General features: G+C 41.3%; 14 protein-coding genes and 1 non-coding gene across 38 annotated transcripts; 8 read left to right on the top strand and 7 right to left on the bottom strand.

Annotated features, from left to right (window-relative positions):
* Window positions 1-40,307: 40,307 nt before the first annotated feature.
* Window positions 40,308-51,888, top strand: LOC125901935 (neuromedin-U receptor 1-like). 2 transcript variants are annotated; one of them, XM_049597970.1, is made up of 5 exons: window positions 40,308-40,456; window positions 44,622-44,855; window positions 44,955-45,346; window positions 46,229-46,459; window positions 49,467-51,888. In XM_049597970.1, exons 2-5 carry the CDS (start codon window positions 44,659-44,661, stop codon window positions 49,775-49,777), a joined length of 1,131 nt encoding a protein of 376 aa, XP_049453927.1. In that variant the 5' UTR covers window positions 40,308-40,456; window positions 44,622-44,658; the 3' UTR covers window positions 49,778-51,888. The 2 variants fall into 2 exon arrangements, with proteins under 2 accessions (XP_049453927.1, XP_049453925.1); XM_049597968.1 differs by having other exon boundaries at window positions 44,622-45,346.
* trnar-ucg (transfer RNA arginine (anticodon UCG)) lies at window positions 44,113-44,185 on the top strand. Its single transcript has one exon. It is a non-coding gene; the product is annotated as a tRNA-Arg (tRNA).
* Window positions 51,889-64,738: 12,850 nt separating the features above from the next.
* LOC125901932 (CPD photolyase) lies at window positions 64,739-73,819 on the bottom strand. Its single transcript, XM_049597963.1, has 10 exons — window positions 73,600-73,819; window positions 73,045-73,409; window positions 72,799-72,947; window positions 69,603-69,785; window positions 69,173-69,331; window positions 68,403-68,601; window positions 66,706-66,858; window positions 66,446-66,567; window positions 65,453-65,612; window positions 64,739-65,356 (listed from the first exon to the last, which is right to left on the bottom strand). The coding sequence occupies exons 1-10, from the start codon at window positions 73,620-73,622 to the stop codon at window positions 65,208-65,210; spliced, it is 1,662 nt and encodes a 553-aa protein (XP_049453920.1). The 5' UTR covers window positions 73,623-73,819; the 3' UTR covers window positions 64,739-65,207.
* A 59-nt stretch (window positions 73,820-73,878) lies between these two features.
* On the top strand, window positions 73,879-89,979 carry LOC125901938 (UAP56-interacting factor-like). The gene is made up of 9 exons (XM_049597977.1): window positions 73,879-74,063; window positions 74,229-74,369; window positions 75,030-75,193; window positions 82,468-82,616; window positions 82,909-82,981; window positions 83,301-83,356; window positions 83,568-83,642; window positions 83,855-83,981; window positions 86,646-89,979. The coding sequence occupies exons 1-9, from the start codon at window positions 73,991-73,993 to the stop codon at window positions 86,745-86,747; spliced, it is 960 nt and encodes a 319-aa protein (XP_049453934.1). The 5' UTR covers window positions 73,879-73,990; the 3' UTR covers window positions 86,748-89,979.
* Window positions 89,980-90,380: 401 nt separating this feature from the next.
* On the bottom strand, window positions 90,381-128,472 carry LOC125901929 (TSC22 domain family protein 2-like). Of its 2 annotated transcripts, XM_049597954.1 has the most exons (4): window positions 125,951-128,472; window positions 107,916-107,990; window positions 95,733-95,784; window positions 90,381-93,630 (listed from the first exon to the last, which is right to left on the bottom strand). In XM_049597954.1, exons 1-4 carry the CDS (start codon window positions 127,786-127,788, stop codon window positions 93,268-93,270), a joined length of 2,328 nt encoding a protein of 775 aa, XP_049453911.1. In that variant the 5' UTR covers window positions 127,789-128,472; the 3' UTR covers window positions 90,381-93,267. The 2 variants fall into 2 exon arrangements, with proteins under 2 accessions (XP_049453911.1, XP_049453912.1); XM_049597955.1 differs by lacking the exon at window positions 107,916-107,990.
* An 8,660-nt stretch (window positions 128,473-137,132) lies between these two features.
* Window positions 137,133-145,865, top strand: LOC125901940 (profilin-2-like). Of its 2 annotated transcripts, none has more exons than XM_049597981.1 (3): window positions 137,133-137,462; window positions 140,457-140,649; window positions 144,080-145,865. In XM_049597981.1, exons 1-3 carry the CDS (start codon window positions 137,334-137,336, stop codon window positions 144,175-144,177), a joined length of 420 nt encoding a protein of 139 aa, XP_049453938.1. In that variant the 5' UTR covers window positions 137,133-137,333; the 3' UTR covers window positions 144,178-145,865. The 2 variants fall into 2 exon arrangements, with proteins under 2 accessions (XP_049453938.1, XP_049453937.1); XM_049597980.1 differs by lacking the exon at window positions 144,080-145,865 and adding an exon at window positions 143,764-144,073 and having other exon boundaries at window positions 137,147-137,462.
* Window positions 145,866-152,332: 6,467 nt separating this feature from the next.
* On the top strand, window positions 152,333-157,802 carry LOC125901924 (uncharacterized). 4 transcript variants are annotated; one of them, XM_049597946.1, is made up of 8 exons: window positions 152,333-152,684; window positions 152,852-153,040; window positions 153,158-153,279; window positions 153,354-153,519; window positions 154,733-154,848; window positions 154,939-155,523; window positions 155,929-157,660; window positions 157,729-157,802. In XM_049597946.1, the coding sequence occupies exons 1-8, from the start codon at window positions 152,408-152,410 to the stop codon at window positions 157,773-157,775; spliced, it is 3,234 nt and encodes a 1,077-aa protein (XP_049453903.1). In that variant the 5' UTR covers window positions 152,333-152,407; the 3' UTR covers window positions 157,776-157,802. The 4 variants fall into 4 exon arrangements, with proteins under 4 accessions (XP_049453903.1, XP_049453902.1, XP_049453901.1 ...); XM_049597945.1 differs by having other exon boundaries at window positions 154,939-155,724; XM_049597944.1 differs by having other exon boundaries at window positions 154,939-155,832.
* A 1,608-nt stretch (window positions 157,803-159,410) lies between these two features.
* On the bottom strand, window positions 159,411-162,899 carry ahsg2 (alpha-2-HS-glycoprotein 2). The gene is made up of 7 exons (XM_049597971.1): window positions 162,650-162,899; window positions 161,087-161,197; window positions 160,874-160,955; window positions 160,614-160,768; window positions 160,415-160,510; window positions 160,230-160,301; window positions 159,411-160,112 (listed from the first exon to the last, which is right to left on the bottom strand). Exons 1-7 carry the CDS (start codon window positions 162,845-162,847, stop codon window positions 159,651-159,653), a joined length of 1,176 nt encoding a protein of 391 aa, XP_049453928.1. The 5' UTR covers window positions 162,848-162,899; the 3' UTR covers window positions 159,411-159,650.
* Window positions 162,900-165,914: 3,015 nt separating this feature from the next.
* Window positions 165,915-175,090, top strand: LOC125901933 (sentrin-specific protease 5-like). Of its 6 annotated transcripts, XR_007451049.1 has the most exons (12): window positions 165,915-166,088; window positions 167,321-168,413; window positions 168,515-168,620; window positions 169,113-169,260; window positions 169,348-169,395; window positions 170,777-170,854; window positions 170,979-171,116; window positions 171,227-171,310; window positions 171,417-171,467; window positions 173,231-173,324; window positions 173,410-173,501; window positions 173,609-175,090. XR_007451049.1 is itself a non-coding variant. In XM_049597966.1 (11 exons), coding segments are annotated over exons 2-11 (1,485 nt in total). In that variant the 5' UTR covers window positions 165,915-166,088; window positions 167,321-167,677; the 3' UTR covers window positions 173,412-175,089. The 6 variants fall into 6 exon arrangements, 3 of the variants coding, with proteins under 3 accessions (XP_049453923.1, XP_049453922.1, XP_049453921.1); XR_007451048.1 differs by having other exon boundaries at window positions 173,231-173,501; window positions 173,609-175,089; XR_007451047.1 differs by having other exon boundaries at window positions 173,231-173,515; window positions 173,609-175,089.
* Window positions 175,091-176,569: 1,479 nt separating this feature from the next.
* Window positions 176,570-202,461, bottom strand: LOC125901928 (protein crumbs homolog 1-like). Of its 3 annotated transcripts, none has more exons than XM_049597950.1 (9): window positions 202,421-202,461; window positions 190,462-190,629; window positions 189,658-190,371; window positions 184,066-184,616; window positions 183,747-183,912; window positions 179,271-180,189; window positions 179,120-179,161; window positions 178,874-178,996; window positions 176,570-177,611 (listed from the first exon to the last, which is right to left on the bottom strand). In XM_049597950.1, exons 3-9 carry the CDS (start codon window positions 190,319-190,321, stop codon window positions 177,359-177,361), a joined length of 2,718 nt encoding a protein of 905 aa, XP_049453907.1. In that variant the 5' UTR covers window positions 190,322-190,371; window positions 190,462-190,629; window positions 202,421-202,461; the 3' UTR covers window positions 176,570-177,358. The 3 variants fall into 3 exon arrangements, with proteins under 3 accessions (XP_049453907.1, XP_049453908.1, XP_049453909.1); XM_049597951.1 differs by lacking the exon at window positions 202,421-202,461 and adding an exon at window positions 201,306-201,377; XM_049597952.1 differs by lacking the exon at window positions 202,421-202,461 and having other exon boundaries at window positions 189,658-190,265; window positions 190,453-190,481.
* On the top strand, window positions 193,829-207,969 carry zbtb41 (zinc finger and BTB domain containing 41). 2 transcript variants are annotated; one of them, XM_049597948.1, is made up of 11 exons: window positions 193,829-194,184; window positions 197,322-198,596; window positions 200,532-200,739; window positions 201,115-201,184; window positions 201,326-201,473; window positions 202,214-202,343; window positions 202,467-202,562; window positions 202,660-202,766; window positions 203,819-203,924; window positions 204,037-204,125; window positions 204,630-207,969. In XM_049597948.1, exons 2-11 carry the CDS (start codon window positions 197,354-197,356, stop codon window positions 205,262-205,264), a joined length of 2,832 nt encoding a protein of 943 aa, XP_049453905.1. In that variant the 5' UTR covers window positions 193,829-194,184; window positions 197,322-197,353; the 3' UTR covers window positions 205,265-207,969. The 2 variants fall into 2 exon arrangements, with proteins under 2 accessions (XP_049453905.1, XP_049453904.1); XM_049597947.1 differs by lacking the exon at window positions 193,829-194,184 and adding an exon at window positions 196,769-197,207.
* On the bottom strand, window positions 207,842-271,981 carry LOC125901931 (complement decay-accelerating factor transmembrane isoform-like). Of its 5 annotated transcripts, XM_049597957.1 has the most exons (16): window positions 271,798-271,981; window positions 271,511-271,702; window positions 269,811-269,990; window positions 269,464-269,655; window positions 269,289-269,345; window positions 268,937-269,098; window positions 268,676-268,837; window positions 254,191-254,295; window positions 211,701-211,787; window positions 211,513-211,599; window positions 211,376-211,411; window positions 211,117-211,167; window positions 209,723-209,884; window positions 209,467-209,637; window positions 208,650-208,675; window positions 207,842-208,096 (listed from the first exon to the last, which is right to left on the bottom strand). In XM_049597957.1, exons 1-16 carry the CDS (start codon window positions 271,853-271,855, stop codon window positions 208,085-208,087), a joined length of 1,740 nt encoding a protein of 579 aa, XP_049453914.1. In that variant the 5' UTR covers window positions 271,856-271,981; the 3' UTR covers window positions 207,842-208,084. The 5 variants fall into 5 exon arrangements, with proteins under 5 accessions (XP_049453914.1, XP_049453917.1, XP_049453918.1 ...); XM_049597958.1 differs by lacking the exons at window positions 254,191-254,295; window positions 268,676-268,837; window positions 268,937-269,098; ... (3 more) ...; window positions 271,511-271,702; window positions 271,798-271,981 and adding exons at window positions 211,889-211,975; window positions 212,077-212,139; window positions 212,556-212,747; ... (1 more) ...; window positions 214,519-214,710; window positions 214,796-215,057 and having other exon boundaries at window positions 207,855-208,096; XM_049597960.1 differs by lacking the exons at window positions 254,191-254,295; window positions 268,676-268,837; window positions 268,937-269,098; ... (3 more) ...; window positions 271,511-271,702; window positions 271,798-271,981 and adding exons at window positions 212,077-212,139; window positions 212,556-212,747; window positions 212,853-213,032; window positions 214,519-214,710; window positions 214,796-215,064 and having other exon boundaries at window positions 207,854-208,096.
* Window positions 217,480-261,181, bottom strand: LOC125901937 (complement factor H-related protein 1-like). Of its 5 annotated transcripts, XM_049597973.1 has the most exons (10): window positions 260,997-261,181; window positions 260,802-260,901; window positions 243,833-243,924; window positions 237,599-237,778; window positions 237,264-237,455; window positions 235,419-235,475; window positions 235,173-235,334; window positions 234,917-235,087; window positions 232,483-232,508; window positions 217,481-217,751 (listed from the first exon to the last, which is right to left on the bottom strand). In XM_049597973.1, exons 1-10 carry the CDS (start codon window positions 261,052-261,054, stop codon window positions 217,629-217,631), a joined length of 1,161 nt encoding a protein of 386 aa, XP_049453930.1. In that variant the 5' UTR covers window positions 261,055-261,181; the 3' UTR covers window positions 217,481-217,628. The 5 variants fall into 5 exon arrangements, with proteins under 5 accessions (XP_049453931.1, XP_049453930.1, XP_049453933.1 ...); XM_049597974.1 differs by lacking the exon at window positions 243,833-243,924 and having other exon boundaries at window positions 217,480-217,751; window positions 260,710-260,901; XM_049597976.1 differs by lacking the exons at window positions 260,802-260,901; window positions 260,997-261,181 and adding an exon at window positions 244,120-244,199 and having other exon boundaries at window positions 243,833-244,024.
* On the top strand, window positions 218,742-231,481 carry LOC125901930 (ubiquitin carboxyl-terminal hydrolase 3-like). Of its 2 annotated transcripts, XR_007451046.1 has the most exons (17): window positions 218,742-223,958; window positions 224,149-224,216; window positions 224,451-224,550; window positions 224,700-224,743; window positions 224,868-224,955; window positions 225,101-225,147; window positions 225,392-225,796; window positions 226,156-226,224; window positions 226,342-226,473; window positions 226,572-226,695; window positions 226,787-226,938; window positions 227,065-227,164; window positions 227,314-227,390; window positions 227,538-227,707; window positions 227,957-228,114; window positions 228,205-228,286; window positions 228,376-231,481. XR_007451046.1 is itself a non-coding variant. In XM_049597956.1 (16 exons), the coding sequence occupies exons 1-16, from the start codon at window positions 223,929-223,931 to the stop codon at window positions 228,208-228,210; spliced, it is 1,770 nt and encodes a 589-aa protein (XP_049453913.1). In that variant the 5' UTR covers window positions 218,742-223,928; the 3' UTR covers window positions 228,211-231,481. The 2 variants fall into 2 exon arrangements, 1 of the variants encoding a protein (XP_049453913.1); XM_049597956.1 differs by having other exon boundaries at window positions 228,205-231,481.
* A 1,877-nt stretch (window positions 271,982-273,858) lies between the features above and the next one.
* Window positions 273,859-280,980, bottom strand: LOC125901939 (complement factor H-related protein 1-like). Its single transcript, XM_049597979.1, has 7 exons — window positions 280,821-280,980; window positions 280,532-280,723; window positions 277,331-277,510; window positions 276,965-277,156; window positions 274,906-275,067; window positions 274,287-274,312; window positions 273,859-274,159 (listed from the first exon to the last, which is right to left on the bottom strand). Exons 1-7 carry the CDS (start codon window positions 280,876-280,878, stop codon window positions 274,145-274,147), a joined length of 825 nt encoding a protein of 274 aa, XP_049453936.1. The 5' UTR covers window positions 280,879-280,980; the 3' UTR covers window positions 273,859-274,144.
* Window positions 280,981-282,686: the final 1,706 nt, after the last annotated feature.

Genomic DNA, 282,686 nt, shown 5'->3' with positions numbered 1-282,686 from the left:
AGCACCTTTGGGATGTGATGGAACTGGAGATTCTCATCATGAATGTGCAGCTGACAAATCTGCAGCAACTGTGTGATGCTATCATGTCAGTATGGACCAGAATCTGTCAGGAATGTTTCCAGCACCTTGTTGAATCTATGACACAAAAAAGGGGGTCCAACCCAGTTCTAGCAAGGTGTACCTAATAAAGTGGAGTTTATGAAAGAAGGTACAGTTTTACTCATCAAAGTGAAGTCTCCAGTGCAAAGCAGTGTCTTGACAGGCTGCCTGGCCTCATTAGTTCATGTCATACTTTGACCTTTTTGCAGTCTCTGTCTCCCAGTCTCTCCTTAGGTCCCTTTCCACCACACCCACCCGCTCTTTTGTCCCTTGGCGGGTTCCAGCGGAGACAGAGTGTGTGTGTGTGCTGGCGAGTCTCAGCTCGGGGACAAGGCTCCCCTTCACACTGCTAATTCATCCCTCTGTGAGCCCCCACTGCTTCAACCCCGACACAGGAACACACACATACAAAGTTTCCCCCCAAAAGTCCCTCTGTGCTACAAGCTCAAGATCCCCCTCCGCTTTATCCCCCTCTCCCCTACTTCCAAGCAGCTCCCCCATCACCTCCACCCCTAAAGTTTCTTTTGTACCCCAGGCTTTGTGCACTAATTAACTACAGTTCAGTTCCCAGCAGGCTTGGGTCAGCCTCCACCACTGAAACCAGTGATGGACAGCTCTCTTTAACCAGCTATATTCAAACTAAGAAAAAAAAAAAAAGGACAGACAGTGTCCTTCATGGCAGCGTTGGTACCGTCATTATGAGCAGGTCATGTGGCTGCTGCCGCTGCGTGGCTCGTATTTGTTAATAATCCCTCGTAGCTTGCTTGTTTGTGTGTGTTTTTAAGACACTCCTCAGAGACCAAGAGAGTGTTCTGGACAAAAATTTACAAATCTGCTTGTTAATTCAGCTTCACAACAGTCCTTGAATTCCCCCAGTGTCTTAAAACACACACAAACAGAGAAGAATTATTAATGAATACAACAAAAATCCAATATAAGTGCCTGTTATCTTTCCACTTCCACTAATACCGAGCATATTATATTTGCTTCCGTTATGTGAAGAAGAGTCAGTCTGTATCCGTTAGACTGCAAAAGGACCCCACGTATGCACGTTCAGTTGTTGTTCCATCGCGACCTTTCACCTCCGCAGACGTGATGAACAGGCAGTTAAATCTCAAACTCCACAGCTGCTGACTTGACCGGGATTGTGCGTGCTTCAGTTGTTGCCGCGACAGGTGGAATAAAGAATTGCTGCTGTGGAGAGTCTTCCAACCCTGCTGCAGATGAGAAATCAGTTCTTGGGCTCTGGGGGAAAAATACATATTTTACAGAGCATGGAGAGGAGACATGAAGAGCTGAGGATGAGGTGGAGGGAATGAAAACTAGCTCCGTGGGACGGCAGTGTTAAGCTGACAAGAGGGGATGACAGAACATCTCCACAAAGCCAGACCGTCTCCTGCAAACTACTTGTGAATTATGGAGTCTGTCCAGTCGACAGCACCGTGTGTGTAATAAACATGCATGTGCACGCACTGCTTTGTGCATTTGGGGATTTATGTTAGACCCATGCAGCCGTTTCCCTATTAATGTTATATGAATCTAACCAGTTTGTTAATCATAATAATTCATACTTATGGTTGATATTCATCCTGGATGCAGAGTTTACAAAATAATCCTATGCAGGAAACAAATGGCTCATGTAAGATAGTGACAGGAACAGTTACAATCTATTTTCCTTTTTAATCCATCAAACAAAATCTAAATCTACTGTATAAAAACTGAAACCTAAATAAAATATACATTTTAACACAAAGAAAGATGCTTTATGCGTCAATCAACACAAGACAAATTCACACCTGGTTGTCGGAATATATGTGCTGCACACACCTCACTCATGCATTCCAGAGGGGTAGCACAGGGTCAGCTAGTGAGGCACCCCGAAGCAGTCTGGGGGTTTTGTGTCCTGCTCGAGGGCACCTTGGTAGTGCCCAGGAGGCAAACAGACACCTCTCCAGCAGCTGGTCCACACTCCATACTTGAACCCTGTTCCTACTGGACAAAAAAAACCCCACTAACATCTGCTAACATCTGGGTTTTTTTCTTTAAGGGGAAAGGTTACAACTGGCATTCACTCCTGGGTCAAATGACTCTTCAGCCGGGGCGCCCAGTAGCTCAGTAGGTAAAGCAGGCATCCCATGTACAAAGGCACTGTTCTGGCTGCAGCGGCTGTGGGTTAGATTCGAGCCCATGGCCCTTGAAACAGTCCTGTCATTGAAGGGAAAAAGCCCAAAAAATAATTTAAAAAAATTACTCTGCAGTAGTCACACGTATTGATCAGCAAATATAACACCAGGGTGGACGCATTTGCCAGCGCGATACAATGATGGGCCATCACAGAGTACCATCTGTCCACTTCCAAGTATCCCTCAAACATCATTCCATCATTAGTCAATCCGCTCTCACTCCGATGTCGTCGAAATCCAGTGGCAGTGACGTGTGGCGTCAGACACGGACTAAAAAAAGCTGTCCTTTAACATCAGCATGATACACGGCCGATCATTGTTATAGTTTAATGGTGCTCGGTGGCATCGGGGGAAATGCAACGGTACAAGAATGAAAGTTAAGGCAGTGACGGTCCAATTAGGGCGTGCGCGATGGGTTTGGCAAACATGGACTTTCACCTTTAAGAGCAGTGTTTGTGTCCCGTAAGATTCTAAAGCCAAACCCTCTTATTTTTTCTTAAACCTATCCACGTGCTTTTGTTGCTTAAACCCCAAAAAAACCATTTGTGTTGTTATACTGACATAGCGCGTTTATTTTAAGAGAGACAGTATGTAAACGTTAAATTTCCTGTGAAAACAGAAGTGTAGCTTGAAAGAAGACAATGCATGGAACAGGCAGAACTTGACACTGTGTCCCAGAACGTCAACAACCAATGCACCCAGGGTACCTTGCACATTGTGTCTGGACATTGAAGGTCCATGACCAAACGTCAATATGTGACAAGGTCGGAGTGGGAATGTGTTGCATTGGTAGGCACAGAGCTTGAGGGAAAGACTGAATAGGCAAGAGGTATTTTAAAAAGTAATCACTGTACCATTTTCATTGGCCTCCAAGCTGTTTTCTGGTCTGCCCTTGGCATCCAACATGACGCACCAGTCAAAGAAAAAACAGCAACAACAAAAACAGAGAGGCATACTTATCTACTGCACTAACAGTGGAAAAAGGGACTCTATTGTCTATTCTTGACAGGTTTTACTGCATTTAAAAAACAACATACACGTGCTAATCTGGGGAGTAAAAGGTGTACTGGTCAGTATGAGGGACTTGAACCAAGCCAAGTCACCACAGCATGAGCTACTGTCGCTCTTAATACATTAATAGAATCATCTCATCACCATTTAGTAGCTGTTCTGGAGCTTTCTCTCAAATCACATGATCTTCCCAGGCAGACAGATTTGTCATGAAATTACAGTCACACTTTAAAAATGTTTCTGAGCGCTTAAAGGACTTTTTCTTAATGGATATTTGAATACTTACAAGTCCATGCCCACTGAGCTATCTCCATCTCCTAATGAAGATCATATGATATAATCAGTGGCTCCAGAACAGCTGCTAAATGGTAGTCGTGATGTGGATGTTTAAACTGGCCAAGGATGAGCTCTGAATCTTAGCTGAATATTAAAGGCATACATCAGATCTTTTGAAGTGGGGTTGTATGAGGTACTTAATCATAGTCAGTGGATTATCTACTATAGATAGCAGTCAGCATGCCCCCAGTTTGGGGATGCAGGCAGGAGCAGGGCCACAGACACTGAGCAATTTACTGTGGACATGGACAGCAGCAAAAGGTATTTTAACCACCTAAAAAAATGCACATCCTGATTTTGCCTTTGGTTGTTGTCCTGAGAACAACATTTTGTATGATAGCACTGGGACAACAACTGCCTCATGCCCTGCACTACTCCTATTCACGACACCTACGCCATTGTGAGCATTTATACTTGTGTGGTGGTGTGTCTGTGTCACTTTGCAGTTACACCTCCAAAACACTAGTCGTGATGAGGTTTCTGTGAAGTGCTGTGAAGTTTAGTTGATTCAAAACACACATTAAACACACATTAAACGTGGCTTAATAGAGACAGTTTCAAACACAAGTACACAAATCAGGTTCACTATAACTCTCAGCATTCATAGACAAACACTTGTCTTTATCTGGACACATTTTCCCCACAAATATAACATGCTAACGTTATTAGCACAAGCCTATGGCATTTTACATTGTATAAATTAGCCTAGCGACTAGCGGACTTTTCCTTCACTCAGATGAAGCCAGGGACAACAGCAACATTTAACAAAGGTAACGTTACAAAATTTGGCTCCATTACAACTCACAAGGTTGACTGACAAAACAACTGTCATATACTAAACACGTTTTCTAAACAAATGTAACATGCTAACATTATTAGCACAAGCCTGTGGCATTTTACATTGGATAAATTAGCCTAGCAACAAGTGGAGATTTCCTTTGCTCATATGAAGCCAGGATAAATCACACACAAGACTTAAAATGCTATTTACTGGAGGCTTTGTTGTCTTCAGTTTTTTTTGTCTTCACAGACAGGAGGTCTGTGTCACTGCGAGGTGTAGTTAGGCTACATTTCTGAGGAGGTGCACATCAGGCTACGGCATAGGTACGTTGGCGATTTGACGAAGAAGTATAAATCCAGGTCTACAATGACTGTGGCTAAGTACCTCATATAACCCCATTTCAAAAATTCAAACTGTCCCTTTAAAGTTTAGTTATGATTATAGCAAGCCAAATATAATCATGAACTACAAATTCTAGGAATAGTTCGACATTTTTGGAAATACAGTAGGGCTATGCTTATTCTCTTCCTTGCTGAGAGTTAGATGATAAGATAAATATCTCTCTTGGGCGATATCAGTCTTCTCATCTGACTCTTGTCAAGAAAACTAATCGGCAAATTTGCCGAAATGTCACAGTATTCCTCAAATACAACATTTCATTCATAAGCTGAAGCCTCTGTATGTCACAGTGAAAATATTAGCACAGCTGTGGCAAAGCTGCTCAAGAATGTGGCCACAAAACCGACACAATTCACTTCGTTCGTAACAACAAAGAGAGATCATGTATTTTCTTTAGGGCTGCTGATGTGAGAAAACCAGAAAATGATCTGTCAACAAACACTGGGAGACAAAGTTAATGGGGGACAACACTGTCAGATAATGAGGGAAAAACAATCAGGAGAAGACTTTGCCCGAAGAATCTCCACATAACTCTGCATATATTTGAATATCTGTCATCGTCTGTCTGAGCTCCTTGTTTGCTAACAAGGCCAAAATAAAGAGCTCAGAGTCCTCACGAGCACCGCTGAAACACAACATGAAATAGTGCAGGAGTGGCGCTTTGCTTCATTGATTGGAGAAGTAATGATACATGATTATGTTCAGACAGGGGAGCTGGCTGTTAGCTGGTGCTTAAGGGCGCGAACACCGCTGGGCTTTTCACACAAACTGCTGTCAACGTGCGGTCCTGTGCACCGCTGATTGATTGAATATGAATTGGTGTTGGTTCTGTGAGCTCGTCGTGTTCGTCTCACTGAAAGCTGCTCCTGAGCCGACTCTTCCCGTGGAGCTGTCAGTGTCAGCCGCGGCTCCAGGTTGGGGTGCAGAGCTCCACCAAACACTGACTCCCAAACTTCACAGCTAATCAGTGGAAAGCTGTCACTTATCTTATAGCAGCTTGCATAATGCTGGATTTCAGCTGGAGATTTCAGGCAATCCAAGGTGAGATGAGTGGAAGCCTGCTTGTGAAATAATGAGTGTTCATCCGTAGAGTGAGGCAACACACAGCAAAAACTAATTAAGAACAATTCCATTTTAGTGGGCACAGACAGTTTCAGCAGAAGTCTTTTTCTTTCAGAATTATTCACAGGAGGCGTTATTGATGATTCGCCACATTCGGCAATTTTCCCACCATTCTCCTCCTCCATTATTCATCCACCTCTACTTTTTAATCTCCTGTGAGCTGACTCAGAACTCCACTTCCATTTGCAGACTGTTCCTCCGCTATGCTCATGTCTGTAGCATTGATTAAATGGACCCCAGTGGGCTGGGGATTACATCGGGGTCTATTTGAAATGGCATTTCTACAGTGTTTTTCCATTACTGAGCATACTATTGGAATTTAGATAAACTGGGTCTGGGTAGACTTTTGTTGATTTCTGAGTTTATTTGCCTGGGTCACATGGGGTCCATTTGCTGCAATTTAACAATTACTGGCTTTGGCGTGCTTGCTAATTTTTCTGTGTTCACATCCCTCACCAGCCTAGAGCGCAGCCAACCGGGCTCCCACAGGAAGGCAGAGGAGAGGAAGAGGGAATAGTGGAGGCAGAAAATGAATACAGACGATTGTTTTTCATCAGCTGAGATGGAGCAGGGACACGATCAAACAGGACTGAGACAAATTAGATAACAGAGGACGGAGAGTGAGAGACAGCGCGCCTGCTGTTTCTGCCGCTGCTTCCGTCTTGTAAACGTATTTGTGGTTTTAACTACGAGCTCAACGCTGGTTGTTAACAAATGGGTGCCCCCCCCCCCCCCCCCCCCCCACAGCTTTAAAGGTCCAGTATGTTGGATCTGGGGGCATATACTGGCAGATATGGAATATAATATAACAAGTATTTTCTCTTTAGTGTATAATCACCTGAAAATAAGAATCGTGAGGTTTTTTTTTTTTTTTTACCTTAGAATGAGCTGTTTATATCTACACAGGGAGCGGATCCTCATTCACAAAGTGCACCATGTTGAAATGACATTCTACAGTAGCCCAGAGTAGCCAAACCAAACACTGGCACTTTTTGGCATCAGCAGCCCCTCCAAGCAGTATCAGAAAAACACTTATATTTTGACATGATACTGCTTTATTCAGTGTTTTTGCTGTTTTTAATCACACGGTCCATTTGTTTTTTAGAGGAAGAGACCTCTATGGATAATTCAGCTCCTGGTAGAAACCTTCTGAATGACTGGATTCCAAGTTATCAGAGAAAAAAGGTGAGCACACATTAGCAGGTGCTTGGTTAGGGGCCCGTCTGCGATGAACCAAGGCAGGAGAAAGTAAGTTCAGAGTTTTTGTCGGTTTCAGTCACCTTGTCCATTTGTTTTTGGGTGGGAGACCTTTGCGGATAATTTGGCTCCTGGTAAGAACCTTCAAAGCAATGAATGAATTCTAACTGGGAGAGCAACCTGCAATCCTCCCCGTGCAACTAAGTCCCCCTAAAACTTACACACTGTTCCTTTAAGATTGATATTATTTGATATATTAAAAGGAATTGATTTGAATTGTGCTGGCTGCCATTGTTAGCAACCCTTTTGTGACAAGTAGTGTCAGAAAAACACTTATATTTTGACATTAAACTGCTTGGTGTTTTTGCTGGTTTTAATCACAGGGTTCATTTGTTTTGTAGAGGAAGAGACCTCTGCAGATAATTCAGCTCCCAGTAACAACCTCCTAAATCCCTGGATCTTAAGTTAACAGAGAAAAAAGGTGAGCACACAGGAGATGCTGAGCTAGCAGCAAATCGGCCATGCATCAAACAGGGTTGGAGAAACACTGATTTGTAACGTGGCACTGTTTTATTCAGTGTTTTTACTGGTTTTGATCATCCCCTGGTCTTTTTGTTTTTGGGAGGAAGAGACCTGTGTGGATAATCTGGCTCCTGGTAAAAACCTCCCTGAACAATGAAAGAATTGTACGTGGGATAAGTCTTGGCTGGTTGCAGTTTTCAATTCTCACCACTGGATTCCACTTAATCACCCTAAATTTTACACACTGCTCCTTTTAAGAGTAATATTGTTTGATGGATTTAAAAAAATTGATTTGAACTGTGTCGGCTAGCGTAGTTAGCAGCCCCTCAGTGACAGTGTCATTAAAACATTTATTTTTTAAACAGGGAAACTGCTTTATTCAGTAGTTTTACAGGGTTAAATCACCGGAGCCATTTGTTTTGGAGAGATAGAGACCTCTGCAGGTAACTCATTTCCTGGTAGAAAACCTCCTGAGTGTGGATTTTAAGTTACCAAAGAAAAAAAGGTGAGCACACATTAGCAGGTGCTAGGCTAACAGCCTGTCTCCCACATGCCAGACAGCGTCAGAGAAACACTGATTTGTAATGTGAAACTGCTTTATTCAGTGTTTTTACTGGTTTAAATCACTGGTTCTGTTTGTTCTGGGGAGGAAAAGACTTCTGGCTCCTGGTTAAAACCTCCTGAACAATGAACACTGAGGGAATCCTGACCAGGAGTTCACATTTGGAACATGGTAGAAGTTTTATCTGGTTACAATCTGCAATCCTCACTGCTAGACGCTACTACATCCTGTGAATCCAACACTCTGCTCCTTTAAATGAAGAAACAGTTTCAGTCTTCACAGCCAGCGGGTCAGAGTGAAGTACCCTGCGGTCATTAAAGGTGTATTAGATCACTCTGTTTACTCAGTGAATGCAAATGTGTTCATGAGCTCCATCATGTAATTCATTTTCTGGTCATGCTGCGTCTCTGAGTCTCATGCATACAGATGCTGAGAATCGTGACATCCAGAGCTTTTTCTACATCCATTATTAACACATACTAATGTTCAGTATCTAGAAAACCTGAGGGCTTTTGACCTCTTCATCATATGTGATTTTCCTCGACAAGTGGCCAGGGAAGCGGTGTCTGCTGCACTATCCAGCAGCTTCTCCTCCCCCTCTACACTTTAACAAAGTGTGTCCTCACCCTGCACAACCTGCAAAAATGACTTGAGTCAGGCAGCAGTATCCTCCGCTTTAGGTTCTACTCAAGCACACAATGATCACGCAGGCTGCAGGGGCCGCCCATGTGTTCCCCTGAGGGTAAATACAACCAGTACAACCATCAGTTACCCCGACATATGATGTATTTTAAGATTTCATAACAGTGCCCATATTTATGTATTGATCCTGTTGGGAATAGAATGATTTTATGTGTTTTACTATCAGTTGTGATTCACTATATAAGTTTTAGATGTGTGAACAATGAGAATACTGAGATGATTTCAGCTGATCTGAATGTGTTTGCTTTGCAGAAGTGGAGAAGTACAGGAGAGGAAGAGACATGAAGTCTGAGGAGCACATACCGCAATGCTTAGATAATTAGTTTCATATATGGTAAAAAGAATAGAAAGTGATGTACAGATAGTAAGGTACAGCACGTGTAGGGAGTTGTGTTGTTCTCTTGTCTTTCAAAACAGGAACCACGCCCCCACTGTCAGCGGGAAGGAGTCAGATTAACACGAGGCAGGGGCGTGGTGTGGTGAAGGAGGACGTGGAACTGCCAATGAGAAGAGGACAACGCCTTGCGTGCACAATGACACTCTGTTACGCTCAAATATACTGGGTCAGGGAAAGGACAGGAGGTCAGACTTCGTGAACTGACACACCTTTGTTGTTCGTCAGGGACGTGAAGTTGAGACCCAGAGCTCTGTAATTTTATTCCTTTACTGCTTAATAAACTACATTAACTGAGACTGAATATCTTCTCCTATTGCTTCATTAAAGAACACGCAGGACTGAGCTCACACATAGCACACTGGAGAGTAGGATGAGCCCCGAGTCCATCAATCCACACAGAGCACAGGTTATGCCCTGGTTATCCTCATTGTATTAATATCAGTAAAAGACTGGAGTAATGGCGTCCAGAGCAAAGAATGAAATCAAGCTTGCACTCTGTGTGTTGAAATTTGATCTTCTTTGTTTTTTGTTGTGGTGAAGTAGTCAAGCCGTGGGTGACATGTTAGTGCATGTGTATATTCAACCTATTCTCATTACGAAGTCGTCAAATATGGCCGCTTTGTCGAACACCTGACGCCAAAAGCCCCCTTTTGCAGTGGTATGATATGCTGTCGGGTGGCGTCAGTTTGTAATGCAGCTGGACAGAACCTTTCGTTGTGTTGGGATACGCTGACAGCTGCTGGATGGCGTCAGGTTTAAATGCTGCCAGTAACAATAGCCACTTTTACACTGCCAGATTTTCCACGAATGTTGGGCTGTTTTGCCGGCCAGCTGGGAGCGTTTAGACACACAGAGGCGGAATGAGTTGATCCGAGGCGCCCAATTTTCCATCTCGTAGGGTAGTCATATTGGTGGAAGACTGATTGGGCTTTCCTACTGTGGTGTCTGAAGTTCCATATGGTATTTGACGTCCTGGCTCTGATATGATTAGTTAGGGGCTCAGGTCAAGAATTGATTAGATGATGATTAGCTAGGTTGAAAGGTTGAATTCCATCTAGAGTGTCTCTCTGTTACATGTTTCATTTTGTCTCAAAGTTCACAAAATCAACCAACCTATATAAGCAGGGTAGTTGGAGCTGTTATTCGGAGGAGTTCATATTGGCTTCGAATGCTTCGAACACTACAAATTTGCACAATTCCCATCTAAAAAGGGCTAATGTAATATAAGGACCTGGGAAGTCCCTACAGGAGGGGTGGTGGATAGTCCAACAAATCCCAGACTTCCACATGGGAGCCCCCATGAACACAGAGCCAAACAATTATTTTTTTCTAAAGCTAACCATGTGCTTTTGTTGCCATAACTGAACCATATACTTCTTTTACATCCCGGCTTTGATTGCAGCATCTGGGAATGTCAACAGCAGATGCAGAAGGATGCCTAGCGTGTAATATGTAGACGTGAAATGCCACTGACAAAGTGGCGATATGCTGGGTCCATGTCATTGGTTCGACAGCCCATTGGTTCAACATCCCATTAGTCCAACTGTCCGCGGTGCTGAACAGCTCGCAGCGGGCATATGGTGCACCGCGACCAGCTTGAGGTGGAGCAGGCTCACGGCTTATGTGTTTGTCACTTTCTTTTTCATTTTAACCCACACCATGATCTTTTCTTGACCCTAACCCTAACCAGGTGGTTTTTGTGCCTAAACCTAACCAGACCTTAACCACAAGGCATCATGATGATTTCGGAACGGACTTCGGAACAATGAGTTTAATATGGTCGGAACAATGGGTTGTTGGACCAATGGGCAGTTCCTGATATGCTAAGGCTTACACAAAGTCCTACACATCAGACCGCTAAACAGGTTCAGTGTTAAAAATATATGGGTACTGGAATAGGCGGCTGTGGCTCAGAGGTAGAGCAGATCGTCCACTTCAATCCTTGGTTCCTCCAGTCTGCATGTCAAAGTATCCTTGGGCAAGATACTGAACCCCAAATTGCTCCCAATGGCTTTTCCATCGATATGAGTGCGTATGAATGGTCACTGAGTAGCAGGTGGCACCATGTATGGTAGCCTTGGCCATCGATGTATGAATGGGTGAATGTGACATGTAGCGTAAAAAAGCATTTTGAGTGGTTGGAAGACTAGAAAAGTGCTACACACATGCAGTCCACTTAGCATTTACTAACAAGCTGATATTCAGTGACAACTCAGTGGCAATTTGCAAAGAAGCCCAGAAACAACTGAACTTCCTCCAGAAGCTCAACCAGTCTGGTGTATGGACTAAACTCAGGATGCTCTTTTACAGCTTCATGTTAGAATCAGTCATTCTCTGTTATTACTTGGTTTGGTGATCTTTCAGTTGATGCGAAGAATAAGTTGCATCATATAGATAGTGGCGGGTAACGTCACTGATGTCTGACTCATATGTTCCGTAAAAGAGCAATATCTAAGGCTCGAGATATGTACAGTGTCCTCATCCTCCTCTGCATGGAGAGCTCCTACGCTCCGAACAGAGATGTACTTCCAAATGCCAGGTCTAACAGGCTGAATAATTCCTTTATTTCTCAGGCCACCAAACTGTTAAATGCTCACGTTGACCCAAATGATGATTAGTTTTCCATTTTACTACTGGCTGCTGGTGATGATGGTTTTGGCAATGCCATACTCTGGGTTCCCTGATGTGATGTATTCATGTATTTTATTAAGTTTTTTTTTGTTCCCGAGTCTGTGTGTCTCGTCTCTACCAGGCTACAAGATGAATTACCCCTCAGGGAGCTGAAAGAAACAAGTCATTACACAACTGAATGGCTTGTGTCAGTGTTTTATTCTCTCCTATATAATGGGTTGGGATCGGAGTTACAAATGTAAGCAGCCCTTTAAAACTTGTATTAGTTTTATTTGTCCTGTATATTAAAGGTATACTCTCTAAGAGTGTGAGGTGGTGTATTTATCTGCATAGAGAGAGATTTTGTTACTTTCCTCTTATGTGCCGTGTGTTCAGGACATTTATGGGCGGGTACTCTCACAGCATTCAGGTGAGGTGTAGACTATAATATATTGAGGCATAATATAATGAGGCAAAACTCAGGCCCACAAAGCTTGTTCCAAATTGAGAGTGAATCTGGCGCTGGCTTTTGCAAATTAGTGAGACAATCCCTCTCCGATAGTAAGAGGGTGTAGACGCCCCGGGGGTTGTTCAGGTTCTGAAATACAGGAAAACAGGTTGGAGGTGCGGGAAGCTTCGTCAAAATAAAGCAAGGGCAAGTGGTTTTTCAAAAACAGGTTAGGACATCTTCATTTGGAAATACTGAAGCAATCTCATTTTCACTTGGTCAGTCATTCACATTGTATCCGGTTAAGGGGAGGTGTAAGGGCTCAACATCAGATACAGAAACAGAGACTGATGGAGCCTTCTGTCCATACTCTGTGTTCATTTTGTCCGTATTTGAAAATGGCAAGATGGTGGCGTGTACGGACGCGGAGGCTTGTGGCACAATGACAATAAGGAATTTGTGTCCTGTTCTATTTGTGTGCGTTTTCTGAAAGCTTACGGATATGGATGAAAAGGGAGCAGTACCACCGGAGATTGTGGAGGCAGTGTAGCTTAGTTCAAGCGAGATACAACCATAAGAGATGACATAGAAATTCAAATAATGGCGGAACAGAACAAATCTATACCAAAGTGAAAATAATTTTCCATCCACGTCAGGATATAATGTTAAAGGCCAGACAGACCATCCCTACTGTTTTTCTATGCAAGTAGTTCAGAGCGCTCTGGAAAAAACACCAGACGTCTAAAGCACAGAAACACGAAGCACATAGCAACTTAAAAACAGTTCGCAAAAAGCTTCATTCTCATTAACAACAATTACAAAAAGCCACCTCCAGCTGCTGAAACACTTTCTCTGTGTATACGTGGAGGGAGTACTAATGTAATATAAAATGAGTGTAGTGGAAGGCATTTTCGATAAGGGATACTGATCTGTCGAAACATGCTAACGTTGAAATCTCATATAAAGACGTTATAAGAGAGTATCGAAATACGCTCCCCATATTCTAACAGTACAATTACCTCTGTTTGTAATCATTTTTCGATAAGGTAGCACAAATCTGCCACATCCACGTCAATAAGGAAGCATAAATCGAGAGCACCAGTAGCGTTAGCTCCGTTAGCTCGCTAAAGTATTGGCTTTTCCATGTAACGTTATACAGTAATATCTTGCAGTATAGGAAGGAGGCGCCAGGTTTGTTGTGTTTACAAACAGTATCCCGCAGAATTCCTGCGTAGTGTACCTTTAAGACATCAAACAGACATTAGTTTCACCTGGAGGCCCACAGAGTATGACCTCATGGGCCTCATCTCGGAGAAAAAAGCAGAGGAGTCAATCTGTGGGTCGAAGGCTCCGTGAAACCTTTTCATAATGAGGTCGGGGTGATGCCGTGTGTGTGTGTGTGTGTGTGTGTGTGTGTGTCTGTGTGTGTGTATGAGTCAAACGCCTTGAGAGAGGTTTATTTCATGTTTGAGCGGATTAGCCGGACCAAACCCCTGGGAGGATTGCAGGCTGCTGCAACTGTAGCAGAAGTGACTCCACAGCCAAATTTAAAGGTAGCTGTGATGATGATGAGCGCATGTGACTGTCTGCCCCCTCCGAGCCCTCCTCTCCTCCTCATCCTGCGACGGCTGGTGACACAGAGCGAGGAGAGGGAGAAGCCCGGTTGTCGAATTTGGGTTGGGGATTTTATCTGGCATGAGGACACAGGGAACATTATTACATCATGATGCAACCTGCTGTATGCTTCAGTAGGTATCAGCCTCGTGCTCTCGGTGGAGGATCACTCACTTGTGGATCGTGAGCGCCTCCTAGTGTCAGAGAGGTGAAACTCCACGCTGCATACTTATTCAAAGCAGGTTTTGAAGGATGAAGGCCATTCATATGGGAAAATTACGAATAAATAACAAGTGTACTCAAAAAATGAGTTTGCATAGAAAATCCAATTAAATTTTGAGTGTGCTGTTAATGTGAACTGCTGTCCCACAGTGCTCGTGATACAACAGAACAACTGGCAGCTGCAAAATAAATACATAAATAAATAAAGGAATGACGATGATGAAACAGTGCTCAGAAAATCTAAACAAAGGAAGCACGAGCTTTTTGTAAATCAGGTTTGCTTTTTCTTTGTGAAGTTTAATTGGCAGCAGCATGTTTGATTTTTTTTATTATTTATTTATGATTACAATATACAAGAGGGATCTAGAGTACACTAATATCACATGTTTTGGGTTTTTCGAGGATGATTCTAGTAGTTTGTTAGACTTTTTAGGCATCAAGGGGAAATTACATACCTGGTTTACAAATACTGAAATATGTTAATAAATGATAAATAATTACGACTAAATAAACACAGAAGTGAAAACCAAAAGAATAATAATTAAATATTAACTGAGAATGACAGGATTAGTTTGACATTTTAGGGAAAACACTCATTTGCTTTCTTGCCAAGAGTTAAATGAGAATGATGGCACTCTTATATTTCTGTGGCATCTATGAAGCCTTAGCAAGGAGATTGTTAGTTTTGCTCATAAGAAAGACTGGAAAAAGAGGGCAAAACGGTTAACGTGGCTCTGTCCTTCTTGTTGTCTGGCAATGTTGCGGTCCAGGAAGTCACTCACATAGGCTTAGTGCACATGGACGCTGGTATATTGGAAAACAGGATTTTTTTCCTCCTCTACTTTCAGAAAAATTCTCATCCCCACAAGCACTCTTTAAAAAAAATAAAGCTCTATCCAAATGAAAACGCAAAACACAATTCCAAGCACTGTCAAGAGTAATCCAAACCAACAGGCAGCAATATATATGTAACCTTAAAGCCATGCAAAGAAGAAGATGTCGGCCAATAAGAGCCCTGAAATAAAGGTATTACTGGAGGGCTACCTGGAACAGCTGACAGTGGCACATTTGGTGCCCTTGGCGACTGGGGAGGGGGGCCGAGGGTGGCAGGATCCCATGAAAAAAGGCCTCTCTATTATTGTTGTGGCCTTATGTAACATTTCAAAATAATAGTAATAGTATAAGTAAAAAAAATTAAAAAGATAAACATTTTGATGTTTTTTGTTTTTTTTTTTCCATTTGTAACGTCCCCTATGGATGACAACGCCCTTAGAATTCACCTTTACTGCCTATGCCACTGGCTGGCACTGGATTCTGATACCATTGTTCTTCAGTATGGTGGAATAGTAACCCTGCTTTTGAATTTAAATGTGGGGCGGCAGTAGCTCAGTCCATAAGGACTTGGGTTGGGAACCGGAGGGTCGCCAGCTCAAGTTCCCATCCGGACCAAAAATATGGAGCATGGACTGGTAGCTGGAGAGGTGCCAGTTCACCTCCTGGGCACTGCCAAGGTGTAAGGCACCAACCCCCCCACCGCACGGAGCGCCTGTCACGGCCAGCCCCACTCTGACATCTCTCCACTTAGTGCATGTATAGATCCTGTTTGTGCATGTGTGTGTGCTTGGACCTGTGTGTAATTGACAACAGAGTGAAAAAAGTTGAATTTCTACTCGGGGATTATATTAAAAAAGTATATTAAAAAAAAAAAAAAAAGTCCTGTTAGCAAGATTAGAGTCAGTGCTAGTTTACTCATGTAAGGCACAGTGAGTGTTAGAGGATTTTGTTACATCTGGACAGAGCTGTTTTCAGTCTTTATGCTAAGCTAAGCTAATTTCACCTGTCCCCTGACTGTAACTTCATAGTTACCTTACAGACATGATGCTGGTATCAGTCTACTTATCTAACGCTTGGCAAGAAAGCCAATAAGTGAATTACCAATTCAAAACAGAGAGTTAAAGGTCATTGTTGTTTACCAGTACACGTGTTGTATCAGTTCTTGTTAGCACAAAAGAACAAATTACGTAATTTCTTGTGAACAGGCAGTAAAATCCTTATACTGTAGAAATGAGTTGACACATTATACAATTAGCTTTGTGTATAAAGTTAGGACACACTCTCAGTCTGACTGCAGAGTTGTGGACAAAAGGGCAAGTTCTGGCACTACATCTTGTCTCATTCTAGTGCCAGCAATGGAGAAAGGTCTGACTGAACCTGTCATACTAAGTCTGCACTAAGGACCCAAAACTCTGGGTTGTTTGTATACTTTTAAACCTGTGATTCCCAAATGGTCCAGGCACAGGTCCAGATTTCTCCGCAGTCATTTGTTCAAGGTCCACACAGTTCAATGTATTTAGCCTCATACTCATGTTTGGTCATGTAATTTAGCTAGTGTGTTCTCTCTGTCACATACTTTCCCATTAGTGACTCACGCTACAGTACTTCAAAGTAAAAGCTCTGTGCCATAAATGCACTGTACTTCAAAATAAAGTACATTTTTTACAAACTTGACATGTTTGTGAGTCACTTGCGGTCCATTCAGAATGGACCCGGGGATCACTTTTGGACCAGGACCCACCAGTTGGCAACAGCTGCCTTTAAATCAGTCACAGTTGTACTGGGTGGCACTAAACCCTGGACGCAGCGACCATGTCCTTACAACCGGGTCTCATTCTGAAGTCGTCATGTGCCAGTGCTTGGGCAGTGACCTCCGCATCAAACAGAACAATGGCGAAAGCGTGCTTGTGTTGGCTAATGTGTGTTTGTCGTTGAAAGAAAAAAAAACCCTCAATTTGCGGTGATGTACCAACATTTATTTTGAAAGAGACTGTACAAACCGTGTATTTCCTGTGAAAACCAAAAGTACTATTCGGACGGGATTAGTTTTACATAGGGATATGGACTAATGTCAGTTTACCACAGGATGTCTGTAATATAAATGTTCGATTCGCATGGGACGAGAAATCTCCGTAATTCTACCAGAGATGGGAGTGGTAACTCGATTTGCACCCTGGTGTCATCTCCCTGTCGGCATGTGCCTGCTACGTTGCTTCCTGTATGTGTAATAATATTTCATGATTAGCCCATATGAAAAATTGCCCATGATCAGGATTGTGTGTACACAACGATTAGCAATATGGATTAATATTAGGCCTACCTAACACAACCAGAAGTCTTGTGGCTCTGAAAAGTGCTTTCTTCTCGACCTTTTTGATTGGTCTCCCACGTAGGGCTATGTGATCATTAGAAGAATATCCACTATCACGACTGCCGACAACACCCAATGCTTTTTCAAGCACCTCCATCATCGAAAAAACTAGTTTACATACATTTTTACAGAGGATCACGTTCGCATGGGATTAATATTACCTGAGGTATTTTCTCCAGACCATTTTACAGAAGGTAAAAATCACCGTAATTTTTACTGACATTATCCGTAATGATTACAGACATGGCACGTTTGGACGGGACTAAAATCAGGTAATGGTAATGATTACTTTACCCCACGTCTCCACGTTAAACTAATCCCGTCCGATTAGGGCTTAAGTGTATTTTGATAAGACACAATGCATAGAACAGGCCGGAGTTGACGCGGCAACAACAGGCGCACCCAGGCTACCTTGCACGTCATATTAGGACGTTTAAAGTCCACGACCAAGCTGCGATATGGGACAAGGTCACAAAATAGTGTTGGGTAGAAACTTGTTTTTGTGGAGAGGCAAGTGCTGACATTTAGGCTAAATCCCAGTAAAAGGAAACACCACGTAAAACATTAAAAGGCATTTTATTTTGTAGGTTGCTAGCTGAAAGGTTGTTGTTTTTCACATAGAGTGCTAAGACAAAGTGTTGAAATAGGCCTGGTTGGGCGAGACTATCTTCACGTAGTGATGAGGATTTTGAAAACGTTAACATGCAGAGAGCGTGTTCCCGTCTGAGATAGGCTGTGCTGTGGCTGCTATCCATGTTCAGCTAAAGAGCAGATGGGTGACAGAGTTTAAATGTCAGATTTCGTTTCATTTTGTATAAAGTCAGCCTCAGGCTCAAAATAGAGCCTCCAGTGCGTCGTCCCATGAGGACTGGGGCTTGTAAACAGAGCTGTCATGTTATTGTGATGGCTGTGGTATGCAGGATGACGCTAACGCTCTGAACCCAGGTCTGTAATGTTGGAGGAAGATGCTGGCAGCTGGACTTTTGCAAGTAAGAGAAATAAAACAATGCAGTGGCCAGAGCTATGAAGACGTTTATGTAAGAATTTCACAGGATTAAATAGTTGTTGATTTTTCTGGAAAGGTCTCAGGTTAACTAATAAATTTGTTCTGACAGGGCCCTCTGACTCATACGATGCAGCAGGCGTATTGTACCTGTCACATTTTCTTAAAGGCCTTCATGCTCACTTTGTGAACATGAGAATGCTGACATGTACTTCACTGCTGTTTCCTCCACACAGACTGGCTCCTCTCCGTATACATCTTCATTTCTTGATTACTTCACACTTGGGGATTATCTGCTACATGATGCCTACGTGTTGCTTGTTATGGTGCTGTTTTGTATTCCCTGCTGCTGTGATATTGTCTCACCACATCTGGTGTAGCAGCAAGATTAAAGGGACAGTTCACTCCAAAATATTTTTTTTCCCCTCTTACTTCCCTGCTCTTCCTGTCCTTTAGTAATTTTCCACTCCCCCCACCTCTGCTCCACTCTACCTGTCAGCCACTCCCACCTCAATCAGCCCAGAATATAAGCCTCTCCCGCTCACTCACCCTTTGCCCCATTGTTCTTTACCACGATCCAACATTGCTGACTCTGCCTGCCTCAGACCCTCCTTCCCCATCCGACTCCCGGTAAACACACCAGCCTTCTGTCGCCGACCACGAGTTCTGCCTCAGCGTCTCTGGTTCCTGTTTTCCTGTTGCCTTTCATCATTGCCCCAGTGACAGCGTTCCCATCTGCTTGCCTGTTGACGGCTGCAGCTCAGAGACAGTTGGCGAGATGCAGCATGTGTTCATGTGTGTGCGTTCTCTGTTCCCCTACCTGTTGGCACCTCCACTCTGTCTGCTCACCTAGCTGGTTCTGAATCTTCCACCTGGCCTCGACCTACCTGCAGCTTGTCCCTCGTCGGCTCTTCTGCCTGGTCCATCTGCTCTCCTGGTTCCGACTTCTCTGCCTAACCCTGGTCTCTATCCAGCTCGTCCTTCGTCAGTCTCTCTGCTTCACCCTCTGCCTCGTCCCATGCCTGCCCCTCTCAGGTATCACCCCCTGACAGACTGAAATGTGTTGGTCCATGGGCCCATGGCCCCGTTTCCAGGATCGACCCTCGAGCCCGAACCCCAGAACCCCAGTGTGGGCTATAGCCTGAAGAACAAACTGTTACCTGTGTTTCTTCATCTGCCAGTCCTGTTTTGCCTGTGCTACATTTGGGTCCTAAATACACTTGTCACAGTTTTGGTGAGTGTTGCTGAGTGTTGGAAATATCAGCTATAGAGATGTCTGCCTTATCTCCATTATAATGGAACTAGATGAAGCGCCAATAATAATACATTTGAAGAACTCAACAGCAATGTCTCTTTCCAGAAATACTGGACTACTGGATCACTCAAGATAATCCACAGGCCTTGTTGTGAGCAGTTGAACTACACCCACCAACTGTATCACTGCACAGAAGGAAGCTTAAGATGAGACGGCACGAGATGTAGACATTAATGGCGTCCTCCTCAGCTGAGCTGTAACATTAGCTTGCTCGCTGGTGCTAGGTGAGCTAGCAGTAGATGCACATTTCCTTCTGCACGGTGATACAGTTGGTGGGTGTAGTTTGGTAGAAAGAAAATAGTTCCTACATGACGGTCGGTGGATTATCGTGAGTAACCAGGTCATGATTTCTGGAAAGAGACATTGCTGTTGAGTTTTTCAAATGTATTTTTTGGGACTCTGAGCACCACAAGCCATGTGTCATCTAGTTTTATTATATTGGAGTGAAGGCAGACATCTCTACAGCTGATATCTCCAACACTCAGCAACTCACACCAAAACAATCTGGACTGATAAACAGCACTACAGGTAAGAGGAAAAATATTTTTGATTTAGGGCTAACTGTTATTTTATCTGTAGTGTTGACTCTGTTTTATCTGTGATCCCTGACAGACCTTTCTGAAGAATCCCTTAAGCAGTGTTTGAAGTGAGCCTGTATCACTGGCACCCGAGCTACGTACTGTAAACTGTGGCCCAATCTAAAAAAAGCCTCTACCCAAGTTTGGAGAGGCAGCAGTACGGCAGAGTGTCACCGCTGCCCTTTCTTTAAAGTCAGCTGCAGTGACAGAAAGTCTAACAACCTCTGCAAAAGAGGGGATAAACATAATTATGGATTACGCTGTTTTGAGCTGTTGAGGAGGACAGACAGCTAAACTGCACCACCAGGGTGCTGTGCTGCAGCTACTTAGCTACAGTGCATACCCTGCATGGCTCTGGGGTGAGATTAGGTCATCTTCAAATCATCCTGTTCACTGTCATGCAGTGTTTTCTGTTTTGAATACAGTCCTCATTGAAATCTGCCTGCCTAATTAGCCAACCTCCATTCTGTCATGGGTGTATAACTCCAGCAGTGTGGCACAGTGTCAGACCAGCAGTTTCAGCGTGACACTTACACTCTAATATCCAAGTTTAATATTTGTTGTTTTTCAGAAACCATGACAGCAGTGTTATTAGCTTGATTACAACAAGAAGTGTTTGTGTTGTGGGTCCCAATTAAGTTTTAGGAGGTTTATATAAGTCCAATTGAATTTTGTCACGTAAACGGAAATAAGTGGTCTTTCTGGAGAGGCTGAAGTATAAACATAACATCCGCAGTAAAAAATAAACCACAGTTGTTTGCATTAGTGACCACACCCTCTGTATTTTGTTATTAAAAGGAAAACCCCTTACCACTGCTTGAACCCCCCCCCCCGCTTAGGAACTGTCACTCAAAACCCTTGTCCTCCGAAAACTGAGCATAGTGTTAGTTCAGACAGGACACAATGTCAACCTCAGCTCACATCCCAGCTACATCAGCTGATCTCAGATAGCTAATTCAACTGATGGGGCAGCTAATTGATGGAATAGGGTCAACTGATAGATCACACGATTCCTTTCTATGCAACCAATTGGCAAATCTCATTCAGGGTGCCCTGCTCTGGCCCGCCTACTGTTGCTGCTTCCTCTGCAAGCTGCTTTGCAACCTGCCTCCACCCCAGCTCCTCCTTTTTATGATGTGTCTGACTTATCAATGTCATTTCTGTTTGTCATTGATGCTGCTCAGTTCTGTTCCTGGGGGTCATTGCTGCTGCTCGCCCTGCCTTAGGCTTTCCATGTAGGCGCATGGAAGGGCAGGGAGGTTTGCTCTCTCTGCCTCAGGCTTTCCTCGTTTGCACATGGAAGGGCAGAGAGGTGTGCTCTCTCTGCCTTAGGCTTTCTGCACAGGCCCGAGGAAAGGCAAAGAGGCCCCAGAACAGAGCCAAATATAATACTGCAAATGGAAATAAAATTTCTTTGACTAAAGTGGTCCTGACTGAATTAGCATGTGTACACAGGTTTTTTTGACACACAGGAAAAAACACTAAAAACAGGTCATGGACTCATTTCCCATTGCCAGTACACAAGAGCAGTGTACACGGCTCCTCCATGCCTTTCTGTTCTTTGGGGGGTTTTTTACTGGTGGGTCACGTTCAACTTCATAGAAAGGGTGGAAATGAGGTTAGTAAACAGTAGAAAGCAGCATGGAGTCAGGGAAAATGTCACAGTGGTTATTTCTTTTGATATATCTCTATCTCATTCAGTCTGTCTTCTAAACTCTGTGCAGTCTAATGTAGAACGATGTTTGAGTGCTGCTTCGACTGAGACAGACTGTATTTTGTGGTGTTATTGTGTCTCTCCAGTTAAGGGACTAAAATTAGCTCGTTCATGCAGGTGTTGTATTTCCATTGCTGCCAATCGGAGCTGGAGCCGATAAATACCCATGACTACGCTGCAGAGTCATTTGACTCGGGTGTGAATGCCAATTGTAACTTTTCCCATTACATAAAAAGCCAGATGTTTGTGGGTGTCAGTGGGTTTTTAGTGAAGTTGGAGAGGAGCTTTAGAGAGTTGAAGCTGCTCGTCTACAAATCACTTTGCGGCTCTGGGACCAAAAACACTCTGATATGCTTGTACCACATGAACCTCTAACCCTAAGGACATCTGGGGTGAGCCTACTGTCCCAAGAGTTATCACGCAACACAGACCTGGAACAACCTCCCAGATGATATTAGACAAGCCCCGACTCTCACACACCTCGTCACATATCGTCACTTGGTCGTTCTTTCCATGTCTACATATGACATGCAGTGTAGCCTGGGTGCGTCTGTTCAAAGTCAAAGTCCATTTATTTGTCTCCCTTGGGAGAAATTTGGATTGGAGACAGGGTACTGCTGCTTTAAACAACACAAAACATACAACTAGTAACAAGATAGGGACCAATGTGCAAAAGATATTTGCTCATCTGAGCTGTGCAATTTGCCATGCCTTCACATTGAGTTAAGGTGCTGGTACACATTAGAGTGCTGGTACATATTAAAATGCTGGTACATATTAAAGTGCTGGTTCACAACAAGGTGCTAGTACACATAAGGGTGCTAATACACCATACACAGAAATTAGTACACATAAAGGTGCTAAATACACCGTACACAGAAAAAAAAAAAAAAGTACACATTAAGGTGCTAATACACCGCATGCAGTACACAGTACACAATACCTGCTTACATTTGCTCATTAATGAGCTTGACTGACAACGGGACAAAGGAATGTTTGTACCGGTTGTGTTTACATGAGGGAACCCTGTACCTTCTCCCTGAGTGCATTAGTGTTGTTGGCATTCTGGAACGCTGTGTCAACAGGTGGAAGTTGGTGATTGTTGGACCCATATACCGCCCCTCCTACCCACTCTAGCCCACTTCACTTACATTGTTGTCCGGCCACGTTTCCCCGTGATACCATCAAGCGTTATTACACACTGACAGCTCCTGGCTGTGTATCACGCCAATGTGAAAGGACAGCTGCCCACGCACTGGTGTTTGACTAATTTGAAATGAGACAGGAAGATTAACTCTGACTACTTTAAAGTCAAAGCTAAAATCTTCCCTATTTCACACTGCATACTCTACCCATTAATTGTTCCTAATTTAATTTACTTGTGCATCTAATTATGGGAGTATTTAATGTTCTCTTTCATTTATTTGATTATGTTATTATGTTTATTTATTATGTTTTTATTTTCACCTGACAGCACAAGTTTACTTCTAAAAATCTGCTTCTCTTGTATCACTTTTTCTACTTTGCACTTTTAATTGTAAATCTTGTATCTTTGCTGAACTTTATTTCCCTGTAAAGCACATTGAAGTGCTCTGGTGTATGAAATATTATCACCTTAACAGGGATCAGCAGCACATGTCAAATCATGTGTCATGACTCTGGGTTTTTGTTTATATTCTGTCATCCTATGGGCTTTGTTTTGGAGTTTTCTGTTTGTGATCCTTGTTTCATGTTCAGTCTGTTTCATGTTTGAGAGGCCGTTTACACGTTGCCGGCTATTTTCATAAACGGACATTTCACTGTCTCCGTTTTCAAAGAGATCTTCGTTTACACTTACCCGTGTATATATACACAAGAGCATGCCAAACCTGTAGGTGGCAGTGTAACGAGAAGCTCAAGCCTTCCATGTATCCATTGTCGCTGTAGCAACATAGGTCGCACTTTTGACACAGGCGCAAGTTCTGGCGCATACTGTGACGTCGGCTGTCTATAACTCCGTCTATCTCCGTTTATCTCAGTTTACATGCAAATGCGCAACCGGAGTTTTCCAAAATCTCCACTCTGGCCAGAGTTTTTAGAAAGACTCGTTTTCAGAGGAGAAATCTCCGTTTGCATGTAAACGAAGGAAGATGTCTCTATTTATCAAAATCACCGTGTACGTGTAAACGGCCTCTGAGTCTTGTATGCTCCACCCTAGTTTTTCCCCACCACACCCTTGCTATTAGCCAATCCCCATTTCCCTCCTCTTGCCTGTGTCCTCCTGCTCCAGCTGTGTCTCATTCTTGTGATCAGTTTTCTGTGTATATATACCTGTTTCTCTTTGTTTGTTGTCAGTTTGTCTGCTATCGTTCCTGTGCTCATTCCTGTGTTCTTGGTGTTGTTCCCCGTTCTGTTTCCTGCCTGGTGTCTTGTGTTCTGTTTGGATTCTGTAACCTACTTCTTCTGGATGTTTTTCATCAGCTTTATTAAACCTTGCTTTTTGTTTCACCTCAAGCCTGCCTGCTGCTCTGCGTTTGGGTCCTTCTTGAAATGATTTCTGACAACTGACAGTGTATGCAGCCTGATTTATGCTGCCAGGAATCCTCAGTTTTAGGCATAACAGCAATTAATCGAAGGTCGTTAAGAATCTGATCGAACATGTCAAAAATAAGATCTGACTCTGCAATATAAATTGTGTGTAGCCTCCTATTACATTCTCAATATTAGAATCAGGTTTATTTACGTAATTCAGTGACTAGCATTAGCAAACAAAGGTTGCAACATTGCTATTTTAAGACAAGACGGTCATCTTGGGGTCTAGAAGAAGAGTGTGGTGGCATCTTTCGAAAATGAAACTGGCAAAGCGAAGCATTATTCAGTTATATTGAAAGTGTTTCATATGTGTAGGTCTTTACAGCTTCATATGTTTCACAGGCTGCGCAGTGCTGTCAGAGCATGTGCAACATGTTGCTGTGAGCTCTGACTGAGGAAAAAATGCATTAGGTAATGTTTGGTGTACGCACAGTTTCAATGTTTATTTAAATCATGATTAATTGATTGTTAATCTTACCAAGAAAGATGCTTACAGGTTTACTCCTCTGTTTATTTAACCACCCAGACACTGTCACTGGGCTCTGCAGACATTCTCCTCACTCCACTCTGCTGCTTCAACTTCTTTTATTATTAATATTTCAATAAAACACAATGAAAAATGCCTGTCACAGTTTCCCAAAGCCAAAGGTGGCATCTTCAGGTTGCCTCTTTTGTCCCACCAACAGTCCAAGACACTGAATTTCCGGTGAAAAACAAAGAAAGAAAAGCAGCAGGAGCTTGAGAATGTCTGTTTCTATCTGCATGATAATCGACTTAATGATGAAGCGATTATCTAAATTGTTGCGGAGTAATTTTCTGTCACTTTATGGACTAATTGTTTCAAGTTTAGAGTAGACTGCTGCTGCTGCTGCTGTAATTTGGTGTTAAGCATCTCTGCCCATAAAAGCTTCAAGTACCTACGGTGGACAAATGTATCTCAATCAGGAGAGACTGACTCTGAGAGAAAGAATATTTATATACACGTGCACATAAACATGAGAAATGTGAAAAGTCTTTGGCGATTAGACCCCATTGCAATGTCATATATTTCAGGAGGGTGGTAAAGACGTAGTAGATTTGGGACTTCCAGCTGCCTACTCCTGCTTTTAGCATAATTTGATCCTAATACTGTTGTAATTTTACTTTATGACTGCAGGGCTTTTACTTGGAACAATCATACTATATTTACGCAGTTGAAATGCTTTGAACCCCGGGGTGGGAGAGCCCTTCTGTGTTTGCATGTTCTCCCTGTGTCAGCGTGGGTTTTCTCCAGGTACTCCATCTTCCTCCCACAGTCCAAAGACATGCAGGTTAATTGGTGACTCTAAATTGTCCGTAGGTGTGAATGTGAGTGTGAATGGTTGTCTGTCTCTATGTGTCAGCCCTGTGATAGTCTAGTGACCTGTCCAGGGTGTACCCCACCTCTCACCAAATGCCAGCTGGGATAGGCTCCAGCATCCCTGCGACCCCCAACAGGATAAGCTCAGAAGGTAAATGAATGAATACAGAAAATGTCACTATATCCTGAGAGCAAGGCCTTAACTACCATTGAGGACACCGAGGTCATGACCTCTGTATTTTTACCCGACCTAAATGAATGAATAAAATGAAAATAAAAATAAACCATTTCATTTGTGCGGTCAAAGTACGTGGGGGGACCGACGGAAGGTGATTGAGTGACTCTCTCAGCTTTGCATACACGTTACTCTTGGATGGATTACTCACAAATGCACAGAAATGCTACACATATCATATGAAACTGCAGGACCAGAGCTTTCCGAGGATACCACACACATCATTGTGCTGTCATCCCATCACGCTATAAATACAGATCAATTGTCTACAAAATAAAAAACTGACGAATTTCTTTGCAATCCATTATACAGATCTTGTTATCAGTCACTTCATATAGTGAGGAATATCGTATCTAACCATGTCTTAGGCTTGCGTGTGTTTCTCCCTGTCTAGCCACATTTGTAGTCCGGCTTTCAAGATGCAAATATCTCCATATTCTCCAATTGTCACTCAATCAAACTTTGTATGACAAGACCAGCGCACTTCACCTTTGCACACCCAGACAACTGCAGCCTAATTATGCATGCTGACAGGGCCGTAGTCACCATATACATTGAGGGGGACACGCACAAACCACATGTTTTGGACAGCTGTGAAGTGACAGAATGTCCCACCATCATGGTTCTTATATTGCCAGATTCCAGAGACTCTCTCCTCTTCATATGTGGCAGAATATGTCAACTTCCAACTTGCTGTGCTGAGACACATGTAAAAATGTAAGAATTTAGTAACACAGATTTGTTTTTTTTATTGATATTAAAATTAATATAACCGACAACTGACAGATGTAGAGAAGTACTTCCTGCTAAAGAATAAGTGGTTCAAACATAATTATAAATACCTACAAACAAAGTTTGGTGAAAGGCAATTACGCTATAGTATGAAGTGGGAAGAGAAACATGATAAGATGGGGTTAATCTAATATGATGTGTGTAGTTCTTTATAGATGTAGCCTCTTAATTTGACTGTCAAAGTACACCAGATTGAAGGTTTTTGATATATAATTGACAAAAATTTCTGACCCCCCCACGTGCACCACGACTAAATGACCTCAGTATTTCAAAAATCCTGCATACGGCCCTGCCTGAGAGTAGTACACAAGACAGATAATTTATGAAAATATCTGGTTCTTTTTGCTCCTCCAGCTTTTACAAGAATCCACTTTGCAGGAACAAAAACAACCACTCAGAGCCAAGAGGAGACTCTAGTGCAGTGTCACTCACTGCTCCTGCTGCCAACAACAGCGTATATGGCAAAGACAAGTGAACAGAAGAAGACAAACAACACAAAGGTTGCTTTCACTCTGTAAGACATGGCATTAGAGGCTCTGATTGGTTATTTTCGTTCAGGTCGCAAACTCGCAAATGCCAGTAGGAGCACTGGGAGGAACCTGATTTTAACACTCATGTACGACTTTCTGGATATACTGGCAGTTTCAGCAAATATGACACAGTTATTTTTTCTAACAGGAACTTACTGTAGCTTTAAGTAGTCTGACTAATCTTGTCTAATCTGTTTTACTATCTGTGTATATTGGAGGATTTCTTCACCGTCCATCCAGCAGCTGCACCTCTGAGGAGCCAAGAGTGTTACAGGACATGCTCCAGCAGCCTCTAACTGTGTCTCCGCCCATAATGGACCCAGCGATGGAGGCTCAGACTGGGCAGATTCACAGTGGGAGAGGTGGAGGAGAATAAAGAGAACATCTTTACTGTCTTTTTTAATAGACTGACTCACTAAACAGTCAACACACACACTTGTAAATGTATGTTAAAGATGTCATTAGAAGCACAGAGTGAGTGCTCTTAAATGTCAGATTTGTTTAGACTGCATTCACTGCTGTAAAATTGCCAGCCTCTAAGTATCCAGCTGCCACGTATAAATACAGAAATTCATTCGAAAAAGTCAGCTACTAAATAGAAATAAATCTTCTTATTTTTTGGAGATTGAACCCTGGGAGTTCATCTGTGTTTCCAAGGTAGCAGTTTAAAAGATGTAGTGTGTAGGATTTAGGGAGATATATTGGCAGATAGGCCTATGAAATATAATATAAGTATGTTTTCTTTAGTGTATAATCACCTGAAAATAAGAACCTTAGTGTTTTTGTTACCTTAGAATGATCTGTTTATATCTACATAGGAAGCAGGTCCTCGTCTACAGAGATCCTCACAGCTAGATGCCACTAAATCCAAGGGTGCTTTCAGACCTAGAGTCCTCTTGCTCTGGTCTGAATCAGGGACTTATTTTTTCTTCCAAAGTTGCATAATTGCCCAGAGTTGGTTTGTGTTCTCACGGCAGCATTTACAAGCGGACCAGATCAAATGCCTTGTGTGAGAAAGCTGCTCTTGATTGGTCGGAATTTCCATGTGGGAAAAATCCAGGAAGTAAACAAAACGTTGAAGAAGAGTACACTTACAAGATAAATGTGACACTTTCTAATGTCACAATGGAGGGACAACTACACAGGTTGATTTTAGCGCTGCTCATCGTGGATTATATTGCTGTCATTGTTCATTTTAGTCAAACCATACAGTTTGAAAACGAGGCGCGGCTCCAACTAGAAAACAATGTTTTGATACACTGGATGTGCTGAATGTGCATATTAAGGCAGTACAGGAGGAGGTGCACATTAATAATCCTCCAGGACTGTAACATGCTCATGTTTAACCCAAACAATGTGTCATGTGACTGCAGTTGGTTCAGATCCAGGTCGGAACACGTTCTCACCACAAATGAACCGCACTGGTTTGTTTATAACCGGACCAAGACCACCTCTTTAAGAAGGTCTTGGTCGGTTGTTTTGGTGTGATTGCTGTGTTCACACCTGCCTAAACGAACCACATTTAGGGGGCAAACGAACTTGAGTTCAATTGAACCAAACCAAACAGGGCAGGTGTGAAAGCATCCTTACACACTGTTTCTTTAACGAAGTGTTACTATTTTCCTAATAAAAGAAAAAGGGATTTAATATAGTAAGGATGCAATTCATTGGGAAACAGCACACAATTACTTACTCCTAACTCCTATAATAAAATTCAGCAGCATCCAATAAACCATGAACATATTATAGATTAATGGATTAGCTGGTGTTTGGTTTAAAGCTTAGAAGCACGGTGCTTGGAGAAGAGGGTGGAGCTGTGGAGCTGTTAGTGGACTGTAATTGCAGCCAATGAATGCGCACAAGAAAAGCATTGGCGAAAGCCTACAGGAGCTGTTCACTGCACATGATCCACGCAGCTCGCTTTGTTCATTTTGGACAGAGTTCACAGTTTTAAGACTCCACAACTCCAGAAGCAGATAAATCTGCGAGTCAGTTACGAGGGAGCGTGTATCCATGAGAATACAACAGATACAAACATACACCGAGTGCACACTGGGACATGATTCCTCCACGCAGCCTCCACAGGCGGCCAAGAAAAGCTGTAAACAATTAGAATAAATCCTCTTGACATAAATCCTCCTGATATCAGCTCTTATGTGACGCTGCAAACAAAGTGGTGCTGGCACAGAAGAAACGCCACACTGTGAGCTGCTGTGGGCTCCTCCGCGACCCTGCCACCTCACGAGTGATGATTTGCCTTAATGCTCCTCAGGATAATGTGCTTCAACGGGAGCAGAGGAGCACACGCATTGTTATTTGGGACACTTATTTAACATCATACTGCTGTCGTACACCAAAGGTCCACAAACAATCCCTGAATGACAAATCTGTTTCTTTCTGAGTGTTTGTTATTCTTCAGCTACACAGTGAAGGGGTTCCTGGGCACTGGAAGGTATGTGACATATAAGCAGGAAATCCTTCTCCAGACTGCACATGTGTTTCCTGGACTGGGCCGACGCTGCATATGATGTAGATTAAAACCTGAGAACAGGTACTTCTTTAAGTACTAACTTGTCTTCACATATGTACATATTTTTTAAGGAATACAAAGTTAACACACACATAATGTTTTTGTATTCCTACTGTTCCTACTTCCTCCCCTCAACCAACCCCCGCAACAGTCATGCTCCTCATACACCACACAAATTCTGAAATAAATAATTGGGTCATGATTATAACAATTAAAGGATAGGTTCACATTCTTAAAATAGTTTGTCTTAAGATACTCACATGCCCACTGAGACAGATTTTTCTTTCCATTCCTTATGATGTTTTTACTGGCTGTTTAATGATTTCCCCTAAAGTAACTGTACACACAACTAAACACTCAGGGCACATTCACACCAGGATAGTCCGGGGGACTCGGTTCAACTGGGCGGGGAATGTCGAAAAATGTCACACCTTCATTTGGTTCGGTTCACTTTCACACTGCACTTTTTAAAGTGGATCAAACCACCTCGACAACGTCATGCAGTTACAACAGCGAGACATTTGGGGGCAGTATTGCCCGAAACGACCACTGACCAGGAAGAAAAAAAGCACAAGGAAGAAGAAAACCCGGCTCATTGATTGGCCAGGACTGAAAACGGAAATCCATCCCCTTCAGTCGGCATGGTCACCACAAATACGCTACTCCACGTCTGAATGACATTTGCAACGTTTTCTTTTTTTACCTCTGCTTCTCCCAAAATGCGCTGCGCTCTACGTCACTTCCCCTCTTTGGTTTGCCGGATAGTCCGTTTGCATTTCCCACTGTAAGCAAACCGCACCAGGACCCCCAGTTTTCAAGAGGAGCAGGGTTCGTTTGATCCGCAGCAGAGTTCAAATGAGCGTTCGCACCACTCTATACAAACTGAACTATCGGTGGAAGTGGACCAGAGTGTGTTTAAAGTGGACCAAATAGTGCCAGTGTGAGTGCGTCCTAAGTCTACCACCTACCATCACACCAAATTCTCAAATGTAACACTTTGAAGTGTCTTTAAATATGTCACAATTAGCCTTTTCCAAATCTTTCTCAGTTACTTTTTGAAATCCACATGAACCACTCCACCACACAGCAATTATTTAAAAGGAAAGTAATGTTAAGTCATTTTATGACTGATTTGCTTGTTATTCTCAATATTTCAGTATTTTCTCTTCCTTCCAAAACCATTGTGAAGAACATCAGGAGCTGAGTTTTTTATTACCATAGAGACTAATAAAGGTAAACAGCATCATTGATCTGTTTTAACTGAATATTCTCTGGTCTGTCTCAGCTATAAACGCAAAAACACGCAGTCAGTCAGCACATTAGCCTGTTGTTCACCACCAAGCCTGTTTGTGACCAGCAGCCTACTGACAACGTTGGTCAATGAAAACTGTTGGTCTGCGGACTTTCAGGAACACAGCTGCTGGAAATACAAACTCAAAGACAAATGAAGCCATCTACCAAACTATTTGCATTGTTAATTACCACCTCAGGGAAGTGAAAACATTTTTGTAATGTGTATGAACTTACCCTTTACCTTGTCTGTGTACAAATCACTGTGTGACTTTGGTTTTTGTGGTCACAGTTTTGGAAATGGACCCCCATTTAATAAACTCTATCATAGCTTTTGGGGGGAAACTGCAATGATCACACACTTCAGTGGACACATACACTCAGCATGATGCTGGGGGGGTCTCGTCACAATCAAAGGTTTCTGTCTGTCCGACATAGAAGTCCAATTAATGCTGGACTAAATGGAGACACCCATAAGAACATGTCAGCATCCTGCTGAGGAAGTATTGGAGCCCCTGCACTGGGATTAAAAGCTGTGATTGAGTTAGACACCGCTGCAGAGAGAGGCAGAAAAATGGAGAGGAAGACAGTCATACAGGCGTGTGCAGCCGACCAGAACTGTGAATTTTCTGCCCTCTGACAGAGGCTATGTTGATGATTTATTACACACACAATTCCCTGATTGCGTCCTTGCTTGTCTGTAAATACGTTGCGTAGGATGCTTCTCATTGGGCTCATCTATTAGCCGAGAAAACCTCAGCATGTCGAATATTTCCTTGGCTCTCCTCTGCATAAATACAAAAAATTTGCTCTCATTAATTAGGCCTTTGGTCTGCTGAAGGAAAAATAGGAAGCTGATTGAAATGTTTTACTTCCTAATGTTCAGACATGATATCACCCCTGGTGAGTCACACACTGTACATGTAGTGCAGAACGATAAGGTACTGAATAACATGAATCACCTCCAATCCAACTGCTCACACATAGGGATGTCTTTACCCTGATTTTTGTTCTCTGCCAACATCGAGTGTCTGATGAAATAAAATGTAATGAGAGTGAAATGCAGCTTAGATTAGGCTGGATCTAATTATGTTTGAAAATATGAAATAACAACAAAACACACAGTAAAACACGTAAGAGAATGTTACCTCTGCAAATAACCTGTGGTTTGACTTATTTTATCACAACAATGCCATCCAGCAAGGCACTGCATTGGTCAATCAAAAACATGCAAGCTCACATTCATGACCATGGATGTATTAAGAGAAATGGATACAATGCTGGAGGTGGGGCCCCGTTCATTCCTATGAAGGTTGGATAATAATTCATTCATTTTCCATAACTGCTTATCCTGTTGGGGGTTGCAGGGGGCTAGAGCCTATTATAGCTGACTTGGGTGAGACTATCACAGGGTTGTCAAGTCCCCAATTAACCCGCATGTCTTTGGACTGTGGGAGGAAGCCGGAGTACCTGGAGACAACCCACACAAGCTTCTCACGGAAGGGCTCCACCACCCCAGGGTTCGAACCCCCCGCCCTGGATTCGAACAAGGAACCATCTTGCTGTGAGGCAAAAACACTAACCATTGCACCACCGTCACATGTGAAGCTTCAAATTCGTGGGTATGAAATTACCCAGATCTTCCCCATTGTTTGGCCTGTAGCGCAGGCACACTAGAGAACGTCTGGTTTAGCCGTCCACTAAAATGGGAATGAAATGAGTTCTTTTCAACACTGGAAATGTTATCAGACCAAATGGATCAGATTCTGATGGTGAAAGAATTCATTTTGTGGGGGTTGTGACACTCAGAAAAACCATATCCACTGATTTCCAGATATCTCTTTCACAGTGTAAGTCTGTAGAAAAAGCCTTTTTGGACCCAATGGCATCATGTGACGGACCCAGAAGTTGCAGTTACATTGTTTGGCCACTATGTCCAATGCTTGATTCAGGCCTTTACTCACCAGGGCCTTAGCGAATAAATAATAATAATAATAATACATTTTATTTAAGGGCGCCTTTCATGGCACTCAAGGTCACCTTACAAAAGTACAGAAGTGCATAAAAACAGGGATAAAAACAAAAAAAACAAATGACATGAAAATGCCAAATATTCAGCTGTGAATATTTTGTATTATAAAAATTTTGCACTGGTCAGAGGGCAGAAATGAATCCTTCATTGGCTGTAACCGCTTGTCATCAAGGTGGAGCCCATCCTAGCTGACCTTGGTTGAAAGCTGGGGTACACCCAAAGCAGGTTGCCAGACTATCACAGCAACACATTCTCACCCCGACCTCGTTACATATTGATGTTTGATCATAGACTTTCCACGTCCAGATACGACGTGCAAGGTACCCTGGGTGTGTTGGATGTTGATGTTCTGGGACACCATGTCAAGTTCTGCCTGTTACATGCATTGTCTTCTTTCAAGATACACTTCTGTTTTCACAGGAAATTCATCGTTTACATACAGTCTCTTTCAAAATAAATGCACTACGTCGGTACAACACTACGAATTGAAATTGTTTTCCTTCAACAACAAAAGCATGTGGTTGGGTTTAGGAAAAAAGAACAGAGTTTGGCTTTATAATCTTACAGGATGCGAGCACCGCTTTCTCGGGTGAAAGTTAGTGTTTGTTGGACCCATCCACCACCCATCCTGATGCATGTCCCCCTGACGCTGCTGGCCGCTGTTAAACTATAACGGCTTCTGGCTGCGTATCATGCCAACGTTAAAGGATGGCTTTTTGCGTTGGTGTCTGATGCCGGAAGTCACTGCTCAAGCGCCAGATTTCAACGACTTCGGAGTGAGACCGGGTTGATCACAGGGCTGACACATAAAGACAGACAACCGCTCAGAACCATGGGCAATTTCGAGTCTCCAGTTAACCTAACCTGCATGTCTTTGGACTGTGGGATGGTGTGGAGAACCTGGAGAATACCAACACTGACAAAGGGAGAACATGCAAACTCATGCAAACACAAAAGGCCCCTAGCCGCCTGGCAGATTTGAACCACAAACCCCTCTGTTGTGAGACAACAGTGCTAACCGCTGTACCACCAGTCTGCCTTGATCAGAGGGTACCTTGCTAATAAAAAAAATTCCAAAAGAGGGTAACACTACTGAAAAAACTTTGAGAACCGCTATGAAAGGGTAAATGAAAACTTCACAATAGTTTAGGCAGTCACCAAAGTCAGTAGCATTTATCATCCAGACACCATGAATATGTCGACTAAATTTAATGGCAATACATCTGATATGTCCAGGCATGTTGTTGAAAAAATAATTGTCAACCTGATTAATGCGTTATGTCACATTGTATTACAGAAATTTTAAGAAGCCATTTTTTTAAAAGGAAACTGTGTGATTCATAACAAACCAAAAGCTTTAAAGCTCCAGTCTGTGCCTCTCTCTGTTTAAATTAAACACAGCCATGAATAAATGATTTGAATTTAATGCAGATTTTATTCTTAAGGTTCTGTTTGTTGCATCCATAGTTGATGTCGCTACTTGCTTTCTCCTCTCTGAGCAGCTCTTAATAAAAAAGTAGGATTTAATTTTCTACAATTTATGATCAACATTAATGTCAGAGGGTTATTTTAATAATTCAACACGACCTCTCTGTGTCTTATTTTAAAAACTTATATTATTTTCATTTTGTGAGTGTGTTTGCTTTGTGTTTGACTTCTATACATTCCCACTCCACATACACACACACACGCACGCACACACGCGCACACACACACACACACACACACACACACACACTCACGCTGTGGGTTACAGGGTCAACACAATCCCAATCCTCTTTTTCACATGGTTGCAATATGTGGTCTTTCAACCAGAAAAGTAATAGAATGGAGGATGATGAGGGTCAAGACTATGTAGGTTCATATATAAAGATAACAAAAGGTGTGTGCGTCTGTGTGTCTCTGTCTCTGTGTGTGTAAGCGTATAAGTGTGGGGACTTGGCTTTTTTTTTGGGTCGACAAAATGCAGTCCCCTAATGTAAGTCATTCAATTTTGGGGTGAAGACTTGGATTAAAGGTCCAGTGTGTAGGGTTTAGGGGAATACATTAGCAGAAGTGGAAAATTATGTAATCAGTATGTTTTCTTTGGTGTATAATCACCTGAAAATAAGAATCATCATGATTTGGTTACCTCAGAATGAACCATTTATAGGGAGCAGGTCCATCTACAGTAGCCCAGACTGCGCAAACCAAACATTGGCTCTACATGGGGACATTCACATTTCCAGTTGGCCACAATAGTTATCAGCCCCTCTACAACGAAAAAGCATCAGAAAAACACTGATTTTATTGTGAAACTGCTTTATTCAATGTTTTTACCAGTTTAAATCAACTTGTCTGTTTGTTTTAGAGAGGAAGAGACTGCTGCGGATAATTCAATTCCTGGTAATAAACCCCTAAACAAAGAACACTAAAGGAATCCCAAGGGAGGGTTCACACTTGGCAGAAGAAGACATTAAACATGGCTTAATAGAGACAATGACTCACAAAGCAGCTTCACTATAACTCGCAGCATTCACAGACAAACACTTGTCTTTATCTGGACACATTTTCCCCACAAATACAACACGCTAATGTTATTAGTACAAGCCTATGGCATTTTACATTGTATAAATTAGCCTAGTGGCTAGCGGACTTTTTTCTATACTCATATAAAACCAGGGACAACAGCAACATTTAACAAAGGTAAGGTTATAAAATTTGGCTCCATTACAACCCACAAGGTTCACTCACATACAACTGTCTTATCACGTTTCTCAAACAAATATAACATGCTAACATTATTAGCCCAAGTCTTCAAAATTTATTGTTTCTTATCTGTGGAATTAAAGTAAATAAAAGCTTTGTTTCCACTGAGGGAAATAGTTTCATCTTACAAAAATAGACAGGAGGTCTGCATCACCGCGATGTGTAGTTACATTTCTGGGGAGATGTGCGTCAGGCTCCACAAGGGCTTTAGTATAAATCCTGCATTAGAAATTATCGCTATGTCCCGAATGGTTTCTCTACAGAATTCTTTAAGACATTTTCTCAAAAATTGAGTGCTCTACTTAAAAAATGTATTTGATCATAGTTTAGACTTATCCAGTCTTCCTCCAACACTTGTCAAGCTTCAATTTCTCTACTTTTGAAAAAAGGCAAGGATCCTCTAGACTGCTCCTCATATCGTCCAATAAGTCTCCTTAATGTTGATGTTAAGATATTAGCTAAAGCGCTGGCTCTCCTTGAATCTGTTTTGCCCACCATCATCTCCTCAGACCAGACTGGCTTTATTAAGAATAGACATTCTTTCTTTAATATTAGGCATGCATTGAATATCCTCTACACTTCATCCTCATTGTAGCGTCCAGAGGTACTTTTGTCCCTCGACGCAGAAAAAGCCTTTGATCGTGTGGAATAGGTTTATCTGTTTTATGTTCTTTGACGTTTTGGCTTTAGCAATACTTTTATTTCTTGGATCAGACTGTTATATACTTCCCCCCTGGCTTCAGTTAGAACAAATAATACACACTCACCATTTTTTCCTCTGCAGCACGGGACAAGACAAGGTTGTCCATTATCTCCTCTACTCTTTGCACTAGTTATGGAACCTCTGGCAGCCTCGATTCGGCAATGCATAGATATTAAAGGGATTTTTTGGTCAAATCGGGAGCATAAAATTTCACTGTATGCAGATGATGTTCTTTTATATGTATCTGATCCTTTTTTATCTATTCCGCATATTCTTAATACTCTTGAAGACTTTGGTAAGTTTTCAAGATATAAACTCAACCTTGACAAAAGTGAGCTACTACCCATTTTCAATACTGACACCAGGCCAATCTCTTTTAATTCCCTACCATTTAAAATAATAAATAATCAGTGGCTTAGTGGTAGAGCAGGCTCCCCATGTACAAGGCTGTTACCGCAGCAGCCCGGGTTCAAATCCAGCCTGTGGCCCTTTGCTGCATGTCATCCACTCTCTCTCTCTCTCTCTCTCTCTCCCCCTTTCAAACTTACCTGTCCATTAAAGGCAAAATGGCCCAAAAAAATATCTTTAAAAATAAAATAATAAATTACCTTGGTATATCTCTTACAAAATCTTACTCTCAATTGTAAATCTTACTCTCAATTGTTAAAAGCCAATTTCACTCCACCTCTGAATCATACCTAGCGGGATCTTCTGCGCTGGTCTAATATGCCTCTTTCATTAATCAGAAGAATTAACACAGTTAAAACGAACATTCTTCCTCAGTTTTTATATTTATTTCAATGCATTCCACTCTTTCTCATCAAGTCTTTCTTTAAAAAGCTGGACAGCTTAATTTCATCATTTATTTGGAGCAATAAAACAGCTTGGATTCGGAAAGTATTCTTGCAAAGACCAAAGATGCATGGTGGTACGGCTCTTCCGAGCTTTCAGATTTATTACTGGGCAGTAAATATCAAGGCTATGCTTTATTGGCTGTTTTATACCACTTCTCATGATACTCCTGCTTGGCTACAAATTGAATCTTGTTCCTGCACTCAATTTTCACTCTCTGCCCTTCTGTGTACATCAATCCCTTTGCGCAAACCCAAGCCTGTCTGAACCCAGTGGTTTTACACTCTTTGAAAATTTGGTCTCAGTTCAGGAAACATTACAGATTATTTTCCCAGTCTATATATGCCCCTATTGCAGCTAACCATCTGTTCCCAGCCTCCCTCATCGACAAAGCATTTGATCAGTGGTCCAAAGCAGGTATTTCAAATATAAGCTTTCTGTATAATGAAGGAACATTGATGTCATTCGATCAAATCAAGAACAAATTTAATCTTCCTCCACATCTCTTGATATAATCTTGGAAATCAAACCAGAAGTCAAGGGAACAATATCCAAGCTTTATACATTTATTTTTGAGTTGGAAGACTCTTCACTTGTGTCTATAAAGGAAAAGTGGGAGAATGATCTTGAATGTAGCATATCAGAAGGTAAGTGGTCTTAAATTCTTAAAAACATTTATTCTTCTTGTTCACCGTCTTTATCTGTCTAAGGTCAAGCTCTCTCAAAATTTTCCGGAAATTAGCCCCACATGTGACAGATGCAAGCAAGCCCCTGCCTGCCTTTAACACACATTCTGGTCATGTCCCACTTTACTAATGTTTTGGTCTTCTATATTTAAACTGTACTCAAAAATAGTAGGCTGTATAATTAAACCATGTCCGTTCCTTGCTCTTTTTCGAGTGCCATCAGGGGATCTCATTTTAACAAACACTCAACTGAATTGTATTATTCTTTTAAACTGGAAGAGTGACTGCCCTCCTTCCTTTGGCAGGTGGATCTGTGATGTCACGTATTTTCTCAAAGTCGAAAAGGTTAGATATGTATTACAAGGAGCTACTGGTAAATTTAGTGTAATATGGCAGCCTTTTATTTCTTACGTGGATCAATTAACTACACCTCTTAACACTTAGAAATGGGTTTTGCTTGGTATAATTCTGAAACTGTGATCTGGTGCTCTGTTCAATCAATCAATCAGTCAATCAATTTTATTTATAAAGCCCAATATCACAAATCACAATTTGCCTCACAGGGCTTTACAGCATACAAGACTTGAATCTTAGGATTACACAACTGTAAATGTATTTGGTTGTGAGTATTTTGATTGTCAATGTGTTATGATTTGTTACGTAATAAGGACATGATGGTTAGATGTCGCTTTCATGTCTTTGAGCTCATGTTGATACGATGGCGCCAGATAAACATATATATATATATATATATATATATATATACATATGTATATATATACATACATATTTTTTTTTCTTGTTGCACACGTTGTACAAGATGCACATATGTATTATTCGTGATGCGTTTGTGCATTGTACGCGATACGTAGGCAGTCATTTTCACAACATGCTAATGTTGTTGTTTTCTTTTAGGGAGGGACTGGCGTTTCCGTATGGGTGTGGCCTTTTTTTCAGGCCCCCATGTGATTTTGTGGCGGACTTGAGTGCGACTCCAACAAGACTGTACGGTTATGCAGCCCTATTTTGTTGTGTCTTTCTATCTTGTGTTGTTGTCTCGTGCTGTGATTATTTGTTTTTTTATATTTTGGTTTCTTTTTACTTAGTCTATAATAATGTATTCTGTATAATACTTGGGCAACATTTTATGCTTTCGTCATGTTGTGTCCATGAATCTTTTGTGTTTAAAAAGCTCAATAAAGAAAAGAAAAAAAAGAAGAAATTACGCAAGATGTAAAACACACAAGAATTGTAGGGGCAATGTGATGATGTGACGAGGTCAATAGGAACGTCAGCAGCAACAGCAAAGGTGGGAAGTTTTGAGGACAAACTTAGAGCCCACATCTGAAATGTCCACAACTGTACGATGTGTCATTGCCGCTATGCAATGATAAGTATACGGCCATTTATGATGGTGCAACTGTAGCTTTTTCTGCCATGGTCTCGGAATTAACTATAAAAAATAGTCTCCTCGAGTGTCGCCATGTTTGTAGTTTACATCATGTGCATGTGGAAGCTTTATATACTGTGAGTTCTGAGGTGTGCCCTCTAGTGGGGTCCTCCAGTAGCACGCAGTACAGAGCTAAGTATGTCATGTGGTTAAAAAGTATATGGCCAGCCTGGGGGTTGGTCTCCAGGAAACCAGGAAATTAATGTATGTCAATGCAATGTCCTCTGTGTGTGTGTGTGTGTGTGTGTGTGTGTGTGTGTGTGTGTGTGTGTGTGTGTGTGTGTGTGCAAGGGAGACAAAGGAAAAAAAAGGTTAAAGAAGTTATGCTGGAGGAGAGAGAGATAAAGAAGGCAGCAAATGGTGAAGGCTGTAAACAAGATGATCTATGATGAAAAGAGAGAGGGAGACACAGAGGGAGAGAGGGAGACACAGAGGGAGAGAGGGAGAAAGTGAGAGAGGGAGAGAGGTGGGGTGAACACCAGTGCTCAAATAGGCTACGGGAAGTCGAAGCAGCTGTGACGCACTGGAGCTCCAAGGCAGTCAGGACAAAGTGCCAGCAAAACTACGTCCAGGATGCAGAGAAACGTGATGATCACACACCTTCTCACCTTTCTTCAGATCTGATTCATCTTGTAGATAAGACGAGGACAAAGTGCTTGAGGAGTCCACAAACTGCAGGTGAGTTTTTCTGTCCATGACATAAAGTTATCTTAATAACTCTGTTGCATGTTGAATGGATAAACAAATCCAGTGTGGGAACCCAAACAAAAGCTTCTCTGGACTCTGTGTTCTGTTGAACATAAATTGCAAAATAGACAACACTGAGACAACATTGTTAATCTTGGACTACATTTTTTCTCGAGGATACAAATGATATTTAAGAAAATTATACAGACCAATATTTTTTTTCCAGCATAATTACATGTAAATGGCTAGGAGAACATAAGCCAAACATCTTAATTACTGCTGTTGTGGTAATAATGCACGCCATTTATTCATTTAACTGATTAGACTGCTTGGACCGGTTGGTTGAAATTAGGATATCAATTCATGCCCTCAGGTGATTTTTTTGGTAGCTACAAAAATGCTGGCCACAGGTTAACAGTACATATTCTGACCTTCATATTGTTACTTTAATTAATAGAGCCAGTGGTGAAAAGCCTCTCTTTCATATTCAAACAAACCAGATGATTTACTGAAGGAAAAAAGTTTTTTTTTAAAAAAAAAGTCACATTACTAGAGCTCACTCTGAGTTTAATTTCTAATAACTGTAATGCATTATTTGTACCTTCATAGCTTAAAGGGGTATTTCAGTAATTTAGTGCTGCATTTTCATAAGGTTGAGGGACTCACAAAACACAGATTTGGACAGAGGGCGAGATTTATTCTGGCTTTCAGTCGCCAGTGTGGGTTAAGCTCCAAAACAGCTGGATCCGACAGTTCCCATGATGCAATTGGCTGTCACCTTTTATTAGACCTTCCTTTGCCTGATAAATGCTCACATCTTCAGAACTCTACTCCAGTTTTTCAGTTATAAAATTGAAGTCTCAACAAAAAAAAACAAAAAAAAAACAAAACATGATGGCATCACCATCCAAAAGATAGATAGAAGATGTTCTGCGTTCCAATGCAACATTATCGTATCATCTGCACAAAGTAAGCTGCGAACAGGTCACCCATGTAGCAACCCAATATCACTTGCTTTTTTAATGTATTTTTAATGATATACACTTACTGGCCACTTTATTAGGTACACCTGTTCAACTGCTTGTTAACTCCAATAGCAAATCAGCCAATCACGTGGCAGCAACTCAATGCATTTAGGCATGTAGACATGGTGAAGACAACCTGCTGAAGTTCAAACAGAGCATGAGAATGGTGATTGAAGTGACTTTGAACGTGGCATTGTTGTTGGTGTCAGACAGGCTGGTCTGGTCTACTGGGATTTTCACACACAACCATCTCTAGGGTTTACAGAGGATGGTCCAAAAAATAGAAAATATCCAGTGAGCAGCAGTTCTCTGGGTGAAAATGCCTTGTTGATGCCAGAGGTCAGAGGAGAATGGCCAGACTGGTTCAAGATGATAGAAAGGCAACAGTAACTCAAATAACCACTGGTTACAACCAAGGTCTGCAGAAGACCATCTCTGAAGCAACAACACGTCCAACCTTGAAGCAGATGGGCTGCAGCAGCAGAAGACCACACCAGGTGCCACTCCTGTCAGCTAACACCAGGAAACTGAGGCTACAGTTCACACAGCCTCAGCAAAACTGGACAATAGAAGATTGGAAAAACGTTGCCTGGTCTGATGAGTCTGGATTTCTGCTGCCACATTCAGATGGTAGGGTCAGAATTTGGTGTAAACAACATGAAAGCATGGATCCATTCTGCCTTGTATCAAGGGTTCAGGCTGCTGGTGGTGGTGTAATGGTGTGGGGGATATTTTCTTGGCACACTTTGGGCCCTTTAGTACCAACTGAGCATGGTTTAAACACCACAGCCTACCTGAGTATTGTTGCTGACCGTGTCCATCCCTTTATGACCGAATAAAAGGACATTTAACACGCGGACTCATGAATTCTAAACTGGAGTGCCCCCCATAGTGTTCCTCTATGGTGTTTATGTTTTGTATAAACATCTTAAAATACTTAAGATAAGTAGCTTAAAAAAATTGCAGCAGTCTTTCACGCCACCGGTATCAGTTAGTACGTAGCATTTATATAAGATCTGTGATTTTTGTCCCCAACAAACGCTCACTGTGTGCACCTGAGGAGTCATCTCACTATAAATAATAATAGTAAAAATGCATTTTGTTTATAGAGTGCTTTTCATGGTACTCAATAACACTTTACATAAGTTAATTGCTGTTGCTGTAGCCTCTGGTGGCCCAGGAGCATGCAGTGTCAGTGAAGGAGCTTTTAGCCACCTCCAATTGTTAGTACTATAGCAGCCTACTAAAAGCCTAGCTGTGACATGCAATGAGCTGATCCATACTGGGGCGTTCCACTGGGAGCTGCTGAGCGGAAACGGACATTGCTGATAGCTCAGAAGGAATGGAGGAAGAGAAGCAAGGCCGTAACTACCATTGAGGACACCGAGGTGATGACCTCGGTATTTTTACCCGACCTAAATGAATAAATAAAATGAAAATAAAAATAAACCATTTCATTTGTGCGGTAAAAGTACGTGGGGGGACCGATGGAAGTTGATTGAGTGACTCTCTCTTCTCTATTATAACAATTATTTAAAAAAGAAAATTCTGGTACTCTTGTTTGATCGACGCAGCTTTCATACAGCTTTGCATACACGTTACTCTTGGATGGATTACTCACAAATGCACAGAAATGCTACACATATCATATGAAACTGCAGGACCAGAGCTTTCCGAGGATACCACACACATCATTGTGCTGTCATCCTATCACGCTATAAATACAGATCAATTGTCTACAAAATAAAAACCTGACGAATTTCTTTACAATCCATTATACAGATCTTGTTATCAGTCACTTCATATAGTGAGGAATATCGTATCTTACCATGTCTTAGGCTTGCGTGTGTTTCTCCCTGTCTATCCACATTTGTAGTCCGGCTTTCAAGATGCAAATATCTCCATATTCTCCAATTGTCACTCAATCAAACTTTGTATGACAAGACCAGCGCACTTCACCTTTGCACACCCAGACAACAGTAGCCTAATTATGCATGCTGACAGGGCCATAGTCACCATATACATTGAGGGGGACACGCACAAACCACATGTTTTGGACAGCTGTGAAGTGACAGAATGTCCCACCATCATGGTTCTTATATTGCCAGATTCCAGAGAGTCTCCCCTCTTCAGATATGGCAGAATATGTCAACTTCCAACTTGCTGTGCTGAGACACATATAAAAATGTAAGAATTTAGTAACACAGATTTGTTTTTTTCATTGATATAAAAATTAATATAACCGACAACTGACAGATGTAGAGAAGTACTTCCTGCTAAAGAATAAGTGGTTCAAACATAATTATAAATACCCACAAACAAAGTTTGGTGAAAGGCAATTACGCTATAGTATGAAGTGGGAAGAGAAACATGATAAGATGGGGTTAATCTAATATGATGTGTGTAGTTCTTTATAGATGTAGCCTCTTAATTTGGCTGTCAAAGTACACCAGATTGAAGGCTTTTGATATATAATTGACAAAAATTTCTGACCCCCCACGTGCACCACGACTAAATGACCTCAGTATTTCAAAAATCCTGCGTACGGCCCTGAAGAGAAGTATTGTGAGAGTACACAAAATATATCACAAGGGACTGAGAAATATTGTGACTCAGAAGTAAGACCACGTGGCCTAATGGACAAGGCGTCTGACTTCGGATCAGAAGATTGAGGGTTCAAGTCCCTTCGTGGTTGACAGGTCTGACCTGATTTCAGTATTCATGGTGGAAGCATATTTTACAGATCACGTGTGGACTGGCAGCTGGAGAGGAGCCAGTTCTTCGCCCCTGGCCAAGTAGCAATCCCACAAACTGCTCCAGGCACGCTGCTCATAACTGACCTTGTGCTACGAACATGTTGCATGTGTGTGAAGGATTTGCGATATAGTCACATTTCAGCTGCCAGTTGCCTGAAAAATTGCGTAGATTGAGAATTAAACAATGAATATGAGGGAATGCAAAGAAAAAAAGCCAGTGGAGGCTCCATACCATCCTGAGCCACAGAAGACATTATAAGCAGCTGTTTTCACACTCTGTAGTTCTCCTTCTGATGAGTAGGCTGAACATCATGTGTAAAACTGGTGAGGCAAGTCTTTAAAATGCACCTTTTCTCTTCTTTCTTTTTCCATTAGGTTTAAAATACAAGTAACCTTCCTGCCGATCAGCAACATGCCGGAGTTAAACTGCTCCCTCGCTGCTCTTTTCACATCTGCTGCCACTGTTTTCAGTGACGTGGGCTGCCCCGAGGCTGCTGTGCTGTGTGGGATGAATATCTCCTGGGTGTTGGCTAATGCCACCGCACAAGATCTGGGTGACATGTGCTTGAGTGAGGAGGAGTATCTGGCCAAGCAGCTGGGGCCCTCAAGGTCCCCCATCTTCCTTCCCGTCTGCATCACCTACCTCACCATCTTCATGGTGGGCGTGCTGGGCAATTCTCTGACCTGCACTGTCATTTTGCGCCACAGGGTGATGCAGACGCCCACTAACTACTACCTGCTGAGCCTGGCGGTGTCTGATCTGCTGGTGCTGTTGCTGGGCATGCCATTAGAGCTGTATGAGATGTGGCAGAACTACCCCTTCCTGCTCGGGGAGGGGGGCTGCTACTTCAAAACTTTCCTGTTTGAGACGGTTTGCTTTGCCTCCATCCTCAATGTCACAGCGCTCAGCGTGGAGCGCTACGTGGCGGTGGTGCACCCTCTCAAAGTCAAACACATGGCCACGCGTGCTCATGTCAAGAGGGTCATCGTCATGCTGTGGGTGCTGTCCATGTTGTGTGCTGTGCCAAACACCAGTCTGCATGGGATTGCGGTGCTGCCTCCAAGGTTTGGACGACAGTTTCCCCAATCTGCTATCTGCTGTACGTATAGATTTCATTATTGAGATTTAATTTTTGCTATTTTTAGAGCAGATCTATTAGGATTTTTTTAGCAGCTTTGTTAGTCAGATATACATACGAAAATGCTCATAATGAAAATGCCAGCATGTTGATGTTAAGAGTGTATAATGTTTATAATGTTTACTGTCTTAGTTTAGCATGTTAACATGGTGAGATTTGCTAACTGCACACTGAGCACAAAGTACAGTGCAGGCCGATGTATTCATACATAAGTCAGCCCTGTCCAAGACGTTGTGATCACAACAATTATTGTAATTTAACAATCTCCATGGCATGGTGGTGTGGTGGTTAGCACTGTTGCCTCACAGTATGAGGGTTCCTGGTTCGAACCCAGGGTGTCTGTCCCATTGGTGTGGGTTTTCTCTGTGTACTCCGGCTTCCTCCCACAGTCCAAAGACATGCAGGTTAATCAGTAACTCTAAATTGCCCATAGGTGAGAATGAATGTATCAGCCCTGCAATAGTCTGGCGACCTGACCTTCTAATACTCTAATCCAGTGTGATCTGACCAAACTACATTACCATATACAGTACAGTGTAGGTTGCAGGTACAGGTAGTTCACATTCACAATATCTGAACCAAATGCCATGGTAATCCATACAATAGTTGTCAAGGAATGTTATTAAAAACACTAAATTGTCAGGCAGCCAATAACACCAGAGGAAACATCAAGGAAAAGTCAAAGATCACTGAAGTTAGATCCGCATCTAATAGTTGTTGATTGATTGATTTTGCAATCCTGGGCTGGGAAGTTTTCCAGTGGTATAAAAAGCTGTAGCAGCCATGGTACAGGTGGGATCATGATCTGACTGACACATCTATCTCTTACATTTCCATCCTCAGATGTGATTAAGCCCAAATGGATGTACAACCTGATCATCCTGATTTCCACGCTGGCCTTCTTCCTGCTCCCCATGTTGATAATCAGCGTTCTCTACCTGCTCATTGGCCTGCATCTGTACAAGGAGAGGATAATTGTGGTGGACACCAGGGGTAGCTTTGGACCAGAAAGTCTCTCCAGGTCTCACGAGCAGAAGCTGAGCAAACGCAACCTGCAAGTCACCAAGATGCTGTGTGGGTGTAATTTTGGTTTTCTTCAAGTTGCTAAGAAGCAGAAAACTACATTTAAATTGAGTGTGTGTGTGTGTGTGTGTGTGTACACCTATTGTTTCCAGTATAGTTTTAACTAGTCTCGCCACTAGACAATCAGAGATCTCCACCTTCTGATAGTCTGGGGACACTCTTTCTAAAGTGTGTTTAACACACCGGCGAAAATGGCCGGCAACAAAGCAATGCCTCCTGCATTTTTGAAAAGGACACGCCTTCTCGGAAATGTGCGCTCCCCCTTTTCTCGTCCACAAGGAAACAAACACACACAGAGAGCTTGAAAATGGATGCCAAGAGATTTAATTCCGTTTTATCAAATGTGTGCTCATCCGTAAAGAAAATATTTTTTCCAGCAGATGTCTTAGTTACAACATTATTGAGCTAACTGGAGTAGTTTCATGTCGTATCCGACAACAGGAGGCTTTTAACAGATGATGTCCTGATGTTACCTTTGCTGCTGCTGTTAGCTGTCCCTGTCAGCTGCAGCCACAGATGCTTTCTAGACATCGTGATTTCCTAAAACTGAATAATTACCACACATAGCAACACAAAACTGCTTTGCTAGCTCAATCATGTTGTAACTAAGATATCCGCTGGAAAAGATATTTTTTTCATGGACCGTTTAATGAGTTATTACCTATTACAGACACTGCTAATAGCTAACAGGGCTAACAGCTAACGGTTAGCCCAGCTAAACGTGCACACAGAAATAGTAATGTTTGTTCAATCATTGTGTTTATAGACTTTACAAACATCGGATTAGTCTAAACGGTGATACAGTGATGTGAAAAATGTGATATATAGGCTATATATATATATATATATATAAGTAAAGTAGTATTTGTAAACAACAAGGCGAATCCCTCTATAGTCTGGCCAGATGGATGAGTCATGGCCTTGTAAAAGATTATGTTTGTTTCTTTTAGTTAGTGAGAATGTGTCGCCGCAAACGCAACAAACATCCACTAACTTTGACAGCGTTTTCTGCGAGCACAGCTGAGCCATTTCGTATACCGCTACACATGTTTCTAGTGGGACTATGTTTACAAGCTCAAGAGTTCAGCGAGCAACCGAAGGACCGCCCTGCAGATTTACTATTGGTTCTGCAACGTAGGGAGTTTTTTTAAACTCTGAAATTGTATCCGCCCATCTAAACACAAAATCAGGGAGAAAGTCATCAGTCTTTAGTTGAGCAAAGCGTCTAAAGACTGACTTGTGATTCTAAGTTTTAACTTACAGCCCATTGGTCTCAGCTTTGTCTAGATGTCTGTCACATTATGGTAACTAAAACTGACGTCCGGATTGCCAGTGTGTCTGGGAATATCATGTGACAGCTCAGTTGCCAGAATAAATGTTGGCATTGTACGTTTCTGCATGTTACATTTGAATTTGTACGCTTTTGTTGCTACTAAAATCGCTGAAAATTTCCCAACCTACAATTGAAACTCATCTGCTTCTGCCACTACAAACACACTTGGACATGTCCCGAACTCTCATTAAAAAACACCCGCCTCTGTTGCTACAAAGACACTTGGACATTCCTGTGCTCTAATCAAAAAAACACCCACTTTTGTTAGTGCAAACACGCTTGGACATGTGCTGAATTCTCATTAAAAAATACCTGCTTTTGTCGCTTCAAAAACAGCTGGATATTTCCCCAACTCTCAATAAAACTCAACCCCATCTGTCACTTGATATGTACCTAACTCTCGTTAAAAATTACCTTCTTGTAACCACAAAAATGGCAGGATATGTTCTGAACTATGGTAAAAAAAAAAAAATACACAATTTTGTTGCTACAAAGATGGTAGGACAAGTCCCATATATCATTATAAAACACCTGCTTTTGTCATTACAAAAAAAATTAAAATGCCACTTTTGTCGCTACAAACATGCTTGGACATGTCTCGAGCTCTCGTTAAAAAAACATCTGCTTTTGTTGCTACAAAAACCGCTTGACATTTTCCAAACTCTAATTAAAGCTCACCTGCTTCTTTGCTACAAACACATTTTGACATGTCCCGGGCTCTCGTTAAAAATTACCCTCTTGTAGTCAAAAAAATGGCAAGACATGTCCTGAACTATTGTAAAAAAAAAAAAAATAATAATAATAAATAAAAAATACACGCTTTTGTTGCTACAGAGATGGCAGGATGTGTCCCATCTATCATCATAAAACACCGGCCAAAGATGTCCTAAACTCTTGTTAAAAAACACCTGCTTTTGTCGCTACAAAAATGGTTGGACATTTCCCGAACTCTCGTTTAAACCCCCCAGATTTGTTAGTCTTGAACAGTGGTCTGCTGCTTGGTAGTCTTGCTCACTAGACCTTTCTCAAGAAAATTAAGGTCTGGCTGGGCTGACTCTCACTTTGAGATTGGAGAAAAAAACGCCCTGGCTGCTTGTACTTCTTTCAACCAATCACAATCGTTCTGGGCAGTGCCACAGCAACGGTGCACTTGCAAAAATATTGCTGGGGGGAAACAGGTTTTGGTGTAACACGCCCACAAAAATATCGCCTACAGGACGCGAACCATGGCAGAAAAATGGCTACATCCCCGCAAGATCAAACACCGCAAAAGTTAGTAAAGGACGTGTTGAAAACGGTTGAAAACTGCCAGAGGTGGTAGGGCGGGACTTCAGTAGGTGGCTCGTTCCACCCAATGAGAGGCTGATCTATGCAGCAAACTTCCTCCCACTCAGACTAGCTACTTGGCAGCTGTCTTGCCTAAGGTGTCACACCATCCTCCTCCTGATGAGAAACTCAGCTCATATTCATGTAATCTGAACTACTTCATATGTATGAAATGTATAAATGTAACATATCTGTTCAGAAATGTACAATGCAAACATTTTATTCTGGTGACTGGGCTGTACAAGTGTATACAATATGTGTACATGTGTTTCTGTTTGCCTGTCTTCAATCTACCTGTCCAGTTTACTACTGTTCACCTAAACTGTCTGGTTTGTCCAGGTGTGCTGGTGGTTATGTTCGGCATTTGCTGGGCTCCCTTCCACGTGGACCGCTTGATGTGGAGCTACATTGACCAGACGTCCGAGGAGCACCTCCAGGTTTTTGAGCACGTCCACATCGTCTCCGGAGTTTTTTTCTACCTGAGCTCTGCTGTCAACCCCATCCTCTACAACCTCATGTCCACGAGGTTCAGAGAAATGTTCAGTCACTTTACCTGTTATTCTCACAGCTGGTCGTTACAATCCAGCATACAGATGACCCAACGCAGCACCTTGAGCGAGAAAACACTAAACAGCATGAAATGTTCTTAGTCGGGGCCAAAGGACATCCGAGAACATTATATACAGAAGTTAAAGGAAAAACCAAAGTGGAGAAATGCAAGAGCCTGGAAATGTTGTGGATCATATCCTATGGCCTACAAAGTATCCAGAATTCATTTCAGCTAGCTACCACCATCACCAACACACAAAAGTGATGTGAAATGAGTGAATGTCATCCCTCCAATAGAGCTCAGAGACTTGAAGAATCTGCTAAGGAGTACTGAAGCTCTTCTGGAGGCCTGTGATGTTCCAGCACCTCATAAGACACTTTTCTTTGGTTTTTCCTTTGACTTGTCATCCATGACTAAATATAAGTTGCCCATTGACTTTCATATTAGAAAGGCTCCCCAAATGGAAGGATAACCCTCAAAGTGTTGGTGGATGTTGCATGAAGATGTAATGACATTTCCCCGAATGGACAGAACCACATAATGAAAGGTTATGTGGCAAGCCTTAAAGGTCCATCGTCTAAGATTTAGGGGGATATATTGGCAAAAATTGATTATAATAAGTATGTTTTCTTATGTTTTTGTATAATCACATGGAAATGAGAATCATTGTGTTTTTGTTACCTTAGAATGAGCCATTTAGGTGCGAGTCAGCACCTCCCAATCTGCTGGCAAACCGGGCTGGGGGGAGAGTTACTGCCTCAAGCAAGGGAGTTCAATTATCTGGGTCCTGTCCACAAGTGAGGGTAGAATGGAGTGGGAGATGGATTGGTGGTTTGGTGCGGCATCTGCAGTGATGCAGGTGCTGCACCGGACCATCATGGTGAAGAGGCATTCTGAGCCAGAAGGCAAAGCTTTCAATTTACTGGTCCGTCTACATCCCAACCCTCACCTATCATCAAGAGCTCTGAATAGTGACCGAAAGAATGAGGTTGCAGATACAAGCAGCTGAAATGAGTTTCCTCTGTGGGGTGTCTGGGCTCAGCCTCAGAGATAGGGTGAAGGGCTCGGATATCTGGAAGGATCTCGGAGTAGAGCCACTGCTCCTTCGCATTGAAAGGGGTCAGTTGAGGTGGTACAGGCCCAGCCCTGGATAAGCGGATGAAAATGGATGTCTGTATGTTTTTGTTACCTACGAGTGAGCCATTTATATCTACATAGGGAGCAGGTCCTTGTCTACAGAGATCGCCACGTTGCATAGCCATGTTTCTACAGTAGCCAAGAATAACCAAACTAGCTCTAGATTGGGTCATTGACGTTTTCACATCGGCCACTGTAGTTAGAAGTCCCTCTGCAACTAGAGCATCGGAAAAATGTTTTTTTAATGTGAAAATGCTTCATTCAGTGTTTTTACTTGTTTAAATAACCTGGGGTCTAAATTTCAAATATTGCATACACATGGAATGCCTGAAAGAGGTGTAGGCCACTTCCCATGGATAAGTTGTGATCTATAAAAACAGACTTGAGGGGAGAAACTTTGACCCATACTCATGAACATTTTGGAGACGGGAAATTGGCGATGCACATGGTGAGGTGGACGCCTGATTGTAGAAATTGTCGAATATTTTTGGGCGCACGCCATTTTTGGCTTTTGTCTGTATGTACATTTCTAGTATGGATCGTATGCACTGTTTTATACATGAGACCCCTGGTTCATTTGCTTTGGAGAGGAAGAGACCTCTGCGGTTGATTCTGCTCCTGATAAAAACCTTTTGAACGTCTGGATCTTAATTTATCAGAGATGAAAGGCAAGCACAAACTACCAGATGCTGTGAGAGCAGCTGGTCTGCGACATGCCAAACAGCATAGGAAAAACAGTGATTTGTAACACAATGCCTTATTCAGTGTTTGTACTGGTTTTAATCAGCGGGTCGGTTTGTTTTCAAAAGAGAAGGAGACCTCTGTGGATAATTCAGCTCCCTATAAAAACCTCAGAAACAATGAACACTGGAGGAATACTAACCAGGAGTTTCATCCGGTTGCTATCTGCAATTCTCACTCCTAGATGCCACTAAATCCCCCTAAATCTTACACACTGTTCTTTTAAGAGACTGACTTAAAAAACAAGTATTCTTCATAGCCGCACGCTCTTCTACTGTATCTGAAAGTCCTCCAGACTGCAGAAATATCTACAGTGACTGAAATCCTATTTCAACAGAGGACTGAGGAAGACTGAATGAAGTGGAAAAAATGATGAGATGGAGCAACGTCGACCTCTCTGACGCCAATGTTTGGATGAACAATGAAATTATCATATGAATGATACAACAGCATTGTCATGCATGGGAAATGTAACCCATCGTCTGTCTCTTGTATTTGTGTACGATGGTTAGCACGGTCGCCTCGCAGCAGAAAGGTTCTGGGTTTGAATCCTTTCTGTGTGGAGTTTGCATGTTCTCCCTGTGCCTGAATGTATATAGCTAATGGGTTGATGGTGAATGTATTTTTTGTGCATACTGTATGATTTCAAGCATAACATTTCCAGGCTGGCTTAGTGTCTGCTGCCTATCAGCGTGCTTTCACAGCAAAGAATGGATGCACAATGGCTCCTGTTTAAAAGCAAGAACATTTTGTCTAGGAATGAGTCGTAGAATGAGTGGGGTGAAAATGAAAGTCAGTTAACTGAAGCAGGGTAAATAAACACAAGGTAATGGTTTATCTATGGTATTTGTAACAAGTAGCATAGCTGATTAGTCATGTGCCTTACAAGTATTTGAATAATATTATGAAAATACTGAAGACACAATGATTTTTTTTAATGCTGTTTGTCATGTTTCCACCTGTTTTTTGTGTTCTTACTCGGACCATGTGCAAAATCAGTAATAGCACATGTTGTTTAAAGCTTAAAGGGACAGTTCACCCCCAAATCAAATACATATTTTTCCTGTTATCTGTAGTGCTACTTATCAGTCTAGATTGTTTTATTGTGAGTTGCAGAGTGTTGGAGATATCGGTTGTAGAGATGTCTGCCTTCTCTTCAGTAAAATGGAACAAAATGGCACTTGGTTTGGTGGCACCAAAAAATACATTTGAAAAACTCAACAGCAATGTCTCTTTCTAGTATCATGACCCGGTTACTCAAGATAATCCACAGACCTTGTTGTGAGCAGTCTCATGTAGGAACTATTTTCTTTCTACCAAACCAAACCGGCCAACGGTATCACTGCACAGAAGGAAGAGTGCATCTACTCATGGACGAGAAGCTTGTTCTAGTGACAGCACGAGATGTCAACATTTATGGCATCCTACTCGGCTGAGCTGTAATGTTAGCTAGCTCAGTGGTGCTAGGTGAGTTAGCACCAGACTGTTTTTATGTATTCCTACAAAAAAAAAAAAAAAAATCATGAGCCGCAGTAATTTATGTATTTTGCAAGGCTGTGATCAGGTGACCAATGCACTGATGGGAGTAAAGAAGGGAGTAGTCCCCTTAAAGAGGCAGATTAAGGTGGTAGATAGGTCAAAAAAACACGAGGCAATCCTCTAGGAGACAGGTGTTCAGAACCTCAAAATAACTGAAGTGAACTTTGAGTCATTCTGAGGTACGTCGTAACCACATTTCTTTTCCTAAATGTAACCTACATACGTCTAAACCTAAAGACACCCAACCATGTTTCTAAAACTAAGCCAAAGTAACTTTACGTTAAGTACGCAACATCACTCGTGGGGCACTACTTCGTTAGATATCATACAAAGAGTTGTATGTGCCTTTCTGGAGGATGTTATACTGTAGCGTCCCTTAGCAATGAAGCTACGAGGCACGAACTGACTGACAGGCTTCACAGCGTCTAAAAGCACAAAACCTCGCTGAGAGTGACACATTCACTGACATTACGGAAAACTCAGTAACTGCCAAAAGAGACCATTTCACTGCAGGTGAACATAACACATTCTTAACAGTGACAGAATCCATACAGATAACATCACATCACCCAGTCTGCTACATTACAAACCATTGTATGAGGATGAATTGAGTGGATGCACACTTCCTTCTGCACAGCTAGTCTGAGTGGGAGGAAGATCGCTGCATAGATCAGCCTCTCATTGGGCGGAACAAGCCACCCACTGAAGTCCCGCCCTACCACCTCCGGCAGTTTTTAACCGTTTTCAACACGTCCTTTACTAACTTTTGCGGTGTTTGATCTTGCGGGGATGTAGCCATTTTTCTGCCATGGTTCGCATCCTGTAGGCAATATTTTTGTGGGCGTGTTACACTGAAACCTTTTTCCCCCCAGCAATATTTTTGCAAGCACACCGTTGCTGTGGCACCGCCCAGAACGATTGTGATTGGCTGAAAGAAATACAAGCAGCCGGGGCGTTTTTTCCTCCAATCTTAAAGTGCGAGTCGGCCCAGCCAGACCTTTCTTTTCTTGAGAAAGGTCTGGTGAGTGAGACTACCAAGCAGTGACATTGTTGGTGCTGGTTACATGAGTATTGAATTGTTTGCTCGAATAGATAATAGATAAACACTTCTTTCTGCGCAGTGATACAGTTGGCGGTTCGGTAGAAAGAAAATAGTTCCGACATAAAACTGCTCACAACAAGGTCTGTGGATTATCTTGAGTAACCAGGTCATGATTTCTGTAAAGAGACATTGCTGTTGAGTTTTCAAATGTATTTTTTTGGCGCTTTGAGCACCACAAGCCGAGTTCCATCTAGTCCCATTATACTGGAGAGAAGGCAGACTTCTCTACGGATGATATATCCAACACTCAGCAGCTCACACCAAAACAATCTAGACTGATAAAAAGCAGTACAGGTAAGAGGAAAAATAAATATGCCAGGTTTGAAGGATCACCTGCATCTGTTGCTCTTCTTGTAGTAAAACATAGAAGTGTAAACATACCTGTATGTAGGACATGTGAATATTTATCTACTCTTTGATTACTGTTCATAACCCGATGCAGTATTTAAAAAAGCATGTATCTTTTTCTCGACGTGTAGCCTTGAAATAGTAAATATGATTAAATTACCTGCTTTCGAACACCAGTGCTGTTACAATGTGCTTTTCTTATGCGTTAGCTTGGAAACATGTGCATATAACAAGTCTTTACACTTGTTTTCATGTTCAGACTCTTAAAGATCAACCAGACTTCTGTGGAAACATCATGGTTAAAGTGCTGCCTGACAGCACAAGTTATTTATGAGTGATGACGTCTGCCAAGAGCTACCAGGACATTTCCACTTGACTGTCTCATCTCAACTGGGTGACACACAGAGCAGGGGGAAAACTCATTTGCACAAATGGAGATGATAATTATGAGGGGTAGAGGGGAAAGAAGCTGTCACTGGATCAATAATACAGAAAACATTAATGATGATCGACTTGAATCAGGAGGACATACAACAACTGACTGATGGATGGAGACAAATCACGTTGCAATGACACACTGTTATCAATGTGCTCCACCAACGCTAATGAACAGCAGTCTACCCACAACTTCCATCGCTATAAGAGAAAACACAGTTTACCCACCGGCTCCACAAATAGTCTCGTTTAAAAGGCAGCATCACAGTCTCACTGAGGTAATGGTATTCATTCACAAGCGTGGTTATTATAACCACCTATGGCGCTTTGATATGACAATATGAAGCAGACAGTATCATTTAACTTTAAAGAATTATGTGAGCAGCAGAGTGTGGGCGCTGTGAAATTAAAGCAGGAATCAGCCCAAATGAGAAATGCGATGTGTTTCATTTTGACTTTCACTCACAGAAATGGCATGTTGGAAACCATAAAATCCCAAAACTGGAAACAATAAAAAGACAATGTGATGCTCAGTGGGAGTCGTATAAGGGGAGGTGGATTGCAGGTGAAGGTTTTGGTCTCACATCAGTGCTGGAAGAAAATCTTACAAGTAAAAACCTTCTTTTAAAATCTTACTTTGAGCCGGGGTAGGCAGTTTAATTTTGGTGTCAATGGGAAAAAAATCCCATGATAACTTTTGAGCATATTGTAATTCAGGTGGTCTGGGAGAAAACTAGACTTGTACATGTCCTCTTGGCTCTGCTTTCAGGCTTTAAAGAATCAAATACATGACAGGAGACTTTCACTAACCACAGGTTATTTTGGAGAGAGGGTGTTTCTAAATGCCAATGCAGGTGCACATCCCTTCAATTAAAGCCTGATTCAATGGCGGAGAATCCTGCAGAGAAAGTTGCTATTCCAGCACTGACAACAACTGCCTACACTGCAAAGCGACCCAAAAAAAGAAAATGGACTGCTTGAAAGAGAGTCTGACAAAAAATTAGATAAAACGCATGTCAGTATCAACGAAGTGTTTCAAGCATGGAGAGAAAATATTGGTTATAGTTTAGCTTTCTGCTAACCAAAGGTTGACACCTGCAGCTTCAAGTTCACGGTTATGTAGCTAACATTAACTAAAGCCTCGAATCACAGTGTGTCCTCAGCATGGATGAATTATTGAACAGGTCTAGAGGTCACAGTGTCAGGGGCTTAAACTGTCAGGGGTTCTCCTGGCCTTCACCTGCAAAATGTTACTCAAATGAATATGTACCACCAAGGAAGAGACTCAAAAAACAACCACAAAGAAACATAAAACTACAAAGAGACATAGAACTACAAAATGCGTAATGACTATGAAGAGGAAAGAAAACAGAAGAAAACAAAAACTAAAAGGGGCTAAAGAACTATAAAATCTGTGTCGGTCCCGACTTCCCACTGGTAAGGCAAACTTTCTGTTGCTGCCTTTACACAGGTTATCTCCAGTGCTGCTGCTGGTCACCAGCCTGCTGTAAAACCAGGCATTGGGGGTTTTGCACTGTTTGAATTTGAGCCACTACAGCTACCGACCGCAGCTCCATTTCCCATGCTAGTGACCAGGGAAGCAGTCCACAGCTTGATAAAACTTGTCTCATTTGTGGTCTGATAAACCAAGTTAAGAGAGAGCAGGGCAAGGAGGGGCTGACTCTACAAGACATGTGCATATGCTCACGGTTGTCTGGTGGGCTTAGACAGAGAGGGGAGAGCTGCAGGAGGTTTAAGTAAAACTACGTTAAGTATCAAAGATAAAAATGGTCCCTGACATTTAATTTTATATGTGATGTTTTTGGATGAATATTACTGCTGAATTAATGTGTATGTTTCATTTTACTGCTGTAGATGTGTTAATTTTACCTCCCCTTATATATAGCTGGGTAGGTGAATTTACAGCAATGTGTCATATTCTATAAGATCATCATATGTTTACATAAGCTCAGAAAACCCACCCTGTTTTCAGCTTTGTGACGATTCATTTTCCAGTTTAACAAGTAGGAACACCAGACAGGAAGGGGATGAAAAATTGTAATCTGAGAGGTTATTAAAGCTAAGCCTAACTAAAGACGAATGAAGTAGATGAGTAGATGTACTTAGTTACTCTCCACTGCTGCTTCACATCACTTGTTTTCATCTGTTCAAACTCAACCTACATGGAAATGTGTGATTCATCTGCATCACCCTGACATGTTTTGACTCACTCACAACATAATGTAAGTAGAGAGTCACAAATTTAATTTATCTTAATAGACACAATGGAACACTTACAGACCATTGTTAAAGCAGCAAATGATAGGGAATTGAAACCTACGAGCTGCAGCAGTCTTACAATATTCTTTTAACATCAGAATGATAATTTGAGATGAGTGCAAGGACAGGACGTAATGTGCAAATGTCCATCAGAGACAAGACAGATATGGAGGAGGAGAAGTGATTCACTGCGGAGAGGATGATGTGAGGTGTCTTATAATGAGATGAGTTTGAGTGTATTGTGAGGACGGGGACTGACATTGATGGACTGGAGCTCGAAGGTCAAATCTAACAAGAAACAGAAGTTGAGAAAAAAGAGAAGAAGTTAGACTGGTTTGTCCGTCACCTGTGTCATCAGCAGCACCATCATTTAGAATTCAGTACCAGCAGCACAGGCAGCCTATGGAGGGAGATTTCTACACCCAAACAAATATCCAGCAGTGGGGTGAAGCCAAACCGGAAGCCTACACAAAGTGCCATAAACTGCAGTTCCTCTAATGGCCACTTGAGGCTGGCTCCAGCAGCAAGTCAGTCCCCATAGACCCCCATGTTACAATGCCCACATTTGAGGCAGAGATAAACAGGTACAAAAACCTGGTATGGTCACTGTAGCTAATTTTCACATTTTTGACAACTGTACAGAGGGTGAATTTTTATATAACTCACCCATTTACATTTTATTAATTAACTTTCACATAATTAAGCGAGTGTCCTCGGCTTCTCAGTCAGATCCACCCCTTGCTCCTACACAGCCCCAGCCTCTCCTCTAAATATGGTCACTTCTGGCTCCAAAAAATACAAAATGTGAAATTCCAAACTTGAGGCTTGAAAACACGAGTCCAAAAACAGATGGGTGATGTCACAGTCTATGGTGAAGCATATGAAAACATGAAGTTTAAAGGGTATAAATTTGGTGAAATAATGTCAAAAACTAAACTTAAAGCTTTGGGTACAGACTGAAATGTCCTAACAACTATCTAAAGGGTTGCCATTACATTTTGTAATGATATTCCAAGACAATGTCCAAGGCAATGTCTGACTTTGCTAATTCTCTGTTTTAAGCTTGTTCTGCCTCCTGCAAGTGACCACAAAAAAAATAAACAAGTGGTTGAAAGCCAATTGTACTGGAAACCAATGTTCCCCAGTTCAGAGTTGGTAATGGACATGGATGCATCTCACAGTCCAAGCACATGCAAGTACAGTTAATTAAAAACTCAACACAGGATGTGCCAAGCATCGGCCCTGTGCATAGTGTATGCCATCACCTCCGCGTCCTCTGATCCTGAACAGAATGCATGATGGAGAATGAATGGATGGACTATTATGGGAAAAAAGCCTGAATACTAATGGACCGAACCACGGATTCTAGGGCAAATGCCCTGTGAGGAATGAATTTTCTTACAAAGAACCCCGGCCCGTGAATGAGAATGTGAAGAACACCATTTTCTCTCCTTCCTCCCTTCCTGTAAATTGCTTGTACTGACCGGTATTGGAGTGTCAAGGTTGAGTCGCAGCATTATTCAGCGTGGTACCTGGCAAAATAAGCTCACACACTATCTGAAAAATGTACTTACAAGGCTACGGCGAATGTCCATGTAAGCAGAAAGTAATCTGGAGACTGTAAATATTGGCAGATAAAAGGGAAAAGGGATATCAACAGCACATTGATTAAACTCTGGCACCGCTTCACTGTTTTCATTTTCTCCCTGTTATACCAGCCTTGGTGGGTGAGATTAGCTCTCCGCTCAATTTATACGCAAGCTATTTCACGAAAGGCAGGTAAAGCTCAGGACAGAGGAGTTCTGCTGTGATTGCATTTTCCTTATGTCTTTAAGTCTGATGCTCTTGTGCTGAAATGACTCAAACACCTGCAAAGTCAAGAGGGAGAAACAGGAGAAAGACACGGCTCACATAATCCAATATCTCATCACTTAGTGTTTTTATCTACGTTCTAGCAGCATGGCTCTGGGGACGACGACATCCCACTTTGTTTCAGACTGATATATTTTAACAGCTATTAGATGAACAGCTGTGACATTTCATAGAGACACTCAAGGTCCCAAGAGGATGAACCCCGGGTTGATTGCCTGACTTTTTCTCTAGCGTTGGTGTGTAGTTTTTAGAGCCTTTGAGGAGGTGCATCGAGCTTTGAAGCCAGTTTTACCTGTGTGGAATTATATCCGTCACGTGTAGCCTAAACAGACTTATCCCCATAGACTTACATGGCAAAAGAGACATCTGCAAATCAGTGGATACATTTTTTTGAGTGCCACAACCCGTACGAAAGGACTTGTTTCACTATCAGGGTTATGAAAGTCTAGAGCAAAGGAAAATTGGTTCAGCCAAAGGGTCCAGATTTCTCCTTAGTCATTAGTTCAAGGTCCACACAGTTTGATATATTCAGCGTCATACTTGTGTTTGGCCGTGTCTCAAGCTAGTTTGCTGTCTCTGTTAAGTCGTCGTTTGTTATTTACTCACTCTATAGCAGAAAACCGCACTTCAGAATGAAAGCTCTGTGCTGGAAATTCACTGTACTTAAAAATAAAGTTGATACGTTACCATTCAAAATGGCTCCTCAATCCACTTTTGGACCCACGACCCACCAGCTGGGAACCACTGGTCACACGTTTGAATCATTTTATCCACATTCAAGTCACGGACCTGCACCTCTCGAGTCTTCTGACCATTCAAAGCGCTTTTTACCCTACCAGTCACATTCACCCATTCACACACATTCATACTCTGGTGGCTGAGGCTACCATGCAACGTGCCACCTTCTCTCACATCCTCACAAGGAGCTCCAACGTATCTCCGCGTGAGGATGTGAGAGAAAGATGTGAAGAAGAGACCTGTGTTTCCTCTGCATTTAAGGGATTAAAAGATCCTTAAAGATGGCAGGGGGTCATTCCTGGTCATGTGAGAAGAGTGAAGACTCAAGGAAATGTAAGTTCTCATAAGGAGAAGAAAAAGAAATTTCCTAAAACAACCGGGCACTGTGGTTCATAGCAAAGCAATTAATCTTGTCTGACATTTACCTGAGGTAGTATCAGTGCTGCTGGGGTGAGAATGCGGGCAGGATACAGAGTTCACAGACAGAATTTAGAGCCAGCTTTTAAGTAAAATGCACCTCCAGGCTGCACAAGCAATGTAATTGGTAAAATTACACAGCAGGGCTAATGTTATGTAATCTTATTTTATTATTATAACTTTGTGAAACCTGAAGATTCGGCTGCACATTTTTCAGACACTAAATATCATCAGCTTAAAACGAGTAGTGAGTGTGTTCTTACACAGCTGTGTGTGACTCTGCTGCTATGATCTTTTCAATAAAGCACCAACAGTCTCCAACAAAGGAGCTTGAAGATTACCAGCAACATTCTCCTTTGAGTCAGTGTTGATGGGATGTTCTGTGTTACAGTGAAATATTGGTGTAACAGACGGCTTATTGCTTGAGCGCTGGATAAAATAATTCTTTAACTTAAACCACTGCACATCTGTTTACAGTTGTGGCAGAAGTTTAAATATAGACATCCTCCTCTGCTCATAAATCACTGTTCTCTGTTACAGACTGAATTTATTGTTGGACTGGTTCGGAGAGAATTATGGAGTGAGATGCACAATATGTCAACAGCTGCATTAAAGTAAACCACACATCAACACCAAAGCAATTGATGTAGAGAAAGGTTGCATTTTCTCTTGTATGAGACGAGATTAATTAGAATGTAATTCATATTCTGCTAAAACATGACATGCATTATGGGTTAATTGTTATTACTACTCTCTATTTTAAAGGGACAGTTCACCACAAAATCAAAAATAGATATTTTTCCTCTTACCTGTAGTGCTATTGATCAGTCTAGATTGTTTTGGTGTGAGATGCTGGGTATTGGAGATTTTGGCCGTAGAGATGTCTGCCTCTTCTTGAATGTAATGGCACTAGATGGTGCTCAGGATAATCCTCAGACCTTGTTGTGAGCAGATTCATGCAGGAACAACTTTCTTTCTGCTTAACTAATAATAACATAACATTTAGCAACTCACACCAAAACAAAGTACACCTGAACTAAAGTTTAAACGCTACACTTTTGTTTTTGCTCACAGTTTTCACAATTTTGAGTTAAAAATCTCAGACTTTTTAATGCACTCAGCAGGCATATTTCTGTCAAACGTCAGTCCCAAATTTGTTAAAATCTGTGTTTGTGAGCACTTCTGTTCCAAAATAATCCATCCACCTGACAGGTGTGGTGTATCAAGGTGCTGATTAAGCAGCAGCATCACTACACAGGTGTGCCTTGAGATGGTCACAGTAAAAGGCGCTAAAATTTATCCCACAACACAAAGCCACAGATTTCGTAAGTTTTGAGGGAGCATGCTGTTGGCATGCAGACTGCAGGAATGTCCATCTGAGCTGTTGCCCCTGAACTGAATATTAATTTTAATACCATAAGATGTCTCCAGTATCATTTTCGCCCACCCAGACAAACAGCCCCACATGTAACCACACCAGCTCAGGACCTCCATATTCAGCATCTTCCCCTGCAAGATCATCTGAGACCAGCCATCTAAACAGCTGATGCAACAACTGGTTTGCACCACCAAAGAATATCAGAAATCTTCTCAGGGAAGCTCATCTGCATGCTCATCATCCTCACCAGGGTCTCAACCTGGCAGCAGTTTGTTATCATAACCAACTTGTGCGGGTGTAAGGATGGTTGGATGCACTGCCAAATCAGGGAAACACCACTGGAGACGTCTTATGGTTGTAAAATGAACATTCAGTTTGAGCTTGGTCTCACTCCGAATTTGTTGAAATCTGGCACTTGGGCAGTGACTTGCGGCATCAGAAGCCAATATAAAAGGCGTCCTTTAATGTCAGCATGATACACAGCCAGTTGCCGTTATAGCGTAACGGCATGCGGTTGTGTGAGGGGGAAACACAGTGGAACAAGGACGAAAGTTAGGGCAGCAAAGTCCGACTGGGGCGGACGAGAGGGGTGGTGGATGGGTCCAACAAACACTGACTTTCACCCGAGAGAGCGGTGTTTGTGTCCTGCAAGATTCTAAAGCCAAACCCTGTTCTTTTTTTCCTAAACCCAACCATGTATGTTTGGTGTTGAAGGGAGAAAACGTGAATTTGCGGTGTTGTACCTACGTAATGCTGTAAACCTTAAGTTTCCTGTGAAAACAGAAGTGTATTTTGAAAGAAGACAATGCATGTAACAGGCAGAACTCAACACGGCGACCCAAAACGTCAACAACCAACGCACCCAGGGTACCTTGCACGGCGTATGTGGATGTGGAAAATCCATGACCAAACGTCGATATGTGACGAGGTCGGAGTGAGGATGTGTTAACAGGAAACAGCTCTGGTGGACATTCCTGCAGTCAGCATGCCAGTGGCACGCTCCCTGAAAACTTGCAGCATCTGTAGCATTGTGGATGGATTATCTTGGAAAATGAGAAGTGCTCACTAACACAGATTTTTAGAGAGATACATCTACTGAGTGCATGAAAACGTCTTGGATCTTTAACTTAAACCTGTGAAAAATGGGAGCAAAAACAAAAGTGTTTAAATTACAGGTAAGAGGAAAAATGTGTAATTTAGATTTAGTGGCTAACTGTCCCTTTCAGTGCTGAGGAACCAGTAAATTACAGTATAATATCACACTGTAATGTTCCCTGTAACCATACCAACTGGTTTCAGCTAATTAGCACAAGAAAGCACAACCTTGGGAGTCGTATCTCTTTCCCTTGAAATGAACTAACACAACAAAAGGGCCTGTAGCATGGAGGAGGTTTCATATTGTAATTTGTGAAATGGTGTTAAGTATATTTTTACCTAAAGGGGTTGTTTTTATCCACTAATACTGAAGGTGCAGTTAATTAGGTTGGGTAGAGGTGGTTTCTGTTTCTGTGCTTAATTACATCAGTTCTCGGTAAAACCACATTTGCAACTGTGATGTAACCCTGTCCCTGCAAACACCAACATGTAATACTGCACATATTTGTCTTTTCTGTTTCTCATTTGGGGAAGAACACAGCCCAACAACAGTTTCTCTATCAAATTATTTTTTTGTCATACATTTGTTGACATCTGTGTGCAGAGAGATCAAATTATTTTGAATGTTACTGATCTACCAACAGTGGTGGAATGTAGCAAAGTACATTTAGTCAAGTACTGTACTCAAGTATAAGTTTGAGGTACTTTTACTTTACTGTAGCCTACGCATGTGGCCTATGCTGTGAGCATTTATACTTGTGCGGTGGTGTGTCTGTGTCATTATGCAGTTACACCTCCAAAACACTAGTCAGTGGTGCGCTTTCTGTGAAGTGCTGTAAGTTTAGTTGATTCAAAACACACCATTAAACACACATTAAATGTGGCTTAATAGAGACAGTTTCAAACTCATGTACAAAAATCAGCTTCACTGTAACTCACAGCATTCACAGACAAACACTTGTCTTTATCTGGACACATTTTCCCCACAAATACAACATGCTAATGTTATTAGCACAAGCCTATGGCATTTTACATTGTGTAAATTAGCCTAGCAACTAATGATCTTTTCCTCAACTCATATGAAACCAGGAACAACAGCAACATTTAACAAAGGTAACGTTACAAAATTTGGCTCCATTACAACTCACAAGGTTCACTGACAAACAACTGTCTTATAGGCCTACTAAACACGTTTTCCAAACACATATTACATGCTATAAATTAGCCTAGTAAATAGCGGAGATTTCCTCTGCTCATATGAAGCCAAGATAAATCACACACAAGAATTAAAATACTATTTTTGTGGAGGCTTTATTGTCTTCACAATTTATTGTTTCTTATCTGTGAAATTAAAGTAAATAAAAGCTTTGTTTCCACTGAGGGAAATGGTGTCAGGTTACACAAATAAACAGGAGGTCTGCATTGCCCTGACATGTACTTCTGAGGAGGTGCACATTGGCAAGGCAGAAGTGTGAATGCACACAAACTATATGAAAATCACAAGCTCACCTGAAACAATTAGCCCTATTTCATGAAGCAGGTTCAACAAACTCTGAGCCTAATCCAGATCTCCAGGTTGACTGAGCCTGAGGTGAGAAACTCTGAGTTTTCGGTTCCAGAAAAAGCTGATCAGAATTAGTTCAATCAACTCTGAGTATGTTCAGCCTGAGGGAAGCGTGTTTACGGCGAGTACCTAAAGCCATGGTTTTCAGTGGCAGAAAGCAGAGTTAAAAGCAGAGCCACTTACTTCATCCCAACTGATTCTGAGATTTTAATGACCGCAAATTAAGACTTTGAACAAAAACAACAAAAAAACAAACAACACCTTCCTCCATCACCATCTATCACAGAAACTGGTAGATAATAATAGACTAGAGTGTGGCTACTCTTAATTTTGAATTAAATGTAAATGCCAGCAGTTCAAAGTGATTGTGGGAGGATGTGTGCTTGTGAGCAAAGAACAATCAAACAAGTTAGAGGCAACATGCTTTTTATTTCAGGTTGTTTAGATGAAAAATGTACAGCTGGAGAACTTTGAATAAAAAAACTGATGTAAATGAACAGAAATGGTTTGGTATAAAAAGAGGGATATTTCAAAAAGAGTTCCTCTAAAAGAACATGTGCAGTTCTTAAAACATGAATGACAATCAAGGCCTCTCTAGTAAAAGTCAACTTAATGAACATTAAAAAACACATATAAAAAAAACAGTAATAAAAAGTTGCATCAAACAAACAGCTTCTAATGCAGCTGAGTCGGGACTACAGATCATGACCTAATGTTAAATTAGGCAAAAGCACTGTACAGTTAACTATCAGTTTTGTTTTACAAACAAACAGCAAAGAATAAAACAGGAAAGGCTGCACACACACACACACTCCCTGAGGCAGAGGTGTAAGAGATAGAAGCTGTCAGGCATTTTATTCCCATCCTTCAAAGCACTTTATGTTTCAAAGGTTTTTGGGACAGTACTTTTTCTCAAACCGGGCTACGTCAAACTTCCGCAGGCAGCCTTTGTAGTTCATGTAGCGGATCTTTCCGAAAACAGGTCTCTCTGCCCAGCCCTGGTCGTGGATGCCACAAATAGACCACATGCAGCCTGCAGGAGGAACAGACAGTGAGGAGAGCATGAATTTGGGTGGGATGTAAAGTCAATAAATCAGTGTCATACTATGAATTTAATCTACTTCCTCACCGACAAACCCATTGGGGTCCTGGCCGTCCAGCTCGTAGCGATCGTTTAGGTACAGAGCGATTGAGAGCGCTTCCGCTGGTGACGTGGTCCACTCCAGAATCTTTTTGGCCCAGTACATCCTCAAGAAACCGTGCATCTTCCCCTCAGCGACCATCTGGTACTGATGGAGAGAATTCAGTTCAGTTTGTCTCTATTAGTCATATGCAGGTTCACACAGGGCCACTGACACAACAAAATATATTAGATGAGAAAATGGGCAAGCTCAGCAATAGAAGTACAAATCACAATAAGGATAAAATAAGATAATAATTAAGAAAAAATAAGATAACAAAAGATACAATAGATAAAAATAAAGATTAAATACGATAAAAAATAAAAATAATCATGAAGACAAAATAGATAAAAATAAATATAAAATAAGTAAGATAAATAAGTAAAGATAAAATACATCAAAATTAAGGCTAGATAATAAAGATAAAAATTAAAGAGAAACTAAGATAAATAAATCAAAATTAAGATAAAAATTAAAGATAAAATAAGATGAGAATAAACATAAAATAGCTAGAAATAACAATAAAATCAGATAAAAATAAAGATGAAATAGGAAGTCAATATATCTAAAAAAAATAAGGATGGATAAGAATAAAGATATAAACAGCTAAAATAAAGATAAAATAAGACAAGAATAATGATAAATAGCTAGGAATACAGATGAAGGTGAGTTTTTTTTAATTTTTTTAAAGTACAAATAAAAGTTGAAATGAAAAAAGAAAATAAGAATAAAGATAAAATGGCTAGAAATAAAGATAATGAGATGAAAATGAAGAATAAATAAATAAATATAAATAAAAATAAAATAAGATAAAAATAAAGAACATGCAAAATAAGATATAATGACATAAACAATGATATGAAATAAAAAGCAGTAAGAATCGAAGTGCAACACAGCGTGGTGAGCACGTGACATCAAATCCACTTGAATAAGAAAAGTACCTGAGCAGCGTTCCAGAGTTTGTCGTGTGTCTTTGCTTTCTCCAGCTGCTCACGTGTGTAGAGATACGGCCTCTTGTCTTTGGCGTGATCTTTCAAGGTCTTCTGAGCCCACTCATACGCACCTGAGAAACACATGACATTTTTAAAATCATAATCAAGACAGAGTAATTCAGCCTGCAAACAGATCTTAATGATGTCACAAGTGGGACTCTTATCACCACAGAGTGAACAGGATGTGATTTAACAAGATGTACACTGACCCTCCACTCTGTCGTACTTCTCGTTGTAGAAGCAGAAGTTGTCCGTCAGCTCCCTGCGCACCACCAGCTCCTCGATGAAGGAGGAGACAGAGACACCTGAAGACTTCGCGCTGTGCTGAACTTGGCATGCGACGCGCTGGGCTGACAGGTGGCCTGATGGGAGGAAGAGGAGACGAGAGGATGAGAACGGAGGAAGATTAAGATGGACAGATTAAGGAGGCCACAGTAAAAAAGGTCAGAGATGGTTTGAGTAAATTTTATTCATGGTGTTTTACTTCTTGGTATCTGACAGGTTTAGGGTTTTGATCTATTTTTAATCCTGCCTCTGGCATTTCCTCGCTGTAAATCCATTACATTTCTGATTGTGTTTCGTCACCTCCTGTTATGTCATTTTAATTTAATGTTGTCATTTTTTAAGCCTTTATTAATTATGAAGATTAATTAATTGATTATAAAGACTGATTAAAAGTAATTCATCACTTTGCGGGTAGGTAGAGGTGGGGGTTGTATTGTGTGAAGCACTTTATGTTAAATTTTACTTAAAGCTAACCTATTCTGTGATCTGGCGTCACAGTCATTTGCTTTGACCTCAACAAACAATGTCAAATATCTCAGGTACTTAAATAGCAAGCCATTCTGAATGAAAACACAGGTATACAGATGCTTTCTGGATGTCAGGGATGACCATACAACCTTTTCATATGCTCACAGTGGAGAGTTTAATAGCTCTCGAGTTATGAATCAAATGAGACAAAAAGAAACACTTTCTGTTCTGGTATAAGAATCTAATTAGAGTTTGTACTTTTTGAGCCAAGTGTTCAACATGAGTTTTGTAGGACAATCTGCTATCTGACAAATTTAAATTTGAAAACAGATCAGAGTTGACACACCAAAGCTGTTGTGAAATGTGTAGAGTTTGTCTTTTGAGGCTGAAATGCGTTTCCTCTGTGGGGTGGCTGGGCTCAGCCTTAGAGATAGGGTAAGGAGCTCAGACATCAGGAGGGAGCTCGGAGTAGAGCTGCTGCTCCTTCGCGTCGAAAGGGGTCAGTTGAGGTGGTTCGGGCATCTGATCAGGATGCCTCCTGGGTACCTCCTGTTAGAGGTGTTCAAGGCACGTCCCACTGGTAGGAGGCCCCGGGGCAGACCCAGAACACACTGGAGGGATTACATATCTTGTCTGGCCTGGGAACACCTTGGGGTTCCCCAGGAGGAACTGGAAAGTGTTGCTGGGCAGAGGGACGTCTGGAGTAATTTGCTGAGCCTGCTGCCCCAACGACCTAGCTTCAGATAAGCAGTTGAAAATGGATGCATGGAGGTCTGAGGGGCACTAATATTGATCCTTGTGGGACACCAATCAACTATTCTGGGACTTTATTTCTCTTTCAGAAAGTTTGAGCAGTAACTGAACTATGACCCAGCCTAAAGCTTGATTGCTGTGGCTGAAGAACTTTATTTTCCTCCAGAAAGACACAGAAATAGGAGTTATCGACTGATTCTTGCAGTGTAAAATATTGATTTATCAATACATACTGATACTGAATATTTTAAACTGTCTTAATATCCAGTTTTTTGCTACATACGATACAACTTTCTTGCTCTCTTTTCTCTCTGACAGTGAGTTGACACACACACACACACACACACACACACACACACACACACACACTGCCTTCTTCTTTTTTCATGGTACTACTGACCGAAGCGGATCCAGGGGGACAGCTGGCTCAGGGCGGCACTGTTTGGGTCGTTGCGTTTGGTGTCAAACAGTTTAAGGCGGACATCGATGAAGGACTCCAACATGGCCATCCCTCCTTTGGTGCCTGGCTTAGCCCACTCTGGCACTGCTACCGTTTGGTCAACTGGCAGGGAGGCCAGGGTTTTATCCCAGTCTACTGGCTGTGAGGTGAAGGTGGGAGAAAAGAGAAAAAAAAAAAAAATCAGCAGAGGTCATAGCTGACAGTGATGAGCTACAATATACTCTAGTTTTGTACAGAACTTCAAACATCAAAAGAGGTGAAGTTGTGAGTCTTTCACCTTGCTCAGACTAGTGAGGCATATCAATCAGCACTGCAGTGGATGTGCACACCCCTGCAGCCTTAATATCAAGTGCTGGGAAAGAAATTTTTAACTTTTGTACGGTATACTGTTTATATTCACTCGTCAATAAATAATGTGCAGAGGAGAGCAGCGGTTGAAGGTTGAAAGGAAGTGCTTTATTGCAGCAATCTGACTTCCAAACTCTTCGTTGATGAGCTCACTGACAGCTTACCTCCCCTCGTACTAAGCTTTAAAAACTCTCCCAAAGCAATAAATATATTGACAAAAGACAAATTATGATCATGCTGTCATAACCGATCCAAAAGTCCTTGAATGTGACATAAAAACATAAACTTCTTTTTTCTCTTTACTAAAGCATATTGACTTTTATTAATCTGGCTGTGTCCTTCACTGTGACTGCAGCACTTACTTTGGCGGTTCTTGTGGCTATGTGGGGGTGTTTCTCCACCAGAGGAAAGTCTGTGAGGAATTCCGGCAAAAGCTTTGTGATTTTCCCTCTGATCGTCCTGGCGGCGTACTCAAGTTTAGGTGATGCTACCCAGCAGGGGACAATATTGTGAGCATCAACCTATAAAAAGGAAAATAAGGTTTGTCGCTCATATAACAGATAATGAAGAAAGACTGACAGCACACATGGGCACAGGCAGTACGCATAAAACGAGAGGGAGGTCTATTACATCGTCTTTCATATCCATTTCTGCGTGAGCAAATGTGATGAGGACAACAAATAAAGCAAGAAAACAATCAGCGGATGACTGGGGAGAGATCAAACAGAACTGGAAACAAATAACCAGAATGCAGGGCATCCCATAAACACTCTCTCCCTGCAGAGTTTTTACCTGTATGAAAGGGATGTCCTTTGGAAGAGCCTTTTTTACACCCTCCAACCACTGCAGGGGCTCTCTGAGGGGGGAGAAGTCTGTCACCACTGCGCCCAGGCTGCGGTCTGACACAAAGCCGGGGAGGACGTCGGCCGCTGAACCGTGCAGCAGGTGGAACTGGATGTCTAAGGATTTGCATTCCTGTTTGGTGGGAACAGAAATATAAAGTTGGACTAGTCTGCCCTCTACGTGCCCCCAAACCTTCACCCATTACACATCTAATGTTATCTGTAATGATAGATATACTTAAAAAGATTATTACCAGCTGTGACAACACCAAGACAGCTGCTATTTCTTTCTCCTTTTGAGTCTGTGAGTGTGTGCCATCATGGCAAAACGTGCTGCTAGTGACACCTATTGTAGCAAAAAACTACTACAGAAGCCATTTTGAGTATCTTGGTGTTTATACATTTGTCTTTTCACAGAACTTAAGGTGAAATTGGCATCGCAACTGTGCATGATGCAGTTACAAAACTTTGAGGTTTGTAGTTGAGGTCACGATTAAGACTGAGTTTGAAGATGGTTGTGGACAGAGCAAGAGCGCTGAAGTAGATGGGTACGAGGTAGGGAAGGGGCCACTTTTCTCCGGCATGTATACGCCTTAATCAGAGTAAAACTAGACAATGCATGTGCGCATGCTCCACACCACCCGCGCTGGCGTATGACCCCGGAACAGACAAGACATGCTATTGTTGTAGCCCTCCAACAGCATACGGCGTTCTTGTCTGCCTCTCGAAATCACCATGATTATTAAGTGACGTAATAGGTCAGCCGGAAAGGGGGCTGTATTAACCCGCTGAAATGACGCATATCGCCACCTAGTGTTGAGGAGGAGGACACGTTCCCGTCAGTAATTCGATTTTCTCAGTTGCATGTAAACTGGGACAAGGACAGAAGTCCGATTAGACGCCAAAATCGAATTTTGAGCATAGCTCGATTAAGCTGTGCATGTAAACATACTAACTGTCACTCTTGGCCACGCTGTGCCATGCCAAGTCACGCTAGAGATGGACCTTCTCGGGAGTAGGTCCAAAAACAGCGCCCTCATGCTGTGACACCTCGCTGACTGCATTCAACACCCAATGTTCCCTGTTCTCCCCCCAAACAAGCTGTGTGTGTTGCAAGACTCTACTCCCCCCTGTCTGCAGAGACAAAGGCATTTTAAAACAATCTGTGTGTTCAGCTCTCAGTACTTTTGTAGCTTCTAACTGAATCTCTGTGGTTTAGAGTTTAGTTTCTCTCCTGTGTCCTGTTTTTACTTTAGATATCTGCTTTGTTTTACTGTTTACTGTATTAAAAGTTGCTGCTTGAAAACTCAACATTTCCTTATTTTGCTGCTTCACCATAAATGTTTTTACATAACAAAATTATAAGAGACTTTTACTGTGAAGAATTTATAGGAAATGAAATGCGTTAAAACTGGCTCAGCGGAATTTAGTTTGCAGCTTTTCATCAATAAAGGCAAGTCTACTCAAACAGCAGGGAGGAAGAGTAAAAGCAGAAACAGCCACAGTGAGATGTTGATGAAGAACTGCAGACAACAGGCTCTTACTGCAAGCCGTTGATCAGCCCACTGCTTTGAAACATCACTCAAAACAAGCCATCATCAGTTAAAGGCACACCTTGAAGAAGGTAGCCCTGTTGTAATAGAAATGCAAATCCCTGGGGTGCTAGGCTGATGACCCAAGCCAAACCAAGCCAGCTCATGACTGTTGAAAAGGGGTTTAATTTGCAGATTGCTGTATTGTGTCGGATCTCATCACAAGATGGTCTCTAGTTTATTTTAGTACTTGTTTGCTATGGCTGCAAATACTGATCATTTTAATCACTGGTGATTCTATAAAATGTTTTTCAATTGATCAATCATCATTTGGTTGTTTAAATCTTATGAAATAACTCAACGTATCTGTCTCGATTAACCAAAGCACATCTCCATATTGTTGTTTTGGCCAACCTACAGTTTTATATGATTAAGTCTGGTCTCTGCCACATTCTTGAGTGTGCTTGATTATGGGGATGTATTGTATATGAATGCACTCACCCAGTGTTTGCATGCTTTGGACTCTGTGTACCATGGTGCACTGAGATTTATGACCAACTGTAGGCCACTAACTCATCACTGTATCCTGTACACTCAGGTTGGCTGGCTCTCTTTACAATTTCATAGACATTTTCATTGGCATTTTCTTGTTTATAAAGCTATTCTTGGCCTACTTCCAGCATATGTATGTGTGTGCATTAAGCAAAAAATTTAAAATGGCTCTGCTCTCCATTCACAAAATATGTTCATATTGTCTCTACCACGTACGTACAGAGTTTGGCAAGGGAGCATTCATGTATGCAGCTCCTTATGTGGAATCTTCTGCAGAAGGACTTAAAGTTGCTCTCAATGGTTCCTCTCGGCTGTTTTAAAGCTCTGTTGCCAGTGCCAGTGTGTCTTAACTGGTCTTTCAGTGTTCTATGTTGTCTGTCTGGCCTGTCTTGGCCAGAACACTCTTGAAAACGAGATTTTTAATCTCAAGAGTTTTTTCTGGTTAAATAAAGGTTAAAAAATTAAGAAAATTAAATGTAAAGCAATGAATCCTCATGTTTGAGAAGTGTGAACCAGAAAATATTTGCATTTTTACTTGATGTAAGAAAAATGTTAGTGATAAATTTGCTGTCATATAACTAACTAATCACTTCAGCTCTATATTTAACAAATAAAACGAAAAAATGACCAATCTCAAAAGACCAGATGTGGATTCTGGAAGTAACCAGATTCTACCCAACTTAAAAGCCACGGATCTTTGCAGAGCCTGCATGTGTTTGGTGGTATTGTTTGATCTGGTTGACATACAAATAGAATAAATGCCTTATGATGGATTATTTTTCTGTCAGTCATGCTAATATAGACAAAACAAGTGCACTACTGCATTGGATTTTGGATTATTAACTTTTGAAGACTGAGTTTTAACAACTGAAACTTGATCATATGATCAGGTTTCATGGGAGGGAGGATATTTGAACCATGGGCGTGGAGCTGCACGGAGCAGGCTTACATTGAAGGCTGCTTTGGAATAAGTGTTTTTAGTAAGGTTTTCCTCTGGGATTTTTTTTTCGTATCATGATTCTTGGCTTGTGCTTTTGAAAACAATATCATAAAAGGCATTACCTTTGCGATTTCTTCCAGGCCTTTCAACATGAAGCTGTAATGTCTCAGAGTAGACAGTTTGGATTTTGGGACATACAGGCAGAAACAGACATGCAGAGGAAGGTTCTCCTTCAGAGCGAGCCGCTGGGCATGGATCAGCGCCCAGTTGTCTAAGACAAAGGGAGAAACACCCAAAACATGTAGCCAATGGAGACATGGAAAAGAAAACTCATGTTCTATTTACTGGTAGTTGTTTCAAGTGTTTACCTTGTACTCTGTGGTCTCTTAACATCCAGTACAGGACCCCCTCTGAGCCCTGCTTGATCTTCTGACTGTCAGATATATAACGGATGCGCTTTTTGTTGAATTTCATCTCCTTCATCTCAGTCCTCTGCTGCTTCACTTGGTCCTTTAGCCAGCCCCCTGCAGCCTTCTCCTTCACCTCCTTCATCATGGGGGCCACCTTCTGCTGCTTAGCACTGGGCCCGTCAGCTGCAGCAGAGGCTGACTTGCGTTTTTTGTCTGACATGATGGTTTGAGTGGTGATTGACTCGGTGAATACTGAGGTGGGTCTCTGATGAATGTGGGCAACGAGCCTCAAGTATCGCCTTGGAGCAACGAAGAAGAATGAGCTGCAGGAAAACAACAGTGATAATGGTGAAAAAATTAACACTGCGTCCAGTTGCAACACATTACAGAAAACAAGTATTATAAAAACATGGTTATGTTTGAAACACCAGCCGCATGTTAAATGTTAGACAGAAGCCAACAACCGGAAGCTATTCATTTATACAGCCTGGCGCTTTTGAAGATCCAACTTACCTCCTACAGATGCAGTGTAACATGCAAGGAATAAAACTTTAAAATAAATCTGGCAGAGGTGTTTTAACGCTATCTTAATAACAGCAGACGAAGCAGCTAGCTTTCTGCGAGCCCAGTTATGAAAAACACGTAAGCGAGCGTCGTATTTCCTTTTATGCAACCAGTTATATGAGCACGCTGGTGTTTAGGTTTTGTAACACTGTTTTGGTGGGCTTCAACTACATTGCCCACAATGCAATGGGGTGTCTCTACAGCGCATGCGCGTTGCCGTTTACGCTCGGGGGAGGATCCTGTGGTAGCGTAGCCTCAAAAGGGACGAACAGCTAGCACGACTGCAGCTAAATACTATTGCATTTTTCTTTGCACTCGGGGCAATTTGTTGTTTTAAAGTATGAACGAAGGTGATTTTACAGCAGCTCGGGGGAGAAAACCAGCGGTTCTCGACAAAGTCGACATGTCATTAGGTAAGGTCCTCGATAGTAAACACTAACGTTACTAAAATAGAGTGTAAGCTAATGCTAGCTACTAGCGGGTGGGAGGTTGTCTGTAGCTAGCTAGCTAGCTAAATACATCTCATTTGAGCATTCAGGCGCCCCTGTTTACTCTTACACATGTGATAAATTTAACAGATGACATCATCCGGTTGAACAAAAAAGAGCAACAGTTGAAAAGGAGACAGGGCCCAGCGACACGCCGACCAGTCAAGAAGAAAGGCCGTTTAACCCAAGCAAAGGGACTTACACCAAGAACTGCTGGAGCTTTCCAGAGAGGTGTGTGTCAGTGCTTTCTCAGTTGTCATTTGCTTGATTTATATGCAGACAGATATGTCTAATTATTTGTACGAACAGATAGACAATCCGTGTGTTAATGTGTAATCTGTAACTATAAAGTAACTTCCACAAATACTAAAAAAGATTGTAAACTCTAAAAATGACTTTGCAATTAAGATAAGGTAAACTTTATTGATCCCTCACTGGGGAAATTCACATTAGATAGATCTATTATTAAATGGATTTGCAAACTTCCACAAATAAAGTAAATATCTGTGAATAGGCTTAATAAATGCACAAATAAATTAAAAACATTTGTGACTATCTTCTTAACGTTTACAGCTTTCAACGGATATTTGTGATTCCAGTTTTTATTTGTGAATCTCAATTCTATGCTTGTGTCTTTGTGTTTTATGCTCACTAAGTGGTATGTTTGTTTGTTGTTTTATGTGCAGATCTGTTTATATTTGCAAAATATTATGATGAGTTTACAAACCTTTTTTACATTTGTGGAAGTTGTTTTATATTTACAGATGACGCATTTACACGCAGATTGTCTGCTCACACAGACATTTAGACAAATGGATCTCCGTACGTTGGTAACCTTTTGCCTTTTTCTGATGAAACAACTCTGTATGTTGCTAATGTTATCTTTACCAGGAGGTGGCGTTCCCCGAGGAGGAGCATCTAAATTAAGAAACAGAAGAGTCCCTCCCCCACCTGTACGGCGAAAGGGTCAAGGGGTTATCACAGGACTGGCAGCCAGGCGGCCAGGTGCCCTGCTGAAACGAGTTGGCACACTCAACAGAGCAGCAATCAACCAGGTAATATAATACTGGAGTGCACACAAGACAGGGACACATGTCTGGGCGCTGGTGGTAGCCTCTGGTTTTGGCTTGAATCGTCACTGTAGGCTGCTGGCAAATGAGTAAGAGGACATGTGCTCAGAATGTAGGAATCATCATTATAAGTCCTTCCTTTTGGACTGTGTCATTGTAATGATGTGAGGTGTCTGTATTGGAGGGTATCTGATTGTTGGTGCACCACATTAACTTATTTCCCTGTGTAAATTCGTTAGGAAGAGAGGCTCATATACAGTAGTGCTTAAAGTGTGCTGGTTGCGGGAAAAATGCAGGTCACCCGGCCATTCATGTACACTAGGTGTGTGGCAGTGTAAACAGGAAGCAGACTGCCTACTTTGATTTGGTTGCATAGCTACAGAAAGTACTACGTAGATAGCAAAAAGGAAGACCAGAGATTACTTTGCTTAGGCCAAGGACGAGGTGGATCTGTTACTGAAAATACCATGATGAGTATAAGGTGGTCTAGGTGGTGGAAAACAGGTTGGGAGTCATTGCAAAGCAAATTCAGCAACATACTAAAGGGATGGCGGGAGTATTATCTATCACCAGAGGAAGCCGTGGCAATGAGAAAGGAGAACCCACCCAAGAAGGGAAACCTACCCTAATTAAGAGTTCTAATATGTTATGTCTATGGAAAGTTTAATTTGTGATCATGAGCAACTCTTTCTCAAAGCCACAAAGCAGAGAAGTAAGTCTCAAACATGTGATGTCTTAAGCCCTTTTTCTACTGCACAAAAAACCACTAACAGCTGCTGACACCTGGTTTTGTAACGTAATAGGAAAAGTTACAACCAACATTCACTCCCAGGTCAAATGACTGTGCTGTAATCAGTGGTATTCAGCTTTGGCTCTGATTGGCATTAATGGAAACACTACACCGGGTGAACGCGCTAATTTTGGCGATGATGCGCCACCATAAAATAACGTCTGTCTCTGCCCAGGCAGCGCTCAAACATTGATCTAAATTAGTCTGTACCAAATTTGAAAGACAGACTGAATAAATATTCACAATATTAAAAGAAGTAACCACCGTGAAGTTTTCACAGGCCTCCATGCTGCTCTCTGTGTTTACTAACCTGCTTTCTGGTCTATCCGTGACATTGAATGTGACACACGAAAAAAAAAAACCAAAACACACAAAGGCATACTATTCTGCTTCAGAGCCGTGCACACAGATCGCGTCTACTGGCAATGGGAGAGGAGTCAATCACCTATTTTTTTAGCGGGTTTATTCATATTGAAAAACTTGTGTAGATGCGCAAATATTGGTGGAAAATGAGTGGCAGAGTATAAAGGATGGAGCAGCTCCGTAGACAATGAATTTTGTAGACCCACAGAATGTGTTTTTTCTGCCCAAATAAGCTTAACTCTATTGTAATGTTCTCAGTTCTGAAATAGAGGTCTGACTCATACACTCAGACCATTCCCCTGGGTGCTCTCAGTGTCATCTAAAACATCTTTCCCATTTCATTGTCTATGGAGCTGCTCAAGGGGTGGGGGAAAATTGATACAGCATAGTGCGGAGATTTTTTTGTGTGGCAATATTGTATCGTCACACAGTCCCAAGTATGGATTTTTTTATATATATATATATATATATATATATATATATATATAAATAAAATTAATATTACAAATACAAGTTAAAGTTTTGGCGGCCTACTTGAATAATATAATCAATTGCTTTTTTGGTCCTCTAGATACATTTTGCTGCTGTTTAAAAAAAAAAAAAAAAAAAAAAAAAAGCTGAAGTGAGACGAACAGACTGAAAACGTCACCTTCTTAGATAAAACAGATGTTGACAAAGTTTTCCTTTGGGGACATAATTTACAGTTGAAAAATTGTAATAAACATACATATACACATATAGCATTTTGCAACATATTAAAAATCTTAGTAATATTCTATTGTGGATCTAATGGTGATTCCTACCCCTAAGCAGCTCTAGACGTTATACCCTATGACATCAGAAATTTGAGTTTAAGCACTCTTGTTTTTTAGATTTGGGTGAGAGTTTCTCATTTTTACTATTATTTTTAGACACTCTCATACCCTAGGAACAACATGTATGAAATCTGAAAATGGTTAAAGTTCCCCTTTAATGTTCTGAATTGATATGTCATGACTAACAAGACCCAATCGGGAAGTGAATGTGGGTGTCTGTATCGTCATTTCCAAAAGTCTCTGTCTGTGCCTGTGCAGACTAAAATGCAAACCTGATATGCAGCGTTTTCAAAGGTCTCCTTTTCAGAGGTTCCGAAATACCGGAGTAGTATGGACACTGGGTGTATCTGTAGCAATAGTACTGCATTTTAAAACAAAAATGTATTGGTGTGGTTGTAGACTCTATCTCTTGAATACAAAGTGTAATGGGGAAATAATATTTAACGTAATAATGTCAATGTTTAGCCTTGTTTAGGTTGACAAACAACCCTCTGTCCTGCTGAAATGAGAGGTATAAAATGCACCAGCCACCACGCCAAGGCACACTAAACCTAAAAGAAAGAAAAGGAAATGATGATTGAACATTGAGAGCATAATGATACTTTATCTATGTGCTGCTGATACTGCACTCAAGCTTGACCAGCTTCGGCAAAGACCTTGTACATCACTAGCTGACAAAGACTCAAGAAAGACACAGTTCAAATACTTCTCAAAGATGTCTGCATTTTTATTTGTTACCTTGGTAACCAACACCAGTCTTGCTCCTCTAGTTAACAATCAGACACACCTACAGACCGTACTCCTCCTGCTTTAATGACCTGGATCCACATTGACCTTCATCACGCCCAGAGGCAGAGTTTTCTCCACATCCTATCGCCTGGCAACAGACATCATTGTCTGGTATCCGGAACAGCGAATTTGCTCCCCCTCCTGTTGTCTGCTCTAGATGAGTCGACCTTAGAAACTTTTCCATTTGTTTCCCATCATCCCGGAGTTCTTATCTAGTCGAGGCAAGAAGGGTTTGATAAGAATCTCGGCAGATGCAATTGTGACTTTGAACTACCGCAGCCCGCCACATCCCTGATTTTCTATTAAACTTCAGTCAGTTATCATTAAAGCTGTGTTTTACATACTTAATATTCAGTTGTGGCGTCTCACTTGGGCAGTCATTACTTTTTTCTTACTCTTATCAAAGTTATCTTTAAATTCTAATTATTTCCAAACCACATACAGAAATTCAAGTTTGATCTCTCACACAGTGAAATTCAGCAGATATACATGCAGAAGATGATTGGGGTGAATGGGTGCTATTATGGCTCAGACACACCAAACCAACATCAAAGAAGTAGTGGCAACTAAGGCTGACTGTTGCGTTGCCTCACGTCACCTGTGTCTCGGACAAAAAGTTGCACTTCAACGCTTCTAAATAGACAAGTCTTACAATATCACCTGACATGTTTTACTTCACTCCACTACACTCTTAAAACTCTGGCAAAACCAGTATTTTGACATGGATACACGGTGTGGACTTAATATGATGTTAGTTTCAGGTGGATACATTATTCATCCCACCTGGAAATTGCTTAAAGTGGACGCAGTTTCAGACTGAAGATGGAAACGGAGTGTAATGAGTTGTCTGATATCTGACAAATGTCTTTCTTTCCTTTCAGTCCCAGACACACCAAAACAACTTCAGAGAACTAGCAGTGAAGGCCCCTGATGTTGCCATGTCTCAGCCAAAAAATTGCACATTTACACACCGTAAAGATTACAGCTGACATACGTTTTGTGCCTGCTTAATAGGAATCACGATTCCATACCAGCAGGCAGTGGTAGTCTGTATTCGTCATTCAAAAACAGAAACCGGAAGACCGTCTTGATGCTAGTTAGCCAGTTAGCACATTAACAACACAAGCCACTGTAGAAAGAACAGAGCATATTTACTGTGCGCCGATGAACAGTAACACCAACCACCATGAAATGTTTCTGCTGAAGAACTCAGTAGCTGTGTCTCAAGGCTGTGTGACCAAGGCTGTCTCATTTTGAAGGCTTCATCAAATGCGGCTGAGAAATGCAGCCTTCTTTCCCGGAATTTGGAGAATGCGTCGGATGAGTCCTTCGTGGCGCAGCCTATCCAAGATGCATTGCGCGCCGGTGACGATTATATATTAAGTTAACTAACAGTTTACTGTTGTTAACATTTCTGTTAGCTAGTTTACCTGATATTGGTCCTCCATCAGCCTGAAATATATCAAACAGTGGTGTCTCTGGCAGTGAATCATCTCCTCAAGTAATAAAAAAAAAAAATCTATCTATCTATCGATCTATCTATCTATACACACAGTACAGGCCAAAAGTTTGGACACACCTTCTCATTCAATGCGTTTTCTTTATTTTCATGACTATTTACATTGTAGATTCTCACTGAAGGCATCAAAACTATGAATGAACACATGTGGAGTTATGTACTTAACAAAAAAAGGTGAAATAACTGAAAACATGTTTTATATTCTAGTTTCTTCAAAATAGCCACCCTTTGCTCTGATTACTGCTTTGCACACTCTTGGCATTCTCTCCATGAGCTTCAAGAGGTAGTCACCTGAAATGGTTTTCCAACAGTCTTGAAGGAGTTCCCAGAGGTGTTTAGCACTTGTTGGCCCCTTTGCCTTCACTCTGCGGTCCAGCTCACCCCAAACCATCTCGATTGGGTTCAGGTCCGGTGACTGTGGAGGCCAGGTCATCTGCCACAGCACTCCATCACTCTCCTTCTTGGTCAAATAGCCCTTACACAGCCTGGAGGTGTGTTTGGTGTCATTGTCCTGTTGAAAAATAAATGATCGTCCAACTAAACACAAACCGGATGGGATGGCATGTCGCTGCAGGATGCTGTGGTAGCCATGCTGGTTCAGTGTGCCTTCAATTTTGAATAAATCCCCAACAGTGTCACCAGCAAAACACCCCACACCATCACACCTCCTCCTCCATGCTTCACAGTGGGAACCAGGCATGTGGAATCCATCCGCTCACCTTTTCTGCGCCTCACAAAGACACGGCGGTTGGAACCAAAGATCTCAAATTTGGACTCATCAGACCAAAGCACAGATTTCCACTGGTCTAATGTCCATTCCTTGTGTTTCTTGGCCCAAACAAATCTCTTCTGCTTGTTGCCTCTCCTTAGCAGTGGTTTCCTAGCAGCTATTTGACCATGAAGGCCTGATTGGCGCAGTCTCCTCTTAACAGTTGTTCTAGAGATGGGTCTGCTGCTAGAACTCTGTGTGGCATTCATCTGGTCTCTGATCTGAGCTGCTGTTAACTTGTGATTTCTGAGGCTGGTGACTCGGATGAGCTTATCCTCAGAAGCAGAGGTGACTCTTGGTCTTCCTTTCCTGGGTCGGTCCTCATGTGTGCCAGTTTCGTTGTAGCGCTTGATGGTTTTTGCGACTCCACCTGGGGACACATTTAAAGTTTTTGCAATTTTCCGGACTGACTGACCTTCATTTCTTAAAGTAATGATGGCCACTCGTTTTTAACCTGACTTCTGCACAACACAACTGATGGTCCCAACCCCATTGATAAAGCAAGAAATTCCACTAATTAACCCTGATAAGGCACACCTGTGAAGTGGAAACCATTTCAGGTGACTACCTCTTGAAGCTCATGGAGAGAATGCCAAGAGTGTGCAAAGCAGTAATCAGAGCAAAGGGTGGCTATTTTGAAGAAACTAAAATATAAAACATGTTTTCAGTTATTTCACCTTTTTTTGTTAAGTACATAACTCCACATGTGTTCATTCATAGTTTTGATGCCTTCAGTGAGAATCTACAATGTAAATAGTATACAATAGTATAAATAAAGAAAAAACGCATTGAATGAGAAGGTGTGTCCAAACTTTTGGCCTGTACTGTGTGTGTGTGTGTGTGTGTGTGTGTGTGTGTGTATATATGTATGTGTATATATATAAATATATATATATATATATAAATATATATTTGTGTGTGTATATATATATGAATATATATATATATATATATATATAAAAAATAAAAGGATTTGGCTGATGTCAATCGTGAAGGTCGCGTCCTTCAAAGGCTGCAGCCCCTGAACTAAGACACAGCTAATGGCTAAAGAAAAGTATACCTTATTTAACAAGTTAGTTACTCTAACGCCCTCTTGACCTCAGCCAATGCGTTCCTCACTTCCATTTCTCTCCTCGGGTGCTCTGCCATCTCTGACGCCTATTCAAAATGCTGAATTGCCTGAAAAACAGCCGACTGGTGCCAACAATGTGGCACACAATAAAAACTCGGGTGGCAGATGCTCACCGATAACAAATCATTGACCAAAGGCCGATCATCTGCTTGATGTGTCCTTAATTTGTATATTAGTTACTCCACCAGTGTTACATTGGATTCATGAAGATTTCTTGCATTCTTAGACAGTGAACAAAGAATCCAAAAACTGAGAAAATTCTTGATGAACGGAAGTAAAAGAGGTCTGTGTGTAACAGCAGCAAAACTATATCAAAACATACATTTACATACAGTTTACATACAGTTATCCAGTTGAATGGTCAGTACTTTCCAAACCCAAGCATTTTCACTAAATCCTTATTATTTGAAACACTTGGAACAGCACAAGTGCACTACTCGTCTTTGTGTCGATGTGTTTTAGAAACTGACATATTAGCAGAAATGTATGTGCTTGGAAAGTACAGAGCATATGACTGGATAAATAAGACTCGGATTATTCTGCACAAGCTGTGCGAGAGTTAGTAAACAGATTTTTTGATGTACTTTTGCTGTTGTTAAACGTGGTCTCCTATGACTTCAGTTCATCAAGAACACTCTGTTTTTGGATTCTTTGTTCACCAGAGGCATTTTAGAAAAACAAAGTTTTCCTCATGAATTTAGCGTCACCTGGGGTGAGTAATTAAATGATCATTATGGGGTTGATGTGTTCCTCGAAGAGTTTCACGATAAAGCTACTGTTCTCTTCTGTCTCATTGCTTTCAGGTTTTTAGTATCAAGCCGCATCCCACTTGATTTCAGACAGCAATTCATAGATTCAGCATAGTGCATTTATTTAAATCAAGGCTCAATGGTGGTTCTTAAACATGGTCAGAGCTTAAGTCATCCTCTACCTTAAAATTGGCATCTGATTGTGCATCGCTCATGTTCAAAAGTAGCATGAACTATCAGTGTTGTCTTATTTTTAGAAGTAGTGCAGCTTTTAAAAGTTTTGCCTTTGGTGATACCGAATCCTTCTACAATCCACTGCACCTCTGTTTTCAGAAAGCAAGACAGAAAACAAAGCCCTTCATTCAACGCACTGAAGCCCCATACAGGAAGCCAGAGGTACAGAGGCGGCCGTACAGGCAGCCTGATCCACACAGAGTCCAGAATGCAACAGCGGTCAGGAGACCGTTTCAGCTGCGACGACGGTGAGACCATTGTCTTCTTCTGTACATTTGTATGGTGTACTTGTGTGTAGCTCTCTCTGAACACAAGGAGAATTGTGGGATTGGTGTCTTTAACTGTCATCACACACACATACGACTCCAAAATCTGGAGAGTAGTTCCACTTCAAGCATGTATAAAGGAATAAAGACTGATCTAAATTTGCTGCTTTGTGTGGTGCGGTGTGTACCACATCACACACACACAGTACACTTTGATAGATCGACACTGAACGTAGCTGGATTTCAGTCCTGTGTTTGTGTTGCTCTCATGCAGACCACTGCCGCCTGTCCAGCAGACTCAGAGGGAAGCACGACAGGCCACGTTTCTTTTCCACAGAGGACTCAAGGTACATGTTGGGTTGTGTGTGTGTCATTGAGAGTTGCTGAATGTGCTGTATATTTTGATTAAACTAAATGCTTCATACACTATTAGCATGTGTACTATAAAGCGTTTTTCTCAGCATTTTAAGTCTTATGCTGTGTTCTAGTCAAAGTCAGAGGCCGGAATTTACCAGTTGAAATTTCCAACTTTCAATCTCCTAAAGGGACTCTATCTATGTTCGAGTTCTGAGTTGTCTGGAACGCAGCATTAAATCTGTCTCAGACTAAATCACTCATCAATAGACCATTATGTTTATTCTTTGTATCCACTGCTCTGTGTTACAGGTACAGGCCCAGGTGCAAAAGCCGAGTCCTCGCAGTCCTCCAGTCAGAACTCGGCAGTGAGTATTCTCAGATGTCAGAGTTTATTTTGACTCTAGTCATAAATGTCTAATTGTTTGTGTTCCTCAGTCGTATGTGCGTGTATGATGAAAAGGAAATCGCACTGAGGATATGAATCATTTGGAGGGGAAAGAAGACCATTGTTTTCCATTTTTAGAGTCAGTGTCTGTGTTTGCGTAATACAGTGCAGCTCCTCTGTTTGTCCACCAGGTGGCGCACATCGACAACCAGCAATGGGATCTTGACCGTTTCAATTGACAACCCCACAGCCAGGACTCAGCCTGAGTAAATGTCTCAATCTTTGCACACTGGTGTCAGATCATGTTTGTTCCCACATGTGCATCATTTTGTTAATACCTAGTAACAGCTGTATTCGTGTATTTTACGATATACATAAAGACATTTGAAGATATTCACGTTGGTTTTGACTTTCACACCAAACATCACACACGAGACGCCTGCAGATGAAACTGACTGACCATTTGACATCCTCGTAGGCCTCCCACTGCTTGGACTCTGCATCCTCCAGCTGTCATTTCTGCTCCTGTCAAGGTGGAAACAGCAGAGAAGAAAATACCAAAAGGAGTGCCTCTGCAATTTGACATCAACAGTGTTGGAAAACCGGTGAGAGCATGCTGCTTAAATTCTACATACTTAAATCAGGATTCTTGCGAATTCTTAAACTCTTAAAAGGCATTCAAATCATTAATCTAAGAATGAGGCCTTAATTGGTATTAAAATACCCTAAATGAATCTTTAAAATGTCTTACAAATGCCAAGATATGGAACGTAGGATTTTATTCATCTTTATTTTTCCCCAAGTTGCATTGTAAAGTTGCAAAATAATTGGTAACATCTATTTTTATGCCTTATGTGCCGGTGATAGCTGTGGCCAGAGGCATTATGTGTTCGGGTTGTCAGTTCCTCTTTCCCATTCTCATGTACGCTTTATCTCAAGAATGTCTCAAGTTCAAATTTAGCACAACTGTCAACATGGACTCAACAATGAACTTTTAAGATTTTGGGGGTCATGGGTCAGAGGTCAAGGTCATTGTGACCTCATCTGTCTCATGAATGCGATATCTCGGGAGCGGCTTTAGGGATTTTTGTTTTAAATTTTGTGCACAGAGTTCCGGGACTCAATCATAAGCTGATTAGATTTTAGTGGTCATGGGTCCAAAGTCAAGGTCACCATGATCTTGCGCCCATCTCATTTTGTGTTATCTAAAGAAGGCCTTGAGGAGATTTCCTCAAATTTGACACAAACATCCACTTGGACTCAAGAATGAACTGATTAGAATTTGGTGGTTAAATGATGGAGTGATGACATTTCATATCCCAAAGGTCGACTTCACTGTGACATCATAATGTTCTGCAAAAACACTTCCTGGCCATTACTCACCATCCTATCTCAGGAACAGAAAGAGAGACATTTGGTCAGACGCTGAACTGGTGACACTAATCTTGAGTGTCCACCTTGAAACTGTGCTGATTGTACAGATCTCCTGTGCTGCCGGGGGAAGATGTGTGTGAAGCGTCCATGTTTTCACAGACATGGATGTAGACTGTAACTGCAAGTTGATGGCAAAGTGGTATTCTAGATTTAAAATAATTTAACGAATGCCTTTTGCATTAATGAGGAGAGGGAGAGACACTGTGCTGCTGCCAGAGGAGCCGCTGAATTAGTTCCCTCTGAGCGGTAACTCACTACAAGAGTCTGAGAAGTCCGGACGCCTCAGTTTATTCCACACTACTGAAGCTGCTCCTCTTTTTGGAACCACCGCAGAGTCAGTAATAATTTCGGTTGAGTAGCCTTCCACTCTCAATCAAATCCTCCTCCTCTATTGACACTTGTAGGACAATTCTTAAAACGTACATGTTTTCAATGTACTTTGGTTGTTTGTAGTGGTTTTCATATTTTAGTATTTTAAAACCTTTTTTACGTATGTAACTGTTCTTACCGCTTTAATTCTATTTTATCCACCTTATTCCTGAGGGCACTACTGCAGAAATGATTATGGGCGCAACTTCCAGTGAGACAGTGGAAGTAGCAGTAAGCCAGTTAGTCCCATAGACTGTGATTAGTCCCAGTGGCTACTCTTGGTGGCTAATCGCCAACGCTGGTTCTTTTCAAAAGTAATTTGCCTTCAGTTTCATAAATACTGATTTGTTTCTTAACAAATATTTAACTAAACTCTAAAATGTCTTTACAGAGCTCTGGTACCTGTTGCACTGTCCCTGTCTGTAACGACTAACAACCAGTCTAAACTCAATTTTGTCTTCGGGCAACTGTGTGTTGAACATGTAACCAGAACAAAAAAGGATTGTTCCTGTTGCCAAAGGTACCGTTGATATGAGAAATAAAACCACAAGAGTTTCACGAGACATAGCGAAGAGAATGACACTGACAAGTCCGTCACTCAACGTCAGTACATGATATCCCTGTCTTTCCCCGTCTGACTTCATTCTCAACCTACATTAGAAAATTGCTTGTTTTAAAATAAACTCAGCAACAAACTATAAATATGTGTTTAGTCATTAGGGCTGAGAATGTGTTACTGATTTACCGTACTTCTTTTATGTCATAGAAAAAAAAAAAAAACGCCAAAAGTTATTTCTTTTACGACCACTTTATATGACTATTACTGATGACTGCTGCTACATTCAGCTTCATGTTTCACTCAGAACAGTTATAATAAATCAGAAGTTAAAAAAACGTGTAAACTGCGTCGTTAACGCAAACGAGCGGAGGATTAGCTGGGAAACATCACATTTATTCACTTTAAATGGAGCTACAGTTAATACTGAATTATGTTAAATCTTTGCCAAATGTGTTAGTATCTCTTAATATGTCATCATAAATCATCTTTAGAAGGAGCAGATGTTTACCTTAAGCTAGCTCGGGCCATGTTAAAGTGAACAATATTTTAACGAACCAAGGCAAGCTAATTGCTAGTGTGCTCGGTTGATTGAAAAAAAGAGAACAATGCTTTGAGATGGCTGTCAGAGATGGCACAAGTATAGATAAAGCTATAACAGGTGGTGTGTTCCATGTTTTATTTCCAAATTGCTCTTGGAAAGAATAATCAAGTACTCGAGTTCAACGCCGGAGGTAACGCACATAATTCGCGCAAGGTATCACGGGGGCTAGGAATAAGGTGGATATTTGTGTCATTCCTTTATTCTGTACAGCACTTTGGTCAACTGCGGTTGTTTTTAAATGTCCTACATAAATAAACTTGATTTGATAAAAGTTAACATGTTTCCGGTGTCCTTTTCTTTCCACAGCAAACATCGATCACCCTCAATGAGCGATTCCGCATCCTGAAAGATCGACGCACCGCCACGGCACACATCAGCAAAGGCAGCCGATTTGTCACTGTGGGTTAGCAGACAAGAAAACAGGCAACGAGTAGATAACACTCCGAAGACCTTTCGTCCTGCTCAGACCCACACAGTGAACCCCACCTTTGTGACGGATGGGACGTGCGGACCCACTGACTGACTTTACTAACAGGAGGGAGGTGACAGTGGGGCGACAGGCACGACGGCTCGTCTGTGAGAACTCAAGTGTGCAGGTGTCAGTGGAAGGGTTTGTTTAAAATAAGTTCCCATTCATTGTCGATATCATTGTACTCCGCTGTTTGTATTGTGGATGTCTTTACTGGGAAGGAAGGAGCTTTTTTTCCCTCCACTTTGGACTGGAACAGGTGACACTATCATGAAGGCCGCTCGGAAGTATTTCTTTTCAGAGAGGACCTCTATGTATCTGCTCGGGTGGCACGTTTGTCTCTATACCTTTTTTGTTTTTTTGGAATTGTTTTGTAATGTTTCTTCAAATAAATGAGTTTCTCTTTAAAGATCTGGTATACAGCTTCACATCAGTTCGGAGCACACTGTGTGAAACGCTTTGTCTTCTCCTGTAATCAAACAGCGCCATCTGGCTGTCAGATATAAACCAGCCACCTTCTTTCTAGCAGGGTAACTCAGCTTTTTTTCAACCTGAACTCTAATTAGGGGTTCAATCCTGACATTGTTTGTCCTGTTTTTGCAAAACTCCAAGGACATGTGTCGTAACAGTGGTTAAGTACGTGTTATTGTGAAACAGCTGAATAGAGGTGCCACAAGCTCCAAACAATTACTCTGGCCTTGTGCAAATTTGGCTGTAAATCAGTCACAGTTTATCCAAACATCTCCACCCAATGGATATTTTTAATAAAGCTGCTGAAACATGCCCTCAAATGTTTCTGCAGTTGACCACAAGGGTCATCAAAGGAGAGCATGGCTCAGCAGAGATTTGGTTGTAGTTGAATAAGCATCTCTCTGATTGTCAGAGAGCCTGTGGGTTAATAATGCAAGTGTTGTGAACTGTCAAAGGTTTTGATCCTTCCCAGCTTTCAACTTATAAAGGTCCATGCCGGCTTGAACCCCTGAATCACAGCTTGCGGTTATATATCCTCAGGTATTGTGTTTAATAGTTTTTAAGATTGTATAAGGCAGCAGGCTGCAGTGGAACCACTCAGGGCACATTCACGCTGTCAATGTACGTCCTTTTTCTTTCTTATTTCTCTTGGACCCTTACAGAGAGGCCTTTTCTTTAAAGCAGGGGTGTCAAACATATGGCTCAGAGGCCAGAACTGGCCCGTCAAAGGGTCCAATCCAGCTCACTGGATGACAGTTGTGCAGGCTGAGAGGTGCCATGAGCAATTTAAACAGTGAGTAGCTTTCGTCATGCTTAATGCTGCTTCAGAGGCTTTTCACCCTGACCAGGAGACAGTTCTTTTCTTTCACTTAAGTGTGATGTGGTGATGTTGGGATTACTACACAGGAGTGGAAATGTACAGAAAAATGCACATGTAATGACATGAGTAGTCGACAGACTGAATGTGGAAAAACTGACAAATATTGTTGAAATTGTGTTTATTCCTCTGAAGACCTCACAGGCTGTTTGTCATCTGTTTCGTAAATGATTAGCGTTTTTAAAATGTTTACTGGTTCGGCCCACCCGCGATCAAATCGAAGAACGAAAATGAGTTTGACACCCCTGCTTTAAAGATTTAGATCCTTTTTTGTTTAACCAGAAACATCCCCATTGCCAAACCCACCAGACTCCATTTAAAAAAACTAGTAATTTTACTGTGTATAGAGCCAGCACATTTTCACATCTAAGTCTGTAAACTAAGGGTTTATTTTAACCAAACCAGACCTGGTGGTTGTTGGAACAGTGAAAAGACAAATCAAGATGGTTTTTGTGGGATTTATTGGGTTCCTATCGACTCTAGATGAAGCGTGTTTTATGGTGATAAAATTACTGATTTTTTTAAATGGAGTCTGGTGGGGAGCTGTTTCTGGTTCAACATCTACTCTTTAACAAACAGCTCTCTCTGTAGGGATCCTTTCAGTAATGTTGTCAGACACTTTAAAAACAATCTGAGTCTGTCAGTGCCAAAACCAAACACTTACAGGAGACATTAATTGATGGTGTGCAAGTGCCTGGTGTTTACATTGCAGCCTTTTTTTGCTGCTGGTTGAAAAATGCTTAAGTCCTTTTTAATGTGGCCATGAGAAGTACTTGAGTACCCAGAAAACACACGTACACACTTTTGGCATCTATAAGTGTGTCCTGAATCTTGCTCTTGTACAACAGTGGTTCCCAACTTAAGGGTCTCAACCCCCACTAGGGGCCGCCAGAGCATCACAGGGGGGTTGTGAAGCCTTCTAGATTTTAGATGTGTAAGAAAACGTTTTAAAAAATATACATAATAGGCCTATATATCAGCATTTCATTCATTTCTGTGAGGAAAACTAAATGAAATTGTCTGGGAATAACCTGTAATAATTAATCCAAATAGCTTGTTTAACAGTTAATTCTACAGTTTATCAGCTGTTCTGTACTGTTACATGAAATATCCATGAAATATGTCACTTAGTCAGGGGTACTGGATGATATGAAGGAGGCCCCTTCAAGATGAGGGTTGGAAACCACTGTTTTAGAGGGTAAAAAGAAGATCCAGCGCTTTATCATGAGCAATTTGAGCTTCCAGATGTTGGCACATATTTCACGTAGTGTTCCAGTCAATTGTAAAAGGTTACAAATGTTCTCAACACTAGACTGTTTTACACTGCATTGTTTTAATAAACCGGTTTATGCAACTTTGTAAGAAAAGAAAACGGACATATTTTGGAATCTGAATATTGCTTTTATTTAAATACATTAAAATTTGCAATGTAACAAAACTATTGGCATATGAAATTCAAACACCATTTAAATGAACAAAACATGGCTCACTTCATTTTTCTGTGACTAGTGTCAGTAACACTAGGTTATTTTCCTCTCCGCTCCGCATCATTTCACCCCCTCCCTCCCCCTGCCCCCATTTACACTGTTCACAGACTATCTTACAATAAGAGTGCTGAATAAAAATGAGGTAAGAAAGTGGTTTGAAGATTACAGATCATGCAGAACATGCCAAACAGCAACAAAATATTTTGTGAAGGAGGAAGTAACAAAAAAAAAAAAAGAAAAATACATGAGTGTGCATTTAAAAAATAATCAATTTACACAGCTTTGCATCTTTGGTTACAAAGTAGGTTGAATGATTTCACAGCTTTCCCCCCCCCCTACACCCCTCAGGAAAAACATCGGGAGAAACTAACATGAAGGAGGGGGGTGATGGCAATACTAATTCACTTTGTTTAGTTAAAAACTACTGACAGAATTGAGTCTTCATCAAATACCTCCTGCAGGCTCACGTTAACATTTGATGTCAGCGGGTGAAGAGTCACCCATCAAGGCTCTTAATACTTTACAAAAATGTACATTCATACTGGATCTTGTCTTGAGCTATGAATTGGCAACTGCAGCGCAGAATTTGAGTTAGTGTTAAACATTTGTCTTTTTTTGCCTACATTTTTAACAATCAAACATTAAGCATTGCCCCTGGGGAGTACACAGAGGCGAGGTCCCTCCCCTTCCGGTGGGCCGCCATGGGGTCTTATTTCAGACAAAATTATGTACAGTAGTTATCGACATGTGACATAACTCTTTTTTTTTTTTTTTTTTGGTTAAAAAAATCCTGTTTGGATTGTGCCATAACGTTCATCAATTTAAAAGAAAATTTTGTAAGACAAGTTAGTCACTTTGTCGTAAAGCTGTTAAAAGTGTAACCCTGGAAAATATTTGTGATTACAAAGTCGGGTGGGTGATGTCGTAGCTTTCTCTCTCACTGAAGCTACAATGTCCATGTGTTTTGTACTGGGATATACTCACAGGACAACTTTAATTTACAAAACAGTGTGTAGGTCCCATAGTAAAAATGTACGTACGAACTAATGTCAAAAATTGCGTGCTCCAAAAAATATTCGACAGTTTCTACAGTCTGGCTTCCACCTCACCATCTGCATCGCCAATTTCCTGTCTCCAAAATGTTGCACTGTGCAGCCACTGGAAACTACTTTTTAAAGCGACAGGGAAGAATTGATTTCCAATAAACAGCATCATTCAACTTTTTTTTTTCGTTGCCAGGTCGGGCAAGTGTGTCAGAAATGTACTTGCCCAAAGACAAATTTTACTTGCCCCAATAAAAAATAATAAAGACTAAAGTGAATTGTTAGGATCTTTTTCGGAAAACTGACGCGCCTTTGAAAAACGTCCATTTTATCTGCCTTGCTCTCAAACTTTCGACAAACTGCACAATACTTCATTGGAGTTTTGCCCACATCCTCTAACAACACCCAACTACACTCCTGTTTCCAGGATAATTTAAACGCTCGCTTGCGCTTCAGCTTATGAGATTCATCTTTACCTGCCCCTATTTTCTCGCGAGCGCTTGTGCAACTCTTGGCAGAGATGAGATGGAAGTGAGATGGGTCAGTCCATAGCTACTTCCATCATCAGCTCTGTTTAAGTCTTATTCACCACTTGCCTGGCTGGGCAGGGAGTAGCACTTTCAGATCGGTACTTGGTATCGGCTGATAAATCGGCAAGTTCAGGTATCAGAATTGTGAAGGAAAAAAATGGTATCAAACATAACTAGGTACAACGTTACAATTGTGGAAGGAACATAGCAACAGGGGTCTTATTTTTAAAACAATGCGTAGGATTCATAATAAAAAATTATGTATGGACAAAAACCAATATGGTGTGTGCCAAAAAAGTTACCCAAGTTACCTAAGCAAGATGGCTCACTCCTTAGCTACTTCCATCATCAGCTCCGGGGAAAAAAACAGTTTAAGTCTTATTCACCACTTGCCTGGCTGGGCAAGTGAGATGCTGAATTTACTAGCCTGAAGTAGCATTTTCAGATCGGTACTCTGAATCGGCTGATACATTGGCAAGTTCAGGCATCGGAATCGGGAAACAAAAAAATGGCATCGAAACATCTCTAGGTAAGACAACATTAGAAAAGTGCAAGGAACATGGCTAAGTTACTTAACTAGCTAGCTAGCTGGTGTCGGTGGCGTACATTGTTCGAGATGAGACAGTTCACTGAGCAGTTTCACGCAAAACTATATGGTACTATGTAGGGCTGTAGGAATTGGAAAACAAATCATATTACAATTAATTTGAAAATGGCAATATGAGTCATAATTTTTGAGGAATTGTAATTTTCCAAATTTCATTTTAATTGATTTTTTTTAACAAAATAAATGATAATGTGATTTTTGTTGGGGTCTGTACCAAACAAGCAATTTCCCTTACATCTGGAATATGAGTTGTATGCCAGGGCATCTCCGCAGCACATTAACAATTTATTTATAGTAGTATGTTTTTATTTATTTATTTTAATTCATTTTACATTTATTTAAAAATTGCAACTCCTGCAATTTCATTATATTCTGATTAATTGTGCAGCCATGGTACAACAAACTGCGACTTTATTGATTTGCAAAATTATTTTCTAAATTGACAAACATTATTTGTCATTCATGGCACAATTTAAATAGGATCAAAAAATATTTGTCTCTTGTTGACTACTGTACATATTTTTTTTCTGGAATGCGGTCCCATGGGAGACACCGGAAAGGGAGGGACTTTGCCTCTCTATGGCCAATCTGTTGAAACACTGTAGAAGAAAAAGGAAACAAGTCACCGGGCTATTGTTAGATGAGTTTCGTGAAATTGTTCATTTATGAAAATAGCAGCCCTGTAATAAATAAAACACTTAACAGTAGAACTCAAAAGACTGATGCAAGAGTTGATGTAAAAGTAACGGCAGCGGTGTGGCGCTCCGGAAAAAAAAAAAAAAAAACAGACTCTCTCTTTCTCTCTCCCACTTCTTACTTTACAACATGAAACAGCAAGGCTAAAAATACCCCGTTACCCACTCAGTTATCTCATTTAAAAAAATAATCGCTCTCTTTTTGACAATCCCTCCCGTTTGTCCCTTATGTGAGGCGAAGCCCTCCCTTTCCACACCCACGGGTCGAGCAGGTTTCAGGTCAGGTCGTGGGCCGGTCTGGCTCGAGCCTAGTCCAAGAAAAGACATCCTGTCCACGAGCTTGGACGCAGCAGTCAACCACTCTGGGAACGTAGCCAAGATGAAAACAAACACCCCGACCTTCCCTGATACTCTGGCTCTGCACACTTTCTCCGTCTAAGTCTCTCTGTCTTTCTCTCTGATGATTGCATTAACACTGGAAAGGCCCACAGTACAGATGCATACACACTTACATTCTGACACCGATTCACAGTCGCACTTGCTTGCTAACGCACCCTGACACACACACACACACACACACACACACACACACACACACACAAGCACTGTACTTTGTGGTCAAGCTGGTGGCTAAGAAGACAAAGTTTTTTTTTTTCTTCTTTTTAATTTCACATACACTAATCGTAATAAGTTGTAGAGAAGATGCTCTTCTTTTTTTTTTTTCTTGCCCTAAGCAGAGCAGATGCACTTCAAGCGGAGGTGACGTTGGGTTGCATTTGTTGCTGGCCGGGGTCGAGCTGAGGCTGCGTCTGGATCTGCTGGGGTTTGGGGTGGTGCTGAAGCTGGGGGTGTGACTGCGGCTGAGGCTGAGCTTGAAGCGGAGGCTGGGCCTGTTGCTGAGGCTGGCTGAGTCCTTGCTGCGGGGGCGTGGCGCCAGAGCTGGTGGCCGAGTGGGCGGGCAGCTGAGACAGCTGCTCGCTGTTGGCCAGGGATTTCAGCACGGCGTTCTCCCTCTCCAACACAGAGTTCCTCTCAAACAGCTCCTTGATCTGCTCCTTTAAGACCTCCACCTCTTCGCGCACCGCGTACATCAGATGGCTTTTCACCAGGTCCTGCAGGAGACATGAAATGTGCCACTGGGTCAAAAACATAAAAGGACCTGGCCGGAGGCAGCAGAGTCACACAGGGGCTGATGTTGTCACACGTAGGACACAAGGACATCACAGTGAAGCCCGAGGCTAAATTTGTTCATGTGTCCATTCTAGCTGTGTGTGTTTATGCTTAAAGGCAAAGACAAACAAATATAAAGACCCAATGGTTCTTACAACCATGAAAATAAGTCAAGACAGGCTTTAGAGCTGGATGTACGTGCTTTCAGACCTAGAGTTGTCTTGCTTCGGTCTGAATCAGGGACTAATTTCGTTGCATAATTGCCTAGAGTTGGTTCATGTTCTCACGGCAGCATTTACAAGCGGACCACCTCTTCAAGAAGGTCTCGGTCCGGTTGTTTTGGTGCACACCCGAGTGCGATTGCTGTGTTCAAAACGAACCGCACTTAGGGGGCAAATGAACTTGAGTTCGACTGAACCGAACCAAACATGGCAGGTGTGAAAGCAGCCTAAAGGTCAACCACAATGACTTGACTTCAGCATCATAATAGCACAGTTTATTTGTGTATATATTTTGGACCCTGACGTCAGCGTCTTTTCATGTTACTGAATATCTACTGAATATAATATCTACTAAAAGGCCCAGTGTGTTAAATTTAGGGGGATTTAGTGGCATATAGCGGTGAAGATTTCAGATTGAAACCAGCTGAAACTTCTCCCAGTTAGAATTCTTTCAGTGTTCATTGTTCAGGTTTTTACCAGGAGCCAAATCATCAGCAGAGGTCTCTTTCTCTCCAAAACAAACATACCAGGTTATTTAAACTGGTAAAAGGCATGGAATAAAGCAGTCTCACCTTGCAAATCAGTGTTTCTTACATGCAGTTTGGCAGGTCTGAGACAGCCGCTAACCTAGCACTTGTTAAGCTGCGGTCTCCTTTTTTCTGTGATAACTTAAGATCCAGACGTTCAGAAGGTTTTTACTGGGAGCCGAATTATCCGCAGAGGTCTCTTTCTCATTTAAACAAACAGACTTGGTGATTTAAATAGGTAAAACCACTGGATAAAGCTGTTTTACATTACAAATCAGTGTTTTTCCTATGCTATTTGACTTGTCAGAGATGGGCCACTAACCTGGTGCCTGCTAACGTGTGCTCCCTTTCCTCTGACGATTTAAGATCCAGAAATTGAAGTTTTTACCGGAGCCGAATTATCCACAGAGGTCTTTAAAATGAATGGTGATTTAAACTAGTAAAAAACACTAAATAAAGCAGTTTTATGTTACAAATCAGTGTTTTTCCTATGCTATTTGACTTGTCAGAGACAGGCTGCTAGCCCAGCACCTGCTAATGTGTGCTCACTTTTTTTCTCTGATAACTTTAGATCCAGAGGTTCAGTAGGTTTTTACCATGAGCCAAATTATCCACAGAGGTCTCTTCCTCTCCAAAACAAACAGACCCGCTGATTTTAACAGGTAAAAACAGTGAATTAACAGCTTCACGTTAAGAAAATGTGTCTCTCCGACAATGCTCATCGTGAAGGGGCTGCTAACTTTAGTGGTGGCCACGAAACGCAAATGGCCCTATCTAGAGCCAGTGTTTGGTTTGTCCGTTCTGGGCTACTGTAGAAACATGGCGGTGCAACATGGTGATCTCCAGAAACAAGGACCTGCTCCCTATGTAGATATAAACGTCTCATTCGAAGGCAGGCTTTGCTATCAAAAACGACATTTTGGGCCAAAAAACAAAAAGAAAATCTGTCTGGAGCCACAAAACATATTTGAGCCTCATCCTAAAGGTAACACAGCCTTTTAAGCTGAATTTAGCCTCTCAACATTACTAATCTAAATAAGCATTCACTGATATGTTTCAGCACAAGGTGGCCATTTTTGATTATTTGGTGCTTAAACTTTGCAGCATCCATAGATAGCCTAGGTAGGAAGACTCAAGACTACCTAAGCCATTACTAGTGATGTACATACCTATTATATTATATTCCATTTCTGCCAATACATCTCCCTGAATCCTACACACTGGACCTTTAAGCCAAAAAGTGAGAGAAAATTTTACCCAGAGAAGTTCATGATCCGTGTTAAATGGATTACTCACCATTGCCTGTTCTATTTTATTATCAATGGCAGCAACATTGGTTCCCGAGGCCCTGTGAAGAAGAAAAGACAGATAAAGTCACGTTAGGATTAATCTCCAAGGTTCCAGGATTCAAACCTCCTGAGGGGACAGAGTCATTTCTCTACTCTCAGCACATTTGTTAAAAAAATAAATTACAAAAGGAATCTTAACACAAACAGACACACTGGTGCTCAATGAATCCAGGCAGCCGCCGTCAGATCACCACATGAATCTGGGACAGATTATATAAAATGACCTGTCACCATGGTCTGTACATTATAACTCTACCCTATGTAGGTCAGGTCGCAGACTTTGCAGGAGAAATGAGAGAAGCTTGGCTGCAGGCAACACAAGTTAGTGCAAATAATGCATCACTGCCATATTTAGTGTAGGTGTGGCGATGTCTCCACAGGAAGCATTTGATATTAATATTATTAATTAACACACACACACACACACACACACACACACACACACACACATTCTCCCAAACATCTCTGAATGCACAGCTGTAATGGAGCCATACGCTCGTGGAAAGACCCCTTTAAATTCAGCACAAATTAAATTAAGTTGTATTTCTGGCGCACTTTAAACAGCAGCTTTAGTTATATCCGCGGAGCAGCGTCCGGTGCGTCTCGTTACCTGCAGCGGGTCCGGTATGAAAGCAGCGGGCCGCAGGTGGCGGGTCGGGCCGGGTCTCCGGGGCAGCACGGTGGTTTGTAAGAAAACGTGCACGGCATGGCGCTGACTGCTGCGGCTTAAGCGACATCGGTGGCGGCGGGGGAAAGAAAAGGGCCACCGGAGCGGACCGGAGGCGGTTTAGTGGGGCAACTGTGACCACATTTAGAATAATGAAACATGAACCAACGGGTGGAGAAGTCAGAAGGGCTGACAGGAGGCGGAGAGACACGTCTGACACCTCTGCTCCGCCCGCCCCACAGTGACTGGGAACAGGAGTAACTACACTGTAACTTCAGGGGGATGTATGGAGGCCGACACGTGCCAAGTGAACGCTTTGTTAAATTAGTCCATTCAGAAATGGGCAGATAGATAGATAGACTTAATTGATCGTTAATTAACCAGCAGCAGTTTTTTAGGCATTGCAAGGGAGTGGTAAAAAAAATAATAAACATTTCACACTAGGAAAAAAAATGTATGTACGTCACTAGAAAAACACACCTTAGCACACTATATAATTATAAGATATATATCTATAGCATATCTATAGAATATACAATATAGAGATTATACTATAATACACTACAAATATACTAAAACACAAATTCTACAATACAGCCATAGGATAACACACTAATGACATACACATTAAACAAATGTGTAAACGATACATGCATTGAACTAATCTGTAAACAATATATACATCAAACAAATGCCTAAACGACATATACATTAAACTAATTTGTAAATGATATATCATTAAACAAATGTGTAAATAAACACACTTGTAAACAATATATACATTAAACAAATTTGTAAACGATACATTAAATAAAATTGTAAACGATATATGCGTTAAACAAATGTGTAAAATTCCAATAATGGTATTGGTGCAAAGTCTAAAATACCCCTGAAACAAAGTTTTGTGCAGTTGTAGCTCGTTTGTCTTTGTTGGCCACCATATCATTGATATAAAACTCAAAACGAACGAGAAACTGCAGTTCAGAGAGAAAAAATATGTTAAAGTTAATTTTGAAACCGTCACCATCAAATATTTTTTCCACCAGGGGGCACTGACAAGCTCATTTTTAAAACTGTAAAATATGTCACTCAGTTTATTAGAGTTTTGACCAAGATATATGAGTATATCTAATATAAATCAAAAATGTTTAATGAAACAAAACAATTTGTTTTACTGAAATATTAATCGGCCTTTTAATTTGCTGGCATTAAAGAATCCAGTATCAGTCAGGAATCCTAAATGTAGGTTTATATCTGCACAAAGTGTGATGGAATAAGTCGTGTAGGACCAACGCCACCGTGAGGTAGACACCAGGTTGACTGTAGACTCACCCTGAGGACACAATGTTCTGTTCCCTCACACCATCCAATTTATGTGTGTGAGGCCAGAGGAAGCACTCTGTAGATTGTTATCAGCAGGCTGTACCGGGGAAGGAATGTTCCCCATACCTCCGCTGCTATGAAACACTGTCACTCACATCCCTGTCCTACACTGCTGCCTTTGATCCCTGTCAGATACGACAATGTCTAACATGAGCTACAGGCAAGTACATCACACAATGAACATGTTGAAAAAGATACACATGGTGTCACTCAGCCATAACCAACAGACATCACTGAAGGAAATAAATTACTAACAAGAATGCACATTTCAGCAGCCAGCACTCAGTCATTAGTGTCTCTTTGTGTCCCTCATAGACCACATTATGTGACCCCCCACGAGTGGTTGCATAACCAAATGTTAGGAAAAAAACTGCCTCAACCTCAGCCTCACCCTGCGCCAAATGTGGGTTCAATTTAGACGAGGCCCTCCTATAGTTTCCCTCCCTGACAGGAGTTTTCAATAGGCCTGGAACCCAGAGGAATCTCACTCTTTGAAATACAGACCCTGGATGGACTCTCTGGGCTACACCCTTGTTGCTTCACCCAGTACAGACAAAAACATGCTTTACTATTAACAGACTCATACTCTGGAGTAGGACTGGATATCGTTTAAAAAATTATCATACCAGTGCCCTTAAGGCCCAGACACACTAAACAGACATCAGAGAAAAAACAGCAACAAAAAGTTGCACTTGGACACACCACAAAGACTGGCCAATCAGAACGTTCTGTGCCTGCATGGGAGGAAATAACTCTTCAAACCAGCAGAGGGCAGTAGTCTGTGTTCGTCATTAAAAATAGAACGACTGAGGAACAACAGGACGCACTGACAATGCTAGTTAGCCAGTTAGGACATTAACAGCACATGATGATTAAAGAACAAATGATATTTACTGTGCGCTAGCGAACAATAACAAACAATTACGAACCCTTTGTGCTAACCATGAGTTAGCCATGAGAGCTCAATGGCTAAAAAAAAAATCTGACCCAATACAAGGAGTTTATTTTGCTATCATGCCTTCTTGCGTCAATTGTTTGCTTTCCTCCCTCTCGTTTCTCTTCTTGTGCACTGAGTTGAACTGCCAATCAGAGTGATTTCATTTACCGACTGGCTCCGCCGTCTTCAGACGCCGTTTCTATGTGCTAAATCGACCAGAAAAAAGCCAACAAGTGCCAACAGAGCGCAAAAACTAGGACGATAGATGCTCATAGAGGACCCAACGTTGACCAACCACCGACTGTCACCTTGTTGTGTCGGGCCTTTAAAGTGATAAAAGATACCAATAGAATACTTAATTCAATACCCAGAATGTGAATGGAGTGGTGTATAGTATAGCTAAACTTTGAAACGTTTTGGTAGTATTCAGGCACACTGAACTCTGTCAAATTCACTGCACTCAACTTCACCACACCACAGACTCTATGAGTTGGAGCTGCTGCTGCAGGAGTGTGAGCTCTTTGCCGGGGACACTTGGAGATTGTTGGTCTGGCCGAATACACAGTGACAGGACTAATTGTTAACATCACACTGCTAACCTTACCTGACAGGTACAGGTAGTGACAGGTTTAACGTCAGACCTGAGCCGTTTTGAGTTTGTTGGGATCGTTTCATGGCTCAGTGTTGGATGTTAGTGCTGCTGCAGTGTTAGCTCAAGCTAATGCCGCAGACTCGCAGGTAGGAGAGTGGCTCTGGTGGCAGCAGAAACAGAAAGTTTGGTGATCTGGCGGGGAGTCTGGACTGGGATCAGACCCCCGGCGCATAAAGAACAGAATGTAGGTATCGTTTGACTGGAGACATTACAATACCTCTTGATACTGGGTTATTTCGGTTGATACCTTAAGGTATCAAGTACCATATCGAGCCTCCTAGCAGTGCAACATATTTTTTTAATGAAGTAGAGCAGGTAGGCTAATCAAATAAGTAAGGCTAACCTATGGGACTGAGATATGAACAATCTGCCACTCCCACTCTCTTCCTTATCACAACATTAAAGATTAACAGTACACATAAAAAATGAACTCAGCCAATGTGAGCTTGCTAACTACATTTTCACCTACAGTATCTGCAACTTGTCTTTGAAAAGGTCAGAAGTGGAGTTTATCAGTATTGTTCGGGAGAAACAGAAGGCACTTTCTCATGCGGCTGTTGTCTTTTTTAGATTTTGGTACAAAAAGTTTGGTCAGATGTGGTCTGGGACTTTCGTTGGAGGCTGCCTTTTGTTCTGGGTTTTACTCTGTCATCATCACATCATGGTCAAAAAACAGGTGGTGCTTTTATTTTTTTCTTTCAGGCAGCTGGCAAAATGGCATCTGTGGTAGAAGAGCTTCTTGCACGCCCTCAACCCCAACACGCAATCCCCACATTTACAGCGGACCAGTTTAAACGAATGTAGAAGTAAAAAGTGGATTAATGGCTCAACAGTAGTTTTAAAAAAAAACATCAAAAGTACTCGTTCATTAAATTTTTCTTTACTTATGTGCGTTACTTGTATTGCCCACCCCTGCTCTAGTGTCATTTAGCCATTTGTTAACCTCTTTTTTAAGACACGTAAAAGCTTTAAAATTCACAAGTGTGGTATTTACGGACATATTTTATGTCTAGAACAAAAATAAAAATTTCTTAAACACATATTAACCACAGACCTTATCTATAACCAAAACCTCATTCAAAAACCCATTCACTTCAAGACGGGAGAACCGGAAAACCAGAGCTTATTCATTTCCTGGTTTTTAGGACTCATTCCTGCAGCACTCTGTATCAGAAACTATTTCCTAGAATGCGATCTGATGTCTTCAATTTGCTTGTTTTGTTGACCCAGAACTCTAAAGCCCCAAATCATTCTGTTTAATACAATAAACAATTATTAGATTATTACAATTGTTTCATTTTCTGCCAGTAAGCTTCTAAACTAATCATCTCAGCTCCTTGTCATGTCAGCCTGACAGCGATGCTTTGTTGTAGTTCCTCATTCTAATGACTGGGAATTTCCTCTCTGCCATTAACCCTTTGAACTCTGCACTAAAAAAATGACCTGCCGGTGCCTATGTAGGTATTTTTACTTATTGTGATGTCATTTCTGGGAGTATCTTCAAATGCTTCATATCTGTACAGCCTTACAGCCCTAAGGTTATGTGGGCAGTGAACCATTATAATTGACAAAAGTATTGAAATTGTGTCATATAGTAAAAGAAAGAAGAAGAAAAAAAAACGGACATGATTTTTCATCAAATTTGACAAAATAAACACAAAACATATTGATCCAAAAGATCTCTGAATGTAGAAACCTGAACAATATATATATATATATATATATATATGGACAATAATTTTTGTAACTCTCCATAAGTTATTTGAACTGTGTACATTATTTAGTTTCAACGATGTGCTTATCTTTATGAGCAGAGTGCAAACATGTTTTAATGCAGTAGTTTCATACATCATTCCTTTGGCACCGGTTTTGCACCACAAAACTGTAACATAACGATGTCATCACCAGTGTGTAATATTATGACATGGAAGACAGAAGCCTTAGTCTTCTGCTACGGTTTTTATTTTAGATTGATGAAGTAATTAAGGTTTTATTTAACATCTGTATATACATAATTGTGCAAACGGGGAAAAACCTGCACCACCACGCATTGTAACCATGTTTGCACACACGTAAGGTAACGTAACACAATGTAATGACATAATAACGCTAAACAGAAGCCTCAGCTTTATGCTGCAAAAAGAATAAATGCTGTAACTATTATGGTTTTTATTTTGGATCAGTTCTAATAGGATCATACAAACAATGATCTCCTGTGGTGGTCTGTTTTTATAGTGTTTAAGCAGGGGGGGGTATGAAGCATTTCTTGGAGGCAATACTGCAATGACCTGACACTACAGAGATCAAACCAGGGAATAAAAAAAGAAATACAACTCCCATGGGTGCTGTCAGCGGGACATGTGACGAGCTAGTGATGGGCTGGTAACTAAGGAGACTGGAAAACATCAACAACTCAATAATAGCTGTCAGTGTGTGAGATAGATTTTCACAGTGCCAGCAGTGCAGCAGTTCTGCTTCCTGGAGTCAAAGATGAGTTTGTTAAGTCATGATGGTTTGGGCGGACACCCTTTACTTCACTAGTTGCACTGAAGCGAGCAGGAACAACAATCAAGTCAAAACCATATTAGGACACCATCTGGCGCTCCAAGCAGAACTTCCAAGAACAACTGGCACTGGGGGCAGAATCTGAAAACCACAATATGACTGAGTGTGCCTGGTAGAAGCACCGCTCCCGACACACATGATCTTGTTTAAGCCTCCAGATCTCACGTCAAAGCCGAGAACTTGTTTGAGTGGCCTACTTAAAAACAAAACATGTGAATGCACGGTAAAGCCTCCTCCTCTGTTTTCCCAGCATTACAAAGCAAACAGTATATACCTCCTGATGTGAGTAAGGTCAAGCCCCAGAGGGCAAAGGGGCGGGCCGAGATGAAACAGAATGCTAATGAGGGTTTGAACTTGCACCGCTGCTGATTATGCAACCAACGCTTCTGTAATCTTCGCCTTCCACATTAACATGACTGACTTTTATAAGCTCTGCGCAGAGTTTGGTGCTCCCCATATGATGTTAGCTATAAAATAGGAATGTCAATAAAAAGTCCATTAGCAGCTGAGCAGTTTACACTCACACAGAGCGTGGGCAAGTGGAGCAGTGAGGGTGAATAACTCATCTCAACACTGAATAGTTCTCATTCCTTGCCTCTGGCAGAACTGCTGGCAGATTTAAGAGCTGTAGTAGGTTTCCTTCAGCAACACAGGGAACACAAAGCAAAGTCTATTTTACTCCGAGACATGACGAGACAAGTTCCCAGCTTAAGAGGCAGGGCCTGATCATATGCCCAAGGACAACAGGTGCACAAGTCAGTCTTACCTAGACACTTGTGACGCATGGATACCTCGGATTTTAAAGCTTAAAGGGACAGTTTACCCCAAAATCAAAAATACATATTTCTCCTCTTACCTGTAGAGTTATTTATCAGTCTAGATTATTTTGGTGTGAGTTGCGGAGCGTAGAGATATCTGCCTTGACTTCAAATCAATATCATGATTAATTAAACATCTTACCTCGATTACAATTATTGAATGATTATTTTGTTTTTAACACTCCGCAACTCACACCAAAACAATCTAGACTGATAAACAACACTACAGGTAAGAGGAAAAATATGTATTTTATGTATCTAGATCTCAATTTTCTCTTTGAGGTCTGGGTTTGTGATGCAGATGTACAGGGATAGCTGACAGTGAAATCAACGTCACACCTACACATCGCATGTCAGAACGTCTTCTTCACACTCAGATGTGCATATATTTACTTTCATTTTATCCCAGACCTGCCAACTTCCGATATTTATGTTACAGTATATGACACAGCTGTGCACGTAGCGAGCAGTCAGCCTGCAGAGAATAAATGAGGAAGTGTGAAAGCATCAACCAAGCAGGCATCAAAACTGTTCCAAGAATGGCAGGACTCTGGTCCAATTACAGAGTGAGCGCTAGATGAGACAGTCTCATGAAGGATTTATTTTTGAAGTTTACATTTTTGCACAGGAGCAAGTATGATTGACAGGATAAGAGGCAAATTAAAGTAAAACTAAGTACACAAAAAGCTGAATATGGGTTATTCTGTTTCCACAATGATAGTCTTTTTTTCATGGAGGCAAAAACAAATTGATGTTGACCTAAATTTCATTTTAGGACCCAAAATTCAATAAATCACACCAATTTTGCTCATCACTGAGATATCAGTGGCTCAAATTTAGTACCATTTGAACATGAATATTTTGAGTTAAGTAATCTTTTAAATAAGACCAAGGGTCTACAGCCATGCTGGCAGGTCTGTGGTTTTCTGTTTCCACTGTGAAAAGTTGTGGATGGTACCAGTGGAACCGTTCCGTACCGTCCCCATTTTTGGTCCCCCCTCTGTTGGGGTACCTAGCATACAGATCTGTTACTAAAAGGTGGAGCTGTGAACACTGCAGTCTGTTGACTGGTCAATAGAGGACGGTCACTCTGCTCAGGGCTGAGCTGTGGCTGGTTTTGAGGCTCATGTAACCACTGTTCATACTGTGGAGAGTTTTATTTCTGTAACTATAAATGAAAGGATGTTTTGCTGCCTCTTACAGTAACTGGAGTCGGAGGAAAAATCAACTTAATTCACTGGGCCGACTGCTGGCGACTTTTAAGGTGGAACGTTAACTTGTAATGTTACTCAATGCATGAGTTGACAACGTGAAACATACATATACAGACATTTTTAGTAATAAATGGATCTTCAGAACACTATATATATGTTAATTTTGTCCAGATTATATGAACTGCATATATTCTAATCCTCACTTGGAGAAAAAAAGCGGAGCGTCGTTCCTGTAGGCTCCGGCAATACTAAACCCCTGAGCTTGCCTGAGAAGGACTAAATGCACAAACCCGCTATTTCTAAATATCCCATGGAGAGAGACTCTCACTGCAGCCTGTTTTATTTTGTTCTGAAAATGTCAGCATGCAGCCTCGTTCTGTGGACGATAAACGATGCGTACACTTCCATCTGTGTCACTGGTGATGAGGAAATACAGTGAGTGCTGGACGGAGCAGTGAGTGACAACAACCCCGCCCACATTTAGGAGTACTGTTTGTGGTGGAAACGCCAGGGTCTTGGTATCATTTCTGAAGGGTACTTTTAGTTCCAGGTACCATACCGAAAATGTTTGGTGGAAACGCGGCTTAAGACAATGACAACGATGTTGCTCCACAGCTGGAGGGGATGTAAATGAAAACATATTTAACATCATCACTCAGATGTGCCGATCATCTGCATACCCTAATTGAGACACTCCCCCTGGTGCAAAACTTTTATGTTTTATTATTCTTTTAATTTTGTATTTTCAGTTCACAGCACAAGAGCTGTTTTCAGTTTTATAGCTTGTTGTGACCTGTTGCCTTTTGGGAAAGTGTTTGTTCAGTGTAATACAGGGGAGCTGAAAGGGTTCCTTATTTCTAAAATGAAAATAGCTTACCAAAGTTGCCAGTGGGCAAAATGTTACCTCCGTCCCCAGCAAGAGGATTTTATCTCCCATTCACACTTGCACTACTGTCTGCTCAAAATAAATGAAAACAAAGTATCCTTATTTATTTGGGGTTTATTTATCTGCTGTACCTAACCATGATTTCTCTGTAGTGTTACACCCTAATATGTGCATTGTGTTAAAGTTCAAAAGATTTATGTACTGCACAGTTTTCTCTTTGAGAGAAAACATGGAGCCCAGATTGATGAGGAGAAAAGAATATAAAAGGAAAGACAGAACAGGATGACACATTACAAAAGGTGCCAGGAACATGTGCCAAGTGAGCCACGAGGATGACCATATGGGGGACTTTTATTTTGACAACACAGTCTTCAGCAATGCATCTCGCAAAGTTCTAATGTGCAGTCGATGGGGTTTTAAAAACAGAGTATAGATGAGACGAAGTAGTGAGTATAAAAGTGTGTCTGTATGTCGTTTCCTCTACATTGCAGGAAATGTGCTGTTGTACAGCTGTCATCAAGGTCATCAAGAATTCAATTTCCATATTGGGAGTTATAAACAACCACGAAAGGATCTGTTGGAAATGAAAGGTCAGTGTCTTCTTTTGCCGAAATGTCTGATGTGATCCCAAATAAACCTGAATAAAGTGGGCTGATTAAGGGTCAACACCAAAGGCCATCACCAAGATCTAGCAAACACACAGTCTCAAACAAAGCCCTGGTTAACTTTGCTTCCATGGAAACAAAAGCAGCCTTTGGCAGAGCAGCGTATCCACAACAGCAACACACAAAAAAAAGAAGTGAAGCATGGGGCTCATAACAATCTTACTATTCTTCTGCTGAGAGTAGAAATCACCTTAAATTTGGCAAATGGAGCGATCAAAACACTCAGAGTGGAAAGACGTAAAAATAGACATTGACTCTTAAAGTAATAAGACTACACACAACATGGCCATTTAGATAATGCCATCACTATGTCGATTTACCTGTTTGCATCTTTATCTAACAAAGGCAGCCAATGGACTGAAGTTACTGTGTGCATGTTTGTGTGTGTGTGAGTGTGTGTGCAGTTCCTTGGTGGCTGGTGATGGTGTGTCAGCTCTATATTTCTCTAAAAACAGTTTCATTTCCTGTCTCTCAGATATGGTTTCATGTGCTTCCCTTTTCATTTTGGTAAAAGGCCTCATAAAAACGATGAAGGCCTTCTCTCACAGCCACAGGGAAACAGAGTGTACAAACACAATGCCAGAGTCTAGTGTCAATTACCAGTTCAAGAGCTCAATGATGACTTTGAAACGCAGCTGTGATTAAAAGTCACTTGACAGAAACAGTGACACAGCGGAGAGAGTGTTGCACTGCAAACCAGGCCGTACGAAGACTGTTATTTCAGTCCTGTGTTACAGACAGCATGCACGCACTCTGCAGCTGCTGTCATCCGCTTGAAAGCAACACGCTGAGAATGTTAAAATGCTTTATTTCTAATAATAGAATCAATTTATTAGTTTGGGACATTCTCTGTAAAGTATAAAAACATTACTAAACAAATTACCCTCTGAGATCTTGGGACGATGAAACTATAATGAAATCTAATACTGTGAGCAGCGTGAGCAGTCAGATGATCAGACATGTTGTAAATAAACAGTTTACTTACTGGGAAATGAAAATTCACGTGTCTGTTTGAAACATCTGTTAGACTGCAGCACTACTTCCTGCTTCAATCATGATCAGGCTATCTGTAGTTAAAGGGATAGTCTTCAGGTACTTATCCATAGTCAGTGTATTACCTACAGTAGATGGCGGTCGGCACGCCCTTAGTTTGGAGAAGCAGGCAGAAGCACTGACACAAAAGCTAAGCAATGTATTGCGGTGGACAGGGGCAGCAGCAACACGTGCCGTAAGCGTGGGATCATTTTGAGAAGGTGAAGGACGAACCCAAGGTGATATGTAAACTCATCTTCACTGGTCGACTACAAACATGACGTATCATCTGAAACATGGAAGTAGCTACATGCCCATTAGGCCACAGCGTCATTAACAGGCGGCTCGCTCAGTGTGTGACGTGCACTTGTAGATAAAATATAGGCCTATATATTAATGAAGGTTCATTAGTACAGTTTTGTATTTCTCTGTAATGTAGCACAGTGTTAACAATGTTACTGATACTATTCTTTCTCACACCTTCAACTCAAACCATTCTGTTGCCCCGCCCAAAATATATAATTTGATAATTAAATTAACATTGTAAACATGCGGGCGAGTAGTCGACTGCTTGCCCTAAATGACGACTATTGGTTGACTAGGAAAATTCCTAGACGGGGGCAGCACTAGATTTTATTTCAAAGCACTTTGTAAATGGATTTCAAAAGGTGCCATATAAATAAAGTTTATTATTTCACCTACAATTAGCTAATATTGGTTGACATATCACCTTGAGCAATTTATATGTCAAAGTCTGAACCATGCCTTTGGTTCTTCCAGGAAACTGTGAAGGATATTTATTGTTTTCTGACATTTCATAGACGAAATGATTAAACGCTTAATTGAGAAAAAAATTATAATTTAGTGCTAAACATAATTAAGTTCAGCTGTAATTCAGCTTAACTTGTTTACAATCTGTTTAACAGTCTGCCCACATGTGTTGGTTGCCCTTTTGGATTTTGTCCTATTGTTTCTCTGCACCCCAAGATCTCAGCAATTACGCTGTAAGACAATAGAGATGGTGCCAAACTTGCGGCAGTAAACAAACCAGAATTTTTCAGTGACACCGATAATATATGCAATCACAGAGAGCGTCAGAGAAAGCAGCAGAGACAGAAGTTGTGGGAGAAATTACAGAGGGATGTAGATGTTGTTGAGAAGCCTGTTGGCCAATCCTGCGCTTGCTGCCAGGCTTTGTTTCCAAACTCAATCATGCACGTGGAGAAAGCAAAGCTCGCTGCTACTGAACACTGCACACATGTTGTTAAACTCTTGCACGTCTGTCCAGCCCATTCCAGTATAGTACTGTACCTATCACTGTGGGCCTTTGAGTCCCTTAATCTGCTGCCAGACTGGAAGGCCTGGTAGAAAGCCTTGGAGGGGTTCCTGTGTCAGCAACATTCAGGGGAAAAGAGAAGAGACAGAGATAGCCAAGAGTTGAAACAGTGAAAGTAGACGAAAGTTCTGATTCCTAGAAATGCTTCCTTGTGTAACTTCATACCGCCCCGCCCCGCCCCCCCGCCCCCCCCCCCCAGAAAACTCCTGCGCTCGTGAGTCGTTCGCAGGAGAAGAGGCTCTTAGCTTTCAATGAGACATATGAAACATTTAAACAGAGTAAAGCAAAGAGACTGAGGAAAAGGAGTCTTGACCTCGATGCAGGAATGTGTGTTCAGAGGTGGGACAGCTTCATAAACTTTAAGAGCCACCCTCAGGCCATTTGTCTACAGTGTGTTGGCCATCACTCATGCTCAGGTTGTTTTCCTAAACGCACACACACACAAAAATCAGCCACTCCCTCTGTTTTTCAGCTGAAATATTTAAATCCCTCTCAGTTGTTTCCTTGACAAATTGAAAAGCTTAAATTTGTTGACCTGTCATGTTATAACATTTAGCTTTAAAGGGACAGTTCACCCTAAAGTCAGTTATTTTTCCCTGTAGCTCTACTTTTCAGTCTACATTGTTTTGGTGGGAGTTGCTGAGTGTTGGAGATATCAGTCGTAGAGATGTCTGCCTTCTCTCCGATTTAATGGAACTAGATGGCACTCAGCTTGTGGAGCTCAAAGTGCCAAAAAAAGATGCATTTGAAAAACACAACATCAATGTCTCTACAGAAATCATGACCTGTTTACTCAAGATAATCCACAGACCTTGTTTTTGAGCAGCTTCATGTGGGATCTATTTTCTTTCTACCGAACTACACCTACCACGCGTCCTCCTCGGCTAAGCTGTAACGTTAGCTTGCTCGTTGGTGCTAGGTGAGCTAGCAGTAGATGCCAGCTTCCTTCTGAGTGGTGATGGGGTTGACGGGTGTAGTTCAGTAGAAAGAAAACAGTCCCTAGTAGAAATGTCAGTTTTGGTTAATTTAGCTTTTGATAGCCAAACACCTATTGACCAGTAACTAACCAGTTAATTAAAAAAAATAATTATAATAATGAGAAAAACAAGAGGATTTTTGTTTTCATCTGCCGATTCATTGATTCAGTGAGCTTTAGCAACACGCTTCAAAATGCTGTTCATTTTGAGGTGGTGAAATTTTAATGTTTCCTGCCCTAAATATCTTGCCTTTTATTTTATTTTCTGTTTGCTTTACTGAGAGACAGACAGCCAGCCACTACCCATGCAGAAACTTAGTGCTCACTCCCAACCCTCTGGTCTCAAAGCTAGCCTTTAGCCGCTCCGCTCTGCGAACTATACCTGGGTCCATGCCCCGGTTAGGTGGGACCTAGCTAGCAAGCAGTGCTCATTTGGTTATTACTGCTGCTGAAACATAGTGGCCCACTTTGCCCTCGGTAGCCTCAGTTAGTAAGCGACTCCATTTTGAGCTGCAAAACCCCTTTAGCATTATTAAATATGTTAGCACCACTAGCCGTGCTGACATTGCTAACGATGCTAACAGAGCTAATAGTGCTGATAATGCTAAAGGGGATTTGTGGCTTAAAATTGAGCCACTTACTCATGGGGGGGGGGCCAGAGGATGGCCACCATGTTTCCACACCAACGTTGTTGGGTCAGGACAGCGTTACTGCTGCTAGCTTAGCCGTGTGGTGTGCAGTGCAGTTAACTGAGCAGCAACATTAACGTAAAAAGTGACATGAGTAGCTGGTCAAAAATATTCTCTGTGGTTAACCAATTAACAGTTAGCCCATGACATCCTTAGTTTCTACATGAAACTGCTCACAACAAGGTCTGTGGATTATCTTGAGCAACCAGGTCATGATTTCTGGAAGAGACATTACTGTTGAGTTTTTCAAATGTATATTTTTGGCACTTTGAGCACCACAAGTGACATCTAGTTCCATTATACTGGAGAGAAGGCTGATATCTCTACTCCTGATATTAAAATCTATTTTGGCATGAACTGTCCCTTTAACATTACCTCCTCGATTCCTGGTGATTACCTAGTAAGTACACTGTGTTCTATGCCAATGGATGTATATTCGGGAAAGGGAAAGGAAATCCCCACTGTGACCCCTACATACACACACACACACACACACACACACACACACACACACACACTCATTTAATCTACTCCAGGCTTGTGCCTTTCAAAACTAACTGCGTCTCTCCCACATTCACACAAATGTAAATGCACACTGACAAGAGCATATGCACACAATACGCAACTGCACACACAGAGGAGCAAGCCAGGGCAGGCAGAGTTACACACACACACACACACACACACACACACACACACACACACATATACATAGACACATACATATACACAAACACACACACACACACACACACACACACACACACACACACAGGAATGAGGAGTTGATTTACAGCATGTGTGTGAATATTAGAGCAGCCAAGGCTCTTTTCCTAGAAATCCCTGGCACAAACTCCCTTTGTCACATTACCTCATGACCAAACACTCTCACAAACCTCCCCCTATGCTTCTGCTTAATTTTACTTTGCGGGCAGCGGCCCTAGAAAAACCTCCGCAGACACACACGTGTGGCAAGCACACACCTCCACAGAAAACCTCTTTTTTCTGAGCTAGAACTCAAGAGGTCTGTGTGAGCCAGCTATCGACTGAAATCATGGAGGTCAGATGACTTGGAGTCCAGCAACCTCTTCATGAATGAGGTAAGCACTGGAGGAGTCATCATTCCTTGTTTTCAAGTAGCGAACACTCGGCTCTCAATGGCTCTCTTTGTGAGTCTAAAATCTAACATGTCAATATCCATTTATGAAAGCCCCTCTTTGTAAAACGACTAGTCAATGTGTCGAACAATGGCGAAGCTGCCGTCTCCCCCATAAACCCTGAGTATGGGGTGTGAGGAGGACACAGAGTCAAGGGAGTGACCCACCAGATATGTCCACACAGAAGCTAAACCCTCTTTTCTTTTTCCACACCTCTCTTAAGACACAAAAGCAAACCTGACACAAAAACAACACTTGCACATGTTCAGACTTTCCCAAAACTGCCCCAAAGCAAAAGTATGACCTGGCAGCAGACTAAAATAACCTTTTGGGCACATTCTTGGCGGTTGATGTCACACATCTAGCTGGAGCACGACACATGGTTTTTCCTTCAATGTGCCTGTGCTGCAAACCAGCGGCCGTGTCAAAGGTTAAGTTTCACGGCGCTGAACCTCTTTAATAACCTCGCCCACTCAATGAGCACGAGACAACCCACAGTAGCCTTAAGTGATGAGCAGATGGGGGGTTGATTTCTGTCAGGAAGAATGTGCAAGTAAAACTGTGAGAAGAGAAAACAGGAGAGAGTGAAGAGTGAGAGGAAAGTACACAGAAAAAAGTATTACAGTAGAGTTTCACTTCTGTGTCTGGGCGTCATGCATTGGCTTGGAGAAAATCAAGCGCTACGATGGGTCGACTTGGGATGTTTCTTTTTTTGGCTTCAGGAACGATGCCAAGTCAAAAATCCAAAACAAACACAGTAATGCAAATGTGCTGCGAATAAAAAATGTGCTGCAGAAGGCCAAAACAAAAATATTAATAGCAAACACGCTGCAAATACAGAAATGATGGAAAGTCAAACACACAAACCCCAAAAACAAATGCAACAAAAAAAGCTGCATATCTAGTTAACGCAGCAGAAGTTCTACAGGCTTCTAGGGGGAGCACTGAGTGGGACAGCTTGATTTTTGACCAAAGACAGTGTGTCATAAATCCTTATTACTCTGAGGTGGCAATTTGTCCATAGTCTTTTTAAATATTATGAAGAAGCAACAGACTTGCATACTGTCATTCAGGTCAAACATCAAGCTGTTCCACTCAGCACTCCCCCTACAGGACTAGAGAGCTTTTGTTGTTAATTGGATGTGCAGTGTTTTTCTGTTGCATTTGTTTTTGTAGTTTGTGTATGTTTGTGTGACTTAACATCCATCTGTATTTGCAACATGCACGCTGTTGAGCGGCAACCTTCGCGGCTGAAAAATGAAGCCAACACGGAGGTGCCACAAACTGCAGTTCCTTTAATGGCCACTTGAGGCTGACACCAAAAGCGAGTCAATCCTTACAGACCCCCATGTTAAAATGCAGAAAATAAAGCAGAAATAAACATGTTTACAGTCTGGTAAAATAGCTTAATTTCCCCATTCGTAACAACTGTTTGTGGGGGTGAATTTTTATATAACTAGATTAAATGTTTTTAAGACTTCAAGTTATGCATAATTAAGGGTGTGGCCTCTTTGCATGACAGCTGGGTGCCTTTTTGACAAGTTGCTGCCACGGCCAAAACATTGGTTAGGTCACATAGTCATGGCGTAACCCCAGATTCACAGAGTGTAGGAGTTAGGGCTGGGCAATATGAAGATATTATATTGTTATCGAGATATGAGACTAATTTAGATATTGTTGTATCGTGATAAAGCATAAGTGGGTGTGTGTGTGTGTCCCCCCCCCCCCCCCCCAGTCATTATATCCACACTATATATATATTTTTTGAAAAAACAACACACGCAAAAAAAATAATAAAAGTCACCCATACAACTTTTTTGCATTAGAGAGGGTATTTGGTCAGAAATATTGTTATATTCAATTTGGTCTCCCAGTCCTAGTATTAATGAAGTGCTTTTAAGGAGAATCAAAAAATATCGAGATATACACCTTGTATCGTGATATAGTCGAAAAATATCGTGATATAATTTTCAGGACATATCGCGCAGCTCTAACAGGAGTAGCTTTAGCTGTCGCTATTTCAGTGTGTTTTCAGTTCATGAAAGTTAACTGTAACATTTTGGTCGCCTAAAAAATTCTGGTTCAGTTGTACTAAAAGACCCTCTAAGGAGTCAGATATTCAGTTTTTCTGGTAAGTACATTTGTTTTAATGGTTTTAAGCCTATTTTTTGCTAGCAAAATTAGCATTAGCATTATCACAGTAATAACCATAGATAAAAAGTATTGCAATGTTTTTGTGTGGCAATATCGTATCATTACACAGTGCCAAGTATCTTTTTTTTTATTATAAAAATGATTGAGTTTACAAATATAAATTCAACTTTAGATAGCCTATTAGACCCCAGATTCACAGAGTATAGGTGCAGCTGTAGCTTTTGCTATTTCAATGTGTTTTCAGTTCACTAAATTTAACTGTAACATTCTGGTCGCCTAAAAAAAGTCGTGTTCAACATTCAGCTGTACTAACAGACTCTCTAAGGAGTCAGATATTCAGTTTTTCTGGTGAGGACATTTGTTTTCATAGTTTTAAGCCTGTTTTTTGCTAGCAAAAATTAGCATTAGCATTATCACAGTATTAACCATAGCTGTAAATGCACCATGCTAACCAAGCTAACAGCTAGCATTAGGGTTATCTCCAGCCTCTCGTCCAAATATGGTCATTCCGGCTCCAAAAATCCAAGATGGCGACGGCCAAAATGCCAAACTTAAGGCATTAAAGCATTAATTTTGTACAGTCAGTGGATTTTGCAGCATGAATTTTTTTGGGCCATTAGAGGCCTCTGTACTTTAGTGTGCTTGGGCAAAGGAAAAAGGGCTGAGAGCTAACTAGCAAAGTGTGGATAGCAGTAGACGGACATGTAGAGTTACTGATGGTCGGGGGTGCAAAAGGGGGGAGGTTAGAGAATGGTGTTGAAAGCTCTCACTGTTGTAGCTCATGAGGCTTCAGGTTCTCTGCACCATCCATCCATCTGCCACAGAGCAAAAGTAGGTCAAAACTATTTAGATTCCAGCTGCCCTATGGGAGTTTCTTTCAGCAGGTTCTGGGTTGTAGATGAGGGAGATGGCGCACAGGGTGGACCCAGAGCCATTGTATGATTACAGCATGGCCTCCAGAGGACACAGGAGCTTTGGATGGTGACAGCTCACTAGCATAGGTTAGTGACAGGACACCCAGAAATGTTATCTTCGTGACGACCGTAGGGATCTAGTTCAACTTTCTGATGCTGGGCCACAGTTCCCCATAAAAGTCCCTTCTGCCAGGGTAGTTTCGAGGTACTTCCAGGAACCATTGGTGTGGAAACTGGTCAAACATTAGCTGCTTTGTGTACAGAGAGCTGTCGGGCTACAGGCGAGCACTGTTCGTAGCATAAAAGGATTTTTATTGATATTTTTTATAACAGGATTTCTGTTTTAACAGAAAAGTGAACAGTTAAGATGCCAACTTCCCAAAACTGAAAAACTAGAGATAATGAGAGAAACTGTGTGAGTAGGACAGGAAGTGAGACACACTAAACTGAAACTTAAAGCTTATTTTGTAATTCTATCATTGCCATGATGTATCAAAGGGGATCTCCAGCAATTTTATATCAAAGTGGGTTTATAGTACGCCCTAAAAAAATATAAAGATAGTTAAGGGTTTTTGTGATAAAATATATATATATATATATATATATACAGTACAGGCCAAAAGTTTGGACACACCTTCTCATTCAATGCGTTTTCTTTATTTTCATGACTATTTACATTGTAGATTCTCACTGAAGGCATCAAAACTATGAATGAACACATGTGGAGTTATGTACTTAACAAAAAAAGGTGAAATAACTGAAAACATGTTTTATATTCTAGTTTCTTCAAAATAGCCACCCTTTGCTCTGATTACTGCTTTGCACACTCTTGGCATTCTCTCCATGAGCTTCAAGAGGTAGTCACCTGAAATGGTTTCCACTTCACAGGTGTGCCTTATCAGGGTTAATTAGTGGAATTTCTTGCTTTATCAATGGGGTTGGGACCATCAGTTGTGTTGTGCAGAAGTCAGGGTAATACACAGCCGACAGCCCTATTGGACAACTGTTAAAATTCATATTATGGCAAGAACCAATCAGCTAACTAAAGAAAAACGAGTGGCCATCATTACTTTAAGAAATGAAGGTCAGTCCGGAAAATTGCAAAAACTTTAAATGTGTCCCCAAGTGGAGTCGCAAAAACCATCAAGCGCTACAACGAAACTGGCACACATGAGGACCGACCCAGGAAAGGAAGACAAAGAGTCACCTCTGCTTCTGAGGATAAGTTCATCCGAGTCACCAGCCTCAGAAATCGCAAGTTAACAGCAGCTCAGATCAGAGACCAGATGAATGCCACACAGAGTTCTAGCAGCAGACCCATCTCTAGAACAACTGTTAAGAGGAGACTGCGCGAATCAGACCTTCATGGTCAAATAGCTGCTAGGAAACCACTGCTAAGGAGAGGCAACAAGCAGAAGAGATTTGTTTGGGCCAAGAAACACAAGGAATGGACATTAGACCAGTGGAAATCTGTGCTTTGGTCTGATGAGTCCAAATTTGAGATCTTTGGTTCCAACCGCCGTGTCTTTGTGAGACGCAGAAAAGGTGAACGGATGGATTCCACATGCCTGGTTCCCACTGTGAAGCATGGAGGAGGAGGTGTGATGGTGTGGGGGTGTTTTGCTGGTGACACTGTTGGGGATTTATTCAAAATTGAAGGCACACTGAACCAGCATGGCTACCACAGCATCCTGCAGCGACATGCCATCCCATCCGGTTTGCGTTTAGTTGGACGATCATTTATTTTTCAACAGGACAATGACCCCAAACACACCTCCAGGCTGTGTAAGGGCTATTTGACCAAGAAGGAGAGTGATGGAGTGCTGCGGCAGATGACCTGGCCTCCACAGTCACTGGACCTGAACCCAATCGAGATGGTTTGGGGTGAGCTGGACCGCAGAGTGAAGGCAAAGGGGCCAACAAGTGCTAAACACCTCTGGGAACTCCTTCAAGACTGTTGGAAAACCATTTCAGGTGACTACCTCTTGAAGCTCATGGAGAGAATGCCAAGAGTGTGCAAAGCAGTAATCAGAGCAAAGGGTGGCTATTTTGAAGAAACTAGAATATAAAACATGTTTTCAGTTATTTCACCTTTTTTTGTTAAGTACATAACTCCACATGTGTTCATTCATAGTTTTGATGCCTTCAGTGAGAATCTACAATGTAAATAGTCATGAAAATAAAGAAAACGCATTGAATGAGAAGGTGTTTCCAAACTTTTGGCCTGTACTGTGTATACATATATATATATATATATATATATATATATATAATAATTAAATTATATATTATATTATTAATTGTATTAATCTAAGAACACAGAATTACAACAAAATAACTGAAATAGTTTTACATGTCAACCAACAGTTTGCCTTCAAATATTCAGTAAAAAGTAAACAAAAATTATTATATATATATATCAATAGTTCAACATAGGGCTGGGCGATAAAACGACTGTGTACGATATACCAATATATTTTCAAGCAAGATATACATTTAGACAACACCATTTATATCGATATAGGGTCAAGTTGCGTTACATGATGCATACCAGTGTGCATCTCTCCTCTCTCACACTCTCCGCACAGCCCGCCCCACTCACTCACAAGTTATCCAGCAACACTTTTTAGAGACGTAACCTGACATGCACGTTCCAGAAATGTAATGTGTCACAGTGACGCAGACCTCCAATATGTTTCTGTTAGCTGAAACCATTTCCCTCAGTGGAAATGAAGCTTTTATTTACTTTAATTTCACAGATAAGAAACGATAAATTGTGACAAGACAATAAAGCCTCCACAAAAATAGCATTTTAAGTCTTGTATGTGATTTATCCTGGCTTCATATGACTAGAGGAAAAGTCCACTAGCTGCTAGGCTAATTTATACAATGTAAAATGCCATAGGCTTGTGCTAAAAACATTAGCATGTTGTATTTGTGGGGAAAATGTGTCCAGATAAAGAAAAGTGCTTTGTCAGTGAATGCTGCGAGTTATAATGAAGCTGATTTGTGTACTTGAGTTTGAAACTGTCTCTATTAAGCCATGTTTAATGTGTGTTTTAGGTGACTTGCAACTAAAAAAAATGTAGCCCATTTCGTACAAAATATCGAGATATATATCGTGTATCACCAGTCTACCTGTAAATACTGAGATATGGATTAGTCTATATCGCTCAGCCCTAGCTGAACAAAATAAAATCTACAACAAATTAAAAATGTAAACAGGTCCCAAATACAAAATAAATGTACCATGGGATCTGTTTAAATCAACAGGTGATTTTCTTCTCTTTTAGCAAAATCCTAAATGATTGACTTGTGTCACCCTTAAAGCTATTTTAGAAATAGTTAGCTGACCCATCAAATAAGGAATCTGAGGACATAAATTTGCATTTATATATATTAAATAAAAAAAAAATTAATAAAAAAAAATTCAAAATAATATACCATAAAAATAATTGCCTTTCTGCCCAGCTGGTGAAAAACCAGAGGTATCAAACAGCTAAAAAGTGAGTCTTGGTAATCCTTCAAGTTACTCAAGTACCACTTTCCAAAACAAGATAACAAGCACATTCTCAGCAGAGCTTATCTGCAGCACAGTACAGCACATCCCCGGTTAAACAAGCCATTAAAACCTTGGACTGGGTCGGTGACGTTTCTCTGCTTGTCAGAACAATGGAGGGGCCTCCATACCTGGGGGTGGGGTGGAGGTGATGACTGAAGCAAAGCCTACAGACATACTGACTAGTTAACGTCGGCCCCACCAGAACAATACATCTTTCTTTTTGAAAATAGCTCTGAGGGAGAGGAGAGAAGGCAGGGTGACTTGTGTACACAGAAACACATAAAGACACGGCCAGTTCACGGCAGGAGTGGAACATTATTACAGTATTGCTCAATACACAAGGTGCCATTTTATTAGCTTTAATACAGCAGCACTGCAATAATTATTTGCTTTTAAAAGATTATAATGGTCAGTTTTTGTTCACTGTTTTAGAGAGGTGTTACTTTTTGGAGCGCTGTTGAACAGTGCTGCATTTTACTGAGGAATATTGGAAACAGGGCGGCCCGACAATCGCGATTATTTTTGGTCAATACTGAGATCATGATAATTTAACATGCTTACTCATTAACTTTGGAAACATTGTGTATTTAATGAACTTTAATAAATACAAATATAGTTTAACTGTAGGTGGCTCATCAGCCATTTTTTTTTTACTGAAACACTTAAGACAGTGATATACTGGCATATTGTCAATAAGACTGTCAGTCATGCTCTGTGAGATGCTTGCACTCGTTTACAGAGCAGACACAATGGACTAAAATGCACACGTAAAGACACACTGTAGCAGGGCTCAGGCACTTTGGCCATATGCTTTAATTCGGTATTCTGAATAGCTCAATAGGCTGCACCTGCAATAGTCGAGGTGGTCGGCAGATATTTTTTGGCATAAAGTCACTATAGGGTCTGAAAAGTTGCTAAATCTAGCAACAAAGTCACCAAGTCAGCAACACTGAGCGCACCATGGAAAGGAAAGGGGTAAGGGTGGGGGAAAAATTGATACAGCATAGTATCAGGATATTTTTGTGTGGCAATATTATAACATAACGGAGTGCCATGCATCTATTTTTGGCCTAAAAAAGTATTGCTCAGCATTGGGTTTTACTAAAAGACCATCTAAGGAGTGCGACATTCAGTTTTTCCCATAAGTAAATTTGTTTCAATGGTTTTAATGTCATAATGTTTTAATGGTTCTCCACATGGCTGACAGGTTTTTTAAAATGGTGGTTGCTGGTGCAGCATTGGCTGTGTTCGACCAAGCAACTTACACTTATGTCACTCATGGTTCCTCTTGCGCTAGGAGAGTACCTACTCTGAGATAGGAGCTAAGAATGTCTTTCAAAATGGTGTTCTAAGGGTGCTTTCAGACCTAGAGTTGTCTTGCTTTGGTCTGAATCAGGGACTAATTCTGTCACAAAGTTGTATAATTGTCTAGAGTTGGTTTGTGTTCTCACGTTGTTGCTCTTGATTGGTTGATTTTAGCGCTGCTCATCGTGGACTATATCGCTGTCATTGTTCATTTTAGTCAAACCATACAGTTTGAAAACGAGGCGCAGCTCCAACTAGAAAACAATGTTTTGATGCATTGGATGTGCTGAATGTGCATATTAAGGCAGTACAGGAGGAGGTGCACATTAATAATCCTCCAGGACTGTAACATGCTCATGTTTAACCCAAACAATGTGTCATGTGACTGCAGTTGGTTCAGATCCAGGTCGAAACACGTTCTCACCACAAACGAACCGCACTGGTTTGTTTGTTACCAGACTGAGACCACGTCTTCAAGAAGGTCTCGATTGTCTGGCTGTTTTGGTGCGCACAGAAGAATAAATGCTGTGTTCACACCTGCTCAAATGAACCACAATAAGGGGGCAAACGAACTTGAGTTCAATGGAACCGAACCAAACAGGCCATGTGTGAAAGCACCCGAAGAATTATGATTGTTCCTACTCTGCGTTCAAACAGGGTGGTGTTTAACGTGTTAATGAAAGAGTCCATATGAATGCCCCCCTGCTGTGGTATTCAAGACTGTGTAAGCTGAAATTTTCTGAGAGCTCAGAGTTCATGAGTTCATGCTCATGACTTTCCATGTCGTAAACACAAGCTCACAAGTTCCATTTGGTGTGGGCACAACAAAAACAGGGGTTCTCAGAACTGAGTCCCAGAACTATGAAAAAGTTCCTCTAAAAACTCCTTTGTCTTCATAATCTTTGGAAGCAAAAACTGTAATTGAAAATAAAACTCTACTGATTGCCCAGCCCTAATTAGAAACACTTTTTAATGCAGTTTCAAAAAAATACTTAACGTTACAGAGTGACCACTTACAGGTGACTGTATGGCTTGTTTAAAGAGGAGATATGGTGCTGGACAGCTAAAAAAAGGTGCAGTATTCCAGCATGGCGTCCAGGTTTAGAACTCTATTACGGAGGCCATAGATGTCCTACAGAAAAAATGTGAGTATTTCTACCTCTGTGAGGCACTCTTGATAAAATGTGCCCACCAAATGTCATATGATATGACCAGAGAGCCCCAGTGCGGAAGCAGCGAGAGAGCTGAGGAATATTAAATGAATAGAAGGTGGAGAGCAGTATGAGAGACTGTGACTGAAAACAGGATACAGCAGTAAACCAGAGGTCAGGGAGGGGAGGGAAAGACCCTGTGCTGCATGTTGTCTCTCTGTGTCACTCTCTCACACATACACCCACACTTCTTCCACTATGACTTAAAAGGAGCGAGCTGTTAATGGCAAATTCGTCAAAAAAGTAAAGCCTCAGTTCCTCTCTGAGTCCCCCTGCCTCCACCCCCTACGTGGTGTACACACACACACAAGCACACACTGAGTCGGCCCATCCCCTCTTACAGACACACCCCTCGTCCACCCCCACACACACACAGTCTCTCGATTCATGTTGGCTCCGCTGCATCCCTCCCCTCTCTGACCTCCTCAGTCCAATTTTACATAAGCTCCCATTACTCCAGGACAATAAGCCATACCTCCCCAGCATGGGTTCAGTTACACACAGACTACAGATGCAATGCATTTATGCAAATGATCCCGCAAAATAGAAGCAAACTCCTCCGTGAGTGCAACAAAGACGTTAAGACAATCCACCAGTGTTATTTTACGCCTTCAGTTGTTGAAGCCATCTGGGAGACATTAAGCTGAGCGAATCATATTCTAAGTATGAGAACAACATCAAATCTGTAGTCTATCTCTCCACTGTTTTGCTTTAATTACTTGCAGGGAAAACTACAGGGTGGAGGAAGACGGGGACAAACATTAGGACCTACCAAATGGCCAAGATAGGATTTGCAGGTTGTGCAAGCTGTGGAAAGTCTACATGAGATGGAGTCAAAACTGCGACACATAATATCTTTCTGTGCTGTGCAGATTATAGATATTAGCTCCTGAAGGAGTCCATTCGAGGAGTGTTTTTGCTGTGTGTGTAGAAATTAAGCAATAGACACAAAAAAAAAAAGCTGGGAGAAGGAGGGAGAGGGTGGGGGTGGGGGTGTAGCAGGCATTGCTAAAATGCCTGGTGAAGTGAGGCACAGCAAGTTTCACTTTGCAGCTTCCTCCACCTCTTATAAACATGCCACAGTTGCTGCTGCAAAGGAATGTCATTCAGCACCTCGTGTCGACATGAACAACTGTCATGCCATGTCTGTCAGTCAATCAGCGGGGTGCTAGGTACAAGGCAGCGATCGCACTGATGCTGCATCGGTGGTTAAAAAACAAACAAACCAGCCGTGGCTCTGAGTTGTTGGACGTGCCCGCAGCTCTGACAGGGGGGGCATGCATGTTGGTTTAAGGTCCCAAACAGAATACACAGGAGTTTTTAGCCCACATTGTTGCAAAAGAAAAGGGCCACAACGTGACAACGAGCACAGTTGGTCGACACACCCCACTGTCATGTCTCTTATCTGCAGAATAGGGGCACAGTGGAAAGACTACTGCTCAATGTCTGATAGGGCTTAGCTGTCGTAAGAGGCTCCTGCTGTTATCAGCCTGGGAGCTGGGTCCTCTCACAGGCAATACATAGGTGCTCCAAAAACACAGCGCCTCCAGTCAGTTGCACTGTCACAAATCAAAATAAGTTTAAATGGCACAAGGGACATTTATCCAAAGTAATTTGGGTTTACATTATCTGAACCTTCAGCTCAGTCACCAGAAGGATATGCTGTACTTCTCAAACCACAAATACGTTACATTTGCATGTTTTATTAGCATCATTTCTTTCTAAAGTGACATCTTGTATGCACTGACTTGACTTAACCTGGAGGTGCAGAGCAGTGGTTCCCAACTGGTGTGTCATGGGTCCAATCTGAATGGACTGCAAGTGACTCATGAACGTGTCAAGTTTGTAAAAAAGACTTTATTTTGAAGTACAATGAATTTCCAGCACAGAGGTTTTATTTAGAAGCACTGTTTCCTGCTGTAGAGTGAGTGAATAAGGGACAGCTGCTTCACAGAGACAGTAAACTAACTTGACGACATGGCCAAACACAAGTATGATGCTGAATGTATTTAACTGTGTGGAACTTGAAATAATAGCTTGACCAGTTGGGATCCACTGGTGTAGAGGATAGTGGATGGCGTGACACCTAGGTGAGACGGCTGCCAAGCTGCAGACAACAGCTCGAAACCAACAAACATCAAAACCGGATATCTTTTCATAAGTCATTGCTGTGTTACCTGCAGCTTTTTACCTCCTAAATTTGGATGTTTTTTAGTGACCCCTCGCTGTTTTTCCAGAAGGGATACGTTCAAGAAAAAAACATTGTTTTGTAATGAGACACTGCTTTGTTTCCTGGCGGGACTGTACCCACCGAACTGGGTATTTAAAGCCAAAACATCTTTTCCAAACCAAACCAAGTGTTTTTGTGCCTAAACTAGCTACATAATAACGTGCAAATGTAACATATCCATGTAACACATCCGTCAGTTGCAGAAATAGACAATGCCACCATTTTTCTGGTGATCAAACTGAGTGCTTGAATAATTCATTTTTGTGAGAACTTTTAAACTGTAAGGCAGGAGAGCTGGGGATGGGCTACACACATGGCCTTTGTGAGTATTTATACTTGTGCGGTGGTGTGTCTGTGTCTGTGTCACACTGCAGTTACACCTCCAAAACACTAGTCGGCAGTGAGGTTTCTGTGAAGCGCCGTTAAGTTTAGTTGATCCAAAACACACATTAAACACACACTAAACGTGTCTTTATAGCGACAGTTTCAAACTCATGTACACAAATCAGCATCACTACAACTTGCAGCATTCACAAACACTTGTGTTTATCTGGACACATTTTCCCCACAAATACAACATGCTAATGTTATTAGCACAAGCCTGTGGCATTTAACATTGTATAAATTAGCCTAACAGCTAATAAACTTTTCCTCTACTCATATGAAGCCAGGAACAACAGCAACGTTTAACAAAGGTAACGTTACAAAATTCAGCTCCATTACAACTCACAAGGTTCACTGACAAAACAACTGTCTTATATTAAACATGTTTTCCAAACAAATGTCGCATGCTAATGTAATTAACACAAGCCTATGGCATTTTACATTGTGTAAATTAGCCTAGCGACGAGCGACGATTCAACGCAGAAGTATAAATTCCACGTTAGATGACAAACTGTAAATCAAAGATACTGTGTGAAGTGAATGTGTTCTAAAAACGACAGGATTTTAGTTACTGTACTTGATGTGAATCTGAACACACCCAAATGACATATTATGATTATCTCCCATTACGAACCTGGATATCCATAAATCCAATTATAAATCAGAGAAAAAAGGCGCTCCTTGTCACTACAGAATTTCCCCGAAAATCACCATGTTACAAGTTTTCTTCAGGGTGATGGCCGTCCGTACACCCATGGGTAAACTGCAAACAGGCACTGCTAGAAGCTAATGCAGCAAAGTTTTAAGCGGCCATTGTGCCATAAAGTAAACAAAACAGGCTAAAAAACAGTAACATTAACTGTTGATGTTGCACTATCACTATGATTGCACAGTTGTCTTGATTTTGTCTAACGGGGGGCCCATAGTGTCAAACTCCTGCTCTCAAGTGTCAAAGTTGCTTCTGACACTAGCCATGCATTTTACTGACATCACCCCTTGCTCCTCAAACCACTCACACATCACACTCTCTGTGGGTGCGTAAAGCCACTAAACAATTGAGGTTTGGTGGGTTAATGGCACAGAAAGGACAAAAAATAAAGTTGTGATCATACGCTGATGAGTGTAAATTCCCTTTAGTGCGAGGCACACTCAAACAAACTGTTTAAGTGATTGTCCACCCACACGTGAGGAACAACGTAGTGCCAGCGTTCTGCAGTCTCTATCTCCTGTCTGCTCTGCATTCTGTTATATCTGCGAGACTGTAAAAGGAAACCACCAAGAGATTTCAGGCACTGTATCATTTCCGCTCATGTGTGCCATCTACAAGTGAAACTAAGTGCTAAAACTCGGGAATTAAAGGGACAGTTCACCCCGCCAAAAAATCAAAATATATGTTTCCTCTTACCTGTGGTGTTATTTATCAGCCTAGATTGTTTCGGTGTGAGTTGCTGAGTGTTGGAGCTATCATCCGTTTTTTTCTTTTATGGTGTATGCTTTTCATTTCTGCTGGACTCTTATTGTAAAGCGGCAATACTTGTGAAGCTCCTGAGTCCAAGACTAATTTCCCCATGGGGTCAGTAAAGTATATTGAACGTATTGTATCAGACCTAGATGGCACTCAGCTTGTGGTGCTCCAGTGTCGAAAAACTGTATTTGAAAAACTCAACAGCAATGTCTCTTTCCAGAAATCTTGACCTGGTTACTCAAGATAATCCAGACCTTGTTGTGAGCAGTTTCATGTAGACAATATTTTCTTTCTACTTAACTACACCTGTATCACCGCGCAGAGAGAAGCGTACATCTACCGCCAGTTCACCTAGCACACCAGAGCTCAGCCATGGAAGACACCATTAACATTTCATGCTGTCACGAGCAGGAGCCTCTTGTATATGAGTAGATGCACACTTCCTTCTGCATGGTGATTCAGTTGAAAAAAACAGTTCCTACATAAACTGCTCACAACAAGGTCTGTGGATTATCTTGAGTAACCAGGTCATGATTTCTGGAAAGAGACATTGCTCTTGAGTTTTTTAAATGTATTTTTTGGCACATTGAGCACCATCTAGTTCCATTATATTGGAGAGAAGGAAGACATCTCTACGGCCGATATTGCAAACACTCAGCAACTCACACCAAAAAAATCTAGACTGATAAAAAGCACAACAATTTAGAGTGAAATATGTATTTTTGATTTTGGGGGTGAACTGTCCCTTTAAGAGAGAGATTACTTTTGGAAAGGAAGCCATAATAACTCATAAAAAGATGCCACGTGTTCACAAATATTTTGCCCCTTACTGTCCGACACACTAACTTAATTATCCCTAAAGAACAATACCACATTTCAGTTCTTAAACCTCTGCCAAAATGTCTGCTGTGGTTTATATTTATGAGAATGAATTTTTAGATGCAGTGTGACACACACTTTAAGAGGACGTCATCATCTCAGATATCCATTGTGAATAAACATCTATAACTAGCTAAGAAATCAAAGAACTTGCCTGAGTCTGTCTGACCTAAAGATGATTCAGCAGCATAATATCTGCAGCACAAAGCTAAAACACTTATTTCAGCCAACATGGTAAAAATCCTCTGTAAACACATTCCTGAGGAGAGCCCGACGGGGATGTGAGTGGAAATCGTGATATCATAAATGTGGCAACACAAAATCAAACACTCTCCACAGCATTTGTATTAGACGGTCTTTTCCGGAGCAGGAACTAACTTATTAAAAGGTCACGCACGCAGCACGTTATAAAGCCAAGTGGCCACAAGTAGCTTAAGGCTAACAGAGAGCTGAGCGAACACATCTCTGATATTTGTGGCCAAGGCCGTCGCCTCAGAGAGCTGAAGTGGGAGGAGAAGGAGGCTGGAGACCAGCGACAAAATGCTTCCACACACACACAAATTCACACCCTTGCACACAATGAATCACAGTGTTACAGGAGTCATGTGCGCATTTAACAAGTTGTTGCCTGTGCAGTGGAAGCCATGGATGTTTACCGCAAGTGTGCTACGCTTCTCTGGCTTCTCTGGGCTCTAATGAGAAACAACAAACATTAAATTTCCTTCCTGTGTGCCACCAAGTTTCCTTGTGTGCCACTTCTCTCTTCCTTCTACGCACACCCCTCCCTCCAAACCTCCCTGAAACAAAGGGGGAAAACCCTGCTCATCTGACAAACTGGATGACCAACACTGAAACGCTCACTGCCTCTGCTCACAACCTTCTTGTGATCACAGTTAACCGCCAAAAAAAAAAAAAACACCTGTTATGACAAACTTCTCTCCTCCTGGACACTGAAATAGGCACCTTACACTATGTGACTGTTCAAAGTGTGTGTACTATTGTGCGATAACGTTGCACAGTCATGGTGATGATGCTCAACAAGGATGAGAATTTTCAAACACTTGGAAAAACTGGAGACTGTTACCTGTCCACATCCCCGTCGACAGGTATGTGGATTCCAAACAGGCTGTTGACAGTCGGCGTGGCGAGCTGCAGGCTCTCAGGCATGAGGGGCTTCACCGGTTCCTTCCCAGAGACGACAGGAGACTGTGCGTTGACGAGACCCTCTGACTTCCCTACACCTGCACCGCTGCCACCTTCTCCATGTCCAAATCCAGCTGCTGGGAGGCCCTGCGCTCCCAAAGCCACTAGAGTCCTGCTGTGGGGTATCTGACCCGGAGGCAAACTGGAGGTTGTCACATTTGGCATGGCTGCACTGGAGGCACTGGGCACAGCAGTGGGCACAGTGGTGGGCACACTGGAGCTCACTGCGCTGGCAGGCACGTTTTGTACACCAGAGGATGCAGGGTGGAGGCCGTGGGGTTGAGGCTGTCCGGCGGCTGTGTACTGACCCACAGCGGATCCACCGACCAGCATGGAGCCTCCGACACCTCCCATTCCTCCGGTCTGCTGCTGCAGGAGCACCGCAGCTGGCTGTCCGGGAGGTACAGATCCCACCCCTGCTCCTGCGACATCTCCAACCTGACTCGGCAGTGACACCGCTCCAGAGGCTGGAGGCAAGACTGGAGCGTGTGCTTGTCCCACAGGCTGAGGCCCTGCAGACTGGCCGGTGGAAAGCCCTGGCTGCTGCTGCTGATAGTACTCCGTCTGGTTCTGTAGCAGTCCAGAAGACTGGCCGGTCAGGTGGTGGCCCATAGGAAGCTGCTGCTGCTGGGGAGGGTAAGTGACGGTCTGGGCTGTAGGCGGCATGATGGGGGACTTTTGAATGTGTACAACAGGTTGAGGCAGGCCGTTTTGTCCTACGGGCAGCACGCCCTGGGGAGCAGAAGGCTGGAGACCCACTGTTGGCTGAGCTGGGACAGCTACAGGCTTGCTGCTGGAGAACGCACTCTGCGTGGCCGACCCACTGACACCCTGCTGCCGGGCGCTGTAGTGTGGATGCTGGATTTGTTGCTGCTGCTGCGGTGGCGTCTCCACTGAATGCATGCGGGATGAAGGGACAGAAGCGTCCGCCACAGAGCCCAAACCCTGACCTGAGTGTGTTGCCGGGGCAACCACAGATCCTCCCGTTTGCCCGATCCCACTGTCTCTGTCCGCAGCAGGGTCCAGCGCGGTCGCACTGGCATGCCTAATGCTATCTACAGTCCTACTGACAGCAGAGCCCTCAGAGTCCTTCTCGTAAAACTCTGTACACGTCCACCTGCCTCTTCGAAAGGGTTCTCCGGTACCATGATCGAGTTTGATGACCCTGAAGCGTGAAGTGCAACTCACTATGGAGGTGGCAGGAGCAGGAGCTGAACTGGTCACCGCAGCAGGTTGGGATGTGTTCACTGACACACTGGTTGCAGGAGCAGGCTGTTGCTGCATTGCCCCGGGCTGACTGATGGGGGCTACACCAGTTGCAGCGCCGATCCCCGGAGGCTGCTGCTGCTGCTGCTGCTGCTGCTGCTGCTGCCCACCTTGAGTCGAGCCCGACACTCCCACCTTCCGATACTCCCCCATGGCGCTGCCTGACAGCGCAGACACCTGACCGACTTGAGGTATGTGTGATGGTGCCATAACACTGATCGCCTCTGTCTCCCCGACATTATTCAGGGCTTCTTCGGATGAACTCCTGTCACACGCAGGCTCGTACTCAGCCCGTGACATGTCGTAGATCTCTGACGACACATCTTCAGTCCGCGACTCGTCTGGGTCGTCCAGACTCTCCGTGTCGTCCGCGGCACCTATAGCCGCCACCTGGGCCTGAGTCACACTGGTGATCTGGAAACAGCTCTTCTTCTTGGCCGGCATTTTCGACATATTGAAGCCTGATTCCGAGTCCCGTATGGCTATGTGTATCCTCCGTCAGAAAGGGACGAGCTGGGTGCAGCCTCTAAGAGCTTAGATCATATTAAACAGCACACGGGGGTCTATTTTACTTCTCGCTGTGATCAAGATGAATCTACGCCATCCCTCTTCCTCTCTCGGTCTCCTGTTGCGTTTCATGAGCTCATAACGCAACGCCACACTTTGTGTCGTCTTGTCCAGCAATGCGGCTCTAGACGCTGACACCAGCCGCCCGGAGGATGATCGACCCGGGGCTTTCACTCGGTCCGGACCGGCCTGCTAATGTCCCGGCTGTGCAGTTGTCAAACGGCCGTTGTCGCAGAGAGTGTTGCCCAGCTGCAGGACCTACTTTAGGCTGAGGAGGGCCCGCAGCCCTCCACTCACCAAGCTAGCTAGCGAGTCAAGCCAACTGGCTGCTGCACACTCCCCCTACGTCGGAACAAGTATGTGAGACATCTTCCCGAAAGCGGTCCTTCGTGTCCACTCACCTCGGCAGCTCACGGTCGGTCGGCGGGGACACTCGGGGTGAAGCTAACGGCGGTCGAGACAGAACCCCGCTGTTTAATATCACGCTTTAAAACAAATGAGAGTCTAAACAGCGCCTACAGTTGCCTCCCTCTCTCAGTCACTCTTGACAAGATGGCTATGTTGTATGCAACCGCGCTGCATCGTGGGTAGGTAGAGTGCGTAAGGATGTTTACGTACGAGGCGTTCGAGAATCCCCCGCTCGTGCTGCCTTCAATAACCCTCGGGAAAAGCACAATCACAAAGCGCGCACAGGAAATCAGAAGATAGCTGATAAAGCGAACATTTTCTAGAATATTTTTTCAACCAGTAGACAAGTTTCCATCCCAACTAATCTCTTTATAATTTTTTAATCATATTTATTATTAGTTTCTCTCTTGCTGAAGCTTTTTGTTTGACTGCTGGTTATAATTTTTAAGTAAAAATGCCAAATATTCTACTGTGGTGTCAGTATTTGATGCTTTTCTCTGTTTTATTTCACTGTTAATTAAATATTACATATATTATTTATTTTTTATTGTTTAGTTTAGTGTGTGCAATGACATTGGTCATTTACAAGAAATGAAAACATGGTTGCACCAGATTTAGCGAAACACTTATTTCCATCTGTAGTCCTATACATAACAAGTAGATGCTATGAATAAGAATAGAATTCAAGGTGCAGTGCAGACTACAGTAAATCCATGTGCCTAACATAATAGAAGCAGTGTGTACACACCGCACAGTACAAAATACAGTATAAAAAACACAGCAGCTACCTTGTAAAGTGACCACGTTACTGGTGCTGATGCCTTACATAATAAACACAGTAAGTCTGTCTATCCAATGACTGGTCATTTTCTTTCAAATTAACTTTTGAAAGCAATGCATAAACACCGATCAAATTTCTGTTACACAAACTTCATCAATAAAACTGATTCTGATAATAATAAAGAGCATAAATAAACAAATTGAAGACATCATCTTGGATTCTGGGAAATTGTGACTGACACTATCCGGCTATAACCTCACTACTACTACGTCCTCGTTCTTCACACTTTCTGTGTCGTGCCATGTTGGATACAAGTGTCAAGATTCAAGAAGTTAATTATCATATGGACAGGGAAAAAAAACAGCGGTTGACACTGCACGATGAAATTCTTAATTGCCAGAGCTTCACACAAAACAATAGTAAAATTAGACTTAAAGTTAGATTTTAAGAAAAAAATAAAATAAGATAATCTTAACATAAAATGAAAATAAAATAAATGAATAAGCAGAAACAAAACAGTTTCAAAAACCAGATTTTAATAGTAAAGATCAAGTTCAACATGTTTTTCTTCAAAAGAAAACTTTAATGTTATTATTGTTTTGTGTGAGGGGAGACTTGCAATTAAGCCCCCAGATTTGCTGTTTGGTTGATTTGATTTAAAAACATTCACTTACGAATACGCACCACAGAAGCACAAAACTGATTTGATGAAGGATTTTATGAAAGATTTAATTTTGTTTTCAAGGTCAGGGCCCTGAGATCAGGTTATACAGCATAACTTACCTTACAGCTCCTATCAAATCTGGTCATTTTGTCTACTTTATTTATCATATTTGGGGACTAATTTCCAATTAGATAGCACAAACCAGACGCTAGTCATGGCAACAAGTGAGGGAAATAATAGAAAGTAATAGAATTTATTATTATCAAGTATACACATACCGTGAGAATAACTGATGTTACTGAGAATTCTCCCTTGTTGTTTGACTTTGAGTTGTGAAGCAGGTTTTTACGAAAAATCAAAAACAAGACACTGAGCGGTGATACATTTTATAATGCACCTGGGTTACTTTCTTAAACACGACAGCAGCTGTCAGAGTGCTAGGTTGCTGCGTAGCATTCATTTAATTAGGCTGTTACCAAGTTACTCCTTTTAACCATAAATGACAGACTTTATTGGAGTGCACTTGAAGGCATCACTCTGGCTCCCTCTCTATGTGTTTGTATGCTGCAGTGTTACTGTATACCAGATATTATCAAAGTTCTCCTCCTACTGGTTGTACAGTAGCCTAATAAAGAGAGATTACAGGATCCTATAGTTCTCACTCTGTGGAGGAGCTTTGTTAAAAATTCCTTGTGTGCACTTTTATAAAGTCATGGAAAGGATGAGAAGGATAATCACTGCTGCAGGGTTATACTACAACTCAGTAACAGTCCTACAGACTTTCCAAATGTATTGAGCATGGAAAAGTTGATAAGAGTTCTCCAGTTTTCAACAGTTTCAAGATCATTGATTCAGAGCTGTTATTTACAGCAGCATTAGTTTAGTGTATCTGCATTCACATGACCTTCAACACACCTTTTTTACATTAATTTGAACTGCACCATTGATCTTTTTACAATGGCCCCTAGTGTTTTTTTTGGTTGGGGATGCGAATGACAGAGCAGGCAGTAACTCTTGTGATCACCACAGTACTTTGTATTCATTACTAATCGATCAAGTGTGTCTTTGAAGGCAGTGCGTTCTGTGGGAATTGACTAGAGGCTGATTTATCAAGCTGTGGTTAAAGGAATACTATGCATTGTGCATGAGTAAGTCAGCACTGCATTGCATCTGCAGCGTTTGGTGAGGAGAAGGAGGGAGCTCTGTGTGGGCTCTTTGTGATCTCACAAGGTCAACAGGAATTTTTAAAAAATGAATGGTATCAGTTTTGTGTGTTTTTTTCACAGAGGCAATTACAAACCATTTTTTTTAAATAATATTGATTAAATATCTTTTTTCTGACTTGTTTTTCCTCCCTCTGCGCCACTGAAATATACTGTGGAGGAGTCATGAGTGTTCACACACCATAGGGAACACTGCCCCTGCTGGCCAAGGAGTGAGTGGTTCACTTTGAAGGGTGTCAAGCTTCTTGTTTCCTTTTTTGGTTATCTTCAGTGAACCCTGAACTCACCACCAATCACATTGACTTATATCACCTAAACCTATTATTTATGTCAGTAATTATTTACCAGCACATTAATAGCAAATAGAAACTGTCTGTCATCGTCAAAAACTGTTCTTAAAAGTGATACTACTACTACTAATAATAATAATGGTAGAAATACAGGGTGATAAACATGCTTTGGTGTAGCTTTATAGTTAAAAACATTTACACTCAATTCAATCAAGATCAGACATAAGGCATTTAAACAGCCATAATGTTGGCAGAGCGTCTAAGTTTAAAGTATTTTATAGATTATTCCATGTATACAAAGTGCACTGTAAGATAATGACATTCGTGCTTGTCCAGTTCTGATTAAAGGAGTGTGAAGCAACAACCTATTCTGTGGACAAGTACCAAGATTATGTGAGGACAGACTTAAGAGTGATGAAATACAGGGTGGAAGCATCTGCATCAAAGCTTTATAAATGAACAAATACCGATGATGTTCCCGCCTCACAGCCAAATGTGGCCAGCCAACCTTTCAGTAAAGGTGGCTATCCATCTATCTAGCTATCTATCTATTCAATAACTGATCATTATCTTTTCAATTAACTTCTTTTCTTTTATGTTTCAGAGTGGTTCTACAAAAGATCCAAAGTCAAAGACCTGCCACACCATATGCGAGGTCCCCATCTCTCCATGTTGGTGTTGTGGTATGCAGAGACGTAAAGAAGTGCTAACATGGGTCTTCGATGACGCTGGCAAGGTGAGGCCAGCTGCCTCGAACACCAACAAGGTGGCTGTCATCAGCGATGGCGCATCACTTACCGGAACCACCTTATATGAAAGGTACGCATCAAAGGTCACCACTGGGATGTCGTACATTATTCGAGGCTCCAACGTAAGGGCAAAATCAGCCTTTTTCCACTGACATAACAAAAGAGACAAAGAAGATGAGCTCATCAGTCCTGGTTCTGTGCTCACATAGCTCAGTAATGTGTGACCGGTGGAGGGGCTTGTGACTATTGAAGGAGATGTGATGTTCATATTATTGTTGTGTGTGAATAAAATATGTCATTAATACTAACATATTGTCCTTGTTTTCAGCTGTCCTCCATAAAACGGACACAAGTGAGGACAGTGGTGGCGAAAGGAGGTCGGCTATAAATTGCGTAAATAGGGTTTAACCCAGCTAATGCCTCGGCAGATCAGTGTGCCGGGTGTTTAGGAACCAAACCAAGTCCTTTATGAGTGGTGGAAGAGGTATTTAGATAATTAACCGTACAAAAAAATGTACGTAGTGTGTTCCTGCATCCCCAATCTTCTTCCGGCTGTTTCTGGGAACCTCCAGTGAACCAGCAGCAGATGATCGCAGTGTTCTTGGAGGCAAATAGTTAACAGTAGCGCACTAGCTACCTTAGCTACTAACATTAGTGAGCCTTTCATTTTCCCTGCCTGGATGCAGATGGGAACCAATCTAAACACACATTATAGTCTCTATTTTAACATTAACAAAGAACATGTTTTCTTGTGTTGACCTTTTTAAAGTGAAGAGTAGGCTACTTTCTTATGATCATGATGTTAATAAGCAGACAGTGTTAGCTAGCTAGCATGCTAGCAAGGTGATAAGCTGTACTTCCAGGTTAAATTATGCTACATAGGGAAGTCTCCACAACTATTAATCAAGGAGTAAGCCAAACAGATGCTTGACAAAATTTTATTTACAGTTCCCCATGATGATATATGTCTTTCACCACGTAAATATTTCAGTTCATATAAGCATAACACGCTCCTTTACAGAGCACTGAACAGCAGTAATTGGCTTAAATATCCTGATTCCCTTTACTGGAGACAAAACTTTATTTCTACTACACCTAGATCATAAAGTCATATAAAGCCGACCCATTGCAATCGTTTGAGGGATATTAACGTTATAGTCCTGTTCGTGTTTTTAAAATGTCGGCATCCAATCCTAATTTTCTCATACAGCAGCTGAGGGCGGTGGGTGTGGGAGGGAGATGCAGCGCTTCTCAGTCTCCATTCTTGCCTGTACTTGTGTTGTTGCGGACTTGTGAAACGTCATCAGTCGCAGCCCAAGTACTGTTCCAATTCAAAGTCCGCAGCCAGCCAAGTACAGTCCAAATGTGTGGATGTGACCTTGCTCTGCCTGTTCCATTGGGGATGCATCGGGAGGTAACTTGTGTGGACTTTTGACAGCCAGGTATCCCAGAATGCATTTCTCACAGACCAGCGGCAATGGCTGTCCTTGGGAGTTTGTACTCCTGAATCAAATTTGCCAAGTCTGAACTCCCAAGTGCACAAGTCCAAACTTGGCGTACTTGGTTTTGAGAAACGGTCATCGTGAGTAAGATGTCTGTATCTGTGTATTTGTAGTGTATGTTTGTTATGTAATGCAGTTTTGTCTGTATGTTTTTGTTCTGTATTTGTGTCTGAGGACCCCCTTGAGAATGAGATGCTACATCTCAAGGGGCTATCCTTTCAATAAATTCAAATCCACACACATCATACATACACGTGTCATATAAATCCATCACATGCTACAGGCTGACTTTGACCTGACCTGAATGTCACTGATCTACAGTAATTCTGCAAATGACACTGCTCACAGCAGCCGCTTCATTTTCCACTGTGCTTCAAATCTCTTCTATATTCCTAATCTTTAAATCCATATAAGTCATATCACATGCATATTACGTTTTTAAAGTGCACTTATTTTCATTGAGTTTTTATTAAAATTGCAGAGGCATGACACTTGGGGAGAGCTTGAACGTTTAAGCCGTGTAGCAGATATTGAAATAACACCTTAATTTGTTTCATTAAGAGATTATTTGTTTCTCAATTTGATTATTTTAACATGTACTTACTTACACAAAGCCAGCTGGTGGAGCTGCCTCTGGTATTATTGAGCCATGTCACAGAAATATCAGTTCAAGTCAGTATGAACGTTGTGTTGGTGTGGAGAGCAAATCATCAGGTAAGAAATAAAGTGATCATCTGCACTGTAATCTCCAAGCCATCCATGACACAAAACTTTAATGTGAAGTCTACACAAATGCTCCGGACTGCCAAAGTGATATAAAGCTTTATGTTCACTTCACACAAGTCGATGTCATGACCGTTACTTTTTTTTCATATATATTTTCCTCGCCTAAAACCAGGAAATGAGTTAGGATTTTAGCCCTCACGGTTCCCTCATCTGAAGTCATTGGGGTTTTTTAGTGGGTTTTTGGCAAGGTGCCTGAAATAAGGTCTGTGGTTCACACAAGCTTAAGAGACTTTAGCATTAATTTGTTTTTATTATCTCTCTTGGTTGACAAACACTTTTAGTAATGAGTTGATTTCCAAGCGTTTCGGCTACGGCAACACTAAACCTTAGCACCTGCCTTAGAAGGACTGAATGCACAAACCCACTATTTTTAAATATCCCATGGAGAGAGACTCTCACTGCAGCCTGTTTTATTTTGTTCTGAAAATGTCGGCATGCAGCCTCATTCTGTGGACGATAAACGAGGTGCAGACTTCCATCTGCGTCACCGATAATGAGGAAATACAGTGAGTGCTGGACAGAGCAGTGAATGACAACAACCCTGCCCACGTTTAGGAGTACTGTTTGCGGTGGAAACACTAGGCTCTAGGTACCATGTCTCAAGGGTTGCTTTTGGTTCCAAAGGTACCATACTGAAAGTGTTTGGTGGAAACAAGGCCTAAAAAGTAATCTTGCTCAAAACATTTAAGAACTGTGTTGCCATTAACATTTTGCCTTTTGGAAATCAGGTCATCTTTTTCTTGCTTAGTTATTCACAGTTAACAAAACTTCGACCATGGGTGCCCAAACGTGTGCATGCACCTGTCTATATTTCTGAATATTTTGGGGGCATTTTGAGCATAGGCCTCCTTGACTACTACTACTGCCCTGTCATAAGTAACACAGACATAGCCAAGGAAACGGGCTTATTATTCACCATCAGTGATAAACTTCCAATCAGGCTCCCACCCAGTGGAGTAAGGAAGTTACGATGGGCCCCAGTGCACGCTATTGTGCATGGGTTGTCTTGACACAAATACAGACTTAACATTAGACAACATCAACATACGTATCACCCAGCAATCCTCAGTGCATATGTGACAAAAATATCAAAGAAAGTAAGAAATTAATAATTTCATTGAATAGTTTTTATCGTATATTTAAAGATCTTAAATACAATTTTGTTTTAGATAGCTACTGACTATAAAAGAAAATCAAATTTCTGACCAAGTACGTCTGACTCTGCCTCCATAGGCGGCGCTGTGTCCTTTTTAATATAGTGCATATTGAACTCGTTCCGGTTGACCTGAAGATGAAGCTAACGATGCTAGCTGGTGGAGCATGAATGTCGTTTCTTCGTCCGTCCAGAGGTGCGTCTTCTGCTTCTCGGTCACCATGGTGTTTGTTTGTTTTTCGGGAGTTACTGCACTGCTATGCTGAACTGCTGCTACGTCATCTCCTTCTACTTCTTACGGCTGAAAGCCCGCTAAAGAAAAAGTGGTGCATGCGCAGAACACAGAGTCCAACTCCAGCCGGACTAAGTGGATATATGCAGCAATAGTTTGATTTTCAGTTGAATCATCTAGGTATGTTAGTCGAGCTACGGATAGTTCAATTTCAGTCGGACTAAGCCAATAATTCCATTTTCTAAAGCTGCATGTAAACGTACTGTGAGATTGGGGCCTGGGTCTGAAAAAGGGGCGATTGCTCTGAGACAACAAGTGAGGCTGAACTTCCCCTAAAATTTCACAGAAGAAATGGTCAAATATGCGCTATTGAGTTTACTTTAAAATAAGAATTTACATTGCATCAAACGCGTTCACATCATGACTATGATGTTCAAACGTCAGCTCTTTATCACCAGTTTTCAAACGCGACCTCCCTGTCATACATTCTCGTGTCAGCACAGTGGACACGGAGCCTCCATGCATTCCTATGAGACAGCACTGAGCAGCTTTTTTTCATGCAGCAAAGCGAGACGGTCATTGGATAAATGCGACAAAATCGTCACTTCCAGGGAGGCTCAGCTTCCCTGGGACTTAATGGAGCGGTAGTCAGGAGAGGACGCTCAGTGTATGATGATGATTGGAGGAATTGTCTAAAAGGCTGAAACCCTTTGTGATTGACAGCACTTCGCATTTTGAGCTTAGTTCCATCTGGATATTTGCGAGTGGAGTCTTCTGACAGAGTGCCGTCTGGAGTTCCTTATTTCCATAAGCGATATAGCTCATTTTCAAACCCATCTGAAAATCTTTGAGGTGTGTTTTGCTGTGGCTCTATGGCATCAGTGTGGTTGAAAAACAGCTTCAATTAAATGTTCCTTTTATAAGTTACTGCCTCGGTACAATATGACAAATTTTAAGATGTAAACTTAAAGTGAGCTTCCCCTGTTTGAAAGACCAGCAGCTGCCACTGGTATGAAAGCACCCTGTATCACTTGCAAGGGCCCTGCTCCCTCTCTCTATGGGCCCCTCCACCCCAGGGGCCCCAGCACACTGCCTGCACTATCTATATTTACGCCCCTGCTCCCACCGTTTAAAAATGCATGCATTAATGTGTTGAAAGTGAGATAATTTTGGAATCCATCAGCAACATGCACCTCAGGGCGCACTGTCTCCTGCACCCACTGACGGCTACACTAACTAATGTGACAGTCTTTCTACAACATGAATATACACTGAATGAATGAAAGAATGAGCGACTAAACGCTTCAATCAGTAAATCTCCATCCGCCTTTATGAGCACCCCGGCATTCCCTCAGACAGTTGACTCTTGGCTGAGCTGATAAGTCCTTCTTTATTCCGCCGCCTGCTGCCATAAAAGCGCCGGGGAGCTCATTGTGCGGAGTGATCTGATACGGACTACACCCAGCCGCTGCCTCACTGCCCTGGCTTTCTTTGCTGCCCCAGCCTTGACGTTGGTGAACGTCGAAGTGCGGGTTAGATTGGAGACTCTAAATTCGCCTGTAGGGTTTTTCTCCACATTTGGCTGTCTCCTGCTCGGCAACCCGAAGCTGTAGGGATTTTTATATAGCACCAGTTTCTTGAATATGTCTTGGCAAAGCTACGTGGAAAACCTGATGGCCGATGGCAGCTGTCAGGATAGCGCCATTGTTGGATATACGGACGCCAAATATGTTTGGGCAGCACATGCCGGTGGTACTTTCAACAATATCACGGTAAGAAGGACTAAATGGGGTAACTGAATTTAAAGTGCGGTCCCGTTTGACAGTGTTGTTTATGTATCACCCACGCAGTCGCTCGTCAGACGGAATAGCGTGAAAAACCGCTACCTCGCAGGGTCTAAATGACTAGCAAGCTAACGGTACCGCGCTAGCTTGTGTGCTAGCTAGTTTACCGTTGGCCTGTCTCGGTTATTTCCTGCTAAGGAAACGTTGCGGGATTAGACCTCGTGTTGATCAGATAAGACTTCACTTATTGTGGCTTTCACGTACCATAAAAGCATAAACCAATCAGTTACCGTTAACAGGCAGTAATAAAAATGTCCAGGCGCTGCTTTTAATAGCCTAACGCCAATTTAAAACCAGCGAGTAGACGGTGTCTGACTTAAGAAAACGTGCATGCTTTTGTGTGCACGGCCGCTTTGATTAGCTAACGTTAAGCTGCTGCTTTACCGGCTACCTGTGGTTATAAGGCTAAATAGCTCCGGTGGACGTTTGGTCATCTTATTACCAAGCTTCCTTATTATTAAAGCAAGCATTCTAGCCGCATATTCATACATGCATTTGTATCCTTGATGGGAATGACAATGTGTTTTTTTTTTTTTAATTCATTGAGAGGGACGGCATGAGAGCTAGTCCGGTGCAAAGACGTCACTTTACTTCCGCTACTTACTGCAGGGATGAGATGTGGTCAGTCCCAGAAACTGAGGGACTTGTATGGAGATAGATGTGCCTCAGTGTTATTTCTGTGAGCAGATCGACAGTCTGGGTGCAAGTGTGTAAGCTGTTAATATAAAGCAACTTCCTCAAATGCAACAAAGATTTGTTAACTCAGAAAAATATTCGGTAAATATGAAACAGATTTACAATTAAAACAAAACAGACTTCAAACATAAGAAGACTCTTGCAGAGAAATTGCAGAGAAATCTGCAAGACCAGAACTTAGATGCACAAATAAAAACTGGATTCACAAATATCTGTTTTAAAGCTGTATTTATTTGGAAGATATTCACAAATGCATTTAATTTATTTGTAGGAAAAATAAATGTATTGACATATTTTCTTCATTTGTGGGTTTAGTTTGATCCGTTTTTATAACTGAAAAGTTGTTTGTTTGTTTTTTTTAGTTTACAACCATTTTGGTATTTCTGGAAGTTTGTTTCATATTTACAGATTACACATGGGGATTGTTGATCAGTTCGCACAAACAATCTAGGATCTACTATCAATAGACAGGCGCTGATTTGCACACTTTCTTGAAACAAATTCAGTATCTTAAATATGAACAAGTCATTTTATGATAGATGATTTTACAATGGAATTTTGCTTGTTAATCAGTTGTTTAATGAAGAAGGACTTCTATACAACTATTCAGATACAATATACCAATTAGGGACTGTTCTTTATTTATCAGAGGAGGGTGGCTGGGGTGTGACTTTGTTTTTTTATTTTTATTTTTTCCACTTTTCCTTGAGCTTCCCTGAGTGACTGGCAGAAAATGCACGAACTTCCCTCAACCATAAATTGGTTATTAGATTGTTAAAACATCCCCTTTGGTGTTTGAAAGTTAAAAGTTTAAGACGAAATCCTGGAGTTGAAAACAGCCTCCATTTTTCACTCTTGTCATCCATGGTGGTTGTAGGGTTCCCACAGTCGTGGACAACTTGGAAGAATCATAGGCTTTCGCAAGCACATTTTAGGCATGGAAACGCCATGGAATTAGTGAAAATAATTTAAAAGTTTTAGAAATGTGATGGAAATTCATTGTTGCAGAAATCTTAGGTGGATAACTTTCCAAGTAATGTAGCATAGTGGCAAGTTTATTTTCTGTAGCTTTTCGATGTAATGTAGCTCTAATATACATATCAGGAACGCCAGGTAAGTGGGGCAAGGCTTTTTTTTTTTTTTTAATAAATCTTACTATTTTAAGGGAAGATTTTTATTGTTTGTTTGTTTTGTTTTTCTAATGAAAGCATCCATCACACATGAGGTGTCCAGGGACTGTCGGAAATGAGAACACCAAAAAATTTCTGTTTTTAACAGTTTCTGGCTATGATGAATAGAGTACTTTTGGCCATTATTAAAGAACATGTGCCTTCCAAACTTATGGTAGAATAAATTCAAAATAGAATTATTAAAATTGTAAACCAAAAAAGTCCCTCCCCAGTGCTTACAAAATTCTTTGACATGCCTCCTCCTTTTTGCACCACCCCTCCTACCTTACAAATAGTGAACAGTCCCTAACCCCAAAAGAATTTTCTCTAGTTTTTGATGCCCTCCCATCTGGTACATATTATTTAGGAATGCAGATCACTCTGCCTTGAACAGTGTCACCCCCAATCCAGTTCAATCTCCATTAGTCAAGTTTGTTTTTTCTTTAATAGACATATGAACTCCAGAAAAGGGGCTTTGTTTCAGGACAGCATGGTTTCTGTTCCTGCAGCAACATTTTATTGGAGTTGTTTCATCAGTGATAATTGACAAGAAGAATGTTTTGGGCATACTACAAAAGTTTCTTCTAACAAAGAAGTTAAAGAAGTTTCATTTAAACTGATACAATAACTCTATCCAGTGAACATTTGCAGATGTAAATTTGCAAACTAAAAACTAAATTCTTTGTATCTGTAAAGGAAATGGAACAATACTTGTCAACGCTTTCTTCCTAACAAAACAAAAAGGCTATTAAAACAATGAATGCTAACTCCTGATGCATGGGTAGATGATGTCACCGAGAGAGGAAATAAATCCCCTAGATAGTAAAGGTTCACTATTTCATTAAATTATATCATTTATGTTTTTATTATAGTGTAGCTAGTATAATAAAGAATTTTTTTTACCTTAACAGAGCATTGGAGAATTCATGCCCTTTCTTGTGGACATTTTTGTGTCTCTTAACTCTGAGGAATTATGTCATGTCACTGGAAGCATGTTATATGTATCTGAGGGTCTGACTGACATTGTCCCAATCCTGTGGTTTTCTGTGTTTTTCAGTCTCAAGAAATTGACGTCCTTATCGGCAAGGACAGGGAGACCTTTTACACCAACGGTCTCACCCTGGGCTCAAAGAAGTGTTCTGTCCTCAGAGACAGCCTCCATGATGATGGGGACTGGACAATGGACATCAGGACAAAGAGCTCAGGAGGCGAACCTACATACAATGTCTCTGTGGGAAGAGCTGGAAAAGGTAAAAGTGTAGTTTTAAAATGCCATCGTCATAGCTATTAAAGTTCTGTCTTCATGGGTTAAAACATAATGTTTTTAGTGGAGAAACATCACAGGGCTGTGACAGCTACATCATATGAGTTTTGTAAGTTAAGGAAGTGCAGACTGACAATCAGGGAGATAATTTAAAAGAACTTCCTCTCCTGGCCAACGTTTGCTCGGTCCAGCTTCTTAAATGTTAGAATTTGAAGCTTTGTTTGTCATGCATGAATAGCTTTGGATTTTTGGACAGTTGGTCAGAGAAAACATGACATTTAAAAATGTCACCTCAGGCGTTGGTAAATTATGCAGGGCACTTTCCACTATTTATTTATGTTATATTGACAGTATAATTCCTGCAGATTATTAGATCATGACGATAATCCCTATCTGCAGTTTTATTGCCAATAAATTCTCTGTCATGTCAGATCTAACTGCCAGAATTATTCACCTAAATCGCTTTATTGAAACAGGGCCACAACATCATATGACGCCCTGGGGCTAAGCTTATAGATGCAGATTTGTGAAGTTAGAATATTTCCTACATTTACATAACAGTCAGCTTTTCATTATAAACATCATGTAAACCAGGGTTTGCCTACTCCAGTCTGTTTGCCTTTGTGGTCCTCGACGTCTGAAATTGCTCCAGTGTTTCTCACACGCTCCTCAGCGATCTGACATCCAAGACTCGTGATTATTGGCTACAAAATAGCTGTGTTTTCACAAGCCGTTTTTAGTCTGTACAGTTGTTCATAGCTAACAAAGCTTTGGCAGACTTTATTAAAGGGAAAAATAACATAACTGTGCTGCCAGATGATTATGTGGGAAACACTGATTGCAATCAAAAACCAAACTGTTTTCCTTTCATTTTCCTGACACGGTTCTTTTTTCTGTTGAGAGATTTCCACCTGTCCTCCTCCTGCTTTGCATATTATACTTCACAAAGTCCAAAGAGCAAAATCTAACTGTTACATACTTCATTCATACAACAGGTGCAGCGATATACCACAGTCTTCACATGCATACCTTTGTAAAAGAGAGTGCACCTTAATTAGTCTGTGGCATGTGTCTTCATAGTCACAATGAGCCTGTTGCTTCTTCAGTGCCGTACCATCTGTACACAAATGTTTCTTTGCCGTATCCACTGGCCCATTAGTGATTAAAGCAGAGGTCAGCAGAAGTTGTTACGACCAGTCAAGTGCATCAGTCTTCCTGCTTATAATTATTGCATTTAAAAAAGAATTTAAAAAATTGACTACAGTGGTGATATTCAACCATGTGTTACTGATGACCAGGGCTGTGTGTGAAGTTGCTCACTTGTCTACTCAGTGAATGTTCTCTGTTTAAGAAACACTACTGAGTAATGACTAGCAATGTTACATTTGAACTATATAAAATCAGTTGTTTGGACACTGAATTCTCATTTGACGGTCCAAACTGCAGCGTCACATCGTGAGATAGGAAATGTATGGACACTGCATCGTGTCAACTGATAACATTACCTGAAAATGTATCTAGGGATGCACCCATTGTGAAATTCTGGGCCAATACTGAGTTTAAAATAACAATTTGGCAGATAGGTGATAATTATGGATTTTTTGTTTGTTTGGTTTTTTTTGTTTGTTTTGTTTATTATTTATTTTCATTTTTTGTGCCAGAGAAATCATTATGAAATAATAACTGAACTGCTTTGGAGTCAATTCGCCCCTTGGTACACTGTCAATGAATGAGCATAAACTCTATCATACAAATTTATGAAACACCCTCCAATGTAACCTTTCACATAAAACATCTTTAAAAAACTGCTTCAAAAGCCTTTTTTACAATACATAATGGATCATAATTCCCTCTGTAATGTCTGTTTTATATTGCTGTGAAAAAAATTTACAAATTTCCCCTCTTAAAACATCTGTATTTATTCAAGTTTCTCACCAAATCTAAGTTTTACATGATTAGATTTGAACACCTCATGATAACTTTATAATTTACCTTCCCCCAATATATTTTTTATACATTTTTTCATACGTTTTTTCTTACTACCTGCTGCTAACAGCTAACATTAAGGCCTCATTTCCACTTGCATATATGTACGGAGACAAGGCAACTTGAAGTCCATACATTCCTATGGGAGTCTCTGTGACATCCGATGTGCTTCCCCTCCGTAATATTTCGAGTACGTTAAAAAAATTGGAACTCTTGCAGTGGATTTCGGAGAGACCATATGACAGTGTATTAGCTTAGCTAACATGCTGCTAACTGGCTAACAGGCTATTTTCTTCAGTTTAGTTACCTGTGATCGTCAAGTTAGTTTGTCTGTTTAAAAAAGAACCTGTTGATCTAGTTTTAACACGTTGTGAATCAGAGTAGCGTTGTTCTGCTAAAATATGGTTAGACACTATACAGTCAGATCGTCATTATCGGTCAATCAATTCAATTTTATGAAGCCCAACATCACAAATAACAGTTTGCCTCTGAGGACATTACAGCATACGAGATCCCTCGGAACTTTGGACCCTCACAGCGGATAAGGAAAAACTCCCCCCAAAAAAACCTTCAACGGGGAAAAAAAGACTCATTATTATGACTCATTCAGCTGTTCATACATCTTTTTAATTAGATATCTCATAAAACATGCCACATACCTGGCAGGTGCTGTTTTTGTCCCGGTAATGTTCCAACCACATGTTCCAAACTACTAGATGGCAAAAACCTGACAAAATTAGCCTCCTCCACGGCTACAGGTAGTTTCTATCAGGTTTCTAGTCATCCATAAAGAAATGCACTTCAATGCGTTGGACATTAGAGGCGTCATCCGTATCATTACAGATCTACGGACACTAGTCGCATACGTAAGTGGAAATGAGGAGCAAGTAGCTCTCCTCCTGCTGATTTGCAACACGGATTTAGCCAAGAAATTGGTGCATCCCTAGAATCACCTGCTGCAGTCTGTGGTAACAAAGCAACCCTGTTAGCCCTGTATGGCACACTGTTGAATATCCCTGGACACTTCTGGTGATGATACTTCTTACTAGGAATGCCTTTCCCTTACCTTTTTTTGCTTTTTTTAACTGTCCCTTTTCTATCTCTTCTCTTTCAGTTTTGGTTCTTGTAATGGGCAAAGAAGGGGTCCATGGAGGCGGATTGAATAAGAAGGCTTACTCGATGGCAAAATACTTGAGGGATTCAGGGTTTTAATGTTTTCAAGCTCACTTAGATAAAATTGAGGGACAAAAAGAAGAGAAAAGAAATATTGCTGTTAAGATTTCTCCTGCAAGCAGTCAAAAATGTCTCGGAAACTTTTAATAGCAATGAAGAGTGGTAAGATACTGTGTCACCTTTGTCCCTCCCTTCGTCCTGTAGGGGGGAGACTCTTCAATTTTGTTCATTTCTCTTTTTTTCCTTGTGTGCTCCAGTATTGGTTTTAGTCATGGGAAAGGAGGCGGTCCATGGTGGAAGTCTTAACAAGAAAGCATATGGAATGGCTGACTACCTGAGGAAGTCTGGATATTAAGCAACCTCTCCACCCATCCATCAACTTAGCAGCTCACTCCCTCCCAACTGCATTGTGTTGACACTACTACTTCCAGGATTAGATGGCATACGATGTTACTTCCTCCCCAGTCTACTTTTATAAACAGCCTTCTGTTTGCTTATCTCCTTCCACACTCCCTTTTTTTTTTTTTTTTATATATAAACCCTCCCCACTTTAACATTGTACTTCTCATGTTTTTGGCACTACAGTAATGGCATGTTCATTAAAATGTTTATTAACCAAAAGATTGTGCAAAAATAAAAGTGTAAACAAAAAAAAATTGGACTCGCCTTGTTTAACATTCACTTAGCAACTGGCTAATATTCCAAGGGGAAGTACACATGTAATGGTGGTGATAGTTTGCATAGTTTTGCTTTTTGAGCATTACTAAAGATGCCAGTTTTTGTTTCTTTAGCATGTGGGCATTTAAAAGTTGCATGCATACCCTCTTTAGCATACAGATCCCAGCCCTGTCCTCTCTCTGTCCCAGCATAATATTCCAGCCAAAACCATCTTCTCTTCTGCCTCCATCTTTCAAGCCTCCATTAAAGAAAAGACAAATTTCCTCTGACAAAAGTCCTGTATGTGTGTACCACCCTCAAGCACAACATCCTCTACCCTCCATCACATGCTTTTGCTGTTGTACCTGAATGTGGTCTTAAAAGTTAATGATGTGGTGTTGGGCTATTGTTTGAGTTGTAGTGTAAGGTCAGCATTGCTGAGGTCTCAAAGATATCGTCATGATAATGTCACCACGTCCTGGAGTCTTAGTGGACATTCCACCTCTGTGACAGTCAGTCGGCTTCTGCCATTTGTAAATTTTTCTGTAAATCACAACACGCCTGTTATGTGGAGTTCTTTCCTCCCCGCCCCGCCCCGTCCCCTTTGGACCAACTGTCAGTATAAAGAGGATTATCAGAATGACTTCAGTTTATTCTGATGGATGATTGTTGGCATCACCTGTTGACTGTAAATCATTAAGACGACTTCAGATGACTGTAAAACATTTAACTGCTTCCTTAGAGTTTGGCACTACTTAAACTTTTCATCACTAATTGATTTGTCGCTAACTTCATGTCCATTAACCAATGAAACGGCAATGTCATTTTACTACAGTATGAATGCATTTTGACTGTACACCGAGGCTGTTGGGCTCCGACGCCTCGGAAATTATTTGCCTTGTGCTTTAGTCATCAAAGGTGTATTCACAAATTGTCATAGTACGGTACTTAGAAGTATATTTAAAAAAAACAACAAAAAAAACGATGCTGTGTACACTAAACATATTGAAAATGGTGTTGGTTGGAATAAGAACATTTGTAAGTTGTCTTGTGAAAATTTTCTGAGAATAACTGTGTACTCTGTGCCATAAAATCGATCTGATCTGTTGCTACTACGAGTTGGATTTTTAACTGCTGCCCCGGCAAGAAGTAACTTTTAATGGCACTTTCCTAAGGGATATTTTGGCATCAGTAATCTCCAGACTTTGTGGAATATGTACAGAATTAAATGACAGAAAAAAAGAAGTTTGCAATATTTTGTCTTTTTTTTTTTTTTTTTTTTTGAGTTGGAAATTCCTTCTGCCACAAAATCTGCTATTTCAAATGCCATGAATTGATGAAACATCTTGTTTACAGACAGATCAAATAAAAGTTATTCCAACCAGAGGTAAAGCCAGTATGTCCAGTCTGTTGCCTTGTGAGAACATACTCATGTTGGCTGATTTAGGAGTTTTAATCCGTCAGCACTACATCCGCAACGATGCATACATCTTTTTGGACAGGTAACGGTGTGGATCTTTTAATATCCTCCGGAGACTTTGTGTCCTCGCATGAGGACATCACATTTTGGGTTTACTTGACCTTATACTTCATTCTACTTAGACCTATTGTGCTCGTCTGTGGACACTTTTTTGTGCCATCTAGTGGGAGTAACAGCATAATGCGCTAATCCATGCAAAAACAAGACGGCAGCCCAGGGCTCTAGACTTTATTAGTTGGAGCACTGTTGCCCCTAACTGAAAAATTTTAGGAGCACAAGCAGGAAATTTAGGGGCAGACCTTAAAACAACCTGCAATGCAATTCTTCACATTTCTGGCCATTTTAACTATCTTAAACTATTTGTAGTCTATATAACATTGGACAGTGGGAAGTGAGGATTCTTAAAATAACATCTGTACAGATGTGAAGACCTGACTATATCTGACTGATCTTTAATGAAAGCTGTTGTCTTGGGGTTTTTTTTCCCTCTAAAAATATTAACCTTATAGTTAGACACTTCATATAAGACTTCAGACAATTCATATAAAATGGAGGCCGAACCATGAACATATTACAGAAATCCCTGAAAGCAGTTTAAGAAATTGATCTGTCATAATTAAAACAATTGGAGACTGAGAACAAACTGATATATGAGTCTGATAACATTTTAATGTATCAACATCATATCAGACATCATCATCATCATCATCATCATCAAGGCTAATGGAAACTGTCAGGAAACTGTCCAACTGAATCCAAATGTCCACACTTGCAGACTCACTAACTGTGTGGGCGTGTTCCTGGGAAGTCTGGGATTGCTGAGGGCTGTCCAAATCCACAATTCAACAAGTCCACAAGGGGCCTCAAGTGGACTTTCTGCAGACTTCAGCAGACTTGACACTGATTTAATAACCCACAATTCATTGCAATATGGACACGACATGTTTTTTCAATTGCCGAAAATGTATGAATGTGTAAAACAGTTATTGATAGGCCTATGAAAATGCTACTTGAATTGTGTAGGCCCAAAATAATATTCAACCACATGGTGATTCAGAAATATGTATAAGTCTAATGTGTGTCATAGGCTTCTGCTAATGTCAGTAATGCCCAATTTATTGAGTTATAGTCCTGACCTTATTTACAAACATTTCTGTTTTTGATCACATGTAGCCTGTTATATAGAAATGAATTAATATTTTTTGTTCAGTCACAAAAAAGGCTATACATGGTTTTTACATCTTGTTATCTGCAGCGACATGAGCAGACACTATTCATCAACTTATATATATATATATATATATATATGTGTGTGTGTGTGTGTGTGTGTGTGTGTGTGTGTGTGAATATGACAGCAGCTATAGTTGAATGTTTTTGATTATTGTGTTGTTTGAGGACATTGGGACTTAGTTATAGTTAACAGTGTTTTTTTTTATATACTTATCAGATCCTACTGATCCCAAATATCTAGGAGAAATTAAACATGCATACCAAACCAAAGTTCAGGTCTCAAGAGGACATACACTCTCAGTGAAGCACCACTCATAGACCATTCCTTCTCTGAACTAACAGACTCCACTATTCTCTGATGGGAGAACCTCTGTGTCGGGGGGGATGTAGTTCGTCTCCCTATGGATCTGACTTTTACTGAACACCAGAAATAACCAGCCTACCAATTGTTTCTTTGCAGAAAGATGGAGGAGGATGAACCACATTTTTAATAGACTGCAGGCTGTCATTGATGGGGAGGTAATTACTCTGAAGGTACTCTGCCTCCTCCAGTAGTGTCAGACATTCAAGTTGTGGACATGAGCACTTTTTAAAAAAGTTATAAAACACACTTAGGTTAAAGTTGTCCATAACTCATGGATTCAGAATAAATACAAAAAAAAATATTCCACTATCAAATATAATTTAGGTGCCAACCTTACACTAAAGGAGAGATGACAATTCACTGGAGATAGATACAATTGACTGGAGGAATAAACTACTGACTTTTCAATTTATTTTTTTTTGTAGAGTCATTCTGAAAAGAAAAGAAAAGAAAAAAGTTCGAGACAGATCGATAGAAGATAAATACATACATAGATAGATCGGTAGGTCGGTCGCTAGGTAGGTAGGTAGGTAGGTAGGTAGGTGATAGATAGATAGATAGATAGATACATAGATAGATACATAGATACATAGAAGATAGATAGATAGAAGATAGATAATGATCAATTATCGAATAGACAGATAGATAGGTAGGTAGGTAGGTAGGTGATAGATAGATAGATACATAGATAGATAGATACATAGATACATAGAAAATAGAAGATAGATAGATAGAAGATAGATAATGATCAATTATCGAATAGACAGGTAGGTAGGTAGGTAGGTAGATAGATAGATACATAGATACATAGAAGATAGAAGATAGATAGAAGATAGATAATGATCAATTATCGAATAGACAGGTAGGTAGGTAGGTAGGTAGGTAGATACATACATACATACATACATAGATGCATAGATAGATTCATAGATACATAAAAGATAGAAGATAGATAGAAGATAGATAATGATCAATTATCGAATAGACAGATAGGTAGGTAGGTAGGTGATAGATAGATAGATACATAGATACATAGAAGATAGATAGAAGATAGATAATGATCAATTATCAAATAGACAGATAGATAGGTAGGTAGGTAGATACATACATACATACATAGATGCATAGATAGATTCATAGATACATAAAAGATAGAAGATAGATCGATAGAAGATAGATAATGATCAATTATCGAATAGACAGATAGATAGATAGATAGATAGATAGATAGATAGATAGATAGATACATACATACATACATACATACATACATAGATTCATAGGTAGATACATAGATAGATAGATAGATTAAAAGAGGATAGATAGATACATAGATAGAAGATAGAAGACAGATCGATAGAAGATACATGGATGCATTGATAGAAGATACATAGATCGATACAAAAACGGTCAGACAGATTTATAGATAGAAGACAGATCGATAGAAGATAAATACATAGATAGATAGATTCATAGATCGATACATAGATAGATAGATACATACATACATACATACATACATAGAAGACAGATTGATAGAGGATAGATAGATACATAGATAAAAGATAGACAGATCAATAGAAGATAGATATATGGATGCATAGATAGATAGAAGATAAATACATTCATAGATCGATGCATAGATCGATTGGTAGGTAGGCAGGTAGGTAGGTAGATAGATAGATAGATAGATAGATAGATAGATAGATAGATAGATAGATACTTTATTAATCCTGAGGGAAATTAAGGCACCCAGTAGCTCATTACACAACACATACAAACACAGATACACACAGAGAAAGAGATTGTAAGTATAAGAATAAAAACACGACAATGAAATGATAGTCTAGTTCCTGGACTACCACAGAGAGCTCTGTTACTACAGTACAAAGTAGCTGTCCTAGCCCTGGGTCAAGGGAGGGCCCATAAGGCAGGCATGTGCACAGACAGACCCCAGGTGGCGCTCAAGCACCTTCCCTTTTAGCCTCTGACTAGAAAAAGTGCCTTTTTGCCAGACAGTTCTTCAACTTCTTTTTCTGTTTTTTCTTAATTAAATCACTACTGCATGAGTGTACAAGTATTCAATTAGATATGTAAGTAAGTAAAAGGTGAGTTACTTTGTGTTTTTTTTTTTTGTTTGTTTTTTTTTTTTACAAATAATAGAGCCATCTATAATCTGCTGGAATAATTTGTCAAAACATACATGGAGGCCTTTGGACATCATCTTGTTCTGGGTATTAGCAAGGCACACAGTGGGCCTGGTGATCTCTCCTGGATTCCTCTCAGTCAAAACCAAACCAAAACAAAAAAACACATGAAAACATTTTATTGGTAATAATTCATGCGATAGACCCCAGAATTAAAAATGAAGTTGGCTGTACGGCATGAGTTTGTGACAACAGGCTCAACAGTGGCTTGTTAAGGCTTTACACCCATATATGACAATAAGTTCAAAGTGTCGCATGTCCATTTGGCACTCAGTTAGGCTTGAAAAAGACAGCCATAGAAACAATAACATGTTAACTGCCTACATTGTTTGTCAGGACAAATTAGCCTATTGCTAGCCATTTTTTTAAATATATTTTTATGACATACTTTTCTATGTGAATTTTTTTTTTTTTTACAGGGTGAAGAAGGCTAAACAGATGTAGGCTTAAGCAAATTCAAATTGTATGACTGAAAGCCCCAGGACAAATATGATAAGGGGCTGTTTGTTATTTGGGGGGAAGGTAATTTTTAAGCACTGGGGAGAGACTTGTGTTTTTTATTTTGGCTTAGGGGAGGAGCCAACACAGTCTCAGTCAGAAGTCATCAAAATCTGGCATTTGGGCAGTGACTTGCGGCATCAGACAGTGATGAAAAAAGGCGTCCTTTAACGTCGGCATGGTACATGGCCGGTCTGGTGGCGTTGCGGAAATGCAGCAGGACAAGAACCAAAGTTAAGGCTGCAAAAGTCCAAGTAGGGTAAGTGGGAGGGGTGGTGGATGGGTCCAACAAACACAAACCTTCACGCAGGAGAGCAGTGTTTGCATCCATAAGATTCCAAAGCCAAACCCTGTTTTTGTTTTCCTGAACCTAACCACGTGCATTACTTTTTGGAGGGAAAAAAAAGGTCAAATGCATTGTTGTACTGTCATAGTGCTTTATTTTGAAAGAGAAGGTATGTTAACAGTAAATTTCCCATGAAAACAGAAATTTATCTTGAAAGAAGTAATGCATGTAGCAGGCAGGGGGGCTGGAGCCTATCCCGGCTGACACTGGGTGAGAGGCAGGGTACACCCTGGGCAGGTCACCAGACTATCACAGGGCTGACACATAGAGACAGACAACCATTCACACTCACATTCACACCTATGGACAATTTGTCTTTGGACTATGGGAGGAAGCCAGAGTACCCACGCTGACACAGGGAGAACATGCGAACTCTGCACAGAAGGGCTCCCCCACCATGGGGTTTGAACCAGGAACTCTCTTGCTGTGAGGTGACAATGCTAACCACTGCATCACCTTGCTGCCACTAGTATGTTCAATATTTAAAGATATAAAATGTGTATAATGTGAGTATGTAAAGTGTGTAATGAAAATATGTGCTTTATACCACGGTACAATGTATAAAACATAAAACTAGCTTGTAAAGTTAGAAATCTAAAAATATGTGTATAATGCTACAATGCACAACACAGCATTTTTGTAGGAAAACATGCCAAAAAAAAAAAAATCACCAATACTACACCATTCATCATAACCATTCATTCATCTTCTAACCGCTTCATCCTCTTGTGGGTCGCGGGGGGGGGGCTGGAGCCTATCCCAGCTGACATCGGGCGAGAGGCAGGGTACACCCTGGACAGGTCGCCAGACTATCGCAGGGCTGACACATAGAGACAAACAACCATTCACACTCACATTTACACCTACGGACAATTTAGAGTTATCAATTAACCTAGTCCCCAATCTGCATGTCTTTGGACTGTGGGAGGAAGCCGGAGTGCCCGGAGAGAACCCCCGCTGACACGGGGAGAACATGCAAACTCCGCACAGAAGGGCTCCCATGCCCGGGATCGAACCGGCAACCCTCTTGCTGTGAGGCGAGAGTGCTAACCACCACACCACCGTGCTGCCCTCATCATAACCAGAAACTGTAAACAAGAAATTACCATTGGTTTTTCAAATTTCCAACAGTCCCTAAACACAATATGTGGGACAAATGCTTCCATCAGAAATAACATTCACATATCTGAGCTTAAATTAGTGATATTTCATCAAAATCACTTTCGTCTGCAAAAAAAGTACAAAAAATAAACCGTTAGGACGAACCAAAGAGTGCAAAATGAGGCTTTATTCAACTCCAGGATTTTGGTTTCAACTTTTAACTTTCAACTTTCAAACATTAAAGGGTATGTTTTTAAAAATCCAACAACTAATTTATGGAGGAGGGAGGGTCATGCATTTTTCTCCAGTCACGCAGGGAGGCTCAAGAAAATTTTTTTGTAGCTTCAAGGAGGATCCAAAAAAAAAAAAAAAAAAAAAAATCACACCCCAGCCACCTTGATAAGTAAACAACAGTCCCTAATTAAGCCTGAGAACCTTGGGAAGACTGTAGTCCTCTACATTTAGTACTACTTGTGGTCAAACTGTGGTAAGTGCTTGTGTGGGAAGGTGAGGTCCACCAATGAACACCTGGCCCTTAACTGCTGTATTGACAACACCTGCTGTGCTCAGGTGTTTGATTAGGACCAGACCTCACCTTCTGCTCTGTCTCTAAAAGTGCCTGTGAAGAGGAGAATTCAGCATTTGCAGCACACTTCTGAGGCTCTCTGCCTGTGCTGTGTGCAGGGCGTTTTCTTTGTTCCAATGGCGTGTGGAGAAAGCGGGGGCAATAAGAATTTACTATGTTTAGGAATTTTAGTGGTTGCTAGTTCATTTTGCCATTGCACAAGACTGACAAGGCTTAAAGCATTGGATAAATTAAGAGGAAACTCGACACTTAGCAAAGGTCAAGCTGAAGGAGGTGATCTGCGCCATGGAAGACTCTTAATTGGGCAAAATTCATTGCAAGCTGATGAACTCAAAGGAACAAAGGCCACTGAAAACGTTCTGGATGTTGATACAGATTACCAAGAAGACATGGGTATGTAGAAGTGAAATTCTTATTGCAATCCTGCATGAAATACTGTTAATTGTGACTTAATATTTTGAAGTCCTATGCATTCATTGAACACCTTTTTCACCTTAAGGCTTGTAGTTGAATGTGTGTATCACTATAACAGTGGTGTACGTATTTGAATTTTTTGAAAGGTTGGGGGGAGCCCAAGCAACCCAAAGGACAGGTTAGTGGCGTTTCAAGGCCAAATTCGGAGACATACAGCGCAGTAGTGGAACGACTCCTTAGAATGGAACCAAAGGTTGAATGCACAGGAGACTCCATGAAGCTTCAGGTTCAAGATGCTGCCTCTACCTGTGGATCTCTGTTCTTTGTGGACAGAGGTAAGTCTCATGGAGTCACAAGTGCCTTTATATTGCACACAATACTCGAGAGTTTGCAAAGCAGTTTCGTGCACTTTTTTTTGTTAATTCCTCCTTTCTGTTGCTTTAATTGCTCAGGAAGTCGCATGTCACCCCTGCCTCTGTCCAAGTTGCCATCAAGCTGCGGATACACTATCAAGTCAACACGGAGAGATTTGGTCTTGGTCGCACCTTACGATGGTTGCTTTGTCGCTCTTGAGGTGAGATGCCTTTCTCTGAAAGCACTGCACAACCTGAACCATGTACACTTCTAACATTTTCTTCCTGGTTTTAGGAGGATAGCTACATTCTTCCATTACGTTGGTGTGGGTTACCAGTGAGGATGTCATGCCCTTTGACGAGGCAGTCTTCACCTAACCCTCCGATGGTCACCTGCCACGCTGTGGGCATGGTTGTGAAAACAACATGGACGGTCTCTGTTGCTGACCTTCACTTAAAATGTAAGTTTGTGTTTTTCTTAACTTTTCAGGATAAGTCAACCTTAAAGGCATAACTGCTGTGAAAGGTGTAACAAATGATGGCTACACCAGTTTGGTTGTGTTCCTTCTACTCAATGTTGGAATGATTACAGTGGGTAAAGTCTCTGAAACTCTTCAGTACAAAGCACACCCCAGGCAATGATGCAACATAAAATTTTCTGGGCAGTGACATTAAGTTGACCAGGGTCAGACACCAACATGGCTGTGCTCAATAGCTAATGCAGTCGTTTCATATTTCCTGCATATTCAGGCTGGGTTTGTGGATTTGGAGCTAAATGTTGTGCCTGGGGCATGTCATGTATTAATCATACTTGCTACCTGGAGAGGTTGGAAAAATATTTTCTCCCTGTTCCAAAATCAAACCCTGAAAAGTAGGGTGGTCTAGCTAGCTACTGAAGATGTAGCCTACTCAAAGTATGAACATTGCTTGACTTCCCCCAGAGATCCCTTCTCATCCAGGTGCTGGTAGTGGCACATGGGCGAAACTAAATGCCATTCTGCACTCAATGATGCCACACAGCTCGTTCAATATCAGCAAAGTTTCCCTTAATATTCATTATCTTCTGTGTCAATCAGCAGTAATGTGGTGGTTCACTTTTACACTGATCTGTAGCCTATAGTTCAGCTTTAGCTTCTAACTGTCTTTGTCTTTTTAACCTGTAGTTGCTGCTGAGTCACTTTGACATCCTGGATATATTCTTCAAACACAGACTGTAGACCCCTCTGTCTGCTTATCTCTGGAATCACTATTTCATTTTTCCAAAAATATGATTAATTCTTCAGGGACTGTAGTTAGTTACAGTGTGGGCTCCTTACTACTCCAACAGCTTGTCGGCAGGGCTTAGCAAAGGATCAGTTGGCATATTTTCTGTTCAGTCTTTCAGGAAACTACTTGATTCCATAACTTCTCAGTTTTTCTAAAGTTTGATTTCCTGAGTCTTAAGTGATGGGGCTAAACTTGGATTACTGAGGGTGTTGAAGCTGCTTCAGTTTGTCCAGTGATAGATGGATTAGATGGGCCTCTAATCAAGTTAATAGTAGCTGTTACAGAAGTTGGAGAACGGATATCTGCAGCGTAGCAAGTTATGACAACATGGCTCATTGGCATTTAATTTATTTTGAGGGAAAGAAATTTTTGCCCTGTGACTGTCTGTTTTATTGTATTGCGCAACAGTGAATGGCAACTGGGAGCCACTGATGAAGGCATCACCCAGATGTGGGTTCAGTGTGGTTGTACATCCTGAAGGTGTGGTCATCTCTGTTCACTATGCACCCTGCCTGGAGAAAAAGGTATAGTACAAATTTGAATCTACAGACCCCCCCCCCCCCCCCCCCTTTTTTTTTTTAAATTTAAGTATAATTTCAACTTCTGTGTTTCAGGATGGAATGTACACCCTTGAATTGGCTGGAGATGGAGAAATCCAAATTTCCTGTCCATCACTGTCACCAGCTCAAACTGAACAGCCCAAAAAGCCTGGCAAAGTGGAGCATCCCTCCACCCCTTCTCTGAAAAATCCAGCACAATCTGTTCTCCAGGTGCCGAAGATTCCAGAAGCACCGAGCAAAAAACCAAATCAAGAGCCAAAGGATGTTTATCATCCTCCATTACCTTCCTACCCCAATTTCTTTTACCCCTTTCCTGGAAAACCAAACATGAATCCTGCACCTACTGTACAGCCATCCCCACAAACTGTCCCTCCTGCAAAGCTGCCGGTGACTCCCAAGGGACAAGTGCCCCAACCATTCATTCCTTCACCATTTTATCCCTGGCCAGCCCAACCAGTAGTGCCTGTTGCAAGAGAGGGCAAAGATAACCCAACTATTGCTCCAATACCTCCTGAGCCCGAAGCCCCACAGGGCCAAGTACACCAGCCATCCTACCCCTACCCCTTCTACCCTCAGCCAGTTCCTGAAAAGCCAACTGCTGCTCCAAAACCTCCACAGCCTGAAGCCCCTCAGGGCCAAGTACAGCAGCCATCCTACCCCTACCCCTTCTACCCTCAGCCAGAGCCTGAAAAGCCAACTGCTGCTCCAAAACCTGAGCCTGAAGCCCCTCAGGGCCAAGTACAGCAACCACTCTACCCATACCCCTTTCCCTTCTACCCTCAGCCAGAAAAGCCAACTACTGCTCCCAAACCTCCACAGCCTGAAGCCCCTCAGGGCCAAGTACAGCAACCATTCTACCCCTACCCCTTTCCCTTCTACCCTCAGCCAGAGCCAGAAAAGCCAACTGCTGCTCCAAAACCTCCACAGCCTGAAGCCCCTCAGGGCCAAGTACAGCAACCATTCTACCCCTACCCCTTCCACCCTCAGCCAGAAAAGCCAACTGCTGCTCCAAAACCTCCACAGCCAGAAGCTCCTCGGGGCCAGGTACAGCAGCCATTCTACCCTCAGCCAGAGCCAGAAAAGCCAACTGCTGCTCCCAGACCTCCACAGCCTGAAGCCCCTCAGGGCCAAGTACAGCAACCATTCTACCCCTACCCCTTCTACCGTCAGCCAGAGCCTGAAAAGCCAACTGCTGCTCCCAAACCTCCACAGCCTGAAGCCCCTCAGGGCCAAGTACAGCAACCATTCTACCCCTACCCCTTCCCTTTCTACCCTCAGCCAGAAAAGCCAACTACTGCTCCAAAACCTCCACAGCCTGAAGCCCCTCAGGGCCAAGTACACAAGCCATTCTACCCCTTCTACCGTCAGCCAGCCCCTGAATATCAGCCAGCTGCTGTTCCAAAGCCCCCAGCAACAGAAACTCCTAAGGGACAAGAACAAAAACCTGCTTATCCACAAGACCCTCAACCAGAGACTCCATATATGCCACCTGTCTACTGCCCTCAGTTTTGCCCACTTGGATTTTCTAATTGCTGTCCACAAATTGCTTTTCATCAACATCTACATCAAATTGTTCCTGCTGGTATTGGCAGTGAAAATGCACCTTTACACTATCCATTACTGCCATTCCTCCCTTCAAAGGTGTATAATGGGTTTGGCAATGGCTTGAGTTCTGCTCCTCCTTTTCAAATGCCAACTGAAGCTACCACAACTTCCACCTCTGCACCTACTTCATCTCAGTCCCTTCCATATGGAAAGGAGAAGCAGCCACCAGATGGCAACCCTGCTGTACTCAATATTCTCAGCATGCCTAACAAACCTGAGCAGCCAATTTACCCTTATATTGTCCCAAACTCACTGTATCCTAACTGGCCATATCTGCTGCAAAACTCACCACAACACCAACCACCAGCTCACTACAATATGCCCTCTAAACCACAGACTCCAGGAAGTGACCCAGTAAATCCATTGCTACAGTATGAGCCACATAACCTACAGCCACCAAAGCAGCAAAACAGCCAACTACCGGCCAGTTTCATGCCTTATAATGGTCAGTATCTACAACAGCAGCAAAATCAGCCGACAGCGAAGGAACTACAACCATCTAACCAAAATCCCAGTGACTCTAAAGAGCCAATGCCTCCTAAAGTCCAAAGTGAACTTGATCCTTTTCTGATCCCATACTACATGCTTCAAGATGATCAATCAAAAACTCAAGACAAGTCAACAACCCCCAACCCCTTGCAGCCATCTTGGAATGCCTCAAGGAAATCCCCTAAACCTGAACAGACTGTGCACCCCTATTCTGACCCAAAGAGTTATGTGCTGCTACAGCATGGCCCACCAGGTAGGGAGCCCAACAGGCTAAATGAATCTCCACTCCATTTCAAATACCCAGCTGGTGATGCAGACTTCCTGGCACAAAATCCTGCAAGGCAACACAGCGGTAAACCCCAACATCCTGAGAATTCAAAGCCCCCACATGAAAAACCTCAACACCCCAAACAGCCAGGGAAGGAAATATCCAGTCCCTTCCCTAAAGTCAACTACATGCCAAGGTCTGGTGATAACTCAGATGTACCATTTTACTCTTCGAATGGCCCTCATTTTGCACCTTTGCCCCAGGACCCCTCTGTCAGCACAACACATTTAAATCCAAAATTCAAAGGCTTCTGGAGGCCTATGACACCCCTGGGCTCTGGCCAAAGGATTCAACCTCTTGTTCCTGGAACGTCATTTAAACGGAGGAGCTCCACAGCTGACGACCAAGCAAAGGGTATGTTTGTGGATTTTTTTTTAAAAACTTCTAACCCAATCTTTGGTACTAATGTGTGTCTCTTGCAGGACTGAACCAACCTATTCAGAGAGAAGTTGGAAATTGGAAGCCATAATGAGTTGCCTTCAATGTGAATAAACAGTTGAAACTTGAGACTATCAAGAGTTTTTGGTTTTTTTTTCTTTTCCACAAGTAATCATAGGAAATTTCAGTTTCATCTGAGGATTGCATTTTGTGTGTGTGTGTGTGTGTGTCTGGGGGGTGATCTAAAACTGGTGAACAGTCAAAGAACTTTTTCTGGCTTGTTTAAAGCTGAAAGTTTACTTTCAGTCCTTGTTGGCATTATATCTGCTTTTTTAGGATCAAAAGGTGCATTGCCCTTGTTGAACTTATTTATCTTGCTTATTTTGCCTTGCCATGAACTGGTCCTTCCTGAACATTGACCCATCCATGTAAATACACTTACTAGAATTTCCATGGTTTAAGTACAATCCTAAAATCTTGCAATCTGCACTCGTCTCTGAAAAGCTAATTTCCAAGTTTAGTTTGTACTGATATTTCTTACATTCATAGTTCAAAAGAAAAGCCTTTACCAAATGTATCTGCATTTTAAGGTTAATGACTTTGATGTGAAACATTTAACAACCTGTTGTCCCTACAAACTGCCAGACCTTTGGATGTCAAAAGAATCTGTAAACATGTTTAAAATATTGATGGGACAAATTAGAGGAATACTTTTTTTTTGCCACTTTTTTGTATTCGTAGAAATGTCAACGGGTTCACACAAATGTCATGGATGCGAGTCAACCCAACTGGCAAACAGTGCTTTGTTTCGCAATTGCCCTTAAAGATGTGGCATGAATGATTAAGTGAATTTGGGTAGTAGTACATTCATTCAAAATCTGTTGTGGAGAGTATCGGTGTGTCCTCATTGAACCTGCAAAAGGCCATGGGTAACTATCTTTCTGTGACTGCTGCTATTAAAGGGGAAATCCAATGTTATTTCATTGGCCTAGGAAAATGTATCTGAACATGAGCTACTCTCTCAAAGCCAGAAACTACAGGAGAATGTCTCAAACTTGTGATGTCAACAAGTATAAAGGCTGGAGCTACTCCAGAGACAATGAATGGGAGCCTGATTTTGTAAACCCACAGAATGTTGATCTTTTTTATACCCAAATAAACTTTTTAACCGTTAAATTATGCACCCGTATTCTCAGAACATTCCCCTGGGTGCTCTTAGTGTCAGGAACATCTTTCCAAATTCATTGCCTGTTCTTGACAAAAACTTGACATTACAAATTTGAGTTTTAGCACTCCAGTTTTCGTATTTGTGAGTGCTAGTTATGCTGAACAATTTTATTGGACTTTCTTAGGCCATAGGAATAACGTATGAATTTGAAAAAGGGTGATGTACTCAAGCAGAACTGCTTCAACATATTTTAAAGCAGTGGTTTCCATCTGGTCCAGCCACAGGGTCCAGATTTCTCCTTCATCATAAGGTCCAAACTGTTTAATACATTCGGCATCATACTTTTGTTTGGCCTTGTCATCAAGCTAGCTGGCTGCCTCTGTCAAGTAGCTGTCGATTAGTCACTCCCTTGACAGCAGAAAATGGCACTTCAAAATAAAAGCTCTGTGGTGAACATGACGAGTCACTTATAGAATACAGAATGGACCTGTGACCCACCAGTTGGGAACCACAGTTTTAAAGGGTGCATGATGACCAAAAAGTAAGAACACAAAAAGCTTTGACTTGAGAAATTTATTCAGCAGCACTGAATACAATTTTTATCATCCATTTTTACATATATTTCAAGAGTTGTTGTGCAATGCTTAATGCCTGTGCATGATTTAACAATTACAAATAATGGATATAGCTTAGAGTTTCGGCATTAGACAAGTTCATTTATCTACTATAGTCATAAATTACTCTAGTGCCAGTGTAGCTGAAGGCAGCATGAATAGAGAGTCTATGGGAACCAAATATTTAGAAGAACCTGATCCTTCCTGGACACACTGGCACAAGATTAATGGGGTCTACTTGAGCTGCAGGGTTGCCAGCAGGTGTGACAGGTACATCTCTCTTCATCACAGCATGAGGAATCTCAGCACTGACTGAATCTGAGGAAGATCCCAAGTCTACAGGTGGAGCAGGATCTGCAGCAGTTGGATCGGCAGCCGGTGCGGCAGGATCTGCAGCAGGTGCAGCTGGATCGGCAGCAGGTGCAGCTGGATCGGCAGCAGGTGCAGCAGCTGCACCGGCATCAACCACTGCAGGGACTACAGGCACAGTTTCAGCAGACTCTGCAGATTCTGCAGACAGAAGGCTGCTCAGATGTGGGTTGTGGAGAGCGGTCAGTTTGTGGTGCCTCAGACCGTGCTTGGGAGACAGGCTGTCTTTTTGGACTTGGACCACTGGTGCAGTGCCATTGGCATCTACAGCAGGCATCTGAAAAAGTGTATGCATCAACAGAGGCTTAGGAGAAAACATCTATATAAATGTAAAGTTTGTAATGTATTTTTGTCGATCAAAAACTATTCAGAGAAGTTAAATGAAGTATTTTACCAGATTTACGAACATCTTGCAGCTCACTGTGTGATCATTGCTCAAACCTTTGGCAGTACAAAGACCACGTGACTGGTGGAGAGAAGAAAAACAACTCAAGGCTAAAAAAAAGTGCATATATTAAATTATCTCACTTTTAAAAAGTTTTTCTCCTGGGAAACTATACTGATACTTTGTATACTTACAGCCATGGGGTCCTGCAGGGGCTCGCAGACATCATCCAAGCATATAGCCTCAACTACAACATATTCTGCACTATAGAGCGGCCCACCAAACACAACCTGAAACAAGGTATCGAGAAGGATTTACGCTAATTAAAACACGCAGGTGCATTCAATCTTGTAGGAAAAAAATCAGAACTGTATAGATCATGTTTGAGCCCACCTGTGATGTCACCCGTCCAACCTCTGCAAGAGTGTATGTTATGTTCTCAGTCATGTTGTTGAGGGTTACAAGAGAGGTTTGGACAAAGTCCAGCGCCATGGTGTCATTCAGGGGAAGGAGGATAGGACAGCCCGCGCAGAAGTCCTCTGTTGATTCTATGTTATCAGAGAAAGACACGTGCAGGTTTTGTGTGTAGGATGACAGTTGTGTGGCATCTTTTGAACATGCATGTGAGTCAGTGTGCAATCAGGAAGTTTTACCTTCTGTTTTACACTTGAATGCTGTGACAGTCAGAGCTCCGCCGACCTTCTTCAGCACCACGTCACAGTCTCCTTCCACTGCCTGATTGGAGACAAGGAAGGACATTTTATATTTTCATTTCACGTTCTGAAATTATAAGTATGTTGACATTTGGTTGAATTCGCGTATCTCAAGTATGTGAAATTCAGGGTATTGATGGTATGGAGTCTCACCGTCAATATTTTTGGCCTGACTGTGCAATTGGCAAGAGGTGTGGGATCCAACACATGACAGTCTGTCTCCAGCAGGTCAAGTTCCAGCAGATATATGTTGTCTCCATCAGGCTGAGGAGGGATAAAATAAAATACTTTTATTATTATTATGATCTGAATCTACTGCGTCAGACAGTTATTTGGCAGAATTCAGCTGTGTGTTGTCTGATCGCCACATAGACAAAAAACCCTGAAGCGAAATGTTCTGGTGTCATATTTGCATTTTGTTTCAAATTACAAAACGAAGACAAAAAGAAATAGAGCACAGTTGAAAAGTGGATTTTTAAATCTTTTCTTATGCAAATGTTTGCCTACAGAGGCAACACACAGCAGCTGGTTCGGAATTCACTTAGAATGGGCCCCTGGGTCCAGAAAGGCAAAAGACCTTGTCACCTCACCTACACAGGAACAAGACACACAGACTTTGGGGTGGTTTTATCTCTTTTTATTTACTGTTTTGTTTCTCTGTGGTAATTTTGTGTCTTTTTTGGTTGTTTAGTGTCTCATAGAGGTCATTTAGTGTCTCTTTTGGTCATTTTGTGTGTTTTTGTGGTTATTTATTGTCTCTGAAGTCATTCTGTCTCTTTTTTTGGTCGATTTTTGTCTCTTTATAGTAATTTTCTGTCTTCTTTGGCTTCTTTTTCTATGTATTTTAAGTCATCTGGTGTCGTTTTTAGTTGTTTTGTGTCTCTCTGAAGTCTTTTTGTGTATTTCCGGGGTCTTTTTGTGTCCCTGAAGTCATCTTGTTTCTTCTTGTGGTTCTTTCTTGCCTCTCTGAAGTCATTTTGTATCTTTTTTGGTTGTTGTTTTTTTGTCTCTTTTTGCAGTACATTTGTGTCATTTTGTTGTGTCTCTCATTTTGTGTCCGCTTTTTGTGGTTGTTTTGTGTCTCTGTGAAGTCATTATGTGTCCTCTTTGGTTGTTTTCTGTCTATTTTTAGTAATCTGGTGTCTTTTTTGGTTGTTTTGCATCTCTTTTTGCAGTACATTTGTGTCTTTTGGCAGTTCCCTTGCATGTCTTTGTAGTTGTTTTATTTTCTTCTGTAGTAATTTTGATTCTCACATTGGCCAGTACATGTTAATTTGAGTGACATTTTGCAGGTGAAGTAGGCTCCATTAGTAATCCACCCATGCTTAGTTGGATTGTGTCTTAATTAGGGTGCTAAAAATAACCACACACACACAATATAAGAAAATATGTGCAAAGTTTAAGGAAAGTAAAGAGGCACCTTCACCTAAATGTACTAATTTGTGTATAATGTGCTATCTTATCTGAAATAATGCTCACATTTTACCTCATCTTTAAGCTCGGCAGGTTTTATAGGATGTGTTTTACCTATTCAAAGTCACACACGTCACAATTCACAGTTTAATTTTTCAGATTATGTGAACCTGCTATCCAGTGGCCATGTGACTGTTTTGTTATCTCATGTTCCCTCAAAGATTAAAAACAGGAGAAGAGAAGTAGAAATCTGTACAAATGGTTCTGCCTGTAACCACACAAACTCTACACCTGCTGACTTACCTGTGTATAGACCTTGATATCCTCGATCCTGTTCAGTACATACTTGTAGCCGTGAGCGTGCTGGCTGTTGAGGTAATCCTGAGCCACCAGAGCTGCCTCCTCTGCCTCAGGGGAGTCGCAGAGAGGTCGCACCACATTGAGCTGGGCCCATACCCCCGCCAGTAGTCCCAGAACCAACGAGATGCCGAGGAGCTTCATTTCTGCGAGAGATGCACGGGACGTATCAGGAACGGTGAGGTAGAGCTGGTGCAGCCTGCAGGTGTTTATATCCTGTACTTTAAACAGGAAAACAGAGCCAAGTTAAACACCACGATCATCCCTCCTGTCTCCTGCGTCACACGTGGGTCATACTCTGTTTTAGGATTGCTGCCAAAACAAATGGAAGCTGACAAAGTCTAGTAGGGGATGAGCAGTCTGAGTTTAAATCAGTGCTGGTTCTATGTGTTTTTTTGGCGAGATATCTAAAAAAATCTGACACTACCTATGATTTCCAGTTTACAGCCGTGCCCACATCTGACACCAATGTTTCCTGAATTAAATATCATACAAAACATGTGAAGAGCTTCACGTTCAAACACCCACAGGGCTATTGTGCAACCTGCTGTCAGCATGGACTCAGTGACTTGCTCAGTGACACTTTACCAAAGAGGATATTTGCCAACAGGAAGGGCATAGTTTGGGGACACTCAATGCCGCTGCCCACATATTTGCTCGGAACCGTTTGCACAATACACTACTGTCGTTCCAGGTCAGGACAAGACTGCAAACACACTGATGAAAGAATTATTTGTAAAAAGACAGTTTGAATATTCATTCATTCATCCAACCGCTTCATCCTCTTGAGGGTCGCGGGGGGGCTGGAGCCTATCCCAGCTACATCGGGCGAGAGGCAGGGTACACCCTGGACAGGTCGCCAGACTATTGCAGGGCTGACACATAGAGACAAACAACCATTCACACTCACATTCACACCTACGGACAATTTAGAGTCACCAATTAACCTAGTCCCCAATCTGCATGTCTTTGGACTGTGGGAGGAAGCCGGAGTGCCCGGAGAGAACCCACGCTGACACGGGGAGAACATGCAAACTCCACACAGAAGGGCTCCCACGCCCGGGATCGAACCGGCAACCCTCTTGCTGTGAGGCGAGAGTGCTAACCACCACACCACCGTGCCGCCCACAGTTTGAATATTTTTGTCTTTATTGTTTTGTTTTACTTTTCTATTTTTTAGATTAAAAATGTTTCCAGTCTCTCCAGAAATCTTTCACGACTTTTACAGGAATATACCAAGTTTCATCCTGCCGCAAAAGGGCGAAGTATTCAGACACCTGAAGTGCACTTTTAACATTGATTTCAATGTCCGGTGTCCCCGCGTATTCTTAGTGCTGTGAGGTTTAGCAGACACTTTGAAATGTAGTCTGTTACTGAATACAAAATAGGTGGCAGCTTTGTAAATGGCAATGTAATACACTGGATCACAAAAAATTTCATCTCATCTAAATACTTTTGGATTGCTTCAAAATCAAACATCAAAAATATTACATCCATCTATTCATCCGAGCGAAGCGCCCCAGACATCCCTCTCCCCAGCAACACTTTCCAGCTCCTCCTGCGGGACCCGAGGCGTTCCCAGGCCAGATGAGATATATAATCCCTCCAGCATGTCTACTACCAGTGGGACGTGCACGAAACACCTCCAGCGGGAGGATTCTCCTCCGAGAATTGCCACCTTAACGCGGTGGAGGGGTTTGCGTGTCCCTGTGATCCTGGGAGATGTGTTGTCCTGGGCTAATAGCCCCTGGTAGTGGTCTTTTTTTCTGTTCTTTGTTAGTGCACCTGATCTTATTGACTTGTTATTATTCGGTGCTATATTTCTCTAAACAAAACTGTTGCCAAGTAAAATAATTTAGAAACTTTGTTTGGACCTTCAAAAACAGTGAGAAACCCTACATCACTCCGATGACATGTTTAGGTAAAATGGGACATTCATTCAAATCTATTTATCAGTTCAGTTATTAACTCATTCAATCATTCATGTAACCTGTGGCTATTTCTTAAAGTATATTTACCAAATTTTCTGCCATGCTTTACCTGTTCTTTAGTTGACTGTTCCCTTGGTGCCATATCTTATCTTACTATATAATGACGAAAACTCTGTCTGTCTGTGTGTCTGTTCCACGTTTTTCTCCTCACTGACTTGGTCAATCCATGTGAAATTTGGCACAGTGGTAGAGGGTCATGGGAGGATGCAATGAAGCAATATGACATCAATTGGCCAAAGGGGGGCGCTATAGCAACCGATTGAAATTGCAAACTTTGAATGGGCATATCTACCGACTGCCGACAACTTTTAAGGTGGAACGTTAACTTGTAATGTTAAGCAATGCATGAGGTGATGACATGAATCCATCAACACACCTTAAATTTCACTGTGACAACTTTGACCATTACTTTAGTTTTTATATGACATGCACTTTTAGTAATGAGTGGATCTTCAAGCATTCATATATTAATTTCAGATGGGTTACGTGAATGGCATATATTCTAATCCTCACTCGGAGGGAAAAAAAGCATTGTGGACTGTTGTTCCTGTGGGCTCCAGCAACACTAAACCCCTGAGCTTGCCTGAGAAGGACTAAATGCACAAACCCCCTATTTTTAAATATCCCATGGTGAGAGACTCTCACTGCAGCCTGTTTTATTTTGTTCTGAAAATGTCAGCGCGCAGCCTCGTTCTGTGGATGATAAACGACGTGCAGACTTCCCTCTGTGTCACCGGTGATGAGGAAATACAGTGAGTGACAACAACCCCGCCCACATTTAAGAGTACTGTTTGCAGTGGGTCTAGGTACCATGTCTGATGGGTTCCAAAGGTGCCATACTGAAAATGCTCGGTGGAAACGGGGCTACAGACTGTCTTGTATTTCCTCTGTTTTTATATACTTAAGTGTTCATATCAGTTCTTTTAAAAGTTGTTTTCATCTTTTGTCTGTTTTAATTTTTGACATGTAAGGCACCTTGTAAAGGGCTTTATACATGAAGATTATAATTATTATTTTTTTTTCACCACAAAATCAACATGCCACATGTCTTTTCTTGCAAGTTCTGGAGCTAGTTCTTCTTTGTTAAACCCTATTTCTCCCATTTTACCTGATGTCCCATCTGACCTCACTTCACCCTACATAGAAATCGCTTTAATGTGAAATATATGAATCTCATTGGTCGGCGCAAGAGTGACGTAATCCACAGGCGACACTCTCAATGTGCAATGGCTTGTATACATGTCACGATGCTAACTGCGCTGCAGGTTTAAAGGCTCAGACAGCCAAACGTTGTGTCTTAAATTAAAGGTACATTAATTCTCCAGAAGGCAGACAGGCTGGATTTTATCACACATCAACCCGGAAGTGACATTGATACAGACCAGGCAGTGACGGTAAGAAAAAGTGGTCGTAGTTAACAGCTAGCATCTGTTAGCTTCAGTTGTTGTGTCAGTACCTCACGTTAGCTGTGCTAGCTAAATTAGCAAGGCTGTTTGAGTGGATACACGCGCCGAGAAGAATTCATATCAGTAAAACTGTGAGCTGTGTGTGGTGTTCAAACCTGGGGGGAATTAAATACTAATGTTTACACTGTTAGAGTGAAACGAAGCTCCCAAGCTGCTGTGACTTAACCTAGCTGCATTGGTGGGGAAGTCTTCAGGTCCTTTACTCGTGTAAAAGCAGCAATGCAACCATATAAAGGTACTAAGGTTAAAGTAAAAGTCCTGCTGTCCAAGCCTTACTTAAGTTTAAAAATGCATATTATTTGATTGTTATTCAATTCAATACAGTAGAACTTATTTTATACCAAAGGAAATTCTTGTGCCAGAGAATGTTTAGATGACAGTAACACTAAATACAGTTACCACAATTTAACGTTCACAACCAGAGCAACCAGTGCGTTCCCAGGTCAGGGTCGCTCACTGGGCCCAGTTTTAGAAACAACTGAGCAGTGGTTTTTAAACTGTTTGTGCCCAAAGCGCTCCAAAGGGCAAGTCGAAATCTCAGGCACATCTGCATTTATATCTGTGGGTAACACTTTGTCTCAGCAGCTAGAACTCACTGAACTTTTGTGTTTGAATACTCAAATTTTGACACAAAGTGACCTTATTTGTCTAAATTCGGGGTAGGCGACCTTTGGCCTCGGCTGCAGCTCTCCAGTGTCCTCCTTGGCTGAGCTGTAACGCTGGCTGGCTCAGTGATGCTAGGTGACCTAGCAGTCGATGCACTCTTTTTCTGTGCGGTGATGCGATTGGCGGGTGTAATTCAATAGAAAGAAAATAGTTCCTACATGAAACTGCTCACAACAAGGTCTGTGGATTATCTTGAGTAGCCAGGTCATGATTTCTGGAAAGAGACATTGATGTTGAGTTTTTCAAATGTACTTTTCTGGCACTTTGAGCACCACAAGATGAGTGCCATCTAGTTCCATTATATTGGTGAGAAGTCAGACCTCTCTACAGCTGATATCGCCAACACTTAGCAACTCACACCAAAACAATCTAGATTGATAAACAGCACTACAGGCAAGAGGAAAAATATGTACTTACTATTAGGGTACAGGTATGTCACAATTATACTAAAGTGCAGTCATCAACTTTAATAATACATCCATTCTGTATTGCAGCAGACGTTTGGATTGTGCATCACTCTACTGAGGACGCCGCCAGAAGCAGGAATAAAAACAAGGACAGCTGAGTGAATCTTTTCAGCGTGTGGTTGAGCCTACAGCATCCAATAGAAGTACTCATCCTACACTTGCTCCACTGGTAGCAGCTCACCTGAAGATTCAGAGGAACCTGAATCTAAATCTGAAACAGTCGTCAGAGACAGTGGACCATGACCTAGACAAAATAAAACCGTGTTTCAGCATTGCTGCTTATGAGGCCTCTGACTCTGCTGCTGCTCTTCCAGCAGCTGAAAGGATACCCACACCTCCACCTCACGTGACCCTCCCCTGTTCACTCTAATTGATTTCCCTGAGATGCCCCGAACACAGAGCCATTGCAGAAAAGAAAAATACCTCAAGAGGAGAAAGGCATTCATGTCCTCAGTCAAGGGAGTTTCTCATTTCTCCAGGCGAGCCAAGAGACGCTTGTATTGTAAATTACAGCTTTGGATGTGGAGGAAGCGAAAGGAGAAATGCAGTTTAGTTATGTTCAAAGCAAGAAAAAGAGCTTGTGGGATCAGTGCCGGACCCTGCCTCAGCATTAAGACACAATCACAGAAAAATAAAGTCCCAGCTCTTGTGTCACCTCCTGGATGTGATACTGGAGGTTCAGAGGACACGCTGAGAGAGGAGAATGGCCCGCTGAATTCATGTGAATCTGTAACTCCGTCAGAAATTGCTTCCAGTTCCTCACAGAACCTGGTTACGGACACAAATATTTCTGCGGGTAACGTCAGTCAAACGGTGCCTACAGTGACAGTGCCATCAGAGAAAACGGAAACTTTGGAACAGCTCAGTGAAATTACAGACCCTTTAAAACTTTCTGACACTGTCAAACCCCTGTTGACTTCAGACAGCGATGCACATGGCTTAACTGCACATTTTAAAGAACGAAGGGTGACGGCACCAGCCCAGAGGGTGGAGGCTGACGGCCCATCAGGACATTGCACTGCTGTCACAGACCAGGCTACAAACAGAGACACTGCTGAGAGAATCACCAGTAAAAAGACCTCTCATACTGATTTAAGTCTACTGACGAAAAACATCCATGGTACATCATTTTTCACTTTCATCAGTCTTTCCCATTATTTTTGGTTTTCATGTCTGTTTTTTGCAGCTCTTTGAGACGACACTGTTTCCATGTTTCTCCAGAATTTCTCGACGACTTCTACAGAACACATGGAAGTTTCATCCCATTAAAAAAGAGCGACGTGTTGAGACATCTGAGGAGGAGGTTTAACACTGATTTCAGCGACAGGTAATGCCTAACAAACACTACATGAATTTAAAAATACTTTAAAAGACTCAAGTCTGACACCTTCTCACATCTAAAGACAAGATAAGTTTTTTAGTCACACCTGATGAGGTTTTGCTAAGACTGTGGATTTGCAGGGTCACTAAAGCCCGGTTTCAACTGAGAAGTACGGTACAGTTCAGTTCGGTACGCTTTTTTCCCTGTTTCCACTGTGAAAAGTTGTGGATGGTACCAATGGAACCGTTCCATACAGTCCCAATTTTTGGTCCCCTCTCTGTTGGGGTAACTAGCACACAGATCTGGCACTAAAAGGTGGAGCTGTGAACACTGCATGGTAACTCTGCTCCGGGCGGAGTTGTGGCTGGTTTTAACGCTCATGTAACCACTGTTCGTACTTATTTGCAGCAGATGTCATTTTGAAAACGTGTTCAGAGGCGGAGCATTCAGAGTGTTTAAACCCCGGACTCATTGCATTGTGTTTTTCTACCTGTGCAGGAAAAATTACATCTTCTCAGAGGTTACCAAATATGGAACTGCGATCGTTCAGAAGCCTGTTCCCTCCTTCCAGGTGGTCTACAAGAAGCACACACTGACACTGGATGACTTGTCCACACTAGCGGATCAGAACTGGCTCAACGACCAGGTCGTCATCTCACGCAGCAACAAGACGTTCAGTTTTTCATGCTTTGAGCGAAAAGATTAACATTTGTATGTTTTGTTTCTGTTTAAGGTCATGAATATGTATGGAGAATTGATTATGGAATCTGCCTATCACAAGGTAATCTTTAATTCTGTCTACCTACCTACCTACCTACCTACCTATATACCTATTTATATATCTTCATTCCTACCTACCTACCTAACTACCTGCCTATATACCTACCTACTTATATACCTTCATACCTACATACCTATCTACATACCTACATACTCACCTACATACATATCTATCTACATAACTATCTTCATACCTACCTTCCTATCTACCTACCTACATACCCACCTTCCTATCTACCCATCTACATACATACCTACCTACCTACCTACCTTCCTATCTACCTACCTACCTACATACCCACCTTCCTATCTACCTATCTACATACCTACCTACCCATCAATAATCATATTTTATTTGTGTAATCTATTTCTCGGTCAGATGCAGTGACTCTCTGGAGACTCCCAGCGGATACAAGGACTTTTCCTAAAATGTTTAACTCTTTCTTTAGTTGGTCGATATACTTAAACATGATAACAATTTTGACCAGGCCTAGGTCTATTTTTCAAAGCTTACTCAATGTGTTGAGTGTCATAAACTCCAACTGGTCCAGAATTCAGCTGCCCATATCATTACTAGATCCCCCTCCCTAGATCACATCACTCCTGCTCTCCAGCAACTTCACTGGCTTCCTGTTAAATATCACATGGATTTCAAGACTCTGCTTCTCACCTTTAAGGCCATTCATAATCAAGCCCTCTACTACCTGTCTGAACTCCTTCATATCTACACACCCTCCCGTACTCTTAGATCCTCTTCTGCAGTACAACTCACATCACCATCTGCCCACTTGACCACCATGATTCAAAAGCCTTCAGCTGTTCTGCTCCCCCACCTCTAGAACTCTCTCCCCCACGGCATTCACAATATTGACTCCGTTTCCAGTTTCAAATCCCGTCTGAAAACACACCTGTTCAAGCTGGCATATTCAATCTAAATTTTTGAATTCTAAAAGAACTGCAGCAGTGTGAAGTGCAAATAGAAAGTAAAAGTGTAAAGAGAGTGTCAGACCTGTATCAGGGAAGTCAGAGCTAGTTAAAGGCTAAAGTGAACAGATCTGTTTTTAGCTTTCTGTTAAAAATATTTAGCAAGCTAGCTTCCCTGATATCTATAGGTAGTGTGTTCCATAGCTTTGGAGTGTAACTGACAAAGGCTGCATCCCTGATCTTCTTCTGGCTGTTTCTGGGAACCTCTGATAAACCAGCAGCAGATGATCTATGTGCTTTTGATTGCTTGCTCGCTCAAACTGCTTTTATCATTTGTTTCTTCTGTTTTTCCTTTGGGTATGAAATGTGCTATATCAATATAATTACCTTGCCTCGTATTAAAACCTAAATTTTTTTAGTTCTACATTTTTTTTCTCCTTTTGTCCCCCCACTCTTAGGTCCAATTCCTCAACAGCTTCTTCCACAGGCAGCTCATGACTAAAGGATATGATGGTGTTAAGAGATGGACGAAGCAGGTCAGGTCTAAGATGATTTCTCAGTGTTTGTAGTCAGTCGGATAAAATCATAATAAGACACGACTGACTCATCAAATGAAAAGAAAGCGGAGTGAGTGGCTTTAACTCCGTCTTTCTTGCACAGGTGGATTTGTTTTCTAAGAGGTTGCTTCTGGTGCCGATCCACCTGGAGGTTCACTGGTGTCTGGTCACAGCTGACATTGTCAAAAAGAAGATCTGCCTTTATGACTCTCAAGGGAACGCACTCCAGAAGGTTGCGAGGGTAATTTCATGTATTTCTTTGTGACTCTAAACAGTGTACACAAACATTTCAGTTGCTTTTCCTGCAGGTTGTTCTTAAACTGTTTTTCTTTGTGCTTTTACTTTTGATAGAACATCCTGAAATACTTGATGACAGAAGCAAAGGAGAAGAAGCGAGCAGATTTTGAACGAGGTTGGGCGGTGTCGTTCGATGAGGTATGTTCTGTTGGTGTTACAGCCCATAATGATACAAGCTGGTGACACAAAGGAACAAAACAGATGCTGATGTGATGTCTTGTCTCCCCCTGCTGTCCTTTTACAGAAAATCCCCCAACAGACCAATGAAAATGACTGCGGAGTTTTTGTCTTGGAGGTACCAACATGCTCCTCAAGCTTAAAGGGACAGTTCACCCCAAAATCAAAAATGCTTATTTCACCTCTTACCTGTAGCACCATTTATCAGACTAGATCGTTTTGGTGTGAATTGCTGAGTGTTAGAGATATCAGCCATAGTGATGTATATTCTTTTAAATATAATGGAACTAGATGGCACTCAGCTTGTGGTGCTCAAAGTGCCAAAAATACATTTGAAAAACTCAACATCAATGTCTCTTTCCAGAGATCATGACCTGGTTACTCAAGATAATCCACAGACCGTGTTGTGAGCAGTTTCATGTAGGAACTATTTTCTTTCTACCGAACTACACCTGAAAACTGAATCACTGCTCAGAAGGAAGTGTGCATCTACTCATGGACGAGAGCAGTGTCGGGCAGTAATGCGTTACTAGTAATAATATTAATTTTCCAGTAACAAGAAAAATCTTAGTAATATTATAACAGTTAATCACATCACATCAGCAGACTCATTTTAGTAATTGGCACACTGCGCTGGTATGTCACAAAGCAGCAAGATAGTTCAAAATACTTAGCTTAGTGGCTGGACATATTCCCATCACTTGGATTTTGTTGTGAGGAAAGATGACAAGAACACTGATGCTGCAGGTAGTCAGACTGAAACTCTTTCCACTGTGAAAAACACATCCTCAGACCTCCGATCTGAAACACCTCAGCTATTACGACAGACCGCACCATAATGTGAAGCTCCAGGAAATACACCCCACCAAAGGTTAGCCGTCCTCTGCCACGGAAGTCGGCTGCAGCTCTACACTGGCTAAACAACCAAAACTGGATTTTAATCATAAACAGCTGCAGGCTACAAAGAAGTAATGAAGCTTGTGGTTGGATATGTTGTATATGAAATGTTGCTCCAGGAGTGACTCTCTGTCTTTCAGGCAGAGCTTTGGGAAAATACCGATCTTAGGCAACCAAAAACCCCAGGTAAATGGAAGCTATCTAGCCATAGCTACATGTAACGGTGATTACCCTGACATTAACTGAGAGGAACACATCTGAATTTGGGGAGATTTGCAATTACCAACTGTAAAAAATCATCAAAGTAAATGTGATTATTTCCAGCCTCTGAATGTAAGCGTCTCCATCTCCCAAGCTAGCTTGCCAATTTGTAACATGCGTGCCCGACAGTTATGAAAATTAATTCAGGGATAATTGATTGATGGATTTTAAATCAGTAGAAGTGTGACAACAAAAGTAAGGTTGTAATGAGTTATTTGTTTTTGGAGTAACTGCAATTTTATTAGCAAGTGGTCACACTACTCATTACTGAGAAAAGTGAAATTATTACTAGTAATGCATTACTGTGCTCCTCACAAGTCTCAAGCCCATGAGTAGATGCACGCTTCCTTCTGAGCGATGATACGATTGGTGGCTGTAGTTTAGTAGAAAGAAATGTGAAATATGAAACTGCTCACAACAAGGTCTGTGGATTATCTTGAGTAACTGGGTCATGATTTCTGGAAAGAGACATGACTATTGAGTTTCTTAAATGTATGTTTTTTTGGTGCCTTGAGCACGACAAGCCAAGTGCCATCTAGTTGTATTTTATTGGAAAGAAGACGCACCATAACCTAAACAATCTAGACTGATAAATGAAAGGTAAGAGGAAAAAAATATGTATTTTTGATTTTAGGGTGAACTGTCCCTTTAAGACGCACGACTTCAATCATTATGGCGTCTGACTGTTTAAACTGATCACTCTGATTTCTGTCTCCTTCACAGTATTCAAGATGCCTCGCTCTTGCGAAACCTCTGCAGTTTTCACAGAAGGACATACCAAAGATTCGCAAGAGGATCTACAAAGAGCTCTGTGACTGTAAGCTCCACGAATACGGCTGACGACGATCTTACAGTTGTATATTTGTACTGTTTATAATTTGTGCTGCTTCTACTTTATGTAGGAAATCAGCAGTCTGCACTTGTCTCTGTTCAGGGCCTCAGCAGCAGCTCTAGAGCAGCCACAGCTGACCCCTGTAGGAGTGTCTTATATCAGGTGCACTGTTCATGGTACATCATAATCTTTGTACGATTACTGTATTTATATAATGAATATTTAAACAGGCATGTTAATTAAGGAAACGTTCTTTATATCCCTGTTAGACCTTGACTTGGAGTTTACACATCTACAGTGCCCCAACAGAGCCTTATCGAATGGACTACCTGTGGAAATGGATATGATCTGTCACAGTTCTCGTTGTGTTTAGGTGTTAGAAATTTTCTAATGAATTAACACACTTCATTTGCACATTTTTTACGTCTCATTTTGCTTTGTTTGATATTTGGTTGCCTCAGAGTTTACCTGTTAGAATCTACAGAGCCCCCAAAAGGTGATGTTTTTTGTTTTGTGTGACACAAGTTAATTATCTTCTGAGAACAAAATAATTATCTTGTGCACATGAGTTACTATCATTTGGGAACAAGTTATTATCTTATGTGCACAAGTTAATTATCTTGTATGAACAAGTTATAATCATGTGGGAACAAGTTAATTATCTTATGGGAACAAGTTAATTATCTTATGGGAACAAGTTATACATTTCTGGTAACAAATTAATTATCCTGTGCACAGGCGTTACTATCATTTGGCAACAAGTTATTATCTTGTGCGCACAAGTTAATTATCTTGTGGGAACAAGTTGGCTATCTTGAGGGAAAGCGTTATTTTGTGGGAACAAGTTATTATCTTAAGTGCACAAGTTAATTATCTTGTAGGAACAAGTTACAGTCGTGTGGAAACATGTTAATTATCTTGTGGGAACAAGTTACAATCGTGTAGGAACAAGTTAATTATCTTGTAGGAACAAGTTACGATCGTGTGGGAACAAATTAATTATCTTGTGGGAACAAGTTATACATTTCTGCAAACAAGTTAATTATCTTGTGCACACGTGTTCGTTTGGGAGCACAAGATAATTATCGTGTTGGAACAAATTATAATCATTTGGAAACAAGTTTTTATCTAGTACTTACAAGTTAATTATCTTGTGGGAACAAATCATTGTCTTGTGCTCACAATGTAGTTATCTTGTGGGAACAAGTTTTTATCTTGTACTCACAATGTAGTTATCTTGTGGGAACAGTGTTGTTATCTTGTGGGGTGGGAACAAGTTCTAACTTTCTTTCTACTTTAAGATGTTATTTTGTGTGCATTAATTGTTATTTTGTTCCCACACAATAATAAACTTGTGCGCACAAAAATTAAAAACAAACATTTTTTGGGACTTGAGGGGCTCTGTAAGCACCAGATGACTGAATAGGAGCTATATGTAGTTTGTAAAGAAAGTTGTCACACTGGAATTGGTGTCCAAGTAGTTATTTTTGTTTGCATTATAAATATATATATGTTGAAGTTTTAAATAAAAAACAGACGGTCTCCAAACATGTCACAGACTTTATTTTATGTTTGTATTGTACAGATTAGGTACTGTATGCACCACATGCAGAATAGCCTTCATCAGTTTATATCAGGATACGTGCACATTTGTAAATACATACTTTCCTACCTACTACTATACTATGACTTTTTTATTACTTATTATCCTATCACTTTATTTATGCCAACCAATACTGTGACTTTTTGTCTGACATAGAATACTGTGACTTTTTATTGCATTTTGACTTTTTTTTTTTTTTACATACTACAGTACGACTTTTTTTTTTGACATACTACACTATGACTTTTATTTCATATACTCTATAATATAAAATAGATTTTTATCACATTCTTAACTATAACTTTTTTATAATGTATTATACCATGACTTTATGGACATACATTTTTTATGACACTTCATTTCTTTTTTATACCTTACTATGCTTTGACATTTTACATGACATACTACAGTTTTTTGACAGTGTCAAAAAAAATAATGAAAAAGGTCAAAGAATGTATGACATTTTTTCCATCATGCTATACTATGACTTTTTTAATGGTTTTTCGACGTTATACTATGACTTTTAATGTTTTTATTCTACATGCTATATGTTAACTTTTTTCCATCATGTTGTGCTATGACATTTCAAGTTTTTTCGACATGCTACACTATGACTTTTTTTCAACATGCCATACTATATCTTTTTAACAATTTTTTCAAGATTCTATACTATGACATTTTTTCATCATACTATACTTTGACCTTTTTACCAGTTCTTTCGAGATGCTACACTATGACTTTTTAAACATGTTCTGATCCTGCTATACTATGACTTTTTTCATCATTCTGTACAATAACTTTTTTAACAGTATTTTCGTCATTTTTTTGTCATACCATACTCTGACATGCTATGCTATGACTTTTTTGAAACTGTTTTCTTGACATGCTATACTATGACTTTTTGACTTTTTTCATCATACCATACTATGACTTTTTAAACATTTTTTTTCAACATGGTATGCAATGACTTTTTTTCATGATACTACCCTGACTTTATTAACAGTTTTTTCCAACATAGTAACCTAAAAATTCATAGGATAGAATGTTGTCCAAAATCATGAAAAAAAGTCATAGTATAATATGTCGTTCAAAATCATGACAAAAAGTCATTGTATAGTATGTAGTCCGAAATCATGAAAAAAAGTCATAGTATAGTAAGCCGTCCAAAATTATAAAAAATGTCATAGTATAGTATGTCATCTGAAATCATGAAAAAAAGTCATAGTATAGTATGTCGTCCGAACTCATGAAAAAATGTCATAGTATAGCATGTCGTCTTAAATTATGAAAAAATGTCAAAGTATAATATGTTGTCCAAAATCATGAAAAAAAGTCATAGTATAGTATGTCGTCCAAAATCATGAAAAAAAAGTCATGAGTATGTTAAGAGATATTTCGACACATTATAGCATGACTTTTCTGTGATAGATAGATTTTTCTTTTTGGATGACTTTCAATGAAATGTGTAACTGACTTTTTATGTCATGCTATAATCTACAGTTCTAATAGAAACATGTCTTCTAAGTTTCAAATAAAATCAGATGATTTTCAAACATTTTACAAAGTTTATTTTAGTTTTTCATCGTACAGATCAGGTACTGTATGCACTGCATGCAGAATAGCCTTCATCACTTCATTCTAGGATACATACACAACTTCTTAACTATAGACAGGTATTTTATTGATATCCAATAAATTATAACTGCATGTAAGTAGTGTCCCTGAACAGTTATAAAATATACACTGATTAGCAATCAGTGCTCCAGAGAAAAAGTGGAGATTTAAGGCACGAGACAAACTCTAATGTGTGGTTTTCAGTATGAGAACCAGATCAAACGTACATATATACTGTAACAAATACGGAGCAATATGTAATATTTATTACCAAATAAATCTGTTCACAACAGACACATTTCTATTACTGACCTTGTCAGTACACTAGATATAATTGAATATAGTGTCACACATATTGTATAGTTAGTGCAAGTGCAATTTTTTCCTGTCTCTTCTTGTGAACTCCTTTATAGAGGAGAGATCACAAAAACAGTCATGGGGTTTCACCAAAAAATCAAAATTCATCCAAATAAATACATGAATAAATAAAATGGTCACAACAATCTCACTCATTTTAAAAGGATAGTTTGAATCTTTTGAAGTTGGGCTGTATGAGGTACTTATCAATAGTCAGTGTATTACCTACAGTAGCTGGCAGTCTCTCCCTTTAAGATGAGTCAGCAGAGAAAGCTGAATTCTCCTTCTTCAATATAAAGCATCACAGACCAGCTGATTTGCTGTGTGCATGTTCTTGAAAACACATTACATGATTTTTGGGTACTACATTAAAAAAATGTTCTCCAGTGTGACCTCTTCTGCGAGCAAGTATAGTCCAGTTTGATCATAACCAACAATTAGGGGCCTAATCGTTGATGTGGAATCCCCACTCAATCTCCGGCTCATCGTCGAGGCGTATCACAAGGTAGGACACCAGCTGGAAGAGGTTCTGCCACAGGCCCAAGAAGAGGTACAGGTAGAAGTCACTGACATCCATTTGGCAGTGTACTCCCGAGTGATTCATATCACACACGCACTCAAAACTGTTCACGTAGTTGACACAGAAGCCTCCATTCATACACGGGTCCGAGGCACATTCATCCACATCTTTCTCACACCTGAAAGGAAACGTAAGGACAGAGGGATTAGAGAACAAAAACAAGAGAGGCACCATGTAAAACATAATTCTAGTAAGTTATATTTTGTCCCCAGTAAACTGATGTTCAGAGCACAGAACTTTTATCTTTCCCCTAAGTGGCCACTGTGGTGGGACATTACAATAGTTGTGAAGGAAATCTTAAATCAGAGGTGTTCTAAGTTTTGATGCCTGAGTGCCTTTTTAGGGAGCCAGCTTAAAATTGACCACTGTGCAGAAACAGTACACACACTACGACTTTTGAAAGACTTTTTGTATGACATATTATACTAAGACTTTTTAATAGCTTTTTAAATGACATCATATAGTCCTACTATGACTTTTTTTTTGATAAACCATACTGACTTTTTTGACAGACTATACTATGACTTTTTGATATACTATACTATGACTTTTTTCATATACAGTACTATGACGTTTTTACATACTATACTATGACCTTTTTATGACATACTATATACGACTTTTTTCATATACAGTACTATGACTTTTTTTTGCATACTATACTATGACATTTTTTGCATCCTGTACTATGACTTTTTTATGACATGCTATATACTGCGACTTTTTCCATATGCTATGACGTTTTTTCTTACACTATAATATCACTTTTTTTCATATACTATGACTTTTATGACATATTATACTATGACTTTTTGATATACTACACTATGACTTTTTCATGACATACTGTACATACAATGACTTTTGATATACCATACTAAAACTTTTTTATGACAGACTATACCCTGACTTTCTTGATATACCATACTATGACTTTTTTTTTAATGACATACTATACTATGACTTTTTCACAACACTCTTAATTACTTTTTTCATGATATGCTAAACTATGACTATTTTTACTTTTATAATTATTTGTTACATTGTTATTATCAAAATTGTGCTAGCAGCTTTAAGATGGGCTCAGTTAGGTTTTGTAACTTTTCCTGGGTGATCACCCTGATTTTAGGTCCCAGGATTCTCATGTGTAGAGGCATTTAAAATGAATTTCATGGAAATTCTGCAATGTTAAAAATCTAACAAATTATTAATTAAATTAACTTAATTTAAAAAATGTATCAAGGACATATCAAACATCAAATCTGAGTGGCCCTGTCTGGATATCTAGTGACCCCATGTGGAGCCAAGAGGTGCTGATCCCCAGGGTTGAGAAACCGTGAGGTCAGCAAAGAGGATTAAATATCATTATGCATGTCCTACCACTGTCCTGTGAAACCAGGCAAGCAGTAACAGGTGTTGTCTGCTTCAGAGCAGTTCCCTCCGTTAAAGCAGCTGTAGTTCCATCTTGTACCAGTGCAGGAGGATACAGGCAACTGAGGAAGTCTGAAGAAATAAGAGAACATGTCAATGTCTTCTAGTTTGGCACTGGTGGATTTAATATTTTCATACTTCAGGGAAACAATGGAAATGTGTTTATTTTGGTGTTTTATGTCAAAAAGCACTTACGGATTTGTCTCAATGTACCATGGGATTTCAGGAATTTTGTCCCTGTAAGAGACCAGTTTGTACATCAGTACAGCTCAGAGCTCATTAACCTGTTACATGTGTGCTACTGTAAGTTTGGTGTCACAGAGATATTAACTGTCGATGCACTCACTCGCAGTACTGGCCCGTCAGATTCTGAGGGCAGAGGCACGAATAGCTCTGGAGACCTTTGAGGCATGTGGCACCGTCACTGCAATTGCTGTTTTCACACATATCTACCTCCAGCTCACACTGTTTACCGCTGTACCCTGGCTCACACACACATTCAAATCCCCCATGTAGGTCGATGCAGTTGCCGTAGATGCAGGGGCTGGAGATGCAGGTGTCTGTTGGGTCTTGACACAGTGGCCCTGTCCACTCAGAGGGACACGTGCAGTCGTGCAGGTCAAACAGGTCCTCACACACACCCTCGTTCTTGCAGGGGTTAGGCGCACACACACTGGCTCCCCAGCAGCCGTATTGTGGGGTAGCATCGCTGTTTATCCTCATAAACTGCTCCTCCTGAGGTCTGGGCAGGTTCAACTCTGTGTCCAGGTGGAAAGGAAGAGGAAGGCCTCCAATCTCCACTGGGCCCAGACAACCAGACAGGTTCACTCCAACGTCCAGGCTCAGTCCCCCCAGGAAGATGTCTGCTCCCTCCCTGAGAAAATCCAGGTCCTCTGCAGCTGTTTTGGACATGCTTGGCTCCCTCACACCTCCGTCCACAGCCATGATCCACTTGGAGGTCGGGAGCGTCTGGTTCTCTATGCTGAGCTCCACAGTGTGCCACTCTCCATCACTGACTGGACCCTGGCTTTGAACTGTCACCCTGCGGGGATCCTCGTCAGCCCCAGACTGGAGCTCCATGACCACATGAGAGTCCAGGAGGGAGATGGTGAGGTAGTCTGAGTCCTTCTGTGCATGTAGTAAGGTGGCAGTGGACTGTCTTGTGCGGAAGCTGAGGGTGACAGTGCCGAGGCTGCGCCTAATCTTCCCGTTGCTCCGACAGTGCAAAATGCTGCTGTCAGCCCGAAATGTCACATTAGACAAACCTGAAGGAGAGAAATGGAGGAAGTTCATGAATTGAAATTGAATTTTACTATTCATTTAAATCATTTCAGTGTCAAGACGTAGTTCCAGTTCTTAACATAATTATCCCTGTTGGACATTAAAGCCTCTGAAAACCTGAAAAAAGTCACTTAACACCACTCTGTAATGCAGATACTGCCCTCTCTGGTTAAACATTTCATGTCTGCTGCATTTCTAACCATGCCCAACGGTGATGTCATGGTGTCTTAAAGTACACCTGGGGTGCGTTCAGCCCTGATAAAATATAACAAAATGTTTATCTAAATGGAAATGGCGGTGCGTTGAACACCCTTTTGTGTTATGCCAGCACACTGCCTTTTAATATGGCGCCATTTATTCACTTCAATTCAAAAGGGCTTTATCAGTGTGGGAAACAGGTTTACACTGCCAAAGCAAGTGTGAAATAAAAATAAAAAATGTACATAAAAAAAGATCTACCACATAATTATTTTTATTTGTCTCAGTGCTCACTGAGTAACACCTCTGACACCCACCAAACAAGAAAAAGCTTATCTTTTTATAGAGGCATGCCCTATACAAGCCAAAAGATGTACAGCATTAACATGGAAAACTGGAATACTACAGTTCAAACAGAGGCCAGACTATCACAGGGCTGACACATAGAGACAGACAACCATTCACGCTCACATTCACACCTACGGACAATTTAGAGTCACCAATTAACCTGCATGTCTTTGGACTGTGGGAGGAAGCTGGAGTACCTGGAGAAAACCCACACTGACACAGGCAGAACTGGCAAACTCCACAAAGAGGGGCTCCCCCACCCTGAATCAGAACCAGGAACTCTCTTGCTGTGAGGCAACAATACTAACCACTGGACCACCGTACCACTTCAAACCGCTGAGACAAACATGGACCAAAACATAAATACAGAGATGTGTAATTACCAAAACTGTTCCAGCTATGGCAAAACGCTGTGTGTTCATGTAGGTACCCAGCAGTCACAGTATGAAGCTAATTAAAAAATAAGTTTTCATGGTCTTTAAACTTTTTAATCATGACATTTTAAAACATTACTGTCTGTTAAAGTGCAAAACAGACAAAACAAACTGTAATTAAACTGCACAGTGTCACTGGTGTCAATATAACATCCAGGAATCCACAAAAAAACTGACAAAAAGGCCTCTAACGTGTTGGTAATAATACAAAGAGAAAAAGAGGAGAGGAGAAATGGGGCCTTTGAATGCATAGAAGTGAGGTAAGTTAATATGCTACATGTGTGTAAAAATACAGCCACTCAATGTCATGAAAAACGCACACACAAAAAGACTTTGGCAGCTACTCTGGCTCATCGGCTTCCCTCCTCTTCCCTGTGTGAACATGTGACATCTCCAGGAGGACTTGTCATCATAAACTTCCACAGGCATGTAGACTTAATCTGAGCAGGGATTAGCACGTCTTAGAGGAATCCTGTGCAGGATCCCTGCCTCAACTCTGTTCCCTTCTGTAATCAGCCACGTTGTAATTAATCAGCGCTGCACCGGTGAGACCGCACAGAGTCCCTGCAGTGGATACAAACCGAGATCAGAAATGGGCTAATGTAATGAAAGGCTCACACGTTTACTATATATCCTTTTCTAGGCAATGTTTTTACATGAAAGTGGCTGCTCACATTAAACTATTAAACTAAATATAGCAGAAATCCTATTTTTGGTCATTCTTCGAGAGTCTCTGTGTGTTTAAAGAAGAAATAGACAAGTTTTTTTATTTAACTTATCATTATGAAGTAAATATTGATTGCACATTGTAATGACTACAGTATAATGACACCATCTGTGTCTAGACTGATCCCTATGAGGCTCACTTTCACTATGCAGTTCTATTTGTTGCCAGCTACAATCTACCGAGAAAATGTAGGCTTGACTTACAGCACAGAAGAAGTGCATCAACTGGGGCTGCTTGATTATGGCAAAAATCATCATAGGACTTTAGGGGCTCCATAAACTTCAAATATAACTCAACTGAAAAACATAGAGACCCTGTGCTGTTGGCAGAGGAGCTGTAGACTGTGATCACTCTGAGCAGCATAAATGGGAATAAATCACAATATAAATATGTTGAAATATATATCTCACTTTTTTTCTGATGGTCTTAATAAGGTCGCTAAATTTGTTGCTCGTCGCGATTAGTGATAAAGTCACTAAGAGGGTCTGAAAAGTCACTAAATCCCGCAAGAATGACACCAAACTGGCAACACCGAGCACACCGCTGTGAAGGTAGTGGGTACGCTGGATTTATAACACGAGACGAAACAAGAGCATTGCGAAATGGAAATCTAACAGTCGTTTTATTTTGATTATCTTGTTCTGAGAATTGTTGGAAGCCAAAGTCACAATTGAAAATAAAATCTGATTAACTGCTCAGCCCTGGCATCAACCACTGCACAACCAAAACAGGAAGAGATAGCTATCGGTAGCTAGCTTGTTCTTTGCAGTTACAATTCCCAGTAGCAGAAATGACATGAGGTGGATAAACTAATGTAACTGTGGAAACTATGGTAGTTGCTGAGCTCAGAAGAAAACAGAAAGGGATCCAGTTGTCTTTGTGACAGTGGCGCCAACAATCATACCACTTGGAAATGCTGGGGGGCACACCAAGTCCACCACGTTCAATGTTGGGTTGTCAATAAGTGTCTATCGTCCTATTTTTTGTGGTGTGTCCCGCACCGTTGGCACTACTCGGCTTTTGTCAGCTGATTCATTGTGTCGAGTCAGCATTGAACCTAGCAGAGCCTGTCAGTGAGAGAAATCACTCTGATTGGCGGTTCAGCTCAACGCGTGAAAAGAGAAACTGAAGTGAGGAAAGTAAACAAACAGCATAAGAGCAATGATTCACAACTGATTCCCCATTGTCACTCACAAACGTGTCAAGATTGTCAAAAATACACTTGTTTATTGAGGTACACTGAATTTCTCACACAGAGATTTTATTTTGAAGTGCTATCTCCTGCTGTAGAGTGAGTGACTAACGGACAGCTACTTGACAGAGACAGCAAACTAGCCCGACGACATGGCCAAACGTAAACATGATGCTGAAAATATTAAACTGTGTGGACCTTGACCTGATGACCATGGAGAAATTAGGACCCTCTGGCTGGACCAGTTGGGAACCACTGACTCAAGAGGGTGTGACATCAAGATTAACTTGTTATATTAAGGTTGTTTTTTAGCCATTGAGCCCTTTAGCAGAAATGTCTTGTAAATTTTTGTGTATTGCTGACTGCTTAACCATCGTTTTGAAACCGCCCTGTGGGTCTTCCAATTTCCCTTTTTGATTGCAGACCACCGTCGCCTGATGGTGTGGAGTTATTTCTTCTCTTGCAAATGCAGAGCATATGTGCTAGTTGGCCATCGGCTGGAGTCTTTTTCCAAGACGGAGGTCACGTGAGGCAATACAACAGTCTGCCCGCGTCACCACTAGTTCTTAGATGTCGCTTTGGTGTGTCTGGATCTTAGGACAGGAATAGTACAACAACAGATCATCATGTCAGGACACTTACACTCAAAGCCCTGAGAGCGGGGTTGACAAACAGCAGTGGCGGGACAGGGAGACAGCTCACACCATTTCACCTCCTCACAGCGCTGCCCTGCGGTGTTGGGGGGGCAGTTACAGATGAAATCGTCCCACATGGAGTAACACACTCCCCCGTTGAGACAGGGTTTGACCTGGTGAGGAGAAAACAACCCAAATAAATCATGTCTATCCTCCTCTAAGTTCAACAGTGTCCTCACTTGTTATGGGTGCAGATAAGCAGTAAAAATGTGTCACTAGCTCATTAAGGACGATGTGCTGAACATGATAGCACTGATATAACTCACAGCACAGGCATTGTCACTGCTGCATCCTTGTGCGACGTTGACGAGTTGCTTCAGGCTGTAAGATTCCACAGGACTTGCAATGGGATAAAGCTGCAGCCGTTTGCTGTTAATCCTCAGATCCTGAACACATCCCTTAAAGTAGCCGCCGAACGAAGCAGAGGCCCTTGAGTCTGGAAGCCCCCCAACGAAAACCAGATCCCCAGGATGTACCTGGGTGTACCTGATGGGCATGGATCCCTGGCTCTGGGCTGACTGGAACAACGCGGCTGCCATTCCTTCCAACTTCACGGTCACCAAATGGAAATGTCCGTCACTGACCGCACCCCGACCAACGAGGGTCTCAAAGTTGTTGACCTGAACTGTGACCCTGCCCTCTTCCAGCCACAAACGGAGGTACTGGCTGGTGCTGTTGGCCAGGATGAGGAGCAGGCCATTGGACTGTCTGGTGCGAATGAACATGGATATAGTCACAGCGTCTCCTGGGTCATCGTCCAGTGAGAAGGAAGCATAACTCTCCATGTCTTTGCTTCCAAACCTTGCTGTGATATACTCTGCACGGGTACAGGGAAGAGACAGAAAAGCAATAAAAGTCAAACAAAACCTGATGAAAATTACATCGTAAAGGAACAGTATGACATTTTGGAAAATATGCTAGAGCAGTGGTTCCCAAGTAGTCCAGCCACAGGGTCCAGATTTCTCCTCAGTCATTAGCTCGAGGTCCCACAGTTCAATATTTTCAGCATCATACTTGTGTTTGGCCATGATGTTTGCTGTCTCTGTCAAGTAGCCATTGGAAAGTCACTCAATCTACAGCAGAAAATGGCACTTCAAATTAAAATCTCTGTGCTAGAAATTTACTGTACTTAAAAATAAAGTGGTTTTTTTGGGTTTTTTTTACACATTTTTACATTTAGAATAGACTCGTGACCTGCTTTTGGACCTCGACCCACCAGTTGGGAACCACCACCCACAGGTACAGTAAGTAGCACGCCTTGGCAACTTGGGATACAAGAGCTGAGTTTAAGCACACATGCTTACCCAGGCACCAAGGCCAAGTGTTTTAAATAGTAAGGTTTTAGTGGAAAATGCAGGTGTCTGGGAGGTGCTGAGCATGTGACGGGATAAATGAGACTTGGATTATACTGCACGAGTTGTGTGAGAGTTTGTAAACGGATGTTTTGATATAGTTTTGATGTTGTTGAACATGAAACTCTATGACTTAAATTCATCAAGAATTTTCTCTGTTATTAGATTCTCCGTTTACCATGGAGGCATGCAAGAAAAACAACGTTTTCTTCCCGAACTGAAGATAACACATGGTGAGTAACTGATGAACACATGGGTGAAGTATTGCTTTAAAAGAAAGGCTGAATGGAGGTGCTGCTTGGGATTCTGAAAGGATTATAGGTGACAAGAAATCTATGACAATTAGTGGCTCTTACCCTGCATTCTTTGTTTTACTCCCCCAATGATCAATCATCAAACTCCTTCCCCTTTAGTTAGTTAATCATTGAAAAGCTGACAAATGGAGTAAGAAATGGTTACAGGATCCACACCTAGTGAAACTGGCAGAGGTGGGGAAAGAGAAGACATTTAAGTTAGACTTCAATTTGATTGTTCTGTTTTCCTGTTGTTAAACACGGTCCCCATTGACCTTCATGAATTCAGTATAACACAGGGTGAGTAGTTAAACTACACACTGTGATTTTGTGGATGAAATATTCCTTTAAGCGAATAAAACTCAATTTTGTATCAGTGTAATTTAATAAAAGCTTGTTTTGATAGACAGGTGAGGTGATGCACTATTCCCAGCATTGTTTCGATGATGAAGAGTGCTCTCTGTTCATTGAAAAGAAGAAGCTGCTGAGGAAACCAGCTGACGAAAATTGCTCTGCATGGCGTGAGTGAAGGTGAAGTTGTGCCAGGTGAACTGCTGAAACCCACGTTTTTTTAATCCTCAGCCCAGGTGTTGCTGCATGCCTCCTGATTGCATGACCGCGTGGCTGAACATGGTGCTATTTGTGCTGGCTCTGTAAGCTCCTTTAAAGTCTGCTGGCTAATTTTATCATCCTGCTGGGTGGCTGGCTGACTTTGAGCAAATCATTGAGACTTCTGCACTGAGGAGACTAAAGTTGAACTTGACTTAACCTTTACCTGTTGTTACAGCATTTCTCCTTGTAATTCTGTCTGAAGACGTGCCATTTAAGTGCAGGTGATGTAGAAATACTCCACATGCAGAGCATTTCAAAGTCAGCCAAAACATTTCTAGATATATCTGTTCACATATCTGCTCACACAGTTAAGCATTTTGTTGAATGCAAATCTAATCCTCATTTAAAACATATAACGCCTTCAGCAATGGGAAGTTAAAGGAAAAACAGCTTGGTATGTTTCGAAAAAGAATGGGTGGCTGGAGAGTTTTGAAAATCTGAGAGGAAAATACAAATTTGGAACGCATGAATTTTATATATACCTGCAATAAAGGGAATATTAAAAAAGGGAAATCAAATCAGATTCTTCTAAGGAGGTGTATGGTGTTATCTGAATCCTAATTAAAGCACATCAGGAAAGTAACATAATAATTATTTCAGCATTATATTGTTGAAGAAACGACTTGAATGACTCGAGGTCAGTCTGACAGCCTTAGCAGGTTTATTAAAGACACAACTTACAACTTCACACCGCAACAATGAGATGGCCGCGCAGAACAGTACACCAAACATTGATATACTCCTCCTTAGATAGACACCATGCCTAACCTTCCGTGTGTGTGTGTGTGTGTGTGTGTGTGTGTGATTTCCATTCAGGGTTGTTCAATCTAAGTAAACTTGTTTTGCTGACGTTAACCGTCAGACATTTCTGGACCTTATTGCCACCACAATATCAAGGGCTGAACACAAATGACAAACATTTAACTTAGGGCGCATTCACACTAGGATAGTCCGGGGGACTCGGTTCGATTGGGAGGGGAATGCTGAAAAATTTCACACCTTCATTTGGTTCAGTTCACTTTCACACTGGACTTTTTAAACTGCCTGGACAACATCACGCAGTTACAACAGCAGGTCGTTTGGGGGCGGCATTACCCCGAAACGACCACTGACCAGAAAGGAAAAAAGCATGAGGAAGAACAAAACCCGGCTCACTGATTGGCCAGGACTGAAAACAGAAATCCATTGTGGGTAGCAACAAGCAACTGCGATATATAGTCCTCTGACCATATATCAATAAGCGCCTGCACCTCCTCACTACTCCATGTCTGCCCACAAGAAATTTTCCAACTTTTTCTTTTTTTACCTCTGTTTTTCTTCATTTTTTTACTACCCAAAATGCGCTGCGCTCTACATCACTTCCTCTCTTTAGTTTGCTGGATAGTCCGTTTGCATTTCCTACTGTAAGTGAACCGCACCAGGGTTCACTTGCAAGTGAACTGAGACCCCCAGTTTTCAAGCGGACCAGGGTTCACTCGTTTGGTCCACACCAGAGTTCGAATGAGCGTTCACACCACTCCAAATGAACCGAACTATCCGTGGAAGCGGACCAGGGTTCGTTTAAAGCGGACCAAATTAAGCCAGCGTGAATGCGTCCTTAATATTTCAAGGTGAAATAGGAGAAAAAAAAGGTGGATTTCACATTATTGATGTCTATTTGATGGTATAAGTATTTATTAATTTAGTGTTGGAACGACCTCCTCGCAAACACTGATTCGTTTTACCTGCCTTACTGTTGTATGTTTGGTGAGATGACAATTAAAGCCTGATTTGATTTGATTTGAAGACTGGCATAACGTGGAAGATACACCACTCAACCACTTTTTCGCAAATTCTCATGCAAGAATCTGATTGGTTCCTTTGTTACACCGGCATCGAAAAGTTAGCATCTCCATAGTTGCCAGAAATGTTTCCAATTTGATGTTTTTTGGAAATCTGAGAAAATAACTGTGTTTTGGGAAACAGTATGTAAAGAGCTTAAGCACATACTAGGATATGTATGTGCTTAAACAGTTGTTTGGTGCTTTATCTCTGAAGAAAATGTTACTGCTAGTGATAGATATTTGATCAAAATATTGCTAGTAACAAGCTAGAAAGCTATGACTAGGAACTGGGGTAAAGACACACCACCAATGAAGGACCAATGGCTAACAACTGTGGAAGAAATTTTTTTAGTGGAGAAACTGACACACATACTGAGACAACAAGAAGCATAACTAGAAAGAAAACAGGGAAAATGGATTCTATACAAGACTCTAAAAGACAACACTGGACTGGAATAATAAATAATAGATGCACTAATCTGTAAGGCTGTAAAAAATGTGTATTTACCCAAGCAGTTTTTGTTTATTTTTCCAACTATTTTCTTAAACTGTTGTAACTGTTGTAACTGACATGTCAATGTCAAAAATTGTATTATAAGTGATAATAAGTGAAAAAAAAACATATAACGCCAATGAGACCAACACTCTCAAAGCAATATGCACATAAGCAAACACATCATAAATCCAATTCATCATCCTTGTTTGTCATAGCCCTGCTATTTGCTAATGCAATTAAAAGTTAAGCTCTTATTTTGAATAGTAACTTAAAGGAATACTTCACCCTCCAAATGACCATTTGTATTGATTAATTAATATTAATTACTCACCCCATGTTATGTGGAATTCGTCAAGAAAAAATTCTAGTTATTCATGAACTAAAGTAAACTATATCAAAACATCTATTTACAAACTCTCACACAACTCATTCAGTATAATCCAAGTCTCGTTTATCCAGTCATATGCTCACTACTTCCCAAACAAACAGTGCTATCTGACAGGGAACTGAACGGAAGGTGAAACTTATCAATGCTCTCTTCAAAGCCAGATTCCATTGATAAAAACAGTAATTTAACCTTGCTGAACATGAGAGCTGTTCGTCTACAGCTGCCTTAATCTGTCAGTCAGTTTGTGTTATTGTGTGACTTTGGTGTTTTAAAGAGTTAGTTTGGATTCACCAAAGTCATGACAAGTAACACAAAAAACACAAACAAACTTCAGATCAGGGCAGCAGCTCCTGGGTTCACAGCAAAGTAAAATTACTGTTTTTGTCAGTGGAGTCTGGCATGGAAGAGAACATAGATGAGTTTTACTCTCTATTCAGTTCGCCATCAGAAACAGCTGTCTGTTTGGGAAGTACTGAGCATTTGACTGGATAAATGAGACTTGATTTACACTGCACAAGTTGTGTGAGAGTTTGAAAACAGTTGTTTTGATATAGTTTTGCTGTTGTTAAATGTGGACCCCTATGACTTCAATTCATTTTCTCAGTTTTTGGATTTTTTGTTCACCATGGAGGCATGCAAGAAACATTTTTCTTCACAAACTCAGGGTCACATGAGGCAAGTAACTGATATACAGATGGTCATTTGGGGGGAAGAAGTATTCCTTTAAGTTTGCTCAGGTTTTCTTAGAGGATAGAGGCAAAAAGGAAAAGAAGATTTGGGGAACTGAACCACAGCATTGGTTGCATTTATAATAAATATTTTTGTAATAATAATAATGATAATAATAAATTAGAAAATAGTATGCAGTGGTGCTAGTGTGTGTTTATGTCTTACCCTCTGCACAGTTGTTCCCTTCATAAGGCCTGTGGCACTCACACATGTAGCTCCTCCAGCCCTGGCTCACACAGCGCCCTCGGTTCTGACACGGGCTGTCGTCGCACTTGTCTTTGTCGCTGCATCCCACAGTGATGTTTTCCTGGACGTCTGAATCTTCTGACACAGTAGCAGGCAGCACCAAGTGTGAGTCCACAAACACATCTCTGAAGCAGCCCAGAAAAGCAGGCGGGTAGTCTGCTTCATCTGCTGCTCTGCCCAAACCCCAGCTCCCCCTGACTGCCCCTATGAAGAGGCTCTGACGAACTGTTCCTGGGTCTAGGAGAGCAGAAGCATTCTCAAGCAGCTGGACTTCAGCGCTGGAGTCTTTGGTGCAGCTTCCTTCAGTGCAGAGCAGCCTGATGAGGCTGACCACACCGCCCAGTGATGCTTCCACCATGTGCCACATGTTGTTGGACAGGTACTCCGGCAGCTCCTGAACCAGTGTGCTGGAGCCTTGACCTCTCAGGCTGCGGAGGCAGAGATGCCCATCCATCAGTTCGATGCTGAGGAGCAGGTCGTCCACTCTGCGCTGCAGAAGAGTGCCGACCGGTCTCGTTGTCCTGAAACTGAATGTCACATTAAGAGGAGCCTCTGGGTCTAGAAGCTTGGTCTCTATGTACATGTAGCCTCTGGACTCAAATGAGAAGACTGTGGGGGTCTGGCATTTAGGGCCTGTGAAGCCAGCAAGGCAGATGCATGTAAAAGTGTGCTGATCATTGATAAGTAAGGGAGAGCATATTCCTCCATTCTCACATTGGTTACCATCACAGCCTAAAAGTGCAGTTGTGCAGTTCTCGCCCCCAAACAGGCGTCCGTTTAGGCTTTGTTGGGAGCAAAGGCATCTGAAACCTCCATTGTGGCTCTCACATAGACCACCATTTTGGCATGGCTGCTGTTCACATCCGCCGATGTCCTCTTCGGAGAATGCGCCTGGAGAGACAAATACAATCCAATATTACTTCTTAAAAACAATCAGAAATGAAGCTGATGCAAATTAAACATATGTCAGTAAGATGCAGCACACACAGTTACAAATATGTGTGTAGAAGCAATTAAATACTCAGAATGAAGATAAGAAACCAAAAAAAATCCAACAAAAAATAAAATTCTAAAATCCTAATAACAGTAGCTGAATTTAAATTTTGGATAAATCCTGAATGTAAATTAAAAAGCATGTTGTACATAACACTTGCTGGACACCTCAGTAAAACATTTGCACACAATCATATCATCTCTGATTACAACATAAATACTGTATCCAAACTTTACCTGCATAAAGCAACCATAACATCCACACATGCACGCTGAATTTCAACATTGTCCTCAACAAGTCCTCCAAATGACTAGATATTTGTCAATATCTTCATTTCAGGTCAAAGACAGGTGGGGAACACTTGTGTGTGCAGCTCCATCCTCAGCTCTGCTCCTCCGTGAATGTATGTGTTCACTAAAATGCTCGGAGCAGCGCAGGCCAGATAGGAGGGATTAGGCTAATGCACTTACAATGTCTTACACATTAAATGTGTTAGTGAAGGGAGGGGCTCATCCAGGAGGCTAATTTGAGCAACTCCAAAAATCCTCCCTAGAAAGAAGTCTGATGTACACTTATATAAGTGACAGTGAGGAACATCTGATGAAAACAATGAGACGTGAGGGTTTGGAGCAGATGGTGAGCAGAGGCACACACTGGCATTAAATGGCTCTTTATCATAACTTCCTTCTTCGGTTGAAGGAAATATTCCCACAGTTCAACTGTAAATATGCACCCCAAAACATGGTCACAAACATAAAATACACGTGTGCACATGCACGTACACGTGTACTACACAGCGTGTCTACAGTTGAGTACTATTTGGCTGCGGCAGTCGGCTGGACCGAGGCCCAGTCTGTGAAAGAAGTGAACTGGTATTTCTAATCTAGGAAGTATCTCTGTCCTTAAAACGTCCCTGACGTCATCACGATTAATTTCTCTGAGGAGCCTTAAGAGCATTCAATCAGCTCATTAGTGAAACTTAATGTGCTTTTAACTGTTAATTGTTTTGCAGTTGCTCTGGCTCAGGTTTCACAGTGGCCATCACAGTATGTTACAGTCCAGGATTTAAGTCCATGATCTAATGTGTGAAATAGAGACAGAACAACTAAATAAAGTGTAAGTTTATCATATGTTTTTTTTTTTTTTTTTGTAAATATGTCTAAGTATGCAAATAAAGCCATATTTAAATCAACAGATAGACTCACTTAATTAACCTCAGTTTAATAAAAGACCAGCTGTGGAGTACATTATTAAATATTTTACTTAAGTTAAAGTAGTGACACCACAATTTAAAAATAATGTTACAAGCATAGACTGTATAAAATAAGTTACAAGTCAAAAAAAAAAAAGTCCTGCGTTCAGCATTTTAAGTAAAATTCTGTAAGTACTTTCAACAAAATGCACTTAAAGTTTAAAAGTAAAAGAAGTCAGCCTCAGTCAGTGTTACATTGTTACAGAAATGAAAGAGGCACATCCACTTGGGAAAAAATCTGCTATTTTTTTCCTGAATTAAAGACATTATGATCTCAGAATCTGAAAGAAAAAAATTTGGGGAAAAAATATTTGAGGGAAAAAAATTATACGTACAACATGCAGGTTCAAGGCTGTCCAAAAAACAAACAAAAAAACAAAAACAGGAAAACAAAACAAAACAAATCAGTGTAAATGGGGAAAAAAGTAACGCCTGTACACTACTCCATGCCACGCAAATTCAATAAAGACAGTGTTTTGGTCCTAGGTAGGACTGAAACGTTTTGTCCGAAACGTAGGATCAAAACAATTTCATTGAAATATTGTCTTTATTAAACTTGTGTGGCATGGAGTACAGGCGTTACTTTTTTCCTCAAAAAAATAAATAAATAAAATAAAACAAAAAATTGCCCAGTCTTTCTGGAAAACATAGAAAAACTGCTCTTTCATCATGGGAAAAAAATCAGCTTTTTTAAATTAACAAGATAATTATCTTGGTATTTATGAGATTATTTTGGATGAATGACTTTATTTTGAACCAAATATATATATAAAAAAAAAACATAAAAAAAGGACAAAGACAACAGTGTCCGAAAAGAAGGTAGACATAAAGCGTATATGTACTTACTCCTTTCCTACATGTCTTCTTTTAACTCATATATTTATTTTAACAAATTCCCAAATTTATTTACAACTAATATATAACTATCCCCAGTCCATTTACCACCCAATTAGTAAAAGATTTTTTTAAACTATTACATAAATAGGTAGTAAACCCAGTTTGTTTACAGTCCAAGTACCACCCAGTGTTATATAATATAAATAGATATTCACTCCCCTAACACAACCTTTCCTTATCTATATATCTGCCAAGAATATCTTTTTTATATAGTTTTTTAAATTGATTTATATTTGTGTTTTGTTTCAGCTCATCATAGAGCCCATTCAACAAGTCCACTCCACACTTTTTAAATTAAATTCTCCTCTTATATTATAACCACCCCTCCCTGTCACAAAACATTTTTTGAATGTTGCCCGAAAGTGAATTATTTCTCGCTTTAAACATGATTATTGCAGTTTTAACCAAATCCAAAAATGTCTAAAAATGCAAGTGACTTGCAGTAATTACGCAGTAATTGAAAAAAAAATGCATGAAAACATTTCTCGTAATTATAGGATAATAATCTTGTTAATTCAGAAAAACAGGGCAAATATTTTTTCTCAAGTGACTGTGTATCGCTTCCGTACATTACTATATATACTATATTGTCATTAGTGATGCATTGATATGTAAAGCAGCATATTAATTTCGTGACTGGCTGGGGTAGAGGTAATTATTATACTCATTGTAATCAGCAGTGCGGTTTCATTTATGGTATGATCACATAATTGGGGTTAAAACGTTCTGCTGCAATATAACTTTAGCTGTCAGATAAATATTGTGGAATAAAACGTATATTTTCCTTTGTGGAGTAAAAATATAAAGTCACAAAACTTTAAAATACTCTCTTGAGTAGATGTATTTAGTTGCTCTCCGCCACTGTAAAAGATTTAGATAAACTGGTTGGTATGAGCAAATGGAAGAGCGCTGTTAGCCTCCAGACTACATTACCCATGATACCCTCGTGTCATGAACCCTCTCGTGAACCTGAAGATGCTGCTCGACAACACGTCCTCCTCGTTAAATCGCGTTAGACTTTTCATGCGTTACATCGTATATTAATAAATGCATCAAAGCCTGTTCTTCCGTCGTCGTTTATTTAATTTTGACTTCTGTTTACGGCTTTAAAAGGGAGCTTTAAAGGACAAAAGCCGAAACAGCCAATGAGCGAGCGGTTTGTTACGGTGTCAGATATTTATGGAGGCCGGGGAGGGTGGGGCGTTACAGATATTCAGGAAATTATTATTCCTCCGTTTATTTTTTCACATTACGTGTGTCCGCTGAAGTGTACCGGGCTTTAAACGCGTCTCGTGTCTCTAAGGTAAGATTTTGTTTTAATTAAAGGTCCCGATATACACGTCGATTTCCGGGGTAGCAGTGAGGGTCGTTTGTCAACACTCTCCTCGGAGGGGGGGCCCGACCGTCAGGCTGATCACATAACGTTAGGGGTCCTTGAGGTGGAGAGCCAATTTATAAATGCGACCGTGTTGACCGTTGTAAATGCAGGGTGTCAGTGCGGTTACTAGCTTATTATTACATCTCCGTGAGGCCTGTAGTGTCTGTCGAGTCCAGTGTTGATAACAGTTAGCTACTGTTTGTGCTTTGTTTTAATTAAAGGGAGAAATATACCTTAAACGTTCTCCATAAGTCGTTGTTGTGCGTCTTTTAATGCATCATGTTCATATCAGCTTCAGTGCTAGTTGTGTTATTAAAGGGTAACTTAGGTATTTTCAACCTGGAGCATATTTTCCAATGTTGTGTCTCTAAGTGAGGAAGTGACTAACAAACCATGGCACCGGTGACACAGGCTGCAGTGTAACCTATCAGGGCATTTGGCATCATCACTTTACGTCCACTAAGGGTGCTTACACACCTGCCCTGTTTGGTTCGGTTTAATCAAACTCAAGTTCGTTTGCCCCCTAAGTGCAGTTCGTTTGGGCAGGTGTGAACACAGCAATCACACTCAGGTGTGCACCAAAACAACCAGACTAAGACCTTCTTGGAGAGGTGGTCTTGGTCTGGTTACAAATGAACTTCTGACCTGGATCTGAACCAACTGCAGTCACATGACTCATTGTTTGGGTTAAACATGAGCATGTTACAGTCCTGGAGGATTATTAATGTGCACCTCCTCCTGTACTGCCTTAATATGCACATTCAGCACATCCAATGCATCAAAACATTGTTTTCTAGTTGGAGCCGCGCCTCGTTTTCAAACTGTATGGTTTGACTAAAATGAACAATGACAGCAATATAGTCCACGATGAGCAGCGCTAAAATCAACCTGCGTAGTTGTCCCTCCATTGTGACATTAGAAAGTGTCACATTTATCTTGCAAGTGTACTCTTCTTCAACGTTTTGTTTACTTCCTGGATTTTTCCCACATGGAAATTCTGACCAATCAAGAGCAGCTTTCTCACTCAAGGCATTTTATCTGGTCCGCTTGTAAATGCTGCCGTGAAAACACGAACCAACTCTAGGCAATTATGCAACTTTGGAACACAATTAGTCCCTGATTCAGACCAAAGCCATTCTCGGAACCCATCGGCTGTATTCGGCGTGTGACTTCCAGCAGACGGCGATACAGCCTCTCGGGGCAGACCCCCGATTTTTTGGCATAACGGTTTGATTTGGGTGGAGGAGGCGAATTTCCCTTTCGGACTTCTGTTTATATATAAGTAAATATGCTGAACCACTGCGATGGATTCAGAGTTTGCAGTGACGCCAATTATGTTCCGCCTCTTTAGTTCACCACACGGACCGTTTAACCTAGCAACAACTGCAGCCGGCTCAAACGTGATTGGTCAATATCACGCGGACTACAAACAGCTTACAACCGGAAACCAGGGCTCTTCCGCTCTTCTTCCGGAGGCAAGAACTCCGGGGTTTGCCTACAGACTCTACATTCACTGAATGTAGAGTCTGTATATAGAGACTAGACCAAAGCAAGACAACTCTGGGCCTGATAGCACCCTAAATGTGCTTGTTTTTGTCACTGACGGGCTCAGATTGTTATTTTAAGTTTCTGACAACATTATGGAGAGGATTCTTACAGAGATAGACCTCACTGTTAAAGAGTCAGATCCTTTTTGTTTAACCAGAAACAGTCCTAAAATCACCATCACTAAACCTACCAGACTCCATTTAAATAAACAATAGCCTTGTAGTGTGTATAGAGCCAGTATATTTTCACATCTAACTGGGTGTATTAAGGGTTTACTTAAACCAAACCAAAGCTGGTGATTGTTGCAACAGTGAAAGACGAATCAAGATGGTTTATGTGAGTTTTATTTTGTTTCTGTTAACTTTAAATGAAGTTTGTTTTATAATGCTGGTTATTTATATGGATTCTGGTTTGTTTGGCGATAGAGATTTCAGGGCTGTTTCTGGTTAAATAAAAAGGATGTTACTCTTTCACTAAAAGGTCTGTCTGTGTAGGGATCCTTTCTATAATGTTGTCAGACACTTAAAATAACAATCTGAGTCTGTCAGTGGCAAAGACAAGCATTTTTGGTTGATGTAAATTGACCATGCCAAACACATAGTGGTTAGATTACAGCCTGTTGCGCAGCTGTCGGCTGCAGCGTTCTCTCTCAATACTGGACCGATTTCAAAAGTTGTTTTTCCCATTAGTGACTTAGACACAAAAACATGGAGAATTAGACCAAATCACAATGTTCACAACAACTTCTGAGTTGAAATGAGCAAAATGAGCAAACGCTGCCTCACTTTGTTAGATTTCTAGCCACCTACAAAAAAAGGCCCACCTAAAAATTCAATATCAATTTAAGTGTAAGCTATATTTACAATATTTTCACCAGGTAATGTTGCTGTCAGAGAGTGATTTCAGATGAGGAATTGATGCCGTTATCTCAAAGCTCTCAGACTCCGTTGATAAAAAAATAGTAATTTTACTTTGCAGAACTTGGGAGTTTCTGGTCTACTGCTGCCTTGGACACTTTGTGTTTAATGTAAAGCAGTGAAAATATCACAAATTTAGTGAACACTTAAGCTGATAAGGATTTTTTTAGGTGGCTGATGTATGTTTTGCAGCAGCCCCTGTCTACAGCAGTACATTGTATAGCTTCCGGTAGACAATAGCAAAGCAAAACAGTACATAAAATAAGCACAGCAGAAACACCAGATAGGTCGGACCTTTGAGTTTAACTATATAAATGTTATGGCTGAAAGTGACAATAGAAATAAACAAGTCTGCTGATTTCACAGATCTCCGCAATTCAGATCAGTTGCTAGTTGTCTACCTGGAAGTTTTATTGCAGCGTCACGATGATTCGATCTATAGGGTCCAGGTTGGAAAATACCTAACTTACCCTTTAAAATCAGGTACATTAACACGCTAATAATCCTATCAAATCTGAATCAAACCCCAGTCACTGAGAGAGTTATGATTGATGTGTGTTCAGTCTAATCGCTGTCTGTATTCCCTTTGGTTTTCAGGATTGACTCATGGTCACCCAACAGACTCAGTAATGAAGAAAAAGCCTAATAATCCTGTGCGTCCCAAACGCAGCAGGCAAGTCAGTGCCAGCAATGAATGTGCCACAGAGCTGGGTGCTGTGCTTGGCTCCACTGCCCCAGCAAACTCTGAAACTGTCCCAGAATCAACCTCACAGATCAGGGACCTGACTATGCCGCAGCAAAGCCACAACCTCCTGAAGTTCTTGAATGAGGACCGGACCCGACAGAGGTTCTGTGATGTGTCTGTGTCTGTGGGTGGGAAACTCTACAGTGCCCACAAGGTGGTGTTGGCCCATGGGAGCAGCTACTTCCACGCTGAGCTGTCTAAGAACCCTACTACAGCGCATGTGACTCTGGACCATGTGGAGGACTCTGTGTTCCAGCAGCTGCTTGGCTTTTTGTACACCTCTGAGTGTGTTGTCACAGAGACGGACCTCCCCGCTCTAACTGAAGCGGCTCGATTTCTTGACATGATGGATATACTAAAGCTGCTCTGTAAAGAAGGGGACAACAACCCAGTACGAGTGATCCAGGCACAGGATGAGGTAAGAGGGTCACCTGAAGTTGAAATGACTTCAGGTGACTCGCCAGACGGTGACACAGACACCCAGAGCCCGTGTGATGCTCAGTGTGCCATGAGCAGTCGCCCGTTTGGCACTGAAGACCTGCACAACCTCGTGGCTGAGAGTCAAACTGAGGCACAGCAGGAAACCTCGACGGAGAAAGAGAAGACGGCAGCTCAGAGGACGGCTACCACGCGGAGATCAGCTCGGAGGAGGAGAACACCCACCAAGTATCTGAGAGACAACGAGGAGTACACTATCGACAATCCCGAGGAAAAACAAAGCAGCGTGTCACCAAGAGAGCAAGATGAAGTAAGAACAGAAGAAGCAGGAAGAGTGGTTGTGGAAAACCAAGCGCCCAAACTGGACCTGAACGTGACATCGAAAGCATCTCAGGGGGAAGATGTCGCAGACGAGGAGGAGGAGGAGGAGGGAGACATGAATGAGGACGTGGTTCTCCAGAGGAAAGTTGTTGAGGTTTGCGCAGTAGACAAGAGCGCAGGTCAGCAGGGTTCAGATGTAGAGAGGACGGAGCGCCAGGCTGATGGAGAGGTTGAAGTCAATGTGCCAGCAGCAGGAAGCTCTACCCAGAGTCCAGTGTACCCTGAAGGTCTGGCTCCAGTCATCATCCAGATTTCCAGCAAGAAGACTCTCAAGTGCCCCAAATGTAACAAGACCTTTGACCGCGCAGGTGGGTCTTAGATTAGAGCTGTAGCGACAGACTAATATGATAATCAATTAATCGTTTGGATAATTTTTAAAGTAAAAAACAGTAAGAATTGTCTGATTCACACTTAGTGAATATGAATGTTTTCTGGTTTCTTTACTCCAGTTTGACACTAAACTGAATATCTTTTGGTTGGGGACAAAACAAAACATTTAAGGACATCATTTTGGGTTGTAGGAAACACTGATCGACATTTTTCACCATTTTATAGACCAAACATTTAATCCATTAATCCAGAAAATAATCGATAGATTAATCAACAAATAAAATAACAATAAGTAGTAGCCCCAGTCTAGATTAATAGTGTTACAATTCATGTAGTAGAGGTGCAAATAATATCTATTTTCATTACTGATTAATATGTTGTTGTTTTTATTCTTTATTTTCAATTAACAGCTTCATCATGTGGTCAATAAAATTTCAGAAACTGGTGAAACATGCTCAACACAATTTACTACAGTGCAAAGATTATTTGCTTCCAATCAAAAAGATATTCAAATTGCAATCATATAAAATAGAAAGGAAAAACAACAGCACATTCTCACATAGGCTGTAACAAGCAGATGTTCGGCATTTTTGCTTTATAAATGACAATTTTAAGAAATGTTGTTTATTAGTTTTCTACCTGTTCTTCCTGTCCCCAGTAAAAGAAGGATTAGACCGAATCATTTAAACAGCAAATTTTCATTTTGTCTGTCATCTGTCGCCACTGACAGAAACTCTGAAAGCTGTGGTTGTGTTTGGCGGAGTTAAGGCTCCCCTTCTGTTTCATCATATTTAGAAACACAGCAGATTTCCTTCAACGCGATGGACACTCAGTTAAATTCATAGTCATAGCAGTGCCATGACATTAAAGGAATACTTCAACCCGGAAAAAGATTATTCATATATCAGTCTCTCACCTCGTGTTACATTGAATTTGTGACATTTGTTACATTGAATTGCAGTAACAGAGGGCTGTGTTTAACAACAGCAAAACTGTGTCAAACATCTGTTAAAAAACTCTCGGAACAACTCATGCAGTATAATCAACACATTCTCACTTGGACCTCGTCACACATTGACGTTTTGGTCATAGACTTTCCATGTCCACATGCGACATGCAATTATATGACAGGAAATTTACGTTGGTACAACACCGCAAATTGACGTTTTTTTGTTTTTTTTCCCATCAACGACAAACACACATAAGCCCCTTTTACACTGCCAGATTTTCCATGAATGTTGGGCCGTTTTGCCGGCAAGCTGTGAGCGTTTAGACACACAGAGCCTTTAAGTTTAAACAGAACGAGCCGGCCTTCCGCAACGGGAGGGGCTGTTGAAGACTTGTGGGTCACTGTTTACGTCACACGCTGAGCTACACGTTTTGTTACTTGCTGACGCCCCCCATTGCCCCAAAAATGGTGCATTCTGTATAAACAAAAGTAGGTAGGTGGCATTTTGCCGCACTCCCCGATTTTGTTTTTATACTGCCAATGCTGAAAAAAGACTGATTGGGCTTTCCTACGAATTTGCACAGTTCCTATCTAAACAGGGCTTTAGTTGGGTTTAGGAAAAAAGAACAGGGTTTGGCTTTATAATCTTACAGGAAGTGAACACTGCTCTCTCGGGTGAAAGTCGGTAGTTGTTGGACCCATCCACCACCACTCCCGACGCCCCACTCAGACTTTTAAATTCATCAAGAGTTTTCTTCATCTTTTTCTCTGGTTTTTGGATTCTTCGTTCACTGTGAAAGCATGCGAGAAAAGCAAAGTTTCCTATATGAAATCAAGCTAGCACAGGGTGACGCACTGATACACAAATTATTATTGTGTAGATAAAGTATTCCTTTAATTACATCAATGTCTCACGTGTTACTGAGACAATACATTAACTGATGCACCGTCCTGTATATTTTAGGGAAGTATGAGAGTCACACCAGAGTTCACACCGGAGAGAAACCATTCCAGTGTGACATCTGCCTTCAGCGCTACTCCACCAAGTCTAACCTGACCGTACACAAGAAGAAGCACGCCAGCAACGCTCCCTTCCAGAAGAAGGAGCACAAATGCCCCTTCTGTAACAAACTCCATGCCAGCAAGAAAACCCTGGCCAAGCATGTGAGGAGGTGAGACGCTGCAGTGACACTATTTTATGCTCGTCTGTTCAGATATTTCATTCTTGACCAAAGTGGTCGGCCGGTTGACATTAGCATCCCTAGAATCATGTTGCTAGCATGGCTGAAAATTTACAGTTTAACGTCCTAACGCATGAGTGGTACTGGGTGTAGTATGAGTAGAAAGTGTCAATCGGGGAGATTTGTAGTACACTTTCTAGTCTGGTGAAATTTGGAAATATACTGTATGTGTTCATTTTGGTTGCTTTGTGATTCCTAAGTTTGAAAAAACAAATCTAGAGCTAACTCTTCATAACTTCTCTATGATGTGGTTGCTACAGTCATATTATATAATGATGAGGTCATGTATTTTTACTGTCCTGCCAGGCTTCATCCAGACCACATCCAAGAGTTTCTTACCAAGAGGAAGAGGAAGAGTGAAGGCTGGAAATGTGCTGTAAGAATTCGTTATAGTCATAGTATTGCCTGATTATGCAAGTTGATCCTAAGTAGATGATGAATAATGATAAATAAATACATTTTGCAGTTAATACATGTTAATTTGAACTCTCTGTAACCTTTGACTCTTCTGAATTAGATTTGTCTGAAGACTTTCAGCCGCAGGCCTCATCTGCAGGAGCACATGATCCTGCACACCCAGGAGCGGCCCTTTAAATGCTCCTTCTGTGACGAATACTTCAAGTCCAGGTTTGCCAGGCTGAAGCACCAAGAAAAAAATCACTTAGGTGAGAAATATACAGAGAATATGAATGCTTAAAGGGACAGTTCACCCCAAAATCAAAAATGCTGTTTTTCTTTTTACCTGTGGCGCTATTTATAAATCTAGACTGTTTTGGTGTGAGTGGCAGAGTGTTGGAGATATCGGCCGTAGAGATGTCTGCCTTCTCTCAAAAATAATAAAACTAGATGTTACTCAGCTTGTGGTGCTCAAAGCGCCAAAATAATACATTTGAAAAACTCAACAAGATATAAACATTAAGGGCACTGGCCTCGGCTGAGTTTCAACGTTAGCTAGCTCAGTGGTGCTAGGTGTGCTAACAGTAGAATAGTAGCACACTTCTTCCTCCGCAGTTATATGGTTGGTGAGCGAAGTTTGGTAGAAGGAAAACAGCTCACAACAAGGTCTGTGGATTAACTTGAGTAACCAGGTCATAATTTCTGTAAAGAGACATTGCTGCTGAATTTTTAAAATGTAAAGCATTTTTTGAGCACCACAAGCCGAGTGCCATCTAGCTCCATTATATTGGAGAGAAGGCAGACTTCTCTATGGCTGATATCTCCAACACTCAGCATCTCACACCAAAACAATCCAGACTGATACATATTAAAACAGAGAAAATTTAAGCTGTCATTAAAACCTTTAAATGATATCACAACTGTTACTGTAAATCATGTTTCTGTAGCATTCGATGTGTAAAAGTTGATGTAAAAGTTTGTATCCTTTCTCATATTATGTATATCTCAGGTCCTTTTCCATGTGAAATTTGTGGCCGACAGTTTAATGACACAGGCAACAGGAAGAGGCACGTTGAATGCACACACGGAGGCAAAAGAAAGTGGACCTGCTTCGTTTGTGGGAAATCTGTAAGAGAAAGGTACGTCTCTCTGTCCCTACACTCCCCCAACTTTTTCCTTATTTCCAGAACTCTTATTTTGTAAAATCATGTCTTACCTGTGCTGCTTTATTGAGAGATGTGTGTGTTTTTTTCCCCCTCTAGGACCACTTTGAGGGAGCACCTGAGGATCCACAGTGGGGAGAAGCCTCACCTCTGTAGTATCTGTGGCCAAAGTTTCCGTCATGGCAGCTCCTACAGGTAAGGCTGCGGAGATTTGAAAAATATGAATGAATGAATGTTTCAAGCTCTTGATTTTTAGAGCTGCTTTTAATAAGCAAACTGTACCTTTGGACAGGCTCCACCTCAGAGTCCACCATGACGACAAGCGCTATGAGTGTGACGAATGTGGGAAAACCTTCATACGCCATGATCACCTGACCAAACATCAGAAAATACACTCTGGTACGGTATAAGAACGACAATGGTTGCACTACCTTTTCAATCTGCTTTGTCTCATTCACACATTTGATTTTGTTTCTCCTTATAACGCAGTAAAGTCAGAAATACTGTTAACCTTTGACTGTCTCCAGTCTGCATTCACTTTAACTTAAAGGGATAGATTTTTTTTTTAAGTAGGGTTGTATGAAGTACTTATCCATAGTCAGCGTATTACCGACTGTAGATGACAGTCAGCACGCCCCCAGTTTGGAGAAGCAGACAGGAAGACAGCAAAGGAAGCTAAGCGATGAACTGCTGTGGACAGTGGCAGCAGCAAAACATATTTAAGCCACCACAAAATCCACAAAACTGCCTACAAATCAATAACCGTTTAAGTGTACACTGTATTTAAAATATTTTTACTGCTTAACCTTGCTGTTCGACAGCCCTCTCTGACGGGCCACTGGACTGCCTTCAAGCCAGAATCCATTAGTGAAAACAGTAATTTTACCACACTGAACACAGTGTGTCTACACCTGCCTGCCTCAATCAGTTAGTTAGTTTGTGTTATTGTATTACTACGGTGTTTCCAAGAGTTAGTTTGGACACACAAAAGTCACACAGTAATGCAAAGAACTGATCGTGGCAGCAGTTGACGAGCAGCTCCAGTGTTCAGTGAGGTCAAATTACTGTTTTTCTCAATGGAGTTTGGTGGCTTTGAAAAGAACGATTTAACGGCTTCAGTTCCCTGTCGAAAAGGGCTGTCTGACAGTGACATTAAGGGGTGAAGTATAGTGCACACTTAATGGAAAGCTAGAGCACTAAAGCACTGAAAATCTTCTAAATTTAGCAAACACTTAAACTGATTTTGATATTTTTAGGAGGCTCAAATATGTTTTGCTGCTGCTGCTGCCCTTATCCACAGCAGTACATTGCTTAGCTGCTGTGTCAGTACTCCTGCCTTCTTCTCCAAACTGGGGGCATGCCAATTGACATCTACTGTATGTAATACACTGACTATGGATGAGTACCTCATACAACCCCTCTTCTAAAAATCCAACCCTTGTGTATTACAGGTGAGAAAGCACACCAATGTGAAGAATGTGGGAAGTGCTTCAGGCGCCATGATCACCTGACGGTCCACTATAAAAGCATTCATTTGGGAGAGAAAGTGTGGCAGAAGTATGTTATCATACGAATCAGTTATTCTCTGTTTGGCATAGGTGGTAATATTTCCCTTAGCTGCTCTTGTGTTCTTGCTTTCTGTCCTTACTAATAATGACTTTGTTTACAGATACAAAACGGCTTTGCATCAGTGTGAGGTTTGCAAGAAAGAATTTAAAGGAAAGTCCAGTCTGGAAATGCACTTCAGGACCCACTCAGGTATGGAAACAAAAACGTCAATGGATATATTTGCTTGAAAACACGTATGAGAGCAGAGAGTGAAGTGCTGTAAAGTTTGGTTGATTCAAAACACATTAAACATGGCTTAATAGCGACAATTTCAAACACAAGTACACAAATCAGCTTCACTATAACTCACAGCATTCACAGACAAACACTTGTCTTTATGTGGACACATTTTCCCCACAAATACAACATGCTAACGTTATTAGCACAAGCCTATGGCATTTTACATTATATAAATTAGCCTAGCAGCTAGCGGATTTTTCCTGTTCTCACATAAACCGAGGGACAACAGCAACATTTAACAAAAGTAACATTACAAAATTCAGCTCCATTACAGCTCACAAGGTTCATCGACAAAACAACTGTCTTATACTAAACACGTTTTCCAAACAAATATAACATGCTAACGTTATTAGCACGCCTTGTGGTATTTATCTAAATGTGTTTTTTTGAGCTTCTCTTTTGTCCACTCGACAGGTGAGAAACCCCACAGATGTCCCGAGTGCAACCAGACATTTCGGATCAAGAAGACCTTGACAAAGCACATGGTGATTCACTCAGACGCTCGTCCTTTTAACTGCCCCCACTGCAGCGCCACTTTTAAACGAAAAGACAAGCTGAAGTACCACGTCGACCACGTGCACAGCAACCGCTTTACTGAGCAGCCCCTTGGCACACTCAGCGAGGTCAAAATAGTCACCATTCCTTTTGAGGAGCCCTCTAAGGTATACCGCGCTGAACCCAAGTCAACCCTCCAGAGCACCCCTCCTCCTACAAACGTCTGCGTGCCCGTCACTTTAGTTCCTGTCCAGATGGCAGCAGGAGCACAGGGTAACCTCAGCGCTCACAGAGCCTCATCCATCTCCTCCCAAACTCACAGTGTGGTGAGCATGCAGACTCAAGGACAGCAGCAGAACTCTGGCTATCAAGCTGCCACAGAACTGGCGTTCTTAGAAAAGTACACCCTCACTCCCCAGCCTGCCAACATCGTCCACCCAGTGAGGCCCGATCAGATGCTGGACCCCAGAGAGCAGTCATACCTGGGGACGCTGCTGGGACTGGATTCAGCTTCCTCTGTGCAGAACATCTCCAACTCTGAACACGCACACTGATGCTCCAACAAAGCTCAGCCCTCAAGGCACTGTCCAACAAACTTTAACACTCATTTAATGACAAGAACAGAAGCTCCAGTATTCACCACTAAAATGTGTTCACACTTTAAGAAAGAGGGCGACTATGTTCTCCCTGTAAAATAATGAAACATAATACAAAAACTACACAACAGCTCTAGAGTTATTAAGCTCTGTTACGGCACAGGATGTTCAGACAGGAAACTCTGACACAAATACAACACACAAATAAATGCATTTGTGTTAAAAAAGAGAAACTGTGGATTTAAACGGGTTTTTTCTGTTGTCATGACTTTTACCTTAACTCCAAAAAAACACAGAGGTAAAACTGAAAAAGACAGGTGGGCTGTAGCTTTTTTTTTTTCAGTGTATGAAATGAATAAGTGTATTTTCCACAAATGGATGTTGGATGATTTTATACAGTGTGTTAGACTCCATCTTTTAAACATTACTTCACCACTTGTCAGCAGGTTCCTGTCAACATGAGTCTCTGGTTCTTACTGAATGGTTTGATTTTTGAGTTGCACAGAGTAACTTGCTTTAATTGTATTGTATTATATTGTATAGAGATGGAGCGGTTTGTTTTTTAAAAGGTCAGATAAGTTGCAGAAAAGTGACTGACGACAATTTTGATGAATGAATCACTGAAATCATTTCTCAGTTCTCATGTCTCGATTTTAGTTGTGGTAACTTATGATAAATGGTTGCTCTTTAAAAAAGATGGCCTAAACAATTAGTTAGTTTACCAAATAAATGAATAGATATCCACAGGTTAATTGATTCTAAAACAAGGCAGTACCAGCAGCCTTTTAATACTGAGTAAACCTAAAATGTGGCCTTATTGTAATTTGTGTACTGCCTGTACAGTGTGTCACTTCAAAGATATTGGTGCACACAAGTTATTTATTTAATGGGAATGAGTTAATCATCTTGTGTGCACAAGATAAAAAACAGATACTCAGAAAAAGATCACGTTTTGGCTTAAAATGCACAGTTTGGTTGCCACAGACACGGCTGGAAGTGTTCAGATATGTTTTTCAAAAAATACGCAGTTGTGTCATGGCAAACGAGGTTGGAAAAATGTCCCAATGTGATGTTGAAAAATACCCGGTTTTGACCTGGAAAATATGACTGGAGATGTCCTGACATGCCATTAAAAAATACCCAGTTTCATCACAGCAAACATGGCTGGAAATGTCCCAACATGATGTTTAAAAATACCACGTTTTGTCCTGGCAGTCACGGCTAGAAATGTCCCAACCTGTTCTTAAAAAATACCTGGTTCTTTCACAGAAAGAAAAACACCAGAAATATTTTGTTAAAGAAAGATAACCCGGTTTTGTCGCAACAAACAAGACTAGGAATGTGTTTTTAAAAAAAATACCTGGTTGTGTTGTGGCAGTCACAGCTAGAAATGTCTTGACATATTGTTAAAGAATACCCAGTTCTGTTGAAGCAAACATAGCAATGTGTTTTTAAACAATACCTGATTTTGTTGCAACAAGTAAGGCTAGCAATGTTTTTTGAAATGATACCTGGTTTTGTCGCAGCAACCACAGCTAGAAATGTCCCAACCTGTTTTTAAGAAATACCTGGTTTGTTTGTCTCAAACAGTGGTCTGCTGCTGTCTGCTTCTTACACCATCCCCTGATTTGAAACCCACCTTATATACATGTAATGTGAACTACGTTAATTTTTAAAGATTGGTATGTATGAAACATAGAAATGTTCCTGCTGGGATTGTGCACACCAAACTGGGTATTGTAAGACAAAACATGATCTTTTCCTACCCATAACCAAGTGGTTTTTGTGCCTAAACCTAATCACACATTCACCACAGCATAGTAAAGTTTTAACATCTCTGCTACATAATAACATGCAAATGTAACATATCCGTAGTTTACAGAAACGTACAAGCCAGAATTGTATTCTGTCGACTGAGCTGCCGAGGTTTTGGGTTTGTTATTGTGATGCAAAAAGGGAAGAATTTTTTTCTTTTGCTGTGTACGTACGAGCACAATGATTAGAGGTCACTGTACTAATGTATGTGCAAGAACCTCTTTTTAAATACACTTGTTAAATCATGTAAAATGTGATTTAAAAGGCATTTTGTTGATCGGAAAATAATTTGTTTTTAGGAACTAAGGAGCAGAAAAAGAGATGGAGATTGTAAAGAGAAATGTTAAGATATCACGTGGTAAACTAACGGCTGCATCCTGGTGTAGTTTTGCTGGTGGATTTCAGATATGTGACAGCTGCACAGTGGACATTTGTCCACACACTTAATTGTTGGATTTCATCTTCACATTCTGAAACAGTTGTGATGCTCTTCTCAAACTCTGTGTCATGATCAATAAAATCAGATGTAAAAATATTAATGTTTGTGAGTTATTTGGCCTGTAACAGACTAGCAGCCTGACTAAGATGTACCCTACCTCAGAGAGTCACCAGCCACCTGTGACCTTGAACAGGAGACGCTGATATGGATATTAGATTGACTGATAAATTTGGGGCCCTTTGGACACAAAAACTTCAACACAATTTAGGAAGAACAGCGTTGAAACCTCAGCAGAAGACTTTATTGAGCCCTGCATGTCAATTACACACCATATTTGAATGTTGAGTTAATTTTTGCAGCTTTAAGCACAGCATTGCTTCTAAATGATGTAAGCAGATTAATATAAAAACAGTGTGTAACAGCATAATCGTAACTTAGTCGTCTCTGAAAGGTTTCCAGGCTGTTTTCAGTCGGTGGTGAGCAAATCCAAATGTGGCAGTTATCTTCCTCTTGGTGAAACAGCTTTAGCAAATGTCCTGGTGACAGGAGAGAAACAATATTGTAAAATATAAATAATATACATAAATCATAAATATAAATAAATCACTGCATCGCGATAAATGTAAAATGAATAAACAGAAGTACTGTCAGTGTAAATATCTACTGTTTCTTTAACCCTTTGAAACCTTCTTTTAAAAACATGGGAAGAAGGAAGAAGAGCAACATAAGGAGAAAAGAAAATTAAAAACAAGAAAATTTCAAAAAAAAAAGTTAAAACAAACTAAAAAGGAAATGACCTTGAAGAATGCTTAAAATTAAATAAATCAATAAATAAATTAATAAACATAGTTTTCCCCCTAGTATGTTTGATTGTTTTTTTTCTACATCTAAAGCTATTCATTTTTTTGCAATTTTGGGACATTCCTGACCAAGTTACTTATTGCCGATTTTTTATTTATTTATTTATTTTCCCTGTTTTTGAATGGAATCGCATCAATTTGCTCAGGGTTCAAAGATTTAAATGCTTGTAAAAGCGATGTCGCCTCAGCTTTCGAATGGTTAAAAAGTAGACTCAGCAGTTACACTCACCCTCTTCAGGTCCCACCAGTCACAACCTGGAAAAAAAATAGCATTAGCATTAGAGACTCAAGGCTGATGTTCACTTTGAACGATCACTGAACAAGCACCGTTCCCTCGCAGTGAAAGGATCTGAGAGGCTGGGCCACACTGCCTACCTCTACCTGTGCGTGAAGGCTACGTCGCTAAACTGCTGGTGTGTCCACACAGATAGCGTTGCTGCTGCGGCGCTACTCCCTGCCGCCCCATCTTTCTTTTTAATTTGCCTTTCGTAATTACCATCAATATTCTATAATTAAAGCCTTTTGTCAACAGATGAAGGAACTCTGTCCACAGATAAGCAAGAGGGCATTAAATGTGAAACCATTAGGGGTGGGGGGAAAAATAGATACAGTATAGTATCGCGTTATTTTGCATAGCGATATGCGACACGGATGCCACGAAGTGTCATCTTTTATTATGTAAATCATTAATCTTTGCAAATACACGTTTTAATACAACTTTTGGTACTAGAATAATAAAATCAATTGCTTTATCAGGCCACTAGATGGTGCTGATATTTTTTCCTGGTGAGGTCAGCAGAGGTCTCAGTCAGGAGCATTTGGCAGGAGGTTCATCAAAATCTGAACACTTGGATTTTTTAAATGCAGAAGGAAAGAAGGACTTTGATATGACACTTGCGATTTGCAAGCAGTGTCATATGAGACTAAAATACTAGAATATTACGAACATGAGGGCTCACCTCACACGCCGCCATCCAGAGATAGCGTTACTCACTGATGGCCAAGCTAACGCTAAACTTGCTCTGCCAAAAAAAAGTGATACTTACATCTGGAACGTCTCATTCTTCCATTATTGCAGCGAACCACAGAATAATGAGTCGTCCACCATTCATCCTGATGCACACATTCAAATCTCGCCTTCTCACCATCTTTTATATATTTAACTCCAACAGGTATTAATTCAGAATAGTCACCAGTGTCCAAAGAACAGAAGGCAGCTGCACAAAAGGAACAATAAAAAAAAACTGTTAACTTTTTTCCAGCTACACTCTTTGACATCCTTTAGACTCGATTTGTTTTTACGTTTGCAGGTGGGTGTTTCTGACCACTTCCCGTTGCTGTAACACTCCACTCTCTCTGGACCCGTTTGTTTGTAAAATGCAGCACACTGGTACCTCAAAAACATTGGATTGTTTCCCACAACATCACCATTAGGAACTACGGGGTGATTTCCACAGGTCGTAACTGAAATAAAAAAATAAAAAAATAAAAAGGTTTATTGAAACAAATATGTCAAGCTGGTAACTTAAAATTTCGCCTCATATTATGATTCTCTCAGCTTCTTACTGGCTTCCTCACTGATGGACCTAATCTCTCCCCACATCACGCAATACTGTTGTCATGCCATGGCTGTAGATTCATCGCTGTAATTAACTAGTCAGAAATTGTTTTAAAAAAAGAACAAACATTTTTGACCAAATAACTCTGAACTGACTTTTTGGTAAGTCCCGCCTCTGGACGCAGACTGGCCAATCATAACGTAGCATTGGCCCGGCTCAGACCAGGGTCAGACAACAACACAGCTGTGCTCCATTGACTCTAATGCAGTCATGTCAGATTTCCTTCATTTTCAGGCTGGTTTTGTGGATTTGGAGCTAAATGTTGTGCCTGGGGCACGTCGTGTATTAATGATACTCGTTACCTGGAGAGGTTGGAAAAAGATATACGTTTCTTCCCTGTTCCAAAACCAAAATCAAACCCTGAAAAGTGTAGGGTTAGCTAGCTAGCTACTGAAGATATAGCCTACTGAATGTATACACATGCTGCTTTTGCTTTTTAATGATTATAACAGTGAATAAAGACCGACCCTGCTGTACAGGAACCAGTGAAGGGAAGCAGGGAAACTTTGCTGATATTCAACCAGTTGTGTGTCATCGCAGTGTGTTTGACTTCCCCCAGACATCCACGCCAAACACCGTTCATCTGCACACACTGTGATGCCACGCAGCTGGTTCAATATCAGCAAAGTTTCCCTTTATCTTCATTGCCTTGTGTGGTGATCAGCAGTGATGTGGTGGTTCACTTTTACACTGTGATCTGTAGCCTATAGTTCGACATTAGCTTCTAACTATCTTTGTCTTTTTAACCTGTTGTTGCTGCTGAGTCAGTTTGACATCCTGGATATATCCTTCAAACACAGACTGTAGACCCCTCTGTCTGCTTCTCTCTGGAATCACTGCTTCAGTTTTCCAAAAATATGATCATATGTCTTCAGGGAGTGCAGTTAGTTACAGTGTGGGCTCCATGCTTACATCCATCACAAAGGGGTGGGGCTTAACGAAGAATGCACCTGTCACATTGCCATCATGAATGTTATAATCCTGGTTCAGCCATGTAATCCACTTTAGTTTTGAAACCTGCTGTAGAATTGAAGTTTTTTAGATTATGTAAGAGAAAAAATGAATCAACTTATTTACTTGTTGTTATCTGAAGTTGAGTCTCTTTCTCTTCGGAGCTGCTAGCAGACCCTGTAAGATACAGAGGACACACCAGTTAGTATTGTGTTTGCGTGTTAGTGTTTTTAGGCAATTCTCTCAGAATGTCTAAACATTTTTGCTGTCATGATCGTGCTTCCTAAAATCTAAACATGTTGTCTTTGACAGAGGAAATGTAATTCTCTTTGATATTTAAGGTTATATATTTCTTCATTCAATGTAGATGTAGTGTGTCCCCCACCTGCAGATCCACCATGTCCAGTTCCTGGTCTGCTGCCTTAGTGGAAAAGAGAAAACACATTGGATATATGTATTCTATGGAGAGAGCCCACATCAATGGATTTACTCATTCATATTTAATACAGATCAATAACCTACCTCCACCCACAGGCTTTGTCCCACCGCCAGTAGATGTAGTGTGTCCCCCACCTGCAGATCCACCATGTCCAGTACCTGGTCTGCTGCCTTAGTGGAAAAGGGAAAACACATTGGATATACGTATTCTATGGAGAGAGCCCACATCAATGGATTTACTCATTCATATTTAATACAGATCAATAACCTACCTCCACCCACAGGCTTTGTCCCACCACCAGTAGATGTAGTGTGTCCCCCACCTGCAGATCCACCATGTCCAGTACCTGGTCTGCTGCCTTAGTGGAAAAGGGAAAACACATTGGATATACGTATTCTATGGAGAGAGCCCACATCAATGGATTTATTCATTCATATTTAATACAGATCAATAACCTACCTCCACCCACAGGCTTTGTCCCACCACCAGTAGATGTAGTGTGTCCCCCACCTGCAGATCCACCATGTCCAGTTCCTGGTCTGCTGCCTTAGTGGAAAAGGGAAAACACATTGGATATACGTATTCTATGGAGAGAGCCCACATCAATGGATTTATTCATTCATATTCAATACAGATCAATAACCTACCTCCTGTTCCTCCCACTTCAGAGCCACCCTGTCCAGTACCTGGTCTGGTTTCTCTTCCTGCGACTAAAAAGAAATGTCACAAATATATGGAATATTTTTACAGACCAAAAAGGTGGTGGTTTCCTTTAACAGAGTTCTGTACAATATTTGAGCATATCTATGATTCAGAGGTTGACTGCACACAGTTCTCAACATATTTTGGTGAAGGTAAACAGAAACTTTTTCTTGTTTACAAGAAAACTCCACAGGGCACCTTTAATTAAGTCTCACTAAAACAATGAGCTGACAGCTGCTGTAAATCTACAAGTCACACCTTTCACATATACACAAACTCATTTGATCCATTGTTGATTATAGCAGCTTTAAGAGCAACAAAATATTAAACATATATTGAATATAGAAAAATATTGATTAATCTTTAATGACAACTCATACAAAGTATCTTTATCACTTCATGTGTCAGCACATTGTCCACTTACTGCACGTTGGGCCTGCACTCCAGTTTCCAGATATGCAATAGACTGATTTTTCGGTGCCTGCTCCATCTAGAGTGTATTCATCTTCACATTCATACTGCACTTCTGAATTTACAGGATACAGCTCCTTGTATGTCTGATGAATGATGACTGCATGGGGGATTTTAGGGGGCTCACCACATGCATAGATACTTTCTGTAAATGAGAAGATAAATCATGAGCAGGGACAGGAGAAGGTAATTGTTGTCATGGACATTTTTTAACAACAACATATTGGAGTAAGACATCAGACAGACTTACTCTCACAGACCGGCACAGAGGACCATGTTCCATTTATACATTTGGCTGTGGCGTCCAGGTCTTTGTAATCATATCCTTCGTCGCATGTTATCCTGATTGTTTGTTCGTGCTTATACCAGCCATTTGTGTTGGCAGAGTATTTTGCGTTGGGGATAGTTGGTGGCATACAAGCGTTTTCGTCTGAGGAAAGAAGAACAAAACTAAAATCAACATGTTAAGACTTTTTATAATGGTGTTTATGAATTATGTTTTTTTAATTTTATTTTATTTATTTAACCTTCATTTTTAGCGCCTAAAATGACAAACCCAAATTACAATGACTGTAGCTTCTGAACTGCTCTGACTACATGCATGCATGAGGTCTTGCCAGACAGAAAACTCTCAGAAGTTTCTTGTGAAAGTGTCAGAAACACTCTAGGTGATACAGAGACAGAGCAATGGGGCTCTGAAGTCAGTAAAAAATTCAAGATTTTGCCTAACAAAAAAAAAAAGGATGAATAACTGTCTGTGGCTTCATCTGAGCAGGTAAATGACACTATGAGGCTGTAGGCACACTATCAATGAACATTTGTTTCAAATTTGAAGAAGATTGCTCAGAGTATGACCATTCTACAGTGTTTTTTCCATGAAAAGATCCAGGCGGATCTCCAAATGACAGAGCGCTCACTCCGCTTCAAAAAAGTACTATCAGTGATCAAACAAGACTCAGCCGACTTCAAACATTGTACCTTATTGAAATCAGGTGTGATTATGATAGCTGATATTGTTTATGACACAGAAACACCATAAAATATCACCAAATAAAGCCATATGAAACTATGTTATTTTTTAAAAGTCGAGAGCTTCCTGAATCCGGCAGTACCAAACATCACATGATTTGATGACGTAGTGCGCCTGGGAGATACCATTTAACAGAGGAGGGGGGAGCGAGGACGTCGGCGTCCTGGCGGAGTTAGAGAGGTTAACCAGGAACTCCCATTGAGACTGAAAATCTCTTTTACAAGAGAGACCTGGCTGAGGTAGTAGCCAATCGAAACACATTTAAAATGCAACAAATTTAAAATCTAATGCAAAAATCCACACTAAAACAGCTAGTCGTGATGTGAGTCAATGCACCAACGCAATTTTAGGGTAAACAGCGGTCTTCTCTAGGATGGCTTCGTGACGAAAGGAGGCAGTAAACTCACTATCGATGTGCCAGGGGGGCACACCCTATTTTTTATGTGTGCTTAACTAATATTTACAATACACATGTTGGCTCAGTGCCATGTGAAGTGGCGACACGCTACAATCAGGGGGCCCCCTCACCCAATCCTGCTTAGGGCCCCCAAAAGTCTTGGGCCGCCCCTGAGCAACACATTACATTTGTATTTTTATCATGATTCAAAGTCGAGTGAACGAACTTTAATATTTTATTCGTAGGTTTACAGTACTGTATTACATTTGACACACAGGCACCTTTAAAACAGCACCATCATGCAGGTATGTGAAAGCCATTTTCATGGTGGCTGATTTAATTCCTATGTTTTCATTAAATCTGTTCACCTATTATTTTCATTTTATCTTGTATGCATTCTTTGCAGCGTGCACAACTCTTTACGACCACCTTGAATTTAAAGGTTTCAAAGCTCCTTCAGACAATCAGACATAGTTATGAAACACTCACCTATACATTGTGGCTCATGGGACCATGAACCATTCTGACATGTGCTCGTTGCCCACCAACCCTCCACTGCTGGTTTCAGTCCATCATCACAGCCATAACTGAGCGTCATTCCATGAAAATAAGCTTCTTTTTCAGGGACCAAATAACCACCGTTCAGACGGGGAGCGCGACAAGACTGAGCTGCACTTTGTGCTGAAACACAACCACAAACAAAAGCACATATTAAACACATTTTCAAATTAAAATGTCTCTATGTGACAGAATTGAATGTTCTTACCATTCAGTACTCCTGGAAACCAAACCAGGAGAAATCCAAGATATCTCACACACATTTTGTCAGGAATTAAATCACTGAGAACAAAGCAGAGTGAAGAGCCCACTTCACATATAAACCAGTTAATAATTGTAGAGGAGGTTAGGAAATAGTAAACATTACGCTGGGTTACTGTCATCCTGCTGGACACACAAATGTACAAACAAGCTGTGTGTACTCTGGTCAGATGAGTCAGTATCTTGATCAAATCAGGTTCCTCACAGGTTCCTCCTTATCGCCTTAATCTCTTTGTCATGTTCCTCGGGTCATTTCTGAGCAGTTTTTGCGGTGTGGCATGACACATTGTCCTACTCGGGGGGGCACTGGGGAGTTATGTTGCCATGAGGAGGTTTGCTTGGTTCGTGGTGTTTGTGTGGGTGGTGCGTGTCAAGTGGTATCCACATGAATGCCAGGACCACAAGTTTCCCAGCAGAACACTGCATTGCAACAAGATGATCAATATTATTCACCTGTCAGTGGTTTTAATGTTTTGGCTGATCAGTGTATCTAAGATGAGGGTAAATGATAATCTACAAAACACTGCTCTTGTTATGTGACGTTTGTTGATTTGTTTCAGAACAGCCCCAAATGATTAGTTTTCTACACAAATCCATGACCCTGTTTACAGTCCAGATTTCAAATTGATTTCCCGGACGGCTGTGATCAGAGGTCAGCATGATGAGATAGCGACGCACAGTCTGATGACAAGCTTCAGAGACAGAAGGGCAGGCTTCAGAAACAGATGTGAAATTTTGTAAAGATACGTTCAGTCATAAAGCAAACACAAACACAGCATCCTGTCCCATATACGCTCTTCGTCATGGGATATTTACCTTGTGGTCGCACAGTTTGTCTTCGATTTCCAGCTCAAATGCTGGTTGCCATCTGCTGGATCCCCATGTACTCTGCATCGTGTTATTCAGTCCTAAAAATCGGGCTTTTTAATGGAAGACATTTTGAGATGTCACAGTAAAGCACAGGTACGAATAATAATGGCTTAATTCCATTTAGCAGCTTCAGTTTGCTTGCTCACTGTCCCACTGCCATGGCTTAAATACAACAGAGACATTGTTAAAGTCCCCCTCCACTCAAGAATGTGTTCATGTCCGCTGAATATCTGACTTTGACTATACTGATTTGTTTCCATACAAAGTTTGTCACCAGAGAGGTGACATTCCTGTACTGATGGGGTTGATGTCTGTGCACTTCCCTAAAATCTGAGACTCAAACGTCAACACACATATCGATGGTCGATCATAGGCTTTCCACGTTGGGATGCAACGTGCAAGGTACCCAGGGTGCATTGGTTGTTGACGTTCTGGGACGCTGTGTCTTCAGCCTGTTACATGCATTGTCGTCTTTCAAAATACACTTTGGTTTTCACAGGAAATGTACAGCTTGCATACAGTCTCTTTCAAAGTGAAAGCAAAGTCTCGGTACAACACAACAAATTACATTTTTTTCCTTAAGCAACAATCAATCGTGGGCGGCACGGTGGTGTGGTGGTTAGCACTGTTGCCTCACAGCAAGAGGGTTGCCGGTTCGATCCTGGGCGTGGGAGCCCTTCTGTGTGGAGTTTGCATGTTCTCCACGTGTCAGCGTGGGTTCTCTCCAGGTACTCCAGCTTCCTCCTACAGTCCAAAGACATGCAGGTTAATTGGTGACTCTAAATTGTCCGTAGGTGTGAATGTGAGCGTGAATGGTTGTTTGTCTCTATGTGTCAGCTCTGTGATAGTCTGGCGACCTGTCCAGGGTGTACCCTGCCTCTCGCCCGATGTCAGCTGGGATAGGCTCCAACCCCCTCGCGACACTCAAGAGGATGAAGCGGTTAGAAGATGAATGAATGAATGAACAATCACGCATGGTTACATTTAGCCAACATGCACATGGTTGGGTTAAGGGAAAAAATAATAATAACAGGGTTTGGTCTTACGGGAAGCGAACACCGGCCTCCCGGGTGAGAGTCGATGGTTGTTGGACCCATTCACCACACCTACTGCCCACCCTACTTGGACTTCTGCCATCTTAACTTTTGTTGTTGTCCCACGTTTCCTCCTGATTCCACCAGCTGCTTCTCATGCCGATGTGAAAGTATGACTTTTTCGTCTGTGTCTGGCGTCTGATGCTGCGAGTCCCTGCCCGAGTGCCGGTTTTCGACAACTTAAAGAGTGAGACCAGGTTGCAAACATATGTCCATGGATGTATAAAGAGGCTTGGATGCAGAGGGTGACTTTGATAATCCGTCGTTTGAAGATAGATTAAGGAAATGAAACAATAATTGACAAATGAATCTCTGTTGAGAATATCCCACGGTGTGTTTCTATTTAGTGACCTGTCACAGTTTTTAGAGCAGGGATAGTGCCAAGATTACAATTGTAAAACAAAAAGTTTCAATAAATCTGCCACATAATAATGTGTGTTTTGCAGAAATGTACGATGACAACATTTTTTCTGGTCTCTAGGTTGGGTCATGAAGCCCAAATTACTTGATGTTGAATTAGACAACGTGCCCTCTTGGTCTGATCTGACTGATAACATTAAATCAAAAATGTTACAAACTTGGCTCACAGTTTGCAACAAAAGAGAGTCTACACAAACAATTTAAGGTAAAAAGGTGATTTATTTAAGTAAACCTACTTCAGAATAAGAAGTAAAGCATGTTGTTGTGTCGTGAGTCAGTGTTGTCAGTGTGTGTGTGTCTGTGTGTGTGTGTGTATGTATATGTGTATGTAAAACAGAACAAATGAACCAAAGGCAAACCAAACTACACCATGTTGGCCATGTGGCAGCCAGCTGCTCAGTGAGGGGGAGAGAGAGAGAGAGAGCAAGCTGACAACTGAGGCCTTTTATAAGGTAACACCACATCCTCAGGTGTGGCCAGGAAGATTGGGCGGCCCGCCTCTTCAACCACAAGGAAGAGCTGTGAAGGAACAGACACATTAGTAAGGCCGTCACAAAAATAACTAACTAAATGCCTTTGTAGTTACATATTAAGTTTCGATACTCAAGCTGGGTTAAAAAAGTTTTTAAAAGTTTACAGTTTAACATTTCGTTCAGGCATGTCCATCAAATATCCACCATATTTATGTGTTCAGTGAAAAGACAATCAACTCCTGCATTATGTGGGATTGTTTGTTTTTATTTGATTTCAAATATCAAAACAAAAAGCCAAAAACTGATGATTAAGAAGTCCAACAGACACTTTGTCGGCATATTTAAATCACATTTTCGAAAGTTTCCAGTTAGTGATACATTGACATGAATCCAAAGGCAGCTGCATCTTCCCCTACATCAGTGATTTGATATTTGAATTTTATGTCCTCAAATCCCAGAAACACCCCTGCATACATCTGACCAGTGCGGAGCCCCTGCGACCGGCCCTGGCCTCCTGTTATTCTTTTTAAATGTGGCTGCTAGGTAAAGCACATTGAGTTTCCCCCTTACACGATAAAACCTTAACAATAATTCTGGTTACAAGATATTACAGAGATTAAAAAATTGTTATAATGCTAAAAAATATGTGAATGAATTAAAATTAAAATTAAGATTAGAAACAGATATGTAATGTGTTTCTTTGAAAAGTAGATTCAGGACTAACACCCACCCTCTTTAGCTCAAACCAGAAAACTATATAAATTATACACCACATTCAACTTCTTTTCAGCTTTAAACACAGAGAATTTGCTCCCACATTATGCAGGCAGTTATAGATCAAAATTAAAATCAGAATCATTCTGTTGAACCCAACATGGTGTGTGACAGCATAATCATAACATTGCTGTCTCTGAAAAGCTTCCAGCCTGTTTTCAGTCAGTGGTGAGAAAATCCAGAGGTGGCAGTCATCTTCTTCTCGGTGATACAGCCTCAGCAAACATCCTGTCATAAGACAGAGGCTTTAAAACCCAATCGCCAGAAAGAAATTGTCATTTTACGTTTCTGTAAACTAAGGATAAGTTACATTGCACATTACTATATAGCAGAGACGTTAAAAAACATGCTGTGGTGAGTGTGTGGATATGTTTAGGCACAAAAGCCACCTGGTTATGGTTGGGAAAAGATCAAGGGAGCTGCCTTGGTCCATTATTATTCTCACTTTACATGCTGCCACTTGGTGACATCATTAGAGAACACAATGTCTGTTTCCATAGTTACGCAGATGACACCCAACTGTACATCTCTGCTAAGCCAAACGATGCTGCAGCCATAAACTCCATTAGTAACTGTCTTTTGGCAATAAATAAATGGATGAGCAATAATTTCTTAAAGTTAAATGAAGACAAAACTGAAATCCTGCTTGTCGGCTCTAAAACAAAAAATATGGGGAGTTAAACTCCCTGGATTAAATGTGAGGTGACAAGTCTTGGTGTGATCCTTGATTCAGATCTTACTGTGCGTTCACACCAAACGCGATCGACGCGATATCATCGCCCGTAACGCGAGTATCGCGTCGCTTGTTCATGTCGCTTGATCACAAATGTCACCTTTTTGATCATCGCTTCATCGCTTCAGTCATGATGACGCAACCCTCCTCCCGCAATTTTCTTCACCTCCTGTTATTTTCTTGTCAACCATGGCTGAGTTAACTACCGTAGCAGCTCTTTATCTGTTGTGGACATCTGATTTGGATCGGAGACCCAAACGCCGCCGTGTCTGGGTTCACAATATCCTCCAGAAACGCACACAGCTGGGTGAATATCATCACCTCCTGCAAGAGCTGCGTCTGGATGACGGTCGTTTCCAGAGGTACTTCAGGCTGACGCTGGCCCAGTTTGAGGACCTGTTGGCCCGTATCGGTGCGAGGATCTCCCGCCTGGACACCAACTACAGGCACTCCATCCCAGCTGTGGAGCGTCTGTCCATCTGTCTCCGGTTAGTTGCTCATAATTTCTTTATGAAAATGAACGCTGATTGGATGTCGCTTGAAAAGTTCAAATTTTTCAACTTCAAGCGACACACGTGATGACGCGTCATCACTTCATCGCGTCGCTCTTATCGCCTGAAACGCGTCACCCGAAGCGACATTGCATGTCATCGCGTCATTTACATTGATTTTGAATGGAAACTTGTGGCATTCATCGCGTCCATCGCGTTTGGTGTGAACACACAGTTATCCTCAAGTCCCACATTAACAAGGTGACGACATCACCTCAGAAACATTGCCAAGGTACAACTGTTTCTGGATGAAAAAGATGCAGAGAAATTGATTCATGTCTTTATTTCAAGCCGCCTCGACTACTGTAACGCACTTTTTGGCCTCCCAATAAACACCACTGAGATACTTCAGCTGATTGAAAACTCTGCAACTTGGCTACGAACGAGAACCAAGAGGAGAGAGCACCTCAGGCCAGTCTGAGCTGCTCTGCGCTGACTTCCTGTTACATTTAGAATTGATTTTAACGTCCTCCTCCTTGTTTTCAAAGACCTACATGGGCTGAGACCAAGCTACATTGCTAACTGCCTTGTTAACTATTTGCCTCCAAGAACACTGTGATCATCTGCTGCTGGCTTATTGGAGGTTCCCAGCAACAGCCGGAAGAAGATCGGGATGCAGCCTTTGTCGATTACGCCCCCAAACTATGGAACACACTACCTGTAGATATCAGGGAGGCTAGCTTGCTAAGTATTTTTAAAAGAAACCTAAAAACATATCTGTTCATTTAGCCTTTAACTAGCTCTGACTTCCTAAAACAGGTCAGAAACTCTTTCTATTTACGCTTCACTGCTGCAACTCTTAAAATCTTACTTGATTTTATGATTTATAGTTTTACAATTTACAATAATTTTGTTTTCTCTTAAAATGTCCAGTTTGGGGTGCACAATCCCAGCAGGAAAAGAAGCAATATCTTGATAAAAAAATGACCTTTTGTGCCTGAAAGCTGGTGGAAACACAGCAATGATTGGCTAAATCACAAATAGTTTTGTAGGTTTTTTTGGTATCCAACTGTGGTCTGTTGCTTGGCAGGCATCTGTACCTTGGTAACACAACATCCCCTACACTTCCAGATGAAAGGTCAGTTCACTATATCACTTTAAAATTGTTGACACTAGCTAGATAGCATGTTAGCTAGTTAAACATTTTTGACGTCCACTTTATTGCAAATGTAATAATTTCCATATTTAAAAGGAACCAGCAAAATATGGAGTGATACTCGACACACGAATACACACGATTTCTTGTTGCGTTTTAATTGGTGACTGGCCGTGTATTATGCAGACATGAAAGGACAGCTTTTCTTGTCGGTGCCTGGCGCTGGAAGTCACTGACCAAGCGCAGGATTTCAATGACTTCAGAGTAAGAGTGGGTTGCAGTTTCTCTAATGGCCACTTGAGGCTGGCTCCAGAAGCCAGTCAGATTCATTATATGGTATATGAATTCCCTACAACTCACTTATATTTCTGTTAGCAGGTATGTTGCCAGGCCATGTTGCCCTAAAAAGTAACCCAACCTCATGTATGTTCTCAAGTCAACATTGTTTTATTCTGTGTTACATGGTGTTGTCCTCAGACCATCATGTGGGTACAGACCTCCAGTCATCATAGCATTTTATATCTGATTGGTCGAGAGACAGTAAAACCGTGACGATACTACAACATCACGGTTATTTCACTGTGTATGTATCACTCCGCCTCACAGCTGATTGCAATCAACAATCAAATTAAAACTGACGGTTAGTGTCAGTTAGGTCAGCAGTTGCGTTGTAGGCTAATTAATTCATCCACTGTCAAACAGCCAAAAATATGGATTTATTTCCTAAAATAAGTTTTGAATTGAACTATGAATGGTCATCAGAGGAAGATGAGGGAGAGGAGAAGGTGAATCCATCTGAGCACACATCCAGGCTTGTCAGTGTTTCATCAGCGGAGCTCAATGACTTGGAGAAAAGCAAGAACGAAGCTAACACTGTGAGGCAGACAAAATGGGCCGTCAGCTGCTTTCAAACTTGGCTGCGTGCAAAAGAAATAACCATCGACTTCCAGTCCATTGAGAAAACAGAGCTGAGTGAAGTTTTGAGGGAGTTGTATGGCTCAGCACGGACAACCAAAGGAGAGCCATATGGGATCAGCAGTTATCTCGGACTTCGCGCTGGTCCAAACCGCTTCATCAGAGAGCCTCCTGTCAGCCGTTCATGGGATTTAATGCAGGACTCATTCACGCCAGCTAATAGCGTTTTCAAAGGAGTGGTCAAGCAGATCAGAAGAGCTGGAAAAGACAGAACAACACATCCTCCTGCGATGACACCAGAGGACCAGCTGATTTTAAAGCAATCTGCAGCACTTCAGCCAGAGAATCCCAAAAGTCTGCTCAACAAGGTCTGGTATGATCTGCAGCTGCATTTTGGACGCAGAGGGAAGGAGGGGAATAGGGGGCTTAAGCCTGATTCATTCATCTTAAAATGTGATGAAAATGGAGCGAGGTATTTCACCATGTCATTTAACGAGGACACAAAAAAATCACAAAGACCCAATGGAGAGGGACAGGGAAAATAGGAGGGGTGCTATGTACGAGGAGCCAGGTAACCCCCTCTGCCCAGTTGCATCCCTGGAAAAATATTTAAACAAACTTCCACCAGATGCAAATGCCCTTTATCTGAAGCCCAGGATGACAGCAGCTCACACAGACAATATCTGGTACACTAAAGCTCCGCTGGGAATAAAGTCACTCGTACAGATGCTGCTGGAGATTTGTAAAGAGGCGGGGACAACAGCTATCTACACCAATCACAGCCTCAGGGCGACTGCCATACAGAAGCTGTCAGATGCGGGACTTGCGAGGGAGATCATGACAGTGAGTGGGCACAGGTATGATGTTGTTTTAACGTAGCCTATGTGTAAAGTTAGTCTTCTAATTAGGAGTTGGGCCCTAAAATATAACTTTTGTCTTGCAGGTCTGAGAGCTTGTTAAAAAGCTACTGGAAGCCATCCATGGAGAGCAGGAAACAATGGAGCAACATACTGTCAGATCAGAAGGCAGAGTTGGCGGTGCCTGTGAAGCGACAGTCCACCATGCAGTCACCAGAGACTTATTTCACCGGCTGCACAATTAATGGAAATGTGCAGACAAATGTGTATAAAGAGTAGGCACCATGTCTGCGTTACATAGCAACGGTGACAGCGGAGTCCTGAGGGAACTATTTTTGTTGGCGGAAGACAAATAAAATGCTTAAATTATCTATTTTGTCCTCATTTTTCAACATTTCTTCATCAGCCTTGCTTATTTAACTGTTGAACTGTTGTATAAAAGCAATATCACACTCGAGCTCGTCATGTTATACTCGTATATCGTCACGGCTGTGATTGTCTTTGGCCTATGACCGAATCACAGCCGTGACGATATACGAGTATAACATCACTCCCTCTCGTGTGATATTGCTTAAATAGATGTGGTCTTCATAGAAAGTGTTACCTTTAAAAAAAAAAAAGAAAAAGAAGCCAATATTTCTTTAGGGAGTGCAGTCAGTTGGTGTAGGCTCCATGCTAGCTCTGACAGCTTGAGGGACCATCATAAAGGGGCGGGGCTTAGCAAACCCCCAAAGATGACATTCTAGAACTGGACAGAAACCACTAAGTACCAGTGAGTTTGAAAAGTCAGGAGTGACCAGAGGAGCTTCAGGAACACCACAAGTACCAGACGGTTTTAAGAAGTTGCAAGCGACCGGAGGAGCTACCACCATGTTTGGACTGTGTGGTATTCGACTAAAGGTTTGTTTCACAGATGACTGACACCATCCTCTGTAGATTTTTTTTTACTTGTTTTGAGGCCTTGTGAACGGAAAAAACTTTTCTCCCAGGGCACTGTATAGACCAGTGCTTCCAGTTGTGAGACCAAAACCAGACCTTAACATATTTATTGATGAAATATTTCTTCAGATAGTGACAGTGTGGCTCCATGTTAGGAATCCATGTTAGGAATCCATGGTAACTCTGACAGCTTGTGGAACCTTCATAAAGGGCTTAGCATTCTAGAGCCATTCTGTTCTGACTCACGGAACTGAATCACTACACATACCAGAAAGACACAAGCAACCACAGGAGCTACTGAATCAGTACAAGTACCAGACAGTTTAGAAAGTCACAAGTGAACAGAGGAGCTACCACCATGTTTAGACTGTGTGGTATTCGACAACAGGTTTGTTTCACAGATGACGGACACTATTTTCTGTAGATTTTTGACTTTTTGTGTGACCTTGTGGACAGAAAACCTTTTCTCCAGTTAGCTTGCTCGTACATATTTTGTGTGAGTGCCTGTCAACTGTACAGAAACATTATCTTTCCTCTTTTCTGTCGATGTTCAACATATTTTTCTCTTTTCTCAACAGACAAATAAAACACCTGCAGAGGAACACATGGCAGATACAAGCAAACCCTGCTCAAGCTCTCACATGAGGTAGGAAAACTGATGCTTTATGTTCACGTAAAATCCCAATATATCACCTTGCTTCAGTATCACAATATATTGAATGATAACCCCTGTATCGTGATACATATCGTATCTCCAGACTCTTATTATTTAGTGTATTGTATGATTTCATATGTCATATGTCATTCTTGAGATCATTCTTGCAAATGATCACTGATTTATTTCTGACTAAAAATGATCTGTTTTTCTCTTTACTAACAGTGATGCTGCCACCTCTGCTCCGGTCTCAGCAAAGCCAGCTAAGACCAGAAAACATAAAAAGACCAGGAGGATAATGAAACGCCTCTTCGGTCAGAGCCAGGTACGAGTGACAGAACATGTCAGAGCGTCGTGTTAAACTCATTTTAGTCAACTGTAACATTCATATTTAGACTTTTTAGTTGTAAGTAACCACAAAGCTGGAAATGTTTGACATCTTTCACTCATTATTGTTTTCTTTTTACTCAACAGAAGACACAAAGGACACAAAAGGACACCGAGGGACGAAACGAAAGGTAAGAAATTGAATCCTGAAGACTTTTTTTTGTTTCCAAACCTGAAACCAAAACCTGCCAAACTTTGGCAAATAAAAATGAAGTTTATATTGAAATAACAAACCATGTTTCTCTCCTGCACCAGTGACCCCACCTTAGCAGTGACATCAACAGAGGTGAAACTGAAGCCGAAGAAGACTCCTTGGTGGACTCGGCTGTTTGTTCGTGTCAAGGTATGTTTCACAGAAAGAGCCAGAACTCAGTGTTAGCCACAGAGTTACGAGTCAGGACTGAATGACAGCGCTGTACAAAACTGATACAGTTTGTTAGTATGTCTTTGCATCATTGGATCATGAGAGTTTGTTTTTCCTCCAACAGGCTGCTGAGGATGACAACGACAAAGGACAGAAGGAACCTAAGACAAGGTAACAACATTGATTTCATGCTGCTACTTAAAGTACTACCTCTCTGTCTCTGCCTGTGACATAATATCATCTTTTTCCTCATGATGATCTCACTTGGCGACAATATGATTGTTTGTATATTTGACATACATGTTTGTCAACAGTTTCTGTCCGACAAACTTTACACGCCTTTCTGTCACTTATTCTATGAGCCAAAAATCAATCAAACAAACAGTAAATGTCAGAGTGTTTCTTCTTCCTGCAGCAGTCCTGAAACACCAGACGAGACCACCACGGAGCAAGACACGACCGAACAAGACGTGGTCTCAGTTCAGGACATCGGTGAGACAAAGGAGGATGAGACCAGTGAGGACAGGACGACCCAGGAGCAAGAGACAACTGAACAAGACGTGGTGTCAGTTCAGGACATCAGTGAAAAAGAGACAAAGGAGGAAGACACCAGTGATAATGAGACGACCCAGGAGCAAGAGATGAGGACACTTCCTCAACAGGAAGAGGTGGCACCGCTTGTCTCAGGGGAGAAGAAACTCTTTTCACTCTCTGGCGGGCAGTCACGCCTGTTTGACGATGACTTCTTGCTGCCTGGGTTGCCCGACAACGCCATGATGATGGGGGACAACATCGATGTGCTGATGGAGCGATTCTACAGGTCCGTTAAAAACTACCTCCATGTGTACTGATCACTTTGAATCAATATCTTAGATTAAACTAAAGGACAGTTCAGTGTTTTCATCATATCAGACTTAAATGCAATATATATATATATATATATATATATATGAACACATAGCAACTTGGCAACTGTCGCTGTCCAACATGGAGGTAAAACAGGTGTTCAAGAACATCCTGTGAAATTTATCTGTTGCTAAGAGTTTCTGTCATTTTGTCTACCCTAATTATTTTTCTCCTTGCTGGTTAATTTGCTCAAGCCCTTTTAAAAGACTTAGATCAAATGTGCAGCACACTCCCAGCTCATCATTACATCATATCATTTTTGTCTCTCTGCAGCAACACAGCGAGCGGCGTCAGCGTCAGTGGTGGTGTAAAGGGGAGCAACACATCGATCAGCTGCTTCGGGTGAGTACATCTGCATGAGAACCAGCGTGAATCTGAAAATGAGCCCCAGTTTGTGACTGGTCAGTAAAGAAGTCATGATGTTAATGTGTGTTTTAACTGGTTGTGTTTGTGTATCAGATTTCCAAACATTGGGCAGAGCTGTTATATGAACTCCAGCCTGCAGAGTCTCCTGACGCTGGAGACGTTGGTCAGGGACATCAGCTGCCAGGAGCCGATCTGGAGTTCAGTTCCTGAGGCCCAACTGATGAGGTACAGCAGCCCTGCCATGTCACACGCCATGTGATGTCACCCTCAGGTTGGAAGAACAAAATGTAACACATGTATCTCTTCTTTTTCACCCTCTGCAGAAGATTCACAGCGATCAAAGAGGTCCACACTTCCACAGGCCCCATCATTAAGGTGGCCCTCCTGCGCTCATTTAAGGAGGATGTCTCGGTTCAGGCGCCCGAGTTCAGCGACTCTGAACAAAAAGTGAGTCTGCTGATTTCCATTTCCATTATTTCACCTCCTCATAGTTTCTCCTCTGTATCTAAACTCCCCTGTGTGTTTCTGTGTTTCTCAGGACGCTCATGAGTTCCTGATATCGGTCCTGAACCAGATGTGGAGCCTGTCCCCTACGCTGCAAAACACTGCAGTCTGCATGGGCAGGAAGTACACCTGCCCTGTGGAGGACCACCTGGTGTTCAAGATGGAGAACACCAGGACATGCAAGCGGTAAAACATCAACATCACAAAAACACTGTCCCCCTAACAAGAGAAGCCCCTGGTCTGGTCCAGCAGGAGGCCTCATCTTGACCTCTGTGACCTTATTTTTATGTGTACTGTTCCTTTAATGTGCAGGTGTGGCGCCGAGTCAAAACGACAGGAGGTGTACACCAACCTGTCTCTGGATCTGCTTCCTGGAGGGTCTGTAGAAGACATGCTCCAGGAGTACCTGAAGGTAAGATCCACCTGTCCACCATCAGTCACATCATCACTGACTGAACACACACGGGTTCTGTGTGTGTGTGTGTGTGTGTGTGTGTGTGTGTGTGTGTGTGTGTGTGTTTACCAGTTTATAACACACAGCCTGTTGTCTCTGTTCTGTAGGAGACAGAGTTGGAGTACAGATGCGAGTGCGGGGGAAACACATCAGGCCAGAGGTTGGCCTTTGAGACCCTGCCAAGGTGAGTGACATCATCTCCACCAGACATGATCTAACACCTGAGTGGTTCCCAAACTGCGCTCCAAGAGACCTTTGAAGCTCAAAGCACTGTGATATCTTTCTAACCCTTTTTCTTCTTCTTCTTCTTTTTCCTCTTCTTCTTCTACAGAGTGCTCATCTTCCACCTGAAGCGTTTCCGCTTCACTTCGTACTACGAGGTGGAGAAGGTCAACTACCCTGTCGAGCTGCTCAGAGACCTGGTGGTGTCCTGCAAACAGGATGGCGTCTGCTACAGCTTAGTCAGTGTCATCAGCCATTTGGGCTCCACTGGAGAATCAGGTAAGACCTTCTGTGGCCCTATGAGTAGTTCAGTCATTTAACTCTGCCACTTAGTGGTTTAACCAGGCCATTACTGTGACTTCACCTGTGTTACTGTGTGTTAGAAAGCTCAGCCAAATCATTGTTTAAATTGGGAAAGAGGGAAGCACATATAAAAAAATATACAATCACAGTTTCTGGAATCACCTGAAGTAAGTTAACCTTCTCTGCTGCATCTTAAAGTGTTAACAACATTCTCTCTCCTGTTAGGACACTACATCAGCGACGGCGTCCATCCAGATGACCGTCCAGACGAGCCCACTGACCGCTGGCTCAACTTCAACGACTCAGTGGTCACTGAAACATCAGGCTGGTCCGTCTGTGAAGAGCGGCAGAAGACAGCTTACATCCTGTTTTACAAGAGACATGTAAGAAGACAACACTGTTGACATCCTTCACTGAGGTCCAGAAATAGAAAGATGGTTTGAAACACATGGATGTACTGTCTGTATTTTCAGGAGTAAAACAGGAGCTGGAAAGGTGGACACTCTTGAAGAACTTGTAGAACTCCAGGAAGGGAACATTGTTGGACGAGAGGAGGTAGTCTAGAGCTGTCCTAAATACCAGTTTTGGGGCATTGAAGTTTCAGTGATAATGTCAGTGATTAATTGAAGCTTCCTCTGCTGCAGGAAGGACATCGCTTCTGTCTCCATGCGAGGAAGGAAGGTAAGTATGCTTTCATTTCTCCAGGTGGTGAACGTGGAGGTTGACCATGACGACCACTGAGGGATGGACAACAACCTAAGGACAGAAGAAGACACCCCGTGACCAGGAGCAGCTGGATATGTCACAGCCCTCAGGAGGAAGGGCCACCGTCCCCCCAGAGAGCCAGGTTCCTCCCAAGGTTTCTTCCTCCCAGAGGGAGTTTTTCCTTGCCACAGTCGCCCCACAGTTGCTGGACAGCAGAACCAATCCCTCTCTGCTCGTAAGCAGTGACGCCATGTTGGAAGTGATCTCTGACAGAACTGTTACTGTCACGCTGCAGAGACGGTTTGGTATTGTTCCAGCACGGCTTGCTCTCTGGGGAGGAGTGTAAGGCCTTGCCTACACTTAGACAGATGTTGTGTTATGTTTTGGCCTGTGGTGGCACGGTGGTGCAGTGGTGAGCACTGTCACCTCACAGCAAGAGGGTCCCAGGTTCACGTCCATCAGGCAGCTGGGCCCTTCTGTGTGGAGTTCACATGTTCTCCCCGTGTAAGCCTGGGTTTTCTCCAGGTGCACTGATTTCCTTCCACAGTCCAAAGACATGCACATAAGGTTAATTGGTGACGATAGATAAAATATTTTATATACATATATACATATATATTTATTATTTATATATGTATATATATATAAAAACTAAATGAATAAAATATATAAATAAATTAACTCTTTGTATTTTCCTGCCTGTCAGTACCAGTGTAAGTCTTACAGTCTAAATGAGGCTCAGTGAACAGGAACTTTGCTTTAATGGTTCTCTAACAGCCTTTAAATGTTGTGGTCAAAGTGACAATGTGGTTTATGTACAGGCTGTGTCACATGAAGGTGTTTGCAGCCATTTTATTGAGGAAAAGTGTTTTTCAGTCATGGTCCCTCTATGTCACAGTTTGAAATACATGTACTAAAATAACATTCAGTGTTTGTACAGGTCCACACAGGGACTGTTCTGATACTACTATCATAATGTTGTAATAGTTTTTCACGACATATATCGGCCGATAATGGGACATTTTTATTCTTATGCGATAAATAGGGTCGATAATATGAAGCCAGGCTGCTTTCACTTATTTAACAAGGGCAGTGTCAATACACCCGACACAGTGGGTGGAGGGACATGTGCCTTTAAACTTCGTCTGCGAGTCGCCAATATACACAGTTAAGAAGAAGAACAACAACTGCAGCACGCTGTCTAGAGGCAAAACATGTCGCGATGTGGACGTCTTTTACAGTTCCAGAGAAGGACAACAGGATTGTGGTCTCATCTCCAAAACCCCACCAGATCAACAAACTTCCTGCAGCTGTTAAATAGGTTAGACACAGTGAAGGACCCCTGAGGTCAACATCCATGAGAAGGTCTCAAGACAACATCATATAACAGACAGTAAAGGTATGTTGACTTGAGAACATACATGAGGTTGGGCTACTCTTTAGGGCAACACGGCAACATACTTGCTAAGAGAAATTAAAGTGAGTCATGGGGAATACATATACCATATAATGAATCTGTATAACAAAAATTGGTGATATAAAAAGAGCTGGAGTGTTGACATATATGCTGTTGCAATATTGCCCAATAATTGCCTGGAGTATCCCTCGTTAGTTTGCTAGTGCCTTTTAAATATGAAACATTTTACATTTGCAGTTAAGTAGAGGTCAACAACAGGGGGCATCTATCATCATTTCTTGTTGATGTGTTCAAATAAGTCTTTTAAACTGCAGGCCCTGTTTTCTTTTTCTTTTTTTGTGTCATTTTGACTGTTTATTTGTTTGTTTTTTGTGCATTATTGAATCTTAGCCTTTTATATCATCTTGGCCAAGGCATCACAGATGAAAAATAGCCTTCTGGCTAATTCTGGCATTTTTTTTTTACCACGTGTGTTTATTAATTTGCACTAAACTAAACTAAACTAAACTAAACCAAATCTGTGAGTTGGGCTCAGGTGAGTTCAGGACTACCATAAACAGCACACATCCAAGAAGGAGGTGAAACACCAGGCAGGCAAAATTTGTTCCAAAGTGAGAGTAAATCAAGGGTTGGCTTTCACTTTCACTCTCACTGGCGAGCACTAAGGGAGAGGATGGGCATGAAAAGTGATGCAGAGTTGACCTGTTGTCTGTTGGACAGGTAGGTGGCGTAACTTTGGTTGTTTGCAAGGTAGCAAATAAAATTATGTGTAGGTTAAATTATTCATCACTGGTTCAGTAGCTACAGTACCTGTACCTGTACATCTGACACTGATCACACTCTTGAATCCCATGAAATCAATGCTGCGCAGATGAATTGCGTGTATTACAATTATTGTCTAACATCATTGCGTCTGATAAATTGGTCTTCTTTGTCATAACGTTATATATGCTACAATAAAGCTTAAAGCTGACACCACAATTAAATCATATCAACACCAAATTGATAGTCTGAATAAAATCATCCTGATATTGAGCTGTGTTAGAAATTAACAGTTGCACAAAAATATACCTAGTCTCCCTCTTTAAAAAACAAAAAGGAAAATCCCTCAAACACCATGAAGTGTAGACATGATAGGCTACTTTCCACATTTCCAGCAGCAAAGCTGTCAATTAGGCCCATTATCTTTAACAGGGATCATTTCCTCCAACAAAACAAAATGTTGGCACTAATTAATGGTGCTATTAAGAGTCCGCAAATGATCAGTTTCTTTCTTATGAAGGGGTGGGATGAAAGTTCGACTTCTTTCCACTCCTTTTTGAACAATCTTTTCATTGTCTGTTGTTGTTCCTTTTTTTTCTTTTTTAATGTTCAAAATAAACTTTCAAATCAAAATCAATCAAATTAATTAAACTTCCCGTCATGACTGGGCTGCATTTCTGTCAGCGGAGTCATTTTTTTTTCCGAACAGCTGATTGGCCAGTGGCTGGTGCTTTTTATAGGATCAGATTCAACCCTGAACTTACCCTGCTCCGGAGCAGGATAGCCGTTCAGAGTAAGTTACCATGGTGATCTACCCCGATAAGAACTGAAAACCCAGGGTTAATCCTGAAGTTACCTCGCTAAGACATAATCCTGCTTCGTGATACAAGCCCCAGGTAAGGTGGATGGGGGCTCATGCAACAAACATTTTGTAAGTTACACATGACCATGAATACATTAATTTAATTGAACTAGTCCACACCCGGGGATGTGTTATGTATAGAGGAATAAGAAATCATATTAGAGGAGATGCAAAATATGTAGGAATGAGAGGCAAAATCTGTTTCATTACGGGTAAATGTTTACAGATGCAGCCTACAAACTAAACATTGCACTGTGCACTTTGCACTGTTTCTTTAATTTTTTCTCCGTGTTGCGTCTGTATGTGTGTACCTGTGTGCCCGTGCGTGCCCCCATGCCGTCAGCCAAAAATATGCTGCACGTATTTTGCCATAAAGCATGTTTCTAAATACAGTGTGCATTGGTTTGACACGGCCCACGCACATACATGCCTCCATGCCGTCAGACACACAAACACAGATGCGCGCACACAGACACGGACGCGCGTTCGTTCAGTAAAATAATTACCTTAGTCTTCAGCAAGTGTTGGTGCTTGAAATTGCATGTCCTAGCCATAAACTGTGGCCCGAGTGCAGTCTCCGCGCATGCGCAACTCACGTTGCTAATGGTGCTCACAGTATGAATGGGTAATGGAAGATAAATGCGAATATAAACAGTGGAAATGTGGGAAAAATGCAAAAACAGCATCGTGGCTGTCTGCACATGACCAAGATGAAAGCCTATGTGCAGGTTCAGAAAAATAGGTCAAAGCAGTGAGGAGGAAAATGGATGATGACAGAATGACGGAGGAACAGAGATTTCTCCATTTAATAGTAGGATGACACGTATAAAATGTGCAAATGTAAATGTAGAATGCCAACGTTTATCACAAAAACAGTACAACACACAAAATCATAGAAATAAAGTAATGCATAAATAAAAGGAGCAAACAGTAGTGCTTCATGGGAGAAACCCTAGTGTAAATGTCATGTGTTTCTTATAAAGTAGATTTAGGAGTTACACTCACCTGCCTTAGATGCCACCAGCTACAACCTGAAAAACATCACACAGAAGAAACAATAAATATGAGGCACAGCTTACTGACTTCTCACAGCAAGGTGACGGCCAGTTAACTGAATTGATGCTCCCTTTGTTTCTAATAACCTTTCCTCTCCATCAAGACAAGAAGAATCATGACGTCCTCATTCAGTACACAATACAGAAGGTTTTAATGAATCAGATTGTGGACCATTTGTAATGTTCTCCACCAGTTCTTTCTTTTCTTTGGCACAAAGCAAACAACTCATTTCACAGTCCAAGTCTATCTGCAGTTTTTGGGGGCACTATCCCCCCCAGATACACAGCAACATCTCAGTAAAAAAAAAAAGAAGTGCTATTTGTGGTACTATACACACGAGAAACACCTCAATGGGTCACTAAAAAAAAACAACCTTTTTTTTGGTTTGTCTTTGATACATGTAAACGTAACGTAACTCTGCAGTTACACCTCCAAAACACTAGTCGGCTGTGGGGTTTCTGTGAAGTTTAGTTCAATCAAAACACACCCAGAACACACAATAAACACACATTAAACACACATTAAACATGGCTTAATAGAGACAATTTCAAACACAAGTACACAAATCAGCTTCACTATAATTCGCAACAATCACAGACAAAGCACTTGTCTTTATCTGGACACATTTTCCCCACAAATACAACATGCTAATGTTATTAGCACAAATCTATGGCATTTTACATTGTAGAAATTGGCCTAGCCACTAGCTGACTTTTTCTATACTCATATGAAACCATGGACAACAGCAACAGTAAACAAAGGTAACGTCACAAAATTCGGCTCCATTATAACTCACAAGGTTCACTGACAAAAAAACGGTCTTGTTTTCCCAAAAAATACACAAGCTAACGTTATTAGCACAAGCCTATGGCATTTTACATTGTATAAATTGGCCTAGTGATGAGCGGAGATTTCCTCTTCTCATATGAAGCCAGGATAAATCACACAAGACTTAAAGCAGCTGTGCGGAACTTTACGTTTTCGATGATTATAGCGCCCCTTTGGTCGAAGCGGTTTGACACCCACAGCCTGGTGTCGTAAAATTCCGACTGCAGCCGGCATTCGGCTTCATTCGTAAAATCTCGACTGCAATCGGCAATTACTGCATGCATTTGTTTTGGAGAGCGAGAGGAAAATCATACATGTTCTGGTGTAGCTTTGAATTTCTTATAAACTGAGGACAACTGCCTGCTGTATATTTGTGTTCATGGTCACAGTCACGGATAAGTTTGTGGCATTTGTTGTAACGTTACTAGACAAAAGCGGTTCACATCAGCTAACGTTAGATTTAGCTTGCTTATAACTTCCATGTCATCATATATTTAAGTGAAACAACGTCTAACAAGTTGCGGTATATTCTCTAAATAAAAACAAAAATTACATACCTGTCGATTAGGAAAAGGGCCAACTGGGGATCAGTTTTAAAACCTTTCAAATCTCTCAGCTCTCTCCACTTGGTGAACGCCCGACCAAGGTTTACACGTGTTTTGGCTCGAGCCCTATCACTGTCCGTTTAGCCTTCTTCTGTTCTTTTTCTTTTAGATGGTGCTCCTTCTTTATCCACCATGACAAAGTACAACCAAGTCCTTATAGACACATCTGGTAAAACTGTTATGTGTTCAGCAATGCCCGTTGTGTACCGCTTACTTGAAGAACACTCTCTGTAAACATGGCTCTTCTTCTTCTCTCAATTTATTGGCAGATCGCAAACAACTTCCAGATGCATACCACCACCCACTGTACAAGAGTGTGCAATGTGTCGGAAATCATTCACTACTCCCTACTACATGTCATTTAGCCTATTTCTTAAATCCTACTTGTAAACACAGTTCCTTCTTCTTCTGTGGTTTAATGGCTGTGGGCCGCTGCGGGCGTACAGACTTACTTCCACCTACGGGTGCCGTATTCTGGTTTGCTGACTTCTGCTGTGTCCGACCTGACCGAGGCTACGCTAAATAGCCATATAGAGAAAGGCTTTTTTGTCGCTGTTGGGTTCAAATAAATATGCGGATCTTCAAGGGGGGGTGATATGAACAAGGGACAGTTTTATAAATGGTAAAAAAGTTCCGCACAGCTGCTTTAAAATGCTATTTTTGCGGAGGCTTTAATGTCGTCACAAATTATTGTTTATTATCTGTGAAATTAAAGTAAATAAAAGCTTTGTTTCCACTGAGGGAAATGGTTTCAAGTTACAGAAACAGACAGGAGGTCTGCGTCACCGCGATGTGTAGTTACATTTCTGGGGAGGTGCACGTCAGATTACTGTGTAGGGTACAGTGTTGGCTCTACGTCGACGCAGAGCCAATGCTGTAGGTACAGCATTGATGCGACCCAGAAGTATAAATCCTGCATTAATGTGCAATAAGTTTAAAGTGATACTTACATCTTGAAAGCGTCACACTTCCATTATTGCAGCGGGCCACAGAATAATGAGTCGTCCACCATTTATCCTGATGCACACATTCCAATCTCGCCTTCTCACCATCTTTTAAGTATTTAACGCCAACATTTATTAACTCAGGGGATTTATCAGTGTCCACAGAACAGAAGGCAGCTGCACAAACAAAAAAGAAGTTTGTCAACCTTATTTTTCCCCCACTCAAACTCTTCAACAGCCTGTAGATTTGACCTGTTTTTACCTTCACAGGTGGGTACTTCTGACCACTCGCTGTTGTTGTAACACTCCACTCTGTCTGGACCCACTTGCTTGTAAAAAGCAGCGCATTGGTACCTCAAAAACATTTCATGAGTTTCCACAACATCACCATTAGGAACTACGGGGTATTCTCCACAGTTGCTGACTGAAAATAAATAAATAAATGAAGAGGTTTCTGGAAACAAAGGCTGTCCTGTTAGAACCTTTTATAAGTGGACTGATGAGTTACCTTCTGTGACTGAAAGTTCAGTCTCACTGTCATTTGAGTGTGAGCTAGCAGATGATCCTGTTACGGGTGCAGAGCAGAAAAAGGTAAATATATTGGTGTCATTACAGATGAGTAATGCCTAATAACTAATGTAATAGCCAAACTCATAGCCACACCCACAGACTAGAAAAGTGATTGGATCCATGACTGATTTTTACTGACATTTATTTCACCTTGTCTCTCACAATCAGTTCTGTTACAGTCACCTCACAACATACCAGCACCTGATTGACTATCACCTGATTCTGCAGTTACCCTCAGCTCTGAAGACCTTTAAAGCTTCTTTCGGCTCACTGTTTTGGTTTTACAGCTCACATCTTGATTGTTACAATTTCATCCTACTTAAGTGCTGTTTTCAGTGGAAAAAACTCTGATAAACCCAACAAATACCACACCAAACCGCAGGCAGACAAAGCTACAAATTTAGCAACTAGCTGGTGAACATAGCGGAGCGTTTAGTAGCTAACGAGCCACATATTTACCTCAGGAGTGGGTTGAGACCAAAACAGAGCTTAAAGGAGCAGAAATATAAGCCCAATATTGCAGTCTTGTTTTAACAACCAGGTCTCACTTGGAAGTCGTTGAAAATCAGCACTTGGTCAGTGACTTTCAGCGTCAGACGCTAACAAAAAAAAAAGCCATCCTTCCACAATGGCATGATTTTTTGGGCTGGTTACCTTTATTGTTAAACGGTGCCTGGGGGTGTCAGGGGGGAATACAGTGGTTAGCGTTGTTGTCTCACAGCAAGACGGTTCCTGGTTTGAACCCAGGGTGGGGGGGTTCGAACCTAAGGTTGGGTGAGCCCTTCTGTATGGAATTTGCATGTTCTCCCTGTGTCGGCGTGGGTTTTCTCTGGGTACTCCAGCTTCCTCCCACAGTCCAAAGACATGCAGGTTAACTGGTGACTCTAAATTGTCCGTAGGTGTGAATGTGAGCATGAATGGTCGTCTGACTATGTGTCAGCCCTGTGATAGTCTGGTGACTATCTGCTGTCCAGGGTGTACCACGCCTCTCGCTCAATGTCTGCTGGGATAGGCTCCAGCACCCCTTACGACCCCTAACAGGATGAGTGGTTACGGAAAATGAATGAATGAATGTATCAATTCAACATTTCTAATTTGGGGAAGGCCAATGACAATCATTAATGTCTAGATCTACCAGAAAACCTCAGATCAACTGATATACAACCCTCTCTCGCAAATGTCACAATTGTTTCCTGGATGTGGGTGTGAATGTGAGCGTGAATGGTGCTCTGTCTACTCTACTACTTCCTCTACTCTGTATATTCAGCTAGCTAGTTGCTAACTTTGTCTGCCACTCATGTACAGTGGGTTTATGAGAATCATTCTCTGAAAACAGCTGCCTGCTGCTGCTGGAAGCAACACTGATGAGAGCGTTGAGACTGAGCTGACGAAATAAAAAGTTGAGGCCCAGAAAACCAAAACAATGGGCTGAAAGAAGCTAAAACACTGAACGGAGATGAGGGGAACTGCAGGGGGGTAATTCTCTATGGTTTTGTTACTACGAGGGACTCCTTTCACATTCAAGTAGGCATGTGATCAGTTGTTAGACTAAGAATAATATAGCAGTTTTAAAGATGTGAAAGCAATGTGCTATCAAAATAATAAACGAGGGTCCCACCACAGATCAATCAGGGCTATGACGACATGACGGGCAGATATATCACTGACAGAAACACAAGGTTGAGAGAATTCTTTAAGCCCCTTCCTAACAATTGTTTTGGTTGCTGGAAACAATATATTTCATCACTTCAACAACACATATCTCAGTATATTGTCCACTCACTGCACGTTGGGCCTTCAGTCCAGTTTCCAGCGATGCAAATTATGTTTGTTTTGGTGTCTGCTCCTTCTACAGTATATTCATCTTCACATTCATACTGTACTTCTGAATCTGCAGCAAACACTTCCTGGTATTCCAAATGAACGATTACAGCATGGGGGATTTTCGGGGGCTCATCGCATGCGTAGATGCTTTCTGTAGATAAGAAAATAAATCATCCATAAACATTAGTGAGAGTACTCAGACAGTCCAGCCCAAACTCAAAACATTTAAACTGGTATTGTTCTGGTAATTGTGTCATTTTCCAACTGGTATAAAACATTTCACAGATGTCTTACTCTCACAAACAGGCACAGAGGACCATGCTCCATCTAAACACTCAGCTGTGACGTCCCTGTTTTTGGGTTCATATCCGTCATTACACGTTATCCTAATCATGTGTCCTTCGTTGTACCAGCCATTCTGGTTTTCAGTGTATTTCCCGTTGGGGATTGTTGGTTGCAAGCAGGATTTTTCATCTAAAAACAAAAGAGAAAACAACACTTTCATAATGACCTTTAATTATTTAGTGGCAACAAAATGGATACTTTCTAAACTACCAGTGTACAGTTCATATTATGACATATGGTTATACATTATGGAACGTGAGATGTGTGTGGTTGCTGGGTCACTCTTGTTGAGAGTACACAGCAGGATGGAGACGGATATTCTCCACACTTGAGCTGCTTCACAACAACCCCATTTCCTGGTAACACTTCCTTGTTATGGGTCACATGGCTCTTAATTAACCAATGAGAAGCTACAAGACTTAAGGCCTTTGCACTTTTTCAAAATTGTCACATGTCTAAAAATAAATACAACCTCACATTGTGTCAATGTCTCCACACTCAGTCCGTTATTAAAATTTTCTAAACAGGTTTGATTTTCTGCATTTTTTGCAGCCGTGTGCATTTTTTTCTGATGATGGATCAAAAATGGAGCCTATCCCGGCTGGTCGCCCGACTGTCACAGGGCTGACAACCATTCACACTCACATTTAGAGTCACCAATTAACCTGCATGTCTTTGCAATGTGGGAGGAAGCCGGAGTACCCAGAAAACCCACACTGACATGGGCAGAACGTGCGTCAGTTTCAAACCATGAACCCTCTTGCTATGAGGCGACAGTGTTAACCACTGCACCACCACGGTGCCCTGGTGGCCAGTAACCCTACAATTACATCAAATGTCTTGTTCATTGAAGGTCAGTAAAGCATCCTTATTAAAGCAGTATGTGAAAATGGCCTAAAGGATGACAAGTTTGAGTTTTACTGAATGTCTGCTCTCCATTGTTATCAAGTGTAATGCAACTGTCTGCGTTGGCATCTTTTTTCAAGATGTTTTTTGGCTGTACCAACATTCAGAAATGTTTTCTGCCATTTTTATGCAACACATTCTCAATTCTACCTTGTCACATATCACAGCTGGGTCTGTGGGCTTACATGTCTACATATTACATGCAAAAAACACTTTGTATTTACATTTATTTCACCATACAACAAAAGCATGTGGTTAGTCATTGACCTACTTGGGTAACAGGGGCCTCACTGTTATAATAACGTCCACTTTTTAACAATCAAATTCCTCCCAATGTTATATCAATCAATCAATCAATTTTATTTATAAAGCCCAATATCACAAATCACAATTTGCCTCACAGGGCTTTACAGCATACGACATCTGCCTCAACTAAGTGCCAAAGCTAAGGCTAGTGTGACAGAGTTTTAGAGCTTAATGGCTACTTGAAAATGACAGTTGGAGGGGATGAGCTGAGAGGTCACTTTTTTTTTTTTTTCTCCTTCACTTTTTTATTTCATTTTGTATCAACTGAACCAAAGGACCCGCTGCGAGGGTCCAAAGGAAAAACTCCCCCCAAAAAAACCTTTAACGGGGGAAAAAAACGGTAGAAACCTCAGGAGGAGCAACTGAGGAGGGATCCCTCTTCCAGGATGGACAGATGTGCAATAGATGTTGTACAGAACAGATCAGCATAATAAATTAACAGTAATCTGTATGACACAATGAGACAGAGAGAGACAGAGAGAGAGAGAGAGAGAGAGAACGAGATGCAGGTAATGACAGTAGCTTACAACAACATTATTGAAAGTAATAATATTATAGTTTTAGTTCTGACTACTGTGGTACAATATGTTGAAAGTATGTATTAATATCTGGCAGTATACATGTGTGACAATAGTCATATGTGTATAATAACAGTAGAAGTATGACTAATGACTAATGATGGCAGCAGCAGCAGGAGGCATCTGGCAGGACCACGGCAGCAGCACAACCACACACGTCACGCTGTCCAGGCACTGCTGCGATATGAGTTAATCTGAGAGACAGTGGAGCACAAAGGCTCCGGAGAAGAAGCCGAGTTAGTGACATCCAGAATGGCCGAGTTAGCAAGATGCAGTAACAGAATACGAGAGAGAGAGAAAGAAAGAGAGAGAGAGAGAGAGAGAGAGAGAGAAGGAGAGAAGGTGAGAAGGTGCCCGGTGTATTATAGGGGGGTCCTCCAGCAGACTAGGCCTAAGTCAGCCTAACTAGGGGCTGGAACAGGGCAAGCCTGAGCCAGCCCTAACTATAAGCTTTATCAAAGAGGAAAGTCTTAAGTCTAGTCTTAAATGTGGAGATGGTGTCTGCCTCCCGGACCGTAACAGGAAGATGATTCCACAGGAGAGGAGCCTGACAGCTGAAGGCTCTGGCTCCTGATCTACTTTTGGAGACTTTAGGGACCACGAGTAACCCTGCGTTCTCAGAGCGCAGTGTTCTGGTGGGATAATAAGGCACTATGAGCTCTCTAAGATATGACGGAGCTTGACCATTTAGAGCTTTATAAGTTAACAGTAGGATTTTAAATTCAGTTCTGGATTTTATAGGGAGTCAGTGCAGAGAAGCTAAAACGTTTCTTAGTTCCTGTTAGTACACGTGCTGCTGCATTCTGAATTAGCTGGAGAGTTTTTAAGGACTTACTAGAGCTACCTGATAATAGAGAGTTACAGTAATCCAGCCTTGAGGTAACAAAAGCGTGGACCAATTTTTCTGCATCTTTTCGGGTCAGGATAGGCCTAATTTTCGCAATATTACGCAGATGAAAAAATGCAGTCCGTGAGGTTTGTTTTAAATGAGAATTAAAAGACAAATCTTGATCAAATATTACTCCGAGGTTTCTTACGGTAGTGGTAGAGGCCAGAGCAATGCCATCTAGAGAAACTATGTCATCAGATAAAGAGTCTCTGAGTTGTTTGGGGCCAAGAACAATAACTTCAGTTTTGTCTGAATTTAACATCAGGAAATGATGCTCATCCAAGTTTTTATGTCTTTAAGGCAGTTATGGAGTTTAGTTAATTGATTACTTTCTTCTGGCTTCATTGATAAATACAACTGTGTATCATCCGCATAACAATGGAAATTTATAGAGTGATTTCTAATGATGTTACCTAAAGGAAGCATATATAGAGTAAATAGGATTGGTCCAAGCACAGAACTCATGGAACTCCAAAACAAACTTTGGTACGTAAGGATGATTCATTATGAACGTCAACAAACTGAAAATGATCCGATAAATAAGATTTAAACCAGCTTAGTGCAGAACCTTTTAGGCCAATTAAGTGATCCAGTCTCTGCAGTAGAATTTGATGGTCAATTGTGTCAAACGCCGCACTAAGATCTAATAAAACAAGTACAGAGACAAGTCCTTTGTCTGAAGCAAACAGAAGGTCATTTGTAATTTTAACTAGTGCTGTCTCAGTGCTATGATGCACTCTAAATCCTGACTGAAATTCCTCAAATAAATTATTATCATGGAGAAAATCACACAGCTGGTCTGCGACTACTTTCTCAAGGATCTTTGACAGAAAGGGAAGATTAGATATTGGTCTATAGTTGGCTAACACCTCTGGATCCAGGGTGGGCTTTTTTAGTAGAGGTTTAATTACAGCTACCTTAAAAGACTGTGGTACATAGCCTGTTAATAAGGATAGATTGATCATATCTAATATATGAGTGTTAACTAAAGGAAAGACCTCCTTAAGTAGCCTAGTTAGGATGGGGTCTAGAGACACGATGATGATTTAGATGAAGAAATCACTGTGGTCAATTCTTGAAGAGAAATTGGGGAGAAGCAATCTAAATATATATTAGGTCTTACAGCTGTGTTTGAGGTTAGATAGGTACTATCTGAGGACAGGAGGTCATGAATTTTGCCTCTAATAGTTAGAATTTTGTCATTAAAAAAGCTCATAAAATCATCACTGCTAAGGGCTAAAGGAATACAAGGCTCAACAGAGCTTTGACTCTCAGTCAGCCTGGCTACAGTGCTGAAAAGAAACCTGGGGTTGTTCTTATTGTCTTCTATTAATGCTGAGTAATAGTTTGCTCTGGCATGGAGGCCCTCTTATAAGTTTTGAGACTGTCTGTCCAGATTAAACGAGATTCTTCCAGTTTGGTTAATTGCCAATTCCTTTCAAATTTTCGCGACATTTGTTTTAACTTACGGGTTTGACAGTTATACCAAGGAGTGAACTTTCTTTGCTTTTTTAACTTCTTTTTAAGAGGCGCTACAGAGTCAAGTGTTGTTCGCAGCGAGCCTACGGCGCTATCAACAAAATGATCAATTCGGGAGAGGTTAAACTCGGTACAGGAAACCTCTGTTACTGAGGGACTTGGTATTGAATTTAACGACGGAGTAATCTTTTCCTCAAATTTTGCGACAGCACTATCTGATAAACATCTAGTATAGTAACTGCTGCTGAGTGGCATGTAATCGAGTAAAAAGAAATCAAAAGTAATCAGATAATGATCCGATAGCGAGGGATCCTGTGGAAAGACTTTTAGGTTATCAATTTCAAGTCCATACGTCAGAACTAGATCGAGGGTATGGTTAAAACAATGAGTGGGTTCATGTACACCCTGACTGAAGCCAATGGAGTCTAATAATGAGGTAAACGCGGTAGCCAGGGAGTCATTATCAACGTCGACATGAATGTTAAAATCGCCTACAATAATAACTTTATCTGATTTAAGAACTAAACTGGATAAAAACTCTGAGAACTCAGATACAAATTCAGAATACGGGCCAGGAGCACGGTACACTATAACAAATAAAAGTGGCTGTGAGGTTTTCCAGGTCAGATGTAAAAGACTAAGAACGAGGCTTTCAAATGAATTATAATCTAGTTTAGGTTTAGGGCTGATTAACAGACTAGAGTTAAAAGTGGCTGCAACTCCCCCTCCTCGGCCGCTGCCTCGAGGAATGTGGGTATTATTATGACTGGGAGGAGTGGACTCATTAAGACTAACATATTCATCTGGACACAGCCAGGTTTCAGTGAGACTGAGTAAATCAATATGATTATCTGATGTTAAATCATTTACTAACACTGCTTTAGATGATAGAGACCTGATATTTAACAGTCCGCATTTAATTCTCCTGTTTTGTCTTTCTGTCACAGAAGAGGTTTTAATTTTTATGAGGTTGTTATGCACAACTCCTCTTTGTTTAATTTTAGATTTAAATAATTTAGGTGGTCGGGGGACAGACACCGTTTGTATAAAACTATGAAAACTATGGCTGGGTAACCGAACTAGAAGCTCAGAGAGGCGTATAGGACTGCGACTCTGAGTCCTGATCTCAACTCAGTTGTCAGCGATTTAAATTACTAAGAAAGTTTGCCAGGTTCCTAGAAATGAGAGCAGCTCCATCCAAAGTGGGATGAATGCCGTCTCTTCTAATAAGACCAGGTTTTCCCCAGAAAGTTTGCCAATTATTAATGAAACCCACATCGTTTGCTGGACACCACTTGGACAGCCAGCGATTAAATGATGACATGCAGCTAAACATGTCATCACTGGTCAGATTTGGGAGGGGTCCAGAGAAAACTACGGAGTATACCGAGGCAATATTAATTTTAGTGACCTCCGATTAGCGTAACCGGGTGTCATTGCCGCCGACGTGAATAACAATCTTACTGAATCTACGTTTAGCTTTAGCCAGCAGTTTTAAATTTGATTCAATGTCGCCCACTCTGGACCCAGGGGTACATTTGACTATGGCCGCTGGTGTTGCTAACTTCATGTTTCTCAGAATAGAGCTGCCAGTAACCAGAGTTTTGTCCTCAGTGGGTGTGTCGCTGAGTGGGGAAAAGCGGTTGGAAACGTGAACAGGCTGGTGGTGAGCCGTGGGCTGTCTGTCCTGTTTCAGTAGGAAATATATCTCAATACTGAAGCTAGATACTCTCACAAAAACATTATCTGAACTTTAAGCAGTTATAATGTTTACCATCTTGTTGCTTCATAGCATGCTAACATAATTAGCATGTAGCACAATGTCCAGCTGAGGCTCATTGGATTATCATTTGTTTTGCAGTTAGACTATTTAGTTATAAACCAGACCTTAGGACAAATTAAATAATGGAGCCAGATATTTGGACCAAAGTAGTGGACTGACAGAGTGACACTACCATTCATGGTGCAAAGGTGCAACCATGGGGACAAAAGGAAACAACAGTAGACATATTTAGGAACACTTACCTATACACTGTGGTTCAGGAGACCATTCTCCATTGTGACATGTGCTTGTTGCCCACCAACCCTTCACTGCTGGTTTACGTCCTTCATCACAGGTATAGCTCAGCTTTGTTCCGTCAGAATAAGTCTGTTGTTTTGGGGCAAAGAAACCACCATCCAGTCTGGGAGCACTACACGACTGTGCTGCACTTTGTGCTAAAACACAACGATAAAGAAGATTACTGAACACTAACTGTATTTGTTGTTAAGAAATTCAGATGATTGAATGTTAAAGTATTTGATATTCTCACCATGTAGCGCTCCAGGAAACCAAATCAGAAGAATAAATCCAAGGTATCTGACGCACATTTTGTCTGTAACGAAATCAAACAAAGTAGAGCTGAGAGCCAAGTCCAGATCAGAGCCAGTTAATTATTGTTGGGGACATTTCCCGAAAACATTTGTGGAGTAAACACTCGGGCATCATGGTGCTGCTCTGGAGCCAAAAGAAAAGATGGACAATTAGGCTTCATGTTCACAGACACACCCACAGAAAAGGAGAAAAAACATGCGAAAAAGATTCTCGTCTGTTTCCTCTTCTTAAGCACACACAAAGCTCCTGGATCCACAAAAACATTTCAGGCAGATTTACTTGAGAAATGCAAATGATTCATGAAATGAGAAAGAAACAGTTTGGATCACTGCAGATTTACATCAGTATCTTGTTGAAACGAGGCTTCTTACAAACATTATTTTATAGTTTCCTGTTTGGTGTTGCTCTTTGACCTCAGATGATACACAGTCCAATATCCACCATATTAATGTGTTCAGTGAAAAAACAAACAACTACAACAGTATATTTAAGTATTTTTTTAATTTTTGTGTTTCAGATCGAGCCAAAAAGCCCAAAATTGATTTTTATGAAATCCAGCACACGTTGTCGGCATATTCAAATTTTATTTTCCAGTCAGTAATACATTGACTTGAATCCAAATGCAGCTGCATCTTTAATCTTCAGTTAAACAATTGTTGTAATAAAAAAAATTAGAAACAGAACTTTATTTATTTGAAAGGTAGATTAGAGTAAAACCCACCCTCTTTGGCTCAATCCAGAAATCAATATAAGCAATAAAATATAAATTTTATACCACATTTGAATCTTTGTAGCTTTAAGCACACAGAGAATTTGTTGGTACATTATGTAGGCTGTCACAGATCAAAACAAAAAGCCAGAAATGATTTGATGAACAACCCAACACAGTGTGTGACAGCATGATCATAACTTAGCCAGCATAACTTGTTTTCCATCAGCGTTAAGCAAATCCAAAGGCAGCAGTATTCTTCCTCTTGGTGCTGCAGCCTCAGCAAATATCCTGGTTACAAGACAGAGGTTTGACAAACAGAAACAAACAGAGTCAAATATAATGTGAATAAAGTGATGCATGTCAATAAAAAGAGTAGTTTCATGTGAGAAACATCAGCATTCTTTAAAAAGTAGATCACGAAGTTACACTCACCCTCTTTAAATCCCACCAGTCACAACCTGAAACAGAAAGGAAAAATAAACAAAACATTTTCTCAGTTATTCTTGTTACTCTTAAGAAGACAGTTAGATGACTTCATACTTTTCTTGTCTTCTTAAAGATTTTCAAGCAAAGCTAACAAAAACTACGGCCACCACCTTAAACTCCTTCACACTGTGATGGCCACGCCTGCTGTGCCACACATTCACTGTCTCAAGGCCCTCCCTCTACGACTTTATGAATCCTACTTTACAAATACCCTTTTTCCATCGTCACTTTTGGCCACAACGAGTGAAGCCATGCTGCTCTGATCTGTGTTTCCATTGTCAGTTTAGACACACTGTGCCACGCCAAGCCGCACCAGAGATGGACTTTCTCAGGAGTAGGTCCAAAAGCCGAGCAGCCGGCCCTCAAGCAGGTAGCGGTGACGTCTCGCCAACTGCAGCCAACACCCAACGTTCCCCATTCTCCCTCACGAACAAGCGTGTGTGTAGCAAGACTCTACTCACCTCTGTCTGCAGGAGACCAGAGAAAGGTGTTTTAAAAGTCTCTGTGTGTTCAGCTCTCAGTATTTTTGTAGCTTCTAACTGAATCTCTGTGGTTTGGAGTTTAGTTTCTCTCCTGCGTCCTGTTTTTACTTTAGATATCTGCTTTATTTTACTGTTTCATGTTCACTATCTGCTGTGTTATAAGTTGTGTGAAGTTACTACTCGAAAACTCAACATTTCCTTATTTTTCTGCTTCACAATAAAAGCTTTTAAAACAACAGGGGACTTTTATTGTGAAGAATCGATAGAAAAGTCATTCCTGGCTATTGGTGACTTTTCAATGTGCTAACTTTTGTGGAAAAAAGAATACATTTTTTGTGTTTTTATTATTATATCAGGTAAATGACATGTTTAACCCTATGGGCCCGAACGACAGTGCGTCCAAATTCACACCGGTTCTCTGTGGATTTTCTCCGCGACCGTGCGTCATAGCGGGAAGCCGCGCATATCACGTGAAACAGCGGAACTGTAGCTTTCCGAGAAGGCCAAGCACTTGTCGGTAGGCCAATGTTTACACAGCGAAAAAAATGATAAATTTACACTAAAATGATGTTTAACAGAGCTTTCATACAGCTGTGCACACACATTACTGTTGGATGGACTACTCGCGAACGCAGGCTCGCACAGACATGCCACGGATATCACATGATCGCATCAATGATGCATGATATCGCAGGAGCAGAGCTTTCCAGGGATACCACACACATCATTGTACTGTCATCCTATCACACTATAAATACAGATCAATTGTCTACAAAATAAAAACCTGACGAATTTCTTTACAATCCATTATACAGATCTTGTTATCAGTCACTTCATATAGTGAGGAATATCGTATCTTACCATGTCTTAGGCTTGCGTGTGTTTCTCCCTGTCTATCCACATTTGTAGTCCGGCTTTCAAGATGCAAATATCTCCATATTCTCCAATTGTCACTCAATCAAACTTTGTATGACAAGACCAGCGCACTTCACCTTTGCACACCCAGACAACTGCAGCCTAATTATGCATGCTGACAGGGCCGTAGTCACCATATACATTGAGGGGGATACGTGCCCCCCCCCCCCACCAATGCCCAAAATGTTCCCCCAGTATATAACTGAAACTGAAAAACAAATATTATCTTACTACTATACTATCTATTTTTCTGTGATCTTAGATGTAAATATTGCATGTTTCTTTCAGATAAAACACATGTTTGACTTGTGAATGAGTCAATGGAATTTCTTGCAATAATGAAAAAATACTGGCTATCATGTCCGCCTGGCACAAACCACATGTTTTGGACAGCTGTGAAGTGACAGAATGTCCCACCATCATGGTTCTTATATTGCCAGATTCCAGAGAGTCTCCCCTCTTCAGATATGGCAGAATATGTCAACTTCCAACTTGCTATGCTGAGATACATGTAAAAATGTAAGAATTTAGTCACACGGATTTGTTTTTTTCATTGATATAAAAATCAATATAAAATACAGGCACATAGGGGGGCATGTAATGGTGGCAAATCTGGTTAGCCCACATTGTCCTGAAAAAAACAAGATATATCATGTGTATGTAGCCTTTATAATGACTGTGATATGAGCTTAAAAGTAAAGGCAGTAAAAATACCCCAAAAATGCCTAGGGCCCATAGGGTTAACCTTCAGGAGCTTTTATTGATAGAGCTTAAGCATTTAAATAATAATAATTATGGGTGGACTGTTCAGACATGGACTGTGAGAGAGTTCCACCCTGTTAGGGACATATTCATAGGTACTACAAAGTGTTAATTATGTAAATATTTAACAATAGTTAGTTTTTATGACACCTCATGTGTCCCTTATTCCATCATAGAAGTTTGTTTTCTTCTTTGAATAATAATGAAACAAGAATTGTTAAGTAGAACGTGTGTTCGTTGTTTAGGACCATCACAATTTTGTACCCGATTTACCCAAAAGGGAAATAATAGCAAATTTGCTCAAAAAACATATGTATGCTGTTAAATAGGAAAAACCTGTCTCCCTCTTTTATTTTATTTTCAGTGTTTAATCAAGGGTGGGGGATTGAGGTGGTGAAGTTACTTTCTTTTGATGAGTAATTGATGGCTATTTGTGACTCAGATTTGTTTATTTATTTATTTCAGTTTGAATTTTTTATTTTATTTAACTCATACAGCCAAACTACTGTATCTACATTTGTTATTGCCAGTAAAGGTTGTCAAGTTAAATGGCAAGTTGTTGTACGGTCATTTTGTACCTATGATACATTTGGGATGGGGGCCTCCAAATAAAATTTTGCTTAGGGCCCCAATTTGGTCAGGGGCAGCCCTGTCCAGGAATGACCCTATTACTGAATTAGCGGAACTTTGTTCACGGCTTTTCTTCAATTAAGACAAATGTAATAAAACTACAGGGAGGAAAGTGAAAGCAGAAACAGCCACAGTGAGATGTTGATGAAGAGCTGCAGACAACAGGCTCTGCAAACAGTTCAGCTCCAACAGGTTAACATCTTTTACCTGCCCTGCTGTGGAGAAACACACGCAGCAAAAATAACAGGGGACCTTAGCTGTGGATTGAGCCCGGTCTCACTCTGAAGTTGTGGAAATCTGGCGCTTGGGCAGTGATTTGCGGCGTCAGAAACCAATGAAAAAAGCTGTCCTTTAATGTTGGCATGTTATGCGGCCCGTTGCCGGTATAGTTTAGGGATGCCCGGCGGTGTCAGAGGGAAACACTGTGGGACAAGGATGAAAGTTAAAGGGATAGTTCACCCAAAAATGAAAATTCAGCCAGTATCTACTCACCCATATGCCGAGGGAGGCTCAGGTGAAGTTTCAGAGTCTTCACATCCCTTGGGGAGATCCCAGGGCAGAGGGGGTAGCAACACAACTCCACCTAATGGAGGCTTACGCCGCCCCAGATTCAAACGTCCAAGAACACATAATTGAAACCACAGAATATCTCCATACTGCTCGTCCGTAGTGATCCAAGTGTCCTGAAGCCCCGACATAAAAAGTTGTTTGGAAAAACGTCATTTGAACACACTGTAGCCTGTAGCTCTAACTGCCTTTCTGTACACTGCGCTCACGTGTGCGTGCTTACATGAGACCGTGAGACATGGGCACCGCTTTCATGTGTGTTCACATGCTGTTGCTGGTCTCGCGTGCAAGCGCGCACACGTGACCTCGGTGTACAGATAGGCTAAAATCAGAGTTCAAATGACGTTTTTCCAAACAACTTTTTATGTCGGGGCTTCAGGACACTTGGATCACTACGGACGAGCAGTATGGAGATATTTTGTGGTTTCAATTATGTGTTTTTGGACGTTTGAATCTGGGGCGCCGTAAGCCTCCATTAGGTGGAGTTGTGTTGCTACCCCCTCTCCCCTTGGATCTCCCCAAGTGTTGTGTACTCTAAAACTTCACCCGAGCCTCCCTCGGCATATGGGTGAGTAGATAATGGCTGAATTTTCATTTTTGGGTGCATTATCCTTTCAAGGCAGTTTAAGGCAGTTCTTCCCTAAGGCTGAAAGTCCGAGTGAGGTGGGCGGGAGGGATGATGGATGGGTCCAACAAACACCGACTTTCACCCGTGTTCGCTTCCTGTAACATTATAAAGTTAAACCCTGTTCTTTTTTCCTAACTCTAACCATGTGTTTTTGTTTCAGGAAGGAAAAAAACATCAATTAACAGTGTTGTACAGACGTAGTGTGTTTATTTTGAAGGAGACTGTATGTAAACGTTAAATTTTTCTGTGAAAACAGAAGTGTATTTTGAAAGAGGAAGATGATTATGATGAAACTGATGATTTACACCCCTAGTCCTGACCTGACAACCCGTATTGGTGAACACTTAATGTTGAACTTAATGAAGACACATACAGTACAGGCCAAAAGTTTGGACACACCTTCTCATTCAATGCGTTTTCTTTATTTTCATGACTATTTACATTGTAGATTCTCACTGAAGGCATCAAAACTATGAATGAACACATGTGGAGTTATGTACTTAACAAAAAAAGGTGAAATAACTGAAAACATGTTTTATATTCTAGTTTCTTCAAAATAGCCACCCTTTGCTCTGATTACTGCTTTGCACACTCTTGGCATTCTCTCGATGAGCTTCAAGAGGTAGTCACCTGAAATGGTTTTCCAACAGTCTTGAAGGAGTTCCCAGAGGTGTTTAGCACTTGTTGGCCCCTTTGCCTTCACTCTGCGGTCCAGCTCACCCCAAACCATCTCGATTGGGTTCAGGTCCGGTGACTGTGGAGGCCAGGTCATCTGCCGCAGCACTCCATCACTCGCCTTCTTGGTCAAATAGCCCTTACACAGCCTGGAGGTGTGTTTGGGGTCATTGTCCTGTTGAAAAATAAATGATCGTCCAACTAAACGCAAACCGGATGGGATGGCATGTCGCTGCAGGATGCTGTGGTAGCCATGCTGGTTCAGTGTGCCTTCAATTTTGAATAAATCCCCAACAGTGTCACCAGCAAAACACCCCCACACCATCACACCTCCTCCTCCATGCTTCAGTGGGAACCAGGCATGTGGAATCCATCCGTTCACCTTTTCTGCGTCTCACAAAGACACGGCGGTTGGAACCAAAGATCTCAAATTTGGACTCATCAGACCAAAGCACAGATTTCCACTGGTCTAATGTCCATTCCTTGTGTTTCTTGGCCCAAACAAATCTCTTCTGCTTGTTGCCTCTCCTTAGCAGTGGTTTCCTAGCAGCTATTTGACCATGAAGGCCTGATTCGCACAGTCTCCTCTTAACAGTTGTTCTAGAGATGGGTCTGCTGCTAGAACTCTGTGTGGCATTCATCTGGTCTCTGATCTGAGCTGCTGTTAACTTGCGATTTCTGAGGCTGGTGACTCGGATGAACTTATCCTCAGAAGCAGAGGTGACTCTTGGTCTTCCTTTCCTGGGTCGGTCCTCATGTGTGCCAGTTTCGTTGTAGCGCTTGATGGTTTTTGCGACTCCACTTGGGGACACATTTAAAGTTTTTGCAATTTTCCGGACTGACTGACCATCATTTCTTAAAGTAATGATGGCCACTGGTTTTTCTTTAGTTAGCTGATTGGTTCTTGCCATAATATGAATTTTAACAGTTGTCCAATAGGGCTGTCGGCTGTGTATTAACCTGACTTCTGCACAACACAACTGATGGTCCCAACCCCATTGATAAAGCAAGAAATTCCACTAATTAACCCTGATAAGGCACACCTGTGAAGTGGAAACCATTTCAGGTGACTACCTCTTGAAGCTCATGGAGAGAATGCCAAGAGTGTGCAAAGCAGTAATCAGAGCAAAGGGTGGCTGTTTTGAAGAAACTAGAATATAAAACATGTTTTCAGTTATTTCACCTTTTTTTGTTAAGTACATAACTCCACATGTGTTCATTCATAGTTTTGATGCCTTCAGTGAGAATCTACAATGTAAATAGTCATGAAAATAAAGAAAACGCATTGAATGAGAAGGTGTGTCCAAACTTTTGGCCTGTACTGTATACTCCTGAAAAGGCTAATTGATCTTAACACTAACACAGGGTTAGTTCTCTGGATCAGAGACTTTCTCACCTGGCGTCCACAGAGAATCTGTGTCAGGGGGAACATGTCAGATGTGTCCACAAGGATGTGTTCTTTCCCTTGTGCTATTCTCTGCGTGTTTCCTCATGAATTCATGATCAATGAGGAACATTTTAGATTGTTTAAATATGCTGAAGACACCCGTCGCAGTGAGGGGGGGTTACTTAGCCCACAGCAGTGTTTGGGTGGGTGGAGGGCGTCAAGTGGCATCCACATGAATGCCATGACCAAAGCTCTCCCAGCAGAACCTTGCATTGTAATAAAATGATCAATGTTACTCACTTTAACCCACCACTGGTTTTAATGTTTTGGCTGATCTGTGTATTGAAGAAGTCCTTCATCCCCAGATTGATGAGTTTTAAACCACAGACAGACAATGAGCTGATTAAATGTGTGTTTTGTAATGACTTGATACGCTTGTCTTACTGACTATTTGTCTGCTTTTACAATGTTGTCTTTTGTGTTTGGTGAGCTGACAAATTTCCACCCATGGTGGACAATAAAGATATATTCTATTCTATTCTATTCTATTCTATTCTAGCATGAAGACTATACGATCTGCAAAACTATCCGTCAGATAGTTAGTACACAATCAATCAATCAATCAATCAATCAATCAATCAATTTTATTTATAAAGCCCAATATCACAAATCACAATTTGCCTCACAGGGCTTTAGCTAGCAGTGATTTAGAGAAATCTGTGACCTTATTGTATTTCTTGTTAATCTGTAACGAGTTTAAAGTGATACTTACATCTGGAACGTCTCATTCTTCCATTATTGCAGTGAGCCACAGAATAATGAGTCGTCCACCATCCATCCTGATGCACACATTCAAATCTCGCCTTCTCACCATCTTTTATATATTTAACTCCAACAGGTATTAATTCAGGATAGTCACCAGTGTCCAAAGAACAGAAGGCAACTGCACAAAAGGAACAATAAAAAAAAAAACTGTTAACTTTTTTCCAGCTACACTCTTTGACATCCGTTAGACTCGATTTGTTTTTACGTTTGCAGGTGGGTGTTTCTGACCACTTCCCGTTGCTGTAACACTCCACTCTCTCTGGACCCGTTCGTTTGTAAAATGCAGCACACTGGTACCTCAAAAACATTGGATTGTTTTCCACAACATCACCATAAGGAACTACGGGATGATTTCCACAGGTCGTAACTGAAATAAAAAAATAAATCAACAAAGAGGATTCTCTTAACAAATATTTCAAGCTGTCATATCAGAGTAAATGATTCTGTCAGCTTCTTACTGGCTTCCTCACTGACGGACCTAATCTCTCCCCAAATCACGCAATACTGTTGTCATGCCATGGCTGTAGATTCATCGCTGTAATTAACTAGTCAGAAATTGTTTTTTAAAAAAAGAACAAAACCACAGAACAAAAAAAAAAGTTTACTTATTCTAGAGTTTATCTCTTTGACATCTTTCAGACTCGACCTGTTTTCACACTTGCAGGTGGGTGTTTCTGACCACTTTTCGTTGCTGTAACACTCCATTCTCTCTGGACCCGTTTGTAAAAGCCTTGGCACTGGTACCTCAAAAACATTGGATCTTCTTCCACAATAGCACCATTAGGAACTACGGGGTGATTTTCACAGGTCGTAACTGAAATAAAAAAATAAATCAACGAACAAATGTTTCAAGCTGTCATATCAGAGTAAATGATTCTGTCAGCTTCTTACTGGCTGCCTCACTGATGGACCTAATCTACCCCCAAATCACTCAATACAGATATTGGTAAATGGCTGGAGAATTATTGCTGTAATTTACTGGTTAGAAATAAATGAAATACAATATTTTTGACCAAATAACCCTGAATTGGCGGAGATATTACCCAGTGCATGTGATGCACCTGCCTCATTGCCGTCTCAAATGTCTTAATCCTGGTTCAGCCATATGATCAAATAAAATCAGATTTATTCATAAAGCACATTTAAAAACAACCAGAGTTGACCAAAGAGCTGTAGAGTAAAATAAAATAAGTAAAATTACATTACAGCAAAACATGCACAAATTAACAAGTAAAAAAAAGAAAACAAAGCACAGAATAGTGAGATCTGAAAATAAAATATGAAATTTAAAACACAACCTTAAGGACAATCAAAGGCCTTAGAAAACATGTGGGTGTTGAAAAGGGTAAGCTGTTTAAAAGCTTTGGGGCGACTACTGCGAATGGACTATCGCCCTTCCCCCTTAGTCTGGATCACGGGACTGCCAGGAGCAACTGGTCTGAGGATCTGAGAGATCTAGTGTTGGAAAGGGGGCAGAGGGGCTCAGCGATGTATCTGGGTGCCAGGCCAGGTAAGGCTGAAGATGAAGATTAGATGCCAAGGGCCCCAGGTGGTATGCTATACCCCGGATGGACAACTTTAGTTTTGAAACCTGCTGTATAAACACAGTTTATCATATCATGTAAAAGAAAAAATGAATCAACTTATTTACTTGTTGTGATCTGAAGTTGAGTCTCTTTCTCTTCGGAGCTGCTAGCAGACCCTGTAAGATACAGCGGACACACCACTTAGTATCACACTGTGATGTTTTTATGCAATTCTCTCAGAACGTCCCATTGTCAGTCAATGTAGTGTGTCCCCCACCTGCAGATCCACCATGTCCAGTACCTGGTCTGCTGCCTTAGTGGAAAAGAGAAAAGACATTGGATATACATATTCTATGGAGAGAGCCCACATCAATGGATTTATTCATTCATATTTAATAAGGATCAATAACTTACCTCCACCTTCAGGGTGTATCCCACTCCCAGTAGATGTAGTGTTTACACCAGCTGATCCCACCTCTGCGGAACCGTTCTGTCCAGCACCTGGTTCAGTTTCCATGCCTAAGTAGAAAACATTATTGTTATACAAAAAGTACATATACGTATTCACTAATTTTCCGCAAACGCTTTTCTTGTTGGGGGGCACAAGGATGCTGGAGCCTATCCCAGCTGACATTGGGCGAGAGGCAGGGTACACCCTGCACAGGTCACCAGACTATCACAGGGCTGACACACAGAGACAGACAACCATTCACACTCACATTCACATGTATGGGAAATTTAGAGTCACCAGTTAAGCTGCATGTCTTTGGACTGTGGGAGGAAGCTGGAGAACCCAGAGAAAATCCACGCTGACACGGGGAGAACATGCAAACTCCGCACAGAAGGGCTCCCCGTCCCCTAGGTTCAAAGCCAGGAACCCTTTTGCTGTGAGGCCATGGTGCTAACCACTGCATATACACGATCAGCCAAAATATTAAAACCACTGACAGGTGAAGTGAATATATTTGATTATTTTGTTCCAGTGCATTGTTCTGCTGGGAAACCTTTGGTTCTGGCATTCATGTGTCACCACCTGACATGTTCCACCCACCCAAACACCATTACCCCCCCTCCTGTCAACAGTGCTCCCCAATGGCAGTGGCCCCCCAGCAGAAAAAAACAGCCTGCCACACTACAACAACTGTTTAGAAATGGCCTGTGGAGCGTGACAAAAAGCTCAAGGTGTTGACCTGGCTTCTAAATTTCCCAGGTCCCAATCTGCTCAAGGATTCTTGTGATGTGCCGGTACCCCAGATGTACCCCTAATCCAAGGTGGGGCCTCCTTGGATTGGACTTAGCTCTGACCTATTGAGGCATGGACACAGGATCTCTGGGAGTGTCCTGCGGTGTCTGGCACCAGTGCATTGGCGGCAGATCCATTTAGTCCAGTGGGTTGTGAGGTGGGTTAATGGCACGTGCCACGGATGCTCATTCAGATTGGGATCTGGAGAATTTGGAGGCCAGGTTGACACTTTGAGGTCTTTGTCACATTCACTGGGCCATTCCTGAGAGATGTTTGCAGTGTGGCATGGTGCATTATCCTGCTGGGGGGCCACTGCCACTGGGGAGTACTGTTGCCATGAGAGGGGGGGTACTTAGTCTGCAACTGTGTTTGAGTGGGTGGAACATGTCAGGTGGTGCACCTTTGTGAGCTTTCTGTGGAACTTTTAAAGTTTGTCAAATTTGAACATCGAAGTAAAGTCTAGTAAAAGGTGGAGGGGATAAACACCAACTTCAATCCAGACCACATGGACAGGCAAGACCAACTTTGCATGCTGGAGTGGACATGGAGGGACTGAACACTGGCGGCAGTCCCAGCCAGAGTCATGTGGCAGTGACTCTTCTTGGGCTCCCCAAGATCTCCCTCTTGCATTTAAGAGGAGGTGTCGTGTGCTAGTGCTGAGGCAACACATTTGGTTGTCACCAATTAACCTGCACAGGGCCGCCCCTCCCTAAACGCAGAACATGCGCTGTGCGTAGGGCCTCATCTTCCATGGGGGGCCACATTTTGCGCGAGGGGACGCATTTGCGCATATGTGCAATGGATACGCATATGCGCTACCATTAGGCGCGCGTAGAATCAGCTCGAGGAAGGGGAAAAGAGAAATAAAATTTCGCTTAGGGCCCCAATTTGGTCAGGGGCAGCCCTGAACCTGCATGTCTTTGGACTGTGGGAGGAAGCCAGAGTACACAGAGAAAACCCACGCTGACAAGGGGAGAACATGCAGACTCCACCTGGAGGGGCTACCCCACCCTGGGCTCGAACCAGGAACCCCCTTCCTGTGAGGCGACAATGCTAACCACTGCACCACTGTGCTGCCAATTAATCAATCATTAACTAATGATTAACAATTATGACATTTGATTGTGAGGTACTTAAATAGTTAGTTCCTCATTTGTTTCCCATTACTTCTAAATTTTGTGTACATTATTTAAAAATGAATAGGCTGAAATTAAAGCATAGTGGCAAATTAAAATGTAAAGAACTAAATTACATACTTACACTGGGTGAAATGTATTTGTCCATTAGTGCACTGAACACGGCTGCTGTAATCCTGCTGAATACACGCCATATGTTTCTCCTCTCCTTCCTTTAAATACTCAACTCCAGATAGTCTAAAATTGGCCCCAACATGTTCAGCAGGATCCAGGACACAGAACGCCTCTGTACAAAATTACCAGAAAAACACATGTGTATCATTATTTGGGTAACATCTTTCATAAACCTTTGAAATGAAGAATACTGGTACTGACTTGTTTATACCTTTGCAGATGGGTAGTTGTGACCAAGTCCCATCACTGTAACACACCACAGTGCCTAAACCGACTTGTGTGTAAAAAGCATTACATTGGAACTTTATATACGTTTGATCCCTTTCCACGACATCACCGTTTGGAACGTTCGGGTTTGCTCCACAGTGGTCGACTGAAATACCACAAAATAAAAGAGGTTATTTATTGCTGTCATAGTATCTCAGTGAAATGGTGATCACAACTGGATATCTCCAAAGGCTGTTTCATTACAGTAACTGGTCAGCATGGGAAGAAGTATTTAAGAAGTCGCATTGAGTAACATAAACTAAGTGTGATACATGTGATGAATCTGAATGAGTCACCTGTTGTGATTTGAGGTCTACTGGTTCTCTCATTTGAGCCAGAGGTGCTAGAAGATTCTGTGAGATACAGAGCAGATAAAGACACATAAGTTACTTTCACTTTGTCCAGTATCTGGTAATAATAATAAAAAAAAGCATCTTTATCACTGCATATCTTAGCACATTGTCCACTTACTGCATGTTGGGCCTTCAGTCCAGTTGCCATAGATGCAAAAGATGGACTTTGTGGTGTCTGTTCCCTCTACAGTATATCCATCTTCACATTCATACTGCACCTCTGAATTTGCAGCAAATACCTCCTGGTATTCCTGATGAACGATGACTGCATGGGGGATTTTAGGGGGCTCGCCACATGCATTGATACTTTCTGTGAAAATTGGTATATTAGTCATGAAAAAGAAGAGTTAATAAAGGAGCTCAGATGAGTGGTTACTTGCTTGGCTCAGTTAGCTGGTGAGAACTTAAACGTAAGAATAACTTGTCTTTGTTTTACAGCTTGTTTGTACAGAACATCAGACTTACTCTCACAGACCGGCAGAGACGTCCATGTTCCACCATTACATTTGGCTGTGACATGTCTGTATTTGGGCTCATATCCTTCATCACGGCATCAGCTTTCATAGTTATGCTGATGATACGCAACTGTACATCGCCGTGTCTCCTTATGACACAGGGCCAATTGATACTCTTTTTAACGGCATTTTAGACATAAAGTCATGGATGGCAGCGAATTTCCTGCAGCTCAACCAAGACAGAACAGAGGTTTTAGTCATTGGTCCTGAAGGCCAGAGGGAGAAACTTTTACCAAAACTACAGGATTTTAAACCTACATAATCTGTAAAAAATCTGCATGTGATTTTTGACTCTGAGCTCTGTTTTATTCCGCATATTAAAAACATAACAAAAGAAGGTTTCTCCCACCTTAAGAATATAGCCAGAGTCTGCCCGTTTCTCTCTCAGGCCAGCACGGAGGTGCTGATGCATGCTTTTATCTCCTGTAGGTTAGATTACTGTAATGCCCTGCTCTCTGGTCTTCCCAAAAAGAGTATCTCAAATCTACAATTATTACAGAATTCAGTTGCACGAGTGCTGACGAGGACCAGAGGGCGGGAGCACATTACACCAGTTTTAAAATTGCTGCATTGGCTCCCGTGCGCTTCAGGATCGATTTTAAGGTTCTTTCATTAGTTTTTAAATGTCTTAACGGTCTTGGGCCTTCTTAGTTATCTGACCTGCTTTTACCATATCAACCCTCGCGGACCCTGAGGTCCTCCGGCACCGGCCTTTTAACCATACCACAAGTTAGGACTAAAACACACGGGGACACGGCATTTAATTATTATGGCCCCCGATTGTGGAACAGCCTGCCGGAGAACATCAGAGCTGCAGAGACTGTTGATGTTTTTAAAAAGAGGCTCAAGACTCATCTTTTTCATGAGGCATTTAACTGATCTCTTTATTTATCTATTTTAAATTCCTTTTATAACCGATTTATCTATCTATTATCTATTTTATTTATTTATTTTTTCTCTTCTTACCCCTCCTCTTTTTACGTTCTTATCTCATTTAACCTTTATCTTTTGTTATTTTAGTTATAGGTTTTAGTCTTGATGCATTTTATGTCTCTGTTTTAGATCATTCTTACCTAGCTATGAACTCAGTTTTATGAGCTAAACGGCTTTTTGTTTATTTGGTTCTTTTTATACCTTTTATCCTATCGTACTGTTTTAGTCCCTCAGTTTTTAGCTCCATTTTTTCATCATGGGGGCCTACCACACTGAGAGTTGTTCCTGGTCTCCTGATGGGGGTGCCGTCGGGAAACCATTCTGACCTGGGTGGCTAAAGGACACTGCACCTCAGTGTGGAGCCTCCTGTCTGCCCGGGTCGGGGAGGTCTCTATGGCAGTGCTCCCTGTGGCCATGGACCATGGGCCCTCTCAGTGTGGACGGCCCCCAGAGGTGGCTTTTTCCTTGCTTCGGGTCTCGGTGCTCGGCCATGTCTCTTTAGTGATAGCTAATGTGTGTGTGTGTGCGTATGTGTATATTTATGTATCTCTATGTGGGATGGGAGGGTTGGGTTTTCTCTTTTCTTTTTGTTTTCTGTTTTGGATCTTTGTTGTTTTTAACCTCTGTGAGGCACTTTGTGTTACTGTCATATGAAAAGTGCCATAGAAATAAAGTTGATTTGATTTGATTTGATTTGATCACATGTTATCCTGATTTTGTGTCCATCCCTATACCAACCACTCCGGCTTCCTGTGTATTTTGCATTGGGTATATCTGGTGGCAGGCAGGCTTTTTCATCTGAGAGGAAAAAAGAAACAAACATATATTTTACCATGGTTTTCTAGAAGGACATTATTTGCGTGAATGTTATCTCCAAAGATTCACTGATGCTCTGCTGCCTTAAAATCAGGGCAAGGTGACAAGGGACCAGGGTTGCACCTTGTCACTGATTCTGTTTGTGATAGTCATGGACAGGATCTCAAGGCACAGCCTGGGGGAGGAAGGGGTCCGGTTTGGGGACCTCAGAATTACATCTTTGCAGATGATGTAGTTCTGTTGGCTTCATCACACTGTGACCTCCAGCATGCACTGGGGTCAGCACCTTCAAGTCTACCCACTCTGTGAGGGAGAGAGTTACTGCCTCAAGTGAAGGAGTTCAAGTACCTCTGGGTCTTGTTCATGAGCGAGGGTAGAATGGAGCTTACGATGTATATATGGTTTGGCACAACATCTGCAGTGATGCAGGCGCTGCGCCGGACTGTTGTGGTGAAGATGGAGCTAAGCCAGAAGGGCAAAGCTCTCGATTTACTGGTCCATTTACGTCCCAACCCTCACACAGGGTCATAAGTTTTGGGAAATGACTGAAAGAATGAGATCATGGACAGAAGCGATAGTAATGAGTTTCCTCTGCGGGGTGGCTGGGCTCAGCCTTAGAGATAGGGTAAGGAGCTTGGACACCCAGAGGGAGCTCGGAGTAGAGCCGCTGCTCCTTCACGACGAAAGGGGTCAATTGAGGTGGTTTGGGCATCTGATCAGGATGCCTCCTGAGCGCCTCCCGTTAGAGGTGTCCCAGGCATGTCCCATTGGTAGGAGGCCCCAGGGCAGACAGTTGGAGGGATTACATATCTCATATCGCATCTGACCTGGGAACACCTTGGGTCCCCAGGAGGAGCTGGAAAGCGTTGCTGGGGAGAGGGATGTTTTTTTGTCGTACTTTGCTTAACCTGCTGTCCCTTTGACCTGGCCCCAGATATGTGGATAAAACGGATAGATGCTAGCACTCAACATGAAGTCCTGCTGAAGCTGATGAAAATATAAAGTGTTTTGCAGGTATTTAGTTATCATGGAGCCCCAAAGGGTACCTGGGGATGAAAAGGTGAATATAACCTTAGATCGGCACGTGTGAAAGCTTTACCTCAGAAACTGTCTTGATGGTTCAGAGCATCACAACATGAACACACATCACCACAAATCTGCACCTAAATTTTCACCTTCACCCAGCCCTTTGCATGTTGCACTGCTGCAGCAGGTGGCACGGAAACCACAAAAGTTTCTGGGGCTGCGTGATAACTAAAAAAAAACAAAACTATATTATAATAAGCTTGTTGGGAGGAAAGTATGTATCTATTATTTTTATCCATCTATTTTTTTCTCTCCTTTAGTTATAACCAAATTATTTGAGAAATTAAATGATGGTGTTAGATGAGAAGTCAGGGGATCATCAAAGTTGGAACAATTCATTCGACAGACTGACAACGCTGCAACCATGGGGACAAAAGGAAACAACAGTAGACATATTTAGGAGCACTTACCTATACACTGTGGTTCAGGAGACCATTTTCCACTGTGACATGTGCTTGTTGCCCACCAACCCTTCACTGCTGGTTTACGTCCTTCAACACAGGTATAGCTCAGCTTTGTTCCATCAGAATAAGTCTGTTGTTTTGGGGCAAAGAAACCACCATCCAGTCTGGGAGCACTACACAACTGTGCTGCACTTTGTGCTAAAACACAACGATAAGGAAGATTACTGAACACTAACTGTATTTGTTGTTAAGAAATTCAAATGATCATATGTTAAAGTGTTTGATATTCTCACCATGTAGCGCTCCAGGAAACCAAATCAGAAGAATAAATCCAAGGTATCTGACGCACATTTTGTCAGGAATGAAATCACCCGATAACAAAATAGAGCTGAGAGCCGAGTCCAGATCAGAGCCAGTTAATTATTGTTGAGGGCATTTCCCGAAAATGTTTGTGGAGTAAACACTCGGGCATCATGGTGCTGCTCTGGAGCCAAAAGAAAAGATGGACAAATAGGCTTCATGTTCACAGACACACCCACAGAATAGGAGAAAAAACATGTGAAAAAGATTCTCGTCTGTTTCCTCTTCTTAAGCACACACAAAGCTCCTGGATCCACAAAAACATTTCAGGCAGATTTACTTTAGAAATGCAAATGATTCATGAAATGAGAAAGAAACAGTTTGGATCACTGCAGATTTACATCAGTATCTTGTTGAAACGAGGCTTCTTACAAACATTATTTTATAGTTTCCTGTTCGGTGTTGCTCTTTGACCTCAGATGATACTGTTCATTTCATCCATTCATTTCCTGTCACATTATGTGCTTCAAAGAGCAGCACAGGCTTTTTGGATTTATTGTATGAATTCAACATTTAAAATCTGGGAAAGGCCTGTGACAATGATTCATTTGTCTAGAACTACCAGGAAACCTCAGATCTACTGATATATAAAAGTCTCTGAAAAAAATGATTATTTACAGACAAATTTCACAATTGCTTTTTTGACGTGTGTGATCAGAGGTCAGTGTTGTGTCTGACTCAATTATTTATCCAGCTTGACACATAGTCAGAGCTGCTCAGAGTCATTAAAGGTCTGTTACATTTTATATTCAGTCAACCTGCACATTGAATCATCTCATGTACGGTTGCTCCTGGAGTGTGAGACTGAACTCAAGTTGCATTCTTACAAATATCTTACTTGTTCTTTTACTAAACAAATATCATCTTCAGATAACAATAACATTTTATCATGTAGTTCGTTTATTGTATTTATGAGAAGTCCATAGCTGCAACATCGTACAAGAATACTGGGAATACACATTTCAATAACATTCATCAATTCTGGAAGAAGGAGTCGGTGCCATGTTAAGAATGTTTAACTATTTAATTGAAGTTTGTGTAGAAGAACACTATCAGACACAAATGATTATTCACAGCAGAGTATTTCTAGATGTTATACAACATGTCTAAAGGGACGTTTGAGCAGTAAAATAATTATCTGCTGCAAAGGAGGAATTTAAGTTGAATTCACATTTTTAAAGTCAAGCAGTCACCACATTTCATCCACACAGTCACAAATAACACTATAGTACAATCATTATAACAAAACTTTGCATCTGTTTAATCTTCACAACGTGGCATAAACTCCTGTAATATTGCTTTTTAGCCATGTTAGCAGCATGGCTCTACAGATGCATGTCAAATAATTTTTAAGGAGGGACTTGTGTTTGTATTTTGGCTTAGAGGAGGGACATACAACATTAAATGATTGTATGTTGTATTTATGTTAAATACCCTCTGAACCCCAGATCCCGCTGGCAGGTTTAAAAGGCATGTGTTCTTTAAAAATTGGCAAATTGATCATAGCCAAAAACTGTAAAAACAGAAATTATCGTCTGATGCTTAAAGTTCCTACGGTCCTCGACATATCACGCATGGTGAATCTAATCATGTGCGCCATGCCAGGTTTATGATAGCTCCACTGATGTGTACAGTTTATTTGGGGAAGCAGTCATTATATGCACATGTTGCTAATGCCAGCTGTGTGCCCCCCGTACATCAAGTAAATGAACCTTCAGGAATTGTTCTGAATCAGGATCAGTGTTGGTGACGCATCCACAGCTCCTCCTGTAGCATTTAAAAATCAGCTGCTAACTTGCCAGACAAAGAGTCAATGAAGCACTGACACAGACAGTGAACTTTGTGAATCTGCCAGCCCATGTGTCTGCCAACTCGCCAGTGATACTGTCTCAAGTACATTTATATAAGACGAACATTTCCTTTCTGTTATAGCCATACTTAGTAAAAGGGCTGTACTAAACAAACTGTAGACAAAATAATACACAGATCTCAGTTAAGATTTCTACAGTGAACATTTTATTCAGATGACTGTAGGTCATATAAACTTTATTTTTATTCAGAGAACTGATCATGCTATAAGGAGTTCCAGTCATAAAGACACAAGCTGACTGTCAGAGAACAATCAGCTCCAAAATTGTGTGTATGAATCTTCAATAAAAAATTAAACAAAAAGGAAAAAAATTGGGTGTAGTTGTTCTCTGGTGGAGGAATTTGGAGGACGGAGGAAATTTCCAACTCAGCTTTAGTTGTCAGTCCAGCAGTGATTCCTCTGCTGTGCTTTACCGGCAAACTCCCTGATTACAACACAAAAAAAAGCAATGATGTTAACATGTAATTAATGACCATGAAACTGCTCAAAATAAAGTTACATTTTATTACAACGTAATTCTTTGAAAAGTAAATCAAAGACGAACACTCACCCGCTGATGTTCATAAGTACGACAACCTAAAAATAATCCAATAACAGAACAGCAGTGAATATTTCAGTTGTTATATTCACACACATTTTTGTTACTGAGGTCTGATTCATTGAAGTTCTGCATGGCTGAACCGACTGAGGAAAATCTGTTCTGTTCTTAAAGGACACGACTGGTGTTAGTCAAGAATTTTCCCTACAGTCAAGAAATTCTATGACAATTTTATTTCAATTGACATTTTAAGGAATTTTACAAGTCATGAAAAGTTTGTGGGATGGTGGGGCAACTGAACCTTTTTCTTCTCCCCTGCCACTCCTCCAGGAAACAGGAAATTGTTTTAAAACAAATGATTTTTGTGGATTGACTTGAAGAAAAACAACAACATAATAAAAACTAGTGGCCACGTTCATCCTAATGGATAAACATGTGGCTCATTCAAGTGTTTTTAATGGTCTTTCAACAACAATGGAGCCCTATGGCACAGATGAATAAGAAGAATAAGGCTGCAGAGGCAGTTTATGATTAGCTTTGGTGCTTTTCATGGGAGTTTTTGACAATACAAAAACTAACTCCAGGCTTATCCTTTAAATACTCCAGTTTCAATTCCCATATGGTTTATGGATTTGTCTTTGTGTTTTTTTCCTTCAGTATTCTTCTTCTAACTGTCTCACTTTAAGCTATTTAGATCTAAATCACATAAAATTGTAGAGCTTAAATATTAACATATGTTATCTGACCATAAAAATGCTGAAACTAAAAGTATTGTGACAAACTAAAATGTTAAGATCTTACTTATATACTTACATCTGGTAAAAGTTATTCTTCCATTAGTGCACTGAAAATGGCTGCTGTAATCTCGCCAAACACATGGAAAATGCTTCTGCTCTCCTTCCTTTAGAAATTTAGCTCCAGATACTTGAATAGAGTGCCCAGCATACTGAGCGGGATCTAAGGTACAGTGTGCCTCTGCACAAAAAAACACAGAAAGGAAAGAGTATGTATAGTTATTTGGGAAACATCTTCAATAGACTTTCAGAATGACAAATGGTGGCACTGATTTGTTTGTACCTTTGCAGAGGGGTAGTGGTGACCAAGTCCTATCACTGTGACATGCCACGGTGGCTTCACCGACAAGTGTGTGAAAGGCTTCACATTGGTATTTCAAAAACATTCGATCCTTCTGCACAACATCACCGTTTGGAACGTTTGGGTATGCTCCACAGTCGTCGACTGAAATTTAAAAAAGCTATTTAACATGTAATAGTATCTCAATGAAACAGTGATCACTGCAGCAACAGGACAACGTATGGTGATAAAAGGAACACTGTACAATCAGCTTGTTATTTTGTTGACCTAAAACCTCGCTGACTGGCTTTTCAAATTTATTAAATCCTTATTTTTCCTATGTTGAATGTGTCATTCCCTGCACTGTGGTCCTTGTCACCAAATCTGACTTCACTGTGGTGCAGCGGCTGCAGCTCACAAAAAGTGGGACGCATTCCGCATAGGGGCCAGTGTTGACCCTCTTTGATATGGGTGGATGACGTAGAAAGGTCACGCAGACCAAAGTGGCCCCTCGTGGACATGCTGACACAGAAACTGTGAATTGGCCTCAAGGGTTATAGGGTTTGGTTGGGCACCAGCTGCGTACCAGCCCTGCCAAAAAGTAACGTATAGCGTATAGAGTAGCTTATATGGCACTGCATCACGTTTTCTCTACTGGAGGGGCACTCTACAGGGCACTGCATCACATTTTTTCTACTGGAAGGGCACTTCAGAGGGCACTGCATCATGTTTTCTCCGCTAGAGGGGCACTTTAGAGTGCCTTGCATCACATTTTCTCAACTGCAAGAGCACTCTAGAGGGCGCTGCACCACGCTTTCTCCACTGGAAGGGCACTCGAGACAGCACGGCATCTTGCGTGTTCTCCACTGGGAGGGCACTTTAGAGACCACTGCATCACGTTTTTTCCCACTGGAAGGCACTCTGGAGGGCACTGCATCACGTTTTCTCTACAGGAGGGGCACTCTAGAGGGCACTGCATCACGTTTTCTCTACTGGAGGGGCACTCTAGAGGGCACTGCATCACGTTTTCTCTACTGGAGGGGCACCCTAGAGGGCACTGCATCACGTTTTCTCTACTGGAGGGGCACTCTAGAGGGCACTGCATCACGTTTTCTCTACTGGAGGGGCACCCTAGAGGGCACTTTATCAGGTATTCTCTACTGAGAGGACAGTGCATCATGTTTTCTCCACCGGAGGGACACTCTGGAGGGCACTGCATCACGTTTTCTCTACTGGAGGGGCATTCTTGGGTGGGCACTATGCTTCCAAGGTAACTCCATCCAGCCACCATGGGTCTGGGTGGTGTTATTAGTGGTAACTGTCATATGTGCAAGGTGCAGAGCGGTGGAGATTAGCCAGCCAGCGGGATACACACACAGGGACTCACATGCACATCCACCTGCAGCCGGACCATCAACCACAACAAAGTCAGAGAGGCTTGGATTACAACACACACACACACACACACACACACACACACACACACACACAAGGAGTGTGACTTCATTCTCTTTCTGTAGCAAATAGTGGTTTACTACTACATTATTGTTCTGAATGCCCAGTTCTCAGTCTAGCACTAACTAATCAAAACCGATAGCTTTTTTCTGAATTACCAGTGGTTATAAATTCAGCTTTTCATTAGCGTCACTGGTCAGCAAGGGAAGAAGTATTTGAAAAGTTAAACTAAGTAAATACATAAACCAAGTCTGATACATGTCATGTACAAGGAGCAATGAATTGGAATAATTAACCTGGTCTGAATGCTGGTCCACTGTCTCTGTCAGTCGAGCCAGAGGTGGTAGATGATCCTGTGAGATACAGAGCAGATATATATGTACAGAATGGAAGACACACCAATTAGTATCACTTTGGGATGTTCTCTGGCATTCATTTATTTCTGATTAAGAGTAATCCCGAAACAATTTCCCATTATTCTTTTTAGAAAATTAAAGACTGTAAATTTAACTTTCTGCAATTTTGTATCTACAGGATACACCTCCTGGTGCCTCTGATGAATGATGACTGCATGGGGGACTTTAGGGGGCTCGCCACACGAATCACTACTCTCTGAGAAAATAGCACAAAAAGCACAACTGTCATCAAAAAGAAGGAGGTCAGGTTAGTAATTACTTGGCTGGCTCTGTTAGTGTAGCTGGAGAGAACTCAAACAAAAGGATTTTGTGTGTTATTAGTTTTAAAGCTTGCCGGTGTAAACATGTTTGTACCTTTGCAGACAGGTAGTGGTGACCAAGTCCTATTACTGTGACATGCCACAGTGTCCAAACCGACGAGTGTGTGAAAGGCATTACATTGGTATTTCAAAAACATTCGATACTTTTTCACCTCAGCGTTTGAAACGTTTGGGGGTGCTCCACAGTTGTCAACTGGAATTTAAAAAAGAGGTAACATTCATTACAGTGTTAAACCAGTCAGAAAGGAAGAAAGTATTTGAAAAGTTAAACCAAATAAATCAATCAAGTCTGATACATGTGATGTAAAAGATATGAATCTGAATGATTCACCTGGTATGAATTGAGGTCGCCTGTCATTTGAGCCCGAGGTGGAAGAGGATCCTGTGAGATGCAGAGCATATAAAGGTTCATATACAGGACAGAACACACAGTTAGTATCACTTTGGGGTGTTCTTTGGCTTCACTTTATTTCTAATTCAGAGTAACAGTTACACAATTCGTCATTACTACTTTGAAAATGCCAAAAGGTCCATGACCTACCTCCACCTGCAGGACGTGTCCTGCTGCCAGCAGATGTGGTGTTTCCCCCAGCTGTTGCAGAACCACCCTTTGCAGCAGCTGGTTCAGTTTCTCTGCCTAAAAACATGTACAATTATTTAGGAAACATCTTTCATAGACTTTTAGAACTAAAAACATTGGTATTTGACCTGTTTATATCTCTGCAGATGGGTGGCTGTGACCAAGTCCCATCACTGTAACACTCCATGGTCTCTGGTCTGACTCGTGTGTGAAAGATGTTTGTATTTGTCACGGGATGACAGTTAAGCAGCCTAATGGCCGGTATACACTGTGCGATTCTGGGCTGTCCCAGACGAAAGATGGCCATCGTGGGAAAACTTGGCGATATCTTTGGTCGTGGCTCTAAAACAGTGGTCTTACGTCGCACTGTGAGACAGGTTCAAGGACAGCCATTGTCAACGTCTTGCGACCAAAAGTTAACCTGAGATAAAATTCTGATGGTGTCAGAAATTTAGGATGACTATCTCACAGTGTGACAGCTGCAACGACCTACGTCTACTAATCAACCAATAGAAATGCAGCACGAAATGACACAATGGTCACCGCAACACCAGCCCTAAACCCAAACAAAATATCACATGCCATGGAACTCCCAGAAAGAGGAAAGTCTGGTGGAGCTGTGGCAGCAACAGCCTTGTTTATTTGATGTTTCCTCCAGCTGCTATCATGACCGCGAGAAAAAGACGCTGCATGGAAGGAAATTGTGGAGGAACTGCAACTTCCAGGTGAGCAAGCTACCTATGGTGGTGCAGATGGATGACGTAGGCCGATGCAGTGCACGCTGATGATGTTGCATATTGACGTACGTCGTAACCTGCGATTCAGTAGTAAACGGCCATCGTACAATCTGCACACATCAAACTTGACTTGGTACCAAAGTTTATTACATCCACGTCTCACAGTGTGTCATGCAATGGTCTTATAAGATTGCTAAAATCGCACAGTGTATAGAGGGCATTATACATGAATACAACACTAATTGGTTTAACCGACTAATATTTCCGGTGCCGACTAGCGAGGGGGCAAACATTTAATAGTTTAGACAACTAATCACACGCATCCCTAATATATAATATGTATGTATGTATATTTGTATTTATTCATGGTTAGTTTTTGTTCTTTTCTTGAAATATATTCCAAAAGAAAACTGGTGAAGTCGGGTTTATCCTTTGAATACTTAAGCTTTAGTTTCCATATGTTGTATCAGTTTATCTTTCTGTTCTTTTCCATCATAATAATTCTTCTTCAATCCCACTTAAAGAGTGAATATTCATTTCTGTTATCTGACCATAAAACAGGCTGAAACTAAAACAAATTTAAAAGCAAATTAAAATGTAAAGAACTAAATTACATACTTACACTGGGTGAAATGTATTTTTCCATTAGTGCACTGAACACGGCTGCTGTAATCCTGCTGAATACACGCAATATGTTTCTCCTCTCCTTCCTTTAAATACTCAACTCCAGATAGTCTAAAATTGGCCCCAACATGTTCAGCAGGATCCAGGACGCAGAACGCCTCTGTACAAAATTACCAGAAAAACACATGTGTATCATTATTTGGGTAACATCTTTTATAAACCTTTGAAATGAAGAATACTGGTATTGACTTGTTTATACCTTTGCAGATGGGTAGTTGTGACCAAGTCCCATCACTGTAACACACCACAGTGCCTAAACCGACTTGTGTGTAAAAAGCATTACATTGGAACTTTATATACGTTTGATCCCTTTCCACGACATCACCGTTTGGAACGTTCGGGTATGCTCCACAGTGGTCGACTGAAATACCACAAAATAAAAGAGGTTATTTATTGCTGTCATAGTATCTCAGTGAAATGGTGATCACAACTGGATATCTCCAAAGGCTGTTTCATTACAGTAACTGGTCAGCATGGGAAGAAGTATTTAAGAAGTCGCATCGAGTAACATAAACTAAGTGTGATACATGTGATGAATCTGAATGAGTCACCTGTTGTGATTTGAGGTCTACTGGTTCTCTCATTCGAGCCAGAGGTGCTAGAAGATTCTGTGAGATACAGAGCAGATAAAGACACATAAGTTACTTTCACTTTGTCCAGTATCTGGTAATAATAATAAAAAAAAGCATCTTTATCACTGCATATCTTAGCACATTGTCCACTTACTGCATGTTGGGCCTTCAGTCCAGTTGCCATAGATGCAAAAGATGGACTTTGTGGTGTCTGTTCCCTCTACAGTATATCCATCTTCACATTCATACTGCACCTCTGAATTTGCAGCAAATACCTCCTGGTATTCCTGATGAATGATGACTGCATGGGGGATTTTAGGGGGCTCGCCACATGCATTGATACTTTCTGTGAAAATTGGTATATTAGTCATGAAAAAGAAGAGTTAATAAAGGAGCTCAGATGAGTGGTTACTTGCTTGGCTCAGTTAGCTGGTGAGAACTTAAACGTAAGAATAACTTGTCTTTGTTTTACAGCTTGTTTGTACAGAACATCAGACTTACTCTCACAGACCGGCAGAGACGTCCATGTTCCACCATTACATTTGGCTGTGACATGTCTGTATTTGGGCTCATATCCTTCATCACATGTTATCCTGATTTTGTGTCCATCCCTATACCAACCACTCCGGTTTTCTATGTATTTTGCATTGGGTATATCTGGTGGCAGGCAGGCTTTTTCATCTGAGAGGAAAAAAGAAACAAACATATATTTTACCATGGTTTTCTAGAAGGACATTATTTGCATGAATGTTATCTCCAAAGATTCACTGATGCTCTGCTGCCTTAAAATCAGGGCAAGGTGACAAGGGACCAGGGTTGCACCTTGTCACTGATTCTGTTTGTGATAGTCATGGACAGGATCTCAAGGCACAGCCTGGGGGAGGAAGGGATCCGGTTTGGGGACCTCAGAATTACATCTTTGCAGACGATGTAGTTCTGTTGGCTTCATCACACTGTGACCTCCAGCATGCACTGGGGTCAGCACCTTCATGTCTACCCACTCTGTGAGGGAGAGAGTTACTGCCTCAAGTGAAGGAGTTCAAGTACCTCTGGGTCTTGTTCATGAGCGAGGGTAGAATGGAGCTTACGACGTATATATGGTTTGGCACAACATCTGCAGTGATGCAGGCGCTGCGCCGGATTGTTGTGGTGAAGATGGAGCTAAGCCAGAAGGGCAAAGCTCTCGATTTACTGGCCCATTTACGTCCCAACCCTCACCTAGGGTCATAAGTTTTGGGAAATGACCGAAAGAATGAGATCATGGACAGAAGCGATATTAATGAGTTTCCTCTGCGGGGTGGCTGGGCTCAGCCTTAGAGATAGGGTAAGGAGCTTGGACACCCAGAGGGAGCTCGGAGTAGAGCCGCTGCTCCTTCACGACGAAAGGGGTCAATTGAGGTGGTTTGGGCATCTGATCAGGATGCCTCCTGAGCGCCTCCCGTTAGAGGTGTCCCAGGCATGTCCCATTGGTAGGAGGCCCCAGGGCAGACAAAGAACATGCTGGAGGGATTACATATCTCATATCTCATCTGACCTGGGAACACCTTGGGTCCCCAGGAGGAGCTGGAAAGCGTTGCTGGGGAGAGGGATGTTTGTAGTACTTTGCTTAACCTGCTGTCCCTTTGACCTGGCCCCAGATATGTGGATAAAACAGATAGATGCTAGCACTCAACATGAAGTCCTGCTGAAGCTGATGAAAATATAAAGTGTTTTGCAGGTATTTAGTTATCATGGAGCCCCAAAGGGTACCTGGGGATGAAAAGGTGAATATAACCTTAGATCGGCACGTGTGAAAGCTTTACCTCAGAAAATGTCTTGATGGTTCAGAGCATCACAACATGAACACACATCACCACAAATCTGCACCTAAATTTTCACCTTCACCCAGCCCTTTGCATGTTGCACTGCTGCAGCAGGTGGCACGGAAACCATAAAAGTTTCTGGGGCTGCGTGATAACTAAAAAAAACAAAACTATATTATAATAAGCTTGTTGGGAGGAAAGTATGTATCTATTATTTTTATCCATCTATTTTTTTCTCTCCTTTAGTTATAACCAAATTATTTGAGACATTAAATGATGGTGTTAGATGAGAAGTCAGGGGATCATCAAAGTTGGAACAATTCATTCGACAGACTGACAACAACGCTGCAACCATGGGGACAAAAGGAAACAACAGTAGACATATTTAGGAGCACTTACCTATACACTGTGGTTCAGGAGACCATTCTCCACTGTGACATGTGCTTGTTGCCCACCAACCCTTCACTGCTGGTTTACGTCCTTCAACACAGGTATAGCTCAGCTTTGTTCCGTCAGAATAAGTCTGTTGTTTTGGGGCAAAGAAACCACCATCCAGTCTGGGAGCACTACACGACTGTGCTGCACTTTGTGCTAAAACACAGCGATAAAGAAGATTACTGAACACTAACTGTATTTGTTGTTAAGAAATTCAAATGATCGTATGTTAAAGTGTTTGATATTCTCACCATGTAGCGCTCCAGGAAACCAAATCAGAAGAATAAATCCAAGGTATCTGACGCACATTTTGTCAGGAATGAAATCACCCGATAACAAAATAGAGCTGAGAGCCGAGTCCAGATCAGAGCCAGTTAATTATTGTTGAGGGCATTTCCCGAAAATGTTTGTGGAGTAAACACTCGGGCATCATGGTGCTGCTCTGGAGCCAAAAGAAAAGATGGACAAATAGGCTTCATGTTCACAGACACACCCACAGAAAAGGAGAAAAAACATGCGAAAAAGATTCTCGTCTGTTTCCTCTTCTTAAGCACACACAAAGCTCCTGGATCCACAAAAACATTTCAGGCAGATTTACTTGAGAAATGCAAATGATTCATGAAATGAGAAAGAAACAGTTTGGATCACTGCAGATTTACATCAGTATCTTGTTGAAACGAGGCTTCTTACAAACACTATTTTATAGTTTCCTGTTTGGTGTGGCTCTTTGACCTCAGATGATACTGATCATTTCATCCATTCATTTCCTGTCACATTATGTGCTTCAAAGAGCAGCACAGGCTTTTTGGATTTATTGTATGAATTCAACATTTAAAATCTGGGAAAGGCCTGTGACAATGATTGATTTGTCTAGAACTACCAGGAAACCTCAGATCTACTGATATATAAAAGTCTCTGAAAAAAATGATTATTTACAGACAAATTTCACAATTGCTTTTTTGACGTGTGTGATCAGAGGTCAGTGTTGTGTCTGACTCAATTATTTATCCAGCTTGACACATAGTCAGAGCTGCTCAGAGTCATTAAAGGTCTGTTACATTTTATATTCAGTCAACCTGCACATTGAATCATCTCATGTACGGTTGCTCCTGGAGTGTGAGACTGAACTCAAGTTGCATTCTTACAAATATCTTACTTGTTCTTTTTACTAAACAAATATCATCTTCAGATAACAATAACATTTTATCATGTAGTTCGTTTATTGTATTTATGAGAAGTCCATAGCTGCAACATCGTACAAGAATACTGGGAATACACATTTCAATAACATTCATCAATTCTGGAAGAAGGAGTCGGTGCCATGTTAAGAATGTTTAACTATTTAATTGAAGTTTGTGTAGAAGAACACTATCAGACACAAATGATTATTCACAGCATAGTATTTCTAGATGTTATACAACATGTCTAAAGGGACGTTTGAGCAGTAAAATAATTATCTGCTGCAAAGGAGGAATTTAAGTTGAATTCACATTTTTAAAGTCAAGCAGTCACCACATTTCATCCACACAGTCACAAATAACACTATAGTACAATCATTATAACAAAACTTTGCATCTGTTTAATCTTCACAACGTGGCATAAACTCCTGTAATATTGCTTTTTAGCCATGTTAGCAGCATGGCTCTACAGATGCATGTCAAATAATTTTTAAGGAGGGACTTGTGTTTGTATTTTGGCTTAGAGGAGGGACATACAACATTAAATGATTGTATGTTGTATTTATGTTAAATACCCTCTGAACCCCAGATCCTGCTGGCAGGTTTAAAAGGCATGTGTTCTTTAAAAATTGGCAAATTGATCATAGCCAAAAACTGCAAAAACAGAAATTATCGTCTGATGCTTAAAGTTCCTACGGTCCTCGACATATCACGCATGGTGAATCTAATCATGTGCGCCATGCCAGGTTTATGATATTGCCACTGATGTGTACAGTTTATTTGGGGAAGCAGTCATTATATGCACATGTTGCTAATGCCAGCTGTGTGCCCCCCGTACATCAAGTAAATGAACCTTCAGGAATTGTTCTGAATCAGGATCAGTGTTGGTGACGCATCCACAGCTCCTCCTGTAGCATTTAAAAATCAGCTGCTAACTTGCCAGACAAAGAGTCAATGAAGCACTGACACAGACAGTGAACTTTGTGAATCTGCCAGCCCATGTGTCTGCCAACTCGCCAGTGATACTGTCTCAAGTACATTTATATAAGACGAACATTTCCTTTCTGATATATCCATACTTAGTAAAAGGGCTGTACTAAACAAACTGTAGACAAAATAATACACAGATCTCAGTTAAGATTTCTACAGTGAACATTTTATTCAGATGACTGTAGGTCATATAAACTTTATTTTTATTCAGAGAACTGATCATGCTATAAGGAGTTCCAGTCATAAAGACACAAGCTGACTGTCAGAGAACAATCAGCTCCAAAATTGTGTGTATGAATCTTCAATAAAAAATTAAACAAAAAGGAAAAAAATTGGGTGTAGTTGTTCTCTGGTGGAGGAATTTGGAGGACGGAGGAAATTTCCAACTCAGCTTTAGTTGTCAGTCCAGCAGTGATTCCTCTGCTGTGCTTTACCGGCAAACTCCCTGATTACAACACAAAAAATAAGCAATGATGGTAACATGTAATTAATGACTGTGAAACTGCTCAAAATAAAGTTATATTTTATAACAACGTAATTCTTTGAAAAGTAAATCAAAGACGAACACTCACCCGCTGACGGTCATAAGTATGACAACCTAAAAATAATCCAATAACAGAACAGCAGTGAATATTTCAGTTGTTATATTCACACACATTTTTGTTACTGAGGTCTGATTCATTGAAGTTTTGCATGGCTGAACCGACTGAGGAAAATCTGTTCTGTTCTTAAAGGACACGACTGGTGTTAACTTGAAGAAAAACAACAACATAATAAAAACTAGTGGCCACGTTCATCCTAATGGATAAACATGTGGCTCATTCAAGTGTTTTTAATGGTCTTTCAACAACAATGGAGCCCTATGGCACAGATGAATAAGAAGAATAAGGCTGCAGAGGCAGTTTATGATTAGCTTTGGTGCTTTTCATGGGAGTTTTTGACAATACAAAAACTAACTCCAGGCTTATCCTTTAAATACTCCAGTTTCAATTCCCATATGGTTTATGGATTTGTCTTTGTGTTTTTTTCCTTCAGTATTCTTCTTCTAACTGTCTCACTTTAAGCTATTTAGATCTAAATCACATAAAATTGTAGAGCTTAAATATTAACATATGTTATCTGACCATAAAAATGCTGAAACTAAAAGTATTGTGACAAACTAAAATGTTAAGATCTTACTTATATACTTACATCTGGTAAAAGTTATTCTTCCATTAGTGCACTGAAAATGGCTGCTGTAATCTCGCCAAACACATGGAAAATACTTCTGCTCTCCTTCCTTTAGATATGTAGCTCCAGATACTTGAATAGAGTACCGAACATACTGAGCAGGATCTAAGGTACAGTGTGCCTCTGCACAAAAAAACACAGAAAGGAAAGAGTATGTATAGTTATTTGGGAAACATCTTCAATAGACTTTCAGAATGACAAATGGTGGCACTGATTTGTCAGTGTCAGTGCCAAATCTAATCAGTTCATCCTTGAGTCCAAGTGAATATGCCACATTTAAAGTAATTTCTTGAAGCTGTTCTTGAGATATTGCGTTCACAAGAACAAGATAATTGCAAGGTCACAGTGACCTTGTCCTTTGACCACAAAATTCTAGTTAGTTTATTCCTCAGTCGAAGTGGACATTTGTGTTAAATTTAAAGAAACTCCCTTGACGTGTGTCACGTTCATGAGAATAAAACAGATGCAGGGTCACAGTGACCTTGACCTTTGACCATTGAAATCCCATCAGTTCATTGTTGAGTCCAAGTCAACATCTGTGCCAAATTTTAAGAAATTCCCTCAGGACCTTCTTGAAAAATCCCGTTCATGAGAATGAGACAGACAAGGTCACACTGACCCAAACCTTTGACCGCCACAAACAAATCAATTCACAATTGAGTCCTTGTAGACTTTTGTGCCAAATTTGAAGACATTCCCTTGAGGCGTTCTTTAGATATTGTCTTCATCAAGGATGGGACGGTCAGATTGACAACCTGAAAACATAATGCCTCCAGCCACGGCTATTGCTGGTGCAGAGGCATAAAGCTGATTTGATATTAACATGAGCTTTGGATGGTTTTGGAAGCTACAGAATAAAATACCTGGACAGTGACATAATGGCTAGATTTATGCTTTAGTTATTTTCTGACAGTGCACTTCATTTTACAAGAGAAAAAGATTTCAGGATGTTGAATAATCGATGACTTTGGGACACAAACTTTCTACCACAAGTTTAGCTGAAGTTGCAGAAGTTTCCCCAAACCAGATGAATAACAATATAAAGCGGCTATCACCAGTCAAAACTCTGATATAGTAACATCTCGGTATATGATTAATGACATGCCTCTTGCCTTTAAGAGGATAGACCCATTAGGCTAGTTAGGCGTGTTAAATGTCTGAGTATCAGGGTGCTGCCCAAACGAACCGCACTGAACTAAACAGGGCAGGTGTGAAAACAGCAATCGCACTCGGGTGTGCACCAAACAACCAGACTGGGACCTTCTTGAAGAGGTGGTCTCGGTCTGATTACAAATGAACTCTGGTGCGGTTCATTTGTGGTGAGAACGTGTTCTGACCTGGATCTGAACCAACTGCAGTCACATGACACATTGTTTGGGTTAAACATGAGCATGTTACAGTCCTGGAGGATTATTAATGTGCACCTCCTCCTGTACTGCCTTAATATGCACATTCAACACATCCAATGCATCAAAACATTGTTTTCTAGTTGGAGCCGCGCCTCGTTTTCAAACTGTATGGTTTGACTAAAATGAACAATGACAGCAATATAGTCCACGATGAGCAGCGCTAAAATCAACCTGCGTAGTTGTCCCTCCATTGTGACATTAGAAAGTGTCACATTTATCTTGCAAGTGTACTCTTCTTCAGGTTTACTTCCTGGATTTTTCCTGCATGGAAATTCTGACCAATCAAGAGCAGCTTTCTCACACAAGGCATTTGATCTGGTCCGCTTGTAAATGCTGCCGGGAAAACATGAACCAACTCTAGGCAATTATGCAACTTTGGAACACAATTAGACCCTGATTCAGACCAAAGCAAGACAACTCTAGGTCTGAAAGCACCCTTGGTATGACTACAGGCCCATTCACAGTGTTTGGGAATGTGGAGCGATCCAAAGCTTGGCAGGCCTGCCATGCCTATTTATGGGTTCTACACTATGGCTGGACCACTGCAGTATAGGCAGGATTAGTGAATGGAAAATCGTTTGCATTCAGTAAAAACAAACTTTATCACTTACTGCACGTTGGGCCTTCAGTCCAGTTTCCAGAAAAGCAAAAGATCAACTTTGTGGTGTCTGCTCCCTCTACACTATATCCATCTTCACATTCATACTGCAGTTTTGTATCTACAGGATACACCTCCTGGTGCCTCTGATGAATGATGACTGCATGGGGGACTTTAGGGGGCTCACCACACGAATCGCTGCTCTCTGAGAAAATAGCACAAAAAGCACAACTGTCATAAAAAAGAAGAGTTAATGAAGGAGCTCAGGTGAGTGGTTAGTTGGCTGGCTCTGTTAGTGTAGCTGGAGAGAACTCAAACAAAAGGATTTTGTGTGTTATTAGTTTTAAAGCTTGCTGGTGTAAACATCTGACAGACTTACTCTCACAGACAGGCACAGAGGACCATGTTCCATTTATACACTTGGTTGTGACTTGCCGGTCCTTGGGTTCATATCCAACATCACATGTTATTCTGACTTTGTGTTCATCCTTATACCAACCATTTTGGCTTGCTGTGTATTTTGCATTGGGTATATGTGGTGGCAGGCAGGCTTTTTCATCTGAGAGGAAAAAAGATACAAAAACACATTTTCACCAAAGTGACAGTCTATTAAACCCCTATTTGTAGAATGACATTAACAATAATAATAATAATAATAATAATAATAATAATAATAATAATAAACTTTATTTATAAAGCACCTTTCATACGAGAAATGCAGCACAAAGTGCTTTACAGTAAGGGCAGTATAAGCACTGAAAGCTTCACATGAACAAAAAACTGATTCATAAAATCACAGAACTGTAAAACTATAAATTATAAAATCAAGTAAGATTTTAAAAGAGTTGCAGCAGCGTGAAGCGTGAAGTGTCAGAAACAAAACTGGGACACTCCATTTTCATCGTTGATTTTTTTAATTGATAATTGATAAGGATGAATTTGATAGTTATCAATGCATTAGTAAATTAACATTTTTTAATATTATCTATTAAAGCCTTTGTAAATAATGACAGGTCTTTATCTAACCATGTGCCATATCATCTCGTCCACAATAATACTGGTATCATTTTTAATTCAACTTGCTGACATATTGACGTCATACTGTTACCCACGGCAACAACAAGCACTGCTGAAAGCAAAATTACTCTGCAGTGGTTCCAAAAAGAGGAGCAGCTTCAGTAGCGTGGAATAAACTGTGGTGTCCTGAATGTTTTATGAACAGCCCTGAACTTCTCAGACTCTTCTAGTGTCTTACTGCTCAGAGTGAACTCATTCAGCGGCTCCTCTGGCAGCAGCACAGCGTCTCTCCCTCTCCTCTCTCGCCGTGAGCACACATCAAGTGATTCTGTCATAAACCTTTGGTGATGTAAACCTACGTGACGCTCGACAAAAACCTCCATATATGTGAAAGTGTGATAGTTGTGGTATCATAACAGCCTGTCACAGATTACAGCGTGATGATTAGAGGAGAAATGGCAGATCAATCATTTACGATTTTACTAAAAGAAGGAAATCACCTGTTGATTTATATATATATATATAGATCCCAGGGAACATTTTTTGTATTTGGGAGCTGTTTAAATGTGTAATTTGTGGTAGATTTTATTTTGTTGAACTATTAATATTGTATACAGAATCTGAATCTCACTCTGAGTTACTACAAACGAAAGAAATGAGATCATTTTTGTTTAGCTTTTACTGAATATTTGAAGCAAACTGTAAAACTATCACTTATTTTGTTGCAATTCTATGTTCTTAAATTAATAATAAAATATTGTTTTACTAATCGTTTGTATCGTCAAGAATATTGCAAAAATACCCTGAAATATTGTGATATCGTTTTAGGGCCATATCGCCCATCCCTAGCATACGCATGGTGTGAGGTAGTTCTTAATTAATTTGCAGATTAGGAACAAATTCAGGGAAGAAAATATGATGAATCCCAGATTTCTACTGAAATGTTTGTACGTTTTAAGCACATATTTGTGGGGACACACTGTTTGTGAATGAGGCCCATTGTTTTTTTCAGGATGAGGGCAAAACTTGGAATATTTGGTGCATGTAAGTCAGTGCAGGGGCCAGTAATTGACCCCCCTGCCACCCCCCTTTAGAACACCACTGTTTGTTACAGCTCAGTGAAACCTGCCTTTAAAGAGTAGCTGAAAACCCTCTGAAAGTCTTGTCTTCTGTTGAACTCCACTGGTTTCAACTTCTGCAGTGACCTCTGTCACAGCAGGGTGAAGGCCGCTGACGCTAACAGACTCAATCAGCTCATCAGGAGAGCTGGTTCTGTCCTGGGAGTGGAACTGGAGTCTTCAGTGGAGGTGTCAGAGAAGAGGGCACTGAGATAGCTACTCAGTATTCTGGACAACGCCTCTGGAGTCCTACCAGAGCACACTCAGTCATGGATTGAGACACAGGAGATCATTTCTACCTGTGGCCATCAAACTGTATAACTCCTCCCCCTTCTGTAGGGAGCTGATACGAGGACACTCACTGCAATATTCACCTACAGTAGGTGCACTATTACTTTATATAATGTACATTGATACTTTTTAATGCCTTGTGCAATTTTATTCTTCAATATCATGATCACTTGTCAGAGCAGTGCGATATCATTTCCTCAATAATGTGCAATACTACTGCTTGTTATATCATATTCAATATAACACTGATTATCAGGCGCAGTCTGTTTTTTCCACCATTTTAGTTGATTTTTAGTAACTCTTGTGCTTATCCTACTCCTACTGTTTCTCTGTTGGGCACTGGTTTTGCTTTTGCTCCTTGAAAACACTTCTTATCTTGTATATTTTGCCAGATATTTAATACTCTGTTGTTCTGGTTGTTCTCAAACGGCACAACTCATCTCAGGAGCAGCCTTTCCTTCCAGTCAGGACATTTACAGCAGCAGAGTCATCAGGAGGGCCCACAACATTATAAAGGACTGTACACATCCCAACCACAGTCTTCACTCTTCTGCCATCAGGCGGACGCTACAGGAGTGTGAAATCCAGGACAACAAGACTGACCAACAGCTTCTACCCACAGGCCATCAGACAGCATGAAACACAACTGGTTGTAACTGGTTATGAATCGTTAACCTTGGGGTAACTGTACTTAGGGTTACAGTAATATGAAGTATTCTCTGGCACAAGAATTTCCTTTGGGATAATTAAAGTTCTACTGAATTGAATTGAATTAACTGTTGGCTGTATTGTTGGTATTTTAGTAAAAGCAAAACAAGTGGAATTTTCCTTTTAGTTTTAAAGCATGCTCTGATTGCTGCATGCTTATTACAGTCAAAGTATTTAACAGCGTCATTCTGATTATTCATTTATTTTTCATTCTTGGATATCAGTATTTAAAGGCTCAACATGAAACAGTATCACCCAGAAATGTAACAGCTACATTTTTTACTCTACGGTGTCACACAGTAACATATGGACGACTTCATTTTAAAGTATTTAAAAAATACAATAAATATAAAGAACATGAAAGGTGACATGCAGTTTATGCTGAAAAACACCTCTGCACACTTTCACCGACTCGTTCAAACAAACCGTGATAATGAAACACTCACCTATACATTGTGGCTCATGGGACCATGAACCATTCTGACATGTGCTCGTTGCCCACCAACCCTCCACTGCTGGTTTCAGTCCATCATCACAGCCATAACTGAGCGTCATTCCATGAAAATAAGCTTCTTTTTCAGGGACCAAATAACCACCGTTCAGACGGGGAGCGCGACAAGACTGAGCTGCACTTTGTGCTGAAACAGTGATAATTAACAGAGCACTGTGGTGAGACGCCTCTAAAAAAAAAAAAACAAAACTAAAATGATAGACAATAGAAATTAATGTTCTTACCATGCAGCACCACTGGAAACCAAACCAGAAGAACAAATCCAAGATATCTCACACACATTTTGTCAGGAATTAAAGTCCTGTACGACAAAGCAGAGTGAGGAGCCCAGTTCACATCAGGACCAGTTAATAATTGTCGAGGGCATTTCCCCAAAAAAGTGATGTGGAGTAAACAGTCTCTGTAACTGTGAATGTGACATCATGCTGCTGCTCTGAAGCCAACACACTGATAACATGCAGAGAGCAGATACATTACAAACACACACAAACTGCATATGAATTTCATGTGAGTTTGTCCAAAAGATTAGAATAAAATCAACATCATAATTATGTGGTCGTAAGTCAGATATGACAAACACAAAGTATAAATTATGATAATAATACAAGACAGTGCCTTATTATTACGTCAGCACCTTAATCTGATTAAAAAGTCAGCTTTATAATTTCTAATGAGATCATATAAATTTAAAAATCTGTGTAATGAGATTATAGTTACATTATCAAGGATTACTTGATTACTTATTTGATTACAGCTTTAAAATATGGCAATTTTACAATTATAAACTTTTGATTTTCATGGTAACCAACGCTCTATTAACTCTTGAGAAACACGTCTGACATACGGATTTTCTTTGGCAGCTGTAGCTCAGAAGCAGAGTAGGTCATCCACCAATCTAAAGGTTGTCTGTTCGATCCCCAGCTCCTCCAGTCCGCATGTCAAAGTACCGTAAAACTTCAATTAAAAGCCTTGTCCTAACTGACCGTTGCCAAACAGTTATACAGTTTCTTTGGATGTTTAAAAGCGGGTTGTTGGCTACCTCAAATTATGTATCCATTCCTCAATTACCCTGTAAGTTATTCATATTTTTTTAGTCTATAAAGGTCCTCAGATCAAACGAATCACAAGGGTTTTTTCATAAAAATGAATCAAAGTTATAAGTATTCTTTAAACAGGATGAAATGGTGTTGTGCCCTCTGATGCGCTGTCTGTCGGAGTGAGATCAAATGAATGATTCATATTTTATATATTATCTGAAGCCAAATTTTTCAACACATAATATTCATACTGGTTTAAATAAACAATTTGATGGTATTTCCTGATCTTTGCTGAGCAACAGTTTTGCGTGAAATGAATATAGGACCTGTCCCAAATATAGGTCTGTTGATTTCATTGAATTAAGCAAATTATAGCCCGGGCTATTATTTGAAGTTTTACGGTACCCTCTGGCAAGATAGTGAACCCCAAATTCCTCCGGGTGGCTGTTCCATCGGTGTGTGAGTGTGTGTGAATGGTTACTGAGCAGCAGGTGGCACCATGTACGGTAGCCTCGGCCACCAGGGTGTGATTTTGTGTGTGACATGTAGTGTAAAAGCGCTTTGAGTGGTCGGGAGACTAGAAAAGCCCTATACAGGTGCAGCCAATTCTTAGACAAGTGCTCCACAGGGTTACCACTTTTCCACTAAACTAGCTCCGACGCTTGAACTGGTTCCATTCAGGATTCTTGGAAACTTGGTGCTATCGAACAAACCAGCCTGTGTATCCACCTTTTTTGATCAGAACCATCGTCATCAAGGATATGTCATCAACAAAGACTGTTGCAGAATGAACAACAGAGGTCAATACAAGTAGCAAAATGGTGGATCGCACTGATGACATGCGACGTTCTTTTGTTCTGCTCTAACAGACATTTGTTTTTATCCAAAAACAAGCATGGATCACTGCACTCTCTTTTTTCCAGATGATTTCTCCCTTAACGTCTCCATAGTTGTGTATTTATGTAACAGTTTCATTAGTGATGGATTAGTATAGTTCTGGGATTGGGCGTAGGACGAGACAAACATGTTGCTTCTTCCTACTCCTTTTCGGAC

This window comes from Epinephelus fuscoguttatus, linkage group LG15 (genome assembly GCF_011397635.1).
Source record: "Epinephelus fuscoguttatus linkage group LG15, E.fuscoguttatus.final_Chr_v1".
Taxonomy (NCBI): Eukaryota; Metazoa; Chordata; class Actinopteri; order Perciformes; family Serranidae; genus Epinephelus; species Epinephelus fuscoguttatus.
The sequence above is the reverse complement of the archived record's forward strand: the minus strand, read 5'-3'. Positions and strand labels throughout refer to the sequence as shown.

Excerpts from the sequence above, each read along its gene's own strand:
- LOC125901924 (XM_049597943.1), top strand. The coding sequence starts at position 152,408 with ATGGCGTGTGGAGAAAGCGGGGGCAATAAGAATTTACTATGTTTAGGA. Across the intron at positions 153,280-153,353 it reads GTTGCTTTGTCGCTCTTGAG|GAGGATAGCTACATTCTTCC; the intron begins GTGAGATGCCTT and ends TCCTGGTTTTAG. Across the intron at positions 153,520-154,732 it reads TGCTGACCTTCACTTAAAAT|TGAATGGCAACTGGGAGCCA; the intron begins GTAAGTTTGTGT and ends ATTGCGCAACAG.
- LOC125901932 (XM_049597963.1), bottom strand. The coding sequence starts at position 73,622 with ATGTTACACTGCATCTGTAGGAG. Across the intron at positions 66,859-68,402 it reads GTCCCCCTGGATCCGCTTCG|GCCACCTGTCAGCCCAGCGC; the intron begins GTCAGTAGTACC and ends TCCTCCCATCAG. Across the intron at positions 65,357-65,452 it reads GGACCCCAATGGGTTTGTCG|GCTGCATGTGGTCTATTTGT; the intron begins GTGAGGAAGTAG and ends TTCCTCCTGCAG.
- LOC125901937 (XM_049597974.1), bottom strand. The coding sequence starts at position 261,054 with ATGTGCGTCAGATACCTTGGATTTATTCTTCTGATTTGGTTTCCTGGA. Across the intron at positions 237,779-260,709 it reads TCCTGAACCACAGTGTATAG|ATGAAAAATCCTGCTTGCAA; the intron begins GTAAGTGCTCCT and ends TTTTGTTTTTAG. Across the intron at positions 232,509-234,916 it reads AAGTGTGACGCTTTCAAGAT|GTTGTAGCTGGTGGCATCTA; the intron begins GTAAGTATCACT and ends GATGTTTTTCAG.
- ahsg2 (XM_049597971.1), bottom strand. The coding sequence starts at position 162,847 with ATGAAGCTCCTCGGCATCTCGTTGGTTCTGGGACTACTGGCGGGGGTA. Across the intron at positions 160,769-160,873 it reads ATTCAAGTGTAAAACAGAAG|AATCAACAGAGGACTTCTGC; the intron begins GTAAAACTTCCT and ends CTGATAACATAG. Across the intron at positions 160,511-160,613 it reads TTGGACGGGTGACATCACAG|GTTGTGTTTGGTGGGCCGCT; the intron begins GTGGGCTCAAAC and ends ACCTTGTTTCAG.
- LOC125901939 (XM_049597979.1), bottom strand. The coding sequence starts at position 280,878 with ATGTGTGTGAGATATCTTGGATTTGTTCTTCTGGTTTGGTTTCCAGTG. Across the intron at positions 280,724-280,820 it reads GTTTCCAGTGGTGCTGCATG|CACAAAGTGCAGCTCAGTCT; the intron begins GTAAGAACATTA and ends TCACTGTTTCAG. Across the intron at positions 274,313-274,905 it reads AAGAATAACTTTTACCAGAT|GTTGTCATACTTATGACCGT; the intron begins GTAAGTATATAA and ends GATTATTTTTAG.
- LOC125901929 (XM_049597954.1), bottom strand. The coding sequence starts at position 127,788 with ATGTCGAAAATGCCGGCCAAGAAGAAGAGCTGTTTCCAGATCACCAGT. Across the intron at positions 95,785-107,915 it reads TCAAAGGCCCACAGTGATAG|GGCCTCGGGAACCAATGTTG; the intron begins GTACAGTACTAT and ends TCTTCTTCACAG. Across the intron at positions 93,631-95,732 it reads ATAAAATAGAACAGGCAATG|GACCTGGTGAAAAGCCATCT; the intron begins GTGAGTAATCCA and ends TGTCTCCTGCAG.
- LOC125901931 (XM_049597957.1), bottom strand. The coding sequence starts at position 271,855 with ATGTGCGTCAGATACCTTGGATTTATTCTTCTGATTTGGTTTCCTGGA. Across the intron at positions 269,346-269,463 it reads GACTGAAGGCCCAACATGCA|AATCTTCTAGCACCTCTGGC; the intron begins GTAAGTGGACAA and ends TGTATCTCACAG. Across the intron at positions 211,788-254,190 it reads GATACACCCTGAAGGTGGAG|GCAGCAGACCAGGTACTGGA; the intron begins GTAAGTTATTGA and ends TTTTCCACTAAG.
- LOC125901930 (XM_049597956.1), top strand. The coding sequence starts at position 223,929 with ATGTTTAGACTGTGTGGTATTCGACAACAG. Across the intron at positions 224,956-225,100 it reads GGCTGTTTGTTCGTGTCAAG|GCTGCTGAGGATGACAACGA; the intron begins GTATGTTTCACA and ends TTCCTCCAACAG. Across the intron at positions 226,696-226,786 it reads TCAGCGACTCTGAACAAAAA|GACGCTCATGAGTTCCTGAT; the intron begins GTGAGTCTGCTG and ends TGTGTTTCTCAG.
- LOC125901940 (XM_049597981.1), top strand. The coding sequence starts at position 137,334 with ATGTCTTGGCAAAGCTACGTGGAAAACCTGATGGCCGATGGCAGCTGT. Across the intron at positions 137,463-140,456 it reads GTACTTTCAACAATATCACG|TCTCAAGAAATTGACGTCCT; the intron begins GTAAGAAGGACT and ends TGTGTTTTTCAG. Across the intron at positions 140,650-144,079 it reads TGTGGGAAGAGCTGGAAAAG|TATTGGTTTTAGTCATGGGA; the intron begins GTAAAAGTGTAG and ends TGTGTGCTCCAG.
- LOC125901938 (XM_049597977.1), top strand. The coding sequence starts at position 73,991 with ATGAACGAAGGTGATTTTACAGCAGCTCGGGGGAGAAAACCAGCGGTT. Across the intron at positions 74,370-75,029 it reads TGCTGGAGCTTTCCAGAGAG|GAGGTGGCGTTCCCCGAGGA; the intron begins GTGTGTGTCAGT and ends TATCTTTACCAG. Across the intron at positions 75,194-82,467 it reads ACAGAGCAGCAATCAACCAG|AAAGCAAGACAGAAAACAAA; the intron begins GTAATATAATAC and ends CTCTGTTTTCAG.
- LOC125901933 (XM_049597965.1), top strand. The coding sequence starts at position 167,678 with ATGCCCCGAACACAGAGCCATTGCAGAAAAGAAAAATACCTCAAGAGG. Across the intron at positions 168,621-169,112 it reads AACACTGATTTCAGCGACAG|GAAAAATTACATCTTCTCAG; the intron begins GTAATGCCTAAC and ends CTACCTGTGCAG. Across the intron at positions 171,117-171,226 it reads CACTCCAGAAGGTTGCGAGG|AACATCCTGAAATACTTGAT; the intron begins GTAATTTCATGT and ends TACTTTTGATAG.
- LOC125901935 (XM_049597968.1), top strand. The coding sequence starts at position 44,659 with ATGCCGGAGTTAAACTGCTCCCTCGCTGCTCTTTTCACATCTGCTGCC. Across the intron at positions 45,347-46,228 it reads TCCCCAATCTGCTATCTGCT|ATGTGATTAAGCCCAAATGG; the intron begins GTACGTATAGAT and ends TTCCATCCTCAG. Across the intron at positions 46,460-49,466 it reads GCAAGTCACCAAGATGCTGT|GTGTGCTGGTGGTTATGTTC; the intron begins GTGGGTGTAATT and ends TGGTTTGTCCAG.
- LOC125901928 (XM_049597950.1), bottom strand. The coding sequence starts at position 190,321 with ATGTACATAGAGACCAAGCTTCTAGACCCAGAGGCTCCTCTTAATGTG. Across the intron at positions 179,162-179,270 it reads CTGACGGGCCAGTACTGCGA|GGACAAAATTCCTGAAATCC; the intron begins GTGAGTGCATCG and ends GGTCTCTTACAG. Across the intron at positions 177,612-178,873 it reads CCTGGTTTCACAGGACAGTG|GTGTGAGAAAGATGTGGATG; the intron begins GTAGGACATGCA and ends GTTTCCTTTCAG.
- zbtb41 (XM_049597947.1), top strand. The coding sequence starts at position 197,039 with ATGTTATGGCTGAAAGTGACAATAGAAATAAACAAGTCTGCTGATTTC. Across the intron at positions 200,740-201,114 it reads CTGGCCAAGCATGTGAGGAG|GCTTCATCCAGACCACATCC; the intron begins GTGAGACGCTGC and ends CTGTCCTGCCAG. Across the intron at positions 201,474-202,213 it reads CCAAGAAAAAAATCACTTAG|GTCCTTTTCCATGTGAAATT; the intron begins GTGAGAAATATA and ends TGTATATCTCAG.